This window comes from Hyperoodon ampullatus (genome assembly GCF_949752795.1).
Source record: "Hyperoodon ampullatus genome assembly, chromosome: 13".
Lineage (NCBI taxonomy): Eukaryota > Metazoa > Chordata > Mammalia > Artiodactyla > Ziphiidae > Hyperoodon > Hyperoodon ampullatus.
This window is the reverse complement of record NC_136926.1, coordinates 19,890,778-20,172,263: the sequence shown is the minus strand read 5'-3', so window position 1 is coordinate 20,172,263 and position 281,486 is coordinate 19,890,778. Positions and strand designations below refer to the sequence as shown.

Sequence of the window (281,486 nt, the reverse complement as noted above, 5' to 3'; positions counted from 1 at the left end):
GGCACAGAATTCACCAATGAGGCAAAGATTTGCATGAGCCAAATATCAAACTTTCATCTTCCACTCACTTTTTTTTTGCCAAAAAAACAGGAACACAGAATGTCTTGTCAAGGGTCACCCCAGGAGGAGGGGTGAGTTCCCAAAAAAGCATAATGCATTTTTATGATTTAATTAGTACAGTTTCTTTCAATATGTCTTTTTATCATCTGAGCTTTCACATGATCAGATCGTCAAATAAATACATGCTTCTGCCTACATTTTCACGGTCTTCCGAATACTGAGATTTTTAACCTTGCCTCTTTGAACTCAGTTAAGAAATTTGTTTGGTAGTGGGGTTTTTTTTCCTTTCTTTTTTGCAGGAGGAAGGGGGTGGGTTGCAGCATGGGGTACTAAGTTTGCAACAAGAGACATCTGAATTCAAATCCCTGCTCTGCTCTGACTAGCTGGGTGATATTAGAGGTAACATATTACCTCTCCGTGCTTTATTGTTCTCATCAGTACTGTGGGAATGAAGCCACTGGACCCCAGTGTTGTTGAGAAAAAGGAGATAATACTCATAAAAATGCACCTTGCCTGATACCCAGTAGGTCCCCAACAAAGGTCACTGCATTTCCTCTATGGATTTTGCTTCATTTTACCCTCGCCTGCTGGAGAAGATACTGATTCACAGACACCACCCTTGAAGCAGAAAGATCCCTTACCAAAAGGTTATCTCCTTAGTGCATTTCTAGGAACCCAAATTGGCAAAAAAAAAAAAAAAAAAAAAGACTAGCCTTTACAGACACAAGAAATGACTCTTCTGGTAAAAAGAACATAGAGTCCAAAATTGGGTCCCCTAACTGAGGCCCCTCCCCCAGTGAAGTCAGTGTGACCAGAGCACCCAGGGTGTCCTTCTTTGGTCTTCCTAGTGTGTGAATTTGGGATGCTTGGCTCTCTCCTTTACCCTCTCAGCTTCTCCACGCATTCCCCACCACCCCTTCTTTCCCTTAATGCCGAACATCTTTTCGCGTTCACTGCAAACAAAAGGCGCTAATGATAGTGATGAAGTTGTCATAACCGACCTGCTGGATCCTGTTGCTAAACACCAACGCCAGCCTGTAATCATCATGGATGAACAGAGAAAACAAATAGCAACCCATTTGTTCTCAGCCAATAATGCTCCGTTGCAAAAAAGTCCATTTCTCACCCTCCCCTCCCCGAGATGATTTCAGTGACTCTGGCCTCACGCTGCTTGTGATAATTGATAAAACTTCAGAGTCCCTGCAAGGTTCATAATGTTCTCTTTTTCTCTTTTCTACGGCTTCCCAAGATCAGGGGAGGTATTGCTGAGGTGGATGCATTAAAGTTTATACTCCCTGGGGTTAATTTTGATAACAGCTTCAAGGGAAGGACACTAACTAGAGAACTAACTCATATTTGTTTTAGATTCTGGGCTTTACTGGGGCTTCCTACTTAATAAAGCACATGGGAAAAAAAGTCAACTCTAAGACTCTAATTAGAAGATTTTTGAGGGGGAGGGATAAGTCAGGAGTTTGGGATTAACATACACACACTACTACATATAAAATAGATAATCAACAAGGACCTACTGTATAACACAGGGAACTCTACTCAATAATCTATAATAACCTATATGGGAAAAGAATTCCAAAAAGAATGGATATATGTATCTGTATAACTGAATCATTTTGCTGTACACATGAAACTAACACAACATTGTAAATCAACTGTAATATAAAAAATTAAATGAAAAAAGCATTTTGGGGACCAGCAGAACATGCCTGCGCTTAATTCATTAATATCACAGTATTTCATTCAATCCCTGCTAAGAGAGACTTGGTTTTTTGGTAAGCAGTCCCCTAAATATTATCGCTTTGCAAGAAAACTGCATACACTTGGGGTTGGAATGGGTTTATTTCCAAACACCTCATTCTGTAAAGTCTGCAGGTGTTTGCAGCCGCGCCGGGGCCACTGTCCCAATTCACCTGTTACTTAGATCACAATTCTGCTTATTGTCACATGCATCATAGGAACTGCTTTTCATGCTATTTTAACAGCAAAGCTTTACAAATTTTAATGGAGGTTCTGTACCTAGCACTTCATACCTTAAAAGATCTGCAAGGTCTAATACCAAACTTTGGTTTACATAGCACTGAAATTACATTCAACACAGAAGTACCTTCCTTTAAATAAGTGGGTGGAAACACATTTCTCTGCAGGGGCTTCTGGTTAGTCCCTCTCTGTAGAGAAGCCTTGGAGTGATACAGTTCAGAGCCCGGGCTCAGGAGCCAGATGGCCTGGATTAGAACCCTCATGCTAGTACTTCTGAGTTGTGTGACCTTGGACAAAATGCTTAACCTCTCTGGGCCTCGGCACTCTCAGTGGTATTAATGAGATTGCTGTGAGAACAATGTTGTAACATGAAAAACACTTAAAACAGTGTCTGCTGCTCAAAAAATGTTATCGTTATCATCCTCCTCATCATCAGAGTATCTCTACATTGGGCACAGCATGATGGAAAGTGACCAGTCCCAGGAATGTAAAAACAGTGCTGGATGTGACCCTCTGGCTTTAGCATTGCTGAATTACTGTGAGTCTCTTCAGCTTTTTAAATCTCACCTTCCACTGCTGCCTAATGAAGGGATTGAATGAGCTGGTCCTCGAGGTCCCTTCAAATTGTAAAATTCTCTGGATTTATTTAATCCTACAGTGAATCCCTTTGCATGGTGAAGAATACTCACACCTCTCAAAAACATCTTGTGAGTTTCCGTTTGACTGTATCAGGATATACCAAGAGCATTAGTAATCACCGGTGCTACAGTGCACGGGAGAGGTGAGCAATCAATCCATCAGCAGGTTTCTAGAAACAAGCACATCTGTATTTTCCTCCAGTATCTGCACTCAGCACACTGACCTTGCTTAATAAATATGTGTTGAATGAATAAGTGAATGAATGAATGAATGAATGGCATAAAATATTACAGGTTGTTTGCCTCAAAGAAACTTCTATCAGAGATAATCTAAAGGAAGGGGGGAGGGGCTTCCCTGGTGGCACAGTGGTTGAGAGTCCGCCTGCCGATGCAGCGGACATGGGTTCGTGCCCCGGTCCGGGAAGATCCCACATGCCGCGGAGCGGCTGGGCCCATGGGCCATGGCCGCTGAGCCTGCGCGTCCGGAGCCTGTGCTCCACAACGGGAGAGGCCACAACAGTGAGAGGCCCACGTACCACAAAAATAAATAAATAAATAAAAATAAAGTAAAAATAAAATAAATAAAGGAAGGGGGGAAATGCTGTTGAAAACCACAAGTACCTAATAAAGGGGGTGCTTCCTGGTAAAGGTAACCACCAGGTCCCTTCTGGTTCTTCCTGCTGCTAATGGCCAAGAAAGCCTCTCCAGCCTCTAAGAGCCTTGGTGCCCCTGGACTTTGCAAAGGTGGGTCTGAGAACTTTAGGCCTGGGATGGAGAGAACTAAATCCCTTTGCCTAACAGAAGGACTTGGAGGAGAACTTGAAAGAGGACTGAAAGAGAGAAAGCAATGAGATGACCCAAGGCCAGGCACTCCATGGTGTGAGGGGCCAGAGAAAAACCCCCAGAGGTAGGGGGCGGGGCAGAGAACTTCGGGAATAGGAGGTCTGTTCTGTTTTCTGTGCTGTTTTAAGTTTGCTGTTCTGCACAGCAATGTCATGCCTTTCCAGTGATCCTTGCAACTTCATGGCTTGTATCTGTGGGTGCTTTGATGGCGGGTTGCAGGCGAGGTTGGGAGCCAGGGCCCACACCGGGATCAATGCCAGTGGTAAAGGAACAGTGGTAAGGCCAACAGAACAAGAACTCAGCAGAAGCAGGAAATCAGGAAACCGGGCTGCCCAGACTCCTCAGACACCCAGGGCAGGCCTTGGCTTTTCCATGGGTCTGGAAAGGCCATCTTGTCTCCCTCTCAGGATGGGAGAAGATGACCTCTGGATATGTAAATCACAAGAGGCCAGAACTTTACTGCATTGCCAAGTCCCTTCTGGCCCTTAACCTGGTGGCCTTCCCTTTAAGATTCTGTCTTTCAGGGCCTGTTCTATTCAGCTGGGAAATCATATATCGGTCTAAGAAAAGCCACCACTCAAGGGGAAGGCGGGGTGGGGCAGGGAAGGATTGGGAGTTTGAGATTAGCGGATGCAAACTAGTATTTATAGAATGGATAAACAAGGGCCTACTGTATAGCACAGAACTATATTCAATATCCTGTGATAAACCATAATGGAAGAGAATATATATATGTATAACTGAGTCACTTTGCTGTACCGCAGAAATTAACACAACATTGTAAATTAACTATACTTCAATAAAATAAAATTTTTAAATAAATTTATTTATTTATTTTTGACTGCATTGGGTCTTTGTTGCTGTGCATGGGCTTTCTCTAGTTGCAGCGAGCGGGGGCTACTCTTCGTTGCGGTGTGTGGACTTACCGTGGTGGCTTCTCTTGTTGTGGAGCATGGCTCTAGATGTGTGGGCTTCAGTACTTGTGGCACGTGGGCTTCAGTAGTTGCAGCACGCGGGCTCTAGAGCACAGGCTCATTAATTGTGGCACATGGGCTTAGTTGCTCCGCAGCATGTGGCATCTTCCCGTACCCATGTCCCCTGCATTGGCAGGCGGATTCTTAACCACTGCGCCACCAGGGAAGTCCCAAAATAAATTTTTTTAAAAAAAGAAAGGCCACCACAAACCCCATTCTGCTAAGAAAAGTCATATAGCTCTCCCATGCCATGCCTTACAAGTCGTTTGGGGGCTAGCCAGGTGGGCCAGGGGGAGAGCACGGAGGCCAGGCCACTGCAGGGCTTCAGTGAATTTATCTCCCATCATCTCAGTGACCATCTCAACCTCCCGTCTCAGCCAGTTCTGTTTCTTCTCTCCTGGTTGAAGGCAATGGCTCCCGAAACGGTCTCATTCTGTCAGAGCTCATGGGTGTAGATTCCAACAGGCCAGACTCAGTAACAAAATCCTAGGTGCCTGGGCCAGGCCTGGCATAACCCTGACCCACAAGGGAGCCACCAGAAAGGGGGTATCCTGCTCTTAAGAGGTGCTCTAGACCAGCACTCTCAGACACTTATGTACTGAAATTGCCAAAGTACAAATTCAGATTCAGAGGTCTGGGGCAGGGCCTGAGACTCTGCATTTCCCCCAAGCTCCCAGGTGGGGTCAAAGCCTCTGAAATGTTGGAATCTTGGGTCCCACACCAAAACTACTAAAGCAGGATCAGCCCCATAACAAGATACCCAGGCGATTCCAGGGCACATTGAAGGATGAAAAGCCATGCTCTAGATCACACTGGAACCTTTAGTTCAGGCCCTGAAATAGTTCAAGCAGGTGTCACACAGGAGCATTCTGTTAGATAGAGAAAGGTCAGATCAGCTGAGCCCAAATGGACAGCCCTGAGAGAAAGGAGGAGAAGAAGGAGAAACAAGTTAGAGAGGAGAGGTCAGCAGGACGAGATTATACATGGCCTGGGAGCCACAGTGGGGAACTGAAGCTATCTTAGGGACAGTAGGAAGCCAGTGGAAGGTTTCAAAGAGAAGAGTGTCAACATCAGAGGTGCCTTTTTATAAGAGTCTGCTGGCTGGAGATACAGGACAGGTGAATGAGAGGGGACCCTGGAGTGATCTAGGGTAGCAATCCAGGAGACCTGGATGAAGGTGGCTGCAGTAGGCAGACCAGCACATCACATGTAGAGGGGCACCAGGTGTGTTACAACATGGAGGGGAGTCATCCAGGGTGATTTGCAGGCCCCCGAGGCAGTAGTAAGAACAAAAAGAAAGTCCTCCTTCCCTCCTCCCTGGAAACTCTAGAACAAGTCTTTTTTTTTTTTTTTTGCGGTACGTGGGCCTCTCACTGTTGTGGCCTCTCTGTGCGGAGCACAGGCTCAGCGGCCATGGCTCACGGGCCCAGCCGCTCCATGGCACGTGGGATCCTCCCGGACCGGGGCACGAACCCGTGTCCCCTGCATCGGCAGGCGGACTCTCAACCATTGCACCACCAGGGAAGCCCCGAGAACAAGTCTTTTATTCCTCATCCAGAAGATGCCCACAGCTTGCCAACTATTCATCCTGCTTCCAAACCCTCCTTCCTTCGATCCATCTGACACTTCCCTGCTTCTGCTCAAGAAGCTTTGATAGCTCCCCACTGCCTACCAAATTAGCTTCAAACTCCTCTCTACCTTCTGTTTCTGCCTGATCCGTGCCACATTTGTTCATGCTTTCATTCATTCAACAAATATTTACTGAGTACCTTCAACGTGGCAGGCAGTAGAAAGAAATCACGCATCTGCTGAGACACAGAATCAGTCCCAGGAGGTTTATAGCCACACATTTGGAAATGCTCTTCCAAATAAGCCACTTTGGCTATATAAAATAGAAATAGTGGGCTTCCCTGGTGGCGCAGTGGTTGAGAGTCCGCCTGCCGATGCAGGGGACACGGGTTCGTGCCCCGGTACGGGAGGATCTCACATGCTGCGGGGCGGCTGGGCCCGTGAGCCATGGCCACTGAGCCTGTGTGTCCGGAGCCTGTGCTCCACAACGGGAGAGGCCACAACAGTGAGAGGCCCGTGTACCACACAAAAAAATAATAATAATGGTAATAATGGGTAACACTTATTAAGAGCTTACTGTGTGCCAACTATCACAGTGAACATTTTGTGTGACTATCTCATTAAAATCTTCCCCAAATGCCCATGATGGAGATGGTTGGTCTCATTTTAAACATAAGAAAAATTTGAAGTCACTTGCAAAATAAGTACAATAACTAAATTAATAGGATTTGAACTCAGGCCATCTGAGCCTAGAGTTTGTTTTTTGGTTTTCTTTTGTTTTTTGTTTTTGTTTTGCTACATTAACTAAAGAATGTACTGTGAGTCAAGGTGAAAGAAAAATTACATGCGTTGAAATGTTCATAGCTTATTTAAGTCTGGAGAGGATGTCTTATTTTTTTAATTGAAGTATGATTGATATACAATGTCATATTAGTTTCAGGTGTACATCATAGTGATTGGATATTTATATACAATAAGAAATGGTCACATGGTAAGTCTAGCTACCATCTTAGTCCAGAGCCCAGAGGTTGGTCCCCTGATTCCTGTCTTCTAAATGTACTTATACTCTAAGTCATGGGGCTGCTGGGTCAAACAAAATAACGTAGTACACGTTCAAGTGTGCAATAAGCTATAAAAGTCCCATTGAAATGTGCTTTCCAACTCACTTCCTGCTACTCACTGAGCCCGGATCATTCTGGCCAAACCGAGTCTAGCTTTGGAGGCTTTACTCCTTGTCCCTTTGCCTGGAACCCTCTCCTTCGAGGTCTTTTCTGGGCCCCCCATTACTCAATTCTCTGCTCAAATGCCAACCCTGGCATCTCTCTGAGAGAGACTCCACTTAGTCTCTTCTGAGCAATAAGCAAAGCTGTCAAGGAGTCTTTCCTGGGGCTCCCTCCATTTCCCAAGCCCTTTTCTCCTTTCTTTCCCCTTTCTCTCTTCCTCTCCTCTTCCTCTCGTCTCCCACTGACCCTTTAGTCCTTCAGGCACAAATACCCCTCTCTACTTCTCCATGTTCCTCCTTAACCAAAATCTGAACCACTCCAGCCCCAAAGCTCTCTTTCCTGTTACTGTGACCAGCCAGTGTCACCCCCTGCCATGCCAACCTTACGACCTTCTTGGCCAGCATCACCAAACCTGACCCCTCTGAGAGCAGACATCGGTCCCCTAGATGGAATCATAATCCAGCCACCATAAACACCAGAGCTAAAGTGATAATTATCAGAAGATGAGGAAAGCTCCTCTCCTAGTCTCAGGGAGGCCAATCAAAGTCTCAGAATCAAAAGTTACATTTAAAAAATTACATTGATCTCCATTCATTCATTTGCTCATAGATTTCTTCACTCCATCAATCACTTAGTTAGCAAATTTTTATTGTGGGCCCTGGGATGATAGTGGGAGCAGGTAGTACCTCCTACCTTCACAGAATAACTTTCTAGCAGGGGGACTTCACTGGCAGTTCATTGATTGTTTCACTGAAATCATGTTATGTGCCAGAAGGATACAGGGGTATGAGAGTGCCTACAGCAGGGACCTTCCAATCAGGTATGGATCCAGGAGGGCTTCTCTGAGGAGGTGACATGTAACCTGAGAACTGAAGGATGAGCAGAAAGGGGGAGGGCATGGCTACCAGGTGGAGGATGCAGGCTGGGGAAAGGACACGAGCAGAAAGAACATGGATGGAGAACGAGGGCTGTGAGGTGAGCCCTGAGACAGGCCAGAAGTCAGACCCTGCAGGGCCATGGAGCACACACTTCGTCCCGGGAGCAAGGGGGAGCCATGGACAGAGTCAAACAGGGATGTGACATAATCCAGTTGACCATGTGAACGAGAGCTCTGGCAGCTCTCTGGTTAATGACCTTCCCCTTCCTTTACCATAGTCCCTAAAAAGTCATGTGTAGGGGTCAGGGTGGGGGGGAGGCTGGGTTTTTCTGGAGGACTTTCCTTATAAACTGCTTTAAATAGGAATGAGAGGAAGCAAACAAGTGATAACTCCATCCATCCAAGCCTTAATATTTCTAAACAAATAAGAATGATGGGCAAAGAGATGCCTGTTTTGCCTCCTCCTCCGAAGTGCCAGGGACTGGTGTGTATTATGCAAATAGATGCCACATGCAAATGGTAACTTGTGGGGCTAATCAGCTAGGGCCAAAGTTCTGCAGGGTCACTGCAGGATCTGGGTGCTAGGGCTGTATCTGACAGAAGCTGTCCTCTCCCCTATGCTCACCCACCTTTGTTGCCCCATCAGTTCAGTTGCCATCCATGTGGACACCCAGCACATGGTTAAGAAACTTCTCCAGTGGAGCCCTTGCTCAAGAAATGTTGCCACAACTGACAGCCCACTTGGGAGTCATTACGACTATCCTGATCACACTTAGAACCCAACAAATGTGCAAGAGAGAAAGTGATTTCCCAAGACTGTGGGATTACAGTCCAGACATCATGGGATGTTTGACTCCAAAAGCCTTCATCAGCTCGTCATGAGTTATAGGACTTAAGCACCTACATAAGGAGGTTTCTTTCCCATCCAGGAATAATGTGGTTGTCTATTACCAGCACTTAAATGGGATAAGATCTGTTGGCTGATCAACTTAGATTTCTTTATTGCATTCTGTATCTCCATGCAGAGACAAGGCTTTTGTACTAGTTATCAATGTGTAGCAATAATACACGTTTAGCATCTCAAAGACCCTGCAGGTAAGGACTCTGGTTATGACTTAATGGGGTCCTCTGTTCAGGATCTCACAGGGATGCGATCAAGTGTCAGCCAGGGCTGCAATTTCATCTGAGGCTCGACTGGGGAACGATCTGCTTCACGTTTACGTGGGTGCTGCCAATATTTCGTTCCTAATGGCCTGTTGTATTTAGGACCTTGGATTCTTGCTGACTGTTGACCAGAGGCTGCCCTTGGCTCCTGGAAGCTGCGCTCAGAGGCTTGCTACACAGGTCTCCCCAACACGACCACATACTTCATCAAAGCATCTCAAAATGAGCATTATAACCTTACACGTCCCATCTCCTTTTCATATTATGCTGGCTAAAAACCAGCTGCATGTCTCACCCACGCTCCAGGAGAGGGGGCTATACAAGGGTGTGGGAGGTGGGATCACAGGGGGTCACCCTAGAGTCTGCCTACTGTAACTTTGGGAATCTTTCCTCCACTGAAGAGAACAAAATCCTTGGTCACTGGTTCAAGTAACCTGCTATTTGTTTTTTAAAAATTATGTGGTTTTTAAACTAAATAATTAACTGTATTCTTTGAATGATGAAAAAGAATTAGTTATATCACCATAGCCTACAGGGGAATATAAGATTGAATGAGGGTGCAGGCCCAAACTCAGAGATGATACTTAATGAAATAATATAATCACACCATGGGGACTGTGCCCCCAAGTACCCCAACCTAAACACTAACTTGATCGGTTGACCATGGGATAACCAGGAGGAACCAAGACCAGGGTGTTAGGTACACAGTTTGAATCTCACCTTTATTATACACTAGCCAAGTGCCCTAAGACAAGTGTTCTACCTCCCAAGGCCTCTGGTTCTTTATTCAGAAAGTGAGAACAATAATACACTTGTCATAAAGATTTGGGAAAATCCATATAATATAACATGAAATGATGTATATAACAGAGTTTTAAGCTGGAATGACTCAAATAAAAAATACAGACAAAACCAAATGTTGACAAGGATGTAGAGCATATGGCGCTCTTACGTACTGTTGGTATGAGTGTAAACTGGATTGACCATTTTGGAAAATTGTTTGGTGGTTTCTGCTAAAACTAAATACATGTTTACCATGTCTGAGGAATTTTACTCCAAGATATATATATCCTGCAGAAAAAGGAGTGCTTCTGTATACCTAAAAAACCTGTACACAAATATTCACAGCAGCTTTATTCACAGCCAAAATGGAAACCACTCAGACATCTATCAACTATCAAAATGATACACTGTAGCATGTTCATACAATGGAATACTACACAGCCAGGAAGAAAAGCACAAACCACGACTGCCTGTGCAACATGGAAAAATCATATAAACATACTGTCAAGTTATAGAAGCCAGACACACAAGAATACACATGGTATAAGACCATTTATAAGAAATTGAGGGACTTCCCCAGTGGTCCAGTGGTTAAGGCTCCACCTTCCAATGCAGGGGGTATGGGTTCAATACCTGGTCAGGGAACTAAGATGTCACATGCCGCAGGTTGAAGCCAAAAATTGAAAAAAAAAAAAAAAAAGAAAGAAAAGAAAAAAATTGAAAAATAGACAAAACTAATAGATGTTGATAGGGGTCAGAATAGGGTTCCCTTTGGCGGGGATTGATTAGGAGAGGAAGGAAAGAGCCTTCTGGAGGCTGGAAATGTTTTATATCTTAACCTAGTTGTTATTTTCTTGATCGAAGTAAATAAAAATAAAGTGTTTGGTGTTGATCTCCTAACTCTTCTTGGCAGCAGGCTGCCTTGATTGCCCCACCCCGGGCATCAGGAGAGAGGGCATCCATCTTTCCCCAGCCCAAGGGCTCTTCAGATGCTGATATTGACCACTGACGCAACCTGGGTGTGCGACTATGTTATTTACTACCTACATGGATTCAATCAGAGGCAGATGGCGATGTGCAGCCTGTATCCTGCTTAGAGTTCTCAAATGCAAAACAAACAAAAATCTCTCCTTCCTCTGCTCTCTCTCTTCCCATCACAGAGGATCTTGCCCACGGCATCCCACCTGGGACCCTCTCAGGTCTCCGCAGCTGCTTCTTTCTCATTATCTTGTGACAGTAACACTGGGGAGATTCGGGGTCCTGAGGCTCCATAGTTAGAATCTGAGCAGCCCTTCCTAGTAAAAACCCTATTGCTGGTTTTCTTCCAAAGGTGTGCAAATTGTATCATGCTGTGTGACCACAACGATGTTAATGGCAGATGTTTCCCCTTCCGTGTCTCACTGATGGCAGCAGGTGTTAAAACAACTTGGTTTCATTATACTCGTCTTGGGGCAGGACCTTCGGCAGAGGGCTGCTTTCCCCCACTTAACATCTATCTACTCATTTCTACCATATTATTAGACCTCTTTTAAAATTTTCTTTTACCCTTCAATACTTAGCACGCTATAAGCACTCAGTAAGTGGGAGCGATTTTCACTCCTTGGCAAATACAAGCATCGCAGTCAGTAGAGAAGTGAGCCCCAAACTGGAGCAGAAATAACCCAGGCAGAGCTATGGCAGCCTTGCTGAATTCACCCTCAAGATGCTTTGACACTCTCGACTCTGATTCGAGGGACAGCCAGCAACTTTCTGATGAACTTCGCTTCCTTCCGAGACTCCTTGATTTCGAGAAGCCCTAGATCAGTGTTTTTTAATCTAGGCGACTCAAGCCCAATTGGTAGGTCATGAAATGCATTTAGACAGATGCAAACAGCATTTTCAAATATTGCAGTCAAATGGAATGGAATAAAGATCAGCAGAAAGTGAGTGGCATGGTTTTAAGCATTGTTTTGTGAAGCATTTCTTTTAGAGGTGCGTGTGAGCGTGTGTGTGTGTGTGTGTGTGTGATGTGTGTGTACTGGGCTGCTTTGTAAAATGTACTTCTAACTGTGAGCCATGATCAAAGGCTTTGAAAGTCCCTGAGCCAGATAATGTATCCACAAGCATCCTGGTCACTGCAAAGATAAATTAATAAGTTGACCTCACTCAACTGACTTGTAGAATTGAGTCCCTAAACCAGGGGCTAGTCCCTGACACAAGCTGTGGTCGCTCCCACCAAGATACAACCACCCCACAGGAGGCTCTGATAATGACCCTCATTCTGCACACTTTAACGCAGAATGGAAACCGCAACCACAGAGATCAATGCAAATTATTTTAGGTGAAGACACTCTCAGACCTTTTGGGTGGATGATCAACATTCTGAAGAACAGGGTTTCAGAGCCTGGCCTTTTGAGAGATGCGTCACTCATAAGAGGCTCCATTACAGACCAAAATGAGTGTTGTGCAATTTAGAGCAAAGGCAATTAACCTCTTTGGGCTTCTGCTTTTTTGACGATGAAATAAGGAGTAAGCGGGGCTGAAAGGGGGCAAGGGAGACAGAACTTACTTTTTTCTTTTTATGCTTCTGTGTTGCTTGATTTCTAATAAGGAGGTGTTACTTTTGTAACTTTAAAATACAAGATTTAAAGTTAACATAAAAGGAGACAGTTAGGCTAGATGGTGATTTCTCAACATTGGAAACTCACATTTCCTTTTAATAAAATGGGAAGTATATGTGCTTTGGGCCAACTCTGCAGATGTTGTCCTTTCCCATGTCCATTTCAGACCAGACTCAGGTCACCTATAAGGAAGAAGAGGAGGAAGTGGGGGAAGGAGGAAGGAAAAGGAAGGGAAAGCAAAGTCAACTTGAACATATGGTCAAGGGGTGTGGATTTTACTGAAGATTTGGTGGAGACGGGGAGGAGGGAATTACATCACACATCACACAGCAAAACTGCCCAGATACCGTCTGGGGACCTAGCCGCTCTGTCTCTCTGTTCCTTGAGTACAGAGACTCAAAGGAGACTGTGTCTCTTTTATTCTCCCCCCCACCCCCGCCATCCCACTCCTCTGGATTATTCTGTTAGCAACTTGGTTACACTGGGAACCACGATTCCCAGCCTCCTCTTCTGTATATGGTTCTGGGTTAGAGTTGCCGAAAACTGAAGTTGTGCAGGACCAGGGAGACCCAAGTGAAGCAGCAGCCATCAAGCTCTGAAGGTTGGCTTTGGCTAGGGGAGGTGAAAGGCAGACAGAGGCAGAGGTGCCTGCAGCATCCAGTTCGTCCCGACCGTGCTAATCAACAGTGACGTCAAGCCCATCTCTAGACACTTAACTGTGAATTCACACAGGCGACGGCCACAGACTTCTGTAGACTTCCATGGACTTCTACATCAGCCCCTTTCACAGGGCCCCTGTATCAGCTTGGCCCACACCAAGCTTCCAGAATTCTCTTCATCCTCAGCTCCCATTTATGAACCTTTTCTCCCCCAGCTTCTTCCACATCCTTGTATGTTCTGATTCCTATAATGTAGACCGTAGTCCACAGCACCGCGCATTCTGCTTCCTGACTGGCCCCTCAGAGACACACCAGGGTCTGGCCCCCCAGCCTCAAAGACAGCAGGTATAAAATGAGGCTGGAAATATCAATGAAAAGCCAAACCCAGCAGGATCTTAATGTTTGGATAAGGAGTGTGGACTGAATCTTGAGGGCACTAGGGAGCCATAGAATGTGATACACAGGTGTGCGGCATGACTATATTTTTGTTTTCGAAACAAAGTGCTATGAGGAGAACGGATTAGTGGCGAGCCAGAGAGACTGTCAGGAGACCAGTGAAAGGGCCATCACACATGTCCCCAAGTTTTTATTTGTATCTATATAGATGGAGAAGTTGTTCAATGAAAGTTAAACTTTAATCATGGCATGAAAGGTACTAAATCACTTGTCAAGCAAATATTTACTATTTCTGGGCTACGGCTCCCCAGTGATAGGTGGATGGTCACCTCTTTTTCCATCGGGGATCTAGAACATAAGAACTCCCTGAAAGGGTGACAACATGGATCAGATCAACCAATGAACCAGAAAAGATGGATGAGTAACACTGAGATGACAGACAAGAGGGGACAGTTTAAACACTAGCCATGTGGCAGCATCAGGGACCATGTTTGCAGAGGCTGGTCATCAGCAACAATAAGAAAATGCTCCAAAAATGAACATTGAAAAAAAATGAAAGAGAAAGAAAATTCTCATCTCCTTTGTCATCCAACCACTGCCATTTTAGCTCTGTTCCAACAGTCATATTTCTTTTCAGTTCATCGAGAGTAGACTGTGTGCACACCAATTTTCCAAGCAGTTTTCTGAGGCTACAGCTCAATTCAGCATTATCTTTCTGAGAATTAAGCCTTAAAAGAAGCACCTGCATTTTTCCTTATCCACTAGGAAAAGAGAAAAAAATGAGACACGAGGAAGAGAAAGGTGGGTTTTGACTGTATATTCTGTTTCCAGTTTTTTAAAAAAAGCTACAGCTGCCTTGAGCATCATTCTTTGGAATTTCTGCTTTGAGGTTTACATTCAATAACAACATTTGATGGAGAAGAGCCCCCCGAAAACCTGTAGAGGCGTGTGAATCTGAGTTGGCAGCAGAGAGAGGAGGTGGGGGAAGTTACCCAACAGCCCAGAGAAAATCATTTTCATTTCTTCTGAAATTAAGGGAACTATCTTCATTCCCATTTCATAATAAGGAAGTGGAAGGAAATGATAATGTTGAACTGCAGTGGCCTGGGGTGTCCTTTCGTTCCCCCAAGTGGATCCTCTCAGATTGCAGCTTGCAGGAGAGGCTCTTGTGGGTGATAAAGGCTTGGAGAGAGCAAGACCCCAAAGTGCCAGGCAGATATTAAGTGATACATGCAATGATGATTCTAATGTCAGTTCTATTATATTCTGGCAAGGATGCTTCTATTCTTCTCTCTCTCTATTTCTCTCTCTCTCTCTCACACACACACATTCACACTCACACCATTCCTTTTAGAAATACTCTACGAATAAACTTGAATAACCATCACCAAGGAGCAGCCTTCCCGCTGCTCCCTTTCACACGGCTCTCCCTTCTGTGAAGTCTCAATCCCCAAATCCACGACAATATCACAGGTCCCTTCCATTCCCTATCCTGCTCCAAAGGACACTGTTGCCTCCATTTGGCTCCTATGTTCTGACTACTTGTTACTCAGTGCCAGGTATGGTGCCAGGTGCTGGAGTCACTGGGGCACCAGAAGAGGCAAGGGCCCTGCCCTTAGAGAATTCTTATCCTATCAGGAGACAGAGATAACAGGTGAGTAGATGAACCAGGTACTGTTAGATTGTAAAAAGTGCTGTGAAAGAACTAGATGGTGATTTGTAAAGAGTGCCAGAGAGGGAGGGACTTCCCTGGTGTTCAATGAAAGTTAAACTTTAATCATGGCATGAAAGGTACTAAATCACTTCTCAAGCAAATATTTACTATTTCTGGGCTACGGCTCCTCAGTGATAGGTGGACGGTCACCTCTTTTTCCATCGGGGATCTAGAACATAAGAACTCCCTGAAAGAGTGACAACATGGATCAGATCAACCTGGTGGCACAGTGGTTAAGAATCCGCCTGCCAATGTAGGGGACAGAGGTTCCAGCCCTGGTCTGGGAAGATCCCACACGCCGCAGAGCAACAAAGCCCGTGTGCCACAACTACTGAGCCTTCACTCTAGAGCCTGCGAGCCATAACTACTGAAGCCCACGCACCTAGAGCCCATGCTCCACAGTAAGAGAAGCCACTGCAACGAGTAGCCCACGCACCACAACGAAGAGTAGCCCCCGCTTGCCACAACTAGAGAAAACCCGTGTGCAGCAATGAAGACCCAACACAGCCAAAAATAAAAATTAATTAATTAATTAATTATTTTTAAAAAGCAAAAGAGCACCAGAGATAGAGACTCCCTTTAGCTGGGTGGTCAGGAAAGGTTTTTCTGAAGAGGAATTGAGACCTGCGTAGATGCCAGAAAAAGGAGAAGCCAGAAGGGCACTCTAGGCAAAGGGAATAGCAAGTGCAAAGGTCCTAGGGCAGGAGTGAGCTCTGAGGATTTAAAGTTCAGTGAGCTAAGGGGAATGGGTGGGAGCACAGCTGATAAGATCAGAGAGGTAGCAGGGGCCAGGTTATACAGAGTTTTACAGAATCTGTTTAATTGATGGAGAGCCATGGAGGGATCTTGCCCATGTGTAAGAAGGTCCCTATTTCTTTTTTGGAATGTTCATCATCCTTTTGCCTGAAGTCTTCAAATAATTAGACTGTCTTTGGTTATCAAGACATTTCTATGTATAGATTACTATAAATACTTTAAGTGCTAGGAATTCATACTTGGATTCATAAACTCTAAATTTTAGAACTAGAAGTGGTCTCTAGAGATCATCTATTTTAATGTCATTTAATATTTTACATTTTCTGATTAAAATTTTTTATTTGATTATAAACGTGATAAATGCTGAATCCATTGAGAATAGTTGGGTATGACGAATGAAAATCAACTAACTGGCTTAAACCATAAAAGCTATTTATTTATTTATTTATTTTATTTATTTATTTTTGGCTGTGTTGGGTCTTTGTTGCTGTGCGCAGGCTTTCTCTGGTTGCGACGAGCGGGGGCTACTCTTTGTTGCGGTGCACGGGCTTCTCATTGCAGTGGCTTCTCTTGTTGCAAAGCACAGGCTCTAGGCACACAGGCTTCAGTAGTTGTGGCACATGGGTTTCAGTAGTTGTGGCTCGTGGGCTGTAGAGCACAGGCTCGGTAGTTGTGGCGCACGGGATTAGTTGGTCCGCGGCATACGGGATCTTCCCGGACCAGGGCTCGAACCCGTGGCCCCGGCATTGGCAGGCGGATTCTTAACCACTGTGCCACCAGGGAAGCCCATAAAAGCTACTTATTGACCTTTGTTTGACTGAAAAGTTCAACTGTATGTCAGCTACAAGCAAGGCTGGATCCAGCTGCTTGACAATGGTGCCAAGGACCTGCTCTTTTTATTGCTCTATTCTACTATCCATAGTGTATGCTTTCAGCTAAGGTTGGCTCTCTTTTAATTACAGGATGACCACCTGAATCTCCTATGGCTATAATCTTTTTTGTTAATGCCTGCTGAAAGAGAGGCAGTCTTTATTTCCACTTGCCCTGCTAAGATCCTGAGATTAAATTTAGACCAGCTTAGGTCATGCACCCACCCCTGCACCAATCACTGTAGCTAAGGGAATGCAAAGACCTCACTGGCTTAGCCCAGATCATGTGCTTCACCCAGGAAGAACCCAAGGGCTGAAGTCACCTTTTCCAGAAGCACACCAGTTAAGATTAGAGAAGGAATATTCCCCTAAGGCAAAAATGAGGGTCATGTTGCCAAAGTTGGGTGGTGGATGGCTGAGATAGACCTTCAGATCACTTATCAAAGATGAACACTCACATACATAAATATTGATATTATAGAAGTTATAGTTTACTGAGTTAACTCAAAGGAGTCATCTTCAGCAAGTACTACTAGTGGCCATCAGGAAGGGGGATTTTATTAGTCATGATATGCTAACAGCTATAACAAACATATCCAAATCTCAGTGACTTAACATAATGACACTGTGTCAAAATGGTCCAAAATAGTGTGGGCTGGAGGCCACTCTGCTCCACACAGTCATTCAGGGACCCAGGCTTCCTGCATCTGATAGCTCCCCCATGCCTGAGGGCGTTGGAAACCTTCACTGGATTTCCTACATCCAGTGAGCAGATGAGGAAAGAAAGAGCACACAGAGAAGGCCTTTAGCCTTCTAGCCTAGAGAAGGCTAGGCCCACCTAGCTGTAACTGCCTTTGCCCAGAGGTAACACATGACCGTTTTGGTCTCATGCCACTGGCTGGAACTAGTCACATGGTCCTATCTGGATACAGGATTGCTGGGAAATATAGTCTAGTGGGTGCTCAGGTAGAGGAGGGGAACATGGATATCAGTGACCACAGCACCTTTCCAACAGTATGTCATTGATCACAGCTTCTGGAATCTTTGCCATTTCTTCCACGTGCTCATTGTAAAAAAAATTTAGAGACCTCAGAAATAACCTTCATTTGAGATTTTTATAACTAATCCATGAGAGGAAGTGCATAATGAAATGTGGTAGATTAGTATTCAGAAATATTCACTCCCTATCCCCTGTCTACTAAAAGGATGGAGACTTTGAGACTTTTTCCCCACTTTTTGACATCAAATGAGGCCAAGTGACTTGCTTTGGCCAATAGAATGAGGCAGAGGTGGCTGAGTGCTGGTTCTGAGTCTAGACCTCAAAGGACCGCTCAGTTTTTGCTGTCCTTTTGTGTTTCTGCTATTGCCACTGGAAGAACATGGTGGGCTAGGGCACTGGTACCAGAGAAAGAATGAGAGATACATGGAACAGAACCACCCCAGCTGGTCCTCCCTTAGATTGCCCAGTCCTGATGGCCAGCCCAGCCACCAAGTATAAGTCCAGCTGAGATCATCAGAGCCAACCAGCCAAGCCCACCTCCATCAACCAAACCCAACCAACCTGGAAACCCATGAGCTACAGAAGTGCTTCTTTTTACAAACAACCCAATCAAAAAATGGGCAGAAGACCTAAATAGACATTTCTCCAAAGAAGACATACAGATGGCCAACAGGCACATGAAAATATCACTAGCTATTAGAGAAATGCAAATCACAACTACCACTAGGTACCACCTCACACGGGTCAGAATGGCCATCATTAAAAGTCTACAAATAATAAATGCTGGAGAGAGTATGGAGAGAAAGAAACCCTCCTACACTGTTGGTGGGAATGTAAATTGGTGCAGCCACTATGGAGAACAGTAGAGAGCTTCCCTAAAAAACTAAAAATTACCACATGATCCAGCTTACCACATGATCCAGTTACCACATGATCCAGCAATCCCACTCCTGGGCATATACCTGGACAAAACTCTAATTTGAAAAGATACATACACCCCAATGTTCATAGCAGCACTATTTATAATAGCCAAGACATACAAGTAACATAAATGTCCATTGACAGATGAATGGATAAAGACGATGTGAGATACACACACACACACACACACACAATGGAATACTATTCGGCCATAAAAAAGAATGAAATAATGCCATTTGCAGCAACATGGATGGACTTAGAGATTATCATGCTAAGAGAAGTAAGTCAGAGAAAAGCAAATATTATATGATATCACTTATATGTGGAATCTGAAAAAATGATACATATGCCCACTCCTCTCCTCCCTCCTCTCCTACCCAAATCCCCGAGAAGAAATGGGAGGGAGTTACGGGGGACGTGTGCTTGCCTCCAGCACGTTGGGAATGAAAGGACTTGCAGAAGAGCCCCGGAGTCCACAGAGTTTTCAAGGAGCTTCTGTATTCAATAAAAACAGCTACTTGTCTAAAAACAAGTGATACAAATGACTTATTTACAAAATGGAAATAGACTCACAGACATAGAAAACAAACTTATGGCTGCCAAAGGGGATAGTGGGAAGAGGGTTAGGGGAGATAAATTAGGAGTTTGGGATTAACATATACACACTACTATATATAAAATAAACAACAAGGACCTACTATATAGCCCAGGGAACTATACTCAATATCTTATAATAACCTATAATGAGAAAGAATCTGAAAAAGAATATATATGTGTATATATATATATATATATATATATATGAATCACTTTGCTGTATACTTGAAACTAACACAACATTGTAAATTAACTATACTTCAATAAAAATAAAGAAGTGCTTCTTTTTGCATGCCACCGAACTGTTGTGCTTGTTTGTCATGCAGCAATAAGCCAATATGGCAGGGTTTCTCTAGTTTGCAGAGGACACCGCAGCTTCCTAGGTTATGGTCCCTTGAGACAATGTGACGTAGGAAGATGGTAAGAGAATGCTGTGAGCAGGCACAGAGGTGTCAGGCACATGTCGCAAGAAATGCTCCAGACTCTGCTGAAGATAACATGTTCTGAGTGACCACACATGACCAGGGGATGGAATTGCGGAGCCATGGTTAACTTCATCTCTCGTGGCCTGAATCCAGAGCCATGCATTGGCCAGAAGGTGCTGGCATTTGAGACGGAAAGCAGTCTCCCCCCTGCCCAGAACCATGCAGCATTCATGCCTAGAAGTCGCCGAGCCGTTTTGCTTACAGAGAAGCCAAGAAAGGTAAAACTGGAGCTGGAAGGCGTTCAGACACCAAGAGCTGAGAGGAGCTACCGACGAAAGTCTCCCGTTCTGAACCAAAGAAAATAATTGGAGAAAAGATCTGACTTTCAGGTAAAAAGGGGACACCCATCACCAAAATACCAGAACCAGCATCAGGCCCTCAGCTCTCTTGATTTCTAATGCCATTCTCCAATAAAGAGGAACCAGGGATCTCTGGAGAAATGGCTGTTCTCGAACTGGGGTAGGAAATCTATAAGACGAGTCTGGAGGCTCGGACAGTGCCAGAAAGTAAGAAAGTGCTCAAGCATAAACAACACACACTAGACGATGGGGGCGTATCAACGGAACACAGGAGCCGACTGAAAGAGCTCCCGGAGGCCATCGCTGGAACACTCTGAGCTACAAAATAAATAAAGGAATATTGGATTATAACCCAAAGTATAAAATATCCATGTGTCCACGAAGAATTCCCCAAAGTGTATATAGCTACCCTACCCTCAAGGAGATGGAGCATAACCCACCCTCCCTAAGTGAGGGCTGGGCAGAGTGCCTTCCCTCCAAGGAAGGGGCAGGGTCTGGGGAGAGAGTAACTTGGTCGTGGAGAAATCTAACCAACACCAACTCAGCCAGGTGACCAAAGTTAAGGCATGTTGTAGGTATCCTTGGTAGGATGTGATGAGAATGACATTTTATCACCATGGTCCATCTCCTAAAAACCCATTACCCCAGCTCATCACGAGAAAAACAACAGACAAATCCGAACTGAGGAGCATTCTACAAAACACCTGACCAGGACTCTTCGACATTGAGGTCATCAGAAACAAAGAAAGTCTGAAAAACTGGCACAGCCAAGAAGAGCCTGAGGAGACACAAGTAAACAGAATGCAGGATTCACCCTGGATGGGATCCTACAAGAAGAAAAGGACATTTGGTAAAAATTAAGGGATTCTGAATAACGTATGAACTTCAGTTGATAATAATGTATCAGTATTGGCTCATTACTTAGGGCAAATTTACCATTCTAACAGAAGATATCATTAATGTTAATAATAGGGGAAACTGAGGGGTATATTAGAATTCTGTGCACTGTCTTCACAGTTTGTCAATCTAATTCTATCCTCAAATTAAAAATATATTTAAAAAATAATAAACCACGGGCATCCCTGGAGGATAAAGGAGGAAGCATAAGCATACATCTTAGTCACTTCGCCTCACATTTACTATAGTTGGGTGACCCTGGGGAAGTCATTTAACTTCCTAGCATTTCAACTTCCTCATCAAATGTGATCACCACAGGAGGGGGGAAAGATGTACAGAAGGTCACATGCCTAAGCTGTGGGGATGCAGCAAACAATCCACTATGTCTAAGGTCATCATTATTCCTCTTCAAGTAAGAAAAATAAATCAGGAGAATCCTACTTTTTTTCTTAAATTTATTTTTGGCTGCACGGGGTCTTCGTTGCTGCTCACAGACTTTATCTAGTTGTGGCGAGCAGGGGCTACTCTTGGTTGTGGTGCGCGGGCTTCTCATTGCGGTGGCTTCTCTTGTTGCGGAGCACGGGCTCTAGGCGCGCGGGCTTCAGTAGTTGTGGTGCGTGGGCACAGTAGTTGTGGCTCGCGGGCTCTAGCGCATTAGTTGTGGCACACAGGCTTAGTTGCTCCATGGCATGTAGAATCTTCCTGGACCAGGGCTTGAACCTGTGTCCCTTGCACTGGAAGGCGGATTCTTAACCACTGCGCCACCAGGGAAGCCCAAGATACTAGTAATTTTAAATGTGTCATCCACTCTTCTCCAGCTGCTTTCTATTATCTGGAAAATCTTAGATTATATCTACTAAAAGAAATAAATAATGCTAAGTGTCATTCAGACTGTTGGAAATGATGGGGTATATTTTTCCCTGTGAAAAGAAAAATATTCAACCCTGCAACTTGGAAGCATTTTTGTTTCCCCTAACAAGGCCCTGTGTGTCAATTTTCCACGTTTTTAAAGCCCGATTGCACAGCCTGAATGAAAACACAATGTCATCACGATTACTGAAATCAATTAAATGTTAAGGTTTTTCCATTTGCATGCAGCTTCCTTTAGACAAGAATGCTTTCCAGAAAATCTTTATTCCCTTTGGGATTTTTTTCCCTTAAAGCTTTTATAATTAATGTGACAACCACAAACCCAGCCGTGTCTGTAACTTCCTTTCACAGACACACAAACAGAATGTACGAAGCACACAAGAGTGATGCTCGTTGTCCTGTAGGACGGGCACAAGCCGGCTGGAAGACTTCACCGCATCACTGACATTGGCCACATCCCTCTCTCTTCTCCCATCGCTAGTTGCCTCTCTGTCTTACTGACTCCACAGCTCAAGGTCTCAGGGATCTAGCCTCCCTCTCCTTCCTAACTCGCCTCATTCCTCCGCCAGCATCTTTCATGATGGATAGATGGTAGCAGCAACCCAGTCCCCCAGCCCCCAGCCCCTCCTCTCCAACCACCTTCAATACAGCCACCAAAACAATCTTTCCAGAAAAATCACAAAGCCCATAGTCTTAAATTTCTGTTTAAAATTTGTCAATGGCTTCCCACCAATCAAGGGACAAAATCCAAAAATCCTTAGCATGGTATAAACACCTTTCATGAGCTTGTCTCAAACTCATTTTTTGCTGGCCCACGGAAGCCACTCTATGCTCTTCCTACCCCATGGATTTTTACTCCTCTCTACGTTTGCTCATATTGTTTCCTTACCTGGAATGTCCTTCCCCACATCTCCACCTAACCAACTCCTATTCATCCTACAGCACCCAGTTAGTCTGAGTCACCTCTCTCGTGAATATGTCTCATCTCTCCAAATCCAAACTAATCCATCCCTCCTCCATGCTTCTGTTACACTGTTGTCAAGCTTTATTTTATTATTTATCCTCCATATTGAGGAAGGGGTCATATACTTATCTATTACTGTGAACAACTGTAAGCCAACAAATTAGGTAAACTATATGAAATGGACAATTTCCTAGAAACACACAAACTACCAAAACTAACTCAAGAAGAAATAGAATATTTGAATAGACCCATAACAAGGTAAGAGAGTAAATCAGTTATCAAAACCCTCTCAACACACAGATGTAGAAAACAAACTTATGGTTACCAGGGGGAAAGGGGTGGGAGGGATAAATTTGGAGATTGGGATTGACATATACACACTACTTTATATAAAATAGATAACTAATAAGGACCTACGGTATAGCACAGGGAACTCTACTCAGTACTCTGTAATGACCTATTTGGGAAAAGAATCTAAAAAAGAGTGGATATATGTATATGTATAATGGATTCACTTTGCTGTACGGCAGAAACTCACACAACAGTGTAAATCAACTATACTCCAATAAAAGTTAAAAAACAAAAAACTTCTCAACAAAGAAAAGCCAGGGACCAGATGATTTCACTGGTGAATTCTAGCAAACATTTAAAGAAGAATTAATACCTTCTCAAACTCTTCTAACAAACAGAAGAGGAGGGAATGCTTCCTAATTCATTCTATGAGGCCAGTGTTACCCAGATACCAAAGCTAGACAAAGACATCACAAGAAAAGAAACCTATACACCCACTTCTTGTAATAGGATGTGAGCGCCTACGTCTCACTCACCTTGACACCCACAGCATCTAGCACTATGCCTGGTACCCAGTGAGAAGCAATAGAAGCTTCTTTATTTGTGAATCACTTAAAGGGTAAATATGAATGTGTTTGTACCGGAGAATGCTGTCCAATTTGAAAGAGTCTGAACCCTGAGATAGTTTTAAATGGTTATAAAAATCCATCAGGGAAGATCTCTTGGGGGACAGAGAGGAGAGGCGTGGAGGGAGGAAGAAGATGGTTTCTTAGCTCATCACTGTGACTATAAAACACCTATATTAATTACCCAGAATTCCTAATGATCCTCATCATTACAATTTAACCATGAAATGCATGCCATTATTTCCCAAGCAAGAAAGTGGGTCCTTTGTGCTTCTTTCACAGAAAGTTAGAATGACCCTTGGGTGTAAAACAACACGGGTTCTGCATCTCACCCTGCCGTATTATTTATCCCTAATACATACTGTGATTTCCAGTTTTGTCAAGAATGTTTTCATCTTCTATCCAGCAACTAGAGAAAAGAAGTGCAGTGGAGCTTCCTTGACAGGATTCCATAAATATATTTCTTCAGAAATACAGCAATAGTCTTGTCCACAGATTTATGCCCAAATGACATTTTTGAAACACTGATATCAGGTGCTGGAATGCAAAAGACTCATTGTTCACTGGCTGAGTTTGTATAGAAAAGCATCAATGCTGGATCCTTATTCTTACATCCCCCCCACCCCAGAAGGTAAGTCCATCACGTCCAGACACCACTGTGATTTCTCTCCTCCAAACTCCCCAAGGGAGGGAACTGGAGCTTGGCAAAGCTCAGGTTTGCCAAGGAGGTAATAATTTGTCCTCTTTCTTGTGAGAATGGCTGCAAAGATGACAGGACAGCAGAAGAGCATTCCTTGTGTGTTTCTAGAACACAGTAGCTAAAAATACAGAAGTACAGTTTCTCAACAGCTGAATTACCCTCTAGGAAGAGCCTTGGTTTTGTCAGGCAGATACTTCAATGAGTTCCTTGGGCTGGGGTTGGGAACAGAATGGAGGGGCAGATGATGGCTGTTTTTTATTATTGTTGTTTTATTTGTTTTCTTTGCAGAGTGCAGAACATCCATGTAGGATGAAAGTGGAATTACTAAGGAGATGGGAGGAGCTGTAGGGAGAGGAGGAAGAGGAAAGATGAAATAAGGGTCTTCAGCACTGAGGTCCTATGGGGATGAATGATGAAGAATCTTAAGGTTTTGTTTTTTCACACGTCACATAAATTCCTTCCCCAGAACTCCCATAACAATTTGAATGAAATATCCATTTCTCATTAACATAGTCTGCAGTTAGACCTCAGCTGGTTGGTTTTTTAATATTGAGCCTAAGTCCTGAGTTGGCTTAAAGATGGGCTCACAATGAAAGCAGGGCTCCCCATTAGGACCTGCTCATATTTAAACCACAGGCATGATGCTCGATGTACCAGCTAGAATGCTTTTAGTTGCAAGCAACAGAAACCTAGCTTAAAATGATGTGGTGAACAAAAGAGAGTTGTGGATTCATATAAATGAAAATGGTCAAGACTAGTTTCAGGAACAGCTTGATCAGGGTGCTGACTCCATTTCTCTGCAATTGTCTTGATTCTGCCTTCTTCCACTTGATGGTTTAGTTTTCAGACTCACTTTTTTCACAGTGACAAAACAGAACAGTTCCATACCTCATATCTTCCTGAAGTAGAGAGGGTTTCTACATCACAACCACCAGACAAAATTCTGGGCTTCACTCTAATTGAACCCATTTGGGTTGCATGCCCACCTCTGAACCAATTGCCATGGCCAAGGGAACTACTATGTTCTCACTGGCTTAGGCTGGGTTCGGGTGACCATCTCTGAAACAAGCGTGTGCAAGAGAATTTTCTTTTTAAAAACTTAAAATTTTTTTATTGGTTTGTAGAGATATAATTGACATGTAACATCGTGTAAGTTTAAGGTGTACAATGTGATGATTTGAAATACATAGATACTGTGAAATGTTTACCACAATAAGGTTAGTTAACGCACCCTTCACCTTGTATAATTACCGTTTTGTTTTTGTCATGGTGAGAACATTAAAGCTGGACTCTCAGAGCATCTTTCAAGTATAAAGTACATTATTGTTAGCTACAGTCACCATGCTGGACCCTAGATCTCTGGAACTTGTTCACCTTATAACTGAGTGTCTGTATCCTAGGACCAACATCTCCCCATCTCCCCCACCCCCACCTTCCCAGCAACCACCATTCTAGACAGTGGGATTATCTGATTGTCTTAGGTTGGTTGGGGTGGGGTGTGGTGGGGGGCTTACCTCTGGAACTAGGAGTGGAGTCACTATCCTCTGAATGACATGACTACCATGCACTGGGGGTAGAGTCAATATCCTTGAAATCACATCACCCTGTGCCTTCAGGAAGGAGAGGCATGGATGCTAAGAGACGTCTCTCTGAGCGGAGATTTTCTTTGGGATTTAAAAAATTCCTTTCTAGGTGGCGGCAGGGATACACCTAGCAGCACTCTTGTCCCTCCATGCACCTTTGCAGAAATAATAATAATGATAATTTTTAAAATAACAAGAAAAATTGCCTTTTGCTTTGGCCTTTCATCCTCCAATGCAATAGTAAACTACTTTGCTACTTCTCCAGCGAGCATGGTTGTATTCACAACTTTTCTTTGCTCAATATTTTTAATCAGGGACTCCAAACACTATCAAAAAGCTGTTTGGGGATTTGAACATGATTTAGAAACAAACAGCCTTGGTGTTGGGCACACGCTTAACAACATACATCTAGCTGCCTTGTAACTTCTGCTTCTTTTTTCAGACAGGAAGCCCAGTGGTTAGGGACTTGGGCTCTGGAGGTGGACCGCCTGATTCTGTACACTGGCTCTGCCACACACCAGCTGAAGACCTTGGGTAATTTACTTGACCTTCCTGGGTCTTGGTTTCCTCATCTGCAAGATGGGGGTAATATGAACACACACGCCATGGAATGGCTGTGAAGACCAAATGTTACGGTGATGGGCAAGGCTTGGTTCAGTGCCTGGCATGTAGTAAATGCTCCATAAACGCAATAGTGATGATGATGATGACGATAAGTAATTGGCCTTGACTCCTGCTCTGTCCTTCCCAGCTAAATGGAATCCGATACCACAAAATGTGCCATTTTCCATAGTTCACATAAGAAAATCTAAGGGTCACGTGTCCTACACATACATCCACTCTTTGACAAGAATTTATACAACCACAGACATTTAAGTCCAAGAGACACTCAAACCTGAAGTTGGCATCTGCCTAGCATTATTATAAAAATTAATTTGTAAAAGGGAAACTGGAGCCAAAGAGTCCAACAAGTGATCATGGCACTTGAGGTATTAAAATATTCATACCAAATTATCAATAACAATAATGAATAATAGTGATATTAAACTATTAGACAGTTCCTTCCAGAAGAGTTGGATCAACCCTATATCACAAATGGGCAGCAGCATCTACAAGAAGGGACGGTAAGCTGTTGCCAGATATGAGGACACTGGGAGTCGTGTATTTGATTAAACGGACTTGAGTTTTCAGGGAAGCGATCTCTCTCTCCCTCCCCTTTTCAAACAGAAATCCAATTTTTAAAAAATCCTGGTCCACCTGGATTATCTTCCCCGTCTCCCACTCTTCCTCCACTCCCTGAAATGGTAGCTCATTAAATCCGTGCTCCAACTACTGCTGCTGTCAGAAGCCACATTCCAGAAATGAAAACAGCATCTTGAAGAGATATCTGTTTTTCCATGATAATTGCAGCATTATCCACAATAGCCAAGCGATGGAACCAACCTAAGTGTCCATCAGTGGATGAATGGATAAAGAAATGAGATACACAGTGGAATACATACACAATGGAATATTATTCACCCACAAGAAAGAAGGAAATCCTGCCATGTGTGACCACATGGATGGACTTTGAGAGCATTATGCTAAGTATTATAAAATAAGTCAGACAGAGAAAGACAAATACTGCACGGTATCACTTATCTAAAAACATGTCAAATTCATAGAAACAGACAGTAGAAAAGTGTTTGCCAGGGCCTGGGGTGTGGGGACGTGGAATAGGGAGAGGTTGGTAAAAGGGTACAAATTTTCAGCTATAAAATGAATAAGGTCTGAAGAGCTAATGTAAAACACGGTGACTACAGTTGGTAATACAACATTGTGTAATTGAAATTTGCTAAGAGAGTAGAACTTAAGTGTTCTCACTAAAATAAAAAATAATATAAAAATATGGGAGGTGATGGATATGTTAATTAACTAGATGGGAGGAATTGTTCACAATGCTTATATACACCTATCAAATCATCATGATGTACACTGTAAATATCTTACAATTTTGTTTGTCAATTATAACTCAATACAGGTTTAAAAAAAAGAAGAAGAAGAAAGCAAGCACATCCCGCTCAGCTTTTGTTCTATCATACAGCTCTAGTTTTCATGATCATTATGGAAACATCAGCTTTAAATCAGGTTCCAAAAATCTCCAGAGGATGCAGAAGCTTAGAGAAACTATTCTCAAGATTTGAAAGCTACTGGAATCCTCTGGGCAGGCAGGTAGAAGAGGGAAGAACTGGTTAAAATGCAGATTCCTAGGCCCAATCCCAGAGACCCTAACCCTGGGGTGTGGCCTGAGATTCTGCATTTTTCATTGCCTTCTTGAAAAACTCTGAAGCAGGAATGGCTTGGATCATTCAAAGAACTGGTCTGGATGCTCAGAGGACTGGACCCCTATATTTGAAGACACATACAATAGACACCCAATATATTTATTTCATGGGCATATACTACAGGGTGTGTGTTACAGACTGAAGGTTTGTATCCTCTCAAAATTCATTTGTTGAAGCCCTAACCCCAATGTGGTGGTATTTGGAGGTGGTGATTATTGGGTTTAGGTGAGGTCACGAGGGTGGGACCCCTGTAATGGGTTAGTGGCTTTATAGGAGGCGGGGGGAGACCAGAGCTCTGTCTCCATCATGTGAGGACACAGAGAGAAGGTGGTCACCTTCAAGCCAGGAAGAGACCCCTTCTCAGGGAACTAAATCAGCCAGCACCTTGATCTTGGACTTCCCAACCTCCAGTACTGTGAGAGGTAAGTTCCCATTGCTTAAGCTCCGTCTATGGTATTTTTTTTATGGCACCCCAAGTGGACTAAGCCAGTGTGTGAGCGTGGGTGTCTGATCCAAAAAGAACCAAAGCCAGACAAAACCTTCCACAGACTCAGATCATCGTCCAGCAAAGATCAAGGTTGAGGACATCTGATACTGTCAGAGATCATCATTTGCTGGTGTTAAGTAAAATATGTCCTCCTCTCTAAAACTCATGAATTTCAAACCTGTGAATAGGTTACTGTGTTGGAATTGCTGGCATACTTTGCATTTTATAGAGGAAAGCTTCCTTCAATCAACATATTCAGGCTCCAATGCCACTAATAAAGGTCTTAATTTTCTATATGAAAATCCTTCTAGGTAGAAGTATCAACAGAAGCCTGTTTGTCTGAAAGATGTTGGAGACATCTGATTCTTTTTTTTTTTTTTTTTTGGCCACACCCTGCAGCTTGCGGGTTCTTAGTTCCCCAACCAGGGAATGAACCCAGGCCCTTAGCAGTGAAAGGGTGGAGTCCTAACCACTGGGCCACCAAGGAATTCCCTGATTTTTAATTATAATATATACTTAGACATGTACAGATCTAGGCACCTGCATTCCATAATTTGCCCCTGACACCTCTCATCTCCCCTCCTTTCCTGTGGCCCCACTAGTGAAGACTATCAGGGTTCCCAGAACTGGGGGGGGTGGGGAGACGGGGAGGGGGACGGACCGCTGGCAGCACTTTTTTTCTCTCTCTGCACCTGCTCAAATATGGGGAAATAAAGAGATTATTAATTTGGCCAAATCATATAGAGTAGCATCAAACATAAAACCAAGTTAAATATAAATGAATAAATAAATAAACAAACAGATATATAGAGAGAGACAGACTGAGAACACCTACCTCTGCTTTATCACCTTTTAGCTCCAAATTTCACTCAGCCAAATTCTACCTGAATTTGCTAAAGATACAAGTCCGAATTTTCTGCACCTAGCAATTTGGGGACTCCACTCATTGTAGGAACAGGAATTTATCCTGGCATCTACCTACACAACCTTTTAAATTTTCTAGAAACCTTCAACCTCTTATGCTGGAAAGCATCACCAGGCCTGACTTCCAGTATTAGCTGTGTGATCTTGTGCTCATCACTTACCCTCTCTGGGTCTCGACTGACAAATGAAGGTTGGGTTGGATAGATACTAAAGTCCATTCCAGCCATTGCCTGATTTTATGTTCTGGGAATCATTTGAGCCTCAAGACTGATCTTTGATGTAATCAGAGCACGCATGAGTCTCTCTAAATGACCAAAGAAGAAATGGAGGCCCAGCCAGGTAGTTAATAGTCATCACCAAGACTGGAACGAGGACCAAGGCTCCAGCCAGGACTTGGGGCCGTTTTTTATGGAACACACAGCCACATGCTGAATGAGACAGAAGATGAAACCATTAGCATCCCCCCAAGCCTAAGGTATCAGTTCAGTTCTGGGGCCCAGCCCAGAGACTGGCATGCAGTAGGTGCTCAGTTAATATTTGTGGACCATATGATATAACTTATATGTGAAATCTAAAATATAACACCAAAGGACTTATCTACAAAACAGAAACAGACTCACTGGCATAGAGAACAGACTTGTGGTTGCCAAGGGGCAGGGGTGTGGGGTAGGGAGGAATTGGGACTTTGGGGTTAGCAGATGCAAACTATTATATAGAGAATGCATAAGCAACAAGGACCTACTGTATAGCACAGGGAACTATATTCAATATCCTATGACAAACCATAAGGGAAAAGAACATGAAAAAGAATGTATATATATGTATAACTGAATCACTTTGTTGTACAGCAGAAATTAACACAACATTGTAAATCAACTATACTTCACTTAAAACAAAACAAACAAAAAAGAAAGGCTGACCCTATCAGATCCTGGTTCAAAGAATCTGATTTTAGCATTCACCCAAAAATCTCATCATGAGGTCATTTTGCTTGGAACGGCAGCCCCACGGTAAATCCCAAGAGCAGTATGGTGTGGAAAGTGCCCACAACTGGGAGTTGGCAGGCTTCCATCTTAGTCCCAGCTTTGCCACCCATCGTCTGTGTGACCCTGAACCCAGGGACTCCGTTTCCCCATCTATTTAATAAGAGCATTTAACACAAATGAGTTTCTCACTGAATTTGAATCTAGGATTCCATGGAAGAGGGGAAAAGAGAGACAGTAGAGAAGAAAGAAGGAGTCCATGGTGTACTGGAATCAGCTTGTACCAACTTCCGGGAACCGTTTGTGCTCACCTCCTCCCAATTCCAAATTCTGTGACATCATAGCAATAGCCTGGAATGGGCCATGATGGAAGTATTTACACCATGGAAATTGGCAAATGTTAAATCAGAATTTTGTTGCTAAATATTTATCAGCACACCACTGGAAGGGGGCCAACATTTACTGAGCACTTAGTGTATGCCAGGCACTTCATGTAGACTATCTATCTTTTCTGGTCCTTACAACCATGTGACAAACTCTGAGGCTCAAAGAGATTTAGTAACTTGCTCAATGTCACCCAGCAATTAGGAGATGAAGCTGATTTTCCAACCCAGGACTGACTGAATCCAAACTCCTGTCACCACACTTGCCTCTCTGAGTTTGGAAAGCCAAACATGTAAGAAACCATAAGTATAGCTGGTCAGAGCTCTGAAAGGTACTTTGGAGGTGGAGGGATGTAGGCTAGTAGAGATGCTAGTTCTTCCTCTGTCCAACAAAAATCCTATGATGTTCTCAATTCCCCTTAAGGTTTTTCAGCTCATACTGTCAATATAGATTTGGCCTGGACCCCATTTTTTCCATTCCTCTCTCCTGGCGGCTTTGCATTACGTGAACTTAGAGCCAAATTATTTGGAACCTTTACCAAATGTCAATTTAAGGGGCTTGCTTTGGGTGTTGAAGACCAATAACATCATAAATTTACTACTGGGCTAAGGTGTTGGATGGACATGTCATGAGCCAACTGGAGGACATTTCCATGCTATTTAACCAAAGGTAACCCTGTCTTTCCATCATGGGCATTGCTATGATGGAAGGTTCTACATAAGCTAATTCAGGGGGCATATATGCAATTTCCTGCAAACACACCACCTCCTCTGTTCATTAATACCGTACCTCTCCAAAGACTTTCCTTCTTTCTCCTTCTCCAAGAGGGAATAACTCTCAACTGGGTCTGTGAATGCAACCCAGCAGAAACAAATGATGAGGTCCATTATCCAAGATGTTTCATATAAAAGCAACATCACCTTATTGAGATAAATTGAGGGCCCAGAGCAGTGATTTTTTTTAACATCTTTATTGGAGTATAATTGCTTTACAATGGTGTGTTCGTTTCTGCTTTATAACAAAGTGAATCAGTTATACATATACATATGTTCCCATATCTCTTCCCTCTTGAATCTCCCTCCCTCCCACCCTCCCTATCCCACCCCTCTAGGTGGTCACAAAGCACCGAGCTGATCTCCCTGTGCTATGCGGCTGCTTCCCACTAGCTATCTATTTTACGTTTGGTAGTGTATATATGTCCACGTCACTCTCTCACTTTGTCCCAGCTTACCCTTCCCCCTCCCCGTATCCTCAAGTCCATTCTCTAGTAGGTCTGTGTCTTTATTCCCATCTTGCCCCTACGTTCTTCATGACCATATTTTGTTTGTTTTTTAGATTCCATATATATGTGTTAGCATACGGCATTTGTTTTTCTCTTTCTGACTTACTTCACTCTGTATAACAGTCTCTAGGTCCATCCACCTCACTACAAATAACTCAATTTCGTTTCTTTTTATGGCTGAGTACTATTCCATTGGATATATGTGCCACATCTTCTTTATCCATTCATCTGTTGATGGACACTTAGGTTGCTTCCATGTCCTGGCGATTGTAAATAGAGCTGCAATGAACATTGTGGTACACGACTCTTTGTGAATTATGGTTTTCTCAGGGTATATGCCCAGTAGTGGGATTGCTGGGTCGTATGGTAGTTCTATTTTTAGTTTTTTAAGGAACCTCCATACTGTTCTCCACAGTGGCTGTATCAATTTACATTCCCACCAACAGTGCAAGAGGGTTCCCTTTTCTCCACACCCTCTCCAGCATTTATTGTTTGTAGATTTTTTGATGATGGCCATTCTGACCAGCATCAGATGATACCTCACTGTAGTTTTGATTTGCATTTCTGTAATGATTAGTGATGCTGAGCATTCTTTCATGTGTTTGTTGGCAATCTGTATATCTTCTTTGGAGAAATGTCTATTTAGGTCTTCTGCCCATTTTTGGATTGGGTTGTTTGTTTTTTTGATATTGAGCTGCATGAGCTGCTTGTAAATTTTAGAGATTAATCCTTTGTTAGCTGCTTCATTTGCAAATATTTTCTCCCATTCTGAGGGCTGTCTTTTCGTCTTGTTTATGGTTTCCTTTGCTGTGCAAAATCTTTTAAGTTTCATTAGGGCCCATTTGTTTATTTTTGTTTTTATTTCCATTTCTCTAAGAGGTGGGTCAAAAAGGATCTTGCTATGATTTATGTCATAGAGTGCTCTGCCTATGTTTTCCTCTAAGAGTTTGATAGTGCCTGGACTTACATTTAGGTCTTTAATCCATTTTCAGTTTATTTTTGTGTATGGTGTTACAGAGTGTTCTAATTTCATTCTTTTACATGTAGCTGTCCAGTTTTCCCAGCACCACTTATTGAAGAGGCTGTATTTTCTCCACTGTATATTCTTGCCTCCTTTATCAAAGATAAGGTGACCATACGTGCATGGGTTTATCTCTGGGCTTTCTATCCTGTTCCATTGATCTATATTTCTGTTTTTGTGCCCATACTATATTGTCTTGATTACTGTAGCTTTGTAGTATAGTCTGAAGTCAGGGAGCCTGATTCCTCCAGCTCCGTTTTTCTTTCTCAAGATTGCTTTGGCTATTCGGGGTCTTTTGTGTTTCCATACAAATTGTGAAATTTTTTGTTCAAGTTCTGTGAAAAATGCCAGTGGTAGTTTGATAGGGATTGCATTGAATCTGTAGATTGCTTTGGGTAGTAGAGTCATTTTCACAATGTTGATTCTTCCAATCCAAGAACATGGTATATCTCTCCATCTGTTTGTATCATCTTTAATTTTCTTCATCAGTGTCTTATAATTTTCTGCATACAGGTCTTCTGTCTCCTTAGGTAGGTTTATTCCTAGATATTTTATTCTTTTTGTTGCAATGGTAAATGGGAGTGTTTTCTTAATTTCACTTTCAGATTTTTCATCATTAGTGTATAGGAATGCAAGAGATTTCTGTGCATTAATTTTGTATCCTGCTACTTTACCAAATTCACTGATTAGCTCTAGTAGTTTTCTGGTAGCATCTTTAGGATTCTCTATGTATAGTATCATGTCATCTGCAAACAGTGACAGCTTTACTTCTTCTTTTCCGATTTGGATTCCTTTTATTTCTTTTTCTTCTCTGATTGCTGTGGCTAAAACTTCCAAAACTATGTTGAATAAGAGTGGTGAGAGTGGGCAAACTTGTCTTGTTCCTGATCTTAGTGGAAATACTTTCAGTTTTTCACCATTGAGGACGATGTTGGCTGTGGGTTTGTCATATATGGCCTTTATTATGTTGAGGAAAGTTCCCTCTATGCCTACTCTCTGGAGGGTTTTTATCATAAAAGGGTGTTGAATTTTGTCGAAAGCTTTCTCTGCATCTATTGAGATGATCATATGGTTTTTCTACTTCAATTTGTTAATATGGTGTATCATATTGATTGATTTGTGTATATTGAAGAATCCTTGCATTCCTGGGATAAACCCCACTTCATCATGGTGTATGATCCTTTTAATGTGCTGTTGGATTCTGTTTGTTAGTATTTTGTTGAGGATTTTTGCATCTATATTCATCAGTGATATTGGCCTGTAGTTTTCTTTCTTTGTGACATCTTTGTCTGGTTTTGGTATCAGGGTGATGGTGGCCTCGTAGAATGAGTTTGGGAGTGTTCCTCCCTCTGCTCTATTTTGGAAGAGTTTGAGAAGGATAGGTGTTAGCTCTTCTCTAAATGTTTGACAGAATTCGCCTGTGAAGCCATCTGGTCCTGGGCTTTTGTTTGTTGGAAGATTTTTTTTTTTTTTTTTTTTTTTTTTTTGCGGTATGTGGGCCTCTCACTGTTGTGGCCTCTCCCGTTGCGGAGCACAGGCTCCGGACACGCAGGCTCAATGGCCATGGCTCATGGGCCAAGCCGCTCCGCGGCATGTGGGATCCTCCCAGACCGGGGCACGAACCCGTGTCCCCTGCATCGGCAGGTGGACTCTCAACCACTGCGCCACCAGGGAAGCCTGTTGGAAGATTTTTAATCACAGTTTCAATTTCAGTGCTTGTGATTGGTCTGTTCATATTTTCTATTTCTTCCTGGTTCAGTCTCAGAAGGTGGTGCATTTCTAAGAATTTGTCCATTTCTTCCAGGTTGTCCATGTTATTGGCATATAGTTGCTTGTAATAATCTCTCATGATTCTTTGTATTTCTGCAGTGTCAGTTGTTACTTCTCCTTTTTCATTTCTAATTCTATTGATTTGAGTCTTCTCCCTTTTTTTCTTGATGTCTGGCTTATGGTTTATCAATTTTGTTTATCTTCTCAACAAACCAGCCTTTAGTTTTATTGATCTTTGCTATCATTTCCTTCATTTATTTCTGATCTGATCTTTATGATTTCTTTCCTTCTGCTAACTTTGGGGTTTTTTTTTGCAGAACAGTGATTTTTTTAAAATGGTTACTGTAATGTTAAGGTAACTCATGCCTCTGCCACTTATTCAAGATTGAATCAAGCTGAACTTACTGGTTTTTCTGTAACCACAAGGATGCCCTTCTCACTCCACACCTGATTGACTTTTCATCTACGGCTGACATTCAATGACTTTCTGGTGGAAAGAGTTCAGTAATAAATCAGGCTCTCTCTAGAGGGGTCTCTCTGGACCCTCACAGGAAATGCAATTGAGCAACATGAATTTTTCTTTAGCTGGATTTCCCACCCCTTAAATTATATGCCATTAAGCTCGGTGAGCACTAATTAAGTACCTGTGGGTAGAAATTCACATCACCTAGATTCTCTCCCAGCTAATATGGCTTGAGACCTCACTGGCAGCTTTCAGCCCTTGGGTCAGGGAGAAGCGGTCTCTAGCTCCTGGTAACCAGCATGGAAATATTCAAAGAGGAGGATTTCAGCTTGAAAGGTGTGTAGCTGGAGCCTGAGAAGAGCTGTGTGCAGCCTACAGTGAGAGATTAAATATCAGGAGTCTACATGAGTTTGGTCCTGGATTTGCTGTGGGGATGTAGCCAAGTCACTTCCATTCTGGTCTAGACCTCAGACTTCCTGCCTATGAAATATGGGGGACAGGCATAAACAGGGGTGGAAAAATCTGGTAACTTCAGAGGCAAGGCAGGTAAAGTAAATGAGTTCAGAGAGCTGAACTAAGAACTCAGGGAAACCAGCTGCATGCCCCACCTAAAAGAAAACTGGAAACAAGATCAATGATAATGTAAATAATAATAATTATTATTATTATCACGACTGAACTCTTATTCCAGGCACTATCCTAAACACTTTACATGTATTAACTCATGCATTTCTCAGCACACTCCTATAAGTCCCATCCCCATTTTGCAAATGAGGAAACTGAGGCACAGAGATGTTCAGTAACTTGCCCAGAGTCACACAGCTGATAAGTGAAAAAGAATCCTCATGGCCAGTTTTCATCCTCTGGACTAGGTGATCTCTACGATCCTCTCAGTCCTAACCATCTAAATCTCTATGGAAAGCAGCGTCTGCATATAGTAGTTGATCAGATTGGTCAGATCAATATCTAGGAGTCAAACTGTAGGTAACAAGTAGCATTTACTGAGTAATTATTTACCAGCCCCCATGTTAAGCACCTACAAGTATTCATCCAGGGATCTGCCCATCCCCATTTCACAGTGGATTAACTGAGGTTCAGTAGAAGATTGACTGGACCAAGGTCACAGAGCTAGAAAGTGGCAGAGCTAGAGTTTAACTCCAAGCCTAAAAAGGCTATAGACTCAGCCAACCCAGGCTTGGCACGCTATGGCCCGTGAGCCAAGTTGGGCCCTCACGTCCTGTTTTTGCAAATAAGTTTTTATGGGAACAGAGCCATGGGCATCGTTTACGTCTGTGGCCATTTTCCTGCCAAAGCAGCAGAACTGAGTAGTTAGAGACCCAAGGCCCGCAAAGCCTGAACTTTTTACTATCTTTAAACCTTTACGGAAAAGGTTTGCTGACCTCTGGACAGGAAATGCAAAGAGGCAGGCAAGCAGGAAGAACCAGTGGAAAGTGATGGAGACAGCGGGGCATGTGACGGATTTAGCCGGACTGGAGGGCAGGGGTGGTTGGCAAGTGGCATTTTGGTGGGTTTTTTGTTTGTTTGGCCATGCCACACGTGTGATCTTAGTTCCCTGATGGGGATCGAACCCACACCTCCTGCAGTGGAAGCGCAGAGTCTCAACCACTGGGCCACCAGGGAAATCCCGCAAGTGGCATTTTTGATAGGTGGGTAGATAAAAGGAAAAGGGGTTCAAAATTTGGATAAAGACTCAGCTCAGGCAAGAAAACTTCAGCTGTGGAGGAAAAACAAGCTGGGGAACAGTTATTCTGGAAGTAGATGGCATTTGTAAAAGGCAAGGGATTGGATCAGATCCTGGGCTGATTTTGAAGGGGATGCTGTTGCTGTTTACTCAGCTAATCAATGCTTCATTCACCGGGAGAAGGAGCCCAGCAGTGGAACAGGATGCCGTTCAAGGGAAGAAAACTGGATTTCAGATGGGGGAAGGCTTTTCTTTCATTCACTCATCCCTTTCTTCAGACAGTTATCAAACATTCACTGTGGATCAGGCATCAGACATACCACTGATGGGGGAAGAAGTGGAGGCAGAGGATGTTAAGGAGAGCAGGGCACATAGAAAAGAGAAAAGGCAATGAGAAAGAAAGAGAGAGAAACACAAGCAGAGGCAAAGGAAAAACCAGCAGCAAAGGAGACATACAGACATCTAGAAATAAGAGATCACGTCAGAAAATGAAAAGGATACACCAAGGCTTGAACTGTGAGCATCAGGGTAAATAATGATCTTCCATTGTTTCTCTTTGCCATGTTGGCCAGCCATTGTTCACAGATCTTAAGCCACTCTAAATCCTTAAGCATTCAGAGGCTATGGTCTACTTGGTTCTAAATGGGGGTGTGGGGCGGTAGGAATTCATCTCTGATTTGCCACTGGAAGTCCAGAACACTTGCCTGATGGGGTGGGTAAAATTAAACTTGGACATACAACTGGCCCAGAAGCAATGTCCCCACCATGGGTATTCAGGAAAAGAATTAAAGGAGTGTAATAGTCAGAGGAGATAAGACTTATAGCCAAAGAACAGTGTAAGGTGGGGTAGAATCACAGACTATCAGAGCTGGGAGAAACCAGATGATGATGATGATCATGATGATGATGATGATCATGATGATGATGATGTAGTAGAAGCAAACTAACACTTCTTGGTTTAATACGTTCCAGGCCTGGTCTAGTTCTATTACCAGCCTCATCTCTGAATCCTCCCAACAACCCTGTGAGAGGTTATCTCCATTTCTCAGTGGAGAAAACAGAGACCCCAAAAAGCAAAGCCACTCACCCAAGCTCAAAGCTAGGGTGGAGCTGGGATTGGTACCCATCTCTCTGAGCCCTGAGCCCACTAAGCCAGTGATTCTCTAAGTATGGACCCTAGACCATCAACATCACCCCAGGAGTGACTATTTAAAATGCAGATTCCTGGGCCCCACCTGGATTCACTGAATCAAAATCTTTAGGGGAGGATAGCCTCAGATCTGTATTTTGAACCAGATTTCTACATTTCTGCATTTTGAACCAGATGGTTTCTACATTTGCTGAGGCCTGAGAATCACCAAACAAGACTGAAGTTCCAATCCAGTTCTTAAACTGTGATCCATGAGCAGCTCTCCAAGGGTCTATGACCTGCCGATAATATTATGAACTGAAGTATTGGTCAACATGTGTTCACTCCTCTTCCTCTCCCCTTTGGGGCAGTGTATACTTTCCTGCCTCACTGTCTATGAGTTAGACCATTTGATTTTGGCCAGTGGAATGTGAGCAGATGGGGTGATAGAACCTTGAACCATGTTTGTGTAGTGTGGCTTGTCTCTCAGGCTTCTATACCGTCACCATGAAAAGAACATGTTTCACAGACATAGAGAACAGACTTGTGGTTGCTGGGGGGTGGGGGCGGGGGAGGGTTGGATTGGGAGTTTGGGATTAGCAGATGCTAACTATTATATAAAGATGGATAAACAACAAGGTCCTATTGCATAGCCCAGAGAACTATATTCAATATCCTGTAATGAACATTAATGGAAAATAATATGAAAAACTATATATAACTGAATCACTTTGCTGTACACATAACTGAATCACTTTGCTGTACACCTGAAACAAACACAACATTATAAATCAACTATACTTCAATTAAAAAAAAAGAACTTGTTTCACAAAGCAGCTGCCCCTTCAGCCTGAGCTCCAGAATCAGACACATGGAGAAGAGCTGAACTTCCCCAAGGCCTAGAGCCAAGCACAGGCAACCCATACGCTGAAACCAAAACACCCGAGCAAGTCCGTATACATGCCAACCACATGAGCAAGAAAAATAACTGCTTGTTGTCAGCCATTGAGTGTAGGGATGATTTGTTACGTAGCAACACTGCAGCAATAGCTGACTAAAACACCTAAAAGTAAATACCCTAAATTGTGTGTCCATCTTTATACTGTGTGTCCACTTTTGAGAGAGGGTATATATACCTTTCAGCTAATTCTCAAGAGATCAGGGACCCCAAAAATAATAAGACACTCAGATGTACTCGAAAATCCTCCCCATTCTCAATGGAACCTCAGGTCCTGGGACTTCAGCTGAATGAGTATCCCCCGTCCCTCCCTGTCTCTTAGAATGCAAATGTTTATTTAAGCCTTAAACTTTAAGGGGTGCAGACTGAGTATGCTATGGGAGTTCCAAGAAGGGGGCTTGGAACTCCCATAGCATACAGTGGAAAAATTTCTTTCCACTGGGGCTTATAAATTACCCATTTATCACCCCAGTGGAAAGAAATTTTTCTCCACCTCTGTGAAATAAATAAACAACTCAGTTGATGTTTTGGCCAGATGTGAAAAATTAAAAATGGTATGCCTCAGGCTGGGTTGGTGTCTATATAAATAAATACACAGAATCTATATTCAACACCTCAATCAGGAAAATGATATTCACGTGTCACAGAACATTAATTTTTTTTCAAGACCATTAGGTAATATTTTTAGGAATTTGTGAATACACGATTTACATTGTTTTTGGCCCAGAGGTGGTGAAGTAACAGCTCCAAGGACCCTTGGTAGGTGGCAAGGCCCCCGAGGAGGATGTGAAATGACCTGCTGAGACTTCATTTGTTTGACGTCACTGCTCATATTTTATCCTGAGTTGGAGGCCAAACAAGCCAATCTGGGAACAATCCATTTTCCTGTGCTGGCGGCATCCCCTTGGCTGTTATCGGCTGAGTATTTCAGCACAGATGGATGGGTTCTGCCCCGTCAGGGAGATGCAACTGGACTTGAACGGAGTCCAAGCTGGCAGGATTTCTGATTGCCAGGATGACCTGCTCCTTTCAAGGAGAGCAGAATTCAAATGGTGGTTCGTGAATTGATAGGGAGGGGAGTGAGAAAGGGCAGATGTATTTGCATCCGTAACCCATGTAACCCAGGGCTACACAGGGATTGGAGAAGGGCCTTCTTGGGTAGTGTGGAAGGAATTGGAAGGGCTTCTCCTCCTCCTCAGTCCCCCCTCCCAGCAATGGCTGCACTGTCTGTCCTTTTGGGTTTTGGTGCATCTGTGTTACTCATGTGATGCACTTAGACCAGGTCTGTTTATCCTCCCACAGACTCGCCTTCACCAAGACAGTGAGACTTTCTTTAGGCGGGGTTCACTCAACAGACCGAAGCTGAAGCTCTCTAGAGGATGGAGCCAGGAGGTAAGCAGAGGCGATGGGTAGGATGGTCCAGGTACTGAGTGAAGTAAAGAGAGGTCTGGAGGTGAAGACAGTGAGGAAAGCAGCTTCTCTAGTTTGGAGGAGAGCACTGCAAGACACTTTTTTTTTATTCTGGCTTAGGATATAGCATAGAGTAAGTGTTCAATAAATGTTTGTAGGATGATGGAAAGGATGTAGGATGATGGGATGGATGGGTGGATGGGATGGATAGATGGATGGATGAGGGGATGGATGAATGAATGGGGGATGAGATGGATGGATGGATGGATGGATGGATGAGATGGATGGATGGATTGGATGGATGGATGGATGGATGGATGAGATGGATGGATGGATGGATGGATGAGATAGATGGATGGATGGATGGATGGATGGATGAGATGGATGGATGGATGGGATGGATGGATGGATGGATGGATGGATGATGGATGGATGGATGGATGGATGGATGGATGGATGGATGGATGGATGAGATGGATGGATGGATGGATGGATGGATGGGATGGATGAGATGGATGAATGGATGGATGGATGAGATGGATGGATGGATGGATGGATGGATGGATGGATGGGATGGATGGATGGATGGGATGGATGGATGGATGGATGGGATGGATGGATGGATGGATGGATGGAGGATATATATTGCAGTACCCAGAGCTAGTGCAGACTCCACAGACTAAAGTCACAGCCCCAACAATACGATCCTGACTTCAGATGGCAGCTGCAAAGTTAGGGGTTCCCAGGCCACTGCATTTCTGACCAACTGACTACAAGGGTAGGGGTCCCCCCTACCTCCCTCAAATGCAATAATTCACTAGAACAACTCACTAGAACTCAGGAAAGTGCTATACTTATGATTACAGTCTTATCATAAAGGATACAAATCTGGACCAGTCAAATGAAGACACATATACAATGTTATGGGCCAATTGTGCCCCCCCAAATTCATATATTGAAGCCCTAACCCCCAGAACCTCAGAATGTGACCGTGTTTGGAGACAGGACCTTAGGGAGAGGTGCTTACAGTAAAATGAGGCCTGAGGGCACACTGATGGGTTCACCAACCAGGAAGCTCACCCCAGCCTCTGTGCCCTGAGTTTTCACTGGGGTTTTGTTACGTAGCCATGACTGATTGAATCATCAGTCTGATCTCACCTGGCTCAAAGCCTCAACCCTCTAATCATGTGGTTGGCCCTTCCAGCCTGGCCAGGCCCCTCGCTGAAACTATCTAGGGGCCAATCTTGAGTCCTCATTAGCATAAACTCAGGCTGCTCCTGGGGCCTCCCAGGATTAACAAAGACAGTCCTATCACCTGGGAAATTCCAAGAGTTTAGAGGCTCTATCTCTCTCAGGAACTGTGGACGAGAACCAGCCAAATTCTTTGTTATACAACACATATAAATATATGTGTATGATATATATATTATATATATTTATATGTGCTATATTTAATTGTTCTAATTATATGGCATATATACATTGGAAAGATGTGTTCCTTTTTTTTGTAGACATATACACACTAGTATGTATAAAATAGATAACTAGTAAGGACCTAATGTATAGCACAGGGAACTCTACCCAATACTCTGTAATGACCTATATGGGAAAGGAATCTTAAAAAGAGTGGAGATATATATATATATATATATATATATATCTGATTCACTTTGCTGTACACCTGAAACTAACACAACATTGTAAATCAACTATACTCCAATAAAAATTTTTTTTAAAAGATATGTTCTTTTTGTGATTTTCAAGGTTTTGTGAAAATGTATTGCCTTTATAGTCAATTTTATTTCTTTTCATTTTTAATGGTCAATCTAAGAGGCTCAGGTCAGCACAGTAGTTAAGAACTTGGATCAAATTCCCATCTCATTAGCTCTATGACTTCTCTGGGCTTTGGTTTCTTTTTTTGCCAGGTGGAATTTATATCCACGGTGCCTACCCCAGAGCTCAGCTGTAGACAGAACCCAGTGCAGTACCTGGGTCTTGGTAATGAACTATTATTGGATCATTATTGTAATAACCATTGTTAACATTCTTATAACTCATCTCACCACCTAATGAGTCACCTGGGAAATGACATTTATTGAGCACCTACGGCATGCAGGGCAGTGAGTGATCCAGAACCAGGAGATCTGCCCTCCTCAATGCTGCCGGAAACCTACAACCGCCCTGGAGAAATACACTGAGTGTCCACAGAGTATAGGGTAGCACATGCCCAGGAATGTCATCTGTTGAGGTTCTGGTTGGTGCCTGAAAGGTGAGGAAACTGCAGGGCTGGCAAGGCTTAGGGAACCTGGGAGGGGCTGTGTCAGTGGAGGGTGGCACCTGGGCACAGAGCCAGGTGTGGTCTCGGAAAGCAGGCCATCTCTTAAACCTCTGTTTCTATCCCAACCTCAGGTGGTGAGCGCCTTCCACTCCCTACCTCTTGCCAGTTCACGTTTCCCTGCGCCTGGCATGTCCCTTACTTTAGGTGATGTCAGCCTCACAGGAAGTACACCATCAAGATTATCATTTTACAGATGGAGAAACTGAGGTCAAGGAGGTGGTCACCTAGTTCGTAAGTTGGCTAAGCTCACCTAGTTAGGAAGTGGAGGAACTGGGATTCAAACCCAAGTTAAAAGCAGGTACAGCTGTGAGTACCATCAGGCTGGAGCTGGGGCCATCTCCTTTCCTCCTCAGGGACAGAATATTTTCTCCCCCACGGTCTCTTGCAGACTGTTTAACAACTGTGTCTTAGTATCAGATTGTTACAATCCAAGGAACTTTGAGAACAAAAAAATAAGAAACACACTTAAAAACGGAAATTTCATGCACATTGTAGTGCCCAGGAGGGATATTCATCACACATGTTTATGGGGGGAGGGGTACAGTTTGAGGGTTTTTTTAAAAAAGATCATATGTTTTTGATTTAAGGGTTAGCTATACCTGGGTCTAAGTGACATCTCCAAGGCCATTTACTGAGCCACAGTTGAGCGAAATTTCCCACTGGGAAGGAACAGAGGGAGGAAATTAACATTTATTTATGTCCAGTAAACACAAGTGCCATGAAGTGATTGACATACATCATTTCATTAAATCCCTATAACCACTCTATGATGAAGCTACTATTATTAATCCATTTTACAGGTGGGGAAACTGAGGTTCAGAAAGATGAAATGACTTGCCCATCCTCCTGATTACTATGCTGCACTGCCTCCCTGTCAGTGTCACTGTTTGCACTCCAGGGAGAATAACGCCAACTTCACATGGGCTGCAGAATCCCACATCTTGCTCCTTGCCTGGACAACTTTGCACAAGCTTTTTCTCAGCATGCCTTTCCCATGTCTGCAAGACCAGAATAATAATACTTATATGGCACAGTTGTCAAGACTTTTCAACAAGGTGCAGCCATTATGGAGAACAGTATAGAGGTTCCTTAAAAAACTAAAAATAGAGCTACCATATCATCCAGCAATCCCACTCCTGGGGCATATATATGGAGAAAACTCTAATTCAAAAAGATACATGCACCCCAATGTTCATAGCAGCACTATTCACAATAGCCAAGACATGGAAGCAACCTAAGTGCCCATGACCGATGAATGGATAAAAAAGATGTGAGACACACACACACACACACACACACACACACAATGGAATATTACTCAGCCATAAAAAAGAATGAAATAATGCCATGTGCAGCAACATGGTTGGACCTAGAGATTATCATTCTTAGTGAAGTAAGTCAGAAGGAGAAAGACAAATATCATATGATATCCCTTATATGTGGAATTTAAAATATGATACAAATGGATTTATTTTCAAAACAGAAACAGACTCACAGACATAGAAAACAAACTTACGGTTACCAAAGGGAAAAGGGAGGGGAGGGATAGATTAGGGGTTTACTATATGTAAAACAGATAAACAACAAGGTCCTACTGTATAGCACAGCGAACTATAATGTAATATAGTAATAACCTATAATGAAGAAAATATGAAAAAGAGTATCTTGTAATAACCTATAATGAAAAAGAATATGAAAAAGAATGTCTGTATCTATCTACCTGATTCACTTTGCTGTACACCAGAATCTAACACAACATTGTAAATCAACTATACTTCAATTGAAAAAAACAAAGCGTGTTCAGCAAGGTCATATCTGGGAAGCACGCAGCACAATCCCTGGCGCAGGTGGGCACAGCATATGTTATGGGTGTGGCTGTACCCAGACCCTGGACACGTAAGAGGCCAACAAACTTCAATTCTCACCACACCCACTCCTCTGCTACAAGGTACGGAAGACATAAGCAGGAAAAGATGCAACCTTTCCTTTCAAAAAGCTCACAGCCTTGACCATGAGAGAAGACAGACGATGGGAACAAAAAGCAATCAGAAGAAACCTTCTATAGTTGTATGAGTCAGGTGCTCCCAGTGGAGAAAGAAATATCAACTAAATCAGCTTTTCCAAATGCATTCCTTGGCCCATAAAATTCAAGAGTCCATTTTATTTTATTTTTTAATATATTTATTTATTTATTTATCTTTGGCTGCACTGGGTCTTCGTTGCTGCACGCGGGCTTTCTCTAGTTGCGGCGAGCGGGGGCTACTCTTCGTTGCGGTGCACGGGCTTCTCATTGTCGTGGCTTCTCTTGTTGTGGCGCACGGGCTCTAGGCGCGCGGGCTTCAGTAGTTGTGGCTCGCAGGCTCTAGAGCTCAGGCTCAGTAGCTGTGTTGCACGGGCTTGGTTGCTCCGTGGCGTGTGGGATCTTCCCGGGCCAGGGCTCAAACCTGGGTCCCTTGCACTGGCAGGAGGATTCTTAACCACTGCGCCACCAGGGAAGCACCATGAGTCTATTTTAATTTTAAACTATCAGTGTGGTGGTTAAGAGCTTGGGATAATACATCTTTAGGTCTGGTTCGATCGGGGATTATCAACACTATTAAGCCAGTATCTTTTTTTTTTTTTTTTTTTTGCCGTACGCGGGCCTCTCACTGATGTGGCCTCTCCCGTTGCGGAGCACAGGCTCCGGACGTGCAGGCTCAGTGGCCATGGCTCACGGGCCCAGCCGCTCCACGGCATGTGGGATCTTCCCGGACTGGGGCACGAACCCACATCCCCTGCATTGGCAGGCAGACTCTCAACCACTGCGCCACCAGGGAAGCCCCTAAGCCAACATCTTTTGGTAACAAATGATTTGTCCTGCTGCCTTTACAATTCTGACATAAAATTCACAGATAATATAATCCACCTATCACATAGTTTAATAGAAATCCAATATCGTGCCCTGTCTGTAATATAAAGGAGAGAAAAAAGATATTTATAATAAAAATACACGTCAGCGTATAAATGTTCACACACAACTCCACTGGACGATGTAATGAAGTAACCAAAAGCTTCTACTTTTAAGAGATGAGACAAAATTTAGCTCAATGTTGTCAACAGTTTTTCTTTATATTTAACATAATGGCTACATAGGTATGTTCGTACATACATGCATATCCCACAGAAAGTTCTGAATTATCATTTCCCAATAGAATGCCTCTTAGTTTTTCATACTCAAACTTCATGGAACATATATATCTCTCAATGTATGCTGATGTTTATATACGAAAAAAATTGTATGTATGTCTCTCAAGTTCAATGCAAAATTTTAAACAAAATGGTGTACAGAACACTTCCGATGCTACACTCTAAATACAGTTGTTGGAACATTCGGATTGGTTTGAGAAGTACGTCCAATGGCAACAAAAAGTATGCAAGTTTATGTCACAACTGCTAAGAGAAGCCACAACATACAAAACCACTGTTCATTTTCTTTTCTAGCACCTTTGTTGAAATATAATTAACATACAATAGCCTGCATCCTTTTAAAGTATGCAATTCACTAATTTTTGACTGGTGTATACACCTGGGAAACCATTGCCACAATCAAATTAAAGACGCGCCACGAATCCCCAAATTTCCTTGTGCCTCTTTGCAGTCCACTCCTCTCCCCCATCCTACCCCAGGCAGTCACTGAACCAAAGTAATTGTTTACTGCAGTGATATTATGTGATGATGTAGTAGGCGTTTAACATCCTAAATGAGAGCTTGTCCGTCTTCTAACACAATTTTACTGTGTTTTAGTTACATTTTAGGAAACTGGTTGGGGATTTGGGGTTGACATGTAATGCATTCTAATTTTCCTATTTTAAAACAATGGAAACTAAGACTTCCACTTCTGGGAACATGAAAGAGACGTACTTTTCCCGATACCTCCCAGCAAGTACAACTAGAAACCCTGGCTCTTATATGTAAAACAAACATAAGAAGACTTTGAAAGGTAGAGAGAAGAAGGAAGACTGGCGAGGGACCTCAGCACTTGGGGAAGGACATCAGGGAGTGGCCTTGAGATAGCAGAGACCTTTACTGGAGTGCTTGCACCTGGACAAACGTCTCCTGGAATAACAGAATACAAAGAAACTCTAAGTGACTAAAAATAACTCCACGCATGCACAGTTGGGGTAATTAGGAACAATAAGATACAAAAAGGCCACAAAGCAACTGCCTTTCTGAGGCGCAAAAGCAGGTACTACGCATGATCCCTGCACACGGCACGGCCAAGGGGGTGGGCAGACCACCTAAGCCGCCCCTCCTTCTCCACCCACCGCTCGGCCCCCGCCCTCTCCCCATTTAAGGGAACAGCCTGCCCTCCTCGGGGAGCGAGCAAGGGCACCTGTTTCTTATTCCCTCTCCCTTGGGCTGCAGTATGGGCCCCAATAAATCCTTGCCTGAATCTCTCATCTGGCCTCTTACCAATTTCCATTGATTGAAGAGTCCAAGGATCTGGGTTGGTAACAGCCTGAGATTTCTCTTGACCTCGTAATATCCCAGAGTTGGAGCTGACGAATTTGGCAACCCCAAAACAGCAATAAGTACAGACCAAGAAAAACCCCTAACAAAAGCCAGCTCTTTGTAGGCAAAGGACCAGGAAAGAGGCATAGGACAGAAGACTTCTAAGCAATAATCACTCTACTGTATACAAACACAGAAATATCAGTAGCCTCACCCACACCCATACTAGCAAAGACCAGGGGGGGAGTATAGAGTTCTACCTTCATGAAGCTTCACAAGGCACCCCAACACTCCAGATGCAATGGTATCGGAGAGGTCCAAGTAAGGAGCCAGGACTTTCATCCCACCAACCAGCACTGAGCCCCTCGCTGGACTTCCGCTTGGCAGTATTGAAGAGTCCTGCCCACTCCCCATGGCAGTGAGGTCAGCGGAAGCCTAATGAAGAGCCAGGAATTTCATCATTGCCCAGTGATAATGTGGCCATCTCCCACCTCAGTGCTAGTGGAGACCATAACAAGAGCCAGAGCTCCCCACCTAGTAGCTGTAAGAACCGTACTCTCCTTGGGGGTCAATGATGGGAAATCTGGACTTCTCCCATCTTTGGCAGCGACTAGGTGGCATCCCTACCATTTGTCCTGCCAGAACAGGGTCAGAAAAAGCCAACTAACACCGAAGGTTTAAATAAGATTCAGTTGCATAACATAATACAAAAATGTCCAGGTTCCAATCAAAAATCACTTGTCATCACAAGAGCCAGAAAGATCTCAAACTGAATGAAAAATAAATCCATAGATGTCAACACCAAGACGAGAGAGATATTAGAATTATCTCACAAGGATTTTAAAGAAACCATGATGAAAAGGCTTCAATGAGCAATTACGATCGTGCTTGGAACAAGTGAAAAAATAGAAATCCTCGGCAAAGAAATAGGACATCTCAGCAAAGAAATAGAAAATATAAACAGAAAACAGATGGAAATTTTAGAAACTGAAAAGTAGAATAACTGAAGTAAAAACCTCAGTGGATTGGTTAACAGCAGAATGGTTAGAGGAAAAACATCAGCGAACTGAAATACAGCATGATAGAAATTATCTAAACAACAACAAAGAGGAAATAGACTGGAAAAAATAGAGATTCCGTGACCTAAGGAATGATAACAAAATATCTAATATTTGTGTCATCAGAGTCCTGGAGGAGAGAAGAGGGCAAGTTTGAAAACATACTCAAAGAAATAATAGCCAGAACTTCCCACATTTGTCAAAACACATACATATACAGATTCAAGAAGTTGAGCAAACCAAAGACACATCATAATTAAATTTCTGAAAACTAAAGACAAAGAAAGATATTTGAGAGCAACCAGAGAAAATGTTTGTGAGATTCATGTATATTGCAATGAAGCTGTTTTTTTCTTATCCTTATATTTGTATAGGATTCCATTGTATGAAAACACCACAATTGTATGACCCAGTCTATTACTGAGGGACATATGATTTGTCTCTGGGTTTTCTTTGGCTATTAGAGAATAAAGCTGCTGTGAACATTCCTGAACAGGTCTTTGATGAACATATGTAGGCATTTCTGTCAGGTATATACATTGAAATGGAAATGCTAGATCATGGTACGTGTATGTGTTCAGCCTTAATAAAAAGTGCCATACTGCTTTCCAAAGAGTTCCAGTTGGTCCATATCTTTGAGACAACCAACAACACTGGATGACTTTCCCAACTCCTCCTGGGGGATGGGGGGTTGTACCACCTGCACTGTGCATTCACTGGTCAGACGATGTCATGAGGTCCTGACTCCCTCCCTATTTTTGTTTCTCTTCCAAGCTCCCTCTGTACTGGCTTCACCTTCAGATAGGTCCCCTGTGTGATGACCAGACAGCTGGCAACAGCTGGTGGAAAATGAGGCACTTCCCTTCCCTTTCCCAGTCCCTCCAGCCTAAGGTGAGGAATTAGGTCTTGCTGGTGTTCATCATGTGTCCAACCATTAACCCATCAGTGATGGGGAGAGGTACCATACTCTGATTGGCCAGACCTTGGTCACCTGCTCCTCCTGGGATGGTGGTGGGGTCAGCTCCTCCTGAAATTCTTATATGAGGAGTGAGGAAGGGGGTTTCCAAGAAAAAAATTGTGGTGCTATTATCAGACCACTTCAAAGGTCATGTGCTAAACTGTGTGATGTAGGCAGAGTTCTATAAGAGACTAAAAAATATGAAGGATTTCAGAATCAGGATCCAAACAGAAGTTAAGAGGCAAATCTTAGAAGATGACATTTATAAGGGATAAATATAAAGCTTTATTCTTAGGTCTTAAAAATTGCACAAGTACAAGATGGATTTTGCAAAAGCTCCTCTAACTTAAACATAAGGGGTTTTGTTCAGAACAAACTCAATGCAAGTCAAGAGTGCATTGTCATGGACGTAAAAGCTAAAGCTTTTTAAGTCCACGTTAACAGAAGTATAAGGTCTAAATGAGGGAGGTGATGATGCGTACTGAATTTTGTTCTGGTTCTCCTTAAATCATAATGGATGGTAAAAGAGAGTATGCAGGCAGATGAAGGGAGCTTAAAACCAGCCTTGTTAGATGTGGTTGAAGAAACACGCACAGTTTTGTTTAAAGGAGAGAAGTTGGGCCCTGGAGAGCAGGGAGACATGGTCATCATCTTCAGAGCTGGGAAGGGTAGACACTTGTGAGAAAAGATTAGACATGTTCTGCAGGCCCGAAGGATGTAAGCTTAGGGAATCCAGCTATTGATACGGAGATGAAAATCCTACCGGTTGTCTAAATAGATATTTCCTAGCTCTGGCTCAAGGATGACTGATCACATTTCAAGAAAGCCATAGCTTGGTCCTACACACCAGAGAGGTGCTTATACCAGTTCAGCTTTTCCCAAAGTGTATCCTGTAGAACTCTAGTGGAAAAGAAGTCAAATCTGCCCGGAAGACACTGGGTACTAAAGTCCTCCCCCTCCCCCTTACAACATACAATGAGATTTTTTTTTTTTTTTTTTTGTGGTACGCGGGCCTCTCAATGTTGTGGCCTCTCCCGTTGCGGAGCACAGGCTCCGGACGCGCAGGCTCAGTGGCCATGGCTCATGGGCCCAGCTGCTCCGCGGCATGTGGGATCTTCCCGGACCGGGGCACAAACCCGTGTCCCCTGCATCAGCAGGCAGACTCTCAACCACTGCGCCACCAGGGAAGCCCCTACAGTGAGATTTTTAAAGGTACCAGCAGAGCATTCAATCAAGGAGCCTGTGTAGCTTTCATTAAACCGGTGTTTTCCAAACACATTTGACCAAAATATCTTCCTTTTTTCTCCTAGTAACATCTACTAACATCCCTTAGGATGAATGCCCTGTGAAACTCAGTTTGAGAAACACTGGACAACTTAGGGTTTAGAGTTCTAGCTAACCACAGACCCATCGCTTGGTGGGATGGTAAGATCAGTAAGGTCTGTGCCCTCTGTTTCTTGCTCTCTCTCTCTCTCTCTCTCTCTCTCTCTCTCTCTCTCTCTATATATATATATATATATATATATATATATATATACCCTTCTCTTTTACCAGCAACAAATTAAAAGCCCTATAGCCCTACTGCCACATTCTAAACTTCTTCCCAAACAAGGTTCACAGTTTACTAGTAACAACATAATGTGTCTTTGCTCATGCTGGAGAATGTGTTAGTTATTACTGTGTAACAAACTGTCCCCCCAAATCAAAGTCTCAGAACAAGTGTAGCTGATTGGCTAGACTGGCTGGTCTGGAAGGGCTTCCACTGGGATGTTGCATCTCTGCTCCACATACGTCTCATCCTCTAGCAGGCTAGCTTATTCACAGGACAGCTGGGAGGGTTCCAGGAGAATGAGAGGAAGCCTGTAAGATGTCTTGAGGTCTGGGGCCAGAATTTGTGCACCAGCACTTCTGCCACATTCTACTGGCCAAAGTAAGTCACGAGGGCAGCCCAGATTCAAGGAATGGGAAATTAAACTCCACCTCTTATTGGGGGACTTCTAAGTCTATTTACAAAGGATGTGGGTACAGGGAGGCCATAATTGGGACATTAATGTGATCATCCCACAGCCAACATTGAGGAAGAAATTCCATTAGGTTCTTCCTTTGACTACCATCCCTGGCCCCAGTTAAAACCTTATCTACTCTTTTATCTTTCTAGTGTGGAAATATTTATTATGGAGGACCCACAACTGGGGAGAGCCTAAAGGTACCTCCTAGGCACCAGGTGTTGTGTTATGTTCAAAGATAAGGAAATAATAAGCAGGGATCCTCAAATCTAGCGGGGGAGTCACATGTCAAAACCACGTGATAAACACCATGAATGAGCAGTGCTCAAAACGGAGTGGTGGAACAAAGGAGAATGTGATGAACTCTGTTCAAGTCGATCGGAGAAGGGGCCACAGAAGAAGAGATGTGTGAGCTGGTATGAATGAGAATTTATCTGGGCAAGCATGGCAGGGAAAGGCATTCCGGAGAGAGGGAACAGCATCGACAAAGGCACAGAGACTTGAAATAGGATGCCTAGTTCAGAGGAATGGTGGGAGCTGAATCCAGGGGCTAGGGATTGTGGAGGGACTTGGGTGCCATACAGAGAAGGTCAACTTTATCCCTAGGGCCCTGGGAAGAGGCTGGGGGAGGGTATTAAGCAGGAGGGTGACCTGGGGAGACGGGTGTTCTAGAAGGAGAACTTGGGAAGCTGGGTGGAGAAGAGGGCAGGGTAGGAGCAGGGTGAGGGCGAGAGGATGAGTTCTGTTTGGGACCTATTGAGTTTAAGATGCTGACGGAGCAGTGGATCACTCCTCAGATCAAAATGCAGAAGAGACTCGGAGTGCTGAAGCCGGAAGGGGACCCATGGAAGAAGAACCCCATCCTCTCCAGGATTTTCCCACTTCCCGTACCTCTCCATTCGCATTTCTCCCTCTTCCCACACAGACGCCCTAGCAGCCAGAGTCCCAGTCTTCCCCTACACGGGGAGGGGGGTAAATTAAAAAAATTCCACAGGGGGATAAGGTATTTGCTTTCTGATGGACAGTCTCTAAAAAGTGGCAGAGCCTCAGCTCCCAGCCAAATGTCCTTTCCCTCCCTTGGTACGCGTGTGTGCGCGCGTGCACACACATGCACACACCCCATCTCCCACGGTCTGGGGCCAGCGTTTCGACATCTCTGCATCTCTGTACAGATCTGTGTTTTTCTCTCAGGGCCATCTGTCGCTGACTCTGCTATAAATCTTGTTGTGTTTCCTTGCCATATGGCATAATTAATTACTTCAAGGCACAAAGGACCCCACTGCTCCTCAGGCTGGGGGCCAGCTGGCTCACTGAGGAGTGATTTGCTGTGATGGGGCATGGTCTGGCTACTGTACCCTGTCACCCAGCTCCCACGGCGGGAGCTGAGTTGGCCGAAGCCCCCGTTCCCTGTGGCAGCATCTGACAGCAGCTTGGCGGTGGCCGAGCCCTAGCTGTGACACGGGTGGCATTTATAGAGAATAAGGCCACACACCATCTATCGCCATAGAAGTCCGTGCGTGTCTATTAACTCAACCGGGACCCTCAACATCATTTATCCCTGTCATTTAATGGCTGAGTTGAGAACAGTTTGTCTATTCCACATGGGCAGGGGTTTGGGGGACTTCCAAATCTTTGGAAGACAGCTGGGGGAAAATTGAAACACAGCCATGGAAAGCTAGGACATTAAATGAGCCCCTCCCCCAGGGTTTAGCCTCCACATCTGAAAACAAGGAGGACTGGATGAGCACTCTGTTCCCTTGCGGCTCTAGCATGCTAAGATTCCCCCATCAATCAACGAATACTCAATCAACAAACAGCCCTGTGTAAGCACTGGGGACACAGCTCTGATGGGGCAGACATAGCTCCGTTCTCTCAGAGCCTGCTCCTACAGAGAGAGAACCACACACACGCATGCTCACACACATGCAATATACATGTAAACAGATCACATAATCTCAGGTGGTGGCCAATGGGATGAGGGACTGAATTAATGGGGCCGAGTTAGAAAACAATCAAGGGACACCACCTTCAGAGAGAGGAATCACGGAGGACCTCTTTGAGGAGGTGACTTTTTGTTAAACAGATATATTGAGATATAATTAACATACCACAACATTCACTCTTTCAAAGTGTACAATTCAGGGGGTTTTAACATATTTGCAAGGTTGTGCAATCATCAGCACAATCAAATTTTGGAATATTTCATCACCCCCAAAAGAAATCTTATACTTATTAGCAGTCACTCCCCATTCTCTCTTTTCCCCTACCCACCAGCAACCACTAAGCTACTTTCTGTCTCTATGGATTTGCTTATTCTAGACATTTATTATGGATGGAATCATACCATATGTGGTCTTCTGTGAATGATTTCTTCATAACGTTTTCAAGTCTTATCCACATTGTTGCATGTGTCAGTATGACATCTCTTTTTCTTGTCAAATAATATTCCATTGTATGGATACAGCAAATTTCATTTAACCCTTCATCAGTTGATGGGTAGTTGGGTTGTTTCCACTTTTTGGCCATTATGAATAGCGCTGCTGAGAATAAGTTTTTGTGTGAATGTGTTTTTATTTCTTTTTTTTTTTTTTCTTTTTTTGTGGTACGCGGGCCTCTCAATGTTGTGGCCTCTCCCATTGTGGAGCACAGGCTCCGGAAGCGCAGGCTCAGTGGCCATGGCTCACGGGCCCAGCTGCTCCACGGCATGTGGGAACTTCCCGGACCGGGGCACGAACCCGTGTCCCCTGCATTGGCAGGCAGACTCTCAACCACTGCGCCACCAGGGAAGCCCTGTTTTTATTTCTTAAAGAGGTGACATTGAACCTGAGAGCTGAAGGGGAAGAAAGAGCCAGTCATGCCCAAAGCTGGGGGAAGATTGTTCTTGGCTGAAGGAACAACACAGGCAAAGGTCCAGAGATGGGTGGACTCCAGGTTCCTTTGTACATATCGCAGGCTTTGGAGGAATTCAAAAAGCATCTTCTGTGAACTGCACAAATCTATTCTACATACCTGTGCCCGATCTCTTCCTGAGCTGTGTAATCTGTGGTTACTCAGTTTGAGGGTCATGGTTGGCTCAGAGGAAAATTCCTAGGATTGGGTAAATTGGGGTGATTCCTGAGGCTCCACAATTTGGGGAGAGTGTAGGGATCGTGGGCGGAGGGAGTTAAATGGGTCGATTCAGGGTAGCAGCACAATGTGAGGCAGAGGGAGCTGAGTGACAGATCCTGGGCACTGGCACACATGCACATAACTACCCCCAACTCCCACAAAGGCAGCCTGGTTGCCTAGCAGCAAATCTCCTCTCTCAGTTTCTGTATCACCCTGGCCACTAGTGAGAGGTTTTCTGCTTGATGAGTCTTTGCACTGGTTTCCCTCCTCCCCAGCTTTACTGAGATACAATTGACACATAATGTTGTATAATTTTAAAGTGTACAACATATTGATTTGATACATTTATATATTGCAAAATGATGACTGCCATCGTGTTAGCGAACACCTGCATCAGGTCATGTAATTACCGTCCTGTTTTTGTGGTGAGAACATTTAGGATCTACTCTCTTAGCAACTTTCAAGTATATGATACAGTCTTACCATCATCACCTTGCATTTGTTTTTAAACCTGGCTTCACCTGGATCAACCCATTACTAGTTGCAAGGGGCTGAGCTCACACTGGCTTAGATGTCCCATGCAAGGGTCCAGGGAGGGCAGTTCCCCAAGTGCTGCTACAGGGAGGGTCGTACAGCAGTGTGTTAAGACAGCAAGAGGAGGATAAATCTGCCCAGCTGGCAGTGAAAGAAGACGGGGCTGAGGGCAGTTAGGGTCCTAGAACCTAGATCTAGATCAGAAAGTCAAAAAGGGAAAAGCTGGCTCTTGAAAGTGGGTTCTTCAGTTCTTTGCAGAAACCTCTCAGTCCATCCTATTCATAGCTGATAAAGCTTCTTTACACAAGGCTCCTATGTCTTTCTGTTCTATCATTCTTAACATTTCCTCTCATAGTCCATAATGGCTGCTGTAGCGCCGGACATCACATCTGCATCATAGGGAAGAAAAAGGAAATGGCAAAACTATTCTCACCTCCTAGTCAAGTTTGCTTCTTTTAAAGAACTTTCCTGGAAGCTCCATCTAACAACTTTTACTTACACCTCATCACACAACTTGTCTGCAAGGAAGGCTAGGAAACATGCCTAAATAGCCAAGAATATGGCTGAACCCAGCACTAGACTGGGACTATTACTCAGGTAGAAGGGGAGGGTGGATAATAGGCAACTAATAGCCTCCACAGCAGGGTCTTAGTCACCTCCTTGGAGAGGGGTCCCTTGCCCACCCTTTCCAAAATAGCACCTCTCACTCTAAACTTCCACTCTGATACGTTTCTAAGAATCTATCACTCTCTGAAATTACTTATGTATTAGTCTCCTTATTTGCTGACCAACTTTCCCCGCTAGAATGCAAGCTCTACGACAGCAGAAACTGTATCTGTCTTTTTCCTCACTGGCTCAAGTTGGAGGGCCATGCAGAACTGGGGGTGAGTATTGAAGAGCCCCACCCCAAAGTGGGGCTGTGAGCATTTCATGAGATGCTGAGTTCAAGGCACTGAGCCCATACCCTGGCACAGAGGGGCTGGGACTGGCTAGTGTTCGCTACTCCATTTCCTTATTCCTGCCATTGGGATGACCATAAAACTGAGTTCTGGCCAATGGACTAGGGTCAGAAGTGACATAAGCTACTGGCCCCTAAACCTCTCATGCCACCTCCGTGCTTTCTCTTTCCCCATTGGCCAGCGATTCAGTGGTGGCACCTTAGAATCTGGCAGAGCTATAGTGTAGAAGACATCTGGGTTTCTGAATGACTGCAAGGAAAGGGGCTCCTGCCCACAGCAGACTGGGATGCAAGTGAGAAACAAATCTGCATAGTTTGAGCCATCGAAGTTTGGGACTATTTGTTACAGCAGCATTTCATTAGCCTCCGTTGCCACAGAAACCATGCCAAATTGTACCTGAAAACAATATCTTGTGTCTCATGATTCTCTGAATTGCTTCTGCTTTTCCTCTGCCAGTTTTGCCTGGTCTCATTCACACGGCTGCATTCGGTCGGGGTGTTAAGACAGGCTGGAGGGTCCGGGATGGCCCCATTCAATGTCTGGTAGTTGATGCTGTCTGTTTAATGGGTCACCTCTGAGTTCCTCCCTGTGGCATCTCATCCACTGGTAGGTGAGTCCGCACAGCCTAGTGGTCTCAACGTTCCCAGAGGGCAAGAGAAACTGCAGCGTCCCATAAGACCTAGCCTCAAAGGCACGCAGCATCACTAGTGCCACATCCTGTTGGCCAAAGCAAGTCACAGATTCAAGAGAGTGGAGAAATAGACTGTTCTTGTTGAGAACAACAGCACATTGCAAAGGAGTGTGAACCCAGAGAGATGGGTCCCTTTGGGGGTTATTATTATATTGGTCTACTCCGAAGAGTTAACCTAATATGAGGTAGATGGCTGGTTTGTGGTCCCCTCCCCACTCCTGTCCTTGTCCCAGCCCCATGGAACTCTTATTTCTGCCGAGCTCTCAGATGCACTTGTGGTGGCAACAGGGCGGTCAGTGGGAACTGAATCTCAGCAGGACACAGCTGCATTGACAGTGTTTGCGAGCAAAGGGAACTGCCCTCCCCGGCTTGGCTCGCGGCCCAGAGCTCGGAGGAAAGGTCACCCGCTCCGGCTGGCAAGAGGTCCGAGTCAAATAGCTGTTAAACCAAACAAACGAATACCCACCTCTACCTGCTGCCCACGCAGATGTGACCAATTCTTTCCTTGAGAGAGAAAAGACTTTTGTTTTTGACACTCTGACCCCTGCAGCATGGAAACTAAAAATAATACCCAGAAGAAGAGCATTGTATGCTTATTCTAATGTTCTTACACTCCCAGCAACGTGTGCCATGGACACCAGGATGAGGCAGGGAGGAGAACCTGGGACATGAGCAGATGAGTCATAGGTCTACAGAAACTTACAAAGCTTACATTCATTCTAGAAGTCCATCCATTGATACCATTCCATCCATCCATCCATCCACCTATCCATCCATCCATCCATCCATCCATCCATCCATCCATCCATCCATCCACCTATCCATCCATCCATCCATCCATCCATCCATCCACCTATCCATCCATCCACACACCCAACTATATCCATTCATCCATTCACCCATCTACCCATTCACCCATCCATCCATGCATCCACTCAATATTTATTTAGTGCCTTCTATGTGCTCAGCACCATGCCAGAAATTCACTGGTGAACTCTGCCTTCACAGAGTTCACAGTCCAGAGCGGGATTTAGACAATAACAGAGTAAACAAAGCAATAAATAGTAGAATTGCCTTTTTGGGTAGGCATGCCCAGGGGATGCAATTTGAACGCTTATACTGGGTCAGGAACTGCTATGAGCACAGGATGATTATTTTCTAATTTAATTCTCATTACTGCTTTCTGAGGTTGTTTCTATGAACATTCCTGTTTCACAGAATGGCAAGCGGAGACTCAGAGGGTAAGGTGTTTCGCCCAAGGTCACACAGCTGGCAAGTGGCAGAACTGGGACTGGAACCCAAGTGTGTCCCCTGCTCGTGGCAGAGCATCAGGATGCGCAAGCTCTGCACCCAGGGCCTTCTGCCCCCGTTTGTCCTGGGCCTTGTAGCCATATCAAGGCCAAAGCACGTGGGGTCTCCCCACACAGCCACCCTCTTTGCACCTGCTCTTGGTCTGATGACTCATGTCTCTGGGAGCAGGATAAACATTAACCCAGCCTGTCTCCGCCAGGCTCCAGTCCAGCCACATCTCCTGCTGAGCTCCGGCCCTCCATGGCCATCAGCACATAGCCTGCAGCCACAGAATCTCAGAAAAGGTCTTTGGGGATGTAAACAGAGCTGGCACTCGCAACAAAGGAGGGGTGGCTGTTACCGGGGCTCCTCAGAGCACCTGACCGCCGTCCTGCTTCAAGTGTCCACACTGCCACAGGCTGGCTGTGCGACCCTGAGCAGGTCCTGCCTCTCCCTGGACCTCTGCTCCCTGCTGCTGAGGGGCTCGGCGCCTGTTGAACTCACCCATCCAGATGTTTTTGAAAATCTACCTTGTACCAGATTTCATGATAGGCCCTGGGGAGTGACTAAGCATGAAGGTACAGTTACAAGAGAAAAAGTACAAGGTGCCACGGAATGTAAAACGGGCCAGCTTGACCTAGATTAAAGGCCGAGGAGGACTCCCTGGGGAAGTGACATTTCAGCTGAGACTTCAAGGATGAATAGAAGAAAACTTGATAAAGAAATAGAAAAAGGGAATTCCAGGCACAGGAACTAGCATTTGCAAAGTTCCCGACGTGGAAAAAAGTCACAGACCAGGGAAGACTCCAGAGTGGCTGGATCCCAGGGTGAGGGAAGTACAGTGCAGGAAAAGCACAGGGAAGTCAGGAGGCCTTCGAGACAACACTGGGATTGGGGACCTTGAGGGGTGATGTGGGACCATTAAATTCTGGGGGTGGGGGACATATTCATGAAACAGGTGCTGTAGACCCTCAGAGGGAGGTCAGGTGGAACACTGGGGCTTCAGAAACAATCTTGACCTATTTCACAATATTGCCAAGAGTCTCTTCTGTAAGAGAGTATGGGTTAGTGGCTAGGAAGACAAGGACTAACAGCTTTAACTGGAGCCTGGAAATTCTCACTGTGGGAGGGCAGGGCTCAGAACTTCGTATGAGTAACTGCATAATTTATTTAGCCCTTTACCATTGATCTGAGCATCTTCTGGACCCTGGGACTCAACCTGCAGTTAGAGCTCTGTCAACTGCAGGTAGCAGAAAACCTGACCTGAGAAAAGGGAATTTATTGGTGCCTGTGTTTGAACAGCCCAGAGGCAGACCTTCAGGTGTGGCTTGATCTAGGGGCTCGAATGATGTCACCGGGATCCAGTTTCTCTCTCTCTGCTTAGCTCTACTTCCTTGGGGTTGGCTCCGTGTGTAGATCCTTCATCAAGAACAGTGTTGGCTGTTCTGCATTCCATTCTTCATCCCCTCCAAGAGCATCAGAAAAGATGACGCCAGGCTCTTCTCAGAACCTCAAGTCATGTAACAAACTCTGATTGGGCGCATACCTAGACCAATCAGTGCCCAGGGAGGTAGGACGTGCTAATTGGCTTAGCTTAGGTAGCATGCTCCATCTAGGGGATGGAGTCATTGAAAGTCCAGAGAATGAATGAGTGTGAATAAGGGGTGGGGCCCCTGGGGCACATAAAGTGGAGGGGGGGGAATAATAAGAGGGATGAGAACAACTACCACGTACATACATGGAGGGGCCTGAAACCCCCTGAAGGTGAGAAGCTTCTGGTCCTTCCTGGGGAGTGGAAAAGGGTTGTTTCAAGGTTGCTAAGATTTGAGACAAAGGGTGATTTCACTGCCAAAGGTCCAGGCTAGGAGTCAGTCAGGAAGACAAGGGAAAGAGTCAGGGAGAGGCACAGTCACCAGAAATCAGAGAACTGGAAGAAGCGGGGGAGCTCCTTGCATGCACTGAGTTCTGGGTGCACAGATATGATATGGAAAACTCCACGTGTCACAGAAGAAGCTACTTACACTGAGCCAGGTTGCAGGGTGGGGGGACACGTGCTCCATCCACCTTCCCCCCTCCACTTATCTGAGTGGGGAGTTTCTCTCCATCACCTGTACAGAGACCTCCTATGGGTTTCAAGCATCTTAGGGTCTGGGTCTCCCTCTGGGGGTCTGTGGGCTGATGGAGCAAAGTTCCATGAGCGTGAACACCATCAGGGCAGGCACTACAACATGGTCCCTGGGGACCCAAGGGCTGCCTTCCTAGCCATCCAGCCCTGGCCTCATGAACCTGTCACTTCCTGGGCAGCAGCCGCATTCCCAGACCTCTTTGCATTCTGGGCACCTGCCTTTTTCAGTCCCCTCCTTCCCAGACCTCTGCGCTCTCAGGGCAACCATACGTCCTAGCTGGCCTGCAGTCTTGGTTTATGTCTGCAGCCCTGTGTAATTACTGTGGTGCTCCCTTTCATTCTCAGAGTGTCTTGGTTTGGAAGATAAATTACAGTCACTCTGTACGTCACTCCAAAATCCCTGTCCACGTCCTCTCTTTAACAGCTCTCTCAAAATCCCTGTCCACAAAAAAAAAAAAAAAAAATCCCTGTCCACGTCTCTCTCTTTAACAGCTGTCAGGACCCTGCTGGTCCTGACAGCTGTTAAAATCTGAATCCAAATTATGAGCAACTAAAAAAGTCCATTCCCTCCACAAGAGTGCTAAGGAGTCTTGGCTCTGGACAACTATAGTCACCAGCCTCCCTGGGTTTGTTTATACCCAGGCTTGGGAAGGGGTCCTTCCTGTAAGGACAGGTAGCATGATTCCTTTTAAAGGTGCAAAGAAAAGAGATTCCACATCAAAACAGTTCCAGTCCCAAGGGTTTTCCTGCCTCCACACCCTCCACATTCCTGTCCCCATTTGTCTCCACAATAAACCCCCTGTTTTAAGGTAACTTGCGTGGGTCTCTTTTTCCTGCAACAAAAAGAGGTGTGCCTAAAATAGGCCAGGGCCTGGGCCTGTGGCCAAATTTGGATGAAAAACTGGGCCAGGCAGGGGAGGGAGCAGCACGCTGGCATTCTGGAGGGTGGGGACTAGACAGCTCCTGCAGGCGGGGCACTTCTCTGTGCCAGGCCCCGAGATGCACATTTGACAACCATCATCTTATTTAAGCCTCTTACTGCCCGAGGAGGTAGGTACTATTATCTACAGTTTACAGAGGAAGAAACTGACGCTCAGAGAGTTGGTATTTGGGGTTCACATCTCAGTCTTCTGACTCCAATGCCTGCACTTGGGGGGCAGGGCAGACTTCCAAGCTACGAGAGGGTGGCCCAGGCTGGAGCTCTTTTTGAGAAGCATGTCTGCAGTTTTCCTTCACCATTTTTAAAGTGAATTTAAGGAGGGAGAAAGAGATCATTGTTTCAGCTGAAACAGGTTTACGGGAAAGGAGGAGTTTTTAGCTTGCTTCAGGCATGGTTAGATCCAGGGGCTCACGTGATATCCTCCCATGTATCTGGCGCTCAATTCTCTCTCCATATCTCTTCTCCCCTCTGTGTGTTGACCTCTCTTCAAGCCAAGAAGAGTGGCCACAGGCAGCCCCAAGCCTCTTCCCTATGGCTTGCAGTCCAAAAGGAAAAGGTGCTCGCATTCTCTTCCTCTGTCTCTCTCCACCTGCCGCCCCCCGCCCCGCTCCTGTCTCTTTCTATCTCTGCCTCTCTCTCATCATGGATATAAGAACCCAAAGAAGGATTTGGATTGGCTCTGCTTCAATCACATGTCCACCCTCAGGACCAACTGCTGGGTCCAAGAGGACGTGGCCATGGTGTTAGGATTGGCTCAGCCCCATGATATGCTCTCCCGGGTGGTGCAGAGGGTACAAGACTGTGATTAACAGCCTCCAGGGACCACAGGAAGTGAGGGAGGCACAGGTCCGTCAAGGAGAGGATGCTGGTGGCCAAAAGCAATATATCCACCATTCTTAGAAAGATATGTTACAGGGATAACTAGTTTAAAAGTTTTTAATGTACTTTTCAATTTGTTTCCCTGAGTGTAGCTTTGGATCTGTACAGCCCAAGGCACCCATTAGTCTGCAGGGAGATTAGAATTTATTTCAGAAAATGAAAAGAGAAAGACAGAGGTGATGTTCAGCTTTTGACATTCAAAATGAGATGATGCTCCAGACCACAGCCTCGAGGAAGGATTTTTCCACGTTCTTCATCTTTTAGTTTATCAATTATTGTGCCAGACGACTTAGAGTATGGAGTCTTCCCATGGGGTAGAGGGTCTGTTCCACCTACTCAGGACCAATGGGCCAACTCTAAAGAGAGGATGTGGTGGAGAGAAAGTAGGAGAAATGCCAGCCCATTTTCTGACCTCCAGATTGTGGGAAGAAGTGGGGACGAAATGGAAAATGCTGCTCCTTTGAAGCTTCTCTACAACAGGCACCAATGATTGTTATTTTTGTGTGCTTACTATCTCTCAGGCACTGTGCAAGAGCTCATTCATTTTTGAAATATCCCTATTAAACAAGAATTTCTATCAGTCAGGATTCTTGATTGCAAGCAAGTCCTATAGACTCGAATGGGTTTAAAACAAACAGGGGAAGGCATTCGATGACGTTATAACTCAGCCACCATGATGGTTCATTTTATGTGCCAACTGGGCTGGGCCACAGGGTGCCCAGATATTTAATCAAACATTCTTCTGAGTGTGTCTGTGAGAGTGGGATTAACATTTAACTCAGTAGACTGAGTAAAGCAGATTGCCCTCCCTGATGTGGGTGGCTCTTATCCAATCACTTGAAGGCCTGAAATAGAACAAAAGGCTGACCCTCCCGTAAGTAAGAAGGAACACCTCCCACCTGATTGTCTTGAACTGGGACATTGGTCTTCTGCGCTTGGACTCAAACTAAAACATCAGATCTTCTTGGGTCTTATGTCTACTGGCTTTTGGACTGGAACTTACGCCATCAGCTCTTCTGGTCTCCAGCTTGCTAACTACATATCTTGAGACTGCTCAGCTTCCATAATTGTATGAGCTAATTCCTTATAATACATTTCTATCTATATCTATATCCATATCTATAGTTAGATATATCAAAACCAATGGTGTGTGTGTGTGTGTGTGTGTGTGTGTGTATTTATTAGTTCTGTTTCTCTAGAGAAATTTGATTAATGTAAACATCTGGAAAAAAACTCTGTGTAGGTCTCAGGTGTGGCTGGATCCAGGAGCTTAAACAATGTCATGAGGCTCTTTCATCTCTTCCCAGGTCTTAGGCAAGATTTCTTCACATGGTACATGTTATGGTTGACACTGACAACCCACGCTCCTGTCCTTCTAAACCTACCACTTTAAGAAAGAAAGAACATCTCCCTACAGCCATCTGATTGACCTCGCTTGGGTCATATGTCTATTCCTGAACCAATCACTGTGGCCAAGGAGATGTGCTACAGAGGCAGGGCACCAGGATGGACAGAACACATGGAGTATGGGAGGAGTCCTACAAAGCAAAGCTGGGCAGACCACAACTAGTGGTCAAGTAGGCACAGTTATTATGCCCATTTTACAGATGAGGAAACTGGCTCAGAGTATTTAAGTGACTGGCCTCTTATAAGCCCCAGGGTTAGCAAGCATCATTGCTGGGATTCAAATGCAGGCCTGTCCATGGGCTCTTAACCGCTAGTCCATACTGCCTCTCACCCGTTAGTCCACATCATGAAGCCAAAGTCTTCTAATACCCCAACCCTTGTTCCTCACATACAGGGTTTGCAGTGCCCACCTTGTACCTGGCACACAGTAGGATGTGATAAGTGTGAGTACTTCCCTCGCAGCTGGATGAAGCCTTCAGTGCCTTGCTACAGCAGCTCCATCAGACCTTTGCTCAGATTCTTCTCCCTGCCTCAGCTCCAAGGAGGGACCTGAGTGACAAGCTGAGTCTGCCAAAGGGTTAGCATCAGTCCCCTCACAGCCGTCCCCATCCTCTGATACATTTTCATTCCCTTTGAGAACAGCCCAATTTGGGCATCTCAAGAACAGATGTTTCTTAACAACCACAGTTTACTGTGAGTATTTTTGGTTTCTTAATCTTGGTAAATTGTTGGGATTTTGCTGGTCCTCCGGGCAGCAGACAAAACAGCTTCCATCGAAGCCTCATTTGGAATGGCAGCAACAGGCGGGCATAATGATTAGGCATTGCATTCGTTTTCTGTTGCTGCATACTGAATTGCTCCAGAACTTGGAAGCTTAAAACAATAAAAACACTTATTGTGTCATAGTTTCTGTGGATCAGGAATTCAGGAGTACCTTAGCCAGATGGTTCTAATTCAGGGTCTCTCAAGAAGTTGCCATCAGGATATCAGTAGGCTGTAGTCATCTGAAGGCTTGACTGGGGCTGGAGGACCTGCTTCCAGGATGACTCACTCCCACAGCTGCTGGCTGGAGTCCCCAGGTCCTTACCATGTGGGTCTCTCCACAAGGCTGCTTGAGTATCCTCACAATACGGCGGCTGGCTTCCCCAGAGTGATGATCCTCCAAAGGGCAAGGAGGGAGTCCCAGTGTCCTGGCTTTGGAAGGGACACACTGTCACTTCCAACTTGCTCTGTTCATTAGAAGGAAGTCAGGAAGCCCAGCCCACACTCAAGGGCTCCACCTTCGGAAAAGAGTGTCAGAGAGTGTGTGGGTACATTTTTCACCGGCACAGGCACTGTTGTAGTGCACAGTAGGGGCCCCAGTTCTTCCCCTCTCCCTACGTTCCTACTCTTCCCCAGGGACCTTGCAGTTCCCGGGCTTGGTCTTGTGACTTGCTTGGATGAATAAAATGAGGCAGGAGGGACCGTGCACTGGTTCTGAGCCTGGGTCCCAGGAGGCTGTGCGTGTTCCTGCTTGTCTTCTTGGGGTCCTGCCATTGCCAGGAGAGGAATGTGTCCAAGCCAGCCCAGTGACCCCAGGAGAGAATGAGAGACGCGTGGAGCAGGATAGACTACCCAGCTGAGCCCAGCCTGGCTCAACCACACACATTAGACACGTGAGCTAAATAAACACTTTCTGCTCCACGGCACTGAGATTTTGTGGTCGTCTGTTACATAGCATTTCAGTCGCTGTACTTAACTGATGTTAAGTATGTGGCGTGGGAATCAGCCAGTCTTGGGTTCAAAGGTCAGGTTCACTACTCACCAGGTGTGTGGCCTTGGGCAAATCACTTTACTCCTCAGAGCCTCAGTAACCTCTTATGTAAAGCAGGACGTTAATGCCACCTCCAAGAAGGAGGTTTTGTGATGATGAAAATCGTGCCTATAAAATGCTTAGAGCAGTGGCTAGCACAGCTGTGATTACTGTTAACAAAATACTCTGGGACTGTTGTCCCAACACTCAAGTGTAGCCAAGGGTAGGATTTGACTCTCTAGCTCAAGCATTTGCTGTAGCTCCCTAGTTCCAAGTATGATCTCCAGGCTTCCTTCCTCCTCCCCTCATGCTCACCGGCCACTCACCATCATTCTCTTACCCAACAGCCAGGACAAATGCCTGATGCACATCTTGGACCCAGAGCTCCAACCCTGCACACCCTGTGAGCTTCCCTCCACACCAGGCCACCTCTTTGTCCTAGCTCAATATTTTGTAATAACCTATAAGGGAAAAGAATCTGAAAGAGAATATATATATATATGTGTGTGTATATATATATATATATGGAACTGAATCACTTTGCTGTATACCTGAAACTAACACAACATTGTAAATCAACGATACTTCAATTAAAACAAATAGTATTTCTCTAATGATTAATGATGTTGAGCATTCTTTCATGTGTTTGTTGGCAGTCTGTATATCTTCTTTGGAGAAATGTATATTTAGGTCTTCTGCCCATTTTTGGATTGGGTTGTTTGTTTTTTTGTTATTGAGCTGCATGAGCTGCTTGTAAATTTTGGAGATTAATCCTTTGTCAGTTGCTTCATTTGCAAATATTTTCTCCCATTCTGAGGGTTGTCTTTTTGTCTTGTTTATGGTATCCTTTGCTGTGCAAAAGCTTTGCAGTTTCATTGGGTCCCATTTGTTTATTTTTGTTTTTATTTCCATTTCTCTAGGATGTGGGTCAAAAAGGATCAAAACTACAATGAGATATCTCACACCAGTCAGAATGGCCATCATCAAAAAATCTAGAAAAAATAAATGCTGGAGAGGGTGTGGAGAAAAGGGAACACTCTTGCACTGCTGGTGGGAATGTGAATTGGTACAGCCACTATGGAGAACAGTATGGAGGTTCCTTAAAAAACTACAAATAGAACTATCATATGACCCAGCAATCCCACTACTGGGCATATACCCTGAGAAAATCACAATTCAAAGAATCATGTACCAAAATGTTCGTTGCAGCTCTATTTACAATAGCCCGGAGAAGGAAACAATCTAAGTGTCCATCATCGGATGAATGGATAAAGAAGATGTGGCGCATGTATACAATGGAATATTACTCAGCCATAAAAAGAAACGAAATTGAGCTATATGTAATGAGGTGGATAGACCTAGAGTCTGTCATACAGAGTGAAGTAAGTCAGAAAGAGAAAGACAAATACCGTATGCTAACACATATATATGGAATCTAAGAAAAAAAAATGTCATGAAGAACCTAGGGGTAAGACAGGAATAAAGACACAGACCTACTAGAGAATGGCCTTGAGGATATGAGGAGGGGGAAGGGTAAGCTGGGACAAAGTGAGAGAGTGGCATGGACATATATACACTACCAAACGTAAAATAGATAGCTAATGGGAAGCAGCCGCATAGCACAGGGAGATCAGCTCGGTGCTTTGTGACCACCTAGAGGGGTGGGATAGGAAGGATGGGAGGGAGGGAGGGAGACGCAAGAGGGAAGAGATATGGGGATATATGTATATGTCTAAGTGATTCACTTTGTTATAAAGCAGAAACTAACACACCATTGTAAAGCAATTATACTCCAATAAAGATGTAAAAAAAAAATAGTAGTTAGCTAACAATTACTGTCCATCATAATAGTAGTTTCTTCATCTGTAAATGAAGGGGCTGGGTTTGTCTTGTATGCCCTTAGGGCACGACATTGGATGCAGATGCTAAAGGGCTCCCTTGGGGGGAGGGAGCCCCCAAAAGGGCAGAATTCCAGCCCCGCCCCTTCCACCCCAACAAGCTCTTATCTGCTTTGCCTATTGGCATGACTTATGCTAGATTATCCAGAAAACAATTTCTTTGCTTAAAAAAAAAAAAAGGAAACCACTGGATCAGATGGTCTTCCAGGGCCTTCCCAGCTTTATGTTTTGGGACTTGGGATGAAATTCCAAAAGGAGTCAACTAAGGGCTGATCAGTGGGCACACGCGAGGGGCTGAGGTGTCATCATTCTGCCCCCAGTGACTTCAGGACCAAGACGAAGCCAGGGAGGGCCCAGACGTGGCACAGCGCCCGCTCGGCTCTGCCGCCCCCAGGGCACCCACTCTCTGATGGTTCTTCTCCTCTGTGCTGTTCCCTTTTGTATATTTTAAACCCCCCTTCGTGGCTCCCAGCCCTAGTCCGCTAGAGGGAAACATACGGGGGCAATTCCTTTAACTGAAGATACGACGCAAACCAAGTCAGCTCTGCAGGATGAAAGCCCAGCGGTGGGAATCAACAGAGTGGGGGCTGGTTTGCTGGGTGGGCTTTCTACCTCCCTGTCCTGTACGATCTTTTCTTAAGAGCTTGTTTTGATTCTGTGGTTGCCACGATACGGGGGCTTTTGGCGGCTGTTTCTGAGGGGCCATGTGGAGGACTGTCTGCATCAGTTCCATGGGTGGCAAGAACACAGAGAGTGGCCAAGCTTCAGGTCTAGGCTGGGGGTGGGATGGTGCAGGGGTGTCATGGGATCTGGGGAGGAGTCAGCAGGGGCCTGGAGGTCTGCAACAACAGGGACCCAACCCAGGGGCATTGCCTGGATAAAGTCCATTCATCCTGACATGCTGTGCGATCTGCAGAAAGTTTCTCTACCTCTCTGAGCCTCAGTCTGCTTATCTGTCCAAGAGGATAATAACATGTGCCCGAAGAGCCTCTCAAGGGTGAGGAAACAGAAGGGAGGAAAGAAAAGCGGATCTCTGCAGAGTGTCTATGATAATGGCACCCATCACCTCACGTAATCTTTATGACACCCTGTTTTACAGATGATGAAGGAAAGACCCAGGGAGGTTGAATGACTTGTCCAAAGTCACACAGCCTGGAAGAGGAGGCTGTTACATAACTCCATTCACACTTTCTCCTAAGCTCAAGTTATAACAGCATAAATTATATCAAACACTTGCATGGCACTACCCTGCTCTAAGTGCTTCACTAACATTATTGCATCAATCCTCACAACACCCCAGGAAGGTAGGTACTGCTATGATCTTTATTTTTGTGAATGAGGAAACAAGGGTTATTTAGGCTCAGCTGCAGCATTCTTGCTCTCAGCACCAACAGCCAGAGGGCCACTCCAAGAGGGGTTAAAGTACGCTGCGAATGCAGCTTAGTTTATAGTAACACCCAACCAGGAGGAACATCAAAGTCCATCAATCCTGGACGGGATTAGTAACTTGCATTATGTCTGTACCGTGAAACACCCCCCTACCGCCAGTTAAGATGCATGATCTAAATCTACTACATGTTACAACATGAATAAGTCTCAGAAGCATGATACCGAGAGGCAAGTTCAAGTTACGGAAGGATACATTGAATATAATGTTTATGGAAAGTCTAGAAACAATACTACGCATTGTTTATAGATATTCACATAGGAAGTAAAAGTCAAAAAAGAAACATACAAGTGGTTACCTTAAGGCAAGGGAGGGAAAGGTTATGGATTCAGGGGGGGCACACTGCACAATACTGGTAACGTTTTACTTCTTATAAGAGAAAGGTCGGAAGCAAGAAATAAACAAACGTGCTTTGAAAAGTATAATGGCCTGGGCCACAGGGAGCACTACAAGTAGATGGCATGGCGCCCAAGTGCCCCTTACAAGGAGTGGGTGCCCTGAAGTTTCACCCCATGCTTCACCCCCCCCACCCCGAACAGCGCAGGCTGCTGACCCCTCTGTCAGTCCAAAGAAAAGGGCTTCCAGCCCCTCCCCACCTTCCCCAGCTCCACACACCAGCCAGAGGGAATGCTCTCCAATGCCAATCCAGGGACTGTGTCAAGTCCCTTACTCAAAACCCCCCAGGGCCCCCCAGGGCCCCCCAGGAAAAGTCTGAAGGGTTGCAGTCAACAGGTTAGTAGACAGGTCATTCACTACTTCCCCTTCATAATTTCCTCTTGTCGTGGTGGCGTGTTTGTAAAACTGAAGGCAAACTTCAGCCCTTCTCATTCAAAACCAAATTACTGCCACCAAAACAGTCTGAGAAAGCAAAAGGACAAAAGAGCACTGTCCTCTTATTTAGCCTACAGGTGTCCCTCTGACACCTGTTTCATCTGCACCTCCTGCCCTGTCCCCCCTTCTCTCTCCTCCCCTCAAGGGCTTCAAGACCAAAAGACCGCAGGTAGCAAATGCACCCCAAATTCCTTCCATTTCTCTTCCCAGTATTACCAAAAAGAAGCAAGAAGTTTGGGCTGCACTTTTGTGTGTGTGAGCGTCTGTGCATGCACGTGCACAGGTGTCCACACATGGTACACAGAGGAAAAGTCTAAAACGCCTTTCCCGCTTGTGACTCCATGTCTGCTTTTAATAGAGTTGCTATATACAATATATGTCAAATATGTATCTAATATATAGGTACATATTAAATGCCTAGACATTTATGTGTGCGTATTTTAGGTGCCTAAGCCTCTCTGCTTGCCAGTAACAAAGCCCTTGCCTCCGGACCTCAGTTTTCCCATCTGTGAGGTGGGAGACTTGGCCCCTTTCCAGCTTTTGACAGTTTATCTGAATCTATCTCATGTGTGGCACGGAGAAAACACCTACCGTCACAATTTGTCCTAATGGCTCTTCTCCCTGTCTGCAGCCCTGCCCCAAGTCCTTCCCTTTGTGACCCCATCCACTATCATCTTTAAAATTATACTTACCCCCCTCCCCCAGGATGAGTCCCTAATTCTAGAATCCCTAGTTCTCAGCCTGGGGTGAATTCGCCCCCAGGAGCTATCTGGCTGTTTGGAGTTACAACTCGAGGGTGTTACTGACATCTAGCGGACAGAGACCAGCAATGCTGCTACACATCTCACAATGCACAGGACAGTCAGTCCTGGGACCCACAACCTATCAGGAGAGCCGAGGTGAAGAGCCCTGTCCTAGACTGAAGGCATTGATTGGATATTTTCCTTATACTCTCTAGACCGAGACGCCTGGGATGGCACCGGGGTAGGAGGAAGCATTGAAAGTTTTTTGTTTTTTGTTTTTTGCGGTACGCGGGCCTCTCACTGTTGTGGCCTCTCCTGTTGCGGAGTACAGGCTCCGGACGCGCAGGCTCAGCGGCCATGGCTCACGGGCCCAGCCGCTCCGCGGCATGTGGGATCTTCCTGGACCGGGGCACGAACCCACGTCCCCTGCATCGACAGGCGGACTCTCAACCACTGCGCCACCAGGGAAGCCCCAGCCTTGGCAGTTTAAAAGAGAAAAGTTACCTTTGTTCCTGAGCAGCTAGGCACCGGGCTCTGGACTCGTCACTTGGAAGGACCTGACGCTGAATAAGCCTCACGCACCCTGTTTTCAGATGAGAATGTTACGGCTCAATTGGTTAAGGCCACACAGCTGTGAAGAGTCAGGGTACACATCTTGCCCTGTGATGGATTCCGGAGTCTGCGCTCTGGAAGGACTCATGGGGGATGGTCACCAATTCAAGGAGAAGGGGGAGGAGGGATCCACACAAGCCCAGGCAGTAAAAGGAGCTTTCCACACTGCTGCCTGATCGTCCTTAGACAGAGAGTCTTTACCTGGACAGGACTGATTCTAAGGAGGTTGTCCTATCAGTCACCGCTGACCTCTGGGTTGGACCATCCACCCGTTCATTCATTCATTCAATATCTGTCAAGCCTCAACTACGTGTGGGCTCTTGGATACATAGAATGCAAAATTAGACCTTGTCCCTGCCCTCATCGAGACTTCAGTCTAGGAGGGAATGGAAATGAATTAAGGAAACAGACCAAGAAATGTACAACCACATGTGTGCTTAGGCCTTCAGAAGACAGGTGAGCAGAGCAGAAAATCGTGTCATCAGGGGATTGGCCTCACCTGTGAAGACAGGGAAACCATTGGGCTGAGATCTGAAGGCTGCCTGAGGGCTAATTAGGCAAACTGGGAAGCCCTGTGACTTGATGAGTACAAGGGACGGGGGGAAAAGTGTATTTATGTAGTAGGAGGCTGGAGAGACAAGGCCAGGACTAGCCCTCAAAGGTCTTGTGAGTCAATGATTAGGGTCTTTATCCCAAGGGTGATGGGGAGCCATGGCAGGTTTAAGCAGGAGGGTGTCATGATTGGATTTGCATTCTGAGAAGATTCCCTCTGACTGCTGTGTGGAGAAGGGACGGTAGGGGCAGAGGGAGTGCAGAGGGACCTGTGAGGAGGTGTTGGGATTGTGTGAACAGGAGAGGAGGCAGGCCTGGATGAGGGGTGGGTGAGAAGTGGGTGGATTTAACAGAAATTCAAGAGGTCAAAGGGTGATGGAAATTCAGGAGACCAACACAGGGAAATCACATACCTGTTCCCTTTCAAGCATCTCCTTCAGGGCAGCTCTACCAAAGCTTCCTGGTGCCCAAGTCCACCACCAATCAACTCCGTCCTCAAGAGGGGAGCATGCGGCTGTGTTGGACAGTGGCTCTGAGGCAGGACTGTCTTCCAGCCCATATTCCCTGCAGAGCCTGTCCAGAGGAGACACAGGACACTGGGACCCGGCAGCCCAGCCCAGCCAGCCAGCATCAAAGTCCCCAGCGAGGAGAAGGCGCGGGAAGGACTATTTTAGGCTCCTTATTTTTTTTTTTTTTTTTTTTTTGCGGTACGCGGGCCTCCCACTGCCGTGGCCTCCCCCGTTGCGGAGCACAGGCTCCGGACGCGCAGGCTCAGAGGCCACGGCTCACGGGCCCAGCCGCTCCGCAGCACGTGGGATCCTCCCCGACCGGGGCACGAACCCGCGCCCCCTGCATCGGCAGGCGGACTCTCAACCACTGCGCCACCAGGGAAGCCCTAGGCTCCTTATTTTTAAAGCCGGGGTTAGGGCACTCCGCCCATCAGCATCTCCAGGACTGGAAGCGTCAAAGGGCATCCCCTGACCTTCCACCCGCCCAGCATCAGAGAGAGACCAGAATGGGCGCAGCGCTGCACAGCGAGTACGGGCAGCCGGGAAAGGGGCCCCCAGAGTGGGTGGTGGAGGGTTTGGAGTGTGGGGATTCAAGGGCAGCCAGAGAGGCTGATGACCGCGGCTTGGATAGAAAACCCTGGGCTCCGACATCAGCTTTTCCACTTTCTCCCAGCGTGGCCTTGGGCAAGTCATTCCGCACTCTGTGAGGCTCAGTTGCTCATCTGCAAAATGGAGGCAATCCACGGGCTGCTGTAGGTCAGAGAGTGAGGAAATCACCGGACCTGCAACAACCTGTGGCTGCCCGGCTGTGGCTGCCCGGCTGTGGCTGCGACCAATCAGGGCCCTGCCGGCAGGAGCCCTGAGGATGGGGCTTTGCTGACACCTGGTGGCTGAAAGCGGGAATGGCTCCTGGAGGGCGGGAAGCAGGGGGCTGGGCGGGCCCTGTGGAGGCCAGAGAAAAAAGAGAGCAGCCCACGCTGGGGGGGCGGGGAGAGGGGGCAGCCCACACATGACACCTAGAGAGGGAGAGAGTAAGATGAAGGGGAAAGATAGGGAATTAATGGGGATCTAGAGATAGAGAAAAGCAGAGATGGAGAGGCAGTGGGAGTGTTAAATAGAGACAGAAAGATGGAGAAAGAGACAGAGATACCGGCAGAAATAAAGACAGGTCCCAAGAGAGACAGAAGATAGGGAGAGATAAAGGGAGAGAGACAGAGAAACACACACACACAAATAAGAAACACAGAGAGATGTAGGGGGAGGGGCAGGGACCCCAACCCGCTGTCATGTCCAGCCAGTTCTTTCACTGAGCAGAATGAGTTCTGAGAGACAGAGTGTGTCCTGGCCGTGTGAACCCAGCCCTCTTCCCTGCCTTGTGAAAGCCCGTTCCTGGTGCCTCCCTTCCCCAACGGCCAGATTGCATTTGGTAAAGACAGACACCATAACATACCTCGTCCCATACGTTGACTTCCCTCTCGTTGCCTGGTGGGGATTTTGTCTCCTCCCCTTGAACCTGGGTCCACTAAGGGACCCCTCTGCCAATGGAGCAGGGAGGAAGTGATGCCATGTGACTTCTAAGGCTAAGTCATTAAAATGCCAGGCAGCTTTCACCTTTCTCCTGGGACACTTGCTCTGAGAACCCAGCCACCAGGCTGTGGGAGACGCAAGCAGCTGCACGGGGCGTCCATGTGTTGGGGTGTCTGATCTGAGAGCCATAGCTGAGGTCCCAGCCAACAGCCAGTACAACGCCCGGCCATGTGACTCACCCCAGCCTTCAAGCCACCCTAGATGACTCCATTTGGAGATGAGCTGTCCCCACTGGGTCCTGCCCAGATTACATGTGTGTTATCCAAATAAATGATGGCTGTAGTTTTACCACTAAGTTTGGGGGAGTTTGATATGTTCAAATAGATAACTGGAAACCCTCTTGGTGCCAGTACCACAAATACACATCATCATCATCGTTATCAACAAGACCATCACCGTCATCATCATCACCATCACCTTCACCATTATTAACACCACCATTGTCATCATCATCATCCCCATCACCTTCATCATCACCACCACCATCATCATCATCACCATCCTTCTCCAATCTCTCGGGACCTTGTGCTTAGCAAACCCTCTGAAGCTTCCAGGCCCTGAAGTACATGCTGTACCTGAAATACTAGAACATACCCTGCTCTTTCTTGCTCCCCTAAGTTTGCATGCTCTGTTCCCTTCACCAAGATTGTTCTCCCCAAGATTCACCTGGAAAGTGCCAGCTCCTCTTTGAACACTCCCACTTCGGGGGAAGTCTATCCTGATGTCCTAGGCAGTAACTCCTGTCTTCCCTTGGTGTCGCTGGCCCCTTCATCTTCCCATCTCTGTATTAGTGTCCTAGGGCTGCCAGAACAAAACACCACAAGCAGAATGGCGTAAACAATGGGAATTTATTCTCTTATGATTCTGTACGCTAGCAGTCCAAGGTCAAGGTGTCAGCTGGGTTGACTCCTTCTGGGGGTATATGAGGGAGAATCTGTTCCATGACTCTTGGCTTCTGGTGGTTTCCTGGCAATCTTTGGTGTTTCATGGCATCTGCTGCATCACTCTGATCTCTGCCTGCATCTTCACGTGGTGTTCTCCCTGTGTGTGTGTCTGTCTCCACATTTCCCCTTTTCATAGGGGCACCGATCATATTGAATTAGGGACCCACCCTACTCCAGTATGACCTCAAATAAATTTAACTGATTGACTCAGCAACGACCCTATTTCCAAATAAAGTCAAATTCTGAGGTATTGGGGGTTAGGACTTCAACATATGAATTTTGAGGGGGGTATAATTCAACTCATAATCATCATCAAGGTTCTACTCTTAAGCTATTACCATCCCCCCAGAGTAGAAGCTTCCTGGGGGCAGGGGCTTTGTCTTACCTGCTTTGTATCCCCTACTCTGCCCATTCCAGGAACAAGACAGGTACTCAGTGTGTGTTGGCTGAAGAATGAAGGAACAAATCAAAGCTGGAAAAATTTGTTAAGTGCTGATTAGTTCCCATAGTAATCATTGTAATCTCTTTAGCTCATTCAATAGGGTTTCCCATTTTTCTAGATTTGAGAAAATGATTTTATATGGAGATATAAAGGGGCAAGCCTATTTAAAACGTCCTTGAAGAAGAATATTTAGGGCACTGCAAGATTTATTACACAGCAATGGCTATTAACATAATATGGTAAGAGTACAGAGATACACAGATAGAATAAAGGAACAGAAAAAAAAAAAAGAGCCCATAAACAGACCCCACACATATGTGTCAATCTACTATGGGACACAGAGGTAACTTCGCATCACAGTGGGGGAAATGGATTTCTCAATAAATTACCCCAGGACGACGGTGGTTCAAAGTGGAAAAAAAGAGAAAAAAGAAATTAGGTCCCTGGCACACACTATACAGAAAAATCAACTCCAGGAGGACTGAGAATTTAAGTGGGAAAAGCAAAACTTTAAAACTTTTAGGAAAAAAAAATCTGGAGAACATATTTGTGAGAAGTGGGGTGAGAAAGAATCTCTTAAAGAAGACATGGCAGATACAAACCATAAAGGAACAGACTGATGTTAGGCCACATCAAAATTTAAAACTACTGCATCAAAAGATACCAAAGACAAAGTAAAAAGAAGCTGCTCTCTGGGAGGGGATATTTGCACTACAGAAAACCAACCAGTGATTAACATTTATATAGAGAACACCTGGGCTATCTCTTGTCGTCCTTGCTGTAACCCTGTTACGGAGGCACTATTTTTTCCCTATTTTTCCAAGTGGAAGCATTAAGGTTCTGAGGCCCCATCACTGGCCAAGCCTCCAGAACAGCCATTAGGATCCAGGCCAGTCGGATGCAGGAAGCCAGCCCCCAGTTGCTATGCTAAGTGACAACCCCAATCAAGTTGTGAACAAAGGAACCAAGGAACACACAAACCTACAAACGGGTCATTGTGACCTCTCTCCGGGATGGAGTGGGGATTGCAGGGTTTGGGGCTCTGCTGGGCAGATCTAAGAAAACTCCCAGGTTCAAGGTGATAAGGCAGTTCTGTGGGGATGGCAGGCAGTGGATACATTTTTAAGGGCTGGAGCATCCATCACATGCCCTTGAGTGACTGCTCAGCAACCATACAAGAAGGACTGAGAGGTCAGCCAAGCCAGCCGCTCATGGGGTAAAGAGGGTTGTAAGTCAGGTGAAGAAGTGGAGGCTCAGAGAGGTTGGACAATGTGCCCAAGGTCACACAGCTAAGCAACAGCAGAGCTGAAAATTCTCGAAGAGGTTGCCCACCCCTCACCCAGTCATTTTCTGGTTCTCTCGTCTTTCTGTGTCTCTGTCTTTCATACAAGTGCACGCGCGCACACACACACTACACGCAGCACCCTGGCTCCCACAGGGGATAAAAGACACTGCTGCGGACAAGTTGCAAGTCACACTTTATTCACTCGCCAGGATGTCTGCTGGGATCCTGGGCAGCTGGCCAGGCCCCTGGGGAGGAGGAAATGGGGGGCACTAGTTGGAGGGGTGGAAGGTGCCTCGCTGGTGCCACTGCATGTCACGGATGCGGCGCACGGACTGCACCTGGGGCTGGGGGGCCCCAAAGTCGCCGCTGTCCTTGTAATCACCCTTCTCCAGCAGGTACTGCAGCCCGCGGTAGCCGGGGTACTGGTAGCCGACCCACCTGCAGGGCCAGAGGTGGGAAGAGGGGACGTAGGGAGACAGGAGATGCAGATTGCGGGGGGGGGAATTGTTTAGCCACTAGGAAGGGTGGGGCCTCCCAATCATTTCACACTAACTGGGTGTTGAGCAGGAACACCCCCACCCTTCCTGAGACCAGCCTCTGCTTTCTTCCTTCCCTTGATGGGGAGCTCACTGTCTCCAGAAGCAACTTTTAACTGAAGGCCTGACACTGGGTTCAGAGGAAGGGGTGATCTCAAGCTCACTTAAGCTTAGAAGAAGACAGGCCTCTTAACCCAACCCCTGGCAAGGCCAAAGGACAGCAGGCTAGGTCCCAGGAGCCCTCCATGATCCCTCCACCCTTTGAAGCCATCACCATTTAGGGGTCACTCACTCTGAGTACCTGATGACCATTACAGTCTTCTCCCCAGAAAGCATCACACAGGCCTGGCCCACATGGACCTGCCCATCCAGCCCCCGTGGACACCTCTAGCTCTGCTTCTCAGACTTGGGCCCCTATATCTCCGCAGCACAGCCACTCCGTCCTTTGTAGAGCCCATCAGACTCACCAGGCTCCTCCCACCACAGGACCTTTGCATGTGCTGTTCTCACTGTCTGGGATGTCCTTCCTTCTCTTTACCTCTATAATTCCTACTTTCTTGACATCTCAGCTCAAGAGTGCCATCCTCAGGGAAGGAGGCCAGATTCGTGCAGATTCCTAAACTATTAACAGTTGTCCCCAACCAGACTGCTAGCTACACAAGGCAGAGGCCAGGTCTGTTTAACCTACCTTGACTTACTGATGACTTAACATGGTGCCTGGCATATGACATCACTCGACAAATTGAATCAATGAATGAATAAACGAGTAAATGGAGGGGAACATGAATACAGAACTTTGCACACTCTAAAGAGTTTGACAAGCCCCAGAAAGCCAGTATGTGTTGGTAAACTAGCTCTCTTGGGGGGGGAAAAAAAGTCTTGATTTGTAACATTTTCCAATTTCTGAGGTGTAAATACTTCATGATGGCTCATTTCAAGTTGCCAATGATTAAATAACCAGCTCACATAAATTCTGAAAAGTTAACAGTCAGCTTTTGCAAGCTGGTACGAGTCGGCTTCAGCACGCCACTGCCCAAAGCCCATTGTCAGACTCCCCATGGAATCCAACTTTTTCACATTGAGAATTTCCCCAATGCTGATGGTTGAGGTTTATGTGCCGAAGTTTAATTTGGTGGAGAAGGATCCCTCCTGTTTCCAATCTCAGGAACTCATGCAGTCAAAGGCCAGCACCGGCTGGACTTCCTGCCTCTCCCAGCTCTGTTAAGACCACTCAACTCATTCCCAGCTTCTGCTCCCCACTACACCCTCCCCACCTCTGCCCACCATCTACTGTCCTGCTCTTTGGGGCTGAGGTTAAGGCCAAGGTTTCTCTCCTCCAGAGGTAGGGTGTTGCCCAAAAGGCAGATCAGGCTGGAACTTCAGGGGCTGAAAGCCATGCGTAGGCTGATGATTTCAATGCCCATTTTCCAATGAGAAGACTGAGGTCAGGAATGTATAAGATCCCCAGAGTTCAGGACAGAGCAGGACTTAGCAGACCAGGGTCTGGGCTCCTGGGGTGGGGCGAGCCAGGGTTGGGTGTGCACTCACGTGCCACTCTGCACCCGCACAGAAGACACCTTCTCCTGGTAGCCGTGGGCGTGAAAGCTGGGCACATCATCGTCTATCACCTCCATCTTCTTCCCTGTGAAGTTGGGGTTCTCATAGAGGATGATCTTATGCTCCTGGCTGTCCTGTGGACAGGGAGTGGGGGAAAAGCGAGTGTGGGTGAGAGCGCCCAGGGTGCCCTGGAGTTGGGACCAGCAGGCTCCACCTGCAGCCCTCTGGCCCAAGGCCCCCACCACGTGAGTGTCTATGGCAACGGCATCCAACAGTGTTTGTTCGTTAAGATCCTACTAGGCTATTTTCACGTAACAGACACTCCAGATTCGACACTTTGGGGACTATTTGATTCTGAAATGGCATTTTACCTCCCAACGCCTCAACTCCCCCTTTTAAAAATAAATGGCAGCCATGATGCATACACACACACACACACACACACACACACACACACAGGATTATTGTGCCCCTAGTAGACACTTGAAATATTTTGGCTTTCCTTCATCTCCACATATCTTCCCATCCTCCTGTTCCTGTAACATTTTTCTTAGTCATCTCCTTTCATCCTTTAAACTACTTTTATGCTGTTTGGTGGATAAGAAAACTGAGGCTTAGAGAGGTAAAGTGACTTGGTCAAGGTCACACAGCCGGAAGTGCCAGAGCCAGCAGAGGAACCCAGGTCTGTGGAATGCCAAGTCCAATGTTCTCTGGTTTTCCATCTAGTTCTGGGGAGAACTAGACTGGGCTGGGGAAGTTTGGGAGTATAACTGAGCATCGCTGGGCCCTTTGCCCTCCAGAGAATTCACACACTAGTAATCAGGATCAGAGAAGCTCTGAAAGGTTACACTGGCATGAGTTGTGAACATGAGCTAAACTGCCTTCTCCTCCACCCCGAAACCCACAATTTCTTTGAATATTTATGGTGGCAATCATTTATGGAACGATTGCTTTGTGACAGAAATCACACAGCCCTGGACAGCACCATCCACATAGAATAGAATGTGAACAGCGCCCCCTGGAGCATCTTGAATGAAGCCCCTGAAGTCATACGATGTGGCAATTCTCAGGCTAAACCTGCTGGTATCTCAGTACAGTAGATACTAATATCCCCATCTTACAGGTGAGGAAACTGAGGCTCAGGGAAGTGAAGGGACTTATGCGAGGTCACACAGCCAGGAAGTCTCCCGCCAGTCAGAAGGGGCACGATGCCAGAGGTAAAGGCTCCTTCCTAGTCCCCAGACCGCTGGCTCCAAGGGGGCAAAGAGAGGAAGAAGATGAGGGTCAGGGGCTTACCACTTTGATGGGCCTCAGGGAGCTGAGGGAGTCTGTCCTCCGACTGCTGGTCCATGAGTCCCAGCGGGGGTACTCACCCTTCTCAAACACAAACTGCTCCCCTTTGCAGTTGGCTTGCTCGTAGCCCACCCAGCTGCAATGGAGAGAGAGAGAGGGCAGGTCAGGCTCACTCCAGGCTTCCTCTGGTGGGACCCTGGCTACTCGTTTGGGCCCCAGAGCTCACAGTTGCCCAGCTCATCAAAATGAGTAGCAGCCTCATTTAAATCCAAGCACAGCAAATCCAAGAGCAGCATCACCTCAGTTATCCAGAACCCAGCACGGTGCTGACTTCAATCATCTGGAACATAACCAAGAAATAAGGAGGAAGCCTAAGAGATGGCCTAGCAACAGACATAGATGTATAGAACCCATGTCCCAAGGCCAATGGTATGCTGGTAAATTAAAAGCCAGCTCTGAAAAACAAAACAAATCCTGTTTGTAGCGTTTGCTAATTTCCATGGTGTAAATACTCCCACCGTGGCCAGTGTCAAGCTTTCAGTGTGACATCAGTGAACATGGAGTTGGGAAGAAATGTGCCCAATCAGCTTTTACCACTAAGAACGGACTGCAGAACAGCCCTGTATCTAAAGCTCACGTACATTGCTCATACCAACCCCTTCTCTCTGGGTCTCTTTCCTCTTTGGTTCTTGATGGTGGTCTCTGGACTCCTACGCTACACAAAACTTTAACAGTCTTAGATCCACAGTAGAAGAGAAAATCCTTAAAGGGAAGGATTACCTGCCGGTGGGGCATGGCTCATAGAGGAAAGGGGACAATAAGAAAAAGGTGGTACCGACTTCATGATGCCTGGCATTCTGGGGCGTTCATCGCAGGGGCAGACAGTTCAGCCTGGCACAGTGACAACTCTTTGGAACAGTAATCTAAGTCCTTAACGGAAGGGGAGATGGTGTTTCTTGCTGCTTTTAGAAGAGGATGCCCTCTTGATCTGGCGATTCAGCTTTAGACAACGTGTCCTTAGAAAACAGTTGTCAAAGAGCTCACAGATACATGGGTAATGATGTTCATCACGGTGTTGTTTATAATATCAAATAATCAGAACAACTTACACATCCAACGGGCAGGGCCTGGTTGAGTAAATTATGTCGTATCCCGTAATGAAATGTTACAAAGGTATGAAAAACAATGAAGTAGGACACGGGTTCTCAAACTTAACTGGGCAGAAATATCACAAGGTGGTGGGTTTGTGAAATGCAGATTCCTGGGCTCCAGGCCCAAGAGTTTGATTCACTGGGGCAGGGCTGGGACCCAAGAATCTGCACTTCAAAGCCTCCCCACCTTCTGTGATTCTGATACAGATTTACCTCCAAAAAACTCTTTGAAAAGCATTGACATAAAATGTTACTTAATGACATGGAGAGAATTTGGGATAAAAGTTTTCAAAATGAGTTATAAAACAGTATGTAAAGCATGATCTGACTTCTGATTAAGTATATATCTAATATATATTTGATGAAAGAAAAATATAAGTTTACATGAAAATCTTAATGGTTACTCTGAGTGGTAAGATTAGGGTCATATGGCTTTTTTGCACTAAACCGCTGCTCCTTAATTTTATTATTATTATTATTATTATTATTTTTTTGCGGTACGCGGGCCTCTCTCACTGTTGTGTCCTCTCCCGTTGCAGAGCACAGGCTCCGGACGCGCAGGCTCAGCGGTCACGGCTCACGGGCCCAGCCGCTCCGCGGCATGTGGGATCTTCCCGGACCGGGGCACGAACCCATGTCCCCTGCATCGGCAGGCGGACCCCCAGACACTGTGCCACCAGGGAAGCCCCCCGTGATCTGACTTTTGATTAAGTATATATCTAATATATATTTGATGAAATATATACAGAGAAAAATATAAATTTATATGAAAATCTTAATGGTTACTCTGAGTGGTAAGATTAGGGTCATATGGCTTTTTTGCACTAAACCGCTGCTCCTTAATTTTAAACAATAAACAATAATTAATAAAAATATCAAAGTTACGTATATATTTTGTTTGTTTGTTTGTTTTTTTGCGGTACGCGGGCCTCTCACTGTTGTGGCCTCTCCCGTTGCGGAGCACAGGCTCCGGACGCTCAGGCTCAGCGGCCATGGCTCACGGGCCCAGCTGCTCCGTGGCATGTGGGATCTTCCCAGACCGGGGCACGAACCCATGTCCCCTGCATTGGCAGGAGGACTCTCAACCACTGCGCCACCAGGGAAGCCCTCAAAGTTATATTTTTTTAAAGAAAGCAGAGGAGGAATGTAAGGTCTATTTGAGAAATTCTTCCCTCCAAATACTAAGAAAAAAAAGACAACTGAAAAATCAGATGTGGTGCTTCAGTTGTCAAAACTTCAGCCATCCAGGAAGGCAAGCTCTCACTGATGCTCTGAGCGCATCAGCTAAGAATGGCAGGGCCATTCCTTTGGCTGTGTTCTCCACACCAGCAGACTCTGATTCAGTTAGGGTCATCACACACTGCAGAATTCCCGGTGAACCTTGAGGTGTGGTGCGGGTCATCCAGGACCCACACTAGACTCACTGACCTGTTGTTGGGGGTCACTGGTGGCCACCCCTGATTCCGGAGGCTCTTGGAGAGAAGGAACAGTCAGGGAACCACAAGGAGAGGCCCCTGCAGGCTGTGCTCAACTATGTCACCTGAGTGCGGCAGAGTCAGACCTGACCAATCAACTCCCCTTCTCTCTTGGGCCAGGGGTCCCAAGCCTGCTGGCCCCCCAGTGTGTCAGCATATCTGCGAAAACCAAGTATCCCCAGGACCTGGAAAGGGAGCGGTGGTTGCAGAGCTGGGACATCCAGCTTTAAACCTCCCAGGAGAGCGAGGACACTCCCAGAGCCAGAGATTGGCAGCTATAAAAAGGTCCACAGGAGTCACTGTGTCTGTCTCCCTGCCTCAAGGAAGTGGATGACCTTGGTGTCAGGCTTTTCACATGAGCTCCATCCCATCATCCCCAGGAGGACATGGGTATCCTCATCCTACAGAGGAGAAAACCGAGGCTCAGAGAGAGAAGTCCCTGAAGTCACACAGCACAGAAGTGGTGGAACCAGGATTTGAAACCCAGCTCTATCTGACCTCAAACCACAAGCTCTCTCCACAGGCTGCCAAGACCCCAAATCCTGGTCCCCTAATTGCACAGTCTAGGAGCTCAGTGAGAGCAGATCCCTCCAGCTCGCTCCACAGCCTGACTGCCTCACCCTGGCAACCCCTGATTAAGTGAGGCCCCCCAGGTACTTACGGTCCAGCCTGCACCAGGACAGAGCCTGCCTTCTCCACGCCGGTCTCCTTCAGGTTGGGGCAGGGCCCATTGAGCTCATGTGAGTGGCCCTGGAAGTTTTCCTGCTCGAAGATGATGATCTGCAAAAGGAGGAGAGAGTCAGACCCCCGTCACGATGGGGAGGAGGGAGAACAGGGCAGGGGGGGTGAGTGGGCGTAGAGAGGGGACTCAGAGAGCCTTGAGGGATGCTGAAGGGTTCCACACTTGGGAATCACGAACCAAATATAAAGTCTGAGAGTCTTGGCTCCAGTTACCAGCTGTGAGACCTTGAGCCAGTATTTCACCTGTCTGAGGCTCGGTTTCCCCATCTGTAAAATGGGAAATAAAGATAGAACCTACATCATGGGGCTGTTGGAAGGATTCAGAGGAGCGTAATGGTTAGCACACCATATCTGCTCTGGGTGTGGGAGGCATAATTATATTAAGGGACATGCTAAGGATCCCAAGTGGGTAAGTGGCAGAGCTGAAATCAGAGCCCAAGCTCGTCTGATGCTGTTTCCTGTAGAGCAGCACTTTGGTACCACTGGTCTGTGGACCAGAGTAGGAGTAGCAAGATGCTAGACCATGCTGCTTAAGCTTCTCCTGCCCCCATTAGAGCTGGACCAGTGCGGCCATATCCACCCTTCACCCCCATTTCACCATAAGACTACGCATACCTGTGCCCTTTTCTTAAGCCCCCACAGGTTTTGCAGGCTTTCCTCCCCCTCTGGATACTTCTTAAGAGGACTTCACTCCCCGTGCCTCACCGGCCTCTCAGCAGCCCAGGGAAGAGCTGGCAGGATCCCCATCAGGAAAAGTGAAGATCAGCAAAATGAAAGGGCTGCTCACGGCCTCACAGCCAAGTGCTAAGAGGTCGGGGAGGGGGGCAGCTGCCTCCTTTCAGGATTCCAGACAGAACTTGGGGGCAGACGTTTTCCAGCCACACTTGCCCCAGGGGACTGCCTCTGGATGAAGCGGGGCGAGGTTCAGGGGAGTGGGCCTCCAGGAGGGGCAGCTGCACAATCCACGTGGTCAGCACTGGCTGGGTAAACACGCCTCTCTCTCCCAGACCGGGGATTAGCCAGACAAAGCCAGGGGAGGGAGGCCCAGCAAGGTTCAGAGTCAAATTCCACGGGCTCAGTTCAGCCTTTATGATCACTGACAAGACCACAGATGGGTCAGGAGAACTAGGCTTCTATGTCACCTCTGTTGCATCCAGCTGTGCAACCTGAGGAAGCCACGTGATTGCTTTGAGCCTCAGCTGCCCCATCTGTAAAATGGGGAATCATGCCTCTTCTGCAGGCTTATTGAGAAGAATCAAGAACCTGGGAGTCAGGGGCTAGAGAATTATGACACTGGCCTGGGAGACAATGGCTTACAGGGGCAAGGAGGGCAAGGCAGGTCAGACTCCCCAAGCATCTGAAAGGCCTCAGAGCCCAGGAGTTCAGTATTACTATTGTTGTTGTATGTATCAACAAAGGGACGCTAAAAATTTACATATTACCTAATCCTTTCAACCTGCACTGTCCAAATTCAGCAACTGCTAGATGTCTATTGAACATGTGCAACTAATCTGATTTAAAATGTGCTATGGGGCTTTCCTGGTGGCGCAGTGGTTGAGAGTCCGCCTGCCGATGCAGGGGACACGGGTTCGTGCCCCGGTCCGGGAGGATCCCACATGCCGCGGAGCGGCTGGGCCCGTAAGCCATGGCCGCTGAGCCTGCGTGTCCGGAGCCTGTGCTCCGCAACGGGAGAGGCCACAGCAGTGAGAGGCCCGCATACCGCAAAAAAAAAAAAAAAAAAAATGTGCTATGGGTATCAAATACACATCAGATGTTGAAGATACAGTATGAAAAAAAGAATGTAAAATAGTTCTCTAATAATTTTTCTACTGACTGTACATTAGGATATATTGGGCTTAATTAAATATATGAAAATTAATTTCCCATTTCTTTTTACTTTGTTAACATGGCTACTAGGAAGCATTAAAGTCCATAAGTGGCTCACATTTGAAATCGACTGGACAGCGCTGCTCCAAGCCACATCGCACTGGGCTTCTTGCTGCTCAAACTCACCCATCTCACTCCAACCCCTGGGCCTTTGCACTCACTGTGCCCTTTGCCAAGAATGCTCTCCCCTACCCCCCACTCCCCAATTTTCACTACTTCCTCACTTGACCGGGGGCTCTGCTCAATGTCACCTCCTCGGAGAAGTCTTCCCTGACCACCTTAGCTAACACGTTCCTTGTCCACCCTGACCCTAAAGAACCCACTCTTGTTTCTTCCTAACACTTTTCACTCCTTGAAGTTATATATTTAGTAGTTTATTTATTGTCTTTCTTCTAGAAAGTAAGCCTCTTAAGGGACAGAATTGGGGTGAGCTGGGGTGGGGGCCCAAATCAGGCAAAAAGGCAGCTCCAGGACGGAATCTATGCCTGGGGCCTCTGAGGCAGAGGGAAACAGGAGGGCAGCCTGGTGGACTGCTGCTGGTAGAAGTTTGAGGGCAGATTCAGTGTGACAAGCCCCTGACATTGGGATAAGATCCCACCGCCCTTAGGAGGAAAAAACAAAGAAGGCTGGCGTTAGGTGGACAAGCATTAGGCTGAGCCTGTTTTCTTTGCCTCTTCACAATTACCTTATGCCATGAGTCCAACGCTCCCCAGTTTTTGAAGGAGGGACCCGAGGCTCAGAGAGGTCAAGTGACTGGCCAAGGTCACACAGCAGGTGTGGAGTCAGGATTCCCACCCCACCTCCCATTCACAAGCCCCCTCTCAGACTGGACTGAGGGTCTGCCTCAGCTTTGGGGACCCACCCTGGGCAATGGGGTAAAGGGTAAGGCAGAGAAAATTAAGTCTCCAAAGCCAGAAGGATGCTAGTCATGGGCTGGGGAGGGGCCTTCTGAATTGGCACCCCCTCCACTGTGCAAGTTGGGGAGACTGTGGCCCAGAGACAGGGAGCCCCAGAAAGGAAGACACCAACCCCGCTTTACAGGAGGGAAACCGAGTCTGCGAGAGGCACCGTGCTTGTCACCCCTTCCTCCTGCGTGGTACCCACCTTGGGGTTGAGGGGCTGAGGTTTGCCCGCTTGGGTCTGGTGGTCTGAGGCCATGGTGGACTGTCCGGTGCAGGAATGACCTGGAAGGCAAGGCATGGGGGAAGCAGCAGTGAGGACCTCTCTCTGGGCCCTCGGTTCCCTCACTTGGGGGGACAGGGGTGGTGGTGGCGGCGTGTCCCGGGGCCACATCACTCCAGCCCCACGTCCTGTTTTCTGTCTCCCTGATTTCAGGTTGTCCTAGAGCAGTGGGGACGGCCAGCGGCTGCCTGAACGTCCATCCTTAGCTTCGCTTCTTTGTGTCCAGGCCGGCTCCGAGGGGGAACAGAGAAATGAGGTCTACTAAAAAATAAAGTGAGAAACTAGAGTGTGAGTGGGGACCCACTTGGCCCCAGATAACTGATGCTATTATGCATAAATTTCTTATGCATCGACTGATATTATGCAGAAATTTCTTGATTCAAAGAAAATAATGTGGGCAGACAAACCCCACGCACTGGCTATGCTTGGCCGGGTTTTAGCTCCCAATCTGCCATCTCACAAAGTCCCCTGGGCCCCCACCCCTCATCCCCAACTTCCTCCTTGACTCCTGCCCCCCATCCAGTACCCAGAATGCTCCTTTCCACCATTGGCCTTATCGTCCCCTCCACCACCCAAATAGTACACAAGGCTGTTATGGAACTCCTGCCACAAGAAAGCAACAACGTGAGTATTACGGAAGTTCAGGCACTGTGGTCAGCAGCAGGGAGAGTTTCTTTGCAGCCAAGAACGTCAGAAAATTCTGGAAGGGTGTCAGTTTCTTCTCCCTTCCCACGGGATGGGCAGAGAACACAGCCTGTGTTTTCCCAGTGTAGAGGGGAAACCTATCTCCTTCTCCAGAGATAACATCCGGCTTCCAGAAGCTCCTTCCACACCAGAGGCCAGGCCAGGATGTTCCCCCAAAAGAGGACATTCTACTAAGCAGCTTGGGAGCCAAACCTGCCCTTCTCCCCTAAGAAACCAGCCCTCTGGGTCTGTCACTGTGCCCAAGATGCCACATTACAGCCCCAGCAGCATCCCCAGACTAAAGATTAAGCTCAGGTGGTTCAACTCAGGTGCTTCCTCCGCTGCTTACCAGCATCAAGGCCCTGGGAAGGTCATCCCCTCTGTGCCTCAATTTCCTGTTCTGTAAAATGGGGACAGGATGGTGCCTGGTCATAGCTATGAACAGGTTGTGATGATCCAATCATATAACACAGAAAAGCTCAAGCACTCAGCAGCCGTCCCAGAACCCACTCAGTGCTCAGTACACGGCAGCAATTATGGCATTATTAGGGTCCTTTCCACCCAGTTTTAGTGCCTTTGGAGTCACCTGTTGCTGGGAGCTCCCCGAGAGTGGGGCTGCTTCCTAGCTGTCCCAAGGCGGGACACAGAGCCGGTGCCCGGGAGTGTTTGTGGATATGGAGAGAGCTGACTCACCGCCCTAGAACTGAAGCTGATCCTTCCGTGGTTCTGCTCCTTCCACCTGCAAACCCTCAGTTATGTTCTCCTCCACTGGCAAAACGAGGATGCTGATGGACTGTTTAATACTAATAAAGAGCATCACCAAAATACACACTGTGCCAGGCACTGTGCTAGACCGCTCACCTATGTATCTCTGAGCCCCACAGCAAAGGAGGTTTTATGACCCCCTTCCCATTTAACAGAAAAGAAAACCGAGGCTCGGCACCTTGAGGTCTTTGCTCCAAGTCACCTTGTCAGAAAGTGATAGCCTCTGGATTTGAACCCAGGTCTCCCACACTTTCCATCAGGGAGGAGGATGAGAGAAAAAGGCAAGACAAGCAAGAGAGGCATTCTTACCAGTGACACCAGCCCAAGACTGCCCGTGGAGCCGGCCTGCGGGAGGTGGCATTTATACCTTCCCCAGCAGCGCCGGTGCCAAGGCGGGTGACCGCTGCGTCCCTGCGGAAAGCGGGCCGAGAATGCTGGATTAAGCCCGCACCAAAGCCCAGGTCAGCAAATGCCCACAGACATTGTGTCTCTGCACAATAATGTCACCAGCTTTCAGATTCGGCTGCGCCAGGGTGGTCAGGCGGTTGAGCAAGGAGATGCCCGCTTTGCATGCATCAGCCATCCAGCTGCCAGGACCAGGGGCATGCTGGGTTCACTGATGTGGTCAGTTGAGCCCTGGGGGAGGCAGACAGAGGCAAATCTCAGTGGCCCTGGTGAAAAGAAAACAAGGACAGGAATGTGGTTTGGCAGGGTCCAGCATCCATCCATCCATGCATGCATTCAACAAATATTGATCAGGCATGCACTTGGTGCCAAGCGCTGCTCTAGGGGGTAGTGTCAGGGAGGGGACCTACCCCAGCCTGGACCATCCAGGAAGGCTCCTGGGAAGAGTCAAAGTCCTCAGGGATGAGGAGAAATTCGCCTGGGAAACCGGGCTGGGAGGAAGGTTCCAAAGAGAAGGGGACCAGGTACAAGGCACTGTCGCAGTATTTCAAGAAGACCTGCAAACAGGTTAATGCAGCTACAGGGTGGGCTGTGGTGGGGCAGGGCCTGGGCTGGGCGGCCAAGGTGGGAAGAGGCCTGATCTTGCAGGGCTGAGGAGAGGGATCTTCACCCTGAAGGGCCCTGACTGTCCCAGCACTCACTGTTCCTCAGTGGGGTGCCCTTAGGATCCTTGGGCCCCATGGTGTGGAGAAACCTCTCACATCCCTCCTGCCGGCCTCATCACTGCCTCAGGGGCATTTGGCCTTAACTGGCGTTCCTCCAGTTTGCACGTCCTCCTTGTAGACAGCCTGTGTCCTGACTGAATCCAAGGTCAGGCAGGAGAGAGGGGACAGCACGGGGGTTTGGAAACTGGGTTTGAGTGAGGGGACTTGCTTGCCCCAGCCTTCCATGCCCCCAACACACACACACACACACACACGCACACACACACACACTCCAGCCCCCTGGGCATGCTGTGTCTCTCTGTAGCACTTCTCACCACCTGACATCATGTTACTCATTTATCTGCTGTTATTCCAAATAGAAGATAAGCATCCCAAGGGAAGGGCCATTGTCTGCCTGGTTTACCACCTGTTGGGCTGCACACGCAAGCCTGTGAGCCTTGTAGTTTCCCAGGCTTGAGACCAAAGAAAGAGCCCAGGGACAGCGACAGAGACATCAGTGGTTTACTGGACAGAAGATATTGGGCATAAATAGTTCTGGAGCGATACCTCACCACGTGCGGCCAATGGCTGGCCAGACATGGCAGAAATCTTCTCCAGCTACTCAGGGAAGAAGGAGGCTGCCTTTTAGAGGGGGAATTGACGTCAGTGGGCTCATCAACAACCAGGGACTAATGAAGCCCTGTAATGAAGAGGGTTGGGTGGTCATGTGACCACAGGCTGGTCACAGCAGGGGCTGGTCGAGCAGGGGATGGACACAGAGCAAGAGAACAGCCATCTTGAGGGGCCTGACCCTACTCTCCACCCCTACATCCCCTGCACAATCCTTGCAATCCTGGTCCACCTCTCTTCCCCGATATCCCTGGGGTCAGGCCGGGGTGCACCGCAACCAAACACCACAAATGCAATCTAGACACCAGCAGCTAAGGAGCATCACAAGTAAGCCAGGTGTTTGTTGGGTCAGTTTTTCATGTAAGTCCAGCAGAGGACCACAACGGCATCTTGCTGCGGACCCAGCAATCAGACTCATCTTGCAGTGAGGCCACCATTGTGGCCCAGTCTGAGAACAGATTCCCTCCACTCAGACTAGGGTCGAAACGAAAGCTGTTCAACAGGCACAAGACAGGGACTATCATGACCATCAAGCAAAATACAAACAGTCACAGCACTGAGACAACCCCACCCTGCCTGTGGTTTCTGTCCTGCCTGCAGGCCACACCACCTGTCCACCCTCGGTCCCCACAGCCGGCGCTGAATATTGAAGAGGTGGTTAAACAACAGGCCACAGGGTTAATACAATGGTGCCTTTCTCCAGTAGGGGTCCAGGTTAATTACCTTAGCAGCCTTAGGTGGGGCCGGGGAGAAGACAGGGGAAATCTGTACGCCCCTTTCTAATGCTATTCTCCACGAAGCGGCAAACACAAACCACTGGGACTGACCTGCCGGTCCCAGGCCACTTTATGACTGTCCCAGGCCACTTTATGACTGTTCCCCGGGGGTAGATCCTGTGTCAAGGCCAAAAGTGAGTTGTTGTCCTGACAGGTGGTTGGCAACGGTCCTTTGGTCCCTCGGTGTCAACAGTTGAGCTCGGGTGGTGGTGACTAGTTGCCTCTAGGTTAACACGGCATAGGCGTCGGGACGATGCTCCTGGGATGCTCAGTGATATTTCGCAGGGCTCAAGTCAGCCTCCTGGTCCACGTGTTGAGAGCAAGCTCCCCTCTCAATCGTTTACGTGGTCCCTTCATAGCCCAGCAGTGGTGGCGTAGCAAGGCAGGTGGAAAAGCGAGTGGACGGCATTTGTATCAGCCCATCCCTGGACTTCATGGTCCTTGGTGGCTATCCATGTCCACGGGGGTCCTGTAGGTCACACACAGCTGTTCTAGACCCTGAATGGTGGTTGTGATGCTTGTCGACCTGGGTCAGCTCCCACCTGTGGTAACGCGTTGCAGACGGCACGTAGCTGTGGTCCCATCCCCCTACATCGTTGCTTTGCCCCCTCCCAGAGCTGGGACCAGAAACCCAAGGGTTCTCTTATTATTTTGCCATTGCCACAGACCCTAACCAAACCCCTCTGGGTAACTGGCCACGTCCAATCCACAAGGCTGTCCCTGAGTTAATATCCCTAAAGGCTGTGTCTGTAATTGCATAGGGTGCTGTTTCGGGGGTAGGCTTGTCTTACCCGTCCAGATAACACCCAAGTATCTGATGGATAATCCAGGTCCTTGTGTTTCCTCCGTATTCACCAGCCATCCCCGTGCAGTCAGAGGAACCACGAGGGTGGAGCTGCTACTTCTAAACTGGAAAGAGACTCTGAGTTGAACAGGGCATCCTCAATGTAGGGAAGAGAAAGGCAGCTCTGGTGGTGGCCCGCCGCCACAGGGCCCCGCGTGCTAGTGGACGGCCACCTCGGGATCACCCCCCGCAACTTTCCCTTCCCGGTCCTTACTTCCCGACAGCTAGGCTCTCACGGGAGTTTCCTCGGCCTCCTGGTTGGCCGGCCAACTGTTGGGCTGCACCCGTGGGCCTGTGAGCCTTGTAATTGCCCAGCCTTGAGCTTGATACATCAACGGTCACTGGACAGGGGACCTTACACGTCCGAAGGGTCCTGGGGAGACACCCCGCCACGCGCAGCAGACAGCGAGCAGAACATGGCGGCACCCCCTACCACCGTCGGGTGGGGAGGGAGGCTGCCATTTATATGGGGAACTGACTTCACGTGCGCTCATCAGTTACCAGGGAAACCAGCAGCTTGGGCACGCCCCTCACGGCCCTCAGGTTAATGAGCACCACAAGGGCAGGTGTTTCCCTTTAATAAACTAGCAGGTGGAGCTGCTCTGGGCTAAGGATTAGGACAATCACTAGCTGGGGCCTGGGGGTGGGGGGGCAGGCACGGTCACGTGAGCAGGTGCAGGTGAAGCAGGGGCTGGTCCGGCAGGGGACGTACAGAGGGCAAGAGAACAGCCACCTTGAGTGGCCTGATCATACACCATCATATCCCCAAAGCCCAGTGCCTGACACGTAGTAGGGACTGCCGTAACCAAGGGCCCAAAACTAGTGGCTTGAAACAACAGAATTTGGGGATGAAATGGTACAGCCTCTATGGGAAATAGTATGGCGGTTCCTGAAAAAAATTAAGCATAGAATTCCCACATGATCCAGCAATTCTACTTCCGGGAATATACCAGGGACTCCAGCAGGTATTTGTACACCTATGTTCACAGTAGCATTACTCACAATGGCCAAAAAGTGGAAACAGCCCAAATGTTCACTGACAGATGAATGGGTCAACAAAATGTGTTCTATCCTTACAGTGGAATATCATTCAACCTTAAAAGGGAAGGAGATTCTGACATAGGCTACAACCTGAATGAAACTTGAAGACATTATGCTAAGTGACAGAAGCCAGACACAAGAGGACAAATACTGTATGATTCCACTTATATGAGATTCTTAGTGCAGTTACATTTAGAGACAGAAAGTAGAATAGTGGTTGCTGGGGCCTGGAGGGAGGGGGGAATTATGGTTTAATGAGTACAGAGTTTCAGTTTGGCCAGATGAAAATCACTTCTGGAAATGGATGGTGGTGATGATTGCACAAGAATGTAAATGTATTTAATGCCACTAAACTGTATACTTAAAAGTGGTTAAAATGGTAAATTTTATGTTATGATTATTTTACCACAATAAAAATAATGTCACAAAAAGACTTCCAGAAATGTATTGTCTCATAGTTCTGGAAGCTAAAAGTCTGAAATCACCTTCTTCTTTTTCTAAGATTTTCTTTTTTTATTGAAGTATAGGTGATTTACTATGTTGTGTTAATTTCTGCTTTATAGCGAAGTGATTCAGTTATACATATATACATTCTTTTTTAAAATATTCTTTTCCATTATGGTTTATCATAGGATACTGAATATAGTTCTCTGTGCTGTGCAGTAGGACCTTGTTGTTTATCCATTCTATATATAATAGTTTGCATCTGCTAACCCCAAACTCCCAATCCATCCCTCCCCCATCCTCCCCCACCTTGGCAACCACAAGTCTGTTCTGGATGTCCGTGAGTCTTTCTATTTCACAGATAGGTTCATTTGTGTCATATTTTAGATTCCACATATAAGTGATATATGGTATTTGTCTTTCTCTTTCTGACTTCACTTAGTATGATAATCTCTAATTGCATCCATGTTGCTGCAAATGGCATTGTTTTTTTATGGCTGAGTAGTACTCCATTTCATATATGTACCACATCTTCTTTATCCATTCATCTGTCAATGGACATTTAGGTTGTTTCCATGCCTTGGCTATTGTGAATAGTGCTGCTATGAACATAGGGATGCATGTGTCTTTTTGGATTAGAGTTTTGTTTGGATATATGCCCAGGAGTGGGATTGCTGAAGCATATGGTAACTCTATTTTTAGTTGAAATCACCTTCTTGATGTTACAAAGAGTACAGGCCTTGTTGTCCCCAAACACAGTTTGATCCTTAAATACAAAGGAGCCAGAGCTACAAGGAGCCTCGGAGGCCACCAAGTCGAGAACTTGTCCCTTCTTTCAGTACCGACACTCCCTTCTCATGACAATTATTGTGTGACAGCCCTTTCCTGAAATGAAACTGAAACTATAACTCACCTATGTACATACTTTCAGAATAAATTCATAATAAAATGTCCTAACTATAATATATAAGAATAAATAAAATAAAGTGTGTAATAATATGTATTTCAATAGATAAAGGTTTGGACACAGTTATACCAGAATGATGTAAACAAGGAGTTAGGTATTTGTGCTACTTATAGTGGACAAGTTTGGATAAGAAGTTAATATTGGGGCTTCCCTGGTGGCGCAGTGGTTGAGAGTCCGCCTGCCGATGCAGGGGACACGGGTTCGTGCCCCGGTCCGGGAGGATCCCACATGCCACGGAGTGGCTGGGCCCGTGAGCCATGGCCGCTGAGCCTGCGCGTCCGGAGCCTGTGCTCCGCAACGGGAGAGGCCACAACGGTGAGAGGCCCGTGTACCGCCAAAAAAAAAAAAAGAAGTTAATATCGAACTGAATGTGTGCTTGACATTTTCATATGCTCATGAAGAATCTTCTTAAACATAATACAGCCAGACATGCGGATTGGCCCAGAGGTGATTTATTTGTGGTGCAAACACTGCAGGTAACATCGCCACAGGTGCCATGATTCTTTCCAAAATGGGGAGGAATGCTTGGTCAAGTTCCCACCCGAGGGTAGGGAGCTGGGGTATTTATACACTAATTCCTGTTAGCTATTGGATGAGGGCTGCTCCTAGTAGGCATTAATTCCCCAGAATGCCAGCTGCCCCCGGCACACAAGCATGCAGATGCTGGCAGCTGGACGTGGACCTCACACACCACCATTTCAGGTTCTAAGGGGTATGGGAAAATACATAGCATCTGTTACCATCCAGGGGCAGATAAAAGACATCCAGGGTGAAGGCTGGGGAGAGGGGGCAGCTGGCAGCAGGAAGTGGCAGGAGGACCCCAGGAGAAGCAGGTGGGGGGGATGCATTTGCTGAGGCTCGCTAATGGTGGACCCCTAGGAGGATGCCCACAGAGTCTGCCACCCGGCTCCCAGGAGTCCTTGGGCTGCTGTCCTGTCTCCATGAGCCCTGCTCACCCCCGGGTCCCATTCTCCCCGTGAAGCCTTGTCACAGCTTGGACTCCCCAAGCCTGGCCACGGAGCCTAGGTTCCTTATTTTCTTGCTTGCGCTGGCAGCCTTAGGATGACCCCCCATTACTGAGTAACTGGCAAGTCTCTCTGGTTCATACAACCACGGAGCCCATATCTAGGGTCATCATTTCTAATGATGATGAGGAGGATGAATATTTCTAGAGCCCACACTTTATCTGTTGTTCTCATCCCTTTCTGCCAATTAATCTTACGCTAATACTCAAAACAACCTAGATAGATAGTGTTATTAACTTCATGTTACAGACGAGGTGACGGACGCACAGAGAGGTTAAGTGACTTGCCCGAAGGCACACAGTAAGTGGTGGAGCCTGGTAAGAAACCTGGGTGATGTGGATCAAAAGCCCATCTCAGAGGGAGACGCAAGAGGGAGGAGATATGGGGATATATGTATATGTATAGTTGATTCACCTTGTTATAAAGCAGAAACTAACATACCATTGTAAAGCAATTATACTCCAATAAAGATGTTAGAAAAAAAAAAAGCCCATCTCAGGCATATTGCCTCTAACCATTAGTCTACAAAGCCTCTCAATTAAGTAAAGTGACTTCCTGGCCCTGAGCCTTGACCTTCTGTCACTGAGGAATGCCCTTGCTTCACTGTCTCTCTCAGGCTCTGCCCCTGTGTTAGATGGAATTTAAGTCTAGGTTGGAGTTAAGAGCAGCCTTTTGGTGTTATGCAGGCCTGGGGTCAAATCCCAGCTCTGCTGATCCCTGGCTGTGTGACCTTCGGAGTCGGCTGCCCCTCTCTGTGCTTCCGAGGCATTTAGTGGGGTTGAACGGGATAATGCATGGGAATACTTGCAGAGAGCAAGCTCTCCTTGACACAGATGGTTATTACGGGTTTCAGGCTTTGGACAGGGTCTGTCCTGAATATGGGGGTCCAGCTGAACCCCACCTCTAGAGTTGACCCAGCTGCAGTGCCTGGGACCAAGTCTGGCCCGAGGGAGGGAGGGGCGGGGGCACCGTCCCCAGTACTGCGCTGGCCTCCTCGCCTCCACTGACCCATAACCCTGGAGCCTGCCAGGGGCCTTCCTGGTGTAAACTGAGACCAGGCATGGACACTCTTGCCCAAAACCTAGAACATAGCAGGTGCTCAATAAACAGCAGCTGCAGCAGCAGAGAAGGCTTCAACGACAGCATCAAGAGCTGGTGGGCAGGGCGCCCTGAGCTTTGGATATGGACATGAACTTGAGTTCTGGTCCCACCTCTTAAATGTGGTGGCACTTGGGACAATTTACTTCAGCACCCTGGGCTTCAGTACCCCTCTCTGCAAATGGAGGTCATTATCACGCATCACAGATGAGAGCTGATTCTATAAAGCAATAGTGGACTCGGTGACAGTAGGGGCTGGAGAGCAGTGGCTACTATTATTCTTGTTAAAATTGTTGCTGTGGCAACCATTGCTTCCTTTTCTGTGAGGTTTCTCTGCCCCTGATGGATACATCAGAGGGTGTAGGGCTCAGAAACAGAGGTTCTAGCATCAAAATACAGGGTTCAAACCTCAGCTCTGCCACTTCCTGTCTGTGTGGCCCTGGGAAGGCGAGACGGCCTCTCTGAGCCTCAGTTTCCTCATCTGTTAAATAGGATTAATAACGGTGCCTTCCAAGGTCTTCGTTAGGATTCAACAAGACGATGATGAATGAAAAGCCCTGGCACTGGGTCTGGTGCTCAGTGAGCACTGATGGATAAAGCATAACGAGGCCTCTCTCTGTGAGAGGGAGGAAGGAGTGGGTGCTGGTGGGAGGAAGGGGTGAGGAGGCATGGGTGCTGCCGGCCCCACATCCAGGGAGTCAACCCCTGCCTTCCACCGGCCTCCTCGCTGGGTGCTCTCACCCACCCCAGCTCTGCCCTACACACCAATGTAAGAATAATTCGAGGTGATTTCTCAGCTGTGCATATTTTTTTAAGCACACAGGCTGAAGTAACTGGAAATTGCCCCATTTTATTTAACGTCTTCCTGGGCCTCCCCCAGGCCTCCCCCATACCAGCGGCCTTTAGCCGTGGGGAGGCTGTGGGAGGCTGGAACGGGCTGCAGGGGCAACAGGGGAGCAAGGTCGGAATTGGCTCCTGGAGGTGGGAGGGGTGATCCCCGGAGGCCAGCTGTCGCCTGTCAGACGGGACAGTCCTTCCTATTCCCATGGCAGGGAGGGGGGCGGGGAGCGGGTGGCAGAGGAAACTCACGTGTGCAGCCACGGTGTCCCCCCTTGGGCTGGAGGAAGCCACTGAGGCTCAGAGCAGTGATGGTCAGGGCTGGCGGGTGGGATGGGGGCTCAGCCCTTGAGCCGAGGCTGCAGAAGATCTATGGGCAGAGGGACAGTCACCAATGCATGGAAGAGAGTGGGTCGGGGCACCATACCATCACGGCTCGCCCGGATCTCTGCAGGAGCCCCCCAACTGGTCTCCCTGCTTCCCCCTTGGTCCCACTGTCTCTGCTCTGCGCCACAGCCAGAGCGCTCCTATTAAACCCAAAGACAGACCATGTCTCGCCTCGTTCAAACTCTCCGTGGCTCCCGCCCCCCGGAGAAGAGTCAGAGTTTCCCAGAGTCTGTGGAGTCCTGTGGAGTCCAAATGCTGACCGTCTGCCCCCTCTGACCCCCTCCCCATCTCTTACTTAACCCTCCTTGCTGTGTCTCCATCACTCAGCCGCACTCCAGCCTATGACCTTCAAGCCTGTTCTTCCTCCACCTGGAATGTTCTCATGGGTCATTCAGGTCTGAGGTCAAATATCACCCCCTCAGAGTTCTCTGACCGCGACGCCATCACTGTGCATCCTTGTATCCCGCTTCCTTGTCCTTAGCCCTTCCCACCTCCTGACATTATATTCAAACTTTACCTGTTCATTTATGTTCTGTCTCTCTCATAGAAGGTGAGCTCTGTGTGGGTGGGACTCTGCTTTGTTCACTGCTGTGACCTCAGGCCTTGAACAGGGCCTGGAATTTGTTGAATAAGTTAGTGAAAATAGAGACTGACAGAGAGATGGAGGGGGAACGACGGACAGGTGGATGGGAGAAAGGAAGTATGGATGGATGAATGGGTGAAAGGACTGATGCAAGGATGGATGGATGGGTAGATGGATGGATGGATGGAGGGAGGGATGGATGGATGGAGGGAGGGAGGGAGGGAGGGAGGGAGGGATGGATGGAGGGAGGGATGGAGGGAGGGAGGGAGGGATGTAAGATGGATGGATGGAGCGATGGATGGATGGGTTGATGGGAGGATAGAAGGAAGAATTGAAAGAATGGGTAGAAAGATGGGTGGGTAGAAGGAGGGATGGATAAATCAATGGACAGAAGAAAACACAGAAATATGGAAGGAAGACTAGAAGGATGTGGATGGATGAATGGACTGACAGATGGAGACACAGGCAGACAGACACAAAATCGGGGCAGGATGCGCGTGTGGTTCTGCCTGATAAGGACCAGAGCCTCAAATGGGAGCACAGCTCACAGCCCTCCCTCGGGGCTCTCAGAACCCTCAAGCCCCAGCCTCCTTCATCCTGCCCCTCCCCTGGGCTCTACCTGGGGCCCAGCCCCCTCAAAAAGTGACACGGAGGAACATGGCAGGTGGGGGACTGGCCCCAGGCTTTATTGAGCAGATTCTGGGGGAGGGTGGCCAGACAGGCCCTCACCCCGGCCCTGGAGCCGCCTCTTCTTGCCCTTGCTGCCCTTCAGGGCGGGCCTGGGCCACTGGGGCCTGGGCGCCCTTCAGCTGCTGAGGAAGCAGCCCCGCTTGTGCCACTTCTGGTCGCGGATACGGCGCACAGACTGCAGCTGTGGCTGGTTGGCGTCCCACTCGTTCCAGTGGCGGTACTCACCCCGCTCAAACACGTACTGGCGGCCGCGGTAGCCGGGGAACTCGTACCCAACCCACCTGCAGGGAGACCGAGGTCGGGGTGAGGATGGTCAGTGTCCAATCTCTTGCTTCCAGCCAGACCGAGTCTTTTAAAACCAGCGTTTGATCATGCTCTCCACCTGCCTAAATCCCTCCCTGGCTCCCCAGTGCCCTCGGGATGAACTCAAACTCCTAGTCCTGCCCACAAGATTCTTCACGTAGCATCTCTAGCCTCATCTCTCATTCCTTCTTTATACCCCACACTCCAGCCTGTCTTATTCTATTCTCCTTGAACCTGAATGTCTCTGAGCCTTTACACATGCTGTTCCTTCTGCCTGGAATGCTTGTCCTTGCCTCAACCTTATTTCATCTCCTCTTTCATTAGTATCCTTTACATATCAATTCAGATATCTCCTCCTCCAGAAAGCCCTTCCTGACACCCCCAGGCTGAATCAAGTGCCTCATCAGGACCCTCAGAGCCCCTGTACATCCCCCATCACAATTCTGATCACAACAAATTGCGAATAATACTATGTCCTTGTCTGTCTCCCTATGAGACTGTGAAATTCTTGAGGGAGGAATTGTATAGTTCTTGTTGCCCCCATACCCTGACCATAGGTGATAACTTAGTAAAAAGTTTTTGAATACATTATTATCAGGTAGAGGTGGCACCTTTCAAGGCCCAACCCCAGATTACAAGCCTGCAAGTGAGATACAGTCACCTGGACAAAGGGATGGTGATCCTAAGATTGCATTAACAGAGATATCAAGCCTAGAAGGAGGGAGGGGATGAGCCTGCTCTCCTATGTACTACTCAAGCCACACCTACATACAGGCTGGGTTCCCTGGTAAGAAGGACAAGGATTGTGAAAAGGAAAAAAATAGCTGAGTTCAAGGGCCTAGGGATGTCCAGAAAAGGAGTGAAGACTTTGATGGAGACAGGTAAGGGGGACAGATTTCACTTGGTTAAAAGAAAAGATAAAACTGTCTATAAGTCAAGGCTTCCTGGATATCCAATGGTACAGGAATGCAAGCAACTGGACATTCACATCATGGGCGATCTTGAGTGGGGCTTTGAGCAAGGTTGGTGTAGACACACTGACTTGAGTGAAGGGCCTCCAGACCTGAAGGAGCAGGAAACGTCAGCTGTGTAGGAAATTGTGAACAAGGATTCTGTGTGGAGCCAGAGGCACGCTAACTGGAGGACAGGGCAGGGGCAAGAATGGGATCAGGTTCCCTTACGTCCCGTTGATGGCCCGGACGCTCGCCACGCGGTCCTGGAAGCCGTGAGCCCAGAGGCTGGGCACGTCATCGTCCACTATCTCCATCTTGCGGCCGCCGAAAGCCGGGTTCTCAAAGAGATGCAGCTTGTGATCCGGACCATCCTGGGGGCAAAGACCACAGGGTGAACCGGCTGCTCCCATGCCCAGAACAGGGGGCAGGGAGGCTCCAGGAAAGAATTAAGTCAAATAACGCCCACCCCCCGAGCTGGTCTCCTTAGGAATTTGAGAGCCAGAGAGCTGTGAAACCAAGAGGGGCCTTTCAGGTCTGGTTAAAAACTCCGTCATTTAGCAGATAGGGACACCGAGGCACAGGGAGGGTGGCAGGAGATCAGAATTATTCATGTAGAATGCCAGCTAAGCCCTCGGCTGAGCTTGTGAAAGGAGCTTGCCTCACGAGCTCCAGGCATGTCCTGCTTCTAGGCGCTCTACTCACAATTTGCAGAGGCCGGAGGGACAGGAGGCTGTCACCACGGTGGCTGTTGGACCACGCGTCCCAGCGAGGATAATCCCCTTTCTCCAGGACATACTGCTCCCCGCGGAAGGCCCTGCGCTCAAATGCCAGCCACCTGCAGGAGGAAAGAGGCCTGGGTCGCCTCTGCTGCCCTGGGGGAGGACCCAAGCCTAGTGAGGGGGGTGCCCGAGAGCTGCTGACTTTTGACCCTGCACCTTCCCTCCGACGCTACTACTGATCCCCGGTCCTGGTATTGAGGGAGCTGCTGGAACATACTGGGAATTGAGACTCTGAGTCAGAAAACCATCCTGGGGAGGAGTATTGAGAATCTATTTTATGTGCAGCCTCTGTGTAGGCTGCTCAGAAACATTTTATTTTATTCTTTATTTTTATTTATTTTATTTAATTTTTTGGCTGCATTGGGTCTTCATTGCCGCACGTGGGCTTTCCTCTAGTTGCAGCGAGCGGGGGCTACTCTTCACTGCAGTGCGCAGGCTTCTCATTGCGGTGGCTTCTCTTGTTGCGGAGCAAGGGCTCTAGGAGCGCGGGCTCCATAGTTGTGGCTCGCGGGCTCTAGAGAGCAGGCTCAGTAGTTGTGGCACACGGACTTAGTTGCTCCGCGGCATGTGGGATCTTCCCAGACCAGGGCTCGAACCCGTGTCCCCTGCATTGGCAGGCGGATTCTTAACCACTGTGCCACCAGGGAAGTCTCTCAGAAACATTTTAAATGCAATGCCTGGCACACAGTAAGTATTCCATAGACATCTGCTCCTTTTCCTCCTTCTCCTGCCCCTCCCCCCTCCTCTTATTTTTCTTCTTCTTACTATTATATTGTTAGTGCTATTACGACTATTATAATTTTTTTTTTTCGGTACGCGGGCCTCTCACTGTTGTGGCCTCTCCCGTTGCAGAGCACAGGCTCCGGACGTGCAGGCTCAGCAGCTATGGCCCACGGACCTAGCCGCTCCGCGGCATGTGGGATCTTCCCGGACCGGGGCACGAACCTGCGTCCCCTGTATCGGCAGGCGGACTCTCAAACCACTGCGCCAGCAGGGAAGCCCTATATTGTAATTATTTATGTGCATCCTTCCATTCATTTTCACAAAAACTCTCTCTGAAGTATGTACCCTTATTATCCCATTTGACAGATGAGAGAATAGAGGCCAAGAGGGTGAAGCACCTTGCCCAGGATCACCCAAGTGGGTAGTACCAGAGCCTGGACTTTCCACCTGAAGAATTCAGGGCCCAGCTGGGACTCCTGCTTGCCATGTGGACGTGGACAGGACATGTGACCACTTTGGCCTCAGTTTCTTCATCTGTCAAGAGGGATTCAGTGATATTAAGCACATTAGAATTTAGATATTATCATCATTATTAAAACTATTAAAACTATTAAATCCCACTAGTAGGCACTGAGCTAGGTGCTGGGTGTCTTCCTCTGTTCTCTCTCCACAGCGCCCTGCTACTGACCTCAGAGGTGGAGAGTTAGAAGGATTCCAAGAAAATCACAGTTCAATGCTCTTATCTTACAGGTGGGAAAACTGAGGCCAGAGATGGGAAGGGAGTTGCCTAAGGTCCCACAGCAGATCTAGAGCTTGATCCTGGACCTCCCGACTTCCAGAGGGCTCAGGGCTGTGAGGAGGGGCTGCGGGTGCAGGTACTCACGGCCCCGACTCCACTTGGATGGAGCCCACCTTCTCCAGCAGGCTTTCTGTCAGGTTGGGGCACTCGGCCGAGAGCTCGCACCGCTTGCCCTGGAAGTTCTCCATTTCGTACACGATCACCTGGAAGGGCAGCCTCCTGAGCATCCCACCGGGGCAGGGTTCCCAGCCCCAGTCTGTGTCCTGCCAGGTCCTCTTTAGGGCCTTGGAGGGAGGTACTGCCATCCACTCCCTCAGCTCTGCCTGGTACAGGCCTGAAGCCAGCACCGCCACAGGTCTGCCCTGTCCCCTGGTGGCCATGGGGGGAACACCTCCAGGAACCCCCATTAATCCAGGGATTGTAATTCTGGTATCTGGCCGGAGGCAGTGCAAAATCAAGTAAAGCAAAATGACCAAAATAACCAGAGGGATAACTGTAGGGAAATGAAGCCGCTGTGGTTAGGAGGGACTGTGGGCCCCCTTCTAAGCTTTTCAAGAGAAGCCAGAAATCTGTAATTTCCTTAATGTGAAATTTCTCCATTTAAAAAGTCTTGTGCAGGACAAATAAAACTCCAGTTTGCAACAGTTGAACTTCACCAGTCCCTATATCCCAGAGGAAGTGGTTGCAAAGGCAGAGGAAGGTTTTGCCTCTTTCAACTGCCTAGAAGCACAAACTGTCTTTGTAGCAGGTCCCTGGGGAACATTGTCTCTGGTCATTTTATACAAGGGTCAAGGGAGGCTCAGAAAACGTCCTGGGCTGCACAGCAAATTAAGTGGAGGCATAGATTCAATAAGCCAGCTGGCTCTTTTCTCCCGAGCACTGGCGTGGTCAGGGGAAAGCCAAATGCCAAAAGGAGCCAGGAAGGGCCGGCAGTGATACCCTCTTCTCTGGTGGGTGGCTGCCTCTGGGCAGCTCTTCCCAGGGGCAAGCTGGGGGTCCACAGGGCAAGGCTGATTCACCCACGAATCAGGCCCAGAGCCAGGCAGGCCTCTTTGCTGCTCTTCCCCTCCCAGTGTGCACCCTTCTGGTTAAAGCCCCCAGTTATCTCCTTAGTCAATTCATTCCCAGACCCCGTCTCAAATTAAAGCCCCCTGGATAGCTTAGAAAGGACAGAGCCGGGACTTCCCTGGCGGTCCAGTGGTTAAGACTCCGCGCTTCCAATGCAGGGGGCGCGGGTTCGATCCCTGGTCAAGGAACTAAGATCCCACATGCCACGCAGCACGGCCAAAAACTAAAAAAAAAAAAAAAAAAAAAAAAAAAATGACAGAGCCAACAAATCCCAGCTCTCAGATTCCTCCGTTAGCTGGCCATGGTAATGGCACATGCATTGAGCTCTCACACTGAGAAGTGTGGGTACCATCCCCATTTTAAAGATGGGGCTGTTGAGGCCCACAGAGGGCCGGGGACTGGACCAAGGTCAGGCGCAGGAGAGTCAGTGCCGTGTCTCCCGAAACCCGCATTGAGACTGGCAGGGTGCGCGTGACCAGTTCCATTTTGCAGACAAGGACACAGAAGGGGAAAGATGGGGCAGGGCCACGCAGTGAATTCATCGCAGGGCGGGGAGACGTCCTCGTGGGCCAAGCTGGCCGGAAGGGCTGCAGCTCCTTTCTGGAGAGAGGCTGCCTGGCCAGGAGGCTGACCCCGAGGACCAAGAGCAGCCCTGGGCCCAGAGCCCCCGGGACCCCCTCCCTGCCCGGTACCTTGTAGCTGCCCCCGAGGCCTCCGTGGCTCTTGCCGGCGGCAGCCTGTTCCGGCGCGCTGTGCTGCTCCGCCATCGCCTCAGGAACACCTGTGGCTTCAGTCAAAGGGAAAAGAGTCACCAGGTGCACCCGGGCAAAACCAGGTGTTGACGTGATTGGAGTCGAGGCTGAGCTACAGAGCTTGGCTGCCTCTGAGATGTGGTCATTGCTCACAACCTACATGTGGTCATTCAGTCATTCAGCAAACATCCCCTTAGTATCTACTATGGACCACAGGGACCGGGACAGTCAGGGGGGTCAGGATCCCCATTTTACAGAGGGCAATCCCGAGGCCCAGTGAGGTGGGGCTGGGACTGGGCTCCAAAGCGCGTGCCCTTCCCCCACACCCGGAGCTCTGTGCGGACACAGCACCTCCAGACCCTGCTCAGAGGGTGGGCATTGCCGGGGTTTCCTCTACAGAAATCTCTCCCGTCTCTGCACCCCAAGCGGTAGAGTCTTTTGTTCACTGACTCCTACACTTGCCAAAGATTCCACGAGAACCCAGTTGGTGCCTGGCCCTGTGCTGGGTGATGGAGAGGAAGAGACCACAGACTGGTGGGAGATGGACAGACAGACATCTAGAGAAAGCATGATGCCGGGCCAGGTCCTGGGACATCGGCTCCAGTCCTGTTTCTCTGCATTCACTTATTCATTTCATATGCATTTACGGAGCACTTACTTTGTTCCAGCCACTTAAAGAGACAGACACAAACAGACAGACAGACAGCTCCCCTTCATCCCTAGGGACTGTGCCACACACCACTGGGCCTGCATTAGTCACGCGGAAGGATTCTCTTGACGCTGCACAGACACATAGGACTGTTCTCCTGCTTATCAGCACATGCACAGGTGTACACACACACACACACACACACACACAAGCTCCCGTGGTCATTATATACGGTCACTTCCCACCTGTTGCACAAACACAGCCCCTCTCTCTCTCTTGCACACACACATGCCCATTTCAGACATCCACAGTGGCCCAGAAGGCACCTCAGCTACACCCCACATTCCTGGAAGTAGATGGGCTGCGTGGCCCATACACTCAGGACACAGGCCCAGGGATGCGTAGCCTGCGGGCTGTCTGCCTGTGTCCAGCCTCAGCAGGAAACAGGGCCTGGTCCAGCTCATGGAGGTCCAGCTCACAGAGGATTCTCAGATGTGGCAGCCCCCCAGTTTGCCCATTCCCCTTCCTCAGCGGTGCTCAGTCTTTGTAGGCCCCCTGTCCTAAGCTCACAGCCAAGGGCTCGACCCTGCCCACCCCCTCAGACACCAGCTGGCTTGGTGGCTGTCCTGCGTCCTCCCTCTTGGCTCCAGCCCTCACGTGGATCCCCGGTTGGTGCCGGGGGCCAGCTGTGCACGCCCCCCCGGAGACCACCAAGGTCCGGGCCTGCCTCTCTCTCCCCACATACCCAGAATGAACCTGTTGCAGTCGCCTTGAGAAGAACAGAGGGGCCGATGCCGTCTGCAGACTCAGTCTGCTTCTGCAGGGACTGTCCTATTTATGGGCGTTTTCTGACAGCCCAGCACATCCTGGCTTGCTGAGGCAGCGCCCTGTCCACCTGATTCTGTGCGGGCCACTTCACCCCAATAGCAGGCCCAGGGAGGCCCCCATGCCTCTGTGTCCTCAGCCGTGGCCTCTGATGACTTCCTGGGGCAGACGGACCGCATCAGCTTTGTGGGAAGCCCAGCAGCACCAGGCAAGGGGGCATCGGGGTGTAAAGATCTCAGTGTCCTCAACTTCCTTCCTTTGGCTTCTCAGCTCCACCATCTTCCTATTGAGGTGCATGACATCCTTCGAATGGCTTCAGTTCTTAAAGTGAGGCGTCCCAGAATCTCTCAATTTTCCCATATGCCATGTGGCCTAAATTTTAAGTCAGATCACCCTGAACATACCCTCCAAGTTGGGTGTAAACCCATCCAAACATTTCCACGAGATGTGGTAACAGACCCAACAAAGATTCATTTTCGTTATTCAGAAGATTCGTTATACAAAGATTCATTTTCGTTATACATTTCGTTATACATTGACGAATAACAGTGACCATTTATTGAAGACCTACTATGTGCACGGCACTGGGCCAGTTTCACGAGCAGTATGTTCAATCCTCACGCAGCCCTCCTTAGGGGAGGAATTATGATCTCCACTTTATAGAAGGGGAAACAGTTCAGAGATGTGGAGTCACTCACCCAGGGTCACACAGCAGAGAGGAGGAGAAGGGGTTGGCCTCCTCCGGGGCCCAGCTCTTAGCCTAAATAGAAATAAAGATGATCATGATAGTCCCTTTATTTATGACCAAAAAAAAAAAAAAAAAAGATCCATGCATTTTGTGTGTGTGCCTAACAAAGTATAATTTTTCCTGATAGCTACAGAATTTCCTGGCTTTTTGAAAGTTTGCCTTAAGCTACTTTGCTTTTATGAAAGACCTATATTAGTACCTGTTTCTTTAACGGAAAGAAATCCAGAGAATTTTTGCTTTTACAAAAAAAGGGTGAAAAGCAAAAATCACGTTCAGTGTTCATTTTATTTTTTTGCTTTGTTTATTTATTTATTTATTTTTTAAAACTTTATTGTAGTATAATTGCTTTACAGTGGTGTGTTAGTTTCTGCTTTATGACAAAGCGTATCAGTTATACATATACATCTGTTCCCATATCCCTTCGAGCCATGACAGTGGCGAGGTGAGTCCCAAGCAGCGAGTGGTGCCACCAAGTGCCTTCCGTGGGAACCACACTCAGATCTCAGCATCAAGCGGCCAGAGCTTTGAACTGTGTCTGAGAGCATCTGTGCTTTATCTCCATTTCTTCTGTGCATCTGTGAGCAAGATGTGTCCTCAGGTGATTGCTTCTTCAATTTATGCCATTGCAGCTTAGGAAAGGTTTCAGAGGAACGCTCTACTTTCAGAGAGTGGAGGGGAACCTGTATTTAATGATTGCTGAATGACTAAAATAATGAGGGCAAAGGGGTAAATTGTTAACCAAGAGGGTTTTCTTCTGTTGTTGTTTGTTTTTAGCTAACATTCTCAAGTCAGAATAAAACCCAACCTCCTTGCATCCCTGGAGATGTGGGTGACAGCTGGGCTCTGGAAACAGGTGGACTTGTGTGACCTTGGGTGAGTGAATGAAGGTCAGAATCACAGCCTCCTCATCTGTAAATGCAGAAGCTTCTCTCTTCTCGAGCCATTGAGAGATCACGAAAGCAAAACGCTCAGCACAGCGTTACCTTCTAGCTTTTAATCACTGAGGATTCTGCCTACTGTTGACAGTTCAGACCAAGAGACTGCTTCCTTCTGGTGCTCATGGAAAGCAGAGTTGGTCTCAACCCCTTAACCTGGGATGCAGCCGCCACCTGCTGGGGATATAAGGGGCAAGACAGAGGTGCGACAGCCTATCAGGCCTGACCCCCCAGCCCCCATCAGTTCCTTTAGGATCCTGAAGACCTACTATATGCCCAGATTTCCTGGGCCACATTTCTTTAACCTAGAGTTCTCAATCTTGGCCCTATTGCCATTTGGGGCCGGATCATTCTGTGCGACGGGGTGTGAGGGCTGTCCTGCACAGTGTACAATGCTGAGCAGCATCCCTGGCCTCCACCCACTAGATGCCAGTAGCATCTCTCTTCCCTCCTTGTGATAACTAAAACAACATCTCCTGTCATTGCCAGATGCCGTGCGGGGGACACAATCCACCCAGCTGAGAGCCACTGCCTTTAACTTTTGCCCACTATTATCGCTGTCACCACCCCCATTCTGGAGAACCTGGGGGTTCAGAGATACCCCACAGCCAGCAGGCAGAATGAGGACCCAGCCCCACGTCGAATGGAGATCCTGCTTTGTCTCCATTGGCCCCCTTTCCCAGGACCCCTGCTGCGCCCTCCCGCCGTCTGGCCCCCAGCTCGGCACAGCGGAGAGGCTGACTCAGCTGGGGACAGCCATGCATGCATGGGGGAGTCCATTCATTCACACACCGACACGCTGACGTCTCCAGTGCCGCTCGCGTCAAAGCTTTATTTGCTGTTTTCAGAGTCTGAATGCAACGTCTTTGTACATGCAAAGGTCATTTTGTTTTAGGGCAGTCGACCAGATTCCCGACTGCTCTGCTGTGCGTATGAAACCTCTTTACAGTTACAAAATAGAAAAGCACTGGTAGACATCCAATACTCTGTGAGGTCCGGGAAGCCCCGTTTGTTTTGGTGTTAAAAATATAGGTTTTTCTAGATGAATTCTCAGTCACACGATTAGAGATTATTTCTGGGACTGGATAAAGTGCCGGTCGACCACCTTCTGTTCAGAACTCCTGGAGCCTGTGAATTCATAAGGCAACTGCAAGGACACCACCTGGCAGGACGCTTCAACTTTCTTGCACACAGGACTCGAGTTCCTTTTCGATCGTGACTCAAGTATTGGAGGAAGGGACCCGGAAGAAAGGTTAGGAAAATACATAGCGTACGTATATATATTTCCACTCCCCCCTCCATCTTACAAAGCATTTTGAGGATCATAATCATCTGGGAAGTGCAGGACTTGTAGGACGTTGGTATGATTTAGGAAACGACACAGTACAAAATATCTTCAGTAACACAACAGACGACTTTTATGAGCCCCGTATTTACAGGATCTATAAGGCTATCTGGAATGAGATCATTCTTTAGACAACGGCATCACGTTTTTTTTTTTAGCAGGCGTGACGCCACCGGAGATTGTTACAACAGTGCCAGGCTGACTCATGGGAGGAGATGGTGTGGTGCCAGGTGTGAGGGTGACTGTTTAAGGAGATTCTGGGAGGTCAGCAGGGAGCGGCTGAGAGGTTACCTTGCTGGAAATCTCAGGCTGACTTTCCAGGAACCTGGCTTTCTGGCCCCCTCCCTGCAGGAATCAACCTAGACAAAAGAAAGAAATCTCTAGAGGGGTGATGGAGATACAGGGGGCCAAAGGAGATACAGACCAAGACTCAGCACATTCATGCCTACTGGTTTTCTACACAGTTCTGTTTCCAGACCCTCGACTTGCCCAGAATTCCAACAGGGTAACTTCTGACAGCTTCTCAGCACAGGGCTCAGATCCCTCCCTCCCTAAGGGGGTGGGGCCCAAGGTGGACCCCCTTCCAGATGTGGGGCAGGTCCGCTCTCCCTTAAGCGGCTCCCTCCTACCCCATGGAATCACGAAGCCATGGGGCTTTTTTTTTGCTTTCCTGTTTTATCACATGTTGGAGGAGGAAAGGCACAGTCGGAGGCTATAGAAGGATTCTCCATTACTGTAGTGACTCGCCACAGCATAAATCGGAGAGGGCGCAATTCCCGTCGGATAGAGTTTTTCTCCCACCTCCCTGCAGACCCCACCCTGAAATGCTAGTTTACACAAAGACAACCATCATCTAGCTTCCTGTATTAAGGGACAGGGCTGTGTGGGAGGGACCACAGGGATGGAGGAGGAGAGAGGGAGCGGCTGGCTTGAGAGTCCTCTCCTTGGGTGGGATGCTGTCTTCCACGCAGGCCCACGTCACCTTTAAGCAAGCATTTTGTTTTGGAGGTGAGCCAGTGACACATCTGTGGGTTTTTAGCTTTGTAACGACACCTAGCTCCTGGGGCAGTCTGGGGGTATCGTGATGAAAAATATAAATGGACAAGGCAGCTGTCAGCACCAGGTGGGAGCAGCTGAGGTCTCCTTCAGGGAAATCACGCCTAAGGTTTTTCCAAATCCCCTGCACAGCCTCTAAGGTTGAAGACCTCAGGCTCACCTCTATTCCGATACCTAGAGTTGGCCTCACTTCTTCCTGGGAAGCACAAGGGAAAACACATTTGTTTGAAAGCACATGACTTTGCTTGTCCCCTGCAAAACCTCCCCATCTGATTGCCCTTTCCCCAAATCCCAGACCACATGAGGCCGTCAGGGCAGCATCACTCAAAGCCCCCAACATTCTAAACTCCACTGGAGTTTAGTGAGGCTTCTCTTCCACTGGAGTTTCTCTGGTGGTACTGAGAGATTCCCCACAACGCTGATTTTTGAGGCCTCGCCATGGAATTTTACAGGCCAAAGGCTTCTGTCACATTAGGCAAGAGACCATGAAGAAGGGGATCTACTGGACGGAAAAAGATACGGACTTATCAGAAGACCAGCTCTCAAAATGCTGACGTGCAAAGGGGGTGTGGGGGGATGGAGGGGGAGAGAGAGCGTGTGAGAGAGAGAGAGGGGGTATACTTTAAAAAATCACCCATCTATCCATCTTATTTTTGAGGCATTCTGTATAAAACTCTCATTTAAAGAAAGCCAAAGGCCCAGGGGAGGAGGGCTGGATGACGGCGGGTGACCTGACTGCATACAAATGATTAAGGCATATTAAGTTAGCTTAAAAGGAGACAGATTTCCAAAGGTGGCTCCAGGCAAACTCAAGAAACTAACATACAACCCCTTGCTTAGCCCCCAAGAGCTCACCTGGTTTAGAAAGAGGAGAAATAAATAACCCGTTCGCCTGGCTATCTGCAAAGGCTCTAAGCATCAGTGGCTGCCAACTTCACTGTACTGATCATAGCAGGAGCCAGGGCTTACGGGAGCCTGCACTGCGTAGGCCGCTCCTGACCCACCGTGATTGTCTGCTCAGCGGTGAAGGGATGAGGCTGCTGTGGTCAGTTTCAAGGGGTGGACTTTGTATGTCCTCATCACCAAGGAATTAAATGGATTTTTATTTCCAATCCAGGTGTGGGAGCTTAGGTAGAAGACCTTCAGGTCAATCTTGTTTTTAAGTGTTTTTCTTTCCTGTTGGGCATACATGGGATGCAACATGACTAATTCAAAACTGAGAGTTTTGCATGGTGAGTATCACTATACTGACCGAACAGAGCAGGTCACTTCCTACTGCCTAAGATGGTACCACGGCGCCTTCCCACCTTGAGAAAGGCAAAGAAAGACAGCAGCTGAGAAAAGACATCAGGGTCAAAGCACACCAGGAGTGTCTTTTAAAGAGGACCTATTGACCTGGACACCACAGCAAAATTGAAATAAAACATGAACTGGATCTTTGAAGAGTAAGAAAGAAAAATCAACTGAAGCAGTTCCTGAAAGGATTAAATCCCCAAATGGCCAGAGAGAACGGACTGACCACAAACTCAGGGAATGAAGAGAATACAAACTATGATCAAGCAGGACCGAATCTCCAGACACACATGCATGAGGTTTCCAGATGCACAAGGTTGCCCGGGTGACGGGCTCCAACAACCGCCCATCCAGTAGCCAAAGCTCAGCCAACAGGACTCAGGGAGGGAGGGCCTCTCAGCCCCACCTCGGTCACTGTCCATGGTGCTGAACCACAACCCCTCTCGGCCCGGGTGTTTGTCTTAACCTGCAGAGACAGGATTGGTCTCCATCCTGCCATACCCAAGAGAGGGAAGAGGTGGTAAAGGGAGATAAGGGAGGAAGAAGAGCTGAGGAGACAGAGACTGAAGGAGGGGTGGCCTGGGAGAAGGGAAGCAGGTTTTGACACCATTTGCAAAGAACGGATTTATTAGGAGAGACTTTCACCTCTTGGGAAGTCCATTGCCGAGTAAAGATCCATTAAGAAGCTCAGCCCCAGTGCCCCTCAGCAATCACAGGCTGCCCTGTGAACTGCCCAAGCATCTCTCTCACACATGGGTGTCTCCCGGGCAAGGTTGGCACAAAGTTTATGGCAACTCCAGACATGGCGGTGGGCCGGCTATCCCTGGGATGACTGCTGGGGCCTTGGGCTCAAGAGGTGGAGGAGGCTGGTGTGGAGGATTTCCAAAAAAAAGGACAGAGTAGCCATGACTGGAGACCCCAGAGGTCTTGGAGATTCCTGGGAATGAGCTTAGAGTTGCCAAGAAAAAAAGAGGCAAGGCAAGTCTATACTTGGTTACCTAGCGTCTAGCAAGTCTGTCCAGAGTTCCTGGGCTGGGGGTCGGGGGGACTCCCCTCTAGAGAAGGGCTTTCAGCAAGACCCTCCCTTCCTGCATTTGGACCTAGAAAAAGCACCTGGTCAGGTAGAATTGGGGGGAGGTTGGGTAGAAAGAAGAGGTGAGAAGAAACAAAAAGGACCCCTCATTCATCGTTTGTCCTGAGACCAACTGGGAATGGATCTTTTATGCCAGCAGCTCAGGTGTTCAGAAAGGGACTTTGGAGAAAAAGCCTCTCGGGTGGGTCTGATGTTTGGGAGGGAAAGGCACTGCCATTTGGGCTGCAGTTTTTTGAACCTTGAGGCCAAGGGACAAAAGTCACCCTACAGAAATCAGAGCTCGAATGAATAGGAACCAGGAAAATGTACACCAGGGTGACAATTAGAATTTTTAAAAAGCTTGGGGTAGGGATAAGATAACCTGAGATGATTGGGTACTTCAAGCAAACTATTCACACGCCTCTCCTCCTGTTCTTTAACATAAAAACATATATACATATCAAATTTCAAAGAAAGTTGGCTGGATTATTGCTTTATCGCCTTCTAAAGCAAACAAAACGTGATGTACAATGGAACAAGCAAGCTCTGCACACAGCCCCACTGGGAGGATAAATACACTTGAAAGAATGAGGGTGGGCTGTTTAAAGATCAGAACTGCTGATTCTCCGAGAGGGAGAAGGAATTCGCCAAAGGAGCGATCAAAGCCCCCAACCCGGTGGTACTGCTGGGACCACAGTTACAGCAGGAAACGTATGGTTTCATCTTCCTTGGAAATGTCCTTTAGAAAAAAGACCAGCCTTGGGTGGGGGTCGGGGGGAAGAGGCGCTTTCACGACTTAGAACCCAGGGGAGACGGTCCAGCCTTACATCCATGTTCCTGGAGCTGCTGCAGGGGTTTAAAATGGGTAGAAATGCACATTTTTACATTAAACAAAACAAAACAAAACCACCAGCATGGACATTTCTGGGCCGCCTGGCTTCTTTCCCAGCCTGAAGTGCTGTCTGGGGAGACGGAGCACGTGCTCGTGGAGGGTGAGACTTCCTGCCCCATCCGTCCGGGAGAGCCTGTGGTGAGGGGGGGCACTGGGCAGCCTTCTCCACCCGACTGACAGACCGACCGACCGGAAGGGCCCAGGTGTGTGCAGAAAGCAACGGCAGCAGCGGGACCTCGTCTTCGGGTACTGACAGTTAAGGCTTGTTCATTAGATGTGGCAGTGCCCCCTGTCTGGAGAGGAAGGGACAGTCCTGGTGTCAGCAGGGGGAACAAGAGGCGCCATTTCTCCCCATCGTCGAGCCCTAAACACTTTTCTGGTGCTCCCCAAGACGGCCACCCCACAAGCTACAGGCCAGGAAAGACGACTTTTTTTTTTTTTTTTTTTTTTTTTTTTTGAGGGGAGGGATGGGGAAGGTGGCGGGCGGCTGGATATGATGGAATGAACGTGAAATTTAGGGTCAGGTCAGGGTGCCAGCATCGGTGTCCTCAAATGGATGGCCGGAAGCTTAACTGAGATATCGTGGGTACAGCACTGAGCACCGAATAAACACAGGCTCTGATCCCTTATCTGAAATCCTAGAGCATAGATTTATCGGGGAATTTAGAAATTTTGAGTTTATTAGATACATATATACAGACATATATATGCTTATATGTAAATATTATGTAACATATAATACATACGTACATTATGCAACACCCCCATAATTAAGCACATAATATGCTTGCAGTATTATGTATGGATATTCATATAAAATGGGGAAAACAGAGTCTAGTATTTTATCCATGCAGGTCAGGTTTTGTCACTAAATAAGGGATGGAGATGCTTCATTTTGCGAGCTTTCTGGATTTCAGGTTTGTGGAGAAGGGGTGGTGGGTCTCCTGTGCTGCTCAGAGCACAGCTGACTCTGATGGAGCAAGAGCCATGTGTTCCTCCCCCAGGGACTTCCGGTCCATTCTCAGGGAGCCCTCTGGACCGCTCGGCAACACGGGCGCTGCTACCCCATTTTACAGATGGGCAAACTAAAGTTCAAGAAGTTAAATCATTTGGGGCCCACACCAGGGCATATCTAATCGTTCGATTTTTTAATTTCTTTTTTTTTTCAAATTAATTTTTAATTATACAGGTTGTATAGGAATGTAGAAATTGGGGACATTTCAGATTAAGCTGTCCTGCCCGTTCAATTTATAAAGGAGGCCTGAGATGCAGTGAGAAGGGCTGGCCAAGGGCATGAGACCAGAGTCCATGCCCTTTCCACCCACCCCAGGCCGTCCAACTGTGGTTTTTTTTTTCCCTAAGAAGAAGCAGATCATTGCCACCCTCTTTACGGGAACCCAAAACACCCTCAACCACGTTTTCCCTTCTCTTTTCCAGGGTACAGCATCCCAAGTCTCTGAGCCTTTGCCTCCTGGCCCAAGTTCCCTGCTCCTCAGATTGTAGGCTCTGTCCGGGTCTCCCCTCCAGAGCCCCTCATACCTGCTCAAGCTTGATTTTCATACAAGCTTTGCCTCTTCTTGGATTTCAGCTCCTTTAGCCACTGGGGAGAGGGCTCTTCCGATCTGAAACCGCAAAGGCAGTAGGAGTCAAGTGTGAGCCTGACCGAGGACCCCCTGAGGGACCCAATTCTCCTGCCACCGTGTGGGTGGGGGCTGAGCCACACTCGCAGGTAGCAAAGATGCCCATGTCGACATGATTGAAACAGGAATTAACCAAAGTGCTCCAAAATGAAGAATGTTAGACAAATCATGGTACATCCATTCTGTGAAATAATCTGCAGCAGAAAGTCATGCTTACATAAAATTATTTCCATCCATCCATTTGCCACCCAAATATCCATCCATCCTTCCATCTCTCTACCCAGGTACATGCCCGTAAGGGTTAATTCTGTGTGTCAACTTGGCTAGGCCACAGTGCCCAGCTGTTTGGTCAAACATTATACTAGCTATTTCTGTGAAGGTATTTTATTTTATTTTTTAGATGAGATTAATATTTAAACCAGTTGTCTCTGAATAAAGCAGATTACCCTCCATAACATGGGTGGGCCTCATCCAATCAGTCGAAGGCCTTAACTGAAAAAGACCAACCTCCCCAGAAGAAGAGGGAATTCTGCCAAGATACTGCCTTTGGGACTTGAACTGCAACACCAGCTCCTTGCCAGGTCTGCAACCTGCCTGTCTACCCTGCAGAATTTGGACTTGTCAGCATCCAAAATCGTGAAAACCAGTTCCTTAAAATAAATCCTTCTCTCTCTCTCTCTCTCTCCCTGTGTATACATACTATTGTTATGTTTCTTTGGAGAACCCTGACTAAAACAATGCCTGTAAGACACAGATAGATAGATAGAGAGATAGATAGATAGATCGATCTTATGTTTACCGAATAACAATAATTATTTCAGGGAGGTACGATTTGTTTTAACTTTTTTTAAAAATTGAAGAACACACATCCAGAAATCACTCAGATCACAAGTGCACAGCTCAATGAATTTTCTCAAAGTGAATCCACTTGAGTCATCACCAACCGAGTGATAACATTTTTGAGTGTCTTATTTTTTACTTTCTGCTTTATGTATTTTTCTCTGTTTCTCAGAATGGCTTGTAATGAGAACACATCATTTTAACAAAAACAATGAAGTCAAACAAAAACATCTGAAAATTTTTTAAAGAAAAAGAAATCATACTTATGAAAACTTTAATGGCTATGGGAGAATCGTCACATGAAATATGTAACTGGCAAAGAAGCTATATATATTTTATGTTGTAATCTCGACTACATTTAAAAAGAATGGAAGGAGAAAGGCCCAAACGTCACTATGGTAGTCTTCTGGCAGGGTGGCGGTGGGGGGGCGGGGTGTCACATCATGGGTGATTTTCTTTCCTGTTTTATATTCATCTTATATTTTCTACAATTTCTAAGGTGAGCAGGTACTACTTTTATAATCAAACACATGTACACACAAGACCTTACTTCTGTTTATCTAAGAGAAAGCTCCTGACTCTGCAGTCCTGGAGGGCTCAGGGACATTGCTGACCTGGCTGGGGGTGGGGTGGGGGTCTGCAAGGAAGGAGAGGTCCCCTGGACAGACAGGGGTCTGAGTACCCCAAGCAAGGCTTACCTGATGGTGGAGGCTCAAAACCAGGCCTCCTGGTCTGGGGGTCCCTCCAGCCCTGGAGAAACAATGGTGCCCTCAGCTGACTCTAGAGCAATTCTGGCATCCGCAGAGCAAGAGAGGTACCATCTCTGCCTCAGCCTGTCTCTCTCTCTCATCCTCTTGCTTTCCTGCTTCCCACGGCCCACTCTGTGCTCCAATAACATGCACAGCCTACAGCACCCAGTTCTACCAGGCCTCTGGACCTTTGCATGTGCTGTGACTTCGGCCACCTCTTTTGTCTGTCATGACCCAGCTCGGGCATCCCTTCCTCTTGGAAGCCTTTTCCACACCCTTCCTCCTCAAGTCTGGGTTCTGAACTCTTCTCCTGCCTTCCTCTATCACCGGGGTCAGATAGTAAGTATTTCTGACTTTGCACATTATAGGGTGTCTGTGTCAATGTGTCAGGTCTGCAGTTGCATCAGGAAAGCAGCCACAGACAATCCTTAAATGATGGCTGTGTGCCAATAAGACTTTATTTACAAACACAGACAGTGGGCTGAATTTGACCTGTGGGCTACAGTTGGCCAACCTCTGCTCTATCATAGCTCTTATATTACAATAACAGTATCATGAATAATCCCTAACTTTTATGTGTTAGCAACACTCTCACCTCTCGTCCTTCTCCACGCTGGAGGGCAGCACGCGACTGCCTAGCACCCCAGGCTGGAAGGGGGACTTGGGGCTCTTGGGCTGGGGGGCCCAGCTGGGGGTATCACTGGGACTGTCCATCTCTGGCCTCTTGTGAAGCTGAGCCTGGGAAGAGAAGACAGGGGTGGAGTCTGTAACCCGCCCTTGGTCTGGGGAAGGGTCCCATCCTACGGCACTGTCACTGCATGGCGACAGCAGGGCTCCCAGCATCTGAACGGACCCAGGCAGCAGACTCAGGGGTGGGGGAGATGCTGCCTGACCGTGGAGGCCAAGAAAAATTAGAGGTCAGGCTTATAGTCCAAGAGGCCACCCTTGACCACTGGGATCAAACAACCATGAAAAATCCACACAATCACATTATCTTTGGCTGAAAAGCCACCATGTGTGGTGTCCTCATCACAGCATGCTCCATCTCCTTTGGTTTCCTGAGAACCCCGAGATGGAGACAAGAGATGCATCTTACAGCTGAGGTTCAGCTCTTTTAAGCTCTTTGCTCCTGTGAATATGAATAAGTGAGGTTTCTGACTATCAGATTTGCACGGGGAAAAGGCAGGGTGGATTCCCACCATTTTTGGAGGGCACGCAGGGAATGGGATGACTTGGAATGGTGTGCCCAGAATTCCTTTGGGGGCTGGTGGGGTATGATGGTGGCAGGTGGCATCTGTCTCCAAGTCAATGCTGGCAGAGCCCCCAGCAATAGTGGTCATCACCATCGTCGGCCTGGCAGCTTCTGTGCGCTGGGCATCCAGCGTCTGGACTCCACCAGGTGTACGTTATACGACACATGTTTCCAGGGTGGAGACTGGCTTTCCCTATTTTATAGAGGAGTAGCCTAAAGGTCAAAGGTTGAGCAGTTGGCCCAAAGTCACACGGTTTTCAACAACTAGGATTCGTCCTAGGTCTGCCCAATTCCAGCTCCAGGGCTCTTTCGAGAAAAAGCCCGGCAGCCTCCCTAGGGCCTCTGCTTCCTCCTGCAAGCAGGGCCTTTCTCTGCCCCCTGTGTTAGGCTGCCCTGTAAGGCAGCCTTTGTTCCGATGCTTCAAAAAAGAAGTCAGAAAACCTCTGGCCCAGGACAGTTGCTGCAAGACATTCATGTTTTGAAGGCCTGTAAAATGAATTACAGGGGCAAGCATGCATCCGCTGTTTATCAGCTTTTTATTCTTGCCAGAAATGACATGAAAAGCAAAGCTGCCATCTACTGAAGGAGTGGCAACTTCACAGCCCCTAACAGGAGGCTCCCTGGCCACACGGAGTGTGGGGTTGAGAAATTCCACAAACAACCTAGGCTTCTTTGTCTTGATTTCTTCTTCAGTAAAATGGGAGTGAAGAGCCACCTTTTTTAGGGTTGCTGGGGACATAAAGCGAGTTTGCAAGCACATGGTGCCTGGGGATAAAAGAGGCCCCTCTCTCGCTTGCATTAAGTACCACTGCCTCCCAGGACCTGTGAGATGCTCGGTGGAGCTGAGGGTGGGGAGACAGCCCAGCCCTGCCCTCAGGATTCTACAGTCCAACTGGGATTGCTGTGCTACTTAAGACAGATTAATGTGGTTCCAATGCTGACTTCTCACATTGTTTGGAATCAAAATAATCATTTTATGGGCCTCCCAGCCCTAGCACACCAGATTCCTCAAGAACAGAAGCCTGGGCTAGTTCACTCCTGTTTCCCAGACATCCAGCACTGGGCCTGATGCCTAAGGTGGACTTTTAACCCCCTTTACAGATGAGCACATGGAGGCTTAGCTGGAAGAATAAACTGAAGGGCAGGTGTGGGGGCTAGAGAAAGAAAGTGGAGATTCAGAAACACAGGATTACAGGAGAAATCCAAATAAATCAGTAGTATTGTTCATAGCACCAGGCCAAGGCCGATGTCCTGGTCTTGATAATGTACCATGGCCATGGGATGCTTTAGCACTGGGGGAAGCTGGGTGAGAAGGGGTACACGGGAAGTCTCTCATACTAGTTTTACGACTTCTCACGAATCTTCAGCTATTTCAAAAATTAGACAGAGAGGGAGGAAGACAGGAAGGGAGGGATGCAAGGAAGGAGAGAGGGAAGGAAGGAGGGAGGAGGGTGAGAAACATGGGCCTGTATGTTTTGCTGCCACAGGTAAGCATAGCTCTGGGCATGAAGTCTGGTACCTTCAGTGCTGCCGGGTCCATGCCTGGAAACACGGGCATCCTCTGGGGTCGGCTGATGGGCGTCCTCTCAGCTCTGGGTGTCTTCTCCTCCTCATCTGACTCTTCCTTCCTGGGGGATTTCTCCTCTGTTGCAAAGAAAAGGGTACTGAAGTCACTGGCAGCCTCCATTCTGAGATTTTGCTTCTCCTTAAAACTCTTCCATGGCTCTCCATCTACAGATCAAGTCTAACTCCTTAGCAAGGAATCACAACTCTCCACGAACTGGCCCTGCCTTTCTAGCTTGATTCCTGCTATTTCCGGCTTGGGAAACACTGAACCGCTTAGAGAGACGACCCTCCCCTGCCCCCGCCACACTCACGGAATGTTCTTTCCACATCTCTGCCGCTTTGATCCTGTTGATATTTCCATCTGGCATACCCTTCCCTGGCTGATTCCTATCTGTTCTTTAGGATTCAGCTCAAGGTTTGATGTGGAATGTGGCCAAAGAAGTCCTTAGAGGAAAATGCATAGCCTTAAATAATTTATTAGAAACCCAAAAAGACTGACAATAAATGCACTGATCTTTCAACTTGAGAATCTAGAAAAAGACCAGCAAACAAACCTGAAGAGAGGATAAGGGTGAATTTAATAAGGATAACAGCATAAATAGTGAAATCCTATTAAGTTGTCTCAGTTCCTTGCAACCTGTGGAGCCCCAATTAATATATCATCCTCAAAAAAAGTTTTGCCTAGTTTCTAATAAGCTTGGTGTAATAAGAAACCACAGTTTCCTATGTTATTGTGTTCTAATATCCCACAGCCTTCAAGGTCAGAAAGCTCTTCCAGGGTTTAACCTAAATCCTTCCTGCTATCCAATGTGCTACCTGTGGAGGAGAGGGGGCATACCTGTGGAGTCCTTGAACATCCACGTGCTGTTGGCCTCCTCCTCCAAAGGAGATCTGCTCTCCGATTCGCTGACTCGGCTGCGCCGGAGGGAGTGGGAGATGGGAGCCCGGCGGCGGCTTCTCTTGCTGAGCTGCACCCGGGTCTTTAGGGCACTTGAGTCGAGGACTGAGGTTTGCTGTGGGAGTGGCAGGGAAGAAGAGGGGGAAAAAAGCATGGGAAACATTAAATGGGGGCATCACTCAAGGGAGGTGTGCATAGCTGTGTCGATACACAATGCTATTTAGGTGGTATATGGGCCAGCATTTCTGCATTTCAGTAGGAATCTAACACTCTAAGCCTACTTTCTCTGTGAAATATAGCATGTAGGCTGATTCCAATAATCAAATAAACCTTGAGTGCCCCACACAGTGCCTGGAACACAGTGGGCGCATAATGGAAATGGCTTTCCCCTCCTGGTGACATCATCTGAGCAGGTAAGCTAGAGCAGTACCTAACAGGAGCTCAGTACATGTTTGTTTTTTTGTTGAATGAATAACTGAACACATCATCTAACTAAATGCTTATAACAAGCTTATTCCACACAGGGTCCACGAGCTGAGAGGTTCTCAGTGTGGTCCTTCCTCTACCCACAATAATTCAGGGTGCAGGTGGGAGCCGGTGGAGCAACCTACTAAGTACCAGGCATTTGTTTTCAAGCATCACACTCTTAGCAGAGGCGGGTGGAGGGTCCGTTCAGTGATGTTTCCAACATAACCACCTTTTGTGCTGAAAGGGCTGGGGGCAGACCACCCGGGTAGGCCCAGCAAGAAGGTAGAGCAGCCTCTGGCTCAGTGATCTCCAAGGAGATAGTGGTGAAGAGCTCAGAGCTTGGGCTTCAAATCCCGCTCAATTCAAACGCCAGCTGTGTGACCTCAGAGCAGGGGACTTACCCTCTCTGAGCTTGGGTGTCCCTATTTGTAAAAATGGAATGATAGTAGTATTCCCTTGCCAGAGTGGTTGAGATAATTCAGGGAGCCCAGGCATGGAAAGTCCTGGTTCCAGCAGCACCTGACCCAGGCTCACAGCCGAGAGCTATTCCTACAATGGGCTTCTCCCTTCCTGGCCAGCTCAGGTCCTGGCCTGAAATGTTGGATTCTTCCTCTCAGGTCCACTTTGGAGAAATTCTGTCACCCAGGGCCTTCTAAGTTAGCGATGATGAGCTAATTTCAGTGACTCATTTCCCAGAGTTGGTAAGTGACAGACACCCCATTGGGGGCAGGAGGGGGCTGATATCTGCACACCTGTTTCCCAAACTGGCTGCGATGCTGTCCAGTAGAGGGACTTGTGTGGGGCTGGTGGAAGTGGGGGAGAGATGGAAATCATAAGGGGTCCGCCGTCCTCAAGAGGAGAGCATATATCCCGGCCGCTACTAAATAGAGCGGGTTTCTCAGACTCAGGGAAAGTGGGAGGGAGCCACAGCAACGCAGGGGCTGCTGAAGGGGGCGTGGTTCTGTTCCCCAGGGCCACCCGTGCAGCCTCAGGCTGGTGCAGAAGCTGATTCCTTCCCTAGTGCCTCGCCTCCCCTTTCAGCCTCCAAACACTGCCTGTGGGACACCTCAGTGTTAAATAATTGGCTGGACCTGTGCTTGGGGACACTGGCATTTCAATCACTCAGTGGCCACTTCTGTTCCCTAATCAGCAAAAATGAGGGAGTTCCTGGTGGTCTAGTGGTTAGAGTTTGGCGCTTTCACTGCCATGGTCCAGGTTCAATCCCTGTCGGGAAACTGAGATCCTGCAAGCTGCTCAGTGTGGCCAAAATTTTTTTTTTAAATGTTTAAAAAAAAAAAGTGTTGTCTCTGGTTATGTGAAAGGATAAGTTAAATAAAATAAAATAAAAATGGGGCAGGGGTTTTGCCTCTTGGGCTTAGTGTTCCAGAAGGTAAATTAGGAGAATTATGTTATGGCACAGTGACATCGTATGGGCATGTAAGCTCGAGCAATATTTGGGACATAGCTGGAGCTCAATAAATGTTTGTTGGATGAATAACTGAATAAATCACCTAATTAAATCCTGACAATCTGCACCCTGTCCATGTTTATATAGTGGGGTGCCCCAGTGGAGACTGAGTGTGTGCCTTTCCTCATTTCTGCCCTTACTTAGAGATGCCAGAGAGAGACCTTGACCATATTTAGGAAGGAGAATCCCATTTGAGGCCCTAAAGGAAGCCCCACACCTAAAGCAGTGATGGTGCTTCTCTGGGGGCATCTGTGTAGCCATCTCTAAGAGTGTGGATGTGAGGCTTCACTGAGGAGACAGGGTCCGTTTTGGATTTTGCATCATTTAGATGTTGCATCCTCAGGAGGGTGGGCAGGTAGCCCTATTGTCAGGGAAGGAGAATAATAAGACCCCTGGGTCTCAAGGATTGAAAAGGACAACCTGCCTGACCCCTGCAGGTCTAGAAGGGGCTGGGTGGGAGGCAGTTGGACTTGGGTGGCTAGCATCCTGCGGGGTGGCTCTCCATGGGCCCCAGAAGAGCTGAGTTCTGAGGACTGCCCACGCCTGAGGCGGCTCCCCTTTATAGACAGGCTTGGATTCCCTGGCTCCAGGGACATGGTCCCACTTGGCAAGGCCTTGGTCAGAACCCCCAGCAGAATCGGTCTGAGTGAAGTCCAGGCTGCACGCCTAGATTTGCAGACCTCAGGCAGACACCTCCCACCCGCCAGGGGTGAGAGGCCAGATGGCCTGTTCGCCTAACAGGTGAGGGCTCAGCTCAGTTTTCATTTGTACACGTGTGATTGCATTCACAGCTGTGGAACCCACTGTACTGGTTACAGGTGGATAAGGAAGCCGAGGTTCAGAGAGGTGAAGACAGTTGCCCCAAGACACACAGCTGGTGCGTGGCAGGCACAAGCCTCATGCAGACTTCAGTCCCATCTCAGACTGTGCCCTCTACACCCACCACAGGGGGCCCTGGCACACAGATTCTACCAGGGAAAGGGGGAATTCATTGGGAGATGCTAGAAAGTCCCTTTAAGAAGAAATGACTGTTTCCAGCATGTGCTCCCGACGACTGACTTACATGGATAAAGGAGAAGTCGTCCACCCTCTTTGCGGGGCAGGCATCTGCTGAGGGCGGCCCCTCCATCCCGTCAGTGGATTCCAGGTCCGTGCTGGATCGGTCCACGCTGGTGCTCTGCTGGTCCTTGGAGCAGTCGTGCTGGTCCCCAGCAGAGGTGGTCTCCGTTTGGGAGGACAGGGACGACAGGCGGCTGCTGGGGGGCTGCTTCTGAGCCGATGTGGCACTGCCATCCGGGGATGGGGACTCGGGGGCCAAGCTATGAGAATGGAAGGAAGGGAGGGAGGCCTGGTCGGGCAGGTTGTTTCAGAGACCTGAACTCCAAGGAAGGCAAGTGGCAGAAGGTAGGGTGTGGGGTGTGCTTTATATGCCGGGAAACAAGAGACAGAACGTCCCAGTTAGGAGAACCGCTCTGGGCCCAGCCGGGTGCTGTCCATGGTGACTCTAGGACACCTGAACAGGTGCAGAATGGGTGCAGAATGTCCCGTTCAAGACCCTCTAACCCTGCGCTGTCCAATACGGGAGCCACTGGTCACATGTGGGCCGCTGGGCCCTTGCAATGCGGTGAGTGAGGGCTGAGCTGGGCCCTGAGTACAATCAGTACACACTGATTCCCAGCACTTTGAGTGAAAAAAAAAACGAACGTAAAATACCGCGTTAATAACTTTATAGTGATTACATGTTAAAATGATAGTATTTCAGATCTATTGGGCTCAAGAGAACATACTGTTAAAATTAATTTTGCCTGTTTCTTTTTTACTGATGTGGCTACTGGAACACTAAAACTGCATGCATGTCTCGAGTTTGCAGCCTGTGTTATATTTCTGTTGCACGGCGCTGATGTAGGCCAAATAATCACTGGCAGTCACCCGCGGGAGAGCGGGAGGGGGGGAATCTCCTGCATTGTTTCATCCATCCATTCATTCACTCACTAAAGATTTACGGAGCGCTTGCTACGTGCCAGGCCCTGTGCTAACAACTGCATCGTTCCATCCTCTTCACAGTCCTACAGTGATTACCCTAAAATCCTGCAACGTCCACAACCCTAGGAGGTAGGATTAACCTCAGGAAATTAAATACTAACCTCGCTCAAGGTGAGGAAACCGAGGCACAGAGACGTGAAGTAGCCTGCCCAAAGGGACAGACCTGACCCCAGAATCCAGGTCCGTGACCCTCTCCTCCTGGCATTTCTGCCCATAATGTATTCCAAGTACCACTTGGATAATTGGAACCACACAGGATAGAAAATATGTCAATAAATCAAGCCATTAAATTAAATAGGCTTCCCGCTCCCCCCTTAAAAAGACCCCAAAGCCAAGAGCACAGGAGAGCCTAACCCTAAGGAAGGGGGGACGGGCACACCAGACACCACCTCTCTGATAGGAGGGTCTGCCCTGAAATACCCCTGAGCTGCACCCCTGGGCAGAGCCTGCAACCCAGGTGTACTGGTGTTTCACTGCAGGAGCACAGTCATGCTTTTCGCCAGCTCGGGGAAGAATTTATTCCTTGGAATAGGCAGGATGTTTGGGTGTGGGGTGCGACTGAGGCAAATCCACAAAAAATGAGGGCAATACTACTGAGGAGGCTGCAGGTGGCGCCGCTGCTCAGGGTTGGGGGCACTGCAGCTCCTGGGCCCTTTCCCGGAGGAGGAGCTGCAGTGCCTCCGCGAGACAGCAGGGGGCGACCCCAGGACACAGGGGAGATGCCAGGTCCCAGAGGGAGAAGGGGCCTCCCAGGGTCACACAGCGACCGCAAAACCAGGACACCCAGGCTTCCAGACTCGCTCACTGATTAACACACATCACAGGGTAGGAAAGAAAACAAAAAGCCTTCATGGGTACTGGAAGGAACCTGTGCTTCCCTTTTTCTTACCCACTTCCAATTCCATCAACTTCCACCCACCTTTAGTACCAATGACAGCTATGGGACATAAACCAGCAGAGGGGTGTGGCCGCTCCTGACGGGTGGGGGCAGGGGAAGGAGATGGGAGACCTGCGTCTGAGTCCAGCTCAGCCATGGACACACCATATCCCTGGGCGTGAAACCCACAGATGAGGAAACTGAGTCACACAGTGACACAGCTGGTAAGTGGCCATGCCGGGGTCGACCCAGGTCTCCCTGACTTCAAAACACCGTGCGATCCTGTGGCCCGCCGGCGGGAAGGGTGAGCTGAGAACACAGCAAGCCCACCCCCGGTGTCCAGGAAGCTGCTGCTGTGTTCGATCCCCCCCAAGGGAGAGAAGAAAAATTGCATTTTTTAAAATAATGAACAGGTGCAATGTATCAAGCTCCTACTAAGTGCTGGGAAATATGCCAACTGCTGCACAGGTTACCCTCCTGACAACCCCATGTGCCTCAGTCTTTGCCTCTGCAAGATGGGGCGACAGGATTAAATGTAAACGTGCTTATAATAGTGCTCGGCCTGTCTGCTCAACACATCTTGGCTCTTTTTATGAGCGTCATTCCCTTTCTATGGAGAAGGAGCGAGAAATCTGGCAAATAAAACTAATTTACCCAGGACCTCACAGCCAGCTGGAGTGAAGCTGGAATTCAGACCTGCCTGCCTCCTGAATCCAGGCGATGCTCAGTAACCTTCAGGCTTCTGCCACAGTCATAATAATATTCCTTCCCAGGCAGGCTGACACCTGAGGGGCCCTACAAGCCTCTAACAGCAGTGATACTAAATGCTGACATAGTTAATAAAGCAGTATCTGTAATATGCTCCTATATTTGTAAACACACAATATACATAGAGAAAAAAGTCTAGAAAGACAACAAAAACATTAATGAAGGTTATATCTGTGTGCTGGGATTAGAGGCGATTTTCATTTTCTTTGTAATTTTTTTTATGGTAGTGAAACACACGTAACATGAAATTTACCAGTAGTGCATTCACAATGTTGTGCAAGTATCACCGCTCTCTGGTTCTAGAACATCTTCATCTCCCCAGAAGGAAATCTGGTCCCTGTTAAGCAGTCACTCCCCCTCCCCCCAGCCCCTGGCAACCACAAATCTACTTTCTGTCTCTATGGATTTGCCTATTCTGGATATTTCATATATCATTTTTTTTTTTTTTTTTTTTTTTTTTTTGCTGTACACGGGCCTCTCACTGTTGTGGCCTCTCCCGCTGCGGAGCACAGGCTCCGGAGCACAGGCTCAGTGGCCATGGCTCACGGGCCTAGCCGCTCTGCGGCATGTGGGATCTTCCCGGACCGGGGCACGAACCCGTGTCCCCTGCATCGGCAGGCGGACTCTCAACCACTGCGCCACCAGGGAAGCCCCATATATCATTTTAAAATAAATTTTTTGTACATTCTAAATTTCTGTTTTATAAAAAGAAATGGTTTGGTCTTATAGTTACAGACAAAACAGGTTCTACTTAGTAACAGAGAAATCAGGAGGCAGATGGGCCACCCTGACTCCCGCCCAGAGGCCCCGCCCCACACGCCCTACCTCTCCCCGCTCTGGTGCTGGTCCAGCCACGTCCCATACTGGCTGTCGGCTTCCTGCACGAGGGTGTCAGTGTCCTTGGCCTCGGGGGTCCGCCTGGAGAAACACTGCTTCAGCTGATCCTGCAAGGACAAGCCAGAGGTTTCTATCAGGGAAAGTGCTCAGAACCTGGTCCCAGCTGGTAACTCACACCGCATCGGCCCCTGCTCAAACCCACCTCAGCTCCCTACTGCTCTCGGAAGTGGGTCCAAACGTCTGTGCTGGGCATGAGGGTGACCTACCATCCGGGTTTTCCCAAGACATCGCAGGATGCAGGCGGGTGCCAAAGCCAGGCAAACTGAGATGAAGGGGTCACCCTCCTTCATCCTGTGTGGGTACCACCCTACCCCTGGCCAAACTCCTCTCCATCTTCACTGCTCCCAGGACTTATCAGTCTGGTTATGGTGCTCCCCCATCTGTCCCCCGCCACCAGGTTCTCACGGTCGCCATGCTTCCACCACCAGCATCACCAGCACAACATTCATGGAGCATTTAACTTCTCCCCAGTGTTGATCAAGCTGTCTGCATATCACCTCGCTGAGCTGCAGTCCCATGGCAATCCCATGAGGTGGAGCTCATTACAATCCCCATTTTACAGACGAGAACACTGAGGCTTAGAGAGGTGAAGTGACATGCCCCCCATCAAACAGCCAGTAACTGATGAGGTGGGACTCAAACTCGGGCAGGGGGCTTGGACTGCAAGTCCAAACTGGCAACCACTGTGCCCCACGCAGCCCGGATCCCCGGTTCTGTCACCAATTGCTCGGTGACTGGTCTCTGCCCTCAGCCTGGACCCTAGGGAGAGGGTCCTGCTAACCACAGCACTGGCCAAAGGGCCTAACCTGGTACCTGGCACATGCTGGGAAGCCCACAGATCTCCATCAAAGTGCTGGCCTCCCTAACTTGTTCACTCAGCAAATTAAAAGCCCATCCCTGGTGACTGACTGTTGAACTGGCTGACACTTGGGCCTCTGTGTTATTGATTGGGGAGCAGCTGGAATGTTCAAGGCAAAACCAAAACTCCAGCCCCTTGGGTGGCCATTGGCACAAGAGCAATTCAAAATCAGCTCGGTGCTTTGTGACCACCTAGAGGGGTGGGATAGGGAGGGTGGGAGGGAGGGAGACGCAAGAGGGAAGAGATATGGGGATATATGTATATGTATAACCGATTCACTTTGTTATAAAGCAGAAACTAACACACCATTGTAAAGCAATTATACTCCAATAAAGATGTTTAAAAAAAAATGGTTCTGAAGAGCCTAGGGGCAGGACAGGAATAAAGACGCAGACGTAGAGAATGGACCTGAGGACATGGGGAGGAGGAAGGGTAAGCTGGGACGAAGTGAGAGAGTGGCATGGACATATATTCACTACCAAATGTAAAATCGATAGCTAGTGGGAAGCAGCCACATAGCACAGGGAGATTAGCTCTGTGCTTTGTGAGGACCTAGAGGGGTGGGATAGGGAGGGTGGGAGCGAGGGAGATGCAAGAGGGAAGAGATATGGGGACATGTGTATATGTATAACTGATTCACTCTGTTATAAAGCAGAAACTAACACACCATTGTAAAGCAGTTATACTCCAATAAAGATGTTAAAAAAAAAATGGCCTTGGCTTCTGAGCTTTGACGGCTGTTCCCAGTCACCACCTCTTGATGGCTCGGAGCCAGTGGATGAGGAATATGGAGGGAGTTGGGGGTCACGGGGTGAGGGGGTGAGAACAACTTGGCCCCCAATTCCAGAAACACCAGCAGGAGCATCTCACTCCTTGTGTTCCCCTTGGGGTCAGGAGGCATATTCTGCTGCAATGTGCTCTGGAGCATATGCATCTCCTGCTCAAACACCTTCCACAGCTCCCTACTGTCCTCCTGCTGAGATCCAACACCCCTTGTAATTGAGCCCCAGGTTTCCTGTCCAGTCCCATCTCCTACCCCTGCCCCAAACAGACGCCCCATCCCACCCACTGAGACCTACTCACTGCATCCCACACAAGCCTTACCTGCCAGCCTCTGTGGCTTTGCTTGTACCTCTCCCACTTCCTATCCATCCCTCCCACCCCAAGCCATTGCAACAGCCCACAGTGACCTTGCCTTCCCCTGCACTCTCCCTGCCTACTCTGGACTCATTTTTGTGCCAGGTAAAGTTTGACATATAAGTTATTTATGCAAAAGACATCTACTGAGCACCTACCACGTGCTAGGCACTTGGGAACCAGGGGTGGGGGTCACTACACAGATTCTGTAACTCAGCCGAGGCAGCCTTTAAGATCGTACACTCCATCACCTTTGTTCCCCACCCAGAGCCTGCCTGGCACCCAGTAGGTGCTTAGTGGCGGTGGGCAGACTGTCCTGCAGTAGCTTATCTTCCTCCCAGCGGGAAGCACGCCTCTTCACACTTCTATGGAGCCATCCTTAGCAGAGCAAACATGTGTGGTCCTGCAGAGTGAGCAGGCGCCTCGGGAAAAAGCTCTGCTGTGTGACCTCAGGGCTTTTGTCTCCCTCTCTGGGGCACAGGGACGTGGCAAGATGCCAATGAGAAGACACACATGATAGCTCCAAGGGCAGGACCTGACATTCAGGAAATACCCCATAAATGCCCATCTCCTTCATCATTCTCTTTCTCTCACCTTTTGGGGACACTTGCGTACCCCATGAGGGGATGCTATGGGCGAGGTATGGGCAAGGACCCCAGGGAATCAGGATAAGCCTCTCAGTCACCCTGGTAAACAACCACACTCACACACCCTCATTTCGCTGCCTGTAGATTCCTTTTCCTCGTTACCAAAATCACAAATGCTTGTTGCAAAACATGTCAAAATTACAGAAAAGCACAAAAAATAATATTTAAAAGTCACCCATCACCCAGTGACCATATTCTGCCATAATCCTGCCCAGAATTTCGTCTGGGTCAATTCATTTAGAACATCATTGTTAACGGTTGAAGAATATTCTGCTGCCCGGACACAGCACTGTTCCTTTAATCGATCTTCAAGTGTCGTGGCATTTAGGTTGCTGTTCACCATTATAATCAACCATACGAGGAACATCCTTGGGGCTGAAGTGACACATCTCTGATGACTCCCACAGGAGAACTCCCTAGGCAGAGAATCGCAGGGCGGAGGGGTAGCATATATGAGGCAGCCTTGGAACAGTCCACCCAAACTGCAAGTCCACAGCAGCATGAGAGGGTGCCTGTTAGCACGCCTGAGGGATTCAGTCAGTCCCCAGGTGGGGAAACTTGGATGTTTTTGCCTTGAAAGGTCACCTGATGTGGTCAGATGCCCAGTACCCTTAAGAGAATTCCCCCTGGGACCCAGGAACGGAAGTGGTCATCTGAGCATGCTCCCAGCTGCTTACTGCTTTCAAAGTTGTCACAGAATCGGCCATTCCCTAACTTAACCCACCACATGGGTCGGATTCGGAGGCCAGAGGTCGGGGCCTGGGGGGCTGCCTCTGGTGGACTCGACATCCTTGTCCCCAGCAGCTTGCAGACGGCTGCAAGGTGCATGCTAGGTCTGTGCCCCGTGTGTGCCAAGCTCAGCATAAGGCAGAAAGGTGACCGCTCAGGGACAGCTTACAGCTCAGGGTTGGGCGGGGAGAGGCTGCTGTCTCTGCTCCGCCCCAGCTGGGTGGTCTGGCCAAGGGACTCCGCCCATCCAAGCCTCAGTTTCCTCAGTGGAAAAACAAGGGTTGTTTTGAGGCTTCAGGGAGATAAGCCCTGGAATGCGTTAAGCTCAGTGCCTGGCATATAGGTGCTCGGGACACAGGAGCTGATGTGATCATAATCAGGCTCACAGCCCTCCCCAGAGTCAGGCAGGGGGACGGACTCCTGGCAAAGTGTGATTCTTCTCGGGTCCTCAAAACCCCCAAGAGATGGGGATCTTTCAGTGCTGAGTGATGGAGGAAGGGATCTGCAGGTAGGGCCTCTGGAAATCAGCATGGCAAGTTCCGAAGGATGCTAAGGGTGAAATCAGGGCAGGAGGCAGGGGAATGCTTCCTGACCTCCTTTGGAAGGCTCTGAGCGGCAGAGTGTGGCGGGAATAAATGGTGCTCAGCAAAATACATTGGCTTCCATGCATCCCCATTTGTGGGCCCTCCCGCAGAGGTTTAAGATTCACGCTCAGGGATCTGTAATCCCCGCAGGCAGGGATGGAGGTCTTCTCCCTCCACTGCCTATAGCCAGACTCAGGATTCCGGACAGCAGCATCCCTGACTCCTCTGTCACTCTCATCCCCATGTCGGATCAATCCCCAAGCCCTTCAAAGTCTCCACCAGGAAGACTTTGGCCAGCTCTGGGATCCCCCTGCCTCCCTCACCTCTGCTCGCCCCCGTCCCCATATATTCTCTTCCCACTACACTTTCCAAAACTGAAATCTAAGCCTGCAGTGTCTCTGCTCAAAACCCTTCAGTAGCTCCCCAGGGTCAAGTCTAAACACCATAAGGATGGCTTGTAGGACTTTCACTAGTGGGGCTCTTTCCCCACCGTCCCCTGCCCCTCCCCCATCCCCAGGCCCTCCCAGCCCCTCTCACTGGCTGCTACAGCCCGCTTTCCTCCTCTCACATTCCTCAGTTGGCTATCCCTCATGTCCAGACCTGCTGGAGCAGCCACCACCACCTGGCTGTCGTTCAGATTTCAGCTTTGCTGGCTCTTCCTCCAGGAAGCCTTCCCTGAACTCCCCTCACCTAAGGCTGGCTCAGGAGCCAGATCCCACCATTCCCTAGACCTCAAGTCTCTATATCTGTGCTGTCCAATATGATAGCCGCTAGCCACGTGTGGCTATTTAAATTTCATTTAAATTAATTAAAATGTTAAAAATACGAAGAATCCAGTTCCTCAGTGGCTCTAGCTATATTTCAAAGGCTCCATAGCCACGTGTGGCTACCATATTGAACAGCACAAGATACAGGACATTTCCATCATGGCAGAAAGTTTCTACTGAAGAGCACCGCTGTAGAACTTCCCAAATTATGTTCATTATAATTGACCTTTTTTTTTCAGTCTCCCTTGGATGAGTACTATTTCTGGAGCCAGATGCCTGGATTTAAATCCAGGCTCCATCACACAGATCCTGTAGTCAGGCTGTGTGACCTCGGGCAAGTTACTTAACCTCTCTGTGCCTCAATGTCTGGACAATGCAGATGTTAAGTATTTGGTTGAATGCCATCTCAGTCCCTATGCTTTAACACAGAACCCCCAAATCTGGAGTACTCCAGGGGTTAGGATCATCTAAGGGAATTGATCTTGCAAATGAGGCTTAAGAAATCAGCTGTTTGTCAGTACTTTCTCCCACTAGTATCCTGGTAACCTTGCACGCAGTGCAAATTATTCATGTCTCGTCACTGTAGCAGACCCCGGTAGCAGTTCAGATCAACGAGGCTTGATCTTCACTCCCAGGGCTACAAGGCCTCAAGATCAACCACAGAAAGGGTCCAAAACTCTTTTGAAACTTTTTGAAAGTCAGGTTTTTAAGTTAGCTTTAAGGCAGAGTGTTCTTCCAAATCAGTTCTGCCTTACGGGCTGCTATAAAAGCTCTCACTGTCTGCGGATGAGTAGATATCTACAAGGTGGTCTGAAAATACATGATGGATAAAGAGAAGCGTTGTCTGAGGAGCACACGTGTCCAAATTAGTCCCGCATTTGGGTCATGGGCAGGTTTTTTTTTTTGACATGCACCCCCGATGGATATCAACCAGCCACAATCCAAATTTCAGCTGTCATTTGTCACACCAAGTCATCACATCTTAACATTTATTTTTTTTTAAGATTTTTTTTAATGTGGACCATTTTTAAAAGTCTTTATTGAATTTGTTACAATTTTGCTTCTGTGTTATGTTTTTTGGTTTTTTGGCCATGAGGCACGTGGGATCTTAGCTCCCTGACCAGGGATCGAACCCACACCCTCCGTACTGGAAGGCGAAATCTTAACCACTGGACCACCAGGTAAGTCGCGAATCTTAACATTTAGATCTCCAAGGACCTTTGAGTCCATTCAGCTGGGGTTTTTTTCCATCTTTTCAGATGATAAACTTTTTCAGATAGATGATAAACTCAGAGGCAGGGACTGCTCACGGGGAGTGAAAGGCAGGGCTGGGGGGCCTGGAACCCAGTTTTCTGGGCTCCTTCCAGCCCCCCACCTTGTCCAGGATGCTTCAAGAGGCTCAGATGAGGAAATGCACTTTAAAATGCTCTAAAAAAGCCTCACGAACTTGACAGGATTAAAAACCACTTGCTCAGGCTAGCTCACCAAGCCCCAAGCTGGTGGTAGGTGAAAATTCTAGGCCCTCGTCTTGCAGGCAAACACGACTGCCGCAGCCCAGGACCTATAATGGACAGTTTTCTAACACCCAGGCTGGGGAGACCAGCCTAACAGACGCCTTTGAGGGTTGTGTTTAAACAAGTGGCAACACATGTCCTGAAATTTAAAACGTGCATACTCTCGGCTCAGCAATTTTAGTTCCAGAAATTTATCTCAAGAAAATCATTAGACACGCTCACCAAGACCTATGAACACAGACGCTTCCCCGCAGGAGAGCAAAGATTGCTAAACATTGGACATAACATTGCGAAACACTGAATTGTCCTAAATATCCAATAAGATGGGGATCGGTGAAATACAATATGATATATCCATGTGATGGAATAAACACCGCCAAAGAAAATGATGCTCAGAAAGAATATTTACTGTCACAGAAAGATGTCTGCCTTATACTAGCAAATATTATTTTTTTAAAAAAGGTAACAAAACAGCACGTGTTGATACCAGCTTTGTAAAAACAAATATGTAAATGCATGTGAGAATAAGCAAAGGAAATCTCCAGAAGTTTCCACAGAAAACTGATACCAGTGGCACTGTACGTGGTGAGGAAATGGGCTGTCTTTCTATTATTGATGATTTTAGTTAGTATCCACACTTGTGATTTTTTTATCCCAATATCATCAGATAATAAAATTAAATAAAATTAATTAAATCATTCCTCCAACACTATCATATAGTAGACATCACGAATTAAAAACAAATCAGAAGGGGGCTCTTCATTTCTTAATCTCTATCAGAGCCCAGCAAACTCTTTCTATAAAGGGCCAGATAATAAATATTTTGGGCTTTGTGGGCCATGGGGTCTCTGTCCCAACTTCAGCTTTCCTGTCGTTACCATGTCAGCAGCACAATGTCTGTGTTCCAATAAAACTTTATTTACAAAACAGGAGGATAGCTGGATTTGGCCCACAGGCAGTTGGCTGATCCCTGATCTATACCCTTTAGACTGTCAGCTGCATGAAAATGGGGACTCCTTCATCCACTGCTGCACCCCAGTGCTTAGAACCATGCCAGGCCTGGAGTACTTGTTGAATAAATATTTGCTGGAGGAATATGTTTCTGAAAATAACTTTTCTGCACTGAGTAGGTGTGAGCTCCTTACCCAGAAAAGGTCGTGTCATTAGGGAAGGAGTGAGTAAAAGAGAAAATATGATGCCTGCGTGTATTTTGGGGTGTCTGACACATCCGCCTGGGAAAGAAGCCTGAGTCAGAACGGTGTTCGGTGGCCTACGGCTGACGGGGCAATTCAAGATGTGCGTCCCCCTCCCCCCTGTGCAACTGGACACTCTCAGCTGTGCAGGGTGCTCTGGTGTCATGGGACGCAGGCTGGGGTGACGCTGGCTCTGTCCCAGTGCCCCCGGGGCCTGGTGGCACCTCCCTGCCTTGTGCCCAGCTCAGACTTGTACAACGGCTGAGCAATAATACTAACAATAATATCAAGGGCTAACATTACTGTGAGCGCTGGTGATTGTCATGACCTTTCACTTTGCCATCTAATGCTCCCAAACAACGCTATGTGGTAGGAGCCGTAATGGACCCATTTTACAGGGGAGGAGACTGAGGCCCAGAGAGGGGACCTGACACACCCAAGGCGGTACAGTTAAAAAGTGGCGGAGCTGCAATTTGAACTTGGTTTGCTTGACACCCAAGCCCCAAAATACTCCCACAAACTGCTGCATTCTCCAAGCTCTGGCTTGACATGGAGAGCTTTGTAGGGCCTTCAATGACCATCTCACTGATGGGAAAACTGAGGGCCAGAGAGATGAAAGGATGCCTGGCCATGCCTCGAATCCAGGTGTCCTGATCCCCTGGCCTGTGCCTGGTTACCACAGTGCATTCCCCAGCTGCACCCAGGGTGGGGCCTCAGGCCCAGAGAGGGGAGGAGGGGGGCAGCAGGCCAAGGATGGGCCGAGTCCCCCAGTGTGCCTCCCATCCACCCTGTACCCCCCGCTCCAGGCTCTTAAGAGCACTGTCTGTCCCACTGTGGCCCGCAGGGACTGGATGTCCAGCGCCCACTCTCCTGGCCACCTCTTCACACCCTCACTCCCTCCCGTGCTGCAGCCACAGTGACGCCCAAACCCCCCATGCACTTTCACAGCACAGCTGTTCACCTGGCTAAGGGCGGCCTCCTTCACACGACAGAGTGCATGGTGGCCCCTCCGAGCAGATTCCCGCCTGAGGCTAGGTCTCTCCGAGCCCTGGCCTCGCCTGGGGGTTCTCAGCACTTGGACGGTTCCCTGGATGCTGTTCCTCCCAGTACACACAGCCTCCAAAAGGGCAGAGCTGCGTCTCGTCACCATTGGATTCCCGGAGCTTAGTTACAGCTCCTGGCACAGAGTCAAGGGCTCACTGAATAGGAAAGAAGGAGGGAGGAAGGGAGGAAGGAGGGAAGGTGGGGAGGAATGAAAACACGAAAAGGGGAGAAGGGAGAACAAGGTAAGGCAGTCAGGCCAGAAGGAAACGGACAGGAACGGGGCAGGACAGAGCCCGCAGGACGCTCTCCCAGTGCTGTCAGCAAAAACCCGCACAGCGTCCCCGCCCTGTGGACTTGTGTCCCAGCTAGGAGGCGTCGGCGCGGTAGATGGGCTTCTGGGAGTCCACAGTGTCACCTCAGGTGGCAACGCAAGCCAGGCCTTGTGCCCTTGCCCCTGCCCCACGGCAGGGCATGGTGCTTCCCAGGGAAGGTTGGTGGCACACCAGTTTCTGACCCCTCTCAATGGGCTCTGGGAACAACAGTGCAGTCTGGCCAGGTGTGGCCAGGTGTAGTCAGGTAGAGCCAGGTGTGGCTTTGTGTGGCACATGGTGGTGGCTTGGATGGGGACATAGCTAAGACAGAGAGCATGACAAACAGAGAAAACACGGAAGGCACGCGGAGATGGGCACAGGGAGAGAGGCGCACAGGGCAAGAGTGGCGAGCAGGTGGAGGAGGACACGGCTGGGCCTCAGGGCCGGGGCTGAACCGGCCCACCTGGGCAGTGGTGCTGCAGCTCCCCCCACAGGAGCACACCTGTTCCTGGACTGGGTCCCCTGACCCATCGTGGTGAGCAAAGGTGTCAGGCTCAGCGCTGGCTCCCTCTCTGGATGACCTCAAGCAAAGCCCCCACTTCTCTGAGCCTCGGTTTCCTCTCTTGGTGACTTAGTGGCTAGGGATGGCAGGTCTCAGGGGCCCTCTGCCACTTGATGGCTCACCTCTGCCTGGTGGCTAATCTCCGGAGCTCACCAAGCCGGCCTGTGTGAGCTGTCACCTGTTTCCTGGTGAAGAGGGATTGGTTTCTTCCCCTTTAAAGGAGTGCCCATTTGGATGGTTCACACCCTTGCTGGGTTTGCCCACCTGACTGATGATGAAGTGATGCTGTTCACTCCTTGAATAAAATCAGTTTTCATAAACACTCTATGGAAGAGCTAGCAGTGCCTGGTGATTAGCAAGGGAAAGCACGAACTTTTAGGTTGCAGATGGGAAATGAACCTACCCCGGGGCTCTGATGAGCTGGAGGTGGGGAAGGCTCTGAGATGGGGCAGACCAGGGCAAATCCAGCTCTGCCTTTTGGTAGCTATGAGCAAACCTCTCAAAACCTCAATTTTCCCATCTGTAAAATGGGGATGGGGAGGGTGCTTAGGGGAGTTGGGGGGATTTTGTAAGGCATCTGGTGAGAGCTGCACACGCCCAGCATACGGTAAGTGCCAAATAGATTCCAGTTGAGATGATGATGATGATGATGACGTCCACTGCTTAGTTCCCAGAAGCACATCATTTAAACAAACACTCTAACGAGGAGGCCTGACAGCCCTGTCATTCAGCTGAGAGCAAAGGGGCTGCCTTAACCAGATCGCTCAGCATCTCTCCTGACCCAGACATCAGCCAGCTGCTCGCCTCCATCACAGAGTGAACTGACCCCAGCACACCTGCCCTCCTCCAGGGCCCAGCCGGGTACGCAGGCTGCAAAATGACAGCTCCGGCAGAGACACGCTGACTCCAGGGGGCAAGTGTGTCACCTAAAGTGACAGGAACACACGTTGGCAGCTGGTCCTCAGGAGGCGTTCCTGGTTCCAGCAGGGGGTGCCCCATAGGGCTCCGTGGTCGGGGGTGCTTCCTGGCTCTCCCGACGGTCTCAACCTCCAAGTCTATAAACAGAAAGGACAGCTGGGCTGGGGGGCCCAGGCTCTCATTGGTCTCGGTGGCGGGGTCTCCCAGACTCCAGAAACCCAGCAGGCACCCTGTGCTCTGGGTGTCGGAGGTGGGCAAAAAGGCAATAAAAGTAGTCATAACCAGGAATGTGTAAGGAGCACCCACTGCACGCCTGGCACCAAGTCAGATTTCTTATGTGCACCATCTAGCTTAAGTCCCAGAGGAGATGCTTTCACACGCCCATTTCACAGATGGACAGGTACAACAAGAAGGGACCTTGGAACGGCTCTTCCTGTGTGCCAAGTTGCCGAGATTAGTCCTCCCGACAACCCTAAGAGGCAGGTACTGTGAATTATCCCCAGTTTCCGGATGAGAAGACCGAGGAACAGGGAGGTGAAGCGACTCACCCGGGGTCTCAGGAGTGAGTGAAGGGACCCGATTCAAACACAGGCGGCTCCAAGTCTATGGCCAGTTATGCTCCATTCCACCAACTCCTGCTGTCATTGCACCCAGGAAACGCCCCTCTGGGAGACTTCTTGGTATAGTCCATCAGCTGCTGGCCAGTGCTGGCCCAGGTCTGCCTGGAATGTGTACCTGAAACACAGCTCAGGCATCAGCTCCTCCAAGAAGCCTCTCCTGACTGCCTCCATCGGCAGTGGGACTGGGTCTCCCATTGGGACCCCATAAAATCCCCCTGTGCTCAGCTCATCATACAGCTTATTGTGCTGGACTGTGCTTACTGTTTGTTTGACGGTCTCCTCCAGGCTGTGAGCTCCCTGAGGGCAGGCACTGGGGTCTGTTCACCCTCAAACCCTGGCACCAAGTTAAGAGACAGCCACGGTGGTCAGGGGAGCAACTGACAATGGATGGATGCATGAATGAGTGAGTGAATGAATGAATGAATGAATCAGTGAGTGAATGAATGAATGAATCAGTGAGTGAATGAATGAATCAGTGAGTGAGTGAATGAATGAATGAATCCGTGTATGAATGAATGAGTGAATGAACGATCGCCAGATGATCCCTGGACCCCTCTCTCATGTCCATGAACGATATTACTGTCTACTTAAAGACTCCTGATATATCCCAGGACCGTCTGTTTTCATATATGCCCTTAAATTTTAATTTTTGCTACATTTTAAAAAACAAATCTCTTTTCTAAAACATCATGTTCAGCATGCTGACAAACAGTGAAAGCAGGCTGGCGACTGTGATAATTTTTTAAGGTGCAAAACGGGAGAGATTGATCCAGGGAGGGAGGACAATCCCCCTCCAAAGAACCAGGAACCAGGAACCTTCTATGCCCCACTTTGTGGGGAAGGGGCATAGAACATTCTAAAAGTCCTGAGATACTTTTACACAGACAAATTCAATTTCCTTTTAAGTCTAAAGTTCTATTAATAAAAGGTACAGTTTTAAGGTTAAGATGAGCCAAGATAAAAGGGAATTTTGGTTTTTTTAAATGTATTTTTATATTTAAAAATTATAGAACAATCATAGCATGGGATACCCTTTAATTGTTCAAAGGAATGAGGAAGATGCATGTGTCCTGATATGGAGTGACTTCCAAGATACACTGTCAAGTGAATAAGGCAAGGCTGGAAGCAACAGGTGGGGCGAGAAAAAATATATACGCAAATATTTGAAAATGCACAGAATATGTGAGAAGGACATAGGAAAACTGTCACCACACTGCCTCTGGGAGGGGAACCGAGTGACGGGGCGAGGGGTAGAGAGGGAGACATAGCTTTAAAATTCTACCTCTTTTTGTATTTTGTAACATTTGCTGTTGGTAGTTTCTAAAAATAAACGTTAAAATGTATGATTCTATGTAAATACTTAATTCTTTCATGTTTCCTAGCATCTCCTCTTCATGGGATCTGCTCCCATCCACCCTGACTTGGCTCTCCTGGAGGGATTCTTAAAACAGTCTCAGCCAAATTTGACTCTGTATTTTTTTTTTTTTGAAACATCACATGTCAAAACATCTCTCTCATGTTTATTTCAGGCGATGGCTCAACTTGTCAGGCGACAGAATTGCAGCCTTGACGTAAGTGTGAACCCGGGGAGGAGGCGGGGGAGCCGGTGTGTCTGTCCATTGCCTCAGGATCCCAAACCCTCCAGCATCTCTCCCGGGCAGGACACACCCACCACCTCCTCCACGATCTGTGGGCACATTACAATCTTACAACATTGCTCCATTACCCCTGCTTCCGGTGATTCACCCAGAGAGATGTGCATGCACACACACACACACACACACACAGATGCATACACACCAATATATACATATGCAAATATGTACACAAATACATGTACACCAAAAAAATACACAAAAACACATACATACACACAAATGCAAACACATACACACATACACATATATATACACAAATACATATACACAAACACACATAATACACATTGCACATACAGACAACACATACATAATAAACACAGATAACATACAATACACACACGAATACATACATACATCAACTCACACACCCAAAGATGCTCACAGCAGCGCATCTGGTTTTTGGTTAACAGCAAACACAACCCAGTTGTCTTTCCATAAGGGCATCTGTAAACAGGTTTATCCCTGCAAGGGAATCCATGCTGCCATCAAAAACAATGAAGTAGAATTTGAAGTGCTGATATGGAGATGTCAAAGCTGCTACAGAAAGTTTGCTAGGAACAAGGGGCAGACAATTCCACCTTAGGTCACCCCCTTGGTCATCTTGGGCCCCGTGATGAATGATTTCCTATCCCAGGTACCCAAAGTACTTCGGGGCCCCAGACAGAAGGGGAGGAGAGTGCACACAGGGGCTCAGGAGTGGCCGGTGACAGAGGGCATGTGACATGGCCCAGGCCTTGAAAAGTGGGTCAGATTGAACAGGTGGGGGAGAATGGAGAAGGCAGCGCAGGTGACAAAACAGCCTAGGAATAGGTGAAGCGAAACACCATCTTCACTGACCGCGGGCTATGTTGGGGACAGGACAGACCCATCCCATCCACCCTGCGGAGCAGCCCTGCAGGAGAGGCTTAAGGACCCACCAGTCTTGGTGAGGATAAGGGGCTGGTCTGCAGAGATGGCACGGAGCATGGATGGGGCGTCTCTTCCCCTGGAGTGGGGTGGGGGCAGGGCAGGGCGGGGCAGGGCCCAGGACCTCTCTGCTGTTGACGGGCCTGGCAGCTCCCTTGTTTATGAGTGCCCAGCTCCAGTGAAGGAGGAAAACCAGTTGGGCCGACATTCCATCGCCTGGAACAGAGCCAAGGGCCCCGTTTCCTTCTGGTGCCCAGCCCAGCCTGTGGTTTTGTTCAAAGACCCTGCCCAGGGTCCAGGGCGCCGGCTGTTCTAACTCACAACTTGATCCACCTCTGCTTCCCAGTCCAGCCCTCGGGAAGCCAGAGAGGGCCTGGAAAATGCCTGGTGGATGGTGTCTCTTTAGCCAACTCTTAGCAGCACCCAAGTCGGGGCGGAACTGCCTGCTTCAGGGTGCCGTTTGCTCATCACATGGCTCACTGGGTCACAAGTGGGTGAGAGCGCTCGGAAGCCTCCGTCTTGAGCTCCAGGATTCGGGGGCTGGTCCCCATGCACCGCTCCAGGCCAGCTTACCACTGGCTGCTGGCCAAGCCCAGAGGCATGTTCAAACAGACACTGCACCTTGGTCAAAGCCCACAAACAAAATAACAGACCCAAAATAACAGCAAGGAGCTGGTGCCCATGCAAGCTTTCAGGCATGCTGGAAAAGCCCTGGGCATCCTTGGGGCCAGCACCCACTTAATGGGACTTGGAAGGCAAATCTAGTGATTTTGAAAGGCTCCCGAACATGTATTTCTCAATGTGGAGACAGCATTCAGGCGCGGGACGCTGGACGCCCGGCACTCGGGCACTTTGGCTCATCCGGGGTGAGCATGGACCACGGCCAGGTGCCAAGAAATGCACTTTACTGCGTCGGCCCCCAAAGGGTCCTCCCACCGACCTGTGAAGTAGGTTTTAGTGTTACAGCTCCGCCGGCCCTGACCCCTAACCCAGGGGCCAGATGCATTCTAATTCAGATTTTAGAAAGGCAACAGGCGAGTGCACATACTGTATATCGGGAGGAACCCCCAGTGGGGTCTAGAGGAGGGTCTGCCAATCTTAGAACTCTGGCCCGTTGCAGGGGGGCCGTCGCTGTGCGCTGGAGGAGGCTAGCGGCCTTCCTGGTCTGTACTGACCGAGGCCCGAACCCACAGCTGTGACAACCCAAACTGTCTCAAGACATTGCCAAACGTCCCTGGGGGGCAAAGTCACGCCTGGTTGAGAACTACTGGTCTAGGTCATGCATTCTCTACAGGAATGATACTGTCCCTAAGGGTGTGAAAACTGGTTCCTGGTGGGGGAACCTTGGCACAGATATGCATACAGTACACACACAGATGTACAATATTAACTATGATATTAAAATTTCATGGAACGGCAATTAAGAAAAAGGCCCTTTGGCGGATGATAATGAAAAAAATATCCCAAAAAAGTGGATAAACACTGGTGTAGTGCAACACCCCACAAGCAAACGTATTCATATTTCCATAGCAAAATGTATGAATAGTCACATCGTGTGTAAATGCTATTAATAACCTTATGTCAGTACATTGGTACAGGGTGGTTGTGCTACAAAGGAGAGCTTTGTGGATTTCAGAACGATGGATAACGGTTGCATATCTGCTGCTCCGTTTTATACAGGAGAGAACGGAGGCTCAGGGGAATTAAGCAACTTGCCTGTGTGCGCGCACGTGTGCTCACACCGAGGTCTAGCTGACACCAGAGGGATTTAATCAGTGTGCTGCTAGAGCTCTTTGCCTCTGTCCCAGTTCCCCGGCTTCTAAAAGTTATTCTGGTTATGCAGGTGCGTGAAGATGAATGTCCAGTGATGTTTACTGTAGCATTATTTATAAGGCAAAAAGACGGGGAACAACCTACGTGTCCAAAAATCAATTTGGGCCTGACTAAATAAAGTAGGCATAACCGGAAAAATGGAATATAGTACAGCCACTGAAAATGAGGCTGCAGGTCCATGTTCATGACATGAGAAGTTAGTCCTAGAAGAGAAAATGAAAGAGAACTAGGTACAAAAGCATTCCTGCAGTATAATTCCTGCAGTATAATTTGTTGATCTATCTGCAAATATATGCATATATATTTTTGCATGGATATATGTATTCATGTATATAGCATATATATGCAAACATATACAAAAGATTATTTATATACACATGTGCATATATTATATATCTATGTATATATTTTGCATATATATTGCACATAGGCAAAATATGAATATATTTATATATGTGTGTGTATATATCATATTCATATATATGTATACATTTTGCACACATATGCAAAAAAATCTTAAAGGATATAGACTTGTTATAAAGAATATTTCTAGGGGTGGTATATTAAGTAATTGTTTTCTTCTTTCTTGTCTATGATCTCATTTCTCTACGGTGAGCATGTTTTGTGTAGATTTTTAAATAGGAGAAGGATCCAGAATACACCCAGGCGGGCAAGCACTATGGCTGTCTGGCCCAGGGGGAGGGGCAGAATGCTGCTCAGCCCCTTTGCACCTTCTCTCTGTCGTGGTGAGAGCTGGTGCTTAGTCTCCTACAGACGCAGACTTGTCCCCACCCGGGGATTTAACTGCCGCCGGCAGGGCAGGGTCCTTCCTGTTTCCCAGCCTTGGTGTTAACATGAGAGTATCTGGGGACAGAGGTGCAGACAGATGAGGCCTTAGAGAAAGGGAGGGTAACAGCCTGAGAATGTCTACTGCCCAGTCCTGCTGGGTCTGCCCTGGACTCCCACCCACCTCCTCCGCTCAGCACAGAGAAGGGGCCTGGGCTCAGTCAGACCTCGGGTCCCTGGCCGTGACTCTAATGAGTTGTGTGACCTCAGGTGAGTCTCATGGGGCCTCAGTTTCCCCCTCTGTAAAATAGGGGCCATCACTGGGGTTGCATCACTGGGTCAGAACATCATCCAGGGGTTCTGCTGCCAGGCAGGGAGCGGCCACCCTCTTGGGCCAACTGGTGGTGCCCTATCCAGCCCTTCCTATACAACGCCACCACCCAAAAGGGGAAAGGTGGAGAAAGAAACATGTCCATCGCACCAGCCGCAGGATCTGGGACTTTCCAACAGAAAGGGGGCTCAGAGGTTGCCTGGAGCCCGCCCAGGACAACAAGCACTTATTCATGCCTACCGTATGCCTGCTCTCTGCTAACGATGCTGAGGCACCTCAGATATCTGCCCGGGGCAACTTAAAATCAAGCTGGGGAAGTGGACGTGTAAGCAGATCATTTCAACAGGGAACAGGAAGGGCAATGGGCTGGAATGGTTGCAGCCAGACGAAGGGCCTGGGGGAGATCAGGAAGGCTTCCTAGAGGCAGTGACTTTTTTTTTTTTTTTTTTTTTTTTGCGGTACGCGGGCCTCTCACTGTTGTGGCCTCTCCCGTTGCGGGGCACAGGCTCCGGATGCGCAGGCTCAGCGGCCATGGCTCACGGGCCCAGCCGCTCCGCGGCATGTGGGATCTTTCCAGACCGGGGCACGAACCCGTGTCCCCTGCATCGGCAGGCGGACTCTCAACCACTGCGCCACCAGGAAAGCCCGAGGCAGTGACTCTTGAGTCTTTCATGAGGAGCTGGAATTAGCCTGGGGAAGGAGAGGGGCAGCTAAGGCAAAGAAATAGGTTGTGAAGTGACAAGGAAACTTCAAGGAGCCCAGTATTTATTCCTTGGGCATCAAGTCAGAAGTGAGAGGAGAGAGGCAGGGGCTGGGATGTTAGCTACAGACCATGCAGGGATTCAGGGAAGAGGGATGTCGGGTTGACAGGTGCCTTGGGGCAGACAGACCCAGGCTCCAGTCCTAGCTCCCAGGCTCTTAGAAGCTGTGTGGCCCTGGGTAAGTTCACCTCTCTGGGCTTCAGTAACAGCAGAGAACCACTCCAGTGTCCATCGCTGACGCCAGCACTGCATGGGCTAATGTTCTGTGTGAAGTGCTGGGTGAGTGGTAGGTATCCGGGAAATGACTGCAATTGCTATGATGCTCGTAAGTCAGTATCACCTCTCTGGCTCTGAAACCAGCAGGAGATGCAGAGCTGAAGAGGATGATACAAGGGGCTTTTAAGAATTAAGTGTTTTCGGAATTCTTGGTACAGATCACCGCAGTGCCACCACCCAGGTCGACACTCCTTTAGAGGAGCTGGCGGGATTTATAGGAACTGTAAGAATTCTTGCAGCAATGACTATCCTTGGCTTCCGGGAAATAAGGCCTTGGCTGTAAACGTTATTCTCTGGAGGGGAAACCCGGAGCAATTAGGGGAGTGAGATGCAGTGGAGACGAAGGACAGGACGGAGAATCCTGGGCGGGGCAGAAACCTCAGCTGAGCACCCACCATCATTCCCTCCCTTTACCAGGCTCCCAGCGGCAAAACCCAGGCGAGCTGGAGGCTCCTGGAGGCTCCTGGACTGACATCTCTCCTGGCCCAGTGCCAGCTGGATAAAGTCCAAACTCCTTGGCTGGGCACCTGCAGCCCCCAGGACACCTTCCAGGCCCCTCGCTGGCCACTCCTCCTTGCCTAGATCCTGCTTCAGGGAGACTGGACCATGTGTGGTTCTGCCACGAGCAATGCTGTGTTGCCTGGAATGCCTGTCCCTGCCTGGTCTGCTGAGGAGCTCCTACTCTACCTTTAAGACCCAGATCTCCACAGAGAAGCACAGGGGAGCAAGCAGTTCTGACTCATAACTCTCCTAGAGCACGTAGGACCCTGGGCGGCAGGGGCTTGTGTAAGCTCTGACCACCCCACCCCAAGACTCGTGCCTCTCAGGGCTGGGATCAAATTGGGTTTACCTCCCTCTTCTCAGGGCCAGACCCAGTGCCCAGCACAATACAGGTGCTTTGAGGAAGTCGGGAGGGATGGAGGGAGGGAAAAAGAGAGCAAGGGGAGAGAGGGAAGGAGGGAGGGATGGAGGGAGGGAAAAGAGAGCAAGGGGAGAGAGGGAAGGAGGGAGGGAAGGACCAAGCCCCAAGACTGTGGATGATACAAAGAAGGCACCGAGGTACTAAATTACTATGCAACCAAGTTCCAATGCCCTCATCTATAAAAATGGGGACTACAGAACCCACCTCTCCAGGCAGTTAAAGATTACACATGATAGTAAGTGCAAAGGCCCGGGGACACAGGAAGCCCTTCCCCCCTCCTGTCATTCTCCTGAGCAATGGCTATGCGCAGACACCTTGAACAGCAGGTAAGTCCCTCCCCTGGGGGAGCTGACATCCTAGGGGGGGAAACAGACAGAATACAGAACAGAGTGCACTACAGACTGCGCTGCGAGGTGATTCGTGTCGTGGAGAAAAATAAAGCCGGGCAGGGGCTGAGGAGTGCTGGGGGGTGCGGCGGGGGGGCTGCAATGTTAAACAGGCCATCAGGGCAAGTGTCTGTTTTGAGACGTTTGAGCAAAGACCTGAAGGAGGCGACGGCAGCCAGGCAGATATCCAGGAGGAGGGATGGGCCAGTGCAGCGGACGAGGCAGCTGTTGTTACAAGTGCTGCCCCACCGCAGACGGCGTTTTCTGGTACCTGGTGAGCTGACTTAGGAGCCTGGGCTGGAGCCCCTCATCCTCCCTCTCCCAGTTCCCCAGTCGCATTCTAAGTCTAGCATTCCCTCTGCCCACTCTTAAACCTCCAGCTTCCCAAATAAAAACGCGAATTAAGCACAGAGCGTTAGGTGCTTCCTTCACCCCCCTGGGGCAGCAAGGCCAAGATATTCGGAGGCCCGGGCTGGTCTGGACACTCCAGGTGGGAGGGAGGCAGCAGGCGGCCAGGGCTGAGGTCCTCCCGGTGCATCCAGCCCCTTGGTTCCCCAACAGACCCCACTGCACTTTGTTCTCTTTTATTTTTAAACACTGATTGGGCACCGACTGTCTACATGGAGACCCACGCTGGGGGGATTCATAAATGTCATCTCCAGATGTGAAAAACAAACTGGGGGGCTTCCGATATTCTGCTCCCACTGGGAGAGTGGAGCACATTACCCATGGTCAGGATCTCATTTTCCAGATGTGGGAAACAGGTTCAAAGCGAAGTGACCTGCCCAGAGACCCATGGGAGTCAAACCCAGGCAGCCGGGCATCAACCCATCAACTCAGCCTCCTGGGCTACACCTTCCCCGTGTCCACTTTAATTCTAAACAGCGTTTTAACAGCCAACAGCGCAAGCTTGGCCCTGGGAGCTGCTATTGTTCCCAGATGTTTTCATGATAAATAACATTTCAGTGATCTGTTGGTGAGGCCGGGGGAAGTCTGGGAAAGGCAGAGTGATTTTTTTTGCTCCCCCCACCCCCGCCTCCTGCCACAAAAGAAGTGCAGGCAAGGGATCTATCTGAGCAACTCATCTTGGAAAAGCCACGTGATGTGGGAGTCCAAGCATCACGGTGGATCTGAGATCAGACAGACCCGGGTTCTGGTCCTGGCTGTGCCTCTTACCAGCTGTGTGACCTTGGGTAACTCAATTCACCTCTCTGAGCCCATGCCTGGTTGTGACTACTAGAACTTTTTATACATTATTGTCTATACTGTACTAGTATTAGATTCTACCAAACACTGCTGAGATGGTCCTACCTGCAAAGGACCTTCCAACCAGTGTGAAGTTCACTTTCTGCACAGGTAACCTTCCCAGTGGTTACCAGGTTTTTTTTAATACACAATTTATAACCAGAGTTGCATGTGCACCCGTGCACACTCTCACGCACACCACGGGCAAAAGATGGCTCTGCTCTCCTGCCCGGGTTTTCCACCGAGTGCATTGGAGCTGTCTGGGACCTCATCTAGGGTCCAGGAATCCGAGGTCCAGAGAGGGGAAGTGGCCTGGGCAGGTGACACCACGGGTGGAGGTGGTGTTCAAACGAGAGGCTGGAGGCTGTTTCCGCTATTTCCCTCCTGGAGGAAGGTCAGGGCATTGCCAGGACCAGTCCCTCCCAATCCCCTGGAACATGTCAGCAGGGTCACGGTCAGGCTGGGCTACACTGTGGCCTTGGGGAAATCACAGTCATTGTCACTGCCCAAGGGGCAGGTCACTGGAGGACTCTCAGCTTCAGAATCCTATTCTGCAGCCTGCGCTGCCAATGAGAATGAAAACAGAAGAGGATGTGGCCGAGTCCAGGGCCACCTCTGAGTTTCAGCCGCGCGGCCACCCTCCACCCCCTCAGGCTTTCCAACACTGCGATGCCGGCGGCCTGATGGTTTTGTAACTCAACCCACCCACACTGGGGAAAAGAGCCAGTGGCGTTTTTTTCAATTCTTCCTCCAGCTTCCTATTTATAGCATGTTGACAGGCGAGGGATGGCTTCCAGCAGTAATTAGGGAACCCACACCGGGGACCCAGGCCTCAGGTGGGCCCCATGGCTGTCAGGTGGCTCTGGGGACCACTGGGATCTACTCACGGTCCCTAAAGAGAAAGGATTCCCAGGTGTGCATGGCCAAAGGGGAGTAAAGGCAGGTTAGTCAAACACTGTGAGAGCAAAAGGCTCACAAGCCTCCCGTGGGGGACACACCCCTTGTTCCTTCTCCATTCTTGCACTGAAACATCATCAGGTCCTAATATTAGCCACGCGGGGACCCTGGCAAGGTCTGGGTTAACTAACAGTGAATGGGGCTTGCGCGGGGTTTCCCAGGGAAAGAAGGAGGCTTCGAGTGGGAACCCCTTGTGTAGACAAGCGTGGGTTCCAAGCCCTGCTCTGCCCCTGCCTGGCAGTAGGGCCCTGGGTCAGTCCCTTGGCCTCATTGGGCCTCAGTTTCCCGATCTGTACAATGGGGACAGTAACCGTACTTCACTCAGCTATTGTTGAAGACCATACAAATATTTGTCTTAGCTTTGGCGAGTTTCAGTCTCCTTACACCAGAGAACACATGACTCTGAAAAGCGTCCCAGCCCAAAGTCCACACTCAGTTTTGCCAAACCTTAGAACTGCTCTAGGAGTTTGTCCAGTGGCCTGCGAGGGTGGGTATACGGGGAATGTCACTTGTTGAACTGGGCCACGTGGAGAGCCGGGGGCCAGGCATCGTTATATTTACCAGGGAGGACATGGCCCCTGCAAAGGAGCGTCGGCCGAGCCAGATGTGTGTGTAAACCCCTAGAATGAAAGTGACCAGCAGTGAGTGGGGATGAACTTGTCAGGTGGGAGTCAAAGCAGCTCCCTGGAGCTCCCTGGGCTTCACCTGCCTGGTTTAAAGGGAGCCCAGATGGACTGACAGCCGCAGACAATATCCTGCTGGTCTCAGCCCCAAACACCATTTCAAAGCCGGACCCACAGGCCAAGATGGCAGTGGTGCTGGTTCAGGGGGATAGAGCTGTAAACCCATGGGGCTCACTCGCCCCCTACGGGGAAAGAACCAGTCTCGCTTTGGGCTTGAGAAGCCCCTGGGAAGGGGCTGGATTCTACAACTGGTGGACAGGTTTGTGCACGCTGCTGATTTTTTCCTTCTCGTGTAACTGGACATCGGAACCATTGCAGTGGCTGAAACGTTCTGACAAATTAGAATATCAGCTGGGATGGGTTTCCCATTGCTAGGCAACCAGAGGCTGTCGCTACAGTGCACATGCCACCCCCCGCCCCCCGGGACTTGAGTGTGGAATTACGGGGTACTGTAGATGTTAAAGGTCTGCCCGCAGAAATGCTTGATGGAGAAATCTGCAGCTCATTAATTCTTAATCTTGAACAAACACCCACCGCATTTGTGATGTTTCCCAGCTTAAGGGGGTGCTGCCACGTGACTCACCCCCACTTCATTTCCCCCTTCTTCTGCCCCTAAAAGGCAAGGACCATCCACTGCCTCATTTAAAGCTGGGGGTATGGCGGGGTGGGGGACTGAGGTTTGGAGAGGGAGAGGAGCTTTACATACATAGTGGAGCCAGCGTTCAAATTCACGTCTACTGAGCTCCAGACCTTGGCAGTTGCCAGGCAGACCCAGGAACTCGTGTTCTAAATCAGAACCACTGGAACTCAGGTTCAGGAAGTTGGAAAATGGAAATCCACGTTGATGGACCATCTCTTTAAATACAATAAATGTGGGGAGATGCCTAGCCCTGATTGTCTGATTCTGACTGGGATCCCTCCTCGCAGGAGCAAGGCTGGCGGCTGCAGACCGCCAAGTCCCCGTCTTCCTGCGGCCCTCCCAGGCGAGCCACATCAAGAGCGCCTAGGCTCCCCCTTCTTACTATGTAATTGCCTCTCTGAGCACCGCAAGCAATGGGCGTTCCTTTTATAAGTACCTTCAGAGCAGGATCCCCAGCATTCCCAACTGAGAAGAGATGAACACAGACGCTCGGGAGACCCCTTAAGACTGTGCCCAGACCCCGTATTAATTATTCCTCCTGCTTCGCAGTCAGGGGCTGGTGGAGGGGTGTAACTATCTGGTGCTTTTCTCTGCTCAACCACTGAAGCTGGCTGTCCCTTTCCCTCAAAGAGAAGAACAGGCAGGGGGTGGAATTCCCAAGCCCCCAAACACAGGCCACCTCCCTGGGTTCTCTGGAACCCTCCTGAGGCAGCTTATAACCATAAACCACTCTGACGTAGGCACAGAAGTGTCTGGCACACAGTAGGCACTCGATTTAAGTGTTGCCCATGTGGAGTAACCCGTTTGGCAATACTTCTGTGGGTTGGAGGGACACAGTCCTGCATTTCTTTAAAGAACTCTGAATTCCCTTGAAAGACTTATATTTGAAGGTTTCTTGTACCCTTGCAGGTTGGCAGTCCACCTCTAGGATGAAACCAACAGATGAATAAATAAATGGAGATGTCGGAATCAGGAATTGTGCTGTACTGGAGAATGGGTATATGTTCAACTTGGGGCTCCTTAATAAATCCAAGCAACAAGGACAGAACTGATCCAAAAGGGTGGCTCGTGCTATAGGAGAGGAAAAGAATGGGCCTGCGCAAACTCATTTCTACAAACGAACCCACAGAGATCATGCAGAGACTGTGGCAGGCAGACTGTATTATGAGGCATACGTATCTACGGCCTCTCCCTGCAGAAAAATTATACTCCCTCTTGAATACAGGTGTGATCATGTTATTTGCCCTAGCCAATGAAGTGTGAGCAGAAGTGATGTCATTTATTTCCAGGCAGAACCTTTAAGAGCGGTGATGGCTGCCACATTCTCCTTCCCTCAGTGATGGCCCTACCTCTTTCCCTGTGGTTGGTCATGTCCCTGGAAAGCTGCTCCATCAACCTGGGCCTCGGAGCAACAATGACGTGAAACAGAGACATAGCCAGTGTCAGTGGACATGTGGAGCACTCAAGAAAGAAACCTATTTTTCTGTTTTACGCTGTTGAACTTTGGGGGGTTTGTTCGTTACTGCAGAATAACCTAACCTATCCTGACAGATACAGAGACGGACAACTTTTGAGACAAGGACAAGAAAAATAAACCATCGTGTACTGAACATCTACTGCAGGACAGAGATTCACTTGACGTATTTAAGAGCAGGTGCCTTTAAGGCAGACAGGCCCAGCTCTGCTGCTTTTTGGCTGTGTGACCTTAGGCATAAGTGGCTTAATTTCTGTGGGTCCCCCCCGACCCCCCGCACTGTAAATTGTTTGCTTGCTGGAAACTTTCCCAGCTATACGCAGGTCCTGGCAGGAGGAAAAATTCTCCCAGGAAGGGATGTGCAACTTTTATTTTGCTTTGAAAGGAAATCACTTGAGGACATAATGGCTAACAACAGTAATTGAGCAGAAAGAGAAAAAGGGACTTACAGGAAAACGGGCTGTGCCTGTCTCGATTCCCCAGCACAGGCCCGATTCACCAATTACTCAGTAATAAGCTTTGAAACTTAGGCAGGTATACAATGGTGCCGTCCCAAGAAACAGAAGAGATTAATCTCAAGTGTTCTTGTTTATTATCGGTTTCTGTTGACCTCAATTACTGGCTATTGCCAAATTCTCCCAGCCTGAAGGAAACCAAGGTGCATAGCAACCATGCCATGAGTCCATGACGTTTTCCTAAAGCCTCTGACCTTTACAGACAGACCCCACGGGCCTGGTAATGTAGAACAGAGAACTCTGGGTGTGGGAGTGGATGGCTGCTGACAACCATGCCCTCCTGTCCCCAGAGTTTCAAAAATACAGTAAAAAGTTCGTGTTGGAAACAGAAAGCATTACTCTTTAGAAAAGAGCAAAAAGGAGAAAGTCAGTAACACTCCCTTGCTTGCCCATGGCAGACATTAATAATCAATTATAGAACTGAGCCCTGACAAGCCCTGAGAATCCCCAACACAGCACCCCAGGCAGCCACTGCATCGTTTAGAGTTAGTTCGTGGGCAGAGACCTATCTGGTACCCTGCTCTAGGCTCACCAGCTGGTTATCTTTTATCAGAATCACCAGATTACAGAGCTGAAAGGTATTTGAGAGGTCATTCTAGTTCTACCTCATGTCTAGAGCACCCAGCTTTTGCTTGATTTCCTTCAGAGACAGGAGGCTCACCACTTCAGATTCCCTAATGTCTACAGCTTCATGAAGTGTATCCCAGTGATGGGGCCTGTCTATTTGGCTACTGGGGAAAAGTTTCTCTTTTGTTGTTAAGTAAAAACCTTGAGACCCATGCAGAACAGAGGTGCTTCATTCCCCCACTTCAGGGACACTCTCAAAGGACTGCCCTGAGCTTCGTCTTCTCCACGATACACATCCAGGCACCTTTTGCTATAATCAGAATACACATGAAATATTGGCACGTGAAGGGGGCTTAAAAACCCGGGAGACCAACCCCTTGTGGTATAAATGGGATAATGGAGGCAAAAGCAGGGGCAGGATTTTTCTGCAGCCCCACAGCAGGGTCCTGCCAGAACCAGGACTAAGTTCCTGGCTTCCTGACTTCTGGTCTTGGGCTATTTCTATGATGCCAAGCTCCAGATTCACATTATTCCTGCTCCTCTGTGAGGACAGGATCAGGAACGCCACAATCTGGCTCAATGTGGAAAAAGGTATGGGCTCAGAAGCACCCAGACCTGGGTCTGAAGCTTGATGCTCACTGGCTGTGTGATCTGGGGAAGCCCCATGAGGTCTCTGAGGCTTGATTTCTTCACTGAAAAAGGAGGGACCATAATGCTAATTGTGTGCATGTGTGTGTGCATGTGTGTGTGTGTGTGTGTGTGTGTGTGTGTGTGTGTGTGAAAGATTCAGAGAGACAGAGAGAGAGAAGAGAGAGGAGGGAGTATATAAAAAAAGAATGAAATAGGAGATATATGTACAGGGCTCATACCATCTGGCACATAAAGTCCAGAGTAGCTACATAAGGAATATCAGCTCCCTCCCCTCATCCTCCTCGAAATAGGACAAGGGCGGTTTCCAACTCAGAGCTCAAGTTAACTGCAGAGGTTACAGCTCTGGGATAGCATCACGGTTATGCTCACAGGCTCCAGTCCAAAGGCCTATGTCCAGTGCCGACTGTGTCCTCCCAGCTGTGTGACCTTGAGCAGGTCATTTCAGCTCCCTGAGCCTCAGTTCCCAAAACTGTAAAGTGGGATAACACCACCTACCTCACAGGATGTTTGTGAGGATTAAAAGCATCAAAGCACGTGAAGCCCTTGGAACAGTGCCTGGCGCACAGCGCTCAGGGAACGTCAGCTGCCATCAGCGTGGCTGTTTGTAGCTCTCCCAGGAGCTGGAAGAGGCCAGGCCCAGGAGGACGGCCAAGAAGGAAACGCTCTCCTCGTCCATTTCTGGAGCTGCCGCCCATCAGGCGGCCAAGCGAGGGGCAGAAGCACCTCCGTCTCTTGGTGGCGGCCATTTTAATGACATCTAAAAGGTCCTATTTCCCCACTTAAGAGGCGTGATTAGTCACACGTCTGGCTTCAAGTCTCTAGACTGCAAGAGTGGGAAGGGAATTTCGAAAGTGTGAAGGCCGAGGGAAAAACAAGCAGCTCCTGCTACTAGAAGCGGCGCACGGGGTCCAAGCGATGAAAGACATTTGAAAGAACAGCCCCAAGCGCCTGAGGTCCCTCAAATCTTTGTGAGTATAAAGCATGTGGCAGGGCCTGCGGGCACTGTCACAGACACACATCTAATCGTGATGTGAGGCCAACCCTTTGGCAAGTCGATGGATCTCTCCAGGACCCGGCTGTCGCACCTCTAAAGTGGGATGTATATAACGATGATTAAGATAATCACTAACATTTATAGAGCGTTTACTATGAGACATGGGGCTGAGCGCTCTGCCTGTATTAGCTCATTTAATCTTTACAGTACATCTGTGTATGTGTGTGTGTGTGTGTGTGTGTGTGTGTGTGTATAATTATTATTCCCATCTTAGCTAAGAAGCCATTGAGATTCAGAGACATCAGGGAGTTTGCCCCAGGACACAGAACTGACAAGTGGCAGATCTGGGATTTAGACTCGGGGCTGTTGGACTCTGAGCCCCGTGACCATTGGATATGAGATCCTGGCTGGCTCAGCTGCAATCCTCAGGGGCCTCCCCCTCTGAGCTCAGGACACCGAGGTTATCTCGGCTTTACTGGTCACCATAGGACCCGGGTCTGGTTTAAGGTGCTGGTTGGCAGAACTGACAGCACAACTTCTGCTTAGGTCTGCCGGCGTCACAGACACTTCGTTCTATTTCCAGGGTCTCTGAGGGACGATTTCGTTTCGACAAACTGATAAAGAATGCTAAAAACAAAATGCCGGTGCTTCTGAAAACAATACAGAAAAGCTTCTGCAGAAACCGGGCTGCGAAGGGGGTGGGGGAATCAGATTTCAGCGTCTCTCTCCCTCTCTCTCTCTCAATCTCCACCAGGAGGGCAGGGGTGGGCAGGGAGATGGGCTCCACCCTGCCCCTCGCAGTAGGAAATGCCTGCCAGCCGAGCCTGCGGTAAACACAGGAATCCAGATGCCAAGCCCTCTGGCATATTCATTAATTAAACTCTATGGATTTGATCTGTTCCCGGAAACCTCCACTCATTTCAATAATAATTGGAGGCCAACCAGGCTCAGGCTGTAAAAACAGCATGCGAGGTACTCAGCCACGACAGAGCACAGCAAGAAACCTGGGTCTGAAGTCCATTCTCTAGGGGGAAGCAGCTGCATAGCACTGGGAGATCAGCGGGTGCTTTGTGACCACCTAGAGGGGTGGGATAGGGAGGGTGGAAGGGAGACGCAAGAGGGAGGGGATATGAGGATATATATATACACATAGCTGATTCACTTTGTTATACAGCAGAAACTAACACATTGTAAAGCAATTATACTCCAATAAAGATGTTTAAAAAAAAGCAAACAAAACAAACAAACAAAAAGAAAGCTGGGTCTGGGCGCAGTTCTGGATTGACCTTGGCCACGTCATTTCTACCTCTGGGCCTCTCAGCCCCCTTCTCTGAACAAAGGGCCCTGGCCGGACAGAGATCCTCTTCTGGAATATCAGGGCCTCTTAGGACTGTCCCATCAATGCCCAGACGGCAGTGATGGACACATCGATGAATGTACCCTCCTCTCTGCCCAAAAAAATCGAGGGCAGAATGAATTAATGTTGACTCTATAAAGGCAGTTTGGAGAACAGAGTCTTTTAATGGAAGCCCATGTATGTTATTCCAGAGGGGGGAAAAAAGGACTGGGCGTGATTCCCAAAGTATGTTATGCAAAATACCAACCCAGAGAAACCCTCTGTGAATTCTGTACTCAACGCATGCTACCCAATTCCCCCAATTGGAGGCACGTTTCCCTAACCCCAGATTTAGCATTTCTGAAAGCAGACTTCTGACAATTGGCGTGTCCATTCCCTGCCGTGACCTTCTCCCACTCGAGTCAGGGAACAGATCTACAGCACCTCTCTCGATAGAGAGAGCTCAGACGTACAGGAAGCCAATGACCATCTCTGGAGGTTCCTAATGTATATTTGCATAATTAAAGGCTCTGAAAAGTCCTGCATTAGAAACATTATTTAACCAAGTGATTCTTAAATGAATTGTCTCCGGTAATCTTTATGCATGGAACACGAATCAAGTCCAGTGTAGCAACAAAGAATTCTGGGAAACTCCCAGACCATAAAACTGAAGGGGGGAAGCCAGTAATGGGGGTCTCCGGTGTTGACAAGGTGGGGATGGATGGCTGGACAAGGGTCTAGGGTCCCTGCCCTGCCCTGATTTCCAGGGAACACGTCTGTGCAATGTCCATCCTTTGACTCATCAACCTCATGAGAGGTACCATCCATATCCACCTCAGGTCTCTCCCAGCAGCGCCTAGAAACATTAACAAATAAGGAAACTGAGGCTCTGGGACATGTATGCAGTTGCCCACGGTTGCCCAGAAGCTAAGAGGCAGGTCTGGGGTTTGATCCTGGGTCATTCTTACTCTGAAGCTTGTGCTCTTTCTGTTATGCTGCCTGACCCAGTGGGTCCCAGCCCTGGTGGCACCTTGGGATCACCTGGAGAGCTGTGAAAACTCCAGCTTCCTGGACAGCATCCCAGACCAATTATGTCAGACTCTCAAGAGGCAGGGCCCTGGGTACCTGCATTTTTTGAGAACTGTGGATCTCTAACAATGGTTTGCAAACTGGGAGGCTGAGAGCTTTGCCAGAGTGAAGGAAGGTTTTGGAAACGACCCAAATCTTGCTTACAGATGATCTGTATCTTGTTAAGTTACACTGATTTAAAAACAAGTGGGGGTCCAAAAGGGAGCAAGTGTGTCTTGGGTTTTGTTTTGTTTTGAAAAGCTTGACTTAAATCAGTTCTGGGAGTAACACGAACAGCGTTCGTAACCGTGTCCCACACAAGAGGTACAGCAGCCGTCACCATCCCCACCACCGGAACACTAGCTCACAGGCGTTCCCAAGGGCAGGCACTGCGCGAAGCGGATTCACACGCATCCTCGGCCATCCTTAGATCAACCCCTGTGAGGTGATGCCCCATCACCCCTTTTCAGAGAGGAAGACTCAGAGGCACAGCGGGCAAAGCAACCTGCCCACCGCCCAGGTGGGCAGAGCTGGGATTTGAACCTGAAACCAGTCTGCCCTGCAGCCTGGGGTGCCTCCAAAAGAAAAGGGATGGCGCCACCCTGGTCTCAGAGAGCAGGGAGAAGACTGTGTCTCTCCAAGCCCCGGGCCCTCCCTGAGCCCGCCCCACATAACAAACAAAACAGGACACAGGCAACAGGGCGGGCAGGCGGCCAAGGCTGGAGGCGGCCCTCGGCAATGAATGGCTTCCCAGGGTGATATCAGCCCAAGCAGGTGCCAACGGCCCCTTCACCTGACCAGCCACGCAGCCCAGGGGCCTGGAGGTGACTTCATCGCCACCTCTCCCTGGAGGGAAGGAGCAGCCCCTGTGCTGATTACCAGGCCCTGGAGGGAGAAAAGCCGAACCAAAGACCCGAACCACAGCAGCTCCCCTTAGAAGCAGGCCAGGGGACCAGGCACCCCCTGCGGGCTGACAAGGTACCAGGTACCCTTACCTGCTGGGCACTCGTCTATCTAAGATCCCGAAAAGGGCATCACTTGGGCTGTAGGCAGGCCCCCCCTGGACTCAGCTTTCCAGGGCTGGACAACACCCAGCCGGGACCACGGGGAAAGACTCAGAATCGGGAGTCGGAAGCCAGACTTGGAACAGCCCCTGTCACGGGGTCGCCGTATGTCACTGGCAAGGCACTAGCCTTGTTTGAATGTGCCCTCGTCTCTGATTGAGGGCAGTGGCTGGCACCACAGCACCCGCTTTCCACTTTCCTTTTCCTTTGTTAGCTTTAGAAAAATCTCTAGAAGCCAAATCACAGAAGCCCAGTGTATTACAAAGATAGGGGAGCAACCGGGTTTGGGATGTGGTGGGTGAGGCGTGAGGGCTGGGGCCCTGGAATCCATCTCTCTTCTTCTGGCCCCTCCAGCCCTGTGAAAACCCCAGCAGAATGTGCTCTGGAAGCTCCTCCACCTCTCATATTCGCAGGTCTGGGGTGCTAAGCTTCTGGGTTTCCCTGGGAGGGACAGGTTTGGAGGGCAGTGGGGAGAGGGGCTCTGAGCCCAGGGGGATGGGTCCCCAGTGCTGCAGGGCCAGGGAGGTGCCTGGGCTCTGAGTGGAGGCCCAGACACTTGGGCATCCTGGGATGGAGAACCCGCTTAGATGCCTGGATTTCTCACCCCAGTCTTTCGCAGTCTCCTCCGCCCCGATAGGACAGTCATTCTTTTATAGCAGTTCACCTTTACGGAATCTTTTCAATGAGTTTAAGTTTTCATAGTATGACAACTCTCTTTCTTTCTGCACTCCTATTTCTACATTTACCTAACAGCTAATCAAGTTATGCAGCTATGGTTACAAGTACAATCGGCATAAGAAGTTTGGGATCAAACCCAATGGATCTCCATTCATTGATTCATTCATTCATTCATTCAAGAAGTGTTATTAAGTTCCAGGTAAGGAGGTCTGACAGGAAGGGGCATGAAGGAATTTCTGAGGGGGAGTGAGAATGTTCTAGATCTTGATAGAGTTGTGGGTTACATGGGTGTGTGCATTTGTCAAAACTCATCAAGCTTTGTGCTTAAGATATATGCATTTTGCTGTATGTAAATCATCCCTCAAAATATTTATGATACTTTGTGTATTTATTTATAATATTCTTATAGCTGCAAATATAATAATGTTAATATCCATACTAAGAACTTTTTAGAGCCAACTACATGCCAGGCACTGTCCTAGGTGCTTTACATATGTCAACTGATGTATTCTTCACAACAACCCTATGAAGTACTATCATTATCCCCATTTTTTTTTTTTTAAGAGCCCAGGCAGTCTGTGTCCATATCCCAGCTCTCAACCAGTATACTATTTTTATTTATTTATTTGTTTTGCAGTACGCGGGCTTCTCACTGTTGTGACCTCTCCCGTTGCGGAGCACAGGCTCCGGACGCGCAGGCTCAGCGGCCATGGCTTACGGGCCCAGCCGCTCCGCGGCATGTGGGATCTTCCCGGACCGGGGCACGAACCCGTGTCCCCTGCATTGGCAGGCGGATTCTCAACCACTGCGCCACCAGGGAAGCCCTATCCCCATTTTTAAAAAATGTATTTATTTATTTTTGGCTGCATTGGGTCTTTGTTGCTGTGCATGGGCTTTCTCTAGTTGCGGCGAGTGGGGGCTACTCTTCGTTGTGATGCTCGGGCTTCTCGTTGCAGTGGCTTCTCTTTTTGTGGAGCATGGGCTCTAGGCATGCAGGCTTCAGTAGTTGTGGCATGCGGGCTCAGTAGTTGTGGCTCGCGGGCTCTAGAGCGCAGGCTCAGTTGTGATGCACGGGCTTAGTTGTCCCGCGGCATGTGGGATCTTCCCAGACCAGGGCACGAACCAATGTCCCCTGCACCGGCAGGCAGACTCTTAACCACTGAGCCACCACGGAAGTCCCTAATCCCCATTTTAGAGATAAGGAAACCGAGGCACAGAGTAACCTGCCTACACACACTGCTAGTAGGCTGCAAAGCTGGGATTCAAACAGATGCATCTGGCTCCAGAGTCTGCTTTTTGTCACTAACTAGCTCTTTCTGACTCAGCAAAACAGAGAGAGGCCCCTGTCCTCACAGCACTTCTGTTCTCGGGGGAGAGACATAATAAAGCACCTCGGCAGCTCAGCTCATGGGACGAAAAGTGCACAGAAGGAGCAGGGAGAAGCCCCAGCCTCGGCATGCAAGGGCCCGGGGCACTAAGTGTGCCCTCCCTTCTGGCTTACACCCTTGGGTGACCCTGAGGGTGAAGTCAAGTCAGGTCCGAGAACCCAGCACCATGCCTGGCACACAGCAGGTCCTTAATACAAGTTGGCTCAATAAATGAGCAGAGGATGGAGTCCCAACTAGCCCCTGAGGAGGCTTCAGGAGCCTTCCTTTGGCAACACGCCCTAGGAATTCAGAAAGGGCTCCGGTTTAGCTCTCTGGAAGGCTGCCTGACTCCAGCTCCGCAGAGCCGAGTAAACCGAGACCTGTGAGCACAGCGTAGCAGTGAGAACCTTGGGGTCCAGAAAGACTGCTTAGGGGGTGGGTGCAGGAAAGCAGGGCACCAACGGTAGTAGTGAGAACAAAGCTGGACTTTCTCTGGCTCGTCAAGACATGGACTGACCCTCAAGTTCTTGAGACTTGACCGCCATAGGCCCTGGGGCTTCTGTGGTCCTCGGAGAGAACGGCCATGACCCCATGGATACACCTTGAATGTGGAACTCCGATTTACAACCTAGAGCCTCTCCACACCACTGCTCCTAGCAAGAAAACACAGCTCCACTGCGCCCCAGTCATCCACCCAACTAATCTGGCTGGTGGGTACCCAGGAGCTTAGAGTTCATTCATGCATGTGTCCATTCATTCATTCACCCATCCATCACATGCTGAGTGTCACAGATGTGCCAGGTGTACTGCTGGGCTCTGAGGACGTGAAAGGGCAAGCACATCTCAGTATTGCTTTGTGATCTAGCAAGAATGGCTACAAAGAATTTGGAAGAAGCTGCAAAGACACGTCTATGATCAGAACAATATTAACAACGCATGCAGCCATTCATTCTTTCGTTCATTCATTCATTCATCCAACCACAAGAGGTGCACTAGAGCAAATACACAGTCGGCCCTTCAGTAACAACATACTGTCCTTGAGGGCTGGGACCACCTCTGTCTTGTTCCCTGATGGATCCCTAGAGCCTCTGACTATGCTTGGCACACAGTAGGTGCTCGATAAATATTTGCGGACTGAGGGAACTGCTTTAAGGAACTGTTTCTCCAAGGGTGGTGCCCACGTGACCGTCTCTACCTGGGGCTCTTGAAATGCAGGCAGATTCTGAGGCCCACCTAAGACCCAGAAGACCTCCACCTGGGATTCTACTTACTGAACCAGTATCCAAGGCGCCCACCAAAGTTTGAGTTCAGTTCTCACAGTGTTAGCTCCCTTTTACACTCAAGGACACCACTGCTCAAAGAGCTCAAGGCCCTTGGCCAAGGTCCCAGATATGGGAAGTGGCAGCACAAGGATTCGAACCACCCGTGCTGCTTCCTCCACCACCCGTGCTGCTTCCTCCACGCCCCTGCCTCGGGGGTCAGATGTCACTGAAGGGCACAATTCAGCTCAGAAACCTGGAAGGCTTACGTTTCCACCGATGGCACCGAGTTGCTGAAAATCCACAGGGCTCCCCATTATATGAAAAGATGAGGAAACTCATTAAGCAGAGCTCTGCCGGCCTCCATTCTTATTTTCAGTCCCTCCCCCAAAGGGGCTTGTATTTATTCATGAGAAAGGGAAAAATATATATGAAGGATCTCCAACTGTTCTGCCCTCAGCCACATCTCAGAAGGTCCCTTATTTAAGTCTATGCTGTCTCTTCTTTCCTAATTAGCTGTGGCTGTTAATGACCCTGATATGCTTTCATCACCAGGGAGCACCTCGGGGGGCGGAGGTGGGGAGGGCTCGTGGGGTGTGTCCTGCGGGGAGGGTGTGGAAGCTGAGTGGAAGCAAAGGAGGCTGGGAGCCGCCGGCTGTGTCACTGCAGGCCAGGCCCACCTGCTCTGCTCTGTCCTTCTCCTGACAACCAGAACACCTGCGGGTGGAGGGTCCTTCTGGAGAGAAAACAGTGCAGTTTGAAGGAGAGGCTTAACCTTTTCAAACCGCCAACAGAGAGCGGAGTCCGTGCCCCTGCTCCATCCTTGCTGGCTGGTGCACAGATGGGGAGGAGGGAAGGTTCTCGCAGAGCCGGGAGCGGCCCCCCGTGGTTGGAAAGCGAGGCCAGGTAGAGTGAAGCCATCACGATGACCAGCTACTAGCTACGGAGGGCAGGCACGGGCCAGGCACTCCGCTGAGCATTTTAACCTCATCACCGCGTGGAATTCCCATCCCCTTCTTGCGGATGTGGAAACCCAGGCTTCCTCAAAGTCTGGCTGAAAGTCACACGCCAGCACACATAGGAGCAGGGATTTGAATCCAGGTGGATTCCACTGGGGAGGCCTGCAAAGGTCACACCGGAGCCTCCACGTACAGAGAGGGCAAGTGAGGCCCACTGCCAGGGCTGCAGAGAAGAGGGTGGTTCGAGGCTGTGCAGCTGGTATATGCATGTTAGTCACTTTTCTGAAAACTTCTCCGAGGTGGGAACTGCATCTCATTATCTTCAGTGCCTCGCACAGCTGACTGCAGAGTTTTGCAAATAGTAGGAGCTCAATAAACGTCTGCTGCTCAACTCTGAAGGATATCAGGGTTGAGAACTGCATGACCTCTGAATGCCCCAACTTTGAATTTAGAAACCCCAAGCTCCGATACTGGGTCTGTCACCGACTTGCCGTGTGACTTTGTGTAGGTCTCTTTCCCCCTCTGGGCCTTGGCCTCCCCAGCTGTAACATGGAAGGAGTGGACCAGAACAATCTAGACGCTCTGGCAATCGAGGCTCAGGAGCCTCTCCAGGAAGAGGAAGTCCACATCAGCGCCCTGCCCCTCAGCGGCCTGTTTACACTCGCTCCCAGGGCTCATGAAAAAATTTTTACGGATACTGAAGCTCGGCTTCCCATCATCCACCAGGGCGGCTACCTTGGTACCCTCTTCAAACCCAGCGCCAGGGGTTCCAGAACCTTCCAGGCACTTCCTGCTGAGATGTCTGCGGTGGGTGAGGGCGGCAGCTGCCTCAACACGGCCCCCACATCCATCTCTCACCCTCCCCGGGGCAGAAGGCAATTACCGAGAAGAACAGAATGGACTGCTAACTACTAATTGAGGAATTACAGATGTTAAATTATAGGTGTGCCCAGGGAAGGGCCGTTTCTAGAAATCAAGCTGGTGAGTGACAGGAGTGTGGGCTGCCGGATAACGTCTGGCTTTGGCAGAAGGCAAATATTTGGATGTAGAGCCTGAAGACACAGGATTGGAAATTCAACAGACCGGGAAAAGTATCTTCAGTTGCTAGGAAATGTGCACCACCCCCCAAGCCCATGTGACAGGTCATAACTAGAAGGACAATAAGGCACTGAGTGTGTGCTAGTGCCGTGCCAGGGCACCCAACCAGCACCTCGACTCAGTCTCCTAACAACTCCATCAGCAGACTTCATCTGCTCCATTTCGCAGCTGAAGAAAAATGCTTATCACTGTGGAAAGACTTGCCCCAAATGACACCAGGAATCAAAGGTTATTTTACCTAAAAGTTAGGAAATTCCAAAGCCCGACTACTAATGTTTTGGCTTCACTCAGAGTTAAGGTCACTTGGTTACGCAGGGCCTGGCAGGGACCTCAGCTCATAGCTCGTGACTCTCACCATACACATCAGTGGTTCTCAACCCCGGGCGATTTTGCCCCCAAGGGGCATCTGGCAAAGTCTGGAAGGATTGGCTGGAGGCCACGGATGCTGCTCAATCTCCTACAAAGCGTGGGACAGCTCCCCGTCACAAAGAAGGATCCAGCCCCAAGTGTCAGTGTCGCTGTGGTGTGAAACCTGGGTTGGCACCGGGGCGTCGAGGTCCACTGAGGGACAAGAAATGAGGCCTCGGCAGACCTGGGCTGGAGTCCAGGCTGTGAGCGAGGTCACGTTCTACCCTGTGGGTCTAGGTTTTATCCTTTGTGAATCAGGGATAGCAAAAATAATACGACCCCCCGTGGGGTTTCTGCAAGGATGTGATAAGGCATTTGTTTTGCTCAGTGGCTGGCACAGGGTAAGTGCTCAAGACGTGTCACCCTTTATGCCTTCATTTCCCCATCTGGGAAATGGGACAAGACAGCCTCTGCCTTGGTGTGACTCTCAAGCTTTTTCCCTCTGATGCTGCGAAACAGAAGTCACATTTTCCCAGATGGCCTCGCTACAAGATTCAAACAGCCTGGAGAGAAGGCAGCTGCAGAAAGCCACAGGGCCAGCAGTGGACTTTGTGTGAGCAAGAAATAAACATTTTGGGGGGTGGAATTGAGGGGGATGGATAAAGGGGGTGAAAAGATACAAACTTCCAGTTATAAGATAAATAAATCCTGGGGACGTAATGTACAGCAAGGTGACCATAGTTAACCATAGTGTGCTGTGTATTTGAAAGTTGCTAAGAGAACAGATCTTAGAAGTTTTCATCATGAGAAAAAAAATGCATAACTATGTGAGGTGATGGGTGTTAATTAAACTCATTGTGGTGATCATTTCGCAGTTTCTACACATGTCAAATCATCATGTACACTTTAAACTAACACAATGTTATATGTCAATTACATCTCGGTAAAACTGAGGAAAAAAACAATACTTCAAAAAAATTCAGGTTGAAATAAAAAAGAAAACTTTTGTGTTGGAGTTGAGAGTTGGGACCGACCATACAGCACAGGAAAAAACAGTACTTCAAAAAAATTCAGGTTGAAAAAAAACGAAAAATTTTGTGTTAGGAGTTGAGAGTTGGGACCTACCGTACAGCACAGGAAACTCTATTCAATATCTTGTAATAACCTATACGGAAAAGAATCTTAAAAAGAAAAAATATTTATATATATATATATGTATATATATATATACATGTATAACTGAATCACTTTGCTGTACACCTGAAACTAACACAACATTGTAAATCAACTATACTTCAATAAAAAATTAATTAATTTTAAAAAAGAGTTGAGAGTTGGCAGTTTGTTACTGCAATATAACATACCCTAAGCTGACTAATATATCAAAGTTATAAGAAGAATAATAGCAGCTAAGTTTTATTATACACTTTTTAGGCTCCAGGCACTGTGCTAAGAACTTCACAGGGAAACTGAGTCTCACGAAGGTAAAGTCTCCTGCCCAAGGTCCCACAGCTAATTAGTGGCAAGGCTGGGATTCAAACTCAGATCTGTCCAAAGGGAGAGCCAAGCTCTTAACTGGACTGACCTAATTCTACCTGCATCTCCCCACTTTTTTTCCCCTTAATCAAGAAAGGACAGACAAGGATGCCAAATCTATGTTTAAAAAACAAAAGTAAACATTCACACACTTGGTAGTTTTTTAACTCTTGGTGATACTTTATGTTTTAGGATCTGCCTTTCGAGGGAGCAGGACAGCTGGAGAGGGCTCCTCGGGTCTAGAAATTGATGCAGGAGAAAAACCACTCTTGTATCCCCTGCTCTCAAATCCATGTGGAGAATTTGCGGCTGTTTATGGCCCAACCTTTAGGATGAATGTTTGATGAGTTAAACGGAGTGATGAGCACTTAGGATCCAAGAAATGGATTCCTTCCCATGCCGGGAGAGTCTGGCCAACTCCTGAAAGGATGCGTTGCTCAAAAGCCCCCGGGACCCTGAGCCCACACTGGCCAAGCAGCCTCCCTTACGAGCAAGAGCCTCCAAGATGAGAAAAGTATCCGTGGGGAACACCAAGGGCTACTGCATCACAGATCTCGGGCAGGTCCCTTGAGCTCTTCCCACCTCAGTTTACTCATCTGTGAGATGAGGGATTAAGTAACACTCCCTAGCCACCGTCAGACTGTCTGTTGTGGTAGGTATGAATGAGAAGGAACGTATACTGGTTATCTACTGCTGCGTAACAAACAGCCCCAAACCTTTGTAGCTGAAACAACAAACACTGCCTCTCCCAGTTTCTGGGAGTCAGGGTCCAGCAGGGGCTTGGCCGAATGGTTCTGGCTGAGGATGCCATGAGGTTGGAGTCAAGCTCCCAGCTAGGGGTGCAGTCTCCTCCGCAGGTTGTAGGAAACACTGCCAAGCTCACTCACGCAGCTGCTGGTGGGTTTCAGTCTGTGCCACGTGGGCCTCTCCACAAGGCTGCCTGAGTGTCCTCGAGACACGGCAGCTGGCTCCCCCAGAGGGAAAGCTCCGAGAAAGGGACAGAGTGACCAAGAGAGAAGTGACAGCCACCTTCAGTATAACCTAATCTCAGGTGTGACACCACCACTTCTGCTGCATTCTCCTGGTCACACAGACCAGCCCGACGTGGGGTGGGAGTGGGCTTTGTGTGAATACTGAAGGGCAAGAAGCTCTGGGGCACTTGGAGGCTGCCTGCCAGTGTCTGAATGTGCTTTGCCAACTGTTAAACACTAAACGATGATGACTAGGAGGAGGACAGAAAACATTCACTGAGACCCTACTACGTGCCTCGCACTGTGCTCAGCGTTCTGTGTGCATTACCTCAGTGTAATCTCCAGCACAGCTGTGGAGTCGACTAATATTGTGGGCCCCATTTTACAGAAGAGGAAACGGAGGCATAAAGAGACTAAGTTGCCCCCCGAAAGTCCCACAGCAAGTGTGAGGCAGAACCAGGATTCAAACCCACAGCTCTGAGACTCCATGACTTACTCTCTTTACTAACAGTGGTATAGACACAACTGTGAAATTTTCAGGAGTCAGTTCTGAACCAGTTGCTAAACACAGCCATTATGAGAAATTAATGATATAAACTAATGATTGAATAAACCCTATTAAAAGCAAAGGTAAGGAGTAGTCAAACCTTATCACTTCCTAATTACTACGGTTTACTATTATCTATGGTCTTGAGGTCACTTATGTACATTGAATCTGTGCAATGAACATACTATACCCTAGTCCCCCCCACCTTATCTGCCGTTTCACGTTCCATGGTTTCAGTTACCCACGGTCAACCTCGGCCCAAAAACATTAAATGGAAAATTCCAGAAATAAGCAATTCATAAGTTTTAAATTGCATGCCTTTCTGAGTAGCATGATGAAATCTCACACTGTCCCTCCTGGACCCCCAACCACTGGATTCGTCTGCTCCCGACATCCATCCATTACAATCGTCATGGCTCAATGATCCAGAATAACCCAAAGCAGATGACCCTCCTTTCTGACGTATTGTCAGGTCAATGGCAGCCCAACGGTCCATGACACTGCCTACGTCATCCTGCTCACTTCGTCTCATCATGTAGGCATTTTACCATCTCACATCATCACCGGAAGAAGAAAGGTGAGTACAGTACAATTAGATACTTTGAGAAAGAGAGAGAGAAACCACATGCACATAACTGTTGTTAAAGTACGTTGTTATTGGGCTTCCCTGGTGGCGCAGTGGTTGAGAGTCCGCCTGCCAATGCAGGGGACATGGGTTCGTGCCCCAGTCCTGGAAGATCCCACATACTGTGGAGCGGCTGGGCCCGTGAACCATGGCTGCTGAGCCTGCACGTCCAGAGCCTGTGCTCCGTGACGGGAGAGGCCACAACAGTAAGAGGCCCACGTACAGAAAAAAAAAAAGTACGTTGTTATCATTGTTCTACTTTGTTATGTTATTGTTAATCTCTTACAGTACCTAAAAGTTTAATTTAATTTATAAATTAAACTTAATCACAGGAACGTATGTATAGAAAAGCATAGTGTATATAGGGTATTGTACTATTCAGGGTTTCAGGCATCCACTGGGGGTTTGGAACGTATCCCCCGCACATAATGGGGGATGACTGTGTATACTAATGATGTACCGCACATCTCTTCCCAGCTCCATGCTCACTGACGGCTAGTTGGCAGCTTGCAGTGGGCCCTGGTGGGAGTATTTACACCAGAGGAATAGGCAAATGCTGCATACAAATCAGGGCTTTACCCCTAAAGACCTGGCTCATGTTAAACATTCACCAGCGGCCCATTGTAATGGACCCAATACAACCTTCCCACTCGTAAGGAATTATCTCGGTGACTCCTTGCAGAGACCCCATTCTTCATGAAATCCCAAAATATAACATTCCCTGTGATATGTACCGACCCAGATTTCCTTCCTGAAATTTCTGACTTCCTGATGAGGAAAGCCAGAGGCATTTTGTCTGAACAAAACATCTGAGATTTGAAAATGCTGAAAGAGGGAGAGAAAGTGAGAGTAACAGAGGAGCTGTGGGGTCACAGAGATGAAGAGGAGCTTGTTTTAACCTTGCTGACCTCTCAGAAGTCCGGATAAGGACGTGCCCACCTAGGGCCGCCCCTGCAGAGTCCTTCCCGATTGCCCCAAATGGGGAGCGACCCGAATGCCCGGGCAGAGGGGTGAATAAACAAAGGAGTGTGTGCACTGTGGAGTGTGGCCTGGGCATTCACAACAGTCTTTACTAAAGACACATAAAACCGGCACATGTTCTCCAAGGATAGAGACAGAAGGTGGGCGATTTTGCTTGAGAAAGGGAGGAAAAAAGACAGGAAGGAAATGCATTCGAATGCCAAGAGTGGTTTCCATGGACCTTAAAATCATGGGTGGATTCTGCTCTTGGTCGGGTTTTCTGTACTCTCCACGTATTGTGAGCACACCCCCCTTTTTCAGTGTGGGGGGAGGAGGGGCGGGGAGCTCAACATAATTTCACACAAGCAGAGCCCGGTGGAGAGGCCAAGCCTTTGTCCTGCCCTGCGCGTCACTCCAGGTCTCTCCCAGAGGCACCGACTCTGGGCCCAGCCTGCGGCCCCGTCTGGACCCGTGAAGGGGCCATTGTTCTCTGGGTGACATCATTCTGCTGCCTGCAGGGTGAAGAGCAGACCTGGAGTTGGGTGCGGTCGGCCCATCCTGCCTGCCCATCCACACCAGAGCGGAGGTGCAGTCACTGGGCGCTGGACTCGGGGGCTGCGCTGAAGTCCAGCACCCCAGTTCCATGCCCTAAGGGGCAGGGCCTGAGGCCAGGGCACCTGGCAGGGCTCTGGACCAGCAGTGGTGGGCAGCATCGGCACAGGTGCCAGGAGATGCAGGAGGGGGTGGTAGTAGCTGGACCCTACTCCCCTGAAGCCCAGGTCTCCGAGAGACACGTGACAACCTGTGCCTGGCACAGAGGAGGCGCTCGATACTTAACAGCGGCAATTGTTACTCTGCTCTCCTTACTGCTCCCTTGCTCGTCACCTTACGGTTCTAAAATCTCGCATCCTTACCAGAGCCCCCAGGCCCTGCACGACCTGGCCCCCAACTGCTCATCTTCTACCTTCTTCCAACTTACTTGCTCTGATCCAGCCACCCTGGCCTCCCTGATGCTCCTCAAACATGCCTCAGGGCCTTTGCACCTGCCTTTCCCGCTGCCAGGACGTTCCTCCTCCAAAACTTCTTAAGGCCCATTCCCTTCATTCATGTCTCTGCTTAAAACATCACCACCTGAGAAAACTTCTCTGACCTCTCTTCCTAAATCACACTCCCACCAGTCCCCATACCCTGTGACATTTTTCCTCAGAGCCCTGACACATACCAGAGAGTATCCTGTTCACTCATTAGCTGACTTATTTGTTTACTGTGTCTCCCTGCTCCTGTGAGCCCTGAGAGGGCAGAAACCCTGTCTATCTTGTCCTCCATCTGGCAAAGAAGAGATAATGGGCAAAAAATTCTTAATGAATGAATAATAGTTTCTATCACCATTATATCTCAGATTTTCCCACCAGGACCTCTATAAGGAAAGAACCCCCGACCACCCTGGGCTGGAATCTTGGTGTCAACTCCGAGACGGTGGGTACCAAGGCTAAATTACTGATCCTCTCTGGGCCTCAGTTTACCCATCTGTGATATGGAGATGGTGCCACAAGGCAGACACAGGGATAAAGGAGAGTGGATTTCAGGAAGCCAGACATGACATCAGCGGCTAGATGTGCAGGATGCTCTTCTAGGCACCGGCGATACCGAGGTGAGCCAGGCCGACCCAAACCCCAGCCCTCGCGGGCCTTTCATTCTAGTGGTGGAGACAGAATAAACAAGTGAAATGAAGCAAGTTCAGGCTGAGATAAGTACCAGGAGGACATTTACAGGGCACAGGGTGGAGGGAAACACGTGAGGATTCACCCCAGCCTTGGCTGTCAGGAAGCCTCTCTGTACAGGTGAAGAGAGAGGGAAGAGCATTCCAAACACAGGGAACTGTGAGGGCAAAGGCCCAGGGTCTGGAAGGAGCATGCCGTGACTGAAGAAGAGCAGGAGGTCAGAGTGGCAGGAGTGAAATGAGCTCGGAGGACAGCGGTGAGAGCTGAGGTCAGGAGGGAAGCAGGGCCAGATCCCGCAGGGCCTTGTGGGCCACGGTAAGAAGCTGAGGCTTCCTAAGTCTGGGTGAGGCAGGGGAACAACTTGACCCCTTGGGTTGCTGGGTGAAGAATGGCCTGGAGGGCAAGAGGCCAGAGTAGAAGCAGTGAGTGAGCTGAATTGAGGCCTCCAAAGGGATATGTCCACATCCTAACCCCTGGCACCTGTGAATGCGACTTGACTTCTGGGAAAAAGGTCTTTGCATATGTTAAAGAAGTTAAGGATCTCCAGATGAGCTCAGGATGGATGGCCTGGAGGGCCCGAAATCCGATGACAAGTGTCCTTATAAGAGACAGAAGAGAAGCCGAGTGGAGACAGAGGCAGAGATTGGGGCAATGTGGCCACAAGCCAAGGAATGCCTGGAGCCATCAGAAGCCGGAAGAGGCAGGAAGGATCCTCCCCTAGAGCCCTAGAAGCGGGGTGTGGCCTGACAACACCTTGATTTTGAACTCTTGGTCTCCAGATTTCTGTTGTTTTCAGCCGCCAGTGTGTGCGGTCATTTATCGTGGCAGCTTAAAGAGGCAGTCAGCGTGGAGGAGGTATTGACAGAAATCGGGGCTTCTGATGGTGAGAGTCACAGACATCCTTTTCCTTTCTAATTCTCTCCCACTTGCTAAAAAAAGGTGTGTGTGTGTGTATGTGTGTGTGTGTGTGTGTGTGTGTATGCTCACAGCAGGGGGAAGACGCTGAGCCCTGCTGAATATTTATGCATCCATTTCGCCATAATTGACGCAGAACCAAATACTCCCACTCAGGATTGAACCCACCCAGCACAGGGCGCCGGTGCTTAAACAGTGAATCCCCGGAGCCAGGGGCCGCCTTGGGCCCAGAGCGGCCGACACACGCTGGGGTGTTGGGGTTCCAGCCTCACTGATCCCAGCTGTGTGGCCCCAGGCCTGTGACTTCACCTCTCTGTGCTTCTGATTTCTCATCCATAAAATATGGGGGCTACACTCCATGTCCCTCAGGGGCAGCTGTGCGGATTTGGTGAGACAAACTCCTGGCAAACAGGAGGTGCCTGCCTTTCTTCCCCAGCTCAGGGGGAGGATACTCCAAATACAATTATAGTCCCCCAAGCAAATTACGTACAGCAGTCTTCTCAACCGGAGGACGGGGAGGGGGTGGCGGTTTTGCCCCCTGGAGACACCTGGCAATGTCTGGGGACATTTTTGGTCATCATGCTTGGGGGCGCTACTGGCATCTAGTTGGGAGAGGCCAGGGATGATCCTATATACATACATGGGACAGCTCTCTGCCCCCCGAAGAATGACTGGGCCCTAGGTACCAACGGTAGTGAGACTGGAACACTGACCTACGGCAAGAGTTTGGTGTCAGGACTTCCCTGGTGGCACAGTGGTTAAGACTCCGCGCACCCAATGCAGGGGGCCCGGGTTCGATCCTTGGTCAGGGAACTAGATCCCGCTTGCATGCCGCAACTAAAAGATTCCCGCACGCCATAACTAAGAGTTCGCATGCCACAACTAAGAGTAAGCATGCTGCAACTAAGAGTTTGCATGCCGCAACTAAGAGTATGCATGCCGCAACAAAGATCCCGCACGTGGCAAGGAAGATCCCGTGTGTCGCGACTAAGACCCGGCGCAGCCAAATAAATAAATAAATATTAACAACAACAACAACAACAAAAGAATGTGGTGTTACAGACACGCCCTTGATCTTTTAAGACGGTTCCCTCGTTTTCAGCCCCTACATGATGTATTTATGTGCTGACGCGTTTTATGTTCTGTCCCCTTGAAGGCAACTCTATAAAGGCGAGAGCTGTGTCTGTTTCATTCAGTGTTGGCACCCTAGTAGGTGCTCGATAAACACTGGTGGGATGAAAATGTGAGTAAGTGAACGAAGGGACACAAACAATACACACCTCATGCCTACGGGGGCCTGGCACACAGTAAATGCCCACCAAAGGTTGGCCAGGTTCTTATTTTGCTTTGCAAAAGGCACCAGTCTGGCCATTTGGTCAGGTGGCATCACGGCACCTGCACCCACACTCGTTAAGCCCTTCCTGTATGCGGGTGCTTGACAGGTGCCAGGGCTGTGCTGGGTTTTAGTCCGTCCCACTGGACCACCCACCTGACAAGCCCCAGGCGAACCCCCACTTTACAGATGAGGATGCTGAGGCTGCAAGAGGTGGGTCCACTTGCCCAAGGTCACTTGGCCCCGAGTCGGTCCAATTCCAAAGCCCTCTCTGCAGAACAGCCCTTAGCCTTGGAGACCCTGCTTCCTACTTTCACTCCAGCTGTTGGCCTCTGTGGCACTGCCATTGTGCCTGGGTTCTGGAATTTTCTGCCTGGCCTCCACTTGCAGTCCACCTCGCTTGCTGGGCTTGTTCTCGGGCTCACTCTGGGCTGCAGCACAGACGTGCCTCTTCCTGCCTTTGTCGCTCAGAGACAATGCGATTATTTCCCTTCTTCCCCCTTTTATTCGGCAGACGCCCAGGCAGGCCATTAGCAAATTATTTCAAAGCTGCCTTTAGAAAAACGTTTTGGGGCACGCCTTTGAGGGTTACTTTCTGCCTGCCAGAGATTCTTCTACTCGGCTCTGAGTAAATAGGAGCCTGAGGCAGGATTTGGAACAGAACAGATTCTTTAGGTAAATCAAGTAAGAGTTCAAGTCCCCAAAACTGAAATCCCGCCCCCTGTCCCCTTCCCAGTCCCAGCTACAGCTCCTGCAGGTGGCCCCGAACTCTTAATTGTCTGTGGCTTTTAAAAGTTTCCTCCTCCCACAGAACAAATATTTAAGCGAAGTCCCCGAGTGAAAGGGGAGTGTGTGGATTTTCCAGTTCCCTGGGGATCTTTGAAGGGATGGCTTGGGAGAAAAGGTTTTGGTTGTTGCAGTAGCTAACTTTTAAGGCCCACGTACCATGGCCATGGGCATCATGCATCTACTGGTGGCAGGTCACTGCCCTTAAGTGATAACGATGGGAAATGTAAATGGGAAATGAGGATAATCCCCCATTTCACAGATGAGGAAACTGAGGCACAGAGAGGGGAACAGTCCACCCAAGGTTGCACAGCTGGAAAGTGGCAGAGGCAGGAGTCAAACCCAGGCCCTCTGCAAAACAGCTTGTGTCTCCATCCCAACTCTGCCCTCATTCCGAGGAGTCAGGACATCATGGCACCTGACAGACAGAAAACAGCTACAAATGCACACCTATTATGTGCCCAATCCTGCGATGGGCACCCATTTCAACCTCCTGATGATCCTGAGTTCTCCCCAACTGACAGAGGAGGAAACTGAGGCTTGAGAACGGGTCAAGGTCCCTTCGCCAGGATGTGGCCGAGTTTGATTCAAGCTTTCAACCCCAATGCCAGCTGGTAGATGCCAAATGCTAAATGGAAAGGTACCAGATTAATTCAGCCCAGATTCATCTAGCACGCATTAGCATTGATGCAGGCACTGCAAGGCAAGTGAACAGAGGAGACAAAGGCCCTGCAAGGTCCATCTCCATTCATTCATTCACTCATTCATTCATTCACCAAGCTGGGGAGCAGGGCAGTTAGGCGTGGGGGGACTCGGGCCGATGCCTAGGGTCACAGGGCAGGAGAACTGAATGTGACCAAGCCCCACACCCTTAAATGAATTGCCAGAGAGGGAGCAAGAGTGAAAGAGAAGAGAGATGAGAGAGAGACACACAGAGACAGAGACAGAGGGACAGAAAGAATGAACGAGAGGCTTTCTCTCCCTGGGCTAAGTCATCCCTTCCAAAGGTTGCAGTGGGGGATCTGTCTCATAAATTCAGGCCCCACTGATCTGTCCAGGGCCACAGAGCAGCACAGACCCAGAAGGGGAGGAGATGTCATATTAATGAGGCACATGTTAGCACCTGACTGCTCTGGTTGACGTGTGACCCTGGGAGAATCACCACACCTCTCTGGGCCAGCCGAGGGGATGCCGGGATCCTGCACCTTGAGGGCAGGTGTGAGAGCTCAGCGACCTCGCGTGCACAGAGGGCTGGCTGAGAGCCTGGTGCACCCCTCGGCTCCATAACTAAATGCTGGGTCCCCAAATGACCATCGGGACCCATCACAAGGCTGAACCCAGGGAAGGAGCTGGCTTAGCCCTTCACCCATCTCTAGTCTCCTGTGAACTGGGTCACATAGTCAGGTGGCAGATGTCTCCTGTGTGAAAACACCAGGCCCTCTCTTTGAGGGTCAGTGATATGGGCTTCCCTGAAGTTATCAGGAAGGTCTGGAGAAATCTTTTTACTGGAAGCTTGGCTGGAAAGAGCCCTGAGTGGGGTTCAGAGCTGGGGGTTCCGGCACTTGCTTTGCCACCCACTCACTGTGCTGCCCCAGGCAGGTACCTTTCCCTGTCTGGGCTCAGTTCCACCTCTTCAAATCATTAGTAAGGTCCTTGAGAAAAAACCTGGATGCAAGTCCTGTTTTCAATCATTAGATGTCATTCCACCCTGGTCCCCAAGCCCCATCAAGCTTGCCTGAGTGAGAGATTGTGGAATCTCAGGACCCAGATTAAGGTCCCCTGTCCTGGCTCATTCACACCAAGGTTCACTTGTCAGTGGGCAAATCTGCCCACCACCTCGGGTAATCAGATGAGACCTCGCAATTTTGCTTGACTGTAAGGCCACAGAAGTCCCAACTCCACACGCACATGACATGGACACTTGGCCACCCTGGAGGGTGTGAGGAGATGAAGCAGGTGCCAACTAATCCTCCCCCAAAATAGGAAGCATTTGCGTCGGGCTGGAGTGTCGGCACTTGCAGATAAATCAACCGGCAAAGCCTGCCGGACTCATGTGCCAGCCCCGTCCACACAGACGTTGAATCCAGTATAAATGTCCTGACCACTTTGGGGGAGCGAGCAAGTCCACTGTCAGGGGGATCGCCACCAGACGCCTCTTTCCCAGGCGCGGGAGCAGGACAGGGTTGGGCTAGACCAACAATTATTCTGGAAGAGGCAACCGCCCCAGTTGGATCTATGGGAACCCCACCACCTCCCCGGAGTGGGGGAGGGGCAGCACTGGAGGAGAGGAGTTCTCACTGTTGTTTTAATATTTTTAAAAACATATTAAGCTTACAAGATCTGGTGGCTCCGAGTCCGGCTGCCTTTTCCTCAGGGAAGAAAATCTCTGTTGGCTTCGCGCAGAGAAGCGGCGTAAAGATTCCCGGCTGCGGGAAGCGAGGTGTCGGAAGGACGAGGTGCGCTTGAAGGGGGTCCGGCCGGAGGGCTCCCCACTCGCCCGCTCGGGGCCCACCGTGCTGGTCACTAAGTTGAGGGCCTCCTGGAAGGACCGCCGGACGGTCCCCATCCACTGGGTCATGTGGGTTTGGGCCACCGTGAGTTTGTCTCCCAGGTAATCCATGGGGCCGGCAGGTGGGGAGGCAGGAAAGCGGTGAAACGCCGGGGTCCTCTCCCCTCTCCCTGCTGTGCGCCGCCGGGAGTCCTGGGCTGCCTGGAGAGGAAAGCCAGCAGCCCTCTTCAGCCGGCCCGAGAGGAGATAAACATCGCTGAGCCAGCAGCCGGCGGCATCCGCGGGGTTCGCTCGCTCCGAATCGGAGGCAGTTCAGGGTCAGGCTGCGCGTCCACCCCCCGGAGTTGTGAGTAAACACGCTGGCAGCTCCAAGATCCAGTTCCCAGCGCTCACCGGCTGGCCGGCTGGCTCGGGTGACGAGGAGCTTTGAGGAACTGGGCTGCCGCGCCGGCTCCAGGGCGTGACGGTCCCCGCGAGGTGGGGGAGGAAAAGGCGGTGGCCCCCGGGCACCCTCAGGCACCTGGGTCCTCACTTTCCCCCAGGTAGGCGGCACCCCCCAGGCACCCGCGGCGGCGGCGGGGCCCTGCTCACCTGGCCCACGCAGGTTTCCTGTCCTCCGGCCGGGGGTTCCAAACCTGTAGGCCGGCGGGCAGCTAGCTCATTTCCGGAGGCAGCCACCAGGGCCCCGGGTCCCCTGGCTCGGCAGCCCAGGATGACATCAGCCCCCGTTCTCAGCGAGGGGCTTCGCTGCCCAGGAATGCCGGAGGGGCCTCGGGGAGGCGGCCGCCCAGGGAGCTGACGTCCGCCCCCATTTGTTCTTCGTCTCCAAGTCCCAACTCGCTCACCGTCCCGCGGAGCTGACTGTGACTACACGTGCCCGGCAGCCTATCCGCCCTGTGCCCTGACCGCGGGCGCAAGGGGAGATGCGGCTGCACGTGCGTGCACGCGGGCGCCTGTGTGCACGTATGTCGGAGATCAGGCGGCCCGGAGAAGGCTGAACAGTTGGGAAACTGCCTCTAGGGTGACAGGCAGCGAGCGTCTGTGGGCCTCTGGCCGGCAGTCAGTCTGGCTCCCTCTGGCGGTCCATTTCTCTGTCAGTTTCCCAGCCTCTCCTTCCTCCCCCTGTGTCTTATTTTCCACTTGTTCCTCCCTAAGCTCCTCTCTCTCTCTCATCCTCTCATTCTCTCTCTCTCTCTCTCTCTCTCTCATCCTCTCATTCTCTCATTCTCTCTCTCTCTCTCTCTCTCTCTCTCTCTCGCCTTTCCAGCCTTCTCTCCCTCCTCCCAGCCAGGTGAAACAACCCCCGAGGTCCCCCAAGGAAGGAACTGGGCCGGGCTGTATTTCAGTACAGGCAGAGTTGCCATGGCAACCCTGGGGCACAGCATCTGCCCCATCCTGGGTGGGCAGGCGCGGCACAGGGATGAACAGGAATGATTCATGATTTATACTGGGTCACATGAGCTCCTGGGCTTTAACCCTTGTGGAGCTGTAGTGGCTGGGGGGCGGGGTGGGAAATGCGAGGCAGCAGCATCTGAGACCAGAGCGGGTGCTTATCCGGAAGGGTGAGCAGCAGCCAGATCCTAAGGGGAGGCACACTTGTGGAAGGAGCTTTCTCCTTCCAGCAGGGATCTACCTTCTGTGTTACAGATGAGGAGATGCAGACTCAGAGACGTAGATTCACTTGCCCAAGGTCACACAGCAAGGGTACCACAAGAGCATGGGTCTGGGCTGTTTCATCCTCGCCCCTGCCCCATTTTCCAGGTCTGACACGGCACATGGTCCAGAGTTGGAGCTCAGTAAATATTTATCGTTCAAACGCTGAGTCCAAGAGTGAAACTTTGATCAGTCTGACTGCATCCCCAGCGCTTTCCCCCACCCACGTCATCTCAGTTTTGAACAAATATTTGCTCCCTAGACACCGATCAAAGGGCTTCACTTGAGAAAGTTTTTCACGGAGGTGTCTCTGACAATGCAGCTGACGCAGATCTCTTTCTTCTCTGGATTCCCAGTACGTACAGATGTTCGTTTGCTCATTCATTCCTTCACTCATTCATGTAAACATTCAGAGACTGCCCTCCCCGGGCCAGGCACTGGATACAGAGACTGAGGACGTCCCTGCCCTTGAGGGCTCCCAGTCCAGTAGGACACTATAACAGTGGCTAATATTCACTGAGAGTGTGACTGAGTGTCCAATGCCATTCTAAGTGTTCATAGGAATTAACTCATGAATCCTCACATGAACCCATTTGACAGGAGGAGACTGAGGCCCAGGGAGGAGACGTCACCTGCCAAGTTCTTCCAGGGTAGTAGGCGGCCCCTAAGATGGCCTCCAGGGATCCCTGACCCCTGTTATTCACACCCCAGAGTGGTCCCCTCTCACAATGAGTCCGAGTTTGTCTGTGTGCCCAAGAGATAAGGCAGAAGTGACAGTGTGTGATTTCCAAAGCTGGGTCCTACCAGCCACCATGTTGTGAAGGCACTCAAGCAGCTCTGTGGAGAGACCCACGTGGAGAGAGTCTGAGGCCCTCAGCCAACAGGCAGCACGCACTTCCAGCCATGTGAGTGGGCCATTTTGGAAGCAGATCCCACATCGCCAGGCAAACCCTTGGATGACTGTGGCCCTCAACTGCAACCTCACGGGAGGCCCTGAGCCCGAGCCATCCAGCCAAGCTGCTCCCAAATTCCTGACCCATAGGAATCACAAGAGATTCAAATACCCAGAGGCAGGATAGTGCCTGAGCCATTGGGAAACCCAGAGCTGGAGCAGAACGAGGAGAGAGAGGGGAGGGGGACAAGCGGCTCTTGTAGCAGCCTCTGCACCCCATGATGCAAATGAGAAACGTGCACAGGGCCCCAGATCCTACCTCCATACATGTGTCTGGCCCCACCCACCACCCCATACAGCCTTCAGGGTCCCAGGCCTTCTGGCCACCAAGGTTTGCCCACTTTCCTCACCTGGTCCGTAGCCAGCCTCCTGCAGTGGGCGGGCCACTTGCCCAGAGGGCCAGGAACTTCCAGGGTGGGAGCAGTCATGAGAAAGAGCTGAGTCCTCCCCATCTAACCCCAGAAAAGCCGCACCAGAAATACCTGAAGATCTAGAAAGGGACGCAACTTTTTAACAGACCATCGGGACACAGAGGTGGGAAAAAGTTACTGAGAACCTTCCAGAGGAAAAACGTTACATCAACGCAGCACCTACAACACCTTTAAAGTGATAATACCCGGTGTTGGTCAGGCTGTGGTAAAAGAGATACATTTACCCACAGATGGAAATGGAGATTGGTATATTATTTCCTGAAGGGAATTTAACATTGAAGATCAAAATTCTTAAAAACAATGGCCAGTTAATGACGCACATGCTGAAGTGTACTGATATCTATAACTTATTTTGAAATGCAGCAGCAGCAAAAAAAAAAAAAAAGTATACACTAAGGAATGGATGGATGGTTAGATTTTTTTAAGGCAAATACAGCAAAATGTGAGCAATTATAGAATTTATCTGGTAGGTATATGTGTACGTCCTGTACAATTTTTCTGTATATTTGAAAATTTTCATAATAAAAGGTTGGGATGGGAGGATGCTCCTGCCTTTTGATCCTGCGTTTCATGATCCAATTCCACACCCAGCAATCTGTCTGGAAATGAGAATGATCTATACAAACATTTTGCTATACAGGGGTGTTCATCACAGTTATATTTGTGAAAAATTCGTAAAAACCTTATCGTCCAACAAAAAGAGACTCGTTCAGTGTTGTGCCGACCCATACTGAAGTCAGAGGCAAAAGAAAAAATCAGTGACGCTGATCCTGTCTTTATGTATAATGTCGACAGTTTGTTCACCATGGATTCTTTTTTTTTTTTTTTTTTTGCGGTACGCGGGCCTCTCACTGTTGTGGCCTCTCCCGGTGCGGACCACAGGCTCCGGACGCGCAGGCTCAGTGGCCATGGCTCACGGGCCCAGCTGTTCCGCGGCATGTGGGATCTTCCCGGACCGGGGCATGAACCCGTGTCCCCTGCATCGGCAGGCGGACTCTCAACCACTGAGCCACCAGGGAAGCCCCACCATGGATTCTTGAATTAATTTTGATTTTTAAAAAAAATACTGCATTAAAAGTTATTTATTTTGATAACCCATTATTTTGGTGCTCTCTTAAATTTGGGGCCCTAGGTGTGTGCCTCAGTCACCTCACCCTAGCCCCAGCCCAGGATATGCTAAATCAATATAGCTTCATGGTTAAGGGTTTGTAGACCTGCCTCTGGCTCTTATTAGCTGTGTGGCCTTGAAAAAGTTACTGAGCCTCTCTGATTTTCAGAGATGAAATCATCAAATTCATCATTGTCACTGATGCTGTTGGAACCCCTTACTGTGTGTGCCAGGCATTGTATTACATTGTCTGCTCCTCCCAACAATGAAATGAGGTTTGTACTAGGATTATTACTCCCATTTTACAGATGGAAAAACTGAGGCAGAGGGATTCAATGAGCAGCCTAAGGTCACACAGCTATTAAGTGGTAGAGTGTGCAACCCCCAGCCTTGCACCTTGGACAAGGCAGAGGAGGACTGGACTTTGGCAAATCAGTCTGGATCGAAGACAAGTGTTGGGAAAAGCAGAGGAGACCAAGCAGCAGGCGGGATCACAAGGTCCCACCTCCTTCCACAACGGGGGAGAGGGGTGGAGAAGGGAGCTGGAAAGCCAGATTGCTTGCCTGCTCCCCACTCCCGGCTCCCCTTAGGTATAATGTGGTCTGAAAGCGTGACTATAAAAAGCGTCACTCTCTGAAAACTGGGGCAGCCTGAGCGCTTTCCCTGCCAGAGGACTTTTTTTGCAAACTCTTCTGTTCTCTCCAGGAAACTCTTGGGATGTTGCTGGGCATCAAAAGGAAAGAAAGCCATCTCCTTACATAATTAATCCAAAATACTCTGGAGAAGCTGCTGTGATCCAGGAAATAAAGGGGAATTTTATCCACAGTATGAGGTGGGGCCCAGAGGTCACCATTTCCAGACAAGTGTGTGCCGTCACAGAAATCAGAATGCGGTCATTCATTCATTCAACAAATGCCCCCTGTGCCGTTACTTTGTGTGAGCTCCGTGCTGACCCTGAAAGGGACCTATAGTCCCTGAAGAGCTCGGGATAGCTATCTGATCTCAGCCATTAAGGGGAGAGAGTGTCCCAACAGGCCACCTCAAATCTGAGGCTGTATCATTTTCTCCCCCAAATCTGATACAAACATGAACACTCTAGAGAATCCCTCAGGTGGAAGAAAAAGCCAGAAAAAAAATGAACATTTGCAGTACAAGTACCAAGGGCTATAACAGACTAGTGAATAACACACTATGATGGGAATGTAAGTGGGGGAGGTGAAACCCAACCAAGAAAGTAGGAAGTTGAGGAAAGAAGAGCAAAGGGAAGATGGTCATTTACTGAGGATCATTTATTGTAACTGGAAGAAGGAAATCTGGGTAGGGTCTTAGAAGATGAATAGGAGTATTCCAAGAAGGCTGAATGGCATGTGCAAAGGCCACTGGGCATGGCCGTATTCAGTCTTGCCTCTGGGCTTTTTCACATGCTGTATCGCCTGTATCCCTGCCTAGAGCTGCCTTCCCCTGTTCTCCACCTCTATTGGATGTCCCTGCACCCCATGACCACCTTCAGCAACTTCAGTCTTTTCCAAATCTCCCCCAGGAGGTCTCAATTACATGACTCTCTGCACATCCTGTTTCCCAAAAGATTGGACATTCCAGAAGTAGGCATCCTGGGCCTCGAAATATACTAATGTTATACTGATAAGGAAGGGGGTGTGGTAGAAATAACAATAACCATTAATTGAGGATTTGCTGTCACCCATACACCTCACCTCACATAACCCTCACAACAACCCTACAGAGTGAGTCCTGTTATTAATTATCCCCATTTTCCAGAGAAGGGCAGTGAGGTTTTAAAGAGCTGAAGGTATTTGCTCAAGGTCACTGAGCTGGCAAGTGGGGTTCTGGGACTTTAACCCAGACCTGTCTGATTCCAAAGCCCTCCTCCTTCTAGGGCAGAAGCCAGACTCTATCCACACCTCTAAGACCCTTTAAAATAGCCAACTCTGTCCCAAGCCCCATGCACGAGGGCAGTAACTGTTCCACACACTTCTCTGGTTGTCTTCAGACCTCCCTGGGTCAGGAAATGCCTGCAGAAGGACTTGTCTGGTTGTAAATCAAACAGTTTCCTTTCTTGACAACTGGCCTAGAGACTAATTCCAGGGACCATATGTGGGAAGGGCTGACTTGTCGACCCAGCTTAAACCTGTTTTCTCTCCCCATGGGATGGAGCAAAGGTTTTGGAGAGCTGACCAACAGCCAAACTTCTCATTTCATTGAAGAACCAGGCCCAGGCAGATGGCTGTCCCAGACCCACAATAAACCTATGTCAGGAGCCATGATCTTCCATAGGAGTTGCTCACGATCTGGACTTTGACAAGGTCTCTGGGATGTGCTCTGCTGCCTCTTGTTCAGCCCTTTGCACATGCTGTTCCCTCTGGCTAGGACACCATTCTACCCGTTCCTCACCTGGTCAGCATCTCTTGTCCTTCACAGCTCAGCTTAGGGTACTCCCTCTTCCAAGAAGCCTCCCCTGATTCTTCATGCCCCCCGGTGGGGGGTGATCACCTCTGGGCTCCCACTTTGCCGTATGACCCCCAAGCATCATTAACAATCTGAGCTGTAACTCAATTTACCCATCAGTCTCCCCACTGGACTCTGAGACCAGGGGCAGCAGGTATGTGTCCTGTTCACCCTTGAATCTCAGCATCCAGCACTCAGCAGGCACTTGACGTGCCCACCGTGTGAAATGAGGGAATCACTGAGGTTTGAACCCCAGTCATACAACTCCCAGCATCCCTCTCCCTAGGCTTGTTTCCAAGGCAACAGGGAAAAGAATTCTGATATGGGAACAACAAAAAAAAACAGAAATAACTTGATCTGACAAGTCAATCCCAGATTATTTATAAACCAAGCCCAAGACTATTTCCTTGTGTTCATTTATCACACTCTTATTCAAATAGTCATTTTAATGACCTAAGATGCCCTTAATTAACCTTGGAAGGGGAGGGGGAGAAATAAAAACCATCTGGAAAGGAAATCTTTCTAGAAACAGCCAGGAACTCATCTCCCTGCTTTATCAGTCCCCACCCTGAGCTCAAGTGGAAAGTAGCATTTTCCACACTGGGGAGAGCCCGCTGTGTGGCCCCGCCTTGCGTGGCAAGGTCAGTCTGTAATTACAGCCCCTCTTTGAAGAGCTAGGTGTCTAATAAAGCTGCAGGCCCTGGCCTCCTCAAAAATGGAAGCAGGCTGGGCTGAGGGCCCCGCCTGATTCATGCTGCTGGCTGCCCAGTGGCTCTGGGGCAGTGGTTTCCGGAACGCTGCCACACGCTCCTCGGGCTTTCTGGGAAGGAGAAGGGGACCCTACTGGGGTCTTTGTCTGGTCGCCTTGCCTGGGGTTGGACAACACGTCTCTTTCCACCAGAGCAGCTGAAATTCCACATTTTTGGATCAGTTAGTGAAAGAGAGCAAGATGTTCTTGGGGAACAAGAATTAAAGGTGGGACAAGGGATTCATGATGTCCCCTAGGAAATTTATCCCTGAGCAGTGAGCCTGCTATCCTGGGCTAAGTGCCCCCCAAGCAACACCCTAAGATTTGAAGGCTCTCCCCGAGGATAATAAAAGGCTGGAGGAATGAGAAGGCTTCCTTTCCCTGCTCCCTCCCTCCTCCCTTCTGACTTCAACAAGCACTTGAATGAGGACCTACTATGTGCCAAGCGCTGTGCCAGGTGCTGGGGACCCCATCCCTGGCCCCCAGAGCGGTTTTATTTGGGCTTTGCAGTAAGGATGGTAACGAACTGGAGTAGCTCTTAGTCACCGAGGGCCTACTGTGCGCTCCATCACCTCCCTGACCTGCATAAGCCACAAGGGTTGTAATCCCCGCTGTACAGATGAGGACACCGAGACACCGAATGAGGAAGACCCTAGCCCGAGTCACATGGCTGCCGTGTGCAGAGCATGGCTTAAGCCCAGGTCAGGCTGAGCTCAAAGTCAGGGCTCCTGAACACCGGCTACCCTGCCTCTGTGAGCACCCCGGTTCATGGCAGAACAGGGCTGGATTTGGGGTGCAGAAGAGGTGGCGGCAGGATAAGGGGCCTTACCCCGCTCCGCTTTCTTCCTCTCTGCTTCACTTCTTCAGACTCGGGCGGTCGTGAACCCCAAGTGAAGCCTGACTGTGATAGGCACAAGGTTTCCTGAGATAGCCTCGGCTGTCTTGGCAGCTCCAAGGACCCCAGGTCTGGGCGGCCTTGGAGAGCCCCCTGTATCCCACCTGCCCCAGCTGAATGGAGAGGAGAGGGTGGGCCCTGGACCCACTAACCCAGGCTTGAGGCCACCAGGCTCTGCCCCCAATTACTGGGGGTCCCCGGGCAGTGCTCCCCTCCTCTCTGGGAGGCCGGGGAGCCCAACTCAAAACCCCAGCTGCCTCCTCTCAAAGGCCACCTGTCCCAGGAGGACTCAAACACCATGCGGTCTGGGGCACTCACGTGGCCTCCTTTTGCCTGTGGTCCCTCATCTCACAAATGGAAATCATGACACCTGCCTCCCAGGTAAAGGTGCACAAAGTAGGCCCCCGGCAAAGGTAGGTGGGATGGCGTCAGATTCCCATGGGGCGGTCTGCAGTTGGAGTGCTCACGTTTTGAGAACAAACTTTTGAAGAAAAATGTTCTCCCAAACGCCAAATCAACATCTATTCAAACACTGCTAGGATGCGGTTAATATTTCCTAAGCACCAACGACGGGCCAGGCCCTATGCCATCTCATGTCATCCCCACACACACATGGTTAAGGGCAGGCCTCCCATGACTGACTCCCCACGGTGTGACCCTGGGCAAGTGGCTTCCCTTCTCTGAGCCCCTCCTTCCTTGTCTTTAAAATGGGATAAAAATGGTCCTCTCCTTCCCAGGTGGTGCTGAAGTTTATGTGATGTGTGTTCTATCTCGTGAGAGCAGAACAACTATCCCCATTATACAGATGAGGACACTGAGGCAGCGAGAGCAGAGGCTGAAGGCTGCACAGTCACTTGGTGGTGAAGTCTGGCTTGGAGGCCTGTGCTCTCAGAGCTGTGGCTCGGTGGGCAAGGGGACAGTGGGCGCTGGGGAGCCGGCACCTCTGGCCTCCCAGGCCCACCCCTATCATTCCCATTGCCCAGCTCGCCAGCCCTCGGCCACCCTCCTCTCATCTCAGAGCTGCTGTGAGTAATGGTCCCCACTCGGTCCCTGCTTGCTGAGGCCTCCACACAGGCACGGCCTTCTCCCGACCCGGCTAGAGGTCTATTATCTTGTGCCTTGTTTCTCGGCTTGTAGAGAGCCCCTCCTCTGCACTGCCCACACTGTTCCAGGAGCCACGCTGTGCTGGGCAGGAGGGCAGGAAGAGGGGCGGCCAGGCAGCCTTGGCATTTTGACAAAAGTGTGTTGCCCCGTAGGCCCCCACAGTACCCACCTGGTAGGCACAAGGCATATTCTGGCAGCCTCAGAGTTCCTGGACCTTGGCCAGCCTGGACTCACAGCTGTCTGGAACCCTCCCATTGCCAGGGCGATGAAGGTGAGACCCCCAGCTCCCTCCACCCACCTGCCTCCTGCTGAGAAAGGTACCACCCAGCAGCCCCAAACTGACTGTAGCCCGCACACCATGATGCTTCTCACTTCTGAATCTTAGCTCCTCAGAGACTCTCCCTCCCAACCACCCAACACAAAGGAGCTGCCAGACCCTCTCTATCTTAGCACCCTTTCCTTCATACATTCTGTTATACTACCTGGTATTTTCCTGATCATTTATTTAATGTGATCTCTCTAACCAAGGCTCGTGAGAGCAGAAACCTTGGATGTCTTAATATCTGCTATTGTCCCTGTGCCTAGCACACTGGAGGCTCTCAGTAAGTGTTTGCTGAATGCATGAGTGAATGAATGAATGAAGTGAAGAAGAGAAAGAAGAGCGAGGAGGGGAGGAGAAGTGGTGGAGGGTGCACATAAGAGGGAGGGGAGAAACACTATAACATTTGTACTGCAGTCCCATCCTCTCCTCTCCTCTCCTCCTTGGTCAATTCCTACCCACCCTTAAAGACTTCACACTGATGCCCCTACTTCCAGGAAGCCTTCCCTGCTACCCTTCCCACTCAGCTCAGTGCCTCCTCTGGGCTCCCCAACCTCTGAGCTTCCCCATCACAGCGTTCTCTTAACCATAAATAAAAGGGCTAATTTCCACACCCCTCTGCCCACTGGCTGCAGATACTGGAAGGTCAGCGCTGTTTCAATTCCCTTCTGTATCTCCAGGGCCCATCCTGAGGCCTGGTGCACAGCTAGTGTTTATCAAGGCCTAACCACATGCCAGGCCCAGGCTGATCACTTTGAATCAGATAATTCACAGACTCTTCAGCATCACCCTGTAAGGAGGGGGACCATCTTATACCCATTTTACAGACAAGAGAAGTAAGGCTGAGAGAAGGCAAGCTACTTGGCCAAGGTCACACAGCAAGGACCCTGGGCGACCATTATACCACACTGTCCTCTAGCACCGACTATGTGCAACGCTTTAGGCACTTCACATAAATCTCATTCAGTTCTCATCAGCCCTTAAAGGCGACATCAAATCTCAGATGAAGGAACCAAGGCCAGGGACATACAGGGTCCTCATAACCAGCTCAAACTCACTCAAGACAATCGGGCACCAGGAAACTAATCAAAGAACTGGCACAGAAAAATACAGCCATGAACAGCATTCTTCTTTCCTGGCCAAGCCTTGAAAATTCTGGCTACTAACTTCCCACTCTCTCTTGCAGCAATAGCATGGGGATGGGACCAAACCCTGGCCAATGAGATTTTGGGGGGAAGTCTGCTGGGTATACTCAAGGAGAAGTCTTCCTCCCAATACACCCCCTCTTCCTTAGCTGGATATTGTCAAGTCTCCCAGGAATGGCTGGAACTGTGGCAGTCATTTTGGGACCACGAGGGGAAAAGATGCTGAAGAGAGCATAGAAAAATGGAAAGAATCTGGGTTGATCCACTAATCCAGGATGTGGCAAACTTTTTTAAAGGGCCAGATAGTAAATATTTTAGGTTTTGCCAGCCACGTGTGGTCTCTGTCACATATTTTTTGGTTTGGGGGATTTTTAAAAAATAATCTTTTAAAGATGTCAAACTCATTCTTAGCTCACAGGCCACAGTGTGATGAACCCTGCACTACATCCCCTCTACCATCGGGTGAATTATGTGAAGTAATAGACATCCTTATGGTTTGACCCATCTTTATGGGGAGGGGGTCCTTTTGCTACTTTCAGCATCTTCAAAAGCATCTTCACTGATAAAATAACAGCGGTGTACCAAGTGCTGGTGAGGATGCAGGGCAACTGAAACTCTCAGGGGATGAGATGCAAAATGGTACAGCCACACTGGAAAACAGTTTGGCAGCTTCTTAAAAAGTTTAACATACACCAACCATATGATCCAGCCACTCCACTCCTAGGTGTTTACCTGAGAGAAATGAAATCACGTGTCCACATAGAGACTTGACCAAGAATGTTCAGAGCAGCTTTACTCACGTGAGCCAAAAAGTGGAATCAACCCAAATGTCTGTCAACAGATGAATGGATACACACACTGGTACATCCATGCAGTGGAACAGTCCTGAGTGATAAAAAGGAATGAGCCGCTGATACCCACTACGCCACGGATGAATCTCAAATAATTATGCAGAGTGAAAGAAACCAGATGAAGAGGAGCGTGCGGTGTCCAATTCCATTTACATAAAAGTCTAGAAAATGCAAACTAATCTATAGTGATAGAGAGCAGATCAGCGGTTGCATGAGGGCAGGGAGGGATCACAGAGGGGCACGAGGAAGTTCTTAGGGGTGAAGGATGTGTTCATTATTTTCCTCGTAATGGTGGTTCCTCGGGAATACACATACGTCAAAACTCATCAAATTACACACTTTAAATATGTATGTTGTATTGTACGTCAATTATATCTCAACAAAGCTGTCACACATACAGAATAACAGTGGTGGCTCTTACAGTAAGTGGAGCTCTGAGGGTAAGGGACAGGGGGTGGGTGAATCTTGGCCGAATGGGACCAGCAGAAAAGCGGGAAAGAGGGAAGGTGGGAGCCTGAGAAGCCAGAGGCCCCACCAGACCTCGTGTGTCTTGGGTGAAGGTGATGTTCAGCTCTGCCTGCTCTATAATACAGCCGAGGACAAGAAACCAGGTCTCTGACACGTTCCTAACTTGGCAAATAAGGCCCCAGAGGCAGCCCTTCGGGACAGCTCGGGGACAAGTGGCCTTAATTCATCCAGCCTCAAGGACCCTGTGGGCTGTGCTGAGCACCCCCGGCTCTTCTGGGACTTCCCAGGTGCCAGAGCTGGTGTCTGGGGCACCAGGTCTCTTCCCATCTAATGAGACCCAGGGCACACACCAGACGGAATTCCCTGGAAGCCCTAGACTTTGTTTTTTCACTCATCCCAGAAAGAAAAGGAAGCATTCCCATCTCGGCTCTCCAGCCACCACCTGCAGCAGCCGGGAACAGGTCTGGCCCTGCAGCTTCGGAGCCTCCTCCCGCATCGGACTGGATCCCAGGGACAGGCTAGTTGCCAGCAGGCCGGCAGAAACCCGGCCTTCCTCCCTCAGGCCCTGCACCCTCCGAGGGCAGGGGGGAGGAAGAGGGCGGGGTTTCAGGCCAGATCCCAGTGCCTCTCCATTCTTACCAGACAAGTTATTTCAGATTTGAATAATAAATATGCTAACTACCTTCTCTTCCCTGCCAAGTGTTCTCATTTCAAAATGGACTTAATGAGATCCCTTGGCAGAAGGACTTCTGGAAGCAATGAAAATGCTGTGCAGCCTCAAGATGCCAGCAGCAAGTGGCACTCACTGGAGGCCCAGTGAACAGAAACAGGCCAGGACAGGGTGGCCATCACTCACGCACCTGCCGTGGGCTGAGCACGGCGTTCGGTGCAGGGCAGGTGCCACCGTATCTTTTAGGTCACTGATGCTCTGCCAACAGCCCCATGTGGTCTTGTCTCCACTTGAAAGATGAGAAACCTGAGCCTTAGACCTGGTTCCCGGGTTGTACAGCATCAAAACCTGGCTTGTCTGCCAAAGAGCTGTGTGACTTTGGGCAAGCTGCTGCACCTCTCTGAGCCTCTGTTTCCTCGTCCATCTGTAAATGGGGATAATAATAGTGACCTCTGTGGAGGGATCACTTAGCACGTAGGAAGTGCTCAGTGCATGTTCGTGCTCAGCAACTTGCTGGGGGACGAATGGCTGGATTTGAACCCAGGAGCCTGCCTCCAAAGCACAATCAGTTCTCTCTTTCCACCAATTGGTAAGTCCCTCTCCCTTCACTGAAAGAAATCAAAGCAATCAGAGGAGAGTGAGCCCACCCTCTCTGGCCCCCGCATCTGGGAGCCCGCCTTGCCTCCCTCCAGCTGCCAGGCCAGCCGCTCCTCTTACCCCACTCACCAACTCCAGGGCATCACCCCTGCAGCTGACCACCCCTCTGTCCCCTGCAGCACCCGAGTCTCCCCCTCCACTGGACCAGGCCCATCAGGAAAGCCTCGACATCACTCATCTTCAAAAGCCAAAGGGAAACCTCCTTCGATCCCACCTCCCTCCCTGCTTGGAAATCTAATGGTGCCTCAAATGTGCCTCAAAGACACCAGGAGGAAACTCTTGATGCCTGGCCCCAAGTCTGCTTTCTCCACACAAGTTCCTCCACTCACCTCGCTGTCCTGGCCTGAAGACTGGAAACCTTCCACGGTCCTGTTCCTCCCCTCCCTCTTCCCTCCCCAAGCTACAGCCAGAACCAGATCATTTCTCCATCCCCATCCCCACCCTGACCCCGACATCCCTCCTCAGCACCAGATCCCAGCCCCCATCTCCAACCTATCCCACCAGCAGCCACCAAAAGCGTGCCCTCAGCTCTCCACTAAGACCAGAGCAAACTCCAAACGCTCTGCCCTGGCCCTCCAGGCCCCCCACCGCCTCCCCCTACCCCCCTGCTCAATACCAGGCCGGCCATATTGACCCCACTATTGGCCTCAACCCCTCCAAGCTGGTTCTGGCCTCAGGGCCTTTGCATGTGCTGTTCCCACCGCCTGAAACACTCTTCCTCCAGATCCCCACGTGGTGGGCTCCTTCTTTCAGATCTCTGCTCAAAAGCCACATCCCTTTAGGGGCCTTTACAGCCACACCTCCTCCCAGCCTCTATCTGCCACATCATCCTGTTCTATTGTCTTCATACATGTATCAGCATTTACTTTTTGTATATATTATCTGTCTCTCCCACTGGAACATACATTCTGCTGGGGCAGGGATGCTCAGTGCCTAGACCAGTGTCTGACACAGAGAAGGGGTTCAATAAATAGTTGTTGAGAGAATAAACAAATGAATAAATGAACGAACAAATAAACAGTGAATGGACACACATATACACCGTACAAAACTCTATGGGGCTCAGTGTGCTCATCTCTGAAGTGGAGGTGGTAGTTCCAGCACCCACAGGATGGTGATGAAGATAAGCCCCGGAGGACGGGGCCCAGGAGAGGCTCAAAAAAATACTTGCTGGTTAAAGCACTTCAGCCAGCGGACACCCAGCAGCAAGACTCTCCTCTCAAAGCCTCACTGCATTAAACGCACTTAAAAGCCAAAATTCTGTAACTGAGATACAGTGGTTGAAGGTCTAGTGGAGACCATATGTAAGAACACTATTCCCTATGTTATCTGGTAGCCATGGCAACTGAAATCTTCAAGTACAGTTCCATCTCGCTTTAACTTTTTATGCAGAAATTTCCAAAAGGAAATGTTCAGATTCCTTTCTCTGGTGACATTCTACAGAATAGACATCCTTGTTTGGCTCCCAGAGGAAAAAAATGCAAAATGTCAGATTCCTATGAGATAAACTGTTTTGCAAAGAAAGATGTTTCATTTCTTTAAAAAATGTGAGTCTATTTCTGAGAAGAGGAACCAGACCATCATCATCATAAATACTATTATAAGCAAATAAAAGTTTTGCTTGTAATGGAATGGACCAGAACTTCACTAGCTCACTTGGTCATTCAACAAACATTCATTAAATGCCTGCTGTGTGCCAGGCCCTGTGCTGGACTGTGGGGACACAGCAGGGGATGAGACAGATGAAGATCCCTGCCCTCGTGGAGGCTGTGGTCCAACAGGACAGACATCCAATGAAAGAGCATTCCTGGTAAGGAATTCCTAGCAAGGAAGAGAGGGAGCAACATGGTATATGTGGAAGGACTGACCTATGGGATCATGTAGATCCATCATTCATTAGCTGTGTGACCCTGGGCAAGTCACTGCACCTCTCTGAGCCCATGATAAAACTGTGATAACAATATTGTTTGATGATGTGCCATGTGAACCCAAGGAGAAGACAGAAAAAGTGCCTTGCATGGTGTCAGACCCCTCATAAGGAGCCACCTACATCCCCAGATTCTCAGAGCTGGAGTGAAACTCTGGCAGATGATGTGGCATCTGAACATCAGGCTGGAACCCAGACCATATTTGTGATGGAGGCAGGCCACCCTGCTCTCAGCTGTCAGCTCCTGTATGTCCTCATGCTGTTCTTCATACCTGAACACCACCCATTCCCCCTCACTCCCACTCCTGCCAGCCCCAGCCCACCTGGAAAACCCTATTCAAGCTTCAAATGACCTGGCAAGTCCATGGCTAGGCACTTCCCCTGCAGACAGATGCAACACACAAGGGCACCAAGACATTTGCACAAGGATGTTCGCTGCAGTGTTGTTTACGGTGCCCAAAACTGGAAATGACCTACATATCCATTGGGAGGGGACTGGTTCACAATAAATACGGTGAGAGGAAAAATATAAAGCCATCAGAATGAATGAGATAGACCTACTGTGCTGAGAGGGAAAGGTCTCATCATTATGAAAAAAAGAAAAATCAGGGCTTAGAACACTATGTATAGCAAGGTCTGACTGGTGTTAAAAAATATGTGTATATACACAGGAAATACAGATACATGCACAGAGAGTCTTATGTATGCAGAGAATATTTCTGCAAGGAGACGCATGAAACTGTCACCAGTTTCTAGCGGGGTGGGACTGGAGGTTGGCAGTAGCAGGGAGACACATTTTTCTGTAGAACTCTATGCTATTTTGCACTATTGGAAATGTTCACTGTGTCTTCGTATTACTTTCTCAAATCAAAGAAAAATAAACTATTTTGAATGTTTGGACATCCATCACCTGTGTTAAACTTCCTGCCTCTAAAAATGGGCCTAATCTCCCCACCAATGTGTGGAGACATCACAGGTACAGCACCATTACCCATGTATCCATTTATGTGGGTGTCACCCCTCCTTGGAGGCACAGAATGTGGGGTCCACACCTGTGTGCCCACTGACAGCCTGGCCTCTCGCGCTCAACCAGTACGTGCTGGAGGAACAAACGGCATCATTATACCCATATACCCACTTCTATCTTCTTCAGATCTTCATTTTTACCAAGTTACTACTTAGTAGGCATCGACTTCTCCATGCCAGCCAATCTACACCCAGCATCTCACTGCACTGGGTCCATAACTCTCCAGGCTGCCTGACAGCAGAAGATGCTGTTGGTGTCCCGCCCAGACCCCCAATACTGGCTGGGGTCCCCTTCCCCCAGGTTCTGGGGTGCTGGATGCCACTGCTCACTGCCCTATCTTCTCCAACAGCGGACCTCAGCTGGTGGAGGAAGAGCCACCCTGCTTCTCCAAGGCAGGGACTGACTGTGGTACTGTCGCCCCTCCAGAACTCCTCAGGGATCAGGCCGACTCTAGTTCTCCGTCACTAAATCATGGACACGTGAATCCCCGTCTCAAGCTCTGTTTCTAGGGAACCTAGCCTGAGCCACTGCCTCTCAGAATCAAGCGGGGCAGACAGTTTTTTAAACACAGTGCTGGGAATCTACTGAAATCATAACTCCGGGAGTGGGCAGCCTCAGCACGGGGAGTTTGAAAGAGCAACAGACATGTGGTCAAGATGGGAAAACAGGAGGGGCAGGGTGTGTGTGGATATTTATAAAGCCCATTTCACGGATGAGAAAACTGAGGCTCAACTTGAAAGTCACAGAGGTAGATTTGAACCCTGCTCTCTCAGACCCCAAAGCCTTGACTCTCTGTTCCTGCTGCTCAGCTGTGAGAGGGTTAACAGGCCAGAATAAGAACAAGGTGATTTTAGGGGCTGGCTCCGAGTGGAACATTCTCCCAGGCTTCACTTGCCTTGTGCAAAAACTCAGCAGGCCCTAAAATAGAAGTGCTAATGTGGTCAGGAAGTGGGGTCCCTGGGGGATACTGTTCCTCGGCCAGCCGGCGCTGGGGCCCGGTGTGGCGCCTGGGTCCCACCGAGGGCAGCCCGGCATGAAGGAAATATGGGAAGCAGCTCTCGGGCAGGCCTTCGGGGACTTTCTGTCCACCTGTGCAGACGGGAACAACAGGAAGCCCCAGCCGTGGGGCCCGGCGGGCAGGGTGCGGGCCGATCGAGACGGGCGAGGTGCCCCCAGTTGGCCTCCCCTTTCAGTCCATTCTCAGGGATGGACGGACACTCCCGCAAAGGTCGGGGCAGCGCGGAAGCATTTGCTAAGCACCTGCTGTATGCCTGACCCGGTATTAGGACCTGAGGAAAGAAATGAACAAGACACAGGCCCTACGCTCCAAAAGTCTCACTTACGTACTCACTCACTCATTCATCCATGCGTTCGGTTCAACAGACATTTACTGAGCACCTACTGTATGCCGAGCCCCATTCTAGGAAGTGGGGAAACAAATAAGACATGTCCCTACCCTCAAGAAGTTTCTCTTTTCATTCATTCACTCATTCATTCATTCAATTCAACACTGAATGAGCACCTACTGTATTCGAGACTCTGTGCTGAGAACTGGAGAGACAGAGATGAACAAGGCAGGGTCCCTGATAATGGGAAGTTTCACTTGGTCATTCTTTTCATTCCCTCTTTCTTTCATTCAGCTCCACAGGCACTGCTGAGCACCTGCTGTGTGCCAGGCTGTGGATACAGATGTGAAATAGACACATCCCCTCCTGGTGGAGAGTTCACTGGAGTCAATCATTCATTCATTCACTGAGGGAATGAATGGGCATCCAGCACTGCGTTACGTGACAAGGATACAAATGTAAGGCCCAGTCGCTGCTCCCCGTCTCATCCACCCATTCCTTCTTTCCTTCATTTGGTACAGTGAACATTTATTGAGTGCCGACTGCGTGCCAGGGACGCAGAGGTGCCCAGGAGAGAACCCCCGCCCTGAAGAGCCAGCCGTTCTTCCTTCCTCCATCATTTACATGTTCAGTTCACCAAACATATATTGGGCACCTACTGTACATCAGACCCTTGGGAGGCAGATGAGTGAGCCCCAGACTTGGCCGCGGAGGAAGAGCAAAGCCGGCGCACACACGAGGCTGAGTGATGGCTCTGTTCCTCAGGCAGGACCGCGAGGCCCCACCCCCTGGTTCCTCAAAAGCCCGGGGAGAGGCGGCAGCGGGGAAGTTTGCTATGCCCCTTCCCACGAGCTGCAGGGTGGAGAAGGGGTGATGCGGGAGGGAGAGAGAAACTGCTCGAAATAAACACTAAAGGGAAGAATTGGTGAGTGAGGAGGAGATGAATCAGACAGCTAAGTGAGAATTTTCAAGAACTCAAGGAATATTCTAAGTTTAGAGGAGGAAGGGGAAAAAAAACAAACCGGCCCACAACTTCCCACTGTGACATGTTCAACACCAAACAAATGGCAGCCCTGTCGATCTCCCTGGGTTTCTCCGTCTGTTCAGGTTGAAAGCTTGATGGGAAAACATCAGGCTCCGAATCCCCTGCCCCCTGGGGCTGTGGGGAGGCTTACGTAGGTTCATCCATGGGAAGCCCTTGGCACAGTGCCTGGCACATAGTAAGTGCTCAATAAACATTACCTAGTAATTTTACTTTCATTTCTGGCTGTGGCAGCTTTGAAACATGGCTGCACATTCCTTGACTTTCCTTCCATTGAGAGGTGGGGATCCATGTCCTCTCCTCCTGAATCTTGGGGGGTTGTGACTGTTTCGCTCAACAGAGAGCAGCAGAAGTGACGCTATGTGACTTCGGAGGCTGCGTCCATCATAAGGGGCGATGGAGGTCTGCCCTCTTGGCCACAACACTTGCTCTGGGAGCCCTGAGCCTCCATGTGGTGAGGAAGCCCAAGCTACAGCAGGTGCCTGGACAACAGTCCCAGAAAGTCCGGCCTCCAAGTCATCACAGGCACCAGATAGGTGGGTGAAGAGGCCTCTGGATGATTCCAGCCCCCAGCTGTTTGGGGATCCCAGCTGTTTGGGGATCCCACGGAGCCTTACCCGATTTCCTGACCCACCGAATGTTATGAACAGAGTAAATAGTGGTTGGCTGACACCACGATGTTTTGAAGTGGTTCCTTATAAAAACTAATACCTGTCTCTCTGAGTCCCTGCCCTTTATGATGTGCACAATCGGGGAGGCTCCACCAACCCGGAAAAGCATGGGACAACTTTATAAACTGTAAAGTTCCGTGCACACAGGAGCCCCTGGCATCATCGCTCAGGACACAGGAGTGCTCTCCCGCCTTCTGGATCCCACCTAACTTTGCAACCCCGTAGCCAAGGCCGCCCCCTCCCCGCACCGTGTTTAGCCTGGGAGACTCCACAGGATACTGGTGCTGACCTGAACTCACATGGCAGGTTGCTGCTTTGTTCCCAAGCTGGGACTTAGGGTCATCCCTCTGGGAGGAACGGCTGGAGGACAAAGGCTGCTTTCACTGGGCCCCAGGCTTCTCTCGGCAAACACGGGTGGCTGGGGGCAGAGCGGGGAGCAGGCAGCCCCCGGCATGCCCCTCCTGGGAAGGTGGCCAACAGGCCAGCAAGGGCCCAGGCAAGCTGGGGCAGCACTGGGGTCTGGCAAGGGCCTTCGCTCCCCCTCTGAGTCTTTTCCAATTACACCTAAAACAAGGACAGGGCAGAGTACAGAGAGGCAATGAGGAAATATTGGGTACATTCAATAGAATGTGAGAGGTTAAAAAAAAAAAGGCCTCCCTAGGATTCAAGTCAAATTATAAACATATACTAGCATAGTGCAGGCTCCAAGGCAAGACAGCATGGGATCAAATCTCAGCTCCTCTGCCAACCAGCTGTGTGATCTTCTGCAAGTGACATAACCTCTCTGAGCCTCGGTTTCATCATCTGTAAAATGGGGATGATATTAGCGTTTCTCTCCCAGGACTGTTGTAAGGGATAAAACGAAGTAATATGAAGTGCCTTGCCTAGTGCCTGGCCGCTATAGGCTGAATTGTGTTTCCCCAAAATTTATATGTTGAAGTCCTAATCCCAGTACCTCAGAACAAGACTGGGCTTGGAAATGAGGCCTTTAAAGAGATAATTAAGTAAAAATGAGACTGGTGTCCTTATAGGGAGGAAATTTGGACACTTAGACACCTGGGGTGCACAGAGGCAAGGTCATGTGAGGACAAACCAGGAGGCAGCCCTCTGCAGCCAAGAAGAGAGGCCTCAGGAGAAACCAAACCTGCTGACACCTTGATCTTGGGCAGCTAGCCTCCAGAGCTGTGGGAAAATAAACTTCTGTTGTTTAAGCCACCCAGACTGTGGTATTTTGATAGGGTAGCCCTAGCAAATACATACACTGACACAAAGGAAGAGGTACATGAAGATCTCCTATTACTATATTATCGTATTTATATTGTAACTGTGAGATAATATGATGTTAACATGAATGTGCTTATATTTTATTAATACAAGTACGCTTAATGCAAAATATTAATATGACATTAAACAGAACACATCTGCAAACAGCTGTCCCTCCCTACCTCAGAATTTCTACATAAAGCACCGTGTTTTCCTTGATGAGAACCTACTGTATAGCACAGGGAACTCTACTCAGTGCTCTGTGGTGACCTAAATGGGAAGGAAATCCAAAAACGAGGAAATATACGTACACATACAGATGATTCACTTTGCTGTACAGCAGAAACTAACACAACGTTGTAAAGCAACTATACTCCAGTAAAAATTAATTAAAACAAACAAACAAACAAAAAAAACACCCCACCAGGTTTTCTTAAAAAGAAAGCACAGGGCTTCCCTGGTGGCGCAGTGGTTGAGAGTCCGCCTGCCGATGCAGGGGACACGGGTTTGTGCCCTGGTCCGGGAAGATCCCACATGCCGCGGAGCGGCTGGGCCCGTGAGCCATGGCCGCTGAGCCTGCGTGTCCGGAGCCTGTGCTCCGCAACGGGAGAGACCACAACAGTGAGAGGCCCGCGTACCGAAAAAAAAAAAAAAAAAAAAAGAAAGCACAGAGTTTTCTTAATTTGGACCAAATTCCTTGACAGCCTTCTCATCCATGCACTACTCCACCCTTGAGGAAATACTTACATTGTGTTCTTCTGGCTCGAAACAAAGACACCTCAAACCTCTCACAGCTTCCAGAACTTCCAGGCCTCCACACATGCTGGTCCCGCCACCTAAATGTCCTGCCCCCGCCCCCCCGCCCCACCCCACCCCACCCCGTCCTACTGAGGCTTTAAGAGCCAGCTCGGGGCCCAGCCCAGAAAAGGCACTCAATACACGCGCACAGCACAGCAAGCCAACTTTGAGACGAGCCGATGACTGCATGCCACAGGTGAAGACGCTGGGCCGGGAAAGGGGCAGTGACCAGCACAAGCAAGGTCTCACGGCCAGGACCACAGCCCAGCAGCCCAGCGTCCTGGCTCCCCATTCAGTGACGCTGTCCCGCTAGCCCAGGCTGCCTTCCCCCTCACCCGTTCTGCCTCGAGGATGGAAGCCATGTGTTCATTCAGTTTGAAATTCCCAAATCCACGTGCCTTTTCTGCTCTGGAAACTCCGTTTGCCCACCAGGGACAAGAGTGGGTGGCAGAGCGGGCACCGGCCGGCATCAAGCTTTTCATCCCTCCGTTGCTGAGGGACTGAGGCCAGATTTGATGCCAAAAAAATAGACGCAGATCCTCTGCAAGGACCAACATCCTGGGATTTAGCAAAACTTGGCAAAATCTGCTCCATCGTTTACACTCCATACTATACCCCACCCTCTTCATATTGGATTTTCCAGCTGAAATAACTGGAGGTCAGGGGCTGGCCTTGGCCTGGCTTATCCCACCGAGACTGATCTTGGTGGCAACGCCGTTTCTGTGACTCCCTAGCCTTCACTGGCCTTAGGACTCAGGCGGCAGGAGACCTGAGGGGCAGAGAGAGGCCATGGGCTCCAGCGGGGGAAAAACCCTGCCCTAGAAACCCAGTTCTGAGGCCTCCCCTCTGTGCGACTTTGGACAAGTTAGGTTTCCTTGGTGTCCCCATCTGTAAAATGGAGATAATCAGAGTGCCTGCCTCTCTGGAGAGGGTTACACACGCTCAGGTGTGGAAATGGGGTAGCCCTGCACTTGCTTTAAAAAGGCAGCCGCTCAAGTGATTTGTTAGGACAGGAGTGCCCTCTAGCGTCTCCATCTGGAAATCATTCTTCCAGTGAGCCCCCCAGCCCACTTCTTGTATCAAGTCAGTTTGGATAACTCCCTTGGGAAGGAATGTAAAAAGATAACGGCCCTCATTTATTTAGTACCTATTATGTGCCAGGTGCTCCCCTCACTGGTCTCCACAATGAGATGCTGACATAATCCCCATTTGAGAAAGGGGGATTACTCATCCCCAGGTGAGAAAACTGAGGCTCAGAGACAGGAAGCCACCTGCTCAAGGTCACACTGCAGGGAAGCCTGGATTCGAACCCAGGTCTGTCTGACCCCAAGGCTCTATTCTTTACTGGATCCCTAGAATTGGGAGACTGCGCACAGTCAAAAACCTTAAGGAGAATCCGGCCTGATACTTCATTATACCAACAGAGAAACTGGGGTCCAGAGAGGGCAGGCAATTGCCTCAGGGTCACACAACAATTACACCCCAGACTCCTGGCTCCCGGAAGTGTTTTGCCCACATTCCCACCCCTCCAGAGCTTCTACCTTGCATTTATCATTCCTTTTGCAGTCATAGGACTGGCATGTCCCTTCTAATGGCTCTAATCCCTGGAATGTCTGAAACCCAGCAACGGCTCCTTTGGGACAGCAAGGGCTGCCAGCCTGAGAGACCTCCGTCTGAGAGTAGGGAACGCTGTTCACTTCAGCCCTTCAGCGTGAAACATCTCAGGGGCTAAGAATCTCCCAGCATGGGCCTGGCATTTTCATTCTCCTTGGAGGTCCTTTCAAATTTCCACCAAAGCATCTCAACATCCTTCAGACACGGGCAGGTCAGGAATTACCTTCCGTTATACAGACAGGGAGAGAGAGGCTGGGGAAAGGATGGGGAATGTCTAACAGACATTTCAAACTCTACAAGTCAAAGCCAAATCCTGATCTGCCCCCAGGACCCTCTCCCTCTGCAGTTTTCCTAACGGATGCCAGCGGCAGCTCCATCCTCCCCTTCGCCAGCCCCCAAATCCTCAGTGTCTGTGTGACTCTCTCACCCACACCCAATCCATCAGCGAATCCCGTGGCTTGGCCTTCAGAGCAGATCCAGAATCTGTCCACTTCTCATCACCTCCCTGGTCTGAGGCACCGTCATCTCCCACCTGGACAACTGCAGAGACTCCTCGCTGGTCTCCCTGATTCTACCTTTGTCTGTTCAAAACCCAAGTCAGACTGTGTCCCTCCCACTCCAAGCGAACACCCTTCACTGCTCCGTCCCCTTCAGAGCACAAGGCAAAGTTTTCCGAGTGGCTACCGGGCCCTGCATGACCTTGACAACTCCCATCCCCTCGCTCACTCTCTGCTGCAGCCACGCTGGCCTCCTCCTGGTTCCACAGAACCGCCTGTGCACACATGGACCTCAGGGCCTTTGCACTGGCTGCTGCCTCTTCCCGCAACCTCCCTGGGCCTACTCCCTCCCCTCTTCCAAAGTCTCGGTTCCAGTGTCACCTTCTCGGGGCATGCCCACCCACCCAAGCCCTCCTGAGCTTCTCACCCGCTTACTTCCTTCTTTTTCCGGCCGCCCGGACACCTGACATACTATACAGTGTTCCTGTGTAACACGCTCATTGTTTACTGCCTGAGCCCCCCACTGGAACGTTAGTCCCCAAGGCAGGGATCTTTGACCTTCTGGCTCACGGATTATCTCAGACACTGAGAGCGGGCCCTGCCACAGGCGTTTAATTGAATTGAATTGAGGACCCATTAGCTGTCTACACTGGCATCGGCTGCTAACACTTATCCAGGACCGACTGTGCCCTGGGCTTGTTGGCACTGCCTCACTGAGTCCTCAAGACCTCCCACGAGGGAGATGTTATTATCATTCCCACTCTACAGACAACAAAACTGACTTTCTGAGAGGTCAGATTTGCCTGAAGCTCTCCACTCCATTAGCAAGCTGCTCGGTGGGGACTGGAAGCCAGGAGGCTATGACACCAAGACCCCAGTTCTCTGCCCTGCAACTGGGTTTACAAGGCACCCGGGCCTCGAGTCTCATGACACAAGCTGCCTGTGGCCCAAGCCTCAGCCCTGGCTCCAGCAGCACAAAAATAGCCAGTTCTCCTATTTCAGCCACAGACATCGCAAAGCCAAACCAGACCCTTAGCACAGAGTGAGACCGCCAAGATCTGAGACTCAGAAGCTGGTAGTAAAAATAACAGCAGCAGCAATGGTAATAGTGGACAGGTGTGTGTGGAGTGCCAGGCGCCCCGATAAAGCCCACAGCCATCCAGTCCTCACCACGCCTTCCACACGCTGTCTACTGAGCACCTACTATGTGCTGGGCACCGTGCCCAGGGCTGGGTGAAGATGAGCATCCTTCCTGCCTGAGGGAAGCCGCATGCCATAACCAAGCACATTAGCTTTGGTGCCAGACTTCCCCAGTTCAAACCCCAGCTCTGCCCCTTGCCAGCTGGTCCATATCAGGTGGGCACTCAACCCCCTGGAGCTCCAGGCTTCCCATCTGTAAAATAATAATAGCCGGCTCTCGGGGCTGTTGGGAGGATTAACTGCGATGCCACACGTGCAAGTGTTTGGAGGGTGAGAGAGGAATGCACGTCACTGTCTCATGACTGGTATTATTATTCCTGGAGGTGATGACAGGCTGAGTGAGGGACAAAGCTGAGTAACCAGGCAACAAGGAGGCCCTGGGGAGAGAACGGCCAGTCTAACCACCTTTAGACATTTGGACATTTTTCCACCAAAAAAAAAAAAAACATCTGGCCATGGAGTCGAAGGCAGGGAGATGAAGCTCAGCAACCACCATGGAAAACAAAGTGGTTTCCCTCTAACTGCACGGAGACGGAGCCATCGGACCACAGACCCTGGGAAGGAGGCGTCTGAAAGGGGCAGGAAAGGGACCCGCCACCAACAGCACAGGGGTCCGCCCTTGGGCTTGGTCTCCGCGTCACATAGCCTCTTCCTGAAGAAGCTGTCAGAAGTGACACTCTGGCAACCCTCTTGGCTGTGGGTGACATGGAGTCAAGGAAGGTGGCCAGCCAGGAGTCAGCGCTCAGGCTCTCTGGGCTGGCTGGACAGGCAGCCTCTGGGGAGCCAGGGAAAGTCTGGGGGGGTGTCTCCCATTCTATCAGAACCCTCCCGCCACCCCCAAACAAGAACATCTAGATGGTGAGTGCCTCCTCTGAGTCCAGCCCTGTGCCAGGGATACTAATGCCCCTTGTCTTAGCTAATCCTCAGCACAATCCACGTACAGATGGGGAAACTGAGGCTCAGCGAGGCAATGTGACTTGCTGTTGGTGGAGCTGGGATTCTAAGCCAGGGCTCTCCCCTCCAGAGCCCAGCTTGGCCCAGTGCAACATCTTTCTATAATCCTCCACTTTTCAAAAGTTGATATAGGTCGAAGGATTTCCTGTAGGCTGGCAAGTCACCTCAACCCGTGGGCCTCAGTTTCCCCATCTGAGAAACAGAAGATCAGACTCAATGAAGTAGCTAAAATGTCATAAAGGGGGACCCTCACTCAGATACAGGCTCTGACACCTCCTAGCTGGGGAGGCCTTCAGTGAGCAGCTTAACCTCTCTGAGCCTCAGGTTCCCTAACTGCAAAATGGGGATAATAATGAGACCCACACATAAGGTTCTGGTTTCTCGTGAGGATGAAAGGCACGGGCCCTGGAAGCTGGGAGCGCTCAGTTGGAATGGTGGTGGTGACGGTGGCCATTGTTGTTATTATTGTTGCAATTGACAACCATAAGCAACCAACTTGCTGCTAGTGCCCCAGCAAGGCCACCAGCCTTGGGACCGTCCGGCTGGGTTATCTCGGCAACAAAGGAGATTAAGTAACTCAAAACAGCCATGGCAGGGGTAGCCACCAGCTACAGTTACTAATGATTTAAAGCAGAAACTTAATCTCCCTCCCCCACTTCCCAGCTGATGCTGGGCAGTGACTGGGCTTGATGGTGGGGGCAGCGCCCCTCCCGCCCCGAACAGAACTGCAGCTATGTGGGGGACGCGGGCCACCAACAGGAGACCACCAACACCCCACCGACAAAAGACCAACTCTGCAGAAACCTGCTGCAGCCCACGCTTGGCCCCAATTCTAAGCTGACTTAGGAAAGAACCTGAAAAGTGAATAGAGATTTAAGGCTGAGAATGACGATCCCTAAATTGTGCGTGTAGTGAGTGCCTGGGAGTAACCCGGGTGTCCAACCGTGGGAGAACGGCTGATAAATCAAGGCTGACGACAAGTGCAGGTAGTTAGCGGTCACTAAGCAACACGTTTACAGAGGGCTTCCAGATGTGGACAGATGTTCCCCTTATCAGTGGGCACATAAAGTGAGACGTGCATATTCTACACTCGTTCGTTCGCTGCGATGGGTGAAATTTAGAGGCAAAATACGACGTGGGCCCCGTGTTGGATCCTGGAACCGAGAAAGGACATGGGTGGATAATCTGGTGAAATCCGAATCAAGCAGGCTTTCTCAGCCTTGGTGCGACTGCTGTTGGGAACGGGTCACTGTTGGTGGCGGTTGTTTGGGGGGTGGGAGACTGCCCTGTGCATTGTACCATCTTTAGTAGCATCCCTGACCTCCACCCGCAAGATGCCACCAGCACCCCCTCGCCCCAGCTGCGACAAACAATGTCACCAGACATTGCCAAGTGTCCCCTGAAGGTCGTCCCTGGATGAGAACCACTGGAATAAAGCCTATTTAGTTAATAGTACTGCACCAATGGTAATTTCTTACGTTGGACAATACACTATGGTCGTTACAGTAAGATGCTAGGTGAAGGGTATACAGGGACTCCCCCAACCATCTCTGCCACTTTTCTGTAAATCTAAAAGTATTCCAAAATTTTGAAACATGATGAAGAGGTGACATGGAGCAGAAAACTGAGAGCAGTTAGTGGCCCAGGAGGATGGAGTGATGGGTGAATGTATATTCTGTGCTACGTGAGTCTACAGCAGGGATGGGGAGGGCTACCCCCCGCCCATCAGGACCCTTACAATAATTGATGCTTAGCTGATCACTCTCCATCTGACGTGGCTTCCTGGGAAAGGGGAAGAGCTCACGTGGTTGGTTTCCCTGGCAACCAGCCCCCACCCTTACTTAGGTGCAGGCCAAAAGTCATCTCATTAACATAAACTCATGTGTGAATATCTAGACACCTTTATCACTTTTATCGCTTTAGAAACACCAAGGGTTTTAGGAGCCCTGTGCCAGAGACAGGAACAAAGACCAAATATGTATTTCTTACTATAAATCACAATATCACAGCCTCCCTAACACTGAAGCCCAGCGCCTGTGTGTCCAGCACATCAAGGTCATGAGGCCCCAGTGGGCAGCAGAATCCCCAAATACAAATGATTATGGGCTGCTTATTTTCTTTCTCATGCTCTTCAATATCTTCCAAGTTTTCTACCATGCCCATAAATTATTTTTGTAATTAAAAAAAAATAAATCAGTTAATTTCCCTTACGTTTACAGTACGACAATAATCAAAAGTCAGTGATCAAAGGAGAAGGACTCGGCGGGGGTGGGGGGTGTCTCCTGTTTTTCAACTGCTGCAGGGGACTTGGGCTGGGGTGGGGAGCGGCTGAAGGACAATGTTTCCTAAAGTTGTATTTTTAGGAGCTCCGGAAAATTCCCCGGGTGACTCGGCATTTGAAGTATTTGCAAACATTCAGCGGGGGAAAAATAATATTTCCCAAGTCTTACTTTCTTGGGCATTCTCAGCTGGGTGGCAAATGTTCTAGAAAACTCTGAGACCCACCTGTGACGATTCCCCGCTAAGCCCCTCTGTTCACGGAGCCCTGATGAATGTCACATAACCCACCATCATCTACTGCCCACCCCTTAGTTTCACAGATGAGGAAACAGAGGCCCAGAGAGGGGAAGCAACTTGTCTGCGGACACACAGCAGATCAATCTCAGAGTCAAAACAAGATTTGAAAAGCACTTTATACCCCACAAAGCACTTCCACGTGGGTTCCCTGTTTTTGGCATTTGGCCAAAAAAAAGTTTGGAGTTTTTTTTTTTTTTTTTTTTTTTTTTCCTCTGATATATAGATGAGAGGCTGCAATGGGAGGGTTCCAACTTTCTACTTTTGCTTAGTAAGTTCACAGAAAGAAAAACAAAATCTACTCTTTCCAACTCATAAAAGATGAGACATTTTTACATGCACACAAAAGCAAGTGGGATGTAATTTCAGAATAAAGAACAGGCCTGTAAATCAGAGAAATGTCCATTTCTGGAAAGATCACTAACGCTCCCCTTGTTTTTCCTGTTTTTCCGAGGACGGGATGGGTGGCCGCCGTGCCCACTGATCCACCCTGGGCAGGACCCCGTCCTCTTCTATGAGTCCCCTCTGCCTCCCAAATCAAACCCCATTCCTTTCCCAACACCTCCTCCTCCTCGAAACCACCACCATTTCTTAAAGAAAACAGAGACACTGCTGACCAGACAGAGCCAGGAAGCAAAGCTGGCAGGAGTCGGGAGGAGAAGAAAAAGGAGATACAGGTCCGGACGGCCGCACTCACCCACAGGTACCGCAAGAGTTTCAGCAAGCTGGGGCAGTAATAATACTCCATTACTGGCGCCTGGGGCTTATGCCGCCTGCATTGTGCACGCTTCCAGTCTCCCTCTGGAGGGGGCGGCTCTTCCCGCTCGGCTTGTCACGCCAGGAGTCAAGTTCAAGGTGGCATGAATCATTCAGGGGCCGGCTGGTGGCCAGGGGACTGGCAGGATGGCCCTGCCAAGGGTGCGGGGAAGCTGCCGCTCAGGTCCCGGGGCCCCGCCTGGAGCATCTCCAGTGGCTCTTCCAGGGGGGCGGGCCCAGGGGTGGCCCCTCCCTAATCTAGCTGAGTGGTCTGGACCCTGCACCCTCCTGGGGGTGCTCTGAGCCTGGGGGTTTTCCGCTGAGTGGTGGGAAGAGCAAAGATGAAGCCCCAGAACTGGGTGTGTGCGTGTGTGTGAGTGTGTCATGTGAGTACAAGTTCCTCCCCAAAACCACACACTGAGGGGGAGCCCTCCCCACCCCAAATCCTTCCATATAAAGGAAATAAATCAACTCAGGATTCCCATCGGCTCACACAGCCCCTCCCAGCTCAGTCAAGTTCCTTCTGACTCAGTTAAGCTTCTGAGCAGCCCTGGAAGGAGGCCCTGGTTGTCCCCATTTTACAGAGGGGGAAAAGGGAGGCCCAGAGAGGGATAGGGACTTGGTCGAGGTCACACAGAGAGGTGGAAACTGAGCCAAGGCTGGAACCCAGGCCTCCCAACCAGTCCTGGGTTCTGTCCACTCCTGAGGGCGGGAGGCCCAGGGTGCGAGCGGGGGATGCTGAGGAAGGGAGAGACCGGCTCCCAGAGTCACCATCTGCCAGCTGGGGGTGGGGGGAGGGTGGTGGGAACAGGGGGAGCATCCTTTTCAGAAATTAAAAATGCTAATTATAGCACACCTAAGGCCGACCCAAGGTGACCTTTCTTGGGAACTTCCTTCAAAAGAGTGTGATCTTGGCAAGTCACCCCGCCTTCCTGAGCCTCAGTTACCTCTTCTGTAAAATGGGATGGAGTATCCCTGAGTTTCAGGGTTTTCTGCATCGGATGAGGCAGAATAATACCAGAGCATCTCGTTTAGTCCTCACGGTGCTTCCCTGGGGGACACATTTTCATCTCCACGGGCCACACGAGGAAGCTGGAGCTCGAGAGCAAAGGCAGCTGCCGAGGTGAGCGGCGCGGCAGCCGCAGAGCCCCAGATCCACACCACCTCCGTCAGGTCAGCCCACGCCTGAACCGGAACCGGACTGGCGCACGGCGAGCGCCCCGCACGAGAGCCCGGGGCGGGGGCTGGCGCAGAGGTACCCCCGGCCCCAGGGACCACGTGCACCGTACACATCAGGCCCACAACCCGACCCGGGGCAGAGGGGCTGACAGGAAGCCCCCGAGGGCACCAGCGGGGAGCTGAGCTCAGCGGCGGAGGAAACCACAACGTGAACTTCAGAGCTCTTCAGAAGCAGGCCCATGGCCCCTCCGACTCGGCGCCCCGCATCTGGCAGGCGAGGGGTCCCCGCCGCTCACTGCCCAACGGACAGCCAGTTGGGGGCTGGCCCCAGCTGATGGTGTAGGTGGAGGTACAGCCTGGCCCCTGCCCTCTGCCTGCCTGGCTGATGGTCCAGTTGGAAAGTGGGGTCCTGCTCGCTGAGGGGCTAACAGAACAGCGGGAGGTGGCCCTAGCTGAGTCTGCCTGTCCTAGGGAACAACCGTCCACCCCCAGGAACGCGGAGGCTGCTGACGGCCAGCTGCTCAGCCTCCCATAGGCCTGACGGGGTTGGACCAAGAGAGAAATGGGCTAGAAGGGGCAGAGAGGATGACAGAGATCGGGGGAAGGGGGCTTGGTCACCGAGGGGGATGGAGACACACAGGCGGGAAAAGAGATGAACCCGAAGAAAGTCAGAGACCTCGAGGAGACAAAGAGAGCAGGGCAGTGGGGTGCGAGCAGGGAAGGGGGTGGGGTGGAGGCAGAAAGACAGGAGACAGGGCAGGGGTGCGAAGGATAAAAAGAAAAGTGAACAAGTCAGACCTGGCAAGTCCCAGGTGGAGACAGAGCTGAGCCCCGACGAGGCGGGTGGGGGTGGGCAGGCACCAGTGATGGAGGACCCCCCCACCCCCGCTCGGAGTCCCGCTTTCTCGGCCTGGAGGTGGCCACAGTCACCAGGTCACACTCCCAGGAGTAGGGGGCCCCCTGCCGCACCTCCACTCCAGGCCCAAAGTGACCCCTACCTAGTCAGGGCTATCGCCTTCTGGTCAGCTGGGCTGGTCCCACCCTGCCCTGTAGGACCCTTCTCACCTGGCCAGGGGAACCACCTGCATGCACAATGGTGACCAAGGCACCACACACACACCCTGGGTGCCTCCCCTGGCTCCCCATCCCTCCCACCCCAGACCCCTGTTCACCTTTTACCATTTGACCCCACCCCTGCCCCACCCCAATAGGCTGCGCCAGGCGACCACAGGGCCTTTGCTCATGCTATTCCTCAGTCAGAAAAAGTCTTCCTCCCTGTAGTGGATGGGATGGTGGCCCCCCCCAAAAGGTACGTCTGCCCAGAACCTGTAAATGTGACTTTATCTGGAAAAAGGTCTTTGCAGATGTAATTATTAATAAATTAAGGATCTTGAGATGAGATTATTCTGGATCACCCTGGATGGCCCTAAATCCAGCAAGTGTCCAGAAGAGAAGACGCAGCCTCCGGGGAGGATGCCACATGAGGACGGAGGCAGAGACTGGAGGGGTGTGGCCACAAGCTAAAGAACGCCTCGGGCCCCCAAAGCAGGAAGAGGCAAGGAAGGATCCTCCCCTAGAATCCCTGGAGGGATCGTGGCCCTGCCGACACCTTAGCTTCAGGCTCTGGCCTCCAGAACGGAGAGAGAATAAGTATCTACTGTTTCTGAGCCACAAAGCACGTGGTGATTCATTACGGCAGCCCCGGAAAACAAACACACTCCCCTTCCTCTCCACCTAGTTCGCTCCTATTCATGCCGGGGTCTCTGGATTAAGAGCTAACCATCCAGCAGCCTCCAGCAGTCTCCAGCCCAGGCTCAGGGTGGCCCCCAGACACAGGGCCCCACAACACCTCTTCTGGAGGAACATCCTGCATCCCGGTGATTCCTCCTTCCGTCCCTCCTCGAAGGTCAGTTCCCCAGGGGCGCCCACCCTGGTCAGCCTGGCTGCCCACGTCCCAGGACGACACCCGGCCACAGTAGGTCCTCGGGCGATCCTTATTAATGTCCTTCATTCATTCCAGAAAAGACTGAATGTACAAGCAACCATGCCGACCTACTGAGAGGGCTCAGCCTTGAGCAGAAATCTCTCGCCTATAAAAATGATGGGAGGCTGTTAAAAATCAACATCTGCGTTCACGAAGGAAAACAGGGATGAAAACTGGTAGCCCCCAGGAGTGACTCTGTTTGTGTCAGGTTTTTTGGGGGGCGGGGGGCAGGGGGAGGTAGGCACACTATTTTGTTTTATTTGAATGAGTTGCTAACACTTAAGCATCAGAAGAATGGTGGGTAGCAATGCAGATTTCTGCAGTCCCTAGAAAAGAAGGCTGGCCAGCCCCAAGGGTCTGCATTCCTGCATGAGGACATGGGCCACTGGCCCTGCCACATTCCCTGCACCCCACAGCCTTGGCTGGGCTTTCAGTGACCTTAGCCGTACAGCCTCCACGTACCATCACAGTGACACCCATTCCTCAGCCTCCCAGCCTCTGCTCAGGCAGGGCCCTCCGCCAGGAATGCCCCTTCTATTTGTGGAAATGCAACCATCGCTGAGGGCCAGTGCAAGCAGCACGTCCGCAGGAAGCCCTCCGAGCGAGCAAGCCCGAGTCACGGGGCCTCCTCTTCGAGTATGTGAAGGTGCTTCTCGTGATGAAAGCCTGTCCTCCCCGCAGGGCTGTGAGCTCCCCACAGGCAAGGAGGTCCCAGGGACTGGAACGCAGCCCGGCACTCAGGTGCTCTGTAAGCGCTTCCTGAAAGGCAGAGGGTTCCCAATTCTCCTGCTGACAAGGAGTTCACTGCTAGACCTGGGAATCCACGACACACAGAAGGCAGACCTACTGTGTGCATGGCGGCTCCTCAGCCACCAAAAGGGACCCACAGAAGCCATACACATGCCCCCATCTTCCAGGAGTTGACAATCCCCTAAAGGGTCAGGGCACAGACAGAGCAGAAGACTGTCCGGAGGGGAAACGGAGACCCAGGGAGGGGATGGCTAGTCTCACAGAGGCAGCCGGGGTGCAGGGAAAGGGTGTGGATGCTGGAGGCAGACTGCCTGGGTTCGAATCTCGTCCCAGCACTAGACAGCTTTGTGATATCGGGCTGGTTGTTTAACCTCTCTGTGCCCCAGCTCTATGTAAAATAGGGATGACGACAGTGCCTGTCCCACCGGGTCGCTGGGAGGAGGAAATGAAGAAATATGTGTAATAAACTGCTCAGAGCATGGAGTTCTCAGTCAGGGCTCAAATCACCTTGGCCATGACCGACTAGTGGTGTATCAAGTTCAGCCGCCCTGGATGGCAGGGCAACAAGGAGGGGTCCAAGCTGGGGTCAGCCCTGCAGGATGGGGGCTTATCTACCCCAAACAAGGCACTCTGAGCCCATCCCACCAGGGCACGGCCAACCCACAGGGCGTTATCAACTGCAGGACGTTGGAAATCACTTAAGACACACCCCCGAAAAAAAACCAAACCAGAACATTTTTCATCCGCTTTCGCCCGGCCTGACCCCTGGGTTCTCTCCACCGTGAGGGGGGGCGGACAGGGAAGACAGCGGCACCGAGAGGGAGCCAGGCCAGCACAAAGGGCGGGGGCGCTCCGGCTGCACCAAAACCACCGTGCGCGGGGAGAGAAACCCGGGGGAAGACCTCATGGTGGGAAATGTCCAGAGAAGGCGAAATGGTGGACACAGAAGTAGGTCGGTGGCTGCCAGGGCCTAACGGGTACAGGGTTTCTTAATGGGGTGACAAGAAGGTTCTGGAGTTAGGCAGTGGTGATGGTTGTGCGACTTTGTAAATTTACTGAGAATGATTACATTGTACGAGTGAATTTTATAGGATGTAGATTCTACCTCAACAGGCTTTTGGAGAAGGAGAAGAGAGAAGAAAGAGGAGGCAGCTCGCGAAGGACCGAGGGAGGTGGGCGGCGGCGGCAGGAAGAGCCCCAGGCGGGCGGGCGCGGGCCGCGTGCACCTAGACCCCAGCCGAGAGCTCTCCCTGCGAACTCAGTGAGCCCTGCTTGAGTCCCTACAATGATGCTACTATGCCGGGGCACGAAGCCGCCGGGAGCAGGGATTTGCACTCACACGGGCCTGGGTTCGAATCCTAGCTCTGATGCTGCCAAATGGTGTCGTCCTGGACAACCTGCTTCTCCTTTCTGGGCCTCGGTTCCTTCTGATGTCAAACGAGGTCGGTGAGAAGATAACAACGACCACAAGGGCGACAATAATAATTCCTTCCCTCGCAGGGCAGCTGGGGGATGGGATGAGGTGGGGTCAGAAGAGTGCCTAGCAGATTTCAAGTGCTCGCTCACTGAAAGCCTTGAGGATGAAGCGTGAGGCGGTGGGGACATCGAGTGAGAATGACGGAGGCCAGGTTCTTGCCCTCTGGGAGCTCAGGGTCTACAGGAGGGAAGCACTTGGAAATAAATTATGGCACTGGAGGCTGAAGGGCCTGGAGTGCACAGGAAAGGGTGCAACCCAGGAGGGCTTCTTAGAGGAAGTGGCACGGAGCCGAGGCTTGAGATACAACCGAACGTTCCTCTTCTCAGGAGACCCTGTCTTCAAGTAGAAGATCTAGCATCTCTGGAAATACATCTTCTTAGGTCAGAAGTGCCATTTCTATATTCATGGGGCTCTCATTATGGGCTACCCACCCCCTGGACACATACACCCCCCCACACACACACACCTCTTTTAGAAATAAAACTTTGGGGAAACTTTTTTTCCCCCCAAAATAATTTATTCAAAAGAGAAACAATAGCAGTGAAAACAAACTGGGGTGGCCAGGGCTGTGAGGGCTGCAGATGAATGTCCCAACTTCAGCCCAGCAGCCCTGACTGGCTTGCAAAATCGAAACTGACAAGAGACCTGATGGGGACCCAAGCTGAGTGACACATGCTCCAAAATCAGTGACAAGCGTTAAAATAAAAATCTAAATGGCCGTGGAAGACTTGGCTTTGTCGGGTTTAGAATGAAGGCCGTAGTGCAAAAGGGGTTAAAAACTAATAAAGCAAAATGTTGAAAGCATTTAGATCGCCCCCATCCTGCCCTCTGGTGGTCACTTGTGAACACTGCATCAGGAAGCTGGTGCTTTCCTTTAATCTGGGAGGAGGATGGGTGGGGGAGAGAACACAAACTGTAGACAGACCCCCACGGAGGACACTCAGGGCATTTCTGATGCCCCTTGAAGGTGGAGGCTTCCAAGAGTCTGACATCCCTGGACCCAGCCCGCCGGTGGCACCTGCCCACTTTCCCAAGCCTCTGTTTCCCCGTGAACTGTGGCAAAGATTCAGCGAGATCATATGCGAATCGAGACTGCCAATACCGCCCGTGTTAACTGAAGGTGGCTGGGTGTGGTTAAAAATTTTTTTTTCTCCAATGTATAAAAACAGTGAGATTTCACAATGAGATCAAATCCCCGTCATCAGTTTTGCTTGGAACATCGGGTGGTCCAGCCACTCTGGGCAGGACCACCCTGGGAGGGCCCCCACCCTCTACCATGTTTGTCATTAAATTCCCATCCCTGCCTGGCCTGGCTTCTGAGGGTAGCCCCTGATACAGGATCTCGAGGGACACGGCCCACAAATCTGGATTCAGAAGCCCCGAATGCATCTATCTGAGGCCGGCACTTGGGGATCACCAGGTCAGGGGGTTTCTGAGGTGGAAGGAATGGGGTCCTCGGAGCGCTGTCCCACCCCCCCAACTAAATTCTCTGCGTTGCTCCAAGCCCTCCTCTCTGCTCAGTGACAAGGCCACCCTGCGAGCAAAGGGGTGCCCTCCCAGGAGTGTGGCGAGGACAACAAATCTCTGTTGTACAGGCAGAAGAGGTCAAGCCCCCCGGCCACTGCTCAGGCTCAGCCCTCTGCCTGGGTTGCCCTTCCTGTCCCTCTCTACCTGGCTGACGTCTACACACCACCGAGACCCAGTTTCACTGTACCTCGAGCCCTTCTGGCTTCCCCACAACCAAGTTAAGGGTGGCCGAGCATTGTTTCTCTCAGCGGGCCAGTTAGCTGTGCACGTGCCTATCTGTCCTCTCTGCTCGGCCACTGACTCACCCTCTGGTTCACTTGCTCACTCATTCATTCAACATGGCGCTGAACAAAGGAGCCATGAGCCCGGAAATCCTGCAATTCTTGTTTGCAGTAGGGAGACAGGAGATCAGAAACCAAATAAATAGTAAGTGCGGACAGAGGTTAGAATAGTGAAGAAATGAAACTGGTACAAGGGGACTGTAAAAATGAGGGGAGTGGCAAAAAGTGGAAACACACCAAATGTCCATCAATTGACACACAGCCAATCAAAGTGTGGTATGTTGACATGACAGAGTACTATCTAGCCGTAAAAAGGAACGGAGTATCCATCCATGGCCCGGATGGACCTAGAAAACATTATGCTGAGTAAAATTAAGACTGACCCAAAAGGACAGATATTGTGTGATTCCATTTATACAAGGTACCTAGAACAGGCAATTCTTACAGACAGAAAACAGGAAAGGGTTTGCCTAGGGCTGGGGACCGACTGGGGGTGGCAGCTAATCGGTACGGCTTTCTTTTTGGGTGAGGAACACATTCTAGAGGTGACTGTGGTGATGGCTGCACATATTAAAAACCACTGAATTCTACCCTTTAAATGAGTGAATTGCATGTCATGTGAATTACATCTTGATAAAGCTGTTACATTTTGAAAAGTGAGCCAAGTTCAAGAAAAACGTTAACTATGTATTAGTCCAGGTGGTTCATGAAAATGAAAAATGTTCAGAGTGATACATGAGAATGACTAGGGTTTGGGAAACATCAAACTCATGTGTTAGATCCTCCAAGCACAAGCTCCGTGTGGGTTCAAATCCCAGCTCTGTCACCTCTTGGCTTCATGATGTGGGCAAGTGACCTCACCTCTCTGGGCCCCAGCTTTACCAGCTGGAAAATGGGAACAAGAATAGTTCCCACCTCATAGGGTCACCGTGAGAATGAACCAAACACGGTGCCTGGCACATCCTAGGAGGTCGATAAACTGTATCAAGGAGGGGCCCAGGGATTGCCTGCTAAGGGGTGCTTGGTTTCTTTGGGGGGTAATGAAAATCTTCTAAAGTGGATTGCTTCATGGATGCACAAGTTTGTGAGTATACCAGAAGTGGAGGAAACCCTCGCACTGCATGCCTACTATGTGCCGGGCACCGTGCTGCGTGTTCCCTGCCTCTCAGAGCCTCCACTCTGATGGGGGAGGAAGACACGGGGTGACGGGGGGACACTGCATGTGACACAGGTGTCTGGGGTCCTTCTGGAGACGTGGCATCAGGGAAGGCCCCGCTGAGTGGTGACACTGAGCTGAGAGATGCCCTGAGAGGAGGGAATCTGGACGACAGCAAACAGCCTGTGCTTAGGCCCTGGGTGGAAACACGCCCGCGTGTGAAGGGGACATTCTGGAGGCCAGTGTGGCTTGAGTGGGGTGAGCGGAGATTGAGTGCTGGGAGCAGAGGTCACGTGGGTGGCCAGGGGCCAAACCGCACACAGTCCTTTAGGCCGTCTGTGCCCACGAACTGGAGCCTGAGTGCAATGGGATTTTACCCTCCAGGAACCGACGTGAACCTGGCTTCTGTCCAGCGTGCGGTAGGTGCTCAGCAAACGTTTCTGGAATGAACTCCGAACTCTGCCTGGGCCCTGGACCACTAAGTCCAGCCCGGCAATTTACCAGTGTCTTTCTCATCCACTCATGACAGCCTGTGAGGGGCACGGAGTGGGCTTCACCCCATTTCACAGATGAGGGAAATAAAGCTCAGCGAGGTGTCCGAAGCCAGAGAGTGGCAGCTGAACAAGGTTAGATGAGAATCCGGGTCAAGTGGGGCTTATTCGGGGTTCCCGCAGGCGTGTGTGTGTGTGTGTGTGTGTGTGTGTGTGTGTGTGTGTGTGTACATATACACAAGAGCACTTGTGTGCACCCTGGAAGCAGAAATGGTATGGCCCCAGCAACCCTACCAGGGTGCTGTAGCTCAATCGCCTGTACAGGTGAAGCAAGTAATTGTGACTGTTAGCAGCTGAAAGTGTCTGTTCGTTAATGATTTACTTTCTTACAAAAAAAAAAAAAAGAAATGAGAGTCAAGATTATTCTAGTATTAGCATCATTTTCACGCAAGGGCACGTCAACATACTTTCTCAAGGAGGTGAAACAAAAGGACGAGATCATCCTCTGACCTCTGGGCCTCTGCTTCCTCACCTATGCAATGGCGGCAGTATGCCATGGTACGGAATGGGTTAACACATGGACAAGGTGAACAGGTCCCAGGATATCCTCCCAGCGCCCACAAGCTGCCCGCCCAGCCCCAGTAGGCAGGCTTCGCAAGCGGAGCAGGTGTTCAGGTCATTCATTGGCCTTTGGCCTCTGCGGGTGGCAGGCACCTGGCTGGAGGTCCTCCACGGCCTCAGTGCCCAGGAACCCACAGAACCCCTGGAGTTCCAGTGGCACAACTGAAACAGAATTCAGCCCAGCAGGACTCCCCTGTCCCCGCAAAACACCCTCACCCCTCCCCGGCCGCAAGGGTCCACAGGCCAAGAATCAATCCAGGTGTTGCGATTCCTTTGCTGTGCGCCCTTAGGCCAGTCACCTCCTCTCTCTGAGCCTCAAGTTCAGCATCTCTAAAATGGGCATCTTCCTAGCACCTCAGAATACAGTGGGGTCACTCAGGGGAAAAATGCCAGGATATGGCACTCAACAAAGTGTGAGGGCCCAGGCCTCAGGTTCCTCATCTACAACATGGGGACAACCTCTTGGGGTTTGAGAGGATTCAATGGGATAGTGGAATAACGTTTGTACGGCACTCAGCGCAGGGACTGCCATGTAGAAACTCAATATATGATATACAATCATGGTAAAAAGAGCAAACACTTAAAGAACACCTACTAGGTGTCAACCACTGTTCACAGTGCCTTCTGACATTAATTCATCTAAACTCAGTTCATTTCTAACAAGTTGGCTCTATTATTATCCCTCTTTTACAGATGGGGAAACAGAGGCACAGAGATATTAACCCACACAAGGTCACATGGCTGAGAAGTAGCAGAGTTAAGATTCAAACCCAGGCTCTCTGGCTTAAGATACATATTACACTTCAACTAAAAAATTATTTTTGGTACGCATATTGTAACACAAATTTTAAAAATTATTTTCTACGCAACAAAAGAAAAAGTAGTAGATAAAGTAGATGTAATCAAAATTGAAAACCTTCATGCATCAAAGAGCACTACTAAGAGAATGAAAAAATAATCCACAGAATGGGAGAAAATATTTGCAGATCATGTATCTAATAAGAGATGAATATCCAGAATATACATATGTGTGTGTGTGTGTGTGTGTGTGTGTGTGTGTATATATATATATATATATACACACACACACATATCAATCCGATTCAAAAATGGGCAAAGATACACAACAAGCCAAGAAGCACAAGAAAAGATATTCAATATCATTAGTCGTTAGGGGAATGCAAATCAAATCCACAAGGAGATACCACTTCACACCCATTAGGATAGATAGTATTTTTTAAAAAAACACAGAAAATAACAAGTGTTGGTGAAGATGTGGAGAAATTAGAACCCTTGTGCATTATTGCTTGTGACAATGTAAATTGGTGAAGCCACTGTGGTGAACGCTCAAGTTAAATGTAGAATTACCATATTTTTTTGAGCAATTCCACTCTCCGGTTTAGACTCAAAATAACGGATAGCAGGGACTCAGACAGATACTTGCACACTAATGTTACTAGTAGCATTATTCACAATAGTCAAAAGGTGGACACAACCCAAGTGTCCATCCACAGAAGAACGGACAAACAAAATGTGTTCTGTACATACGAGGGAATATTTTTCAGCCATAAAAAGGAGTGGAGTGCTGACACGTGCTACACCACAGACAAATAAATAAATAAAACAAGCCAAACACAAAAGGATACACATTGTATGATTCCATTTATATGAAGTACCCAGAAAGGGCAAATTCACAGAGACAGAAAGTAGAGTAGAGGTTACCGGGGGCTGTGGGAGGCGGGGAGGGGGGAGTTAGTGTTTCACGGTGCAGACAGACTTTCTGTTCGGGATGATGAGAAAAGCTCTGCAGATGGATGGTGGTGATGGTTACAAAACACCGAGAATGTATCTAATGACATACATTATTATAGATGTATAGTAAGCTTAAAATGTTTAAAATGGTAAATTTTATGTTATGTGTATTTAACCACAGTAATTTTTTTTTTTTTTAATCGTCTTGCCCAAATTGTTCCAACATCCTAACCGGTCTCCGAGCTTCCAGTTTACCCTCTCCAACCCTTCTCTGCAATGGCCGCTAGAGGGCGCTCCAGGCCGCACCTCTGACCTTCTCTAACCCTGGTCCTAACTTCCCTTGGCTCTTCCATGCCTCTGGCCGGCGAACACCACGCCCCTTATTCTAACCCTGAAGGCTCATCCCCACCACTCCCCAGGTAACCCCCTCGAAGCTCCTGGAAACCCTCACATTGTCCTACCCAACACCAGAACATTAGCTCCAGGAGAGCAGGAACCACGTCTTGTTCACTGCTGTACCTGATGGGCCCAAAACAGCACATGACACATAGTAGGTACTCACACATTTCTGTTGAATGAAAGAGTGAGTGACTAAATCAACAAATAACTAGTTTGTACCATCCTGGCTTTACAGTCTAGGAATGTGAGCAATTTGAGGACAAGTTAGCTTGTTTATCTTTGTATCTGTAGAGCTGTGCATGAATTAATAACTGGGTGGAGGATGGGTGGATGGGTAGGTAGATGGCTGGGAGGATAGATGAGTGAGCGGGTGGAGAGAGAACTGGGTAAATGAATAAATACAAAATCCTCCCAATACAAACTCTCGGGCACAACTGGTCATTTGCATTTTTTTTTTTTTTTTTTTTTTGCAGTACGTGGGCCTCTCACTGCTGTGGCCTCTCCCGCTGCGGACCACAGGCTCTGGACGCGCAGGCTCAGCGGCCATGGCTCACGGGCCCAGCCGCTCCGCGGCATGTGGGCTCCTCCCGGACCGGGGCACAAACCCGCGTCCCCTGCATTGGCAGGTGGACTCTCAACCACTGCGCCACCAGGAAAGCCCTAGTCATTTGCATTTTAAGACCTAGGAAACAAAAGCTTTCTGGACTGGCTGATTTTAATCCAGAAAAGGAACTTTAATCAGCTGAGATATAAATTACTCCATTCTTCTCCAGCCCTTTGGACTCAACAGTGAAAGACAAGAAGCAATTAACAAATGAAATTAGCCACCTGTCAGAGGATTCCTGGGCCTCCTAAGAGCCCAGCTTGCTGTCCAGATCCTCACCACTCAGCTCTACGTCATGCTCCTAGAGCTGGCCCATCATCTGGACTCACCCAGGCAGGAGTCACTCTGGCCACTGGGCCGGCTCCCACCCGGCCTGTTCCTTCCACCTCAGCCTTCCTTCCTTCCCTGAGGCCTGCTCCCCAGCAGACTGGGGGCCTTGGAGGGCAGGGATTGTGTCCTCCAATCCCTGAAGCCCAGTGCCCAGCACACATCTCACATCACAGCACACAGATGCTGGGTAGATTTTCTCTCTTGTCCTGTATCCTGGTTTGAAGGCCCAAGGCTTCCTTGACAAGGAAGCCAGACTGTTCTAAACTATGCTATTTGGTTTCTGTTGTCGTTGTTGTTTTGGCTGCACCACACAGCTTGCAGGATCCTAGTTCCCCAACCAGAGATTGAACCCATGCCCCCTGCAGTGGAAGCGCGGAGTCCCGACCACTGGACCACACGGGATTCCCGACAATGCTATCTGAACGACCAATGGCCATTTCCAACGTGGCCAACTTCCAGCGTGGAACACTGACTTTTCCAGACCCTCTTGCTGCTAGCAGTGGCCGTGTGACCCATTACTGCCCTCTGGGAGGGTGCTCCAGGGAGAGCTGTTGCTTTCTTGCAAACACAGCTGACACGGCCCCTCTGGCTTCCCACTTCTTCCCACCTGAAAGTGGACCGGGTGGCTGGAAAAGTGACAGCCACCTTGGGACCATGAGGCATGAAGCAGGAGGGAAACCCCAAGAGACTCTCAGAGGTGCTGACCTAAGTCAGTCGCTGCCCACCTCCAGATATCTTGCTGCATGAGGCAAATTAGGCCTTTCAATTAAGCCAGTGAGCCACGTTCCTGGTACAGTTCAGCATGACGTGGACACAGGCCCAACCTCATATGTGGGAACACCAAGCAACACAGTATGGGGAGGAGAATTCACATCTCCGGCAAATAAAAAGCTGTCATATCTTTATGTACAACTTGTTTTTTAAGCACAATCTCTGATGAGTTCTTTCTAGCAGTTCATATATGGTTTTCCATTTTGCTTTTATTTCCTTCTCTTTTGACAGCCCAGTCAACCAACTGAAATTCAAAGAGAACCTCTAACCAGGACCACTGATGTCTCCATTTTGGGGCCACATCAAGAGTTCCCTCTTATCTCAAGTTGATCGCACTCACAAGAATTACTATTCTTATCATTAGAATTCAAAAAAATGTGCCCCCATTCTCCAGTTGTTACAATAAAGTTATCAGGCTCAGAGTGTATATATGTATATGTATGACTGATTCACTATGCTGTACACCTGAAACTAACACAACATTGTAAATCAACTATACTCCAATAAAAATTTTTTTAAAAAAGAGAGAAATCATAAAAAGGAAAAAAATAAAGTTATCAGGTTCAAATGCTTTCAAAGCTTCAGGGATTGCCCTGGCCGATCCTTGTCCAAAGATGACAGCATGATGACAGAGTTGCCAGGAGGGATGCCACTGCTCAAAAGCAAGAACCACTGGTTCATCAGCAGGAGGTGTGGGAAAAGTCTGAACTCAGGATTAAAACACACACTGAGGGGGTGCTGTCCAGGAATGACTTCCAGGCCATCTCCTGGACCCTGCATGACACTCAGGAATAGAACACAATTTCACACCCCCCAACCCTGGCCCAAGCTGCTCCCTCCACCAGGGGCAAACCACTTCTTCCCAGACCACACCCGTCTGGCAAACGCTTGTTCATCTTTGAAGACATAAACCAATTGTCCCTCCTCTGTGAGACCTCCCCAGATGGAGAGATATACTCCCTAATCTTGGCGGGGGGACTTGGAACCATGAGCAAATTGAATGAGGGAATGCAGGTGAAGCACGCAACAGGGCGCCTGGCACATACAGTAAGGGCTCGGTGAACCGGAGCCATTAGAACCCATGGCAGTTATTTACTTACCTTCTTATCCACCTGTGTCTTATTCATAACATGCAGATAAGTATTTGTCAAAAGAAAGACTGGGGGGCCTCCCTGGCGGTACAGTGGTTGAGAGTCCGCCTGCCGATGCAGGGGACATGGGTTCGTGCCCCGGTCCGGGAAGATCCCACATGCCGCGGAGCGGCTGGGCCCGTGAGCCATGGCCGCTGAGCCTGCGCGTCCGGAGCCTGTGCTCCGCAACGGGAGAGGCCACAACAGTGAGAGGCCCGCGTACCGCAAAAAAAAAAAAAGAAAGAAAAAGAAAGACTGAACCCCCGAAATGTTCCATCTCAGCCCAACTGGGCTGGTCACTGACCCCCCGACACGCCACTCGCTTCACCTCACCTCCACGCCTTTGCATGCGTTGTCCCTACTTCCTGAGTGCCCGCCTTCACCTAACTACGCCCTCCTGGGCCACCTCCAGGCCCGCCTGGACTGTGGACCCGAGGAAACTGAGTGAGAGACTCTCCAGGGCCCCCTCACTCAGGGCCTGGCACAAAGTAGGCCCACGAGGGGGTGAACTCATCACTCGATGAGCCACCAAATGCTGACTGACGGGTCTGGGGATTTGGGAGAACATTCTTGAGGTTACCAGAGGCCCATGTGCCACATCGCAGGGAAGCCCCAGAGCCAGTGAATCTGTGCCTTCACGGCCACGGGAGGGGCCTCTGGGGTGAACCATGACCCAAGATCGTGGTCCATGACTGAGTCACCGTGTTTTACAATCCCAGCACGAGTGCAAGCCAAAGCCTCACTTTACGAGGAAAAGAGGGTGCGCCCATCCACCACCACCCCTGGGTGGTGACCTGCCACACGACCGGAGGTCCTAAGGATGGCCCTGCAAGGCGCAGGGGAGCAGAGAGAGCAGAGAGCACCGGCCAGGGACTCAGAACGCCAGTCCCAGCCCAGCCCAGCTGCCGTGGGACCCCGGACAGAACACCTCCCCTCCCCTGCCCTCCGTGTCCTCAACGGCAAAAAAAACTCCTAAGAGAGGGGACAACTTCCCGTTCCATCAGCAGCTCTTTGAGAGAATGTAGAGGAAAAAAACAGCTGACGGCAAACCATAATTAACAAACACAGTGGGACTTCCCTGGTGGCGCAGTGGTTAAGAATCCGCCTGCCAATGCGGGGGACATGGGATTGAGCCCTGGTCCGGGAAGATCCCACATGCCGCGGAGCAACTAAGCCCGTGCGCCACAACTACTGAGCCTGCGCTCTAGAGCCCGTGAGCCACAACTACTAAGCCCACACTCCTAGAGCCCATGCTCCACAACAAGAGAAGCCACGGCAATGAGAAGCCCGCGCACCGCAACGAGGAGTAGCCCCCGCTCCCCGCAACTAGAGAAAGCCCGTGCGCAGCAACCAAGACCCAACGCAGCCAAACATAAATAAATAAATAAATAAATAAATAAATAAATTTATTTTAAAAAAACCCCAAACAAAAACACAGTAACATTTATCAGGCAGTTGCCCTCCATCAGTGCTTTATAAGCATCATCTCATTTCAGCCCCATCCTCCTACCACACGATGAGGTAGACTCAGACCTTGGGAGAGGCACTTACTGGCTCTGAGCCTCAGTTTTCCCACCTGTAAAATGGGGATAAAGTAGTATCTACGCCACCCAGTAAGCACTGTGGTGGGCACTGTTATTCCTGCAATCCACCACTTTACAGAGGGAAAAAAGAGAGGCCCCCAGTGCTAAACTCACTCATTTGCCGTCTCTATGAAGCGGCTGGGTGGAACCGGTCTGACCTCATGCTCAGGGTCTGACCAGCTGGGGTGGGCAGGGCTCTGCAGATCAGCAGGGCATCAGCCCTAGTGGGTCCCAGGCACCCTTCGGAGGGTGGCCAACCCTGTGCTGGACTAATATCACATTCTCAGCCCCGGGGCTTGGTTGGCTGTCTTGTTTCCTTGTGAGCGATGCCCCAAGCACTGCAGGCCCAAGGGGAGGGAGGGGCTGGCAGGGTGGTCCCAGGCCAAAAGCACAGGCCTGAGGCAGAAGGGGTCCAGGGCCAAGGCTGGAGGCGAAACAGGCCCAGTATGCATTCCAGCTCCTCCATTTGCTGTGTGGCCTTGGGCAAGTGGCTTAACCTCTCTGAGACTCAGTTTCCTCCTCTGCAAAATGGGATTCATATTCCCTAACATGAGTGGGGAGTGGGGACTGACAAGGCCTGGAGCACAGACTCAAAAAAGGGAGATGAACCTGAATCTCAACTGGAAGTCAACAGTACAAAGTCATCAATCAAAACAGTGACGGGAGTAACGGCGGATGGCGTTTATCCACTAGTGAGTGAATCCCCAAACATACCACAGAGTATAAAACGCAGGACTGACCACCTCCTACCTCCAGAGGGGTAGGGGCAGCTGGCAGGGCCAAGGGCTCAGGACCCCAGGCCTCACCTGCAGGGTTGCCCTACCTACATCAGGCCCTCTCTCGGGGCCTCAGTTTCCCCGTTCGTAATGAGAGAGTTGGACTAGGAGAGAAAAAAGGGAGACGACAGGAGGAGGAGAGTTAGGACGAGGAGGAGGACGGGGCAAGGGAGGTGGAAGAGAAGGAGAGGAAAAGGAAAGCGGGAACAGTGATCCCCGCAGCCAAGGCATTAACTGGGAATTTACTCTCCTGAGGGCTGAGTGACCTCATTTACTGCTCACAAAAATACTCTGGAGGCCACTTAGGACCAGCCTCATTTTACAGAAGCAAAAACTGAGGCTCAGTGGGGTCCATCAGGCCACTTGCCTGAGGTCACAGAGTGGCAGAGCCAGAACTTGAACCTACTTCTTTCAGCCTCCAGAGCCCCAGTGCTGAGGTCCCCCCAGACAGGCTTTTGGAGCCATCAGAAAGTGCGAACACCACCACCACCACCCTGGTGGTCACTACCTGGAATTGCAGGTGTCAGTCCTGAAAGCAGGGAACCGAGGTCTGGGGCCCCAGCTCTGTCTTGCTCAGGCTCAGTACCCCAACCCATCCACCTCGGGGGGAGAGGTGATCAAGCAGGCAGCAATGGGGCAGGGGCCTTGGGGGCCAGAGAGAGGGAGCCACCTGACGACTCCATGGACAAAGGCTCCTCAGTGACAGAGGGAGAAAGGGGAGGGGCCAGCAAGCGGAGACTGTGAGACAACAGGGATTGAATGCTCTTCACTCCACGGCCACACACACACACACACACACACACAATTAGAGAAGCTGAGTCAGTGCCTGAGAGGGAATGGAGACAAGGGTGAGAAAGAAATCGGTGGCTTGAGGAATTTTCCAGGGCTTCTCAGCCAACGTCTGAGTCCCTGCATGGGAGCTGTCACCCCCAGCCCCACAGTCAGGCCTTTTCACTCTCCCATCAGGTCTCGGCAAGAAGCCTGCCAGGGGCGGTGTCTTCACCCATTTTACAGAGGAGGAGACCAAGGTTTAGGGAAGTGAAGTCTCTTGCCCGTGGCCATAAAGCTAGACAGAATGGACCTCAGGCTTCAATGCTGCAGGAGCCCACATCTCGGAGACGTGACACCGGGCACAGATAACCACTGAAATGCATGCAGCCTTGCACTCAGAATGATCTCAGGCACAGAGCTGGTGTTGCCTCATTAAAAAAGGCTTATCTCAGGTGTCCCCACGTGGGGCCCAGGGCCTGGGAGGGACTTCAGGAGGAAATGCAGAGCTCAGCAGATCTCCCAGGATCATGGAGCAAAAGTAAAAAGAAAAAAATACAGAAAAGAAAATCATGGAAATTCAGACATGGTAAAGCCCTGGAACCCAGCTGGGGACACTGAGGCTCCAGGGAAGGGGGTTCCCCTGGGGTCCTGCCGCCTCAGTTACCTACTTGCTTCCACAAGTGAGGAAACAGGCTGAGAGGGAGGAAGTGCTGGCTGAGGAGACAGAGCTCAGTGACAGCCAAAAGGACACTCGAAAACAAGAATAATAACAACAACAACGATAATAATAATGGTAACGTAACACTTAAAGTGTTCACCGTGTACCCGGGACCAAGCTAAACACTTCTCAAATTATCTTATCTGAACCCCACATCAGCCCTGTGAAGTAGATGCTATTACTACCCCCATTTTACAGATGAGGAAACTGAGGCCTGGTGCCCATCTGCATGCACAGCTAGGATGTGAACCCAGGCGATCCGGCTCCAGAAGCAGCTTAACCCCACCTTCCTCCTGTTGTCACCACACTATCAATCACTGTCTGAATTACCACGTGCTGGGCCCCACGCAGTCCTACTCCATCCTCCCAGCGGCGCCAAAGAAGCAGGAATCACAGCCCTGTTCTCCTGGTGAACAAACTGAGGTGCAGAGAAATTAATAAAAATTGCTCAAAGAGGCTGAAAGGAGGAGACAGTGCTGGGATTCGAACCCAGGGCTCTCGGACCCCAGCACGTGTTCTCCTCACCGCTCCACGCCAAGCAGCAGGGGCTACCCCTCCACAAGGGGTCAAAAAATCCACGAGGGGAGAAGGCTTCCCCAGCAGAGCCACCAAACACCCTCCACGTCATGAACCATGGCACAGTCAGACAACACCAGGCTCCCGGACAGTCACCTGCCTGTCCCCGTCCCCCTCAGGCCCTGGGGCCAGCCTGGGACATTCTCAACTGCGTCCACTCTGGCCACGCCAGCACCACTCACCACGAAGGGCCCGCTCCTCTTGTCCTTGCAGAAGCTGTGGCTTCTCCGGGGGCCCGCGGCCACAGGGATCACCTGCTGGAGCAGCAGCTCATTATCCTGGAGGGCAAACTCCCTCCCCGCTGGCACCTGAGGCACAGGACACAAGAAGAGGACTTTACTGGGGCTTCCCTATTAGCAGGAAGAATATGTCACACCGAGAGAGTCCATTCTGACCTAAAAGGGCAAAGAAGAAAATTAAAGCACCAGATGCTCCATCCCCCCACCCCGCACCATCTCATGGCAGGTGGTCCACCTCAATGAACGGGGGTAATATGTAGGATCAGCAGGTCTGGGTTCAGCCCAGCCTCAGCCACTTAGTAACTGTGTGACCTCAGCTGTGTTCCTTAACCTCTCTGAGCCTTGACCATGTGGGGAAAGACCCCCTAATAATCGTCCTCAGTTCAGGGATGGACCAGCCCATGGAAAGCATGTGACTCAGTGCTGCCACCAGGGGGCAGACGTGCGTAAGACCTGGGTGCCTGGTTGGCTCACCCTAGTCTCGCCCATGCCTGGCATGTGGGGAGCCCTCCGTAAATGTTAGCCTGCCTCATCACTGCCACTGGCAACTCTGACGACCTCATTTTAGACATCTTTCCATGCATCCAAACACGTGTGCACATATACAGAGAAATGGTACATGAACAAAATGGAGTAGGTGTGCTGGTATGAATCCTGTTATTTTTATATATAAGGGGATACAGTCACAAGCCAGTAAACACAGGACTCTAGAATGTGGATTTTACATACCTCACACTGTCCCTGCCCAGAGAGGGATGGCATCTGCTTAAGAACACATAGCATGAGTGAACAGCATGGCTGGGTTCCTGATCCCTTGCCTCACAGCCTCTTTTTTGATGCCTTATGAGGCTCTCTGGTTCTCCTCTGACCTCCCTGGCTATTCCTTCTCAGGCTCCCTGCATCTCAGAGGGACATGTGAAAGTGTGACTCAGGCCAGCCACGCAGCCTCCTCTTCTACATCACTCCCTTGGGGTTTCTTATCACACCCCATGGCTTAAATAAATCCCGTGTATACACGGACGAGTCCGGTTTCTGTCTCTCTGTGTTGGGACTCCAGACTTGCAGATCCCATTGCCCACTTACCACCTATGGTCACTGCTCACACTGGTCTGAGACCTCATGTGCCCAAAACAGGCCTCTCCATTCCTCCTCTCCAATCGCTCCTCCCCACCTTGTCCCCGTCACCAGCTGGGTAGGCCAAGACCCTCCGGTCACTCTCTGTCTCCTCTTTCTCTCCGTCCCATCAACAAAGCTGACACTGCCTTCAAAACATGCTGCAAACCTCACATCATATACTAACATCGACTCAAAATAGATCAAAGACCTAAATGTCAGAGCCAAAAGGAGAAAACTCTTAGAAGAAAATATAGGTTTATATCTTCATGACCTTCATGGATTAGGCAAGGGTTTCTTAGATAGGACACCAGAAGCTCAAGCAACAAAAGACTAGTAAACTAGACCACATCAAAATGAAAGACTTTGATGCTTCAAAGGGCACCATTAAGAAAGTGAAAAGTGGGACTTCCCTGGTGGCGCAGTGGTTGGGAATCCGCCTGCCAATGCAGGGGACACGGGTTCTATCCCTGGTCCAGGAAGATCCCACATGTCACGGAGCAACTAAGCCCGTGTACCACAACTACTGAGCCCACGTGCCACAACTACTGAAGCCCGCACGCCAAGAGCCTGTGCTCCACAGCAAGAGAAGCCATCGAAATGAGAAGCCCGCACATCACGAAGAAGGGTAGCCCCTGCTCGCCGCAACGAGAGAAAGCCCGTGCGCAGCAATAAGACCCCACGCAGACAGAAGTTAATTAATTAATTGATTGATTAATTTTAAAAAAGTGAAAAGACAACCCACAGAATGGGAGAACATCCCTGCAGATCATTATGTCTCATAAGGCACTTGTATCCAGAATGTACAAAGAATAATTACAGCTCAATAATAAAATAACAAACAAATCTAAAAATGGACAAAGGATCTGAATAGACATTACTCCAAAAAGGTACACAAATGGCCAATAAGCACGTTAAAAGATGCTCAACGGGAAATGCAAATCAAAACCACAATGATCATTTTGCAATATATACAAATACGGAATCATCATGTTGTACATCAGAAACTGATATAACATTACATGTCAATTATTTCTCAATTAAAAAAAACCACTGTGAGATATCACTTCACACTCACTAGGATGGCTAGAATCAGAAAGACAGATGATAGCAAATGTTGACTAGGATGCAGAAAAATGAGAACCCTCATACACTGCTGGTGGGAATGCAAAATGGTGCAGCTGCTTTGGAAAACAGTCTGACAGCCCCTCGAAGGTGAAACCTGGAGTTATTACCATGTGACCCAGCAATGCCACTCCCAGGTACATAGCCAAAGAAATGAAAGCATACAAAAACTTGTGCAGGAATGTTCATACCACCTTCCTCCATAATAGCTAAAGAGTGGAAACAACCCAAATGCCCATCACCAATGAATGGATAAATAAAATGGGGTGCATCTATACTGCAGAATATTATTCGGCCATAAAAAGGAATGAACTACTAATATATACTACAATACGGATGGACCTTGAAAACATTATGCAAAGTGAAAGAGGTCAGTCACAAAGGACCACTTCGTGTGATTTCATTTATATGAAATGTCCAGAATAGACAAATCTATAGAGACAGAAAGTAGATGAATGGTTGCCTGGGCTTGGAGGGTATTAGGAGAACAGGAAGTGACTGGTCAGTGGGTACAGGGCTTTCTGGGGGATGAAGAAGATATTTTAAAATTGAATGTGATTATGGTTGCAGAACTCTGTGAATATACTAAAAGTCACTGAATTAACTGTACACTTTAAATGGGTGAATTGAATGGGCCATGAATTTATATCTCAATAAAGCTGTTACCACCTCCTCAAAAAATGCTGCTATCCCCTCCACAGCCACCACCCTGGTGCAAGCCCTGTCACCTGTCTGGGGACCACAGCAGCCTCCTCACGGGCCTCCCTGCTTCCACCCTCACCCAGAGGGCAGCCAGGGGTCTCTCTGAGACACGGATGGTGGCAGCAGCTCAGAACCCTTTGCTAGCTCCCTTACGCTCTGGCCCCTCCTCCCCTCCCCAGCTCAGCTCTGGCCAGCATCCCAGGGCCCACTGGGGTCCCTCCAGCATCCCCAGGACCACCTCATCTCCATGCTGGGGCATCTTCACTCGCTGCTTGTGCCTCTTCCCCGCAGATCCCAGCCTGCCTGGGGTGCTCCCATCACTCACATGGCATCTGTCAAGTCCCTTCCCATGAGACCACCCCTTAGAGAAAGGGGGTGACAGGGAGGTTACTCTATCTCCCCAGGACTTACCACTCTCTGAATGATCCCACTCACTCACTCTGCTTGCCCATCTGGACCAGCCCTGTCTGCTAGAACACTCTGTGATTATGGCGAGGTTCTCCATCTGGGCTGACCAATACCATGGCCATGGGCCACTTGTGGCTTTTGAGCACTTGGATGTGTCCAGTGTGACGAAGAAACTGAATTTTGGATCTTACTTAATTTTTTTTTTTTTTTTTTGCTGTACGCGGGCCTCTCACTGTTGTGGCCTCCCCCATTGCGGAGCACAGGCTCCAGACGCACAGGCCCAGCGGCCATGGCTCACGGGCCCAGCCTCTCCGCGGCATGTGGGATCTTCCCAGACCGGGGCACGAACCCGTATCCCCTGCATCGGCAGGCGGACTCTCAACCACTGCGCCACCAGGGAAGCCCTGGATCTTACTTAATTTTAACTAATTTAAATTGAAAGACCCACATGTGGCTAGTGGCCGCCGTATTGGACGGCACAGCCTGATACAGTGGACTGGGCCCTCCCAGCAGCCCTGGTGCCCAGAACAGGGCCCGACACCAGACTCGTACACTTATTCAACGTGTGAAGAGATGAAGGTTGATCCTAACTGCATCCCTCTGACTTCCACAAACCTCCTCATCAGGCCCTGGGCCAGGCACTTGACTATATGTTACTTTGTGATAAATCTCCAGCAAGTCCATGAGACAAGCAGGATTCCCATTCTACAGGTGAGGAAACTGAGGCTCAGAGAGGTCTGGCAAGGTGTCCAGAGCCACACAGCTGGTAAGTCACAAAGCTAGGTCTGCCCAATGCCAGGTCTGCCCCACTTGCAGTCCAGGGCTGTTTCCAGGAAGAAGTCAAATCATGAAAGTACAAAGTGTTCATCTTCCTAATGAAGAATTCTTTTTCCAAAAGAAAAGTGGCGGAACTTAAGACAGCAGGTTATAGGAAGGAAATACAAATGGCCTCACACACAAGTGACAAGATGGAGGGCACTCACTGGGGGCATGAGCTCCAAAAGTTTGATAACCCAGCCGGCTGGCAAGGCTGAGGGAAGACAGGGCCCTGTCATCACTGGGAGGATGTGAACTGGTACAGCTCCATTGCATGGCACGCTGGCAGTCCTGCAAAATCACAGCCCCCTTCCCCCGTGGAAGGGCAATCGCCATTCTGAACCCACAGATATACCTGCACATACATGGTTTGTAAATAGTAAAAGGTGGGAAATATCATCCACCTCTACTATGCAGCAGTTAGAAACAATGAGGACGCTAGCTATCTGCGGGCTGAATGCAAAAGTTCTTGAAGAGGCTTTATACAAAAAAAAAAAAAAGGCAGGTAGCAGATCTGTGGGTTCAGCATTGACCCTCCACCGAAGAATCTCCAGGGGAGCTTCTAAAACTGACAAAGGCAGGCCGCACCCCAGAGACTTCAGCCAAATTGGCCTGGGGGGAAGCCCCTGCACTGCTGTCTTTTAGGACTTACCCATAGGCAACCAAAGTTTCAACCACTCTTACAGAATGCTCTCTTTTATGGAAAAGGGAAGGAAAAACAAGACTTACGTATTCACATTTGCTTGAATTTCTGGAAAGAAACTCTAAAAGAATTTGGGCAGAAAAGAATATGACTACAGGATGAGGAGGAACGGGAGGGATGGAGAATGAGAGGTCTGGGGGAATTTTTACTTTATAAGTATTTTTGGAGCCATGTGAAAATATTCTCTCTTGAAATGAAAATAAATCATTTGATGAAATGAAATACTATAATTGGGCCTGGGACAAAGTTCTGATAAATGTTAAGTGAAAAAGAAAGAAAGAGTGAGAACGAAGGGAAGAGAGGAGACGAGGGAGGGAGGGAGGAATAACTTTAATTGCAATCACACCCCATGTGGGGCACATGAGCAGAACTGGCTGTCAATCAGGAAATCCTCACCCAAGGAAGCAGAGATGCACCTCAAGATGCTCAATGAAGCCCTAGAACTCAAATCAACCCAAACGTCCGTCCACAAAACTCTGGATAAAAAAAAGCTTGGGCTCAGTCACATAATGAAATACTTTGCAACCATTAAAAATAATAAGGTGATTATATATGCACTATTTTTTTTTCTGTTAACGTTTTAAAAGCAAGTATCTGGGTGTATATCTGAGAAAAACAAAAAACATTAACTAAAAAAGATCCATGCACCCCAATGATCACAGCAGCATTATTTATAATTGCCAAGGTATGGAATGTAAATGTCCATCAACAGATGAATGGGTAAAGAAGATGTGCTGTGCATGTGTGTGTATATGTGTGTGCCACACACACACTGGAATATTACTCAGCCATTAAGAAGAACGAAATTTTGCCATTTGCAGCAGCATGGATGGATTTGGAGGGCATTATGCTAAGTGAAATAAATCAGAGAGAGAAAGACACATACTGTATGGTATCACTTATATGTGGAATCTAAAAAATACAACAAACTAGTGAATATAATAAAAAAGAAGGAGACTCACAGATATAGAGAACAAACTAATGGTTACCAGTGGGGCATGGGGGGAAGGGGCAACATAAGCATGAGGCGGGGGGGAGGTACAAACTACTGGGTGTAAATAGGCTCAAGGATGTATTGTATAACACGGGGAACATAGCCAATATTTTGTAATAACTGTAAATGGAAAGTAATCTTTAAAAATTTTACAAAAAATTAAAAAAAATTTTAAATACACAACAGAAAAAACAAAGCAAGTTGTGAGATTTTCTGAAGAATGCTGCCATGTTTCCACAGAATAGTATGCATTTACCTATCTGTGCCTGGGCCAGGGTGCCCCAGCCTGAGATCTACATACATTTGGGACTCCATGATTCTCTGTGTTGGGGGCTGCACTGTAGGATGTTGTGGAGCACCCCTGGTCTCCACCCAGTAGATGCCAGGAGCAAACTCTTCCCTGGTTACGACAACAAAAAACGTCTCAAACTTTGCCAAATGCGCCCTGGGAGCAAAGCTGCCCATGGCCCAGAACCACCAACAGGCCTGGAGGGGAGGGTCCCAGTGCACCAGAGGGTCCTCATTTGGGGGAGCTTTCCATCCTACACCGTATGTTTCAATAATATTTTAAATTGTGCCCAAGCATTCACTACTTTCGCAATAAGAAAAATACAACAATTATAAATCAATACATATGCGATGGGTAAGCCACTCTGGAGTGTAGGCAAGTCTCCAAGGAGATCAAAAACCGTAACAGTGGCTGCATCCGGGGGACGGGAAAGGAAAGGGGTCTGCGGGGACATTTCTCTATACACGTTATACACTCTTGTAAGGTTTGAATTTTCAACAACCAACATTTTTTACTTCTGTTCGGCTCTTATTTATTTTTTAAAGGTCAAGAACCAAAGATCTTTGGGCAGGAGAGAAGAGGAACGGGGAGCTGTTCCAAGGCTTCCCAGTCCCCTTTGTGAGAAAACAGATCCCCTGACAATGAGCGCTCCTGGGGCCCCGGCACCCCGGGCGGGCGTCCAAGGCCGGGCTGGGGTGGCCCCTCCACGAGGCCCCGAGTCTCCCGCTGCCGGCGGGCCCCTCAGCCAGGCGCTGGCACGCACATGCAGTGTCACATTTCCACGGCCTCTTCCCTCTCTCCCTTCCCCAAAACAACAGCCTGGAGCCGGGGGTGGGGGGGGGGGTGGGGGGGGCAGGGGGGAGGGAGGCGAAACCCTTCCTGGAGGCGCATCTGCAGAGCCCGCTGCCTGCCCGACCCATGCTGGGCACTTTACCTCCTCTCCGCCTGGTCGCAGCGCCTCAAGGAAGGAATCCCCGTTAACTCCTAACTCCAGAGAGGGGGAAACTGAGGCTCGGGGAGGCCATGTGCCTGCTCTGCACACAGCTGAGCTGGTGAGCAGCAGAGCGGAGATTCCAACGCAAGCCTGAATATGGTCATTGGAAGACACGTGGGTTCAAAGTCCGCTTCCACCACTTACATGCCCTGAACCTTAGGTGAGTTCTCCTATCGCTTAATTTCCATAACATCCCTTTCTAGGTTGGATGGGGGGTGACAGGAAGGGACCCGTAGTCAGTTACCACACTGGCCCCAGGGCATGCCGTTTTTTTTCCCACCTCTGAACCTTTGCCCATGCTGTGCTCCTACCAAGAATGCCCTCCCCTCCCCTAATCCGCCCATCCGAATTCATATCCATCCCTCAACGGGGGGCTCAGGCCAGGGCCTCCTCCGGGATGTCTCCCTGGGCGTCTTCTCCAGCGCCTCACTCTGCACCACATCCTTTCCTGGCCGTCAATCACCGTGTCCCACCTCCACACAGAGATCAAAAGCTTCCCGAGGGCTGACTCCATGCCTCAGATTTCTTCCCCACCTTCATGATCTCTCATTCCACTGAAAGCTCGGGTATCGGGCCAGACCTAGGTGCAAACACTGGCTATGCCACTTGGTGCTTTGTGACTTGGGATAAGTTACTGAACCTCTCTGAGCCTCAGTTTTTTCCATCTGAACAAGGTGATCATACCTGCAGCAGACGTTGTGGGTGCCCTACCCACCACTCAAGTACAGGCCAATGCTGCGTGAGGATTTTCCTCTCCACCACTGAGCATGGCCCCAGCCAGGTCAGAGGAGTCTGAATGGTAAAAGCCCCAGACACAGCCTCAGGCAAGGACAGAGGGGAACTAGGAAACAAATACCCCAGGTCCCCTGCCCCTTGGACAGGACCACCCAGAGGTGACCTGCGCTGCTCCCCAGGCGTCTCCAGTGAGAACGAGCCTCAGGTGCCCACACCTTCATCACCTGCTTCCCTTCCCTGACTCACTTCTCCTTCCCACACCAGCTCCTCGGGGGATCACCTCCTAAAACAACTGGCAGGGGGCTGCTTCTATAGGAACACAAACCACGACAATCCCTCTCGAGTGGACTGTCCTGAGGCTCATGTGAGCTCGCTCATTCAACAAACGCTTCTTGAATGTTCACGAAACATCAAGCAGGATGCTGGATTCTGGGGATACAATGATGAACGTGATGCAGCATACTGGAATACAGCAGGTGCTCAATAAATGATATCTATCGTGATCACTGTAGCCCAGAGGTTTAAAACTGGTAGCCCACAGGCTGTATAGTGAACGCAGACAAGTTCTGTTTGGACGAAGCTGCATTTTTTTAGTACTCGGTCCTCATTTCATAAAGGGGGGAGGGGATTACAGACAAAAATCTGGGTCTTTCCGGTTCTCTGGATAAATCAGATCTGCCATCTCAACACCACCTTCCTCACTTGTCAAGTACCAGCCGGGGCTGCGCAGCGGTTGCCCCCTTCCGAAAAGGCATGGGATCTCCATTTGCCGCAAGCCCCACCACTCCCTAGCGTCTCACACCCAGCCTGACTCCACTCATTTCCATACTCACCTGGCCTACCCACGTGGGTTGTGAGTTTGAGATCCCTGGCCTGCATGTTTAACAACGTTTGACAAAACTGCAACATGGTTTGTACTCACCTTTTGACTGTCTTGATTCCCCGACTCCTGCTGACAGAGCCCCGTCTTGATGTCTTTGGCCTCTGAACTCTCCCTGGGAAGGCTGGGCCTCCCTTTGGGCTGCTCTTGCCTCCTCTCTCTGGCTTCCTGCATGATGGACAGGCCCTCTCGGATTTTGAGAGGGGGGCCTTTCTCCGAGTGGGCCCTCTTGACATCCAGCAGTGACCTTCCATAGTCCCATGGCTGGTTGCCCCATTGGGTCACACTGCCCTCCTCTCCCCTCCCGAGGGATTTCCTTGGGGGCCCTTTCTTCTGGTCAGTGGGGGAGGACCTGGGTGGCATGGTGGCCCCGCTGCCCAGATCCTCCCAGGAGGTGGTGGGCTTTGACTCAGCCAGGGAACGCTGGCACTTTGCACTGTGATGTTTACTGATGAAGGCCTTTTTTTCATCCTCGGTGACCCCCGAGCCTTTTTTCCTGGGACCTGCAGGGCCAGAAGAGGCCCCTGGATATTTCTCAGGAGCTGAGTGCGGCAGAGCCCACAGAGGAGGGCTGACCTTGGTGTTCGTGGCTGCCCCCGGGGTCTCTGCCAGCTGCTTGCCCGAGCCAGGGGTAGAACTGGGGTTTGTTTCGGCAAAACTGGCTTGTTTCCGGGGGCCCTCAATTTCAGGGCCCTCCTTCAGGCTCCTCCGTCTCCGATCCACCTCGCCTTGCTGGCTGGGCCTCTCAGGATTCGCGCCTCTGGGCTCTGCGGGCAGCCCCCCCGTCCGCTCCTGAGCCTCCCTGGGGCCTGCGGCCGGCTGTCTCTGGTACTCGGCCATCAGGGCGTCAATGTCGAGGACGCTGGACCTGTAGCCGTCCTTGATTTTACCTGGGAACGTCTCGCTGACCACCTCCGTCCTCCTTCTGACCAGGAGATGGGTGGCTTTCGGGTGACTTTTGAGAGGCGGAGGTGTTTTGGGAGCACCACGGTGGGGGGTCTTGTTCCCACCGTCCTTCCAGTCGCTGTGAAAACCAGTGCTGTCTTCCGGTCCCCGACGGACCCATAAAGCGTCGCCATCGGAGATTCTCTCGCTGGGAGGACCCAGAATCCTGTCCCCAAGAGACGCCGGCCTCGGAGTCTTTGGAAAGCTTGCGCAGTCATGCTCTCTGCCTGGAGCCTGGTTTTTACTGCCCATGGTCTCCAGCAGCTCTTCATGGTTCAGAGAAACCAAGGTAGATGTTAAAAGATGAGGCGATGGAGGTGGGGCTATTTTTCTAGAATGTTCCATCAAGTTTTCGGGCCCAGGCTTAACAACGCTCTTTGCTTTTTGAGTGTCGGGAATCTGATATGTCACTGCAAAAAAGGTCGCCTTGGGTTCCACAGATGACCCTTGCTTTGCCGCTGAAAGAACCTGTGACACGCCCGGGTTCCCCTGCTGGGGCTCCTCCCAACCGTGGGCTAGTTGGAGTTTTCCTAAGGCACCTGAGGTGCGGGTCAAATAACCCGTCCGTCTCTGCTCTGCCTTGGAAGAGTGCTCTGGGGCCAGGAAGCTGAATTCATCGAACTTCACGTCGTGGGGTAACGTGCGCCGCCTCCACCTCTCCATCCTCTGGTCGCTGGGGCTCACCTTCCGCATCCTGGCTTCGGGCTCCGGCACCCGGGCCGGCCTCGCTCCACCCTGGCCGCCAGCCACGGCGAGGGGCCCCTTTTGCAGCAGCACATCTGCCTGTGGCCGGGCTCGGAAGTCAGAGGCCTCGCCCTTAGCGCTGGAAGGAGGCTCCAGAGGGCCCCCCTGGGGGGGACCCCTTTCCCCTGGCTTTATTCCGGCCCCTTCAATCCCCTGGTGCTGGGCCTCCTGGATGGCAGCCTGGATGGTCCTCGCAGAGGTGGCCTCGGGGCTTGGTTCCGAGCCTCTCTCTTCACTGACCCCCACGGTGGCTTTCTGCCAGCTGATGGTCACCCCACCTGTCCATCTGGGTGACAGACCATTGCCTCCAGACGTGTCCTTTAGCTCTCGGTGGAACTCAGGCTTTGGCCCACTGACCTCACGCGTCCCTCGAGCTTCCCAGATCAAACTGGCCCTTTGGACGGACCCCACCTGGCCTTCCAGCCTGTGCTCGGGGTCAGCAGGGGTCACGGCAGGGGTGACCTCCTGGGACAGCGAGAGCCGAGACTGGCTGCTCCGGAGCGTCACAGCCTTCTCCTCGGGCGCCGTGGGGACGGCCTCGCTGTGCGCACGCTCCCCGACCGCGTGCATGATGTCATACCTGGGCTCGACCCTCTCGGATGCGGGAGGGCTTTCCAAGAGCTTGAGGCAGGGGTTATTACTGCACTTTTCACCCACAGGGTATCTTCCCAGGAGGGAAGACGTATGATGCTGTTTGGGCTCACCGTTGGAGAAGGCAGTCCGCCCAGATTTCTTTGGGTTGGGATTTTCCAACCACTCTTTCTTCAGGTATGTGGTTTGCGGGAAAGAGCTTCTCGACCCAAGGAACCTGGATCTGAGCTCCAAGACATCGGCCGTGTCCCTGGGGGTCATGGCTGCGGGACAGTGTCCTGACAGGTCAGCCACGGTGTGCTTCTCCACGTGATGTTCGAACACTGTGGCCCACACGGTCTGGAAGCTTCCGTCAACATCCGGGGTGCTGGCGGAAGAGCTCAGAGGCCCCACCACACTTTCGCTCCAACTGCTGCCAGGGGCTTGGTCAGAACTGTCTTTCCACTCTGTCTGCCTGGATTTCTCCCGGGGCATCGCAGGCTTCCAGGGGCTTCTTGGGACAGATGCTCCGTCCACACCATGCCCTTCCTTTTGCTGTGGAAAAAAAAAAATTCAATTTAAGTTAAAGGGTTTGAAATGGAGGGAATTCCCTGGTGGTTCAGTGGTTAGGACTCCGGCCTTCCATTGCCAGGGCCTGGGGTTCGATCCCTGGTCGGAGAACTAAGATCCCACAAGACACGCAGTGCAGCCAAAAAAAAAAATCTCGGGGTGCGGTTTGAAATGGAAAGAAAGAGATGAGGTGATTGAAATAGCTGCTTTTATTTGTTTGTTTGTTTATCTATCTATCTATCTATCTATCTATGCCTGCCTGCCTGCCTGCCTTGGGTCTTTGTCGCTGCGTGCAGGCTTTCTCTAGTTGCAGTGAGCGGGGGCTACTCTTCGTTGCGGTGCGCGGGCTTCTCATTTCGGTGGCTTCTCTTGTTGCGGAGCACGGGCTCTAGGTGCGTGGGCTTCAGCAGTTGTGGCACGTGGGTTCAGTAATTGTGGCTCGCAGGCTCTAGAGTACAGGCTCAATAGTTGTGGCGCACGGGCTTAGTTGCTCTGCGGCATGTGGGATCTTCCCTGACCAGGGCTCGAACCCGTGTCCCCTGCATTGTCAGGCGGATTCTTAACCACTGCGCCACCAGGGAAGCCCTGAAATAGCTGCTTTTAAAATCACAGCAGTGAGACACCATAAAATCTTACAGACTGAACACAGCCAGTGTGGGTGAGGATGTGGTGAAACGGCCACTCTCAGACACTGTTGGTGAGAAGATAAATGGGCATGATTCTTAGGCAACTCAGTATATCTGTCATGATTTTAAGACACTCATTTCCTTTTACCTGGCCGATTTCCTCCCAGGATTCTTGCTTTGCCCACGTGCACTAGTCTATGTGAACAAGAAAGTTCATACAGCACTGTTTGTGAAACAAAAGAACACAGAAACAACCTAAATGCCCATCTGAAGGGCACTGGCTAAATTAATTCTGAAATATTCAAACAATTGAATACCACACAGGCACTTGGATCCACAGAAGGGGGGGGCAGGTCCCAGTGTCCTAACGTCTAAGAACACACAAAATGTCGTGCTGGTGGAAGAAAAGCAGGATGAGGAACTATATATTTATAATAAAATACCATTTTAAAAAACTACATGTGTACATGTGTATAAACATGTACGTGTGTACATAAACGGTGGAGAAAAGATAGCAATCAAACTGGGAGTGAAGGGCTTCCCTGGTGTTGCAGTGGTGAAGAACCTGCCTGCCAATGCAGGGGACACGGGTTTAAGCCCTGGTCAGGGAAGATCCCACATGCCATGGAGCAACTAAGCCCGTGCACCACAACTACTGAGCCCATGAGCCACAACTACTGAACCCACGTGCCACAACTACTGAAGCCCGCACGCCTGGAGCCCACGCCCTGCAACAAGAGAAGCCACCACAATGAGAGGCCCGTGCACCACAACGAAGAGTAGCCCCTGCTCGCCACAACTAGAGGAAGCCTGCATGCAGCAACAAATAGCCAATGCAGCCAAAAATGAATAAATAAAATAAATTTTAAAAAAAACTGTGGGTGAAGGAATGAGGGTAGGAAGAAGAAATAAGGATGAGAACGTCATCTTTTAATCCTACACATTTTAGTTCTGTTGGGTTTTTATAATATTCATGTATTATTGCTTGGTCATAGTTAAAATTTTTCTTTTCTCTTAGAAAAAACTCTACTTCAAGAAGTTACACAAAGATTTAACCATACGACCCACCAATTCCATTCCTGAGTATATACCCAAAAGAACTGAAAACAGGTGTTCAGACAAAAACTTGTACACCAATGTCCACAGCAGCATTATTCACAATCGCCAAAAGCTGGAAACTCAAATGTCCGTCAATGGATGAATGGATAAACAGAAAGCAGTATATCCATGCAATGGAATATTATTCATCCATACAAAAGAATGCAGATACACGATATAGCGATACACGCTATAACATGGATGAACCTTGAAAACATAATGCAAAGTGAAAGAAGTCAGACACAAAAGGCCACATACATGATTCCACTTATATGGAATATCCAGAATAGGCAAGTCTATAGAGACAGAAAGTAGATTCATGGTTGCCGGGGGCTGGAGATGGAGGATAAGGAGTGACTGGGTAAGGGGTTTCCATTTTGGGAAAACTAAGGGATCTTAGTTCCCTGACCAGTGATCAAACCCGCGTCCCCCGCAGTGGAAGTGCGGAGTCTCAACCGCTGGACTGCCAGGGAAGTCCCTCTCTACCATTTTTAAAGAAATGACTCAGAAGATCCAAGGATAAAAACAGGGCAAACCACCCACCCCAGGAGTGGTGGGCACTGTCATTCAGAGCCAGCTCACCTTTGTTAGGGGTTTATGATGGGAGGGGTTCAAATGGGCCTGGAACCAAGCTCTGGTGTTTAAAACTCTGTATAATTTTCTTAAAAAGTAAAACTATGTGATCCAGCCATTCCACGCCTAGGTATTTAACCAAGAGAAAACAAAATAGATGTCCCTACAGAGCCTTGCCCACAGATGTTCACAGAAGCTTTATTTGCAATGGCCCCAAACTGGAAACAACCCAAATGCCCATCAAGGGGTGAATGGATAAGCCAACTGTGGGCTACCCGTACAACGGAGTACTACTCAGCAATAAAAAAGGATGGGCTATTGATACACATGACGACATGATGAAGCTCAAAATAATGATTCTGAGTGAAAGAAGCCAGACCAAAAAAAGAGCACTGGTTCCATTTATATAAAAATCTAGAAGATGCAAATGAATCTATAGTAACTGAGAGCAGATCAGTGGTTGCTCTGGGGGATTACAAAGAAGAAACTTGCATGTGCTGGAAATGTCCATTGTCTTTATTGTGATGAAAGTTTCAACAGGTGTACAAAGATGTCAAAGCTCACCTGCTTATATGCTTTAAACATGTCCAGTTTACTGTATGTCAATTATACCTCAATAAAGCTGTTTAAGAAAAACTGAAACTGCAGAAAGCATCAACCACAAACCCGTTATACCTAGCAGTTATTTTATGAGCTTTTTAAAATTAAACAGACTAAATGGGGACTTCCCTGGTGGTCCACTGGGTAAGACTCCATGCTCCCAATGCAGGGGACCCAGGTTCGATCCCTGGTCAGGGAACTAGATCCCGCATGCATGCTGCAACTAAGAGTGCATGCCGCAACGAAGATCCCGTGTGCCACAGCTAAGACCCAGCACGGGCAAAATAAATAACTAAATAAATATTTAAGAAAACAGACTAAATGAAAATATTTTTTAAGCAATTTAATTGATGGTAACTCTCCTCCTTCTTCTTCTCCTAGGTGACATATCAGGGTGGGGAAAGAAGCAGGGACCATAATGGGGGAAAATTGAGGGGGGTTTCTATTAACATTCTTACATCTTTATTAATTTCTTAATAAAGCAGACATTCCTACACAGGAAAGCCATGTCCCTCCTCCCATTTGCACAGACAAAAAGAAATGCCTGACGATTATATTTGCAACGGGGAATCACACAGCCCATCATACCGGAAGGGACTTTAAAAGTCCCAACATTAAAGGAAAAAAATGTCTTAACGGTTCATGAGAGGTTTCTGATTCTTTCTTGGGTCCTGGAGATCATAAAAGCCCTTTTTCCAATATGTATAACTACCTGCTGGGAAAAAAGGACGCGCCAAGTGGCTCCTTACCTTTTCTCTTGGTTCTTTAGGAGGCTCACTACTCAGCTCAGAACACTTCTCACATGTGACTTCGTTGCTTGAAGCTGCACTTGAAAACCTGGCACAGAGATCCAAGTTACTTGTACAGGGACCGGCAGCTGTGGCTCCCTCCAGCCCACACCCCGTAACTAGCTCAGGAACCCAGGGGTGAAATCAGCACTGAGATCATCAGAGCAACACTGCCCAACTTCCTCCGAGAAGGGACATGTCCTTTGCAGTTGCCAAACCTCTCCGGCCTGGTGGGGACAGCCTACCTTAAACACAGCATCATCGGGGTAGCAGGAGCCCCAGGCTTGGGTGAAGAGACCTGGGTGCTAGTCCCAGCTCTCCTGCCTCCCCACTGAGGGAGCTTGGGTCAGGCTTGTGACCTCACCCATAAAACAGGGGTAATTAACACCTCCCCATCATCTTTTGTAGGGCGGATAAGAGGCTACCCAAGGCCCTAATAGCTACATGAAGTCGTTTAGAGAAGAGTGAAGATGCCCCAGGAGGGATAATTAATGGTTGTAACCCCACAATAGCAGCCCCACCGCAGACGGACTTGGGGGCAGTGGACAGTCAGGGAATGTGTCGGGGCACAGGCCTGCCCCTGCCTCTCCGGGTGACCTGGGCCCAGTCATTATCCCTCTCTGGGCCTGTTTCCCCACTGTAAGGGGAAGAGGGAGAAAGGGGAGTTCTGGAGCTACACTTTTTCCATCTCTGAAGAGTTCTCTGGAGCGGACGCTGAAAGATTAGCTCAGGGCTGAGGGCTGCAGAGAAGAGGGAGGTGAAAGAAATCAAACTGCTTAAACTTGACCCACACGCATCAGTCCAAGGTCTGCCTCCTGGGAGGCGTGAGGCTGTGCATGAGTTGTTTCTAAGCCCAGAGCCCTGGTTTCCCCTCCTGTCAGATGGGAATAACCTGAGACACTGTGGGGGACGCAGAGAGGGGAGGTGTGTGAGGTCTCCGACATGGGTGCCCCTTTCTCTGTTTTCTGGGGTTTTTTTAATTTTTATTATTATTATTATTTTGCCATGCTGTGCAGCTTGAGGGATCTCAGTTCCCAGACCAGGGATTGAACCCGGCCCATGGCAGTGAAAGCGCCAAGCCCTAACCACTGGACAGCCAGGGAATTCCCCCCTTTCTCTGTTTTCTGAATTCAGGGGTTCACAAGCCTGGTTGCACATGAAAATCACTTGGGAAACTTTTAAAAACCACCAAGACATGGGCCCCTCCCCAGACCAGCTGAATCAGATTCTCTAGGGGGTGGGGTGGGGGCCAGGCATCGGTATTTTTTTTTCCAGGTCATTCTAAATGCTGAGAGCCACTGGTCTAACTCTGGCCAAGCTGGCTGCCCGGGTTCCCAGGGCCTGAAGGGCAGTCTGCCCAGAGCTCCCCCTGGAAGCTCCATCCCTGACAAAGTATGTCAGCGGCATGCATGTCATTAACAAGCTGGCAGAAACACCCGGTGGCATCTCTCTGTCCTAGCCGAGAAGCCACTTGTGGAAAAACAAAGGAGCAAGAGATGTCAGAGGCCAGGCCAAGCTTAGAAAATCATCATTAACCATTAGGAATAATCATATCATTTGGAGCTACAACGTGTTGAGGGCTCCCTTGGGTTGAGTGACTCTCAGCATTATCTCTCTGAGTCTTTGCCTTAATCCTTAAAGGCAGGTTTTAGCATCATTTCCATTTTGGAGATGAAGAAACCGAGGCTCAAGGGGTGAAGCTACCCACCCAAGTTATCGTGACCCATCTGATTTTGTTTTTTGGGCCATCCACAGAGGTTTAGGCCATATATTAGGTGTCCTCGGACTTCAGGAAAGGAAAGCTTAGCTATGGAGACAGCCTGAGCTGGAATTGCACGGGGCTCCCGACCTCCTCATGGTATTTCACCTTTCCTGTCCACATCTGTGAAATGGGCACAATATTTCCCCCTGAAAAGTGCACAGAGGGGAACGTACGAGGAAATGGAGCTCCCAGCCCTGCTGCCAGCACACACAGGGGAGCTGCCCTGCCTCTCCACACCTCAGCTTCCTCATCTGAGAAATGGGAGCTAATGCCACTTCCTCTGGGGGCTGTGGGTAAACTGAGACGGGGCGTAAGGCACGCAGCACGGAGCCTGGCGCCCTGCTGTTTCCTTTCCCAAGGGGTCTCTGGTAAGGGGTTGAGGACCTTGGAGGCTGGGGGAAGCCAGTGGGATACTCCCACTTACAGTTTGGTCAAATCCGCTGACAGCGGCCGTGCCTGGATCACCTTCTTCCTGATCTCTGGCTTTGCTTCCGAGCTCTCGGTGGCCCAGCCTTTGATCCGCTCCTGGACGCTCACACCGGCTTTCCCCAGCTCTGGTGCAGCTGGTGGGGACTCAGGGGGTGCTGATGGGGGTGAAGACCCCAATGACAAGGCCGAGGCACTCTCCTCGCCAAAGAGGCTGACGTGCTTCTTCATGCTGCCCCTCGGGGTCCGCTCTCCCCCTGCCTGGGTTTCCCCATCAGCCGCTCTGCTCTTGACCTCAGCGATTTCTTGGCCTTTTCCTGGCCTGGGCGAAGGGGACTGGGGGGCCCTGGGTGCCTTCTCCGGCTCCCCATCCAGCTTGGCTTTCTCTTCCCCAAGATTCTGGTCATTGATGGGGGTGACCCTGGCCAAGCCCCCCATGGTTCTGAGGTTGCCCATCTCTGCCTGCTTGCAGAGCAGCTTCTCCTTCCGTACCTGGATCTTCCTGGCCACCTGCAGGAAGTCGGAATCTGGGTCGTCAAGGGGAGCCTCTGCTTTGACCAGACGCTCCCCAACCACTTTGGGGTCCAGGTCAGGCCTCTCGGGACCCCGCCACTGGGCTGTGGATCCTGCTATGGCCTCCACCTTCCTCGCCAAGGCCTCTCTACTCTCGAACCTGGCCGTGAGGTCCACGGACAGAGGCCTAGGCCTCCTCACCCAGGTCTTCTCAGGAGGGGTGGGGGGCGCCTTCCCCGCCATGGCTGCCCCGCCAGGGCCTGCTGTCTTCTGAGGTTGAATGGACTCGATGAAAATGGCCGACACAGGCCTTCTCTTCAGGCGAGGCCTGGGATCCAGAGCGGGGCTACCCGCGTCCTCCACGCTTCTGGCCTTTGACAGAGGCTCCTTTAGGCCTGTCTCCTCTTGGGCGGCCGCCGGCCTGGTGACCTGAGACAGGGAGGCCGGTCGGGGAAGAGTCCCTGCAGGCTTTCGGGCTGGCAAGGCGGGCTTGGTGGCCACCTCAGGCCGGGAGGCAGAAGGGGGCCCCTGAGACATGCCTGCGTCGGCCTCCGGAGCCCCCCGGCCGACCCCCTTCCCCAGGGTAGGCCCGGCTTTGGTGGTTTCAAAGAGGACCATGGCGCTGGGGCTGGGCCGCAGAACCGCGGCCTTGGAGAACAGACACGAGCTGCTCGCCGCCTCCTGCCCCAGCAAGCCGGGCATCTTCTCGTCCCGCCCCTCTGCCGCCACGTCCTGGGGGAGCCCCCCGGTAGGAGACGGCCTGCTCGGGCTGGGCCACGAGGAGGTCACGTCCCTGGCCTTCTCCTTGGAGAAGGGCTTGGGGGCGAGTCTCGGCAGAGGGAGCAAGCGGACCGGGCTCCTGAGGGGGCTTTTTCCTTCCAAGAGCAGCGCTGAGGGGGCCCCGGAGGCGTTGCCAGCCTGGCGGAAGTAGGTCCGAGTCAGAGCTTCCTCCTTGGAGAGCTCTCCCAGGCCTGGCACTCCTGTCAGAGAACTTATGGAGCCGACCTCCACCCGCGTCACCATGGTTACGGCTGTGGATCCATGGGGAAGACGAACATCAGAAACAGAGAGGCAGCCACTAAAAAAAATAGTAAATTTAAGATCCAGTCAGTGTCTGGGTTGAAGCAGAGGGATTTGGGGGATGGGGATCAAGAGACCAGAGTCCCGGGTCTGGATGACAGCTCTCCATTGACCACTGGGCCAGCCTGAGCCAGTGCCTTCACCTCTCAGCTGTGGGCAAAGGGCAGTGGACTAAATGGCCCGACTCTGAAGTTCATCCCGGCTCAAAGGATACAGAAAAGGCGCCAACATTCTCTTGGACTTTCCTGACTCAGCTAATCTCAAGGCCAGCTTTCAGGGTGAAAAGTGATGATCTCTGCTGTACAGGTACGGAAACCAGCTCAGAGAGGCCAAGTAACCGACCTGAGGTCACTCAGTGAGTAAAGAGGCAAAGCTGGGATTCGAACCCAGGTCAGACTCCAAGTTCACACCACACGCTCCCAGCATAAACCCTGATGAGAGTCCTGTCACCCCGCAGTATTTTCCCGTTTCAGAGCCTGCCCACATCAGGCTGATCCTGACCCTCGTCACAACCAAGCACAGAGAGGGTAGGTGACAAGCCCCACCTCACACAACTACCCAACGGTCACGAAGTTGGTCACTGGCCTTGGAACTCTAACCGTCCAGACAGTCCCTTATCTCTCCCCTCCCCAGTCCTTCCAGAAGCCTTAAAAAAAAGCCATCCTCATTTTCCACTCCACCTGCTGTTGTGATTTGTTTGCCTCTGGGTTCTTTTCGGTTGAACGCCTATTTTATGCTGGCTGCCTTCACAGTCTCAGTAAGAAGAGTATCAGCTAAGGACGAGAGTTTACCATGAGTGAGGCCTCAGGTAAGCCAAGCACTTCCTCTGTTTTACAAATCACATCCTCTTTAGAACCCTAAGAGGCGGGTATGTGATCATCAGCCCCAGTTTTGCAGCAGCTCAGGCACAAACCCCTTTTTCATCCAGTCATGAGCTCTGCTCTCTCAAGGCAGCAGACCTCCTCTCGTATCCATCCTCCAATGACCCCGAGAAGCAGGGATTATCCTTATCTCCCTTATAAAGATGAAGGGAAAGGGCTCAGCGAGGTGGCCCGACTTGCCAACCATCACACAGCTGAAACGCGATCTCAGTCCTGGACCCATTCAACTCTGCCTTTTTAACAACTATGTCCTCTTCCTTTCTGGTCTTAAAAAGTGCCAGACACTTTTTGCTGTTCTTGATTCGTCTCCCACCCTAACCCCACCTTCACTCCAGTGCTCTCTTTCCCTACAAAATTGTCCCCAGCCTGCCCCCGTCTAGATGGGCTAAAAGTAGAAGGCATTTTAGTCCAACGCAAGCCTCCACTTCCCTTCCTGTGGCCCTACACCTCTGCCTCCAGCTCTGACTCACTCAGCAGCCTGAAGGAAAGAAAGGCAGACAGATTTTGATATTTTCTCTTCCTTACACACTCGATGGTGCTAAGAAGATTCCTTCTCCCCAAGGCGGAGAACACTGTCTAGACGGGGTTAGAGGCAGAAGAGAGGCACAGAAATGGAGAATGGGAAAATCGGAGACTTGGGAGGAACCCGTCTGCAGTGACTCGGGGTGGAGTTCTAAGGTGCACAGGGTCCTGCCCCAAATCAGGACTGCTCATCGTTAGAGCCAGCTCCCGTGATCTCTGGGACACAGACATAGCCCAGACAGAGACACAGGACAAGAACAGGATTCAAAGGACAGAGAGGAAATTCCCTAGCAGAACCCACAGGAGCCCTGCCCACCCCCGGACACTCCAGCCCCACTTACCCGAGCTGGCAGGTCCTGGCTGGGGACGTGTGACTGCCGGAGAAAGCCAGCGGTATCGTGTCTCATCTCCAACGGGGCTGTCTGCACACTCCCATGGCAGAAGCTGGCGGGGGAGGGGAGGCTCGTCCCAGCAGGCTGAGTTTCGAGCAGGTCTGGGGAGATACAGGGTGAGAGCCTCAGTTCCAGGGTTCCGGCAATATGTGCACAGACGGTGCAAAGGCTTTCGAGCTCCAACTGCATCTGCTGGCATCTCCGCCAGCTTGTAAAACTCACGCTCCTAGCAGCTTTTCAGTATTGTCGCCTTATCTATACACGTGGGCATCAAGGGTGCCGAGTACAAACCGTAGGTGCTCAATTAAAATCTCCCCTGTTCCTCTGATACATGTTTACTGAGCACCTGCCACGTTCACAAGGATGAATACGAAATATCCCCCTGCATTCAGGGAACTCAGAGTCTTGTGTGAGAAACACACACACACATACACACACACAAGCGATTACAACACTGGGCAATAAACATCATGGTTTATAAAGGGGGACATGGGAGCACAGGAAAAGGAGGATTAACTGCCTAAAATTGGGAGTGCTGGTCCCGGAAGACTCCCTCGGTTTAGAGGAGGTAACTCCTGAAGACTCAAGGAGCTGGCTCATTTGGGAGCTATTTCCCCTGGTTCTCCTGCTCAGCAGTATTTGGACATTGCATCTCTTGGAGGTCCTCACATGCCTCCTCAGGGCATTTGCATGTGCTGTGCCTGTTCTCTGAGATACCCCTGCACTACACACAGACGCAGGCCCTCCCCTAAGATTGCAGTCCAGACACAGCTGCCCCCCATCCAACCTAGTATAATCTCCCTCTTACGTGTCCAGAGAGACCCACAGACACTCGGCCAGACTCCTCATAGCTACAGAGCTACATTTAATAGTTCATGATCCTTCATTTCACATCAATGGGAAGCCCCCAGGAGTCACCCTGAATCCCCAAGAGCTAGCACAGTGGCCTGGCAGATAACAGCACTGAGCACCTAATTACTGAATGAATAAATAAATGAAGGAAGAACTGTTCTCCTGGCCCTGCTCCCCACCCTTCTAAGATTCTAAATAAGTGCCAGAGTCCTGAGTTTCATGACACTAAGCAGTCTTGGTCACAAGGTGAACTAGTTCCTCTGGCTCTGGCAAGTTCTGGTGTGGCCATAGGTCAATTGCTACTGAATGACAGAACCAAGGAGCTGCGAAGAGCTCAGCGGGGAGCTCAACCTGCCAGAGGCCCCACCAGTTTCACCTGCTGCACTGCCTGGGACAGGCCACTGTCAGACACCTGCTGTGACCTCAATAACCCCAGACTGTCACACCGGCTCATCTGCCCAAAGGTGGAATGAACGAATGCGTCTCTATACAGCTTTTCCTGGGAAGAACCACCAAGAGCACTGTTGCTGAATCAGCGTTGATGGCTCACAAATGTTGCCCCCACTTTGGGATCTCTGAACCCATCTCAGTAGCCAGATTGCAGGGAAGGAAAAAGGGGAAACGAGAAAGGCTCTTGGTCCGCACCCCTCTTAACCAGAACGGTGTCTCTGTTATCTGTAATCTCCTTTCTATCTTGGGCTCCCTCTCAAGTTTCCATTTAAAATGCCAGGCAGATGCCTGGTCTATAAATATGGTTGCATGAACAAATCAATGAATGAATGAATCAATCAATGAACAAAGGGGGGAAAAAAAGAGTTTTTAAACCACCATAGTGGACGGCTAAATAATATTTTGAACTCTTTCCCAAACCTAGAAACCCATGCTTCTCAGGTTTTCCTTTAACCTGTTGTAAAATACAAGGAAACCGACTGAAATGTTCGCTTTAAAATCTTGCTTTAAATGCATCACATATGTTATGCTTAATTTAAGAGACGTTAGTCTCTTCCAAAACATTTTAGAAGCCCACTCACACAGAGGACAGATGCTGTTTATTCCTGGGGTGGCCTCGCTCGCTCTTTTAAATATATTAGCACGATGGCCAGAGCCAGGTAAACAAGAGCTCCCTGGAGAAAGCAGGGACACCAGGTATGAGCTGTGTCTGGTTTTATCTACAAATAACCGTGGAGGTCGGCATGCAGGGACAGACAGGAAGCCAGGCTGATCTGGGAGGTCAGGAGGCTGCAGTGGACCAGGACACGGAGGATGCGGGGAAGCAGTGGAGGTAGTGGTGGGTGTACCTCTGCGGTTGCTGAACCTGCCAGGTCCACAGGCTCGCTCTCCCTGAATTGATCTGCAAGGTTTGAAATTCCCATTTCCTGCGATTTCATGCAGAGAAAACCATGTTCCTGAGGGTTGAGTCACCGAGACCGATAGTCACTGAAATTAGACAGGCGTCGTTCACGAGCATTCATTCCTCCCATCCCTCTGACCTTCCTTCTACAAGCCAGGCTCTGAGCCGGGTGCTGGGGGTGCAGCCGTGGAGCGCACAGGCTCCCAGGGAATCCGAGAGAACCTCACAGGGACAAGGCAGGAGAAGCCCTTCCATTCAGAACCCAACCGTTTGGTAGCTTCTGTCTCAGATTCAGAGGCGTTGATTCATTCGAACAGCTGTTGCCAATCTTTCATAATGACACCCCTAAATCCGATCTGGGAGCTCACAGTCATTCACTCAGCCATCTCTGGGTGCCGCTTCCTGGGAATGCCACAATCTGGTGAGGGCCGTGAGCCAGTCCTGACACCTTCCAGCATCTTCCAGAATGTGACCTGGGCTCCCAAATCTGAAAATCCATCCTGTGTGGTGCCCCGTGTGAAGGGCCAAGTGCATGCCCAGGTCTCTCCAGGAAAGCAGGGTTGTGGTAAACGCATGTGCGTTGTCCATCCACAGGCCCCAGATGGAGGGGGACCAATGTCTAATGTCGATGGAGTGCATGCATCCTCTCCTCTCCGTCCCCATGGCTGTGGCCAGAGCTCATTCATTCATTCATTCATTCCAGTACACAGTTACTGAACACCTACCATGTACCAGGCTCTGGGGACACAGCAGTGAACAAAACATATGGAAAGCCCTGTTCCCATGGAGCTGACAATCATGAACATAGGAAAAGACAATAAATGAAATAAATAAGCAAGAGGCATAGAATGTTGTTAGGTAAGTAACTTTCTCTGCTGACGTCTCCTCCAATCTGTTCTAGCAGCAGCCAGAGTGATTCTCTGATACGCAGGGGCCACCATGTCACTCCCTACACCTCCCCACTGCCCTCTGAATGAAGATCAAACTCCTTCCCTGGGGCCTGGCAGGATCTGGATCCTCTTCATCTCTCCAGCTTCAGTCTCATGATTGACACCTCCCCCTCCATCCGTCTGTCTGTCTCTCACACTCACTCACATACTTACTGCAGCACATGAACCCCAGACAGGTCACAAGACACATCATGCTTTTCCTCACCTTCCCGCCTCTACACTGCCATTTCCTACTGCCTGGCTAATCTCAGCTCCAAGCAGCCACCTCTTCCAGGAAGCCTTCCTTGATGCCCCAGGGTGGGTTCAGGTGCCTCTTCTCTGCTCTGGTATCTAACTCCCAGAGCTTCTCCCTAGCCCAGCGCTGATCGCACACGTGGTGACTGCCTCTAGAGTGGGAGCTCCAGGCCAGGAGGGTCCTGGGTCTGGTTCGCAGCTGTACCCCCAGGGTCTGATGCTGCACCGGACATAAAATCAGTGTGCAAAAATTACCTCAAGGGAGAGCATCCCTGAAAGAAGAAAATAATCGTATCCAATGCATGTGTGGGTGTGGGAAAACTGACACACTCATCTGCTCCCAGGGACAATGTAAGTTACAAAAGCAATTGGGCAATATTCACTTTGCACTACTATTTGTGGAGACCCCATCAAGACTCAGGGACCACACTAAGTGACTGCACCTTCTGCCTTCTCCCATGTAATATTCTCAACGATCTTGTGCTTTTCAGTTTATGACCACCATTCTACAGATGAGGGAAATGGGTCAGATCTCAAGCTAGTGAGGGGTAGTGTTACAGCTGAAATCTTCTGACTATGAATCAAGTGTTTCCCCCCCATATACCTCACCCCAAAAACATTCATTTATTTTTGACTCAGTAATCCCACAACTAAAAATGTGTCCTATGGAAGGAATCTAAAGGAAGAGAAAACCATACACACAAAGATGCCCCTGCAGTGTTGTCCATCCAAGTGCAGCAATAACGCACCCTGAACTTAGGGTGATAACTCTTATTTCAAAAAACCCAGGACTGAGAAGCCATCTGAAGTGTCACAAAAGTTGCAACGTCGGCGGGTAGACCAGATCTCCAGTTCCCAGTCTGCCCACAAGTGGCACAAAAATCCCTTCACACCACATGGCCTGAGTTTGTGATCAGAAAAGATGGTTGTGGGACGTGCCTGCCTGCCAATGCAGGGGACACGGGTTCGAGCCCTGGTCCGGGAAGATCCCACATGCTGCAGAGCAACTAAGCCTATGTACCACAACTACTGAGCCTGCCCTCTAGAGCCACTACTGAGCCCACACGCCACAACTACTGAAGCCCGTGTGCCTAGAGCCCGTGCTCCTCAACAAGAGAAGCCACCGCAATGAGAAGCCCACACACTGCAACAAAGAGTAGCCCCCGCGTGCCACAACTAGAGAAAGCCTGCGTGCAGCAATGAAGACCCAGCACAGCCAAAACTAAAAATAAATAAATAAATAAATAAAAAGATGGCTGCCATGGCTATCACAGCAAAAACCTAGAAATAATCCACATTCTCCACAAAAGGCGAAAGTCTCTCAGCCACATGTAAGGGGCTGTTCTGCAGCTCTTGAAAGTGAGGACTGGGGGACCTGTGCAGGACAGTGAGAAGAGCTCATGAGAATGCTGTTGGAGAGAGGGTGGCAGGTGGGTAATTTTCTGTATTCAAGGCTGTGACAATGGCAAAGATTGTTTATACAAATGGTCAAGGTCTGGAAGGCGAAAGGGACAGGTGAAAAGAAGAAGTGTCGGGGACAAGGGTGGAATTGTTATATTTTTAAATTCCTTTCACTTTGAGATTCCTTTTTATTTCCATTAATGTTGTTTGAGCAGATTTCTTTTTAGGCCTCAATACCGGTAGTCTCCCTCTGAGTTGTGTTCTCCCAATCAATTCAAAATGTAGAGGTACCAAGGCTCCCTTCCTGCCCACTTTCAGAGCTTTCAAAAGCTGAGGGTAGGGACTTCCCTGGTGGTGCAGTGGTTAAGACTCCATGCTCCCAATGCAGGGGGCCTGGATTCGATCCCTGGTCCAGGAACTAGATCCCACATGCGTGCTGCAACTAAGAGTTCACATGCCACAACTAAGGAGCCCGTGAGCTGCAACTAAGGAGCCCACCTGCTGCAACTAAGACCCGGCGCAACCAAAGAAAGAAAGAAAGAATGAATTACCATATGACCACTCCTAGGTGTATGTCCAAAAGAGCTGAGAGTAGGGACTCGAACAGATATTTGCACACCTCCACCAAACCCTCTCTGTGTCTTTACCTCCCAGTCGCTCTGAGAATCTGCTTGCAGTCTCGTATTTGTACTGCTTTTCTCCCATCCTCCCAGCACCACTACATCCCCCATCCACTGCCATCTCAGAATTCCATCCAGAGGAGCAAAAAAAAATTTTTTAATTTAAAATAGAACACAGTGAAGCAAAGACAGAATGCCCCTCACCCAAAGATCACCCTGTCCCTGTCTGAGAGTTGTATTATCTAAAGATATTCTGTATGTTGTGTATATATATATATATTTTTTGTATGTTGTATATTTAGCATGTAGCTTCCTTAACGGAGAAAAAAATCCTAATAAATTTCAAATTTATTTGAATTTCAGTGTTCAAAGAAAAATTATTCACAATAGTCAAAAGGTAGACACCACTCAAACGCCTATCGATGAATAAACAAAATGTGGTCTATCCATACAATGGAATATTATTCAGCCTTACAAAGGAAGGAAATTCTGACACATACAACGTGCATGAACCTGGAGGACATTATGCTAAGTGCAATAAGACATTCGCAAAAGGACAAATACTGGATGATTCCACTTATATGGGGCACCTAGAGTAGTCAAATTCATAGAGACAGAAAGTAGAACGGTGGTTGCCAGGGGGTGGAGGGTGGAGGGAATGGGGCTTTATTGTTTAATGAGTACAGAGTTTCAGTATGAAATGATAAAAATAATTCTGGAGATGGATGGTGGTGATGGTTGAATAATAATGTGAATGTACTTAACGCTGCTGAACTACACACTTAAAAATAGTTACGATGATAAATTTTATGCTATGTATATTTTACCACAATAAAAAAAAAAGAAACTAAAGACAAATATAAAGGAAACCTAATGCTTAAGTTCTAATTACCATGTGACTCAGCTCATGGGGACCCATGTCCTTTAGGCAAATCTCCATTAAAAGCCCTCACGGTCCACAATGGGCTCTGCCCCCATCCCCGCCAGGAACGCAATGGGAAGCAAAGGAGACCCCATTCCTGATTACAATCGGGGGGTGCTCTAATAGAGGCAGAAAATGAGGCTGTAAAAGCCCAAAGGAGGAGTAGTCAGGGATGCCTTCCTGGAAGAGGTGACATCTCATCTGAGACTGGAAGGAGACAGCCAAGCAGAGGAGGAGGTTGGAGCCAGGAGAGGGAACAGCATGTGCAAAGGCCCAGAGGTAAGGGAGAAACAGTCATATAGCGTGAGCCTGTTCAGTTATTCTCCTTGGGGCAACGTGGGGCTATCTTGGTGAAAGGTCTGAGTGGCACAACTTTTGAAAAACCATGCACTTCTGTTGAGTCAGAGTCGCATCGGAGGGTACAAAACACTGGTCCGAGAGTCAGAACTGGGTGATTTTAGTCAAGGTGATCACAGATCCTGGTTTACCTGGGACAGAACGCTTTTGCTCTCACAAGTGCCCAGGTTTGGACAATAAATTATTCCATCATCCTACTTTTTTTTTTTAAACTGTGGTAGAAACCGCATACCATGAAATTCATAATTTCAACCATTTCAAAGCGTGAAAGCGGTGTCATTTTGTAAAGTCACGGTATTGTGCAACCGTCGCCACTATCTAGTTCCAGAACATTTTCATCACCCCAAAGGAAATCCCATACCCAAGAAGCAGCCACTCCCCCTTCTCCCCTTCCCCAGCCTCTGGCAACCACTCCTCTGCTTTCTGTCTCTAAGGAGTTGCCATTTCTGGATATTTCAAAGAAATGGAATCACCCAATATGTCTCTCACCCTAGTTTTGGTCTCAGTTCCTCCACAAACTTGCAGTGAGAGCTTGGACAAGTCCCTGCCAGGTTCTGTGACTGTGGTTCGGCTCAACCCCAGGACTTATCAGGTTTGCATTATGCAACTTTTCTCTGCCCCTGGCTCATCCCCCGTGGAGCCCAGCTCTCTGAGAGTCTGAGATGAGTGTTCTACAGCCCCTGGTCCCCCACGATTCCTTCTGAACAACTGGTGCTCAATAAAGGATTGTTAAGGGACTCAATAAAATTCTCATTCAGTGTCGACAGAAGTAGTGAGAGCTAAGTTTCCTACTCAATATGTGTGATTCTGTAAGAACTGCCTTAATTAGTACAGCCTTGACTTCTGTGTCAATTTCAAGTTGTAATGAATTAGAATTCGGGGCATCTGACCTTTCAGACTCTGGAATACAGAGGAACAGTTTGAGGGGGGCTTTTCCCCAACTGGCCCGGGACCACAAGATGTGGGTGGTACACATTCACACCCACACAAAGGGTCCTGTGGTTTATATCAATAGAAAGAGTTTGGGAAATGCGAGCTCAACAGTGTGTAAACTACTGTCCTTCTCACAAGACTTTTTGGAGCCTCTGGTGAGCTAATTGGCATCTTAGACACTCCAAAGCATAATCCAAACTGCCTCACCCCCATACCCCTTGTCCAGGTGCAACTGCTGATTTGGAGAAAGAATGTTACAAGTGGCCTTTATGCCTTTATTTAAACATCCGCCTTTTCAACTTTCATTGGCCTGTTCCTTCCTACTATTTGTGCTATTTCTGGACTGGCTATAGCACTCACCAAAACCATTAATCAAGCAGCTTTTTTGGGTTTGTTTGTTTTTCTCAGTATCAAGGATGGGCAAACTACAGTCTGTAGGCCACATCTGGCCCACTGCCTGTTCTTGTAAATAAAGTTTTATTGGAAGACAGACACACCCATTAATTTACATGTTATCCATGGCTTCTTCCAAGGTATGAAGACAGACCAAGAGTGGTTGCCACAGAGGCTGTATGGCCCAGAAAGCCTAAAATATTTACTCTCTAGCCCTTTACAGAAAGAGTTTGTGACCCCTGCTCTAGATTGTAGAGAACTCAGTCCCCTGAGAGACTGGACTCCCCCAAGGATATGACATCCCCCCTTTAAATTATCTAAAGCTCTCACGCTATTCTGGCAGAGACCTACCTCTTCACGAGGTCTCTTCAGGTTCTCTACATAGTAATTGCACAAAAATATAAATGAGCAAAATGTTTTTAATAATCCTATATCCCACCACCCAGAGCCAAGAGCCATTACTAGCATTCTGATGTCCATCCATCTGGCCATTTCCAATATAAGTGGGAACTTTTTGTCAAAACTAAAATGGAATCAGGTCATGCATGCTGTTTAGGAACTTGCTTTGTTTTGTTTAATTTCAAAATACGTCATAAATACCTTTCACATCAATAGTTACACAACCTCTACAGCCGTCTCTCATGCTTTGCAGTATCCCATTACATGGATATCTCATCATTATATCGAATCCATCCTCCACTATTGTATCCTTAGGTTGCTTCCAATCTCTGACTATTAAAACCAACACTGCAATGAACACCCACGTGCAATGACTTTCCCAGGGTAAACGTTGCCTAGAAGTGGGCTGGCTGGTTCCAAGGGTGTACACTTTTTTCAGAGCTTTGGATATATGCAGAATGGAGCTTCACACCTAAGGGAAACACATCCCATGCTGACTTGAGTCAAAGCTTAGGAGGCCAGGGTTCTTAACCTCTGCCCTGGGGCAGATCCAGTAAAGATGAGAAATAAACCAGGGCCCCAGGGCTGACTGTGCCTTCACTGGCAGCTTTACTGGGTCTCATTTATGGTCGGACCATCACACACTTGACTGTAAGATTTGCAAGGGCAATTAGAACGGCTCACAGGGAGAGGTGAGTCTGGGCCCAGCCCAGAGGCTGTGTCCAGCCTGGCGTTGGAAGGGTGTGCAGGAAGAAAGCCCCGCCCCAGAAATGACGCTCACGGCAGAGGAAATTCAACATCAGAGCTCAGTTCAACACGACACACAGATCAATGCTGGACTCAGAAAAATCTGAGTATAACATGCTCTCTCTTTAGGGAGCCTGAGAGGTGCATATTGCATTTCAGAAAAATAAATAAATAATTCCCTCAGAGCATAGATAGGTTTCTGGAGGAATTAGCTTATTTTGGCCCAAGAGCTGCCTTATGTTCAAAACTCAAACCCTGGGAAGGTCTGATCATGTGTTCCCCAGCTCCAAAATAAATGTCTCCCACTGTCCATTGCCTTGGACAAGGTATTCAAGACCCCCCCACCAACCCACCCACAGGCCAAAACTAACCAACCTGATCTGTACTACAGGCCCTGCCTCCACTCCCAGATTCCCAAAGGTACCCCACGACCTGAGTATCTTTTTCACTTATTTCTTCTCCGTGGAGAGCCCTTTACCCACAGCACAATTTCCATTTGCCCAAATCCCACTCATGCTTTTACAGCAGACTAAGGGACCCCTCTTCCAGGAAGCCTGTGCTGACTTCCTAAGCCAAAGTGTCTTCCAACCTTCTTTGGCTATTTACCTGATCATCATGCGTTGTATCAGAGATAAGCCTGACAGTTTCCCCCCTGCAAGATTTACAGATCCCTCCTGAGCCCACCCAGGACACAGACCCCTCCGGCTCTGGGTTCCCCTTCCCAGAACCTACCTGATGCCTGGCACGGGGGCAGAATAGTAGAGTGCTGGGTTCCCCAGCGGTGGGAGGCAGCCCATGCGGGACACAAGACGGTCTTTGGTAACACTTAGGATGCTTTGACGTCCAGGCACAGCATGAAGCTTCTGTGAATGACATTCTGTGCAAACTGTTTCCTTTCTCATTCTCATGGGTGCCTTCTCATGAAGTTCCTGAGCCCATCTCTGCTTGGTGCCACCATGACTTTAACACCTACACTATCTGCTAATCTCCCAGGTTTAAGAAAGAAGACACAGCTCCAAGCTCCGACCATCAGCTGCAGTAGCAGATTTTAAAATATAATTTTATTTTCATTGTATTTAATTTTACTGTTGTTTTCAATTTAAGACAAGTGACACTGGTTTGCTATTTACAGTAGAGATGTTTGTAATGGTTCCTTTAAATTTTTATTTAACTTTCGGAAAAGTGAAAGTTTAAAAATAAAATGATGATACAGGGGTTATGTACAAATGGCAAAAGCCCATGTGACAGGGGCTCCCTGGTAGCACAGTGGTTAAGAAGCACCTGCCAAGACAGGGGACACGGGTTCGAGCCCTGGTCCAGGAACATCCCGCATGCCATGGAGCAACTAAGCCCATGAGCCACAACTACTGAGCCTGCGCTCTAGAGCCCGTGAGCCACAACAACTGAAGTCCGCACGCCTAGAGCCCGTGCTCTGCAACAAGAGAAGCAACCACAATGAGAAGCCCACACACCGCAACGAAAAGTAGCCCCCGCTCACCACAACTAAAGAAAGCCCCCACGCAGCAACGAAGACCCAACGCAGCCAAAAATAAATCAATTATTTAATTAATTAATTTTTTTTAAAAAAAGCCCATGTGACTGGAATCCACCGGTAAAGTGGAAAGATCATGGCATTGGAGTCAAAAACAGGCAGATGCAGCTTGTGGTGCTCCCTCCCCATTTTCCTGCCTGGAACAAAGATGTGATGCCTGGAACCAAGGCAACCATTTTGGGACCATGGGATCACAAGTGATACTTTAAGGATAGTGACATGGAAAAGACCTTGATGACATAGCTGAGCTACTAAACTAACTGAACCGTTCTCCTCTGGATTTTTGTTGTTGTTATTGTTATGTGAAAAATAACAAAGTACTATTTAAGCCATTGTTAAGGTTTCTGTTACATGAAGGCAAAAGCATTCCTACGGACACAGGGAGTTTGGGTACAAATTTGTTAAGTGGACAAATGTCTTCTAAGTAAACACAGTGAATGTAGTAGTGCTTTTGACAAGCCACTTCACCCCTGAAAGCTCAGTTTCTTCATGGGTAAATTAAGTTCAATGATACCTACCTCAAAGGATTCCGAGGATTAAAGGGGATGGTGCATGTAAAACACCATCAGTATACTTGGCACATTTTCTGCAAATGCGTGATAAATAAATGAGCAAATAAACAAACAGAACATGAAGCCTGATGGAAGGATGTGTGGGTTGGTGGGAGTTTTTTAGCTAGATTTAAAAGGAATAGCTCTCTGATGAAGGAATTTGGGGGAGATAGTGATTCAGGGACTGGGTAAGTGGATACTTTTCTCAAGGCTGGCCTAAGATCCAATACCAGCCTGTCATCTACACAAGCCTTGATTAAAATCAAGGGGAGGCACTGAAGAATGTAGACACCAAAGAGCATCCCTCCCAAAACCAGGTGCAAGAAAAGCCTGAAAGGATGGTCAAGACCGAACTGGCATCCCAGGGATGTAAACAGTCCCAGGTCCATCCCCGGCTGCTGCACCCACCCCACTCCACCCCCACCAGCCATTCTCATCAGGGCTCCACCCATGGCAATGAACCTGCAGTGACGGCTGACATGTCCACTCCTGGCTTTCCCAGGAAGGTAACTGTGCCTCCAATACCCTTCAGGCAACCAACTCACTCTTCTTCCTCGTCCTCTGGGACAAGTTTCCCAGCACCCCTGTAAACCTGTCAGGGCCTGGAGCTGCCAGCCTTGGGGCACGACAGACAGGCCCTCCTGGCACAGAACCCAGGCCTCAGTGGAGCTGAAGAAATATACCTGGCCCGGCTGCCAAAAAGAGAACCCAACGAACACCCCAAGTTTATTCAATTGCTTTGTCCTCCAACCTATTAAGTGCTGGGCCCTGGGAAAGCTTGGTGTTAATAATTACCATCATCAGATCACTAACACTAATTGGGCACTCATTTTGTGCCAGACGGCACATTAAATGAATTTCCCCACTTAATCCACCTTCTGGGGTAGGTCACATGATTAGGCCCACTCGATGGATGAGGACAAGGATGCCAAGGGAGGTTTAGCAATTTGCCCACGGGGTGGAGCTGGGATTTGAACTCAGGCAGCCTCCCTCCCAATCCCACCCAGTTCAATCCCACCCAGTTCACCCTGCAGCAGCCAACAGCTGCTGGGTTAAGTGCTGGCATCCCCTCCCCTCCCCACGCCACAACCCCCCCGACACACCTTCACCCCTACCCCTGTGCTGGGCCTTGTTAATCTCTTCAATGACCTTCTGGGGCTGATGCTATTATTATCCCCATTCTACAGATAGGTAAACTGAGGTTTCAAAAGGCAAAGTGATTGGCTGAAGTCAACTGCTTAGTAAGTTAGCAGATCTGGGATTCCACTCAGGCGTTTGACTCCACAGTGTATACACTTTGCCATTTTGTCCTTCACGGGACCTGTCCAGCTCAGACTGGGTTTTCAGGCAAGTTTTGGGGCAGAACGTCCTTGTGCTCAAAGCACAGTCTAGCTGGGGAGGCAGACACGGCTGCAGACATGGCCACAGACAGTGACCACAGCAGGGAGGTGAGACTGAGGCCCTCGGGAGGAAGAGCTTAGAGTAGACAAAATAATGCCCCCCAATGATGTCCATGTCCTGATCCCCAAAACTTGTGACTCTGTTATCTCTGCAGATGTGACCAAGCGAAGTCTCTTGAGATAGGAAAATTATCCTGGATTAGCTGGGTGGGCCCAATGTCATCACAACGTTCCTTATGGAAGAGAGGCAAGTGGGTCAGAGTCAGAGAGAGAAAATGTGATGAAGGAAACAGGGATTAGAGCCATGTGGGGCCACAAGCCAAGGGATGCAGCAGCCTCTGGAAGCTGGAAAAGGCAGGGAAATGGATGCTCCCCTAGAGCCTCTGGAAGGAACACACCCCAGCCGACCTTCATTAGACTTCTGACCTCCAGAACTATAAGATAATAAACTTGCATTGTTGAAGCCAGTAAATGGTGGTAATTTGTTACAGCAGCAATAGGAAACTCATACAGAGCTTAAGTTGGCTGGGGAGAAAGGAAAGGGAGGACTGTCTGGGGGAGGCGGCACGGAGTTGAATGGCTACCTAAATAACCCAAAGCTCAAGCCTCTGTGAAGTCCTTTGGGTTAGCCCCCCCAGAGCCACCAAAATTCTTAACACCCCCATTCCTGCTTGTTTGGACCTCGACAGTATCAAATCCTACAAGGTAGGTCCTGGCACTGCACTTTTCCATGTAGCTACTAAAATTTAAATGTCAACTGATTAAAATTAAATACAATTTTAAATTCAGTGCCTTGGTCACACCAGCCCCATTTGAAGGGCTCAACAGGCACGGGAGGCTGAGTGCCTTACTGGGCAGGGCAGAAAGTTCTATTGGACAGCGCTGTACATTCCCAATATACAGATGTGAAACTGAGGCTCAGAGTCACAGGGGCGGGAAGGGACAAGCTGGCACTCAGTCCCCGGATCTTCTAATTTCATCCTCAGCCTTCTTAACATGGGGGAGGCCTGGGCCACAGGGCTGGCTGCCTCAACCCCAGGCCCAACCTTATTTAACTGAACCATGAACTATTCACCCATTGTCAGGAGTCATGACCTTTAGCATCACCGCGAACTGTTTATTTTGACCTCTTTCTCTCTCTGCCTTAAACGCAGGGTGAGAGGCGAGGGAGGCAGAGGAGAGGCCTCGGTTAATGAAAGGTTCTGGTTAACAGCGGTTCCAGCCATTCATTACGGGCACAGAGCACTTGTGGTTTAAACTGAGGAGTGTCACGTGTTTGAGAGATCAGCCAGTGTCCCTTTGACCCCCAAATCCATCATCTTTATCAACTGGCATACAGTGCTAAGAAAACCTCTATCTAGGGGGCCAGAATTACACCATCAACGCACAAGACTAACATGGTTCAATTTCTAGGGTAACCTTTGCCACTTACAAGGATATAAGGGGCTCCTTGCCCAATAGAGGAAGTTACAAAGAGTTTCGGGGTGGCAGGGGGAATACAATTAAAAATAAATTTTAAATTCATTCCCTGGTGGTGGCAGGCAGGGAAATGGGTGAATTGAGGGCCAGAAATGGGAGGGAGATTTCTCATTGTCTGCACTCTGGTAACTTTGCATTTTGAGCCTCGTGAATGTATTACCTAGCCAAAAAAAATAAGTAAAAGTTAAACTGTAAAACGTTTAGGTAAGATATAGACCACGGAGATCCCATTTCTTGTTTTATATAGATGCACATGGATGGGTATATAAATATGAATACAAGGATGCTTACAGAAAGTGTTAGAAGAATATATAAGAAATGTTCAGAGAGGGTGACTCTAAGTGGGAGGGAGATGAGACTACAGGCGATTTTAATCTATTTTTATTTTTTTGCTTATTTATAATTTCTTAATTTTATACAATACTAATCACAACAAAATCAGTTTCTATTTATTGAATGTGTAGCCAGTTTCCAGGTGAAACACTTTATAGGCAAAGCTTCACTTCTCCCGGCAACATCTGAGGCCGGTAGTAGTATTTTACTCCCATTTTACAGATGAGGAAACTGAGGCTCAGAGACACCAAGACCACGAAGCCCACTGTCTGGACTCCTTTGCTGTGCTGACTTCTGATCAAATAAATGTGCTCATGATAGAAAAAAAAGAAACGTTTTTAAAATGCTAGGTACGTGGACTTCCCTGGTGGCAGAGTGGTTAAGAATCCATCTGCCAATGCTGGGGACACGGGTTCGAGCCCTGGTCTGGGAAGATCCCACATGCCGTGGAGCAACTAAGCCCGTGAGCTACAACTACTGAGCCTGCACTCTAGAGCCCGCAAACCACAACTACTGAGCCCTCGTGCCACAACTACTGAAGCCCATGCACCTAGAGCCCGTGCTCCACAACAAGAGAAGCCACTGCAATGAGAAGCCCGCGCACTCCAAGGAAGACCCAACGCCGCCAAAAATTAATAAATAAAATAAACAAATTAAAAGAGAAATGCTAGGTATGTGAAAGCACAAAGTGAAACAGACTAAATTTCTGAATATAATACGAATGTCAGAGAGTCCAAGTCTTTCTCGAGAAGGGTGTATCAGACGCCTCAGGTGTCCTGCCTTACACTCTCAGCACCCACCCCGAGATGCAGAAGGCTGCCTACTGAAGATGGCTGCAACTCTCTGGCTTGGTTTCTGGCCATGGGAGCACAGGCCAGAAGTGCCAGTTGGGCAGTGCCCCATGCACAGCCCTCCACCATAGACAGATGGCAACTGGTGTATCAATACCCCAGCTCCTTCCCTCTCTGGGGGAAGACTCTGAGGTGCACATTATGCCCTGTCTCCATGACACACCCTCTATTAGCTCCTTGCCTTCCCTGTCTCACCTTCACACTCGCCTCACAGTGCTTCCTGTGAGGTAAAACAATACAGCTTCTAGAAGGAAACATGGGAAAAACTGATCTTAAATAAAATGAAGGAAAACTTCTGTTCATCAGAAGACACCATGGAGAGAATGAAAAGGTAAGACATGGACTGGGATAAAATATTATATATACAAATGGTATGATATATAGTATTTCATGTATATTATGTTTATAAATATAATTTAAAATATTATATCATATTTATACATGTGCACATGTGTATACACACAGACATATATACTTCACAAAGGACTCTATCCAGAATACATAAAGAACTCTAAACCAATACGAAAAGGACAATCTGGCTTATTGTTTGCTTCTTTTTTTAAGGACAAGAGACTTGAATGGGCACTGCACACACACAGAAAAAAATCTCCAAATGAGCAATAAGCACATGAAAAGATAGGTCATCCAGAAAACACAAATTAAAATAACAATGAGATACTGCCCGACATCTACCACAATGGCCAAAACCACAGAGACTGACGTGTTGACCGGGGGGAAGTGGAACCGTTTTTACACTGGCACACTTTAGAAAACTGTTGGGCAGAACCTACTCAAGCTGACCTGCATCTAACTTACGACCCAGCAATTCCTCTCCTGAGTATTTACCCGAAAGAAATGAGTGCTCAGAACCGCAAGAGACGCGTACACGAATGTCCACAGCAGCTTCATTCGTCATAGCCAAAACCTAGAAACCACCTAAGTGTCCATCCACGGTAGCCTGGATAAATTGCAGCATATTCATATGATGGGATATAATACAGCAATGAAAAAAACCAAACTATTGCAACATGCAAACACGTGGATAAATTCATAGACATTACGATGAGCAAAACAAGCAGGACCCAAAAGCACTCGTACAGTAAAATTGCACTAACATGAAGTTCAGGAAATAGGCAAAACTAGTCAATGGTGATAGAAGGTAGGTCAATTTGGGGAGTACTGACTAGGATGGGTATAATGAAGCTTTCTAGGGGCCTAGAAATGTTCTATATCTTGATATGAGTGGTGGTTACGTGCTGTGTTCATATGCAAACGTGTGTCCAGTTTACACTAAGATTCGTGTACTTTACTGTAAGTTTTGCCTGAGAAAACAAGCCCTCAAGCTTCCAGTGGCCTCCGGGTGCTTATGAAATGAAGCCATGCCCCTCACCATAGCCCTGCCTGATGTGCCTCCCACCTACCCCAGGACCTCATCTCCTACCAAGTGCCCCCTCCCTTTCCCCCAGCTCCACCTAGCCTGGAGATCTCAGTTTGCTTTGACCTGGAGGGAGTCAGGATCTGTAAGAATTCCACCCTCAGATGGGAAAGAGACCTGCAAGGAAATGCCGGTCATTTCTGTTTCTCCCGAGTGATGTCAGTACCCATGTGCGTTCATGCAGCAACAGCTCTCTGATGAAATGCTTCTCCTCCAGGAAGCCTTCCCAGACCTCTGCCCCCATCCCAGGTAGGCTTTCATCCCCACAGCTCTCTGCTTCTTTGTGACACTGATCCTACTGTTTTAAGTCTGTTGAATTGATTGTCTTACCCCCTGAGGGCTGAGACCCTCTCTGTCCTGTTCCCTCCCCTGTCTCATCATCAGAGCCTAGCAAGTCACCTGGCACATAGTAGCTACACAATAAACATTTGCTGAAACAAATGAATGTCTGAAGGAGAAAATGAGTCGTTTGATGGAGGTTAAAAATGGGATGGGGCCAAGATGATTCTACGCAACTCCCTCCAGGTATAGAAGGTGAAATCTGGGCCCAGAGAGGGTAAGTGACTTGCCTAAGGTCACACAGCCAATTAGGGACAAATGTAGCATAGAACCACCAGGAGACACTGTTGCCTTCTCCCTCCACCAGATCCCCTTCCCTGGTGCTGCACCCTCCCCGCAGCTGCTATGAGGGTTGTCTGTTCACAGATACATACTTTTCCAGGAGAGCTGTCCTCCAACAGGCCAAGACCTCCAACCCTCCCTTCAAACCCCCTACCAACCAGGGTATCCATAGCCAGTGACTAACATACATGGGATACAAAAGGCCACTTACCCTTGCATTAAGGCAGGATTCATTCTGTGGCTCCAGAGCCCCCCAGGGGTTCAGGCTGAAGCTAAACTTGGGTGAGACCACATCCCTTCCCCTGCCCGCTCCTCTTTCCCTCACTCCCCCACTCCTGAGAGCACCCCTCCCCCATCCAATCAATGCTTCCCGTCTCAAGCTTGGTTCTCGGGGACCAAATCCTACCTAAGACAGACTCCAGGGTCTCCACTGGCCTGGACTCCGGGACAATGCACCGCCTCCTACTGGTAAGTCTAAAGTGAATGACAATGACACACTGAGGATGGACCAGGAGCCCAGCTGTGAGGGGAGGCAATGTCCACAGAGTGTGTGTGTGTGTGTGTGTGTGTGTGTGTGTGTTGGACCAGGAGCCCAGCTGTGAGGGGAGGCAATGTCCACAGAGTGTGTGTGTGTGTGTGTGTGTGTGTGTGTGTGTCCACAGAGTGTGTGTGTGTGTGTGTGTGTGTGTGTGTGTGTGTGTGTGTGTGTGTTGGGGAGGGTCTACCCTCTGCTCCCGAGTCCTTTCACTTTTATCTCTAAAAGATATACAGAAGGACCCCCATCAAAACCTTCTTGCTTTCCTCCGAGCGCAGAGAGGGCCCTCCCCTGAGCCACCCCTCCCAACCACGGGCTCTGAGAAGAGGCACCTGGGCAGAAGGGGTCTGTTCCCTTATGAGTCATTTCAAGCCCCTCCCCTAAAGGCAATCTACCTGATCTGGTGACAGAAAACAGGACAACCTCCTAAATTCAGATTAAAAACCACCTGCACTCCGTTCTTCCAGACCTTAATTTTGCCCAGGGTAATCAGCAGTTATCAAGAGCACAGAGGACGACATGCCTGGGGGACAACATGCAGGATTGGCAGCCAGGAGCCCCCCATCCTCCTCGCCCTGTTCGTGTCCCTCTGTAGGACGGGGCAGAGTGTGGACTTCCGGAGTCAACCAGCTGGGCGTCCAGTCCTGTCTTGATCTCACCAACTGTGTGACCTTGGGCAAGTAACTCCACCTCTTTGAGCCTCAGCTTCCTCAAGTATAAAATGGAATCATGGGTAGGTATTTCATGTGCTTTTGTGAGGATTAAAGGAGATTACATATGCAAAGTGCTTAGGATAATGCCTGTGGGCGCCACACACATCGATGATTGTTCTCATCAATTGTAGTACTATTAACCATTTAGAGAGACTGGGACAAGGAGGGGGTCTGCAGGGCTAGATCTATTGCCTTCCCTACAAGCGCAGGAAAGACATGGAGAGCTGGGGGGAGGGACAGACAGACTTTGTCCGGCATCTCCAACAACACAAGGAACCAAAGAGGCTTGGGAAGTGTATACAGCAGGCGCTCAGTATGCAGGAGTTCTGCTTATGATAAAACTCCTCCTCAGGGCTTCCCTGGCGGCGCAGAGGTTGAGAGTCCGCCTGCCGATGCAGGGGACACGGGTTCGTGCCCTGGTCCGGGAAGATCCCACATGCCGCGGAGCGGCTGGGCCCGTGAGCCATGGCCGCTGAGCCTGCGCATCCGGAGCCTGTGCTCCGCAGCGGGAGAGGCCACAACAGTGAGAGGCCCACGTACCGCAAAAAAAAACAAAAAAAACCCCTCCTCCTCAGAAGATGAACCCAAGAAAATGACCTCCCTGGGCTCGGAGATCCTTTTACACCCAAAGTGGCAACTATGTGCAAACAGCCCCAGATCTCGGGCAGAAACAGGAACAAGTAACCAACCTCTCCCTGGTCACAGCCTCTGGGCTCATGCTCCGGTTCACCAGAGCCACCATCCCCCTGTCTGCTAGACCTGGCACGTCCCCGCCAGAGCTTGCCAGGCCGTGCATGCCAGCCACCGAGTAAGAGCCTGCCTACTGTAGCAGATGCTGTCAGAGCCCCACCCAAACCTCCTTGGCACTGGTGGACAACTTTCTACTGCTGGTGGGACAACTTAGAGGCGTGTTTCATAGTCTCCCTGAGGTTCCCAGCACACTTCATGCCCCAGCTGCCCCCAGAGGTATCCTGATTGTTAGCAAAGCCTAATGGTGTCCCACCACCCAAATAAATCACTTGCCCTGGCACCCCTGACTCAGGCTCTGCTTCTGGGGGAGCCCAACCTAAGATACCCATCTTTTCCCAAAATCACTGACTCACAAGAGATGGACTTGCTCAGAACACCCATTCTCCCCTAGGGTCTCATGATGTGATGGTGAGGCATACCCCATTGTGAAATGGTCCACAACCCACCGATGACCAAGACGGTGGGAGGTGCCAACGTATGCGCTGGCCAAATGTTTTCAAGTTGCTCTTTTACCAATCATTCAAAAGATTTATTGACCCACTATGTGCCAGGCCCCATGTTCGAGGATGGGGAGATACTGATGAACTCAAAACTCGAGGTCCCTGTTTACACAGAGCTTAGAGTTCGGAAGTGGGAAAGACGGGGAATGGATAAGCCAACATGCGAGGACAAAGATGGCAGCATGTGACAAGGGAGGTGATGGGAATGAGGTCTGTGAAGTGAATCATGGTTGAGCCCCATGGATTGGGTGATCAAGGAAGACTTCTTGGAGGAGGTGGCATTTCAGCTGCATAACCTAAAGGATCAGAGGGAGCCAGCCAAGGGAAGACCATGAGGTCTAGAGTTGGAAAAGAGCTCAGGGCATTGAGGGAAAGGCAATTTCTGCTAACCTGGCTGGGCTGAAGTGGCAAAAAGTGGCAAGGGCTGAATCTGGACAAGGGACAATGAGCAGATCTGAGGCCACCTATGAGAGTGCACTTGGGGTTCTCCCAGAAACACCTTCCTCTCCCTGCCTCCCTTGCATTCTGATCTGCTTTCCTGAGTGGGAGAGGGTGGAGTTACCGTCTGCCTGCCAGGAGCCTCGTTGAGTCCCCAACTCCCGGGGGAGGGCGTCTCACATGTCAGCATCCTCCATCCTGTGCGTCCAGGTGAGAACTGCTGGCTTCAAGGCAGGTAGAGGGAGAGGCAGAGAGAGCTGCTTTGAGATCGGCACCTGGCAAGTGGGCGTCTGGGTCAGAAGAGAGCTTCAGGTTGCAGCTCACAGCGTGCAGAATCGAACTCAAATCCTGCATTTGTGCACTTGGGCTCCTTATCGTCCTTAGCCTCAGCCTCCTCACCTGTTGAATGGGTTTATGATCCTATCCAGTTCCAAAAGTAGCTGAGAGGTTTGCTAAGGACGTAAAAGTGCTTGGCACTGCTTATTTATTGACTCCATTTTTACTGGTCTCCTACTATGTGCCAGGCACTGTACCAGGAGCCGGGATGCACCTGTGAACAAGACAGGGCCAGCTTGGGGGTGGCAGGGGACACCTATAATGTTCACACAAATCGGTAATTACAAAGACAGGATTTTATAAGCACATAGTAGGTGTGTTCCCTCCATCTGAGACCATGTCCTCCACTAAAAAGCCCAGAGCCTACAGCCACGACGTGGCAAGTTAAGACTCTGCTTTCCTGGCAGAGACCCGGGCATGGGCATCCTTAAAGAATCCAGCTCTTTAGAGGTGAGTCTCAGCTCTGGCAGGGTCCAAGCCCTGGTCCCTACCCCCACCTGCTGGCAACATCCCTAAACCCCAGAGACAACCTCTCAGGAGATCAGTTGCGGGCGTGGTCAGTTATGCCAAGGGCGGTGTCCGCCAGCACAGGCATGAGTCACGTCCTGCTCTGTAGAGGAGGGGGAGGAGTCCCCAGACCCATGTCTGCAAACGCTGATATGGTGTGGCCACGCCAAAGAAGGAGGGGACGCGAGGGGACAAGCATGGACAGGGCAAACCCAGGTCCCGGACCCCCCCATACTGGTGGAAATAACAAGCCCAACCACAGAACAAGCATTCACCCCATGCTTGCTGTGCGTGTCCCCAGCTCTAAAATAAACTCTGGATAGAGATTATCTCCTTGATTCCTCCCATTACCTCATGACTACAGGTATCATTATTTTTCCCACTTAAGAAAGGAGGAAACTAAAGCTTAAGGAAATTAAAAGCCTAGTCCAAGGTCACTCATCTTGTCAAACTTCAGAGCCCAAAAGGCTGAACCACTCTTCTGGATTGGCAGGAATGAAGACAGGGGACAATCTTAAAAATACGGAAGGGTGGGTCCCCAAAGCTGGCCTGAGTGACAGGCACTGCCTGGGCCAGGCCCTCAGCAGGACAGAGGGGCTGAGCGGTCAAGGGGAGGCCTTTGGTTGGGGCTTGTGACTTTGGCTGTGTGTCCTGAGCCTCAGTTCCCCTGCTGGGCAAAAGGGCCTGGCACACCCATCAAGCCCCAGGCCCTTCTCACAGGCGAGGCGGGAAGACCAGCCGTCCAGGTCCAGGCTACGGCAGGAGTCCAAGGCCAGCATCCTTGAAGCTGCCCACCTGCAAGTCCAGGTCATGACTCTATCCGCCAAGGACGGGCAAGGCCAGGGCGTGAGCCAGCGCCTGCTGGGCCAGCCTGTTGACACCCAGAGGTGACCTGTTCACACTGGAGCCGGGCTGGAGGCAGTGTTTCTGTAGCCCAAAGCCAATACCAGCACCCAAGGCAGCTGCTGGCGTGTGCTCACATCTGGCACGTGTGTGTGTGTATGTATGTGTGTGTGTGGTGGGCCAGGGCTGTTGTTAGAAGCTCAGGCTCTGGAACCACCCCACCTGGGTTTATACTGCCTCAGCCACTACTAGTCTGCGTGATCCTGGGCAAATTACAACACCTCTCCAAGCCTCAGTTTCCTCATCTGTAATATGGGGATGATGAGAGCCTCTCTCGGGGGCTGGCTGTGAGAAGTAACTGAATTAAACTAATTAATTAAACGAAGTGTTCAAGAAAGAGCAGCTCTTACTATTTATCGTGGTGACAATGACACCTGTGGATCTCCATGGTAACCACCATTGTCATGTGGGTCCATATACATGGAATATGTCAGTGGAGGAACTAGATGGGGTGTCATGCATCTGTGGGGGTCATTTTCATCTTTGCCTCATGCTTTGGGGGCTAAAGTAAAAATGTATTAGGACCTCCCTGGCGGTCCAGTGGTTAAGACCCCACGCTTCCACTGCAGGGGATGCAGGTTCGGTCCCTGGTCGGGGAACTAAGGTCCTGCATGCCAAGCAGAGCGGCCAAGCAATAAAATAAAATAAAATAAAAATGTATCCCCTACCCCCATCATAAAACTTATTCACCACCCCCCAACCCTGCCAGCCACTCAACTAGTTAAGACACAAAGGAAGCCAAGGCCCCATTTTTACAACTCAAGAATAAACATCTAGGGGGCATGAAACTAACAATCCCCATAACCCCTCCAGAGACAGCAACACCCCTGGCTCTCAGGCAGCTCACAGGCAGGGGTGAGGGGAGCCGAGCAGAACTCAAAGAGAAACCCAAGAAAGGTTTCCATACAAACTGTGAGGAAAGTAAAGGGGGCACACCAGGAAGGTACAACAGAGGGAGAGGCAGGAGAACAGCCTGTGCAAAGGTCCTGAGGCAGAAGACCCTTTCAGGGAACCAAAGGTACAGGGTTTTCCAGGGCCAGAGAACACCAGGTACTCGAGGCTGGAGAGATGGACCCAGGAATGTGAAACAATCTAAATGTCCAATGACTGTGGTTTGGTTAAAAAGACTATGGTATTCTTTGGAAATTTTATGCACTTGTCCGAAATGAAGTTTACCAAGATGGGTAATGGGAGAAACTAGTTAATATCATGATTTAAGTGGAAAAAAAGGAAGCTTCAAAGCTGTATACATCTGGGGTTTTGGAAAAAAAAAAAAAAACAACTGTAATCAGCATAATCTATGGGAAAAACAAAGGCACCCTCAAAAATACAAAAATCCCCATGCCAAAAGTTCATGGTGATTATCCAATGGTGGTGGGCTTACTTCCGGAGGATATTTTTTCTTCCTGGTGTTTGGCATGTATAATGTTCCATTAGAAAAAAATTTTTAACATTTAACAAAGAGTGAGAAAAAAGCTCCCTGCCATCTTCTGCCCAGACCCCCAAAGCCCAGAGAGGTTTCTGGAGCTGCGTTTTAAAGAGGATAGCCTTCTTTTCTGCTCAAATCTCAAACAAAGCCTGCTGGGCAGAGGTCCCGGCGCAGGGGACACTCACCCCGCACACCCTCCCGGCACCAACACAGCAGCTAAAAACAACAGCCAGTGTTTTCTTGGGGGGCCGTGGAGAGGGGGCTCATGCGCTCTGGTTAAACCTCGTGAACTCGTACCAAATAGTTTCTTCCCCACCCAGGGACTCTCCCTTTCCTGTGGCTCAGGGCCTGCCTTCCTCCCACATCTTCCCTCGGGCCAGCCCATCCCCCCCAGAGCCCTGACCAGCCCTGAATTCCTGGGGCCTGGAAGGCCAGAGTCTTCCATCTTCGAGACCACGCAGCCCAAGCTTCTTGGTTACACTGGCGAGGAGAGCCCGAGGGGGAAGAAAGTTGCCCAAGGACATCCAGGAAGCCCGTAGAAGGTAGAGCTTTCAGTAGACAAAAGGAAAGGAAGAAATCGTTTAGGAGCCGACCAGGGCTGTGAAGGCAATAAAGCAGGGTTATGTGATAAGAGTCGGGGTTGCGGGGAGCAACTCTACCCTGGGGGGATGGGGAGGGGAGGTGACTGACATCTGAGCTGAGACCCAAGGGAAGGGGAGGAGCCTGCCATGCAAACAGCTCAGGAAAGAGCCTTCCAAAAGGAAGGCCAGAGGCAGGCAGGTGGGAAGGGGGAAGATGAGGTCGTCTGGAGGGGCAGGATGGATGGGGGGGGGGGGGGGTCAGGCAGAGCCTCTGTGGGAAGGAGTGGGAATCCACTCCGACGTGGGCTTTAGCAGGGCTGTCAACCGTCTGGAAGCTCACTCCGGGCACCTAGAGGAGAATAAACTGCCGAGGACAAGAGTGGAGGCCCCTGCTGCCTCCCAGGTACAAGAGGCGGGCGGCCTGGGCAGGTTCAGTGACAGTGGGACGGAGAGAAGAGATGTTATGGTTTTAAAAACAGATGATGGGACTGGCTGAAGGACTGAATGTGAGGGTGAGAGGAAGAGCGTGAACCCCCTCCCGACATGAAGCAGGGAAACCAGAAGGGACCGAAAAAGCTCAATTCAGAACTCCCACCATGAATGTAAATTGGTGCAGCCACTATGGAAAACAGTATGGAGGGTCCTCAAAAAACTAAAAATAGAGTTGCCATATGATCTAGCAATCCCACTCCTGGGCATATACCCAGACAAAATTATAATTCAAAAAGATACATACACCCCAACGTTCACAGCAGCACTATTTACAATAGCCAAGACATGGAAACAACCTAAATGTCCATCAACAGATGAATGGATAAAGAAGATGTGGTTCATATATACAATGGAATACTACTCAGCCATAATAAAGAACGAAATAATGCCATTTGCAGTAACATGGATGGACCTAGAGATGATCATACTAAGCGAAGTAAGTCAGACAGAGAAAGACAAATATCATAGGACATCACTTGTATGTGGCATCTAAAATATGACACAAATGAACATATCTACGAAACAGACTCACAGACGGAGAACACACTTGCGGTTACCAAAGGGGGAGGGTGGGTGGGGGAGGGATGGATTGGGAGTTTGGGATTAGCAGATGCCAACTATTATACATAGGATGGAGAAACAACAAGGTCCTACTGTATAGCACAGGGAACTAGATTCAATATCCTGCGATAAACCACCATGGAAAAGAATATGAAAAAGTATATATGTATAATGGAATCACTTTGCTGTACAACAGAAATTAGCACAACATTGTAAACCAGCTATACTTCAATAAATTTAAAAAAAAAAAAAAAAGCAAAAAAACCCCTCCCACCACTCAGAAGCAGGGAGCGTGCCGGGCCTGGTGATTCACCACTAGCACAAAGGGCAGAGTCAGGGAGACCTGGGTTCAAATCCTGGCTCCACCACTTACTGGTTGCATGACCTTGGACACGGCAATCCCCCTGCCTAAGCCTGGGTTTCCTCACCTGTGAGATGGGGATAGTGATGCAGAGCCCGAATGGGCACGGAGGGCCCCAGGGCAGCAACTGGGACAGAGCGGTTCCCTTTCCTCCCCTGTCTTCGGGGCTGACGCCCACTGCGATCCTCAGGTGAGTTAAATCGCCCCAAAGCCCGTTTTTAAAGAACTAACATCAATAGTGACTTTCTCCCCGAAAGGATCACGTGAAGAAGAAATGGGAATTCTTCCCACTGAGGGGGGTCGGAACAGAGACACCCTAAACATAACAGGCAGGCTCCCAGCCCCAGGGCAGTAGTCTCTAGAATCCTGCGACCCGCAGAGGGAGCTCAGCAGGACCCTCTCTAGCTACAGCACTTTGGTCGCTGCCCCCTCCCTGGAGCATGAGGAATGAAGGCTAACACGATTCAGGGCTCAAAGGATGCAAGGTCAGACCCAAATGCAAGCTTGGTTTCAGAAAATCACTCTCCCCTCCGCAAGCCTCGGGTTCCCCACTTGGAAAGCAGAAATAAGGAGCCCAACCTTGCAGGAGTCCATAAGATTAGCTGTCGGGGGAGGCGCCTGCCCGGGCTGGGGGCTCAGGAGGTGCGTTCTCAGGACCAAGAGCACGATGCTGAATTAATGGCTCCAAAAAATATCCAGGTCCTAAGCCCCGGAAGCAGGATCCCTGTTACCGTACATAGAAAAAGGGTCTTTGCAGATGTACTTTCGTTCAGGATCCTGAGATGGGAGGATCAGCCTAGATTACCCGGGTGGGCCCTAAATGCAGTCACACGTGTCCTTATAAAAGGGAGGCAGAGGGAGAATTTTGCCTAGGTTAGAGAAAAGACCATGTGACAGCCTCAGCAGAGAGACACTTGACAGTGCTCAGCTGTGGCTCTGAAGATTCAGGAAGGGAACTCAGAATGCGGCAGCCTACAGAAGCTGGAAAAGGCAAGGATTCTCCCCAACAGCCCCTGGAGGGAGCCGACACCTCGGTTCCTGCTCAGTGAAACTGATTCCAGAACCAGAAGAGAATAAATGTCTGTTGTTTTAAGCCCTTAAGGTCTGTAATAATTTGTTCGAGCAGCCACAAGAAACAAATACAGAGGCGTTTGGCACTCCAAGCCCAAAGGACTGGATCAAGATTTATAGTCAGATGCAGTCCTGGGCCAAGTTAGAATTTCCGCAGGTGGAGCCTGGGCGTGGCTATTTTTATGGAACTCCCTGAGGGACGCCAGGGATCCTCCAGGGGTGAGAAGCACAGGGTCTGGGAGAAGTAGGAGCTCAGAAAGCAGCCGCTTTTCAGCCGCAGCCTCCCCAGCCTTCATGCCCTGAAACACAGCCACCTGTCACTGTCCGCCTCCCCCGAGGGCTGTGAGCGCCCCAGGGCAGGGGTCCCCCCTCACCGCCCTGAACTCATCATCACCAGGTATTTCCAAACCCTGTATCTGGGAACAAGGTGTGGCCCCAACCCAGACCAAGGAGGAATTACAGTATCAAGCCCTGAAGCACTAGGATGGGGGTTGACCTGGGGGCTGAGGGGGATCAGAGGAAGGAGGACCAGGGGCTGCCGGAGGTGGGGGGGGAGTGGAGAAGACGTCCTGCAGGGGAGACACCTGAGCTAGGTCTTGAAAAAGGCACTAAATCCCAGTGCAGTGGATGCTGTCAGTGTCCTATCTGCAACCCTGAACACTCCCACAATTTTCAAAAGCCCTGCAGTCTCTGCCTGAGGGCTTTCCCCTGCCCTGGGGGCCTGGGTGCAAGACAGCCAGAAGTAGCCAGGAGTTGACGCCCCAGGAGCTGGAGTATAAATACCCCAGCTCTCCCATCCCTCGGGGAAACACCTGAGGTGCAACGTCCTCATCATAATCTAAAACGGCTGAGCTTTCATCTCTGGGACCTCACTCCCCATCTCTCCCCTTCACCCTCTGGCCTGGGCCACGCACACTTTTCTGTTCCTTGTACTTGCACCACCCTCCCCTCCGCCAACTCCTCCCTACACCTCAGACCTTTGCTCCCGCTGTTCCCACTGCCTGGAGGAGGGGCTGTCTCTCCCTCCACTCAGTTCTCCACTTAAATGTCATTTCTTCAAAGGGGCTTTCCCTGAACACCAAACAGGAGCGCCCCCGTCTCACTGCTGTATCCTCTGTAACACCCTTCTCACCGACCAAAATGATCTTTCTGTTGGTTTACTCACTTTGATTCTGTCTAGAAACCCATGGGCCAAATCTGTTTTTGTAGGGCCTGTGAGCTAAGGATGGTTTTCACATTTTTATTTTATTTTTATTTTTATTTTATTTATTTTTTTTTTTTTTTGCGGTACGCGGGCCTCTCACTGTTGTGGCCTCTCCCGTTGCGGAGCACAGGCTCCAGACACGCAGGCTCAGCGGCCATGGCTCACGGGCCCAGCCGCTCCGCGGCATGTGGGATCTTCCCAGACCTGGGCACGAACCCGCGTCCCCTGCATCGGCAGGTGGACTCTCAACCACTGCACCACCAGGGAAGCCCACACATTTTTAAACCATTGGGGAAAAAAATCGAAAAAATAATATTTCGTGACACATGAAAATTACAGGAAAACCACGTTTCGGTGTCCCTGAATAAAATCTGATTGGAGGGGGCTTCCCTGGTGGCGCAGTGGTTGAGAGTCCGCCTGCCGGTGCAGGGGACAGGTTCGTGCCCTGGTTCGGGAAGATCCCACATGCCGCAGAACGGCTAGGCCCGTGAGCCATGGCCACTGAGCCTGCGCGTCCGGAGCCTGTGCTCTGCAACGGGAGAGGCCACAACAGTGAGAGGCCCGCGCACCGCAAAAAAAAAAAAAAAAAAAAAAATCTGATTGGAGCACTGCGGCATGCACTTGGCTACATATTGTCTCTGGCGGTCAGCAGTTGTGATGGGGGTCTTATGGTTTGAAGAGCTGAAAATAGTTACTATCTGGTCCTTTACAGGAGAAGCTGGCAGACCAGGGTGCGGGAGCTTGTCTGTCTCTTCCATAGGTGAGTCTCTGGGGGCTGCATAGGGCCAGGCCGAGGCAGGTGTTGGAATAACAAAGGGTGGATGATTAACCCAAGGACCTGTCTCCAGCAAGGGGTTGAGCATCACCCAGATTTGCAATGAGTGGATGGGTGGAAGGACAGATGGATGGATGGACACATGGATGGATGGTTGAATGAATGAAATATACATGCCTCAAAGGGAAGCTATAGGCATCGTCCCTTGGGGTGGCCCAAAGTCCCTCCACGGAGTCCCAAACCAGAGTCTGACATCCCCTGGGTGGGCGTCCCTCTGACAACACCAGGCTGGCCTTGACATTCTGTGGGCCCAGAATGCTAAAGAGAGGATGTGATTCATTCGACAGGGCCTTTCACCAGGAGAGGAAGGAAACCAGCCCTAAGATCCGGAAACAAGTTTAACTCCTCTCCGCCACACACACACACACACACACACACACACACATAAAACACGTACACACACACACACACACACACAGCATCTCTCAACCTTGCTGGGTAAGGAGTCCATCCCAGCAGCTAGGCTTGGGGAGGGAGTCAGCAGTGTCTGGCTCAGCTTTCTCCCCAGGGAGCACCCCACAGCTCTCTCAAAACACAGTTGGAGAAAAATCGTCATCAGAAGGGGGGCATTCCAGAGCAATCCCTCCGTCCCCCTCCCCCTGACCCCAGCACCCAGACAAAGAGAGAAATAAAGAAACAAGAGACCTGAGCAGGAAATAATGACCTTGCACCACACTGCGAATTTCAGATCCAGCAAATAAGCCTGTCTCTTAGGAGGATATTAGCGTCCTCAATACCTGGGAGATGGCACTTAATTTATGTTTTCAATCCCAGGACGCGTTAAATGAACATGTTCACACTTTGGAATGTTTCATCCAAATAGATGTGAGTTTTTACTTCTCAAGAAGAAGAGAGTTCTTTTCCATGTGAATAGACACTCCAAATGTCACAGAAACATCAGCTCAAAGGTTCTGGGACAGTCTTAACTATCCTGCCATTTCCTTTGGCCTTGGCCCAAGATTTTTATCACAACCCTCCAAAATGCTCTTTGGTGAACAGGGCAGTGTTTATTGCCCTTGGCCTGCTTTTTCTCCTCTGGAGCTCTGCTCTGAAGGGGAGGATCCTAGCAGCTCACAGATATAAGGGAATTAACTCCACACTAAGTTGCCAAAGCTACCTTATCCCCATCACATAGCTAAACCTTCCCTGGGCTGAGCAAATGACACAGCACAGGCAGCAACAGGTGTAAAATCAATGCATTTCCCCTGCCCCGGAATCCCAGCTGGCTCTGAAAATGGACCTTCAAGGTCCAAGGACCTTCACCTCCAGGTGCCTGAGCATTCACAAGACAGAAGACATTGGTGAGGGTCTCGAGTGCTCTTCATCCTAGCTGTGTGATCCTAGGAAAACTGCTTACCCTCTCTGGGCCTTCGTTTTCTCAAGGGATATCAGCACTGCTCTACCTCCCTGCCAGGGCTCTGAAGATTAAAGCACTCGTGGGAAGCAAATGTGCTGGGGTAAACCTTAAAGCATGTATACCGTTGGTCACTGCCATGCCCCTTCCCCGTCTATAGTTAGAACAACCTTGTTTAAAAAAAACAAAACAAAATAGGGAACTATATTCAATATCCTGTGATAAACCATAAATGGAAAAGAATATAAAAAAGAATGTATGTATATGTATAACTGAGTCACTCTGCTGCACGACAGAAATTAACACAACATTGTAAGTCAACTGTACTTCAATTAGAAAAAAAAAAAAGATGGCCGTTTTCCAAAAAATGGAATCCAATCACGTTACGCCCCCGTTTAAACTCGTCAGAGGCGCTTAGGGTGAAATCCATCCCTTTTCCGGGGCTCCGTGCTGCAGCCCCCCGGTCTCTCTGCCCTCAGCCCAGACAGCTCCCCTTGTTTACCCTGCCCCCGTCACCCTCGCCTCAGCTGCCCTCCCACCGGAAAGCCTTCGCACATGCTGTTCCCTCTGCCTGAATGACCCCCTCCCCCCAACTCCCCACCCTCCCTGACCACACACACATGTTTAGGTCTCAGCTTTAATGTCCCTTCCTCAGCATAGTGGGTTGAATAGTGTCCTCCTAAAATTCATGTCCATCTGGAATCTTGGAATGCGACTCTATTTGGTCTTTGCAGACATAATGATGTCTCAGTGAAGTCATATTGCATTAGCGTGGGCCCTGATCCAATGACTGGTGTCCTCATAAGAAAAGAGAATGCAGATATACAGACACAAGCCAAGAAACACTAAGGACTGCCGGAAGCCACCAGAAACTGGAAGAAGAAAGAAAGGGTTCCCCTTAGAGCCTTTGAGGGAGTGTGGCCCTGCTGACACCTTGATTTTGGACTTCTAGCCTCCAGACTGTAAGAGAATACATTTCTGTTGTTCTAAGTAACACAGATTGTGGTTATTTGTTACACCAGCCTCAGAAAAATCTGAGCCGACAGCTCAGCTAAAGCACCTCCTCCAGACTATCTTCAAAGCCTCCTGCACCTCTTCCCCTCCCTGCCATGTCCGCCTCCCCGCCAGCCCATAAACTCCCAGGGAGAAGGGGTCTCAGCGGCCGGGTTTCCTGCGGCAAGCAGCTCAGAGCCTGGCCCCAGCAGGCATTCAACCGTAGTTGCCAAATGAATGAATCTGACAGATGCACCAAGGGAAGCTCAGAGAGACCAAGGGAAGCTCAGAGAGGTCAAAGGACTCACCCAAGGTCACACTCCAGGAAGAGGCAGACCGCTGGCCTCCACACCGGTGATCCGAGGAGCCGGGATGCCTATGTCCACCCCACAGGGACTCCGGCGCTGCAGGACAGGCTTCTTCTCCCTCCTGACTCTCAGTTACGAGGTCTGCACCCTCTGGGCTCTGTGCCCGACCCAAGACCTGACCTCCTTGGCAGGGACCCGTCTCAACTCAATGAACCTGTAGATAAAAGCCTCTTCAGTCCTGGGACAGCCGTGGGGCAAGGGATGCCCTGGGCTCAGGTTAATCCCACGCCCACAGGGCAGTTCGGGGCGATGGCCACTCAAGATGGTGGGCCTCGCCCACGGGAATCCATTCTCCCTGTCACCCCGGCTCCTCCCTCACGCCCTCATTGCCTGACTTTTCAGCTATGAAGCATGGGAGGCCACCGAGTCCAAGGGCTGGACAATAAATAGCACTGACTCATGAAGGAAAAGTAGTTCCAGGCAGGAGAACATCTCTACCGGGCGCTAGCCTGTCCTTAACACTTATGTAACACTTGCTAATTACACTTTTTTTTTTTTTTTTTTTTTGCGGTACGCGGGCCTCTCACTGCTGCGGCCTCTCCCGCTGCGGAGCACAGGCTCCGGACGCGCAGGCTCAGCGGCCATGGCTCACGGGCCCAGCCGCTCCGCGGCATGTGGGATCCTCCCGGTCCGGGGCACGAACCCGCGTCCCCTGCATCGGCAGGCGGACTCCCAACCACTGCGCCACCTGGGAAGCCCCTAATTACCCTTTTTAAGAAAGAGAGCAAGGCCTCGGCTCAAAACCCTTGGGGGTTGCAGCATTTACAGTCTGGCCGCCGCCTACGCACTTTCTGCATCCGCGGTTTCCGCATCCATGGATGTGTACACCGTGTACTGTGTTTACCACCTGCAGTTGGTTGCATCCGAGGATGAGGAAGCCACGGATACGGAAGGTCGTCTATCCTAGACTGGACTTAAGCACCCGCGGATTTGGGTACCCAGGTGGCTCTTAGGACCAATCCCCCGCAGATACCGAGGGATGACTGAATTTAGTTGAAATCTGCTGACACGGTTTGATTGCCTTTGTACCTTGAAAGTAAACTTCTGTTTATGGCCAGAGATACTGGCTTTTCCAATTTTTACATAGATTTGTTTGAGTACACCTAGGTGGGGTGGCTTTAAAGTATTAGGTGACTAATAACATAGAAAGTACACAGGCATACCTCGTTTTTCGGCCCTTCGAAGATACTACGTTTTTCACAAATTGAAGGTCTGTAGCAAACCTGCGTCGAGCAGGTCTATAGGTGCCATTTTCCAACAGCCTTCGCTCACTTCCGGTCTGTGTCGCATTTTGGTAACTCTCGCGATATTTCAAACCCTCCACCAGCAAAATGGTTACGATTAGCTGAAGGCTCAGATGATGATCAGCATTTCTGAGCAATAAAGTATTTTTTAATTAAGGTATGTACATTGTCTTTTTAGACATCATGCTATTGCACCCTTAACAGACTACAGTATAGTGTAAACATAACTTTTATGTGCATTGGGAAACCAAAAATTCATGTGGCTCGCTTTTTTATCGTATTGGCTTTCTTGTGGTGGTCTGGAACCGAACTTGCAATATCTCCGAGGTATGCCTGTAGAGACGGGGCAAAAATTATGAAGATGGGGTGGGGATGACAGAGCCTGGGGAACTCAGCACTCATTCATTCATCATTCATTCATTAACTCACTCACTCTAGCGAAGACACAGACACACACATGTCCCTCGGGTATTTTTGTGATAAATTCCGCAGCTTTAGCCAGAGTCGAGTGACATGTTATATGGGCGTGCCTCTTGGGCCAGGTGCCCGTAAGAATCACCTGGGGAGATTGCTTTTTTAAAACAGATGCTCGGGCCGCACCCCAGACCTACGGAGTATGAGCCTCCAAATGGTGGTCCCAGCACCTGTATTTTCTTAAAGCTGCCGGGGGTGGGAGGGTATTTCTTCGGAACAGTCAAGTGCCAGGTATTCAGCCGCTGCTTCCTCCCCAGTGACCCAGAAGGTGGGACTACGGTGCCCAGAGAGCATTCTGGAAGAATAAGATCCGGGCCTTGAGTGTTTCTCCCCAAAAAAGACACATGCCGGGGTGTGCCCTGGGTCAGTGAGAATCGAGTTCTTTGGCGTTTCTCAGCATCTAACCCAGGCCAGCACCCCTGTGGCGGCCCTGGGGCTCATCCTGAGAAAGTTCCCAGTCGGGTGGGAGAGTCCAAAATATTCCCAGAAAACGCATCCCATGATGCAGCAGACATTCTAACAGGAACTGAGGCCTCACAAATACAGCTTCTAAGAATCTCCCACAAAAATCAGGTGCCAGCCACACCTATTAGGATGGCTGGTGTTTTTTTAAAAAAACAGAAAATAAAAGGTGTTGGTGGGATGTGGTTGTACGTTGCTGGTGGGAATGTAAAATGGTGCAGCTGCTGTGGAAAACAGTGTGGTGGTTCCCCAAATAATTAAAAATAGAATTATCATACCATCCATCAATCCTAGTTCTGGGTAACTACCTAAAATAATTGAAAGGAGGATCTCAAAGTGATATTTGTACACCCATATTAATAGCAGCATTCTTCACAATAGCTAAAATGTGGAAGTAACCCAAGTGTCCAGGTACACGACTGAGGAATGGATAAACAAAGTGTGGTGTTTATGTACAATGGAATATTATTCAGCCTTAAAAAAGGAAGGAAATTCTGATACAGGCTACAACATGGGTGAAACTTGAGGACATTATGCTCAGTGAAATAAGCCAGTCACAAAAGGACAAATATTGCACGATCCCACTTACATAAGGTATCTAGACTAGTCAAATTCAGAGACAGAAAGTGGAGTAACAGTTATCAGGGGATGCGGGAAGCTGGGAATGGGGAGCGAGTGTTAATGGGTGCAGAGTTTCAGTTTTGCAAAATTAAAAGAATTCTGGAGATGGATGGTGATGACGGTAGCATATTTAATGCCGCTGAACGGTACACCTAAAAATGGTTAAGATGCTAAATTTACATTATGTGTACTTCACCACAATCTTAATATAATTTTTATTTTTAAAATCTGGTGCCAGATTTTGCTGCCTGGGTTCAAATCCCAGTTCTACCATGGTGGCCTTAGGCAAGTTATTTTGCCTTTCTGTACCTTAGTTACCACATCTGTAAAATGAGTATAAAAATAACAATCCCTGCCTTATGGGGCCACTGGGAGGATGAAATGAGTTATTTGTTATAAAGTGCAGAGCAGTGTGCCTGGTTCACAGCATGTGTTCAATGTGTTAACAGCTATAAGATGGTGGTGGCTGTTATTACCATCCCCCCTCTGAGCTTTTGGAGGACACCCACATGAAAAATATGTAGGTCCAGGGGAGTGTATTTTTGGCCTCGTGGTTTGGTTAATGCCAGGTGCTACTTATGAGTAAGGAATAAAGACTATGCACTGCAGGTGAGAAAGTGGAGAAATTAAACTCAGTGAGGACAGAGGCCAATTCAGCAATAAAATGTCCCTGCCCAGAGCCCAGAGTCAAGAGCCCTCTGCCCTCAGCTTGCTGGGTGACACAGGTCAAAGACCTTGCCCTCTGTGGGCTTCAGCAACCCCAGCTCTCTCACCCCACCCCGCTGCGAATCTAAGGGTGAGAAACCAGTCCATAGAACAACCTGTGAGCACATCAGACCCCTGGGCCCCACCAGAACCCCAGGGGAGGGAGGGGGGGGAAGGTGGGTGCCCCCAAGTGAGCACAGGGTTAGAGGGACTTGGACACACTCAGGCCTTTCTGTTTCTGACTCACACCCCAGCAGGAAGTTGGGGGTGGATCCTGCCTACCATCCACCCATTCGCCTCACCAAGGCCAATGACCCCATTTGTCAAAGGCCCAGACAGCAGAACAGAGTCCCTGGCCTTGGACCAACATTTTATCCATAATCTCTGGACAGGAAGGGCCCCTGAGGGTTCACATCAACCATCCCCCTGCCTTCATCACCCTTTGGTCTCCCCCTTTTCAAAGAAACATTCCCAAGGTTGCAAGTCATCCAATAAACACACTCAGATGCATCCGATGCTGATACTGTGGAAACATTATTATTATATTAATAATAATCATAACAACAGCTTCCAAAGACATGCCCAGCTAATAAGAACTTCACAGGCAGCATCTCAATCAATCCTCATAACAACACATTCAAATTGGTTCTCCTGTCATTCCCATTGTACAGACAGGGAAACTGAGGCTGGGGACTCAACTTGCCTGGAGTCACACAAGCAGCAAGTGGTGAAGCCAAAGACTTGAGCCCAGGCTTCCTGGACACAAGAGCCTGCCTGCTCTCCTCCATCTACCCCCTCCCCCATTACATGGCCATTTACTGAGCCCCTACTACAGGCCCAACCCTTATCAGTCCTTTGAAGCAGGCCTATCACATCCATTTGGCAGATGAGGAGACGGAAGTAGAGGCAGGTGATGTGACTTGTCCAGAGGCACAACTGGAACTGGGGTCTGTCTTTTTGTGAAACCGTGGTCATCCACACTGGGCTGTGACTCTGCTGGTCCAGTTACCCCGCCTCTGTCTCCCCCTTCCCCTCCCCACTGGCAGGGTCCCTGGAAGGTTTTGTCCTCCTGGGGCGGTGAGGACCTAGGCAGCATTTCTCCTGCAAAGCCCGGTACACTCGGGCGCAGCCAGAGGCAGGTGGCCCATGGGCTGAGCCAGGGGTGGGCCCCAGCATGCGGGGGATGGGTGGGCAAAGGGCCAAACCCATTCCTCCACTTGCTGGGGTGCTGGGTGCTGTGCTATCTTCAAGCCGTGACCGGCCTGGTGGGCTCCCCAAGTCACCTGGCAGGTGGCCAGTGGGTGCTGGAGCTCCACCCAGACAGCTCAGGGGCTGTGTGGCACCCCCAGCCAGCTCACACCTGCTGTGGGGGGCAGCAAGGATGGGTGCCTCCAACAACAGGGGGGCTCGAGGGCCGGGAGGGTGTCGGGGGGAAGGAGCAGGAATTAGGTGGCAGGAATCCTGACATCTTGTCCCTGCGCAGCAGCTCCCAGCTGGCTCTGTGACCTTGAGAGAAACAGGCACTCGAGGCCTTTTGTTCCCTCTCCTAGAAAGGAAGGCTTCCAAAGAAAAGGCACAAAAATCCAGACAGCCTGGTTAGGGCCCGGATCCAATGCCCGCCCCTGGGGATTCTGCCATCCTGCTCCGTAGACAGGGGGTTGCCAAATGTGGACCAGTCCTCCGGGGAGGGATGCGCAGGGCTCAGCGTTCCCGGCTGCAGCAGGGCCAAGAGCCCCAGTCGCTGGCTCAGGATGGGGAGAGGAAGGACCAGGTTGTCAGGGGCCTTGGAGACCAGAGATGGGTAGACTTGTTTGGTTCCCAGCCAGCGGCCTCCCGCAGGGCATGCAGTAGGCACGTGGCCAGCCCACGCAGAACGGAGGGGAGCGTGGATGGTGCAGGGAAACCCGCCCCTGCTGCTGAAAAAATAAGCCAAAGCTCCCATCCACCGCCGGTGAGTCAGCAGTGTCATTGCAAGAGCCAAGGGAGGCCGTATGAAATGAGTAGGGACTTTGGCTCCCCGTTCTGCCCATCCTGGCTGTGTTTGCTGAGTCACCTCCCTCTTGAGGCTCAGTTTTCTCATCTGCAAACAGGGACCAATATTGCTGACCTGGTAGGGTCATCCTCAGGTTGTACCATATGAAATTACAATATTCCACCATTGTTGGGCTACAAAAATGGCACTTTCATACATTCAACCCAATATGTGGATGGGGGCAGCGTACAGCATGCGAGCACTCAACGCTGAAATTTAAATCTCTCCTCTGTTCTAGCAGAAGACTGTGTTTTTCTCATTCATGGGACAAAATGGAAAATATCTCATCACACCCCCCTCCCCCAAATATAACAACGACACGACATGATAAAACAGCTCACTTTGTGGGTGGCCTGTTAAGAGTTTACAAAAAAATGTACGGTCCCAAGTACATCAGGGCAGGAGTGTGTATGTACCACAGTGATAACGCAGCGGAAGGAAGGCTGGCACTGAAATATTTTTATCCAAAAAAAAAGAAAAGAAAAGAAAAGAAAAAGGCACTGTAAAGGCCCAGCTGTGGCAGATAGTTTTTTTTTTTTTAACATCTTTATTAGAGTATAATTGCTTTACAATGGTGTGTCAGTTTCTGCTTTATAACAAAGTGAATCAGTTATACAGCAGATAGTCTTTTGAAAGTAACTTGTAAAGCATTTACCATATTCTGAATTTGCAGTCTTTGCAGACTTGTGCACGTATATTCCGCTTTCAGAATAGTTTTGTAAATGGTACACAGACAAAAAGAGAGGGAACTTTTGAATAAAGAAATTGCATTTATAAATGATCTGTATTAGAATATAATAAATCTCCAGTTATAGTAAAAAAAAAAAAAAAGGCTTTAAGTGATGTATTTCGCCATGCTTTAGATCAAATATAACCAGCACGTTGAACATCATTTTTAATATTTTTAAGTTTTAAAAAAATGAGTCAAAATGTCGTCGAGCCATACAATGGAGTATTATTCGGCCATAAAAACGAATGGAGTCCTGATACACTTGACAACACTGCTGAACCCTGAAAACATGCTGAGTGAAAGAAGCCAGAATAAAAACTACATACAGTATGATTCCATTTATATGAAATGTCCAAAATAGGCAAATCCGAGAGACAGAAAGTAGATTAATGGTTACCAGGGGCTGGGGGAATTGGAAGGAAGTGGGGAATGACTGCAAATGAATACAAAATTTCTTTTTGTGGTCATAAAAATGTCCTAAAATTGTGAATATACTAAAAACCACTGAACTATATACTTTCTTAATTCTTTTTATTTAAATTTTTTTATTAAGGTGTAACTGACATACAACATTCTATTAGTTTCAAGTGTATATGTTGCAAAATGATCACCACAATAAGTGTAGTTAACATCCATCACCACACATAATTACAAAAAGTTTTTTTCTTGTGATGAAACTTTTAAGATCTACTCTCTTAGCAGCTTTCAAATATGCAATACAATATTATTAACTTAGAGTCACCATGCTGTACATTACATCTCCAGGACTTATTGCATAACTGCAAGTTTGTACCTTTTGATGACCCATTTCAACCCCCAGGCCCACCGCCCCCCCTTGGCAACCACCAATCTGTTCTTTGTATCTATGTACTAGAGGTCTTATTTTTGTTTTGGGTTTGTTTGGTTTTTTTTTTTTTAGATTACACATATAAATGAGATCATCTGGTATTTGTCTTCCTCTATCTGACTTATTTCACTTAGCTTGATCCTCTTGAGGTCCACCCATGTTGTCACAAATGGCAAGATTTCACTCCTTTTTATGGCTGAATAATATTCCATTGTATATATATGCCACACCTTCTTTATCCATTCATTCATCGATGGACACTTAGGTTGCTTTCATATCTTGGCAATTATGAATAATGCTGCAATGAACACAGGGGTGCAGATGTCTTTTCAAGATAATGTTTTCATTTTCTTTGGATAAATACCCAGAACTGGAATTGCTGGATCATATGGTAGTCCTATTTTTAACTGTAATTTGAATTGTACGCTTTAAATGA

The 281,486-nt window shown here is 49.3% G+C and overlaps 3 protein-coding genes across 4 annotated transcripts; all 3 read right to left on the bottom strand.

Moving 5' to 3' along the window:
• Positions 1-76,882: 76,882 nt before the first annotated feature.
• On the bottom strand, positions 76,883-86,411 carry CRYBB2 (crystallin beta B2; the record flags this gene model as incomplete). Its single annotated transcript, XM_079717347.1, has 5 exons — positions 76,883-77,051; positions 78,698-78,840; positions 80,003-80,135; positions 83,287-83,405; positions 86,358-86,411. 5 exons carry the CDS (start codon positions 86,409-86,411, stop codon positions 76,883-76,885), a joined length of 618 nt encoding a protein of 205 aa, XP_079573473.1.
• An 11,912-nt stretch (positions 86,412-98,323) lies between these two features.
• CRYBB3 (crystallin beta B3) lies at positions 98,324-109,464 on the bottom strand. Its single transcript, XM_079717279.1, has 8 exons — positions 109,411-109,464; positions 108,486-108,553; positions 105,865-105,926; positions 103,633-103,727; positions 101,957-102,075; positions 100,274-100,406; positions 99,800-99,942; positions 98,324-98,596 (listed from the first exon to the last, which is right to left on the bottom strand). Exons 4-8 carry the CDS (start codon positions 103,705-103,707, stop codon positions 98,431-98,433), a joined length of 636 nt encoding a protein of 211 aa, XP_079573405.1. The 5' UTR covers positions 103,708-103,727; positions 105,865-105,926; positions 108,486-108,553; positions 109,411-109,464; the 3' UTR covers positions 98,324-98,430.
• A 4,586-nt stretch (positions 109,465-114,050) lies between these two features.
• On the bottom strand, positions 114,051-202,922 carry KIAA1671 (the record flags this gene model as incomplete). 2 transcript variants are annotated; one of them, XM_079716989.1, is made up of 7 exons in its annotated part: positions 114,051-114,129; positions 116,332-116,474; positions 118,508-118,632; positions 119,393-119,567; positions 122,452-122,707; positions 125,902-126,020; positions 202,601-202,922. In XM_079716989.1, 7 exons carry the CDS (start codon positions 202,649-202,651, stop codon positions 114,051-114,053), a joined length of 948 nt encoding a protein of 315 aa, XP_079573115.1. The 2 variants fall into 2 exon arrangements, with proteins under 2 accessions (XP_079573115.1, XP_079573114.1); XM_079716988.1 differs by lacking the exon at positions 202,601-202,922 and adding an exon at positions 173,353-173,637.
• Between the last annotated feature and the right edge of the window lie 78,564 nt (positions 202,923-281,486).

What these genes read in the sequence shown, in the direction of transcription:
- CRYBB3 (XM_079717279.1), bottom strand. Translation starts at nt 103,707, where the DNA reads ATGGCGGAGCAGCACAGCGCGCCGGAACAGGCTGCCGCCGGCAAGAGC. An exon ending in ATCCAAGTGGAGTCGGGGCC is followed by an intron (nt 100,407 to 101,956) that starts GTGAGTACCTGC and finishes TTCCTCCTGCAG; the next exon opens with GTGGCTGGCATTTGAGCGCA. An exon ending in CCCTCCGGCCTCTGCAAATT is followed by an intron (nt 99,943 to 100,273) that starts GTGAGTAGAGCG and finishes CTTTGCCCCCAG; the next exon opens with GATGGTCCGGATCACAAGCT.